This window comes from Anser cygnoides, chromosome 2 (genome assembly GCF_040182565.1).
Source record: "Anser cygnoides isolate HZ-2024a breed goose chromosome 2, Taihu_goose_T2T_genome, whole genome shotgun sequence".
Lineage (NCBI taxonomy): Eukaryota > Metazoa > Chordata > Aves > Anseriformes > Anatidae > Anser > Anser cygnoides.
In genome coordinates, this window is record NC_089874.1 from 67,752,586 (window position 1) to 68,040,943 (window position 288,358).

The following is a 288,358-nucleotide window of genomic DNA, read 5'->3' on the forward strand; positions in this document are numbered from 1 at the left end:
AGACCCCAGGTTTCTTGTCGTGCTGTGCTGCTGGCATTGGGGCCGCTTTGGTCCTGGTGGCCCTGCCACCCCACCTCCTCAGTGGGAAGGGCCCTGCAGCATGTGCTCCAGAAAACAGCTTGGCTCTGTATCTGATGAACTAACTCTCACAAATGTTATAGCAAAAAAGCTTTGCTCTAAGATGCCTAGGATACGTTTCTGGAGGTCTTTGCATGGTCAGAGATAACTTTCTGAGAGAGATTTTTGGTTAAAATTTGGTAAAAAGTCCCCTGATTTTAAAGAATTAAACTCTGTATGAGAGAGACCCTTTCCAGAAGAGTAGGAAAAGGAACAACAAGAGGAAATGGGAAGAGGAGGAGGTAGGGAATAACCTCTCTGTTAGTAGGAGCAGTGCTCTGTGAGCTCTGACTGCACAGGTGGAAGGCAGCAGAGTCCTCAACTAACAAAATTCAAATCAGGCAACTGCCAGCTCCCAAAGCAGCTGCAGATGAAATCTGCCGTTTGTCACTTTGCCCAAAATCTTCCTCTAGGCACAGATAACTTGGCTCTTCATGAATCCAAACTAAGCGTAATGGATAGCAGCACTTCCAGCGCTCCAATCTCCAGAATATGGATTAGAGAGCTAACTTGACGCTGATGGCCAATAAATATTATATGTGAAACTGAGCATAAAGCAAGCAGCTAGAGTCAGGTTGGTGCTCCTGAGCACGAGGATTCTCACTACATGTTGTAGTGAAAAATCTGCATGTTTGTGTGAGCCTGTCCTGACCCTTCCTCTGACAGCTCTGTGCTAATGGAAGGTAACTCTGTCCAGAGCAGGCTGCTTTTTGGCTCCCTCCCATACTCTGCTTTGGTGCTTAACTGCCCATCACACAACCCACTCATTTCCTGGCCTCTAAGCCCAGTTTAGCTCTGATTTCCAGCTATCAGTGTTTTTGCACTGATGGGCATTTGCACTGGGCTTCTTGCCTTTCCCAGGCCCCCAGCCCATCAACACCAGGTAATTCCTCTCCATTCTGTTCACACATCCCGTGTTTTGCTGCAAACTTCTCTCTGAGACCAGGAGAGAAGCATGTCCTCCCTCCTCCCCTAGCCTCTTTGCTGACATGACTAACTCCACATGGTGCTTCTCACGCTGGAAATCTGCTCTCCATGAGGTCCAAAATTATCCTCAAATAACCAGAGGAGAGGAAGACTATACAGGCTCATTCTGACTTGCATAAACCAAAAGGCAGCCTGCTGATTTTTAAAATAGAGCTATCAGTTTTCCATACAGCCGCCCTGCCTGACTTAATGAGCCATTCCCTTCAAATACCTCACATTAACACGTTTATGTATTTGTTTGCCCAGCTGGGCTCCCTAATAAGCATGCCTTCAGTTCAGGTGCTCCCAGCAGACTGCGCTCTGCCAGGCTGCAGGAAGCCCTCCACTCCTTGCAGCTGCATCCCCAAATTATGCTCTGCAACTGATTGCTTGTGGGGCAATTGCTCAGCTGTAGCGAGCAGGAGTGTAGATGAATTGGAGGTTTTCCTACAGAACCCATTAACACCTTGTTCTTGTTCTTAGCAGTTTTGTTTTGCCGTATGAGCTGAAGATCCTAGCAGGATTACTCAGGTGCCAAGGCTAGGCTAAGATGTTGTGGTAAACTAGGATGTGGCTAGGAAGGCTGATGTTAGAGATGTGCAGGGCCCTGACAGGCTTGGGAGTTATCCTTAAAAGAGTGACAGACAGTGAGCTGATTGTGCACAGTTTTACACTGTTTTCATTTGTCACATGGGCTGCTGGCAATCCAACACTATTCTTGCAAGAAAAGGAGTGTCTGATCTGGTCTCTTGACTCTTTGATGAAGCCTTTTTCTGCTGTCAGGCTCACTTCTGTGACTGTTGCCAGGAGATGTGCACACGGAGTCTTCTCTTTTTTTGCCCGTGCTGGATAAACTTGAGATTCAACTGAATTAACAGCTGGAAATGCATAGGCAGGGAAAGTCCGGTACCTATGTTGTTGAAAGCTTCCTGTGTAATTGGATTAGCACTTAAATGTTGTGTGACAAAGATTTATGTTCCAGGTTTTGTAAATGTTCTCAAGGAGAAAAAAAAATCACTTGTCAAAATCTTTCTGTATCATTTGGGGACAATTATAGTATTGCCAGATTAATTACAGTGTTTCTACAATGCTCTCCTCTGATTCTACTATTAAAACACAGCAGAAATCAGAGTTTGTTTTGACCTTTATTCAGAACCTCCTGTTAAAGTGACTTTCACAACAGAACCCAATTTGTCACATTTTATTTGTACTTTAATTTTATTATTAACAGATTAATGAAGTTGGTAATGGGTTTCCTGATGTTCCCTTTGGAAATGTGAACTGTGTCCTTACATCAATCTGCTGTCAGCAGATGAATTACTTTCACAGAGTGCTATTAACTGTTACCAGAAGCAATTAGTCAAAATACAAAGTCAGCTTCAAATGGAGAGACTCCAAATTCCCTCAGTGTGTTAGGAAAAGTGCATTAGTAGGATTTAGTCTTGCCAACAGACACAAGCTTTAGGTCCTGCAGTAGACATCTGGGTTAATGACACGTAGAAATGCAAATGTATCAGACATTAATTTGCTTGAAAGAGCAATGCCAGGTTAAAAAAAAAATCACGTTCCCATGTCATTAACAGCAACCCCCATTGTGCCAGAAATAGAAACATTCTGTTCTCAGATATTGTCCGTGCTACATCCTTAAAAATCCGTGTGTGGAATCCCGGCCATCCCGCAGGCAGAAGGAGACTGCTCCTGACCACACTGAGACCAGGTTTTATCTTGTTTGGGCCAGAAAATGAGTTATTTTAAAAGTATTCTCCCTCATCTTCCAAATCATTAAAGTCCAAGCCCATCTCAGATGGCTCTCTTTTTTGTTGGTACCAGAAAGTCACAAGATATTCAACAGGGATATGGGCAAAGTTGGCTTTAGCTTGATTTTTCCACGTTTGTCACCATCACCATGCAGACAGCTTTACTGTCTTGTCATTACTCCAGTGTGAGGCTGTCAGTTGTCATTGTTGCACAAACATTAAACACAAAATTAACTCAGTAAGTGTGTATCCTAATAGGGTGAAGTTGGAGCTGGAACTGCTTTAAGGAACTGGATAGCACCCATTAAAAACCTAGCAGCCCTTATCTTGTTCACCACTGTCCTGGATGAAATGACAGGGAGGAATTTGGTTGTGATATACTATGTCCACAGTGAAGGTTCAAGCATATGCTCTGGCACGCCTAATTGGCACCTACAAACCACCTTCCAGATTGAATAACCCCACTTTTTCTCTCCAGTGGTGGAAAATGATGTTTTCAGTCATTTTCAGTGCATTGCTAATTACAATTGATTATCGGAGTAAAAGACTGACACAATCCACTTGAAGATGTAAGAACAGCACATTTTATCACCCTTTTATATGAACTTAATGACAGAAAAATGACAGCCCTTTGGTCCTTCATTACAGCTATTTCCACTAACAGGAGGAACAACTTCTTAGAAAAACACAGTACATAGTCCAAATGCTCCCACAAAACCAGTCTCTCTCACTATCCAAGCACATTGTCTGCCATCTTAAATCAAGCACGACTCTTAGTCTTAAACATAAGGATTAAAAGGCACCCAATAAAAGGGGAGGTCAAAATTCAATTAAAAAATGAGGTTCAAAATTGTAAAGGAATAATTATTTGTGCAATCTTCTAGGTAAAACACACTGCTGAAATAGAGACTTTAACTGACTTATCAGCTCAAAATTGTGTTCAAAGATTATGAAGGTAGAAGAGACTATTAAAATAATCTACTTTGACCTCACAACCTTAAATTTTGGCATTTCACTGGTACAGATTTTTTTCAGTTGTTTGCATAGCTTAAAAAAAAAGAATAAAACCATCAAGAACACAACAGACTGCATAAACTTGAAACAAACAGACCACATGCTTTCATGTTCCTTTAATTTGTGAGTTTGTTGGCAAGGCTCAATACTTAAATGGGTAGTAGTACCAACTCCTCTGCTGATGCTGGTAGTGCTGCTCTGCTGAAGCTTGCAGATGTCATTCTCCATCAGATGGGGATCTAGCCTAAAGAGTTTCCAAGTGTGAGGAAGAACTAAGTACAAAACTGCAAATACTTAGAAAAGGTAATTTGTAGAAAACTCTGGATAAACTAAACTTCAGAAGTGTCTCTTTTTTTCCTTTCTACTGTTTCTTGTATAACAAGGGCTTAGTATTGTGTTGACCACGCCAGTTTTCAGGGGCACACGAGAGAGAAGCTGGGATGCATTTCTTTGTGTGTATCTTTGCTAATCTGTTTGCGCTGTCTCATGTCTTCATACCTAATACATCCTGGGTCTTTGATCTGAGGTGGAGGACATATCCAGGAGGAACGATGATTCACAGGAGAACAGGATATCCACAGGGGAGCCACTTACCTAGTCCAGCAGAATTAATCAGCATTAGGTGTGTGAGCTCTTGCTCTGAAACACTGTAAATAAGAGAGAGTCATAGATGATTATAGGTAAGGGAATAAACAAAGAAACACAATTGAAACCTCCAAGCCTCAAAAATGGCTTCTGAACCGCCCACTTGAGCTATTGGAGGAGCAAAACTGTCCGGTGTCCAGATTAAAACATTGATTTCTGTTTTGCAAAGAGCTACTCTTTCAACATTTGCTTCTTCTCTGGCTCCTGGATTGTTTTTGCAAATGAGAGACACACCTAACACCGCACAACGGGGCTGAAACACACGATGCTGCCTTCCTGTGCCTGGTCCCGGTGCAGCGCTCCCCCGCGGCTTGCTGTCTTGCAGCCTGGATACGCTCTCCTTTCTTGTATCACAGCTACGTTTCTGCCAGCAAGTGCCTGCAGCTGGGTAAGCTAGGTCATGGAAAAGAGGTGTAGCTCAGTGGGTGTCCACTTACTGCAGGCACCATCTCCCTTACTATGCAGACCCTGGCTGACAAGGAGAGCTTACACAGCACTAATGTGCTTCAGCCCCCCACAAGAAGTTGGTGGCTGCATACTTCCAGATGTCGGGGCCAGATTTTCGGAAGGCTTTTAGCAGTGTTCTGAAAAAGGCTGCCACTGCACTTGCATGATGCCTGGCACTTCCTGCCAAGGGGAAAATCACAGCTGGTGCACGGTGGCCCTGTGCTCCTGGGAGTTGGTGGATGTACATGGCAATGCTGCTCCCTTGCCTGCTGGTCCCTGCCTTGCACATGCTTCCTTTTATTAGAGAGCTGCTATCTACAAGATGCAACTGGCACCTCTGCTATATAACATTTTGTTTCTTAAAAGGAGAAATCCAGTTGTAAGGTATCTGGGGACCAACACAAAAGAATCTTGCAGTCAAATGCCCTGCAGCTGCTTTAGGTGGAACTTCTAAAGCACAAGAAGGATGTTTTAACCACCTAACTTAACAAAAAGAGGGTATGCTAGAGGTATTTGAATTTACAAATAGCTTTCAGCTGGCCTATTGCCAGCATAAATGCCTCATGCATGGTAATGGATTTCCAATAAACAACAGAGCACAGCCACAAAACCAAACACGTCTTAACATTTGACCTTACTGGGGAAAACAAGCCTACTACTACCAAAGAAAACTAAGCATGCCTAGCCAGTTGACTGATCTTAGGACAAGCTTTCTTTCTATGATTGAAACTTAGGAATGTAAAGCCTCATCATCTTTCAGCTAGTATGGTTTCCTCAGGTCTAACATGGAATATCTGCAAATAACCACCCACCTCCTAACATGTTGAGTAGTCTGGTCTGTGTAGAGAGAAGTGGAGGAGCAAAGAAAACACCAGTAACATCTTTGCCATTTTTTTTTTTGATTCAGCACTTTTGGAACAAAACATGAACATCAAATAATTACATGCTGTTACATCCTTGTTGCTGTTTGCTCATCCACCCACTGACATTCCACTTAAATTTATCTAATAATCAGTTTGAAGTATTTTAAAGTAGCCTGTTTTTATCCTCAGCCAACAATAGAGTTAGCAATCCAATGTTATGTTAGCAATCCAAACCTTTGACAGTGGTCTCACCTTTAACATAAAACCCATAAATGGTTTCTATGTGATCTAAGTGTCTGATATTTTTTATGTAATTGAAAATGGCCATCCATACATATGGTGATCCCATCTAGGCAAAGGAAAATTCCTTAAGACATGACAATTCCAGCCATGTTTTTTAAAGATATTCATAATTTAACATTCACAACTAGAGACTGACCACAACAGTCTACAATGGATGACACCTAGTGTTCATTTTATAAAGCCTGAAAGCAATGTAAGGATTCTCTGCTACTGGTCTCAGAAGATCTTTCAAAAGCAACAAAAACAGGGGCCTGTTGGATAAATCAGCTGAAGGCTATCTTGAGCAAGTACTCTTACTTGTAGATTATTTGATTTCCCTGGCTTATGGCAAGTCACTCATGCTAAAACTGATTTTTTTTTTTCTTCTGTTTTGATGAAACCGTCCCCATGCTAAACATGTGTTTGACAGCCTATTTACAGGTTTAAACAGAAGTGTTTATAAAACCTTGGTGAAGATTATCTTGCAAAAATGAGGGCTTCTGGAAAAAGAAGTATAATTAAATTCATTTTATGTTCTGTTTAAGATACATGTCAGTACAGTCAAGGCAAGATAGATCTGTTTATTAAGAACCAATACAGAACATGTTTAGTTGAGCGTAAGACACAGTATGTGTTTGTTTTTGGGGTCAGCCAGGTGGTGCTCAGCCGAAGTATGCAATCAGAGATGAAATGCATGTGATGTGCCTTTGAATTCATGTGGGTGCAAAATGCTGCTTGCAGACTTTCTGATGGGGGACTGGCTGATACAGGCCAAATGTGTGCTGCTCTGGCCTCAGGGCATAATTCACATCAACCCAAAAGCTACAGCAAGTTCTTTGAGAATGTGAAAGGTGCAAAAGTGTAAACCAGAAAAGTAATTGACACAGCCACAGCACCCCTGCACCTAGCAAGTTTATTTTATTTGAACTACGGCCCAGAGGCTGGGATTTATATCTGGGGATGTAATGCTACATAGACCAAGAGATCTAAGGCCAGTTAACAACAAAAGTGGTTGTCTCTGTTTTAGGTCTTGTCCTAAGAAGTAATAGGTAGGCCATGCTGTAGCTTATTAAGCCCAAATGCAGAATGTGGACACATTTAATAGAGTACCTATTCCAAAATCAATGCTGTCACATGGACAGCAAAGGAGCAAGTCGCCTTCAAAATCAGATAACCACCTTACCAACAAACATCACATCCTGCAATGAGAATTCAATTGCAGTCCAAGCTGAAAGAGGAGAGCTATACGCTACTGCTTGATTCTTCTTCTAGGGAGGGCTCTCACAGAAGCTCACCATGCCATGTCCTTAATGTAGCTGTACTTGTGCCCAGACTTAAAGTAGCACCTGCTTACAGCCCCTTGATGAGAACAAGTTGTGTGATGATGCCAGACTGTGCCTGGGTGCACAGAGAAGCAACACTTGCCCTGGCCTTTTCATGTTTGAACAGCTGTGCTGTATTTGCTAGAGGGTGTCTGACAGTCGTTAAAAACTGATCCCTGAGTAAACAGCCCCTGTGCTATTTACTCCAATTCAGCTGTGATAATTTACACCATCTGAAGAGCAGCCTAATCCTGCATTGGCAAATCTCTGAGCTATTTGCTACTGACTCAAGCAGAAGGATCCCTGCAGCAAGGGGAGTGTAAGTTTCCCACCACTAATGACTCTAAACAAGAAAACAAAGATGCAGTACAATTTAAAATGGAAAAAAGAATTAATTTGGATCAAAAATATAATTGCTAACACAATATTCCCAGGTTTGTGTCAATGCAGTTGACATGCAAATCCTCAATGCAAATCCTCTGTGTGCTGATGTACAGTATAGATGTTGGTTACACACATTATTAAAACGAAGCGGAAAGGCACTGATGGATGAGAGGTAGGGAGTGTAGCCTTCTCTCCAGTCTGGTCATACTCATAGTTTTTTGGTGTTTTTTTTTCCTGTTGCCCAATGCTGTAGAGGCATGACAATGAATGCTCATTTTCAAACATATTTGAGGGAAGGGAAACAGTACAATATTCAGGAGGACAAACACCTATCTTCTAGAAAAGTATGATATTCTCCCACTCCATTTGAAAAAGGAGAGATATGCGCAGCTACCTGCTCATCTTCATTGTTAGCGGAGATCCTGCTACAACTAAATTCTGGCTCATCTGCTTTGCCTGGTGAAGTGTGGTGATTGCTTACTATCAGTTAGTACCAAGTCTCTTGGTCCTTTCCCTCTATTTTATTATTGTTGACTTACCAAACGACACACGTCATAACTTTCCTCATTATGACATATCCATTGTCTTGTCATTCCTATTCTTCAAGATATTGCTTCCATCTCTTGACCTGATGTCTTCAAAACACCTAGAAAGAAAAGAGAAACATGAAGATAGTCTGATTCACCAGGTTGAATTTGTCTGCCTCTATGTGCTAGTACAGTATTTCCTGGAATTAAAACTTAGAACATGAGCACACAAAATTGCTAGTCAAATAAATATTTAAGATGTGTACATAGCAAATCTCCAGAGTTTCTAAATGGTTAGTAAAATCAGGACTTCAGGGCATGTGGAACAGCAATTTCTTTCTCACTGCTTCCTTATAAAATTCAGAGAAATACTAATTCTTGTGATAGCATTAAAATTTTTGGAGATAGTTTTACATTGCTGTAAACCTTTTTTTGGTCATGCTGTAGACAAACAGGCTCAAATTAATCAGCATAGTTCTAGTTTGCAGGTACGTGTCCATTTTCAAGAAGCTAAAACTAATGCAAATTTCTAGAGTTCTTTAACAGTAAGCCTTCACTTGGTTTCACTAGCACAAGTCAGTTGCAGGCTCTCAAAGCATATGTAATGCAGCAATGGGTTTGTTTAACTTTGGCTGGTTGAGGTAATTTCACACGTTTGGTATAAATGATAATGATGCAAGACACATTGACATCACTACGCACGTATAAAAATAACATACAAAAGCACAGTGACATTTTACAGTGGTTGCACGCAAGACACTCACAACTTTGAAGTCCAGTGCTGTGTGGCGCTGAGTACTCTTAACTCTCACTAACTTCAATGTGAGTTGAGAGTGCTTTGTAGTTCAGATGCTCAGGCCTCATTGAGGCTCCACACAATCAGGAATTATATGAACATTGATGTCTGAAACAAGAGTAATTTCTCCTTTCTAGTACGTGCATTTCTAATTGCTGGACTAGTACAATTAGATGATAACAGTAATATAAATGATTTTCTGGTCCTGAAGTGCTCTTTCTGAAAGTTAATAAACTCACACCTACAGTTTTACAACACACTGTAATGGAATAATGTAATGAGTACAATGTGAGTATAGTACAAAAGCCGAAGTAAGGTGGGATCTTGAATATTGCTGTTCTTGAATACGAGTGATACGAGGTATGAATTACCTCTTTGAGCTGGATATGGGAGTTAATCTGAGAACAACACAGCCCAGCTCACATTCAGCTTCATTCCTGATGTTTTCAAGCTTTGCTTCCCACCCTTTTCCTCCAGCTGTTTTATGTGTGCTCATCCTTGTTATTTTCACAAAGGTGATCCTGCTTTTAAGTTACATCTTCGAGTTTTCTACTGGAACTTGTTTGTTAAATTGGTTTTATAAACTTCTGCAAGAATGCAATGTTAGGGCATAGCAGAAAAAACAACTGGATTTGAAAATTACAGCATGAATCCCAGGTCAATATTAAACTTCCATGGATGTGTGGCCCTACAACGTGTCAGACTTCTCTCTTGGAGCAGCTGAACACAATAAAAATTTCATGGTAACTTCAAATTGTATTCTCTGTGTGCAAACAGAATTCCAGCTGCATTATTCTGGGATCCATCCATGCCTTGTATGCCCATAATAATGAGTTTGTTGATATAAGGGCACATTAATAGTATGCGTAAAAGCTCTATTTCATTTTTTTTTTCCCGAATGAGTAAGACAAAGCCATATTTAGGGAACTATTAACTTTGTCTAGCTGTAAATGAAGACTACGTGAAATGAAGTCTTATCAGAAGCTGATAGTAATTCGTAATGCAAAATCCTTACTACAGCAAGTGGCATTTTAACCAACACCTTGGCAGGTTTTGCAATTAAGAACACACAAAATTATTATTTTCTTGCTTAACAATATTTTAATTTCAATAAAAAATGGCTTTATAGTTCAAGATTACAAATGAAAAATATTTCATCTTGACCCTCTTGCTATTTTCCCTCAGGGAAGTTTTTAAATTTCAGTTATGAAGAAGAAAAAACGGGGCAGATGGATGCTCACTGTACAAAAAGTTGAGAGATTCCCTCCCCAATTCATCATTGCCGGATGTTTTGAAATGGAAGGTTTTCCTCCAAATGCCTGAAGAACGTACTCTTTCTCTTATGGCAGATGAAATCATGTGGGCATATACCATCGCCAAATCCTTTCAAGCTGCAAGCAATTGGAACGATACTAAAATGAACGAATCGAGCGCCTCTCCACCTACTAGGCTGCATCAAGAAGGTACAACGTAAGCAATGGTAAAGTCAGTAAACAAAATTTTACTGTCATATTTCATAACACAGATACTGTATTTCTCTTTGAAGTGTAAAGCTACCGTCTTACACAAGATGGACAGACCCTTTTCCAAGACTAATATGGATACAATAAATATGGAGTTTTACATACTAGATCTGTACACAGAAACTTTGTCCCACAGCCATAAAAATTTACATTTAACAGTGCAACATATAATTTAATCCTTTATTTATCTGACATAAGATGTTTACTTACTAAACACAAGCAACTACCTGGTTTTAATATACATATTTTATATATATATATTTTATATATATATATTCAACAATCTGTACAAGTTTCTAAACATAAAACTCCAAAAAGGCACAATTGTCTATACAACATGTACAAAAATGGCTGGAGCTGACAAGAAACAACAATTATTGGTCAAGAGTTCATGATTGCACAAAGATTAGTAATGAGTTTGTGTCAGAAAAATGTGCTTTAAGGAAAGGAAGGTTTGCAAAGAAACCTGTAAGTGTTATAAAAATAATAATAATGGAAAACAAAAACTAGGTTGCTATTACAAGTCTATCCTCATCGTCACTGCTGCCATCACTAAACTGCACTGTATTTTGCCTCCGGGGCAATGCTGTCGGCCTGTGTACCTGTCTATCCGGAGAGACAGTTTGATGGACCGGGGACTTGCTCAAAACGTCAGAATTCACCTTTAAGCAGGGCTCTGCCGGGGAAGCCCTTCTGACCTGAACCGAAGAGATGTTGCACTTTGGCTTGACATGGTTTGCGAGGTCAGTCTTTTCAGCATCTGCTTTCCCTGGCCTGTTGAGTCTTTCGTAGTCACTCGCAGAGGCAGGCTCTGCAAGGCTCTTCCCGCTGTACCACTGGCCACTGGGGACCACCTGAGGAGAAGCAGCCCTGGCCACCTGGCTGATGTTGGGGAAGCTGGCAGGAGCCGGCTCTTGCGGAACGTCACCGGCTTTGCTGCCTGTGGCTGGTATTTCAGAGGCTCCCTGCCCGTCTGCGCTGACCGGACTGACGGAGGGGATGAGGGCAGGCAAGGCGATGTTCAGTATCTGCAAGCCCGGGATGTGTGCCTGAGGGCTGGGGTTGCCCTGCGGGGAAGCGCTGGCGGCCAAAACCTGGAGGCCCACAGCATTCAGAGTAATTCCTGGAGGGCGCATCTGGGGGGCTATGTTCGTATTTGTCAGGCCTAAGACGTTCACCGTCTCCATGCTGAGGGGTGGAAGAGGCTGCAAGCTGGGCGTGCTGAGACCCTGGATGCCTGGCACGTTGATCTGTCCGATGGGAATACATGGCACGACGCTGTTCACTTCAGCAACCCCGACGGGATTCGTGGCAGTGCTAGAAGTAGCGCAACCCGCCTCGCCGAGGGTGCTTGTAGTTCTGTGGATTACACCGACAGCGGGAATGGTGAGCTGTACTGGCCCTGCCTGAATTGGCACGAAGGTGGAGTAGGTGGCCAGGCCAGCAGGGACCACCTGAAGCCCCCCTACCGGTACCATGCTGTAGGGCGCCTTGGCTTGCTGCTGCGAATGCAGCGGGAGGTGGCTGAAGAGGTGGGTCTGGGGAGCCCTCAACTCGGCAGCACGTGGCGGGCACCTGGGTGGCTTCTCTTCTGGGATTTCAGCGTAGGGCGATGCCACTGTGGTCTGCACGCCCCGGTCTGTGGGTGATGAGGGGGAGCTGGTGGAGGGCGTGTTCTGGGAGAGGACAAGAGAGACGCGTTAACAGGTTGGCCACCACTACCCCTACAGTTACATGGAAATGTGAGGTAGCTAGGCATGCTGCCCACCCTCTCGCACTCCCTTTTAGAAAAAAAACAACAAGAAACTGGTTCAGAGTAAATGCTGCCCAGCTTGAACAATGAACTAATTTCCTTCCTTTCTTTTTTCAATTCCTTCCTCACCCACTAATTGAATTTTCCTCTTGTGATTACCCTGGCTCATTTCTCTTGAGCACCAGTACTCAAGAACATTGCTGAATATCCTCTGTACATGTTTCGCTTTTTTTTTTTCTTTCTCTTCTTTTTTTTTCCCTTTTTTTTTTTTAAAGGAGGGAGAAGGCATTGGAGAGCTGTTTATTGTGGAAAACACCTCAGGCAAGACAGTTAAATAGGGTGGCATTTTTGATGCACCAAGATCCTTTACTGGGGGCACTGCAGCCTCTGGAAGGCAGGGACAGCATCACAGCACATTTATCCATGTATTATTCTAAACCAGAAAATAGGTGATAAGAAATTACAAGAGAAGGATGACAACTGCAGCATCCATCGAGGCTGATGTGACTGATGAATACTGGAGTGAGATGAAGGATCCACATCCCATAGCTGCCCCAGCTTGCCTTGATTTCATGCACAGACCTGGACCAATAATCGTATTATACGCTCCCTTTTCTTCTCATACAGCCCCTGTTACTGACCAAGGCTGGCAACTCCTTTCCTAAAAACACCTAACACAAGAAGTCTTAAACTGCAATTGCAGTCTTGCAATATCTTTTAGCTGTAGGCCTATTGCAATACATAAAGAGTAGTGCAATCTTAATTTGGTTTATATAGTCCTAAACTGTAATTCTGTGGCTTTGACCAAACTCTGAAGAACACTCTAGAGCAGGCACAAAAACAAAATACTAACAGAAATGCTTTTGAAAACTGCTAGTAGGAAATGTATTGGTTAAAGGAGAACACAATCTATTGACCATGCAGTGTCATACAGTCTAAATGGGAAGACACATGTCAGAAGGAGGTCAAAATCTATCTCAGGATTAAGTACTGTATGACATCTCACAAGAAATCCTCATTAAGCTGGTACAGATGTTTTTGAGGGAACATACAGCCTCCCTGAACTTTCTTGACCCCTTGTCTCAATGGCAAGAGGTTGGATCCACAAATACACACAACAGGAGCAGAGTGTAGATTAAATATCCGACCCACAGATACCACTTTCATTTGGTCTAGGAAAGGAGGTGGTTGACTGGTAAGGAATTACTGCCTTGTATATGCATATACATGCCTTCTATATGTTAATGTGGAGAATCATTACAGCTATATTAAAAAAGGCCTTTTAACACTTTTATTCGTGTGAACATTTTCTTAAGCCTTCAGTGGTTCTATCTGACAAGAGAATAAAATCAATCAAATGTCTTTTTGGTATCTATTGGCAACAACTGAAAATACAAAACACAAATATTATGTTCCTACCTTTTGTGGAAGCTGGCTGCAGTGACCAGAGACCATTACATTTTATTCCCTGTCCTACTTAAAAATCGCTCCAACTCAAACTTACTACATGGACTCACAGTTCTTACCAGTAGGAATGAACATGTGTCAAACAATGAAATGCAGCAATAATTTTTACTTTTTTTCCTTGTCCACAGTTCATTCTCTTATTTTTTAAATAAATTCAGTAGAAGAGATTTTCAAAGAACAAACAAGCTACTAACTACTTAAACCATAATGAAATTTTTACTTACTGTTTATGCTTTTGAAAATTTCCTGCTGCTTATTTTTCTGTAACTGCATGCATATACTGCTTGTAAATGCTAAATTCATCACAGAGAATGCAGTAATTACTCCTGTATTTTAAACCATTGAATATTTTGCATCACATTTTTCTGAACATTACTCTGGGAAGCCCTACTGCCTTCATGGTTGCAGTAAAAATTCAAAACTTTCAAGAGATATCATTAGAGTCAATCAAGTGTATGATTTATAGTGTCCCCGTTAAAGTCCATTAAAATATTGTTGAATTGTAAAATGCCTAATACCTGCCAGTTTCCTTTGGTTTCCCTCTGTGCTTTCCAGCACTGGTTGCAAACATTACTGAATACACCTGCAGTCTTGCACATAGACTGACCTCATCTTTCATCATGCTCTGAAGAGCTGTATGTCTAGAATAGGCACGGGCAATCAATTCTTTTCTTACCAAAACATTCTTTCAGTTTGGGGAAAACTGATAGCATCGGGAACTCAGATCTCGGATCTGTGCTTGTCTCTCCTTTTGCTATTGTGCAAGGGCAATCTCCTAGCTTCCTCGAACATATGGTGATCCTTTCTAATTCTACTGCTTAACCATATTTGGAGGAGAGATAAGCAACTGCACAATTTTTTTTTTACAGTGATAAGGCAAAAACCTCTGGGACTAGATTAATTTCCCTTAGGAGTTACCAATGATTCTATTGTCATATTTCAAAGTGAAATGACATCTGAATTCTATCACTTTCCACTGAAAACTTCATAACCACAACCATATGTTCATTCCACATATCTGTTATATCCCTTCTCATTAGTAACACAATCTACCAGTTCCAGACTTCAGCTGAAATGACCATGTTCCAATTAATCCTTTGTATCAAAATTACAGAATTTTAAAAACCAGTGCTCCCACGACACTATTGTTTCTACAGCCTGTACTTCAATTCCTTTCAACTCTTTTAAAGCATCAGCCAACAACTCTAAGAATACAGGGAAAGGCAAACATTTTGATCTCTGAAAAGTCTCCAAAATGATCTTTAAAATCCCATTCTCTCCCCCCGAGTTGGACACTCCTACCTTTGTAAGAACTGCAGTTGATATTAAGGAGTGGCCCATAGCTGCTTCTGGATCAGGGTAATCCACAGACATCTGGTGACCTGGAGATGTAGGAGCAACATCTGCCAGCGCAGCACTAGCATTGTGGGGACCTGCTCCTCTCTCCTGGGCTTTACCCTCATGTGCTTCCTGGTGGGAGAACTCTGCTGGCGACCTGGAGGTCCTGCTAATTGACTGCACTGTGCTAAGGACAGTCATCTTCGTCAGCAGTGCTTTCGGTAGGCTATCCATTGAGTCTGTGTGAACCCCAGCAAAGCAGTCCGGCAGTCTGGTATCTTCATCAGCACTTGTGGCATCCTGCAGGCCGTGTCGAGAGGGGTGATGCTGGGGGCTGGCTGTCACTGAGGGGGTTGTGGATAGGACTGATTCGGCTTGGCTGTCTTCATCATCATCTTCGTTGTCATTTTCATCTTCATCTGCACCATCAGACTCCTCTGCATCAAACCCTGACCGGTCACAGCCAAATCTTTGTTTCTCACCTGCAAAAGTGAGAATTAGAAGTTAAGCCAATGAAGGTCGCAGACAGATTAGGAAAGAGGTAGAAGGGAGTAATTAGAAACACCAAAAAAACTTAAGGCATGTGCATTTTTCAGTCACTTCCCATTGCATCAAAACAACCAAGAATATTTTCACTTCGATTTTCAGTGTACGTATTTAATTCTACAGTTACATAATCTTTCATCTTCTGTTTTTGTGTTGTTTTCAACCTTTTGGATTTGGCTGTTTTAAGCCATTTATAGCCGTTTGCTCGAAGTCACCCTTCACTCTTTCGCTTGAGGAGAAGCAAGCAGATTCCTGCTTCATTAGGTTCCTAGCGACGACATACGAAGCTCGTCTGCCAACCTTCACAGTGGGATATTCTCTAGCTGGTTCTGACTCATAAGTGGGTGTCCTTGTACCTAATACGAATCACTGCTGCAAAAATTTTTGAAAGATACAAACAGAAAGACTGGAGGCTGTTAGTCAGGAATCTGTCTCATTAACAGGCAAAAGAGATCAAAATTAGACCTTACCAGATTTCTTCACTTTGCTCATGTTTTGAAAGGATTATGAGCAAGTCACCAAAGATGTCCTAGGAGGCAAGAAAGCCATGATCCTATAAAAACTTACTAACACATGAAATTTTATTCATAAGAAAAATACTCACATTCATTCACGTCTTAAAGCCAAACTGGATCAAATACTTTCTGCTGTCTATTGGTACATTTTTCTACAAAATACAGGTCTACTGCAGCTTTTTACCTCCTTTTATATCATATCTTGGATAGAAAGAATCTTCTCTAGTAAAGAGACAAAATCTCATCTGCTGTATCTGATTCCAAGCCAGACTGTCTGGGATCACATTTTATAAAAGACAAAATGCTTTGGATGCACTAATATTTTGTATTTGATTAAAGGTCTGTCTGCTAAGCTCCCCCCAAAAATACCAGCATAAAAATCATTTGGCTCTGCAAAATCAGTGGCAGCTGGTTAGCTAAAATTTCAGATGTCCTCTTCTAGGGAAATCTGCACAGCAGCTTACCATCAGAATGAATGACCCTGAAAAAAATGAGACTTTTACACGAAGGAGAAGGTACGACAAATACATTAGGCTGCTATGCTATCAAAACCAAAATAAGTATCTTGAGCTCCAGGTAAAACAAATGGGTTTAATTGAGCTACCTCCCAATAAGCTACCTACCATTATAAGCCTTTCAAATGAGCAGTGCAATTAGGAACAAGACTAATAGCTTCTTTGAAAAAATCCCTCTGAGTGACTTTGCCCCTCTTTGCCTACACAGTAATTTGTAAATTAACTAAATATGGAAACTATATATTTTCTACATTTACTACAGCAGGCATGAAACTGAAATGGTATTAAAAATATGCTAAATCCTCTAGGTCATTGGAATGGTGCTAACAAAAATATTTTTTAGGATTTTATATAGTCTTCATTTAAAATTCTCATTTACAGACAAGCTGTTAGAGAACAAAATACATTTTAGTGGAAAAATTAATTCAGAAAAGTCCATTCCCAAAATATTGGGAGTAGGATTGTTAAAGATGTTATTAGCAAAACCACATAGAGTTGTTCAACAGTTTTTTCTCTGTATTTCTGTCATTTCTCTTTCTCATACATTTCTTCAACAGTAATTTGCAAAGCAAACAAATCTAAAATGTTAGAACCTCCACATATGTTTGAGTTCTGAATGGAACTCAGTGCCTCTGCAACAGATGTTGAAAATTTCTCCATGTGTTACATCTAAAGGGTGACCTATGCATTTCTTGCAACTTCTAAAATAATGCATGGAGCGTTACAAAGTCTTGGGTTTCAGACTGGACTTCCTCTCTATTTTGATCTCATTGTAGGGTACTCTTCTCTTTACCAACATCACATACCTATATTTCCTCTGGGAAATCCTACTGCTTCTTTTCTTTTCTCTCCCTCTCTCTCCATGAATCACATTTTCTTGTGATTTCTTGTGAATTTTCTGAAGTTGACTTCCATCATGAACGACTCTCTCCATTGGCAAAAGAAACGACCTGAAGTGACTAGACTGATGCCACATTTTTAAAGGGAAAATACATGCTCAAACATTCCCTGATTTATAATATGAAACTACCCTTTTAAAATCAACATTTAAAAGCACTACAGGATTTACTACAAAACATTGCTTATGTAGATCTTTTTCTGCATGTGCCTTCTAGAAAAAAAACATGGAAAGGGAAAAGGGGAACCATGCATGGGACACAGATTCCTTAAAGGCAGTACTCTGTGGGATATCATTTCCCTCTATTGTTTCCCTGTTTACCTCCACCCTTTATGAGTTTGCCAGCTTCTATTTAAGTGTGGTTACCTGGGGCCAGAGCCTGCACTGTGGGTGAGGTGACAGCGATGAATGTGGTTCCCTTACTCCCACACTGTTTTGGAAACATCACATGAAAAACAAACAAACAAAAAAACAACCAAGAAAACCCAAATCTGTGTTTTCTTTCTCTGGCAATGCAAAATGGACTGCTCTTCCTTCTATACCCGTGTGTGTCTGCTGAAACAAGAGGTGCCCAAACTTTTCTGCAAGTGATCCCTTTAAGCTTCACTGTGCATAGGTGGAATTGTGGGAGGACCTGATTCTGGAGTTTGGGGTGGCAGCGGAACCAGGCAGGTTATGGGTCTACCCGAAGAAGGTATCGAAGCTGTGACCACTCATTACAGCGAAAGACTCTTTCCCAAGCACCGTCTTGTTAACCATGGAGTTCTGGCCCAGTTCCATTTTGGTAACTGTGCTCAGCCTACTACAGATCGCCTTGCACTTTTAATTGGGAAAAAAATAATTCTTTGCTTCCTATCTTAAACTATGAACAATTACAACCATATGCTTATGTAGCTGATATATGTAACTAGAAATGACTCAATTTCCAAAGGGAACAGAACTGCTTCTGTGTTCAACTTTGTTTGAGGTTGTAAATCAGTGTGGGATATTTTAGAGTGAAGGGTAAGTCATAAATTCAAATCCACTAGCATATAAGGAAATGGCTTGTGCTGTGAAAATTCTCAGTTAAGAGGAAAGAAAAAAAAAGAAAGGAAAAAAGTTTCACACGTAATAGGGAAGGCTCTTTTCCTTCAACACATGCCTGATCCAAAGCCTCTTCAAGTCACTCTGCACATATCATTCAGCAAGGCATCTGCTATCAGCAAAGCAAGCTCCCAGTGGGGCTCCTGGAGCACTTTCCTAGCTGTGCTGCACTTCTCTCATTTCCAACCTTTGCTTAGGAAGCTTGCAAACATTACTGAAAATGCATATCCAAAGTCCTACATGAACCCAACCTGTAATTCTCATGTCTGAAAAACACCCAAAAGCTGTTCTGTTTTATGAAAGCTACTTCTCTTTCAAATTTGTAACTCTTATCATCTTAGCAGACAGACTGTTCAAGACAGCCTCAATTTTTGATAAAGAGTGTTTATGGAAGAGTAAGAAATGTCTCTCATCCTCTGTCAACCGCTGCAATCTCTTCTTTTAAGCCCTTTTCTTTCTGGACTTCACAGGAAAACTTGGTACTTTCGACTATAGACATAAATGCTTCAAAAAATTAGTAACAGCTGGAAACAAAGGTGTACTAGAAAGGCTGACACAATTTTTGATCAAGGATTTTGCTAGCATTCCAGCTATAATCATATTTAATACAATTATTTTTTTTTAATCCTATGTAGTGATGTAAACACATAAAAATCATACCCAGAAATCTTATTGCTTCATTTATTTTGTCCTTAAGTCCTCAGATTTTTAATCAGGTAGGTATTTTGTTTACGGTGTTGATGAGCTAATTGGCTAAGGCTCTGTTATAATATTTTACCCCAAAGCAAGAAAGAAAAACCCTTAAAGTTCTTCAGCACAATAGAATCAGCTGGAGTTATCGGCATCCTAATATGTCCATTAGCAAACTGCCTGTGGCTGATAAGTCTATGTGCTACTTTTTTCGCAATGCTATGAATTAAGTACCTGATATAGGGTTTTCTCTATGTACTTTAAAGTTCTTTATTTCAAAGGTTTTCCTACATGAATCCTTATTGTACATGATTTTAACAATGGTCATCTAGTTATTATTATATTGCAGAATACCAGTAGAAATGTTCTTCAGAATCTAAACTTAGAGTTTGTAATTTTAATTGACATATTATGACCTATTAGTCCATTACATGATCTGTTTTATCAGGCCCTGGTCCTATAGGCTTAGTGGTTTCTGCCCCAAATCCAATGATAAAGTCTGATGGCTTATAACTTGATCATATTTAGGCAGATTTTCCAAAAAAAAATGAAAAGAAAAATGTTTGTTCGTGTTCTTTCATTGCCATGAAGCCCTGAAAATATAACTCCAGATTGCTTAAGTTTTATGAGTTTCTAAGCAAATGGAAACGGGTACTTAGACTAACTATAGGTGTCACTATTAGATCTGCTTATACAGATTAAAGACATTTTACTAAGTATCTGCTGTCTACTGCCTATTTCCATCATTGATTCTCTCTGTACTAAATTTATAGGCTCTTAGCACGTGAGTAATTCAAAGCAGTGCTTATCAACTCAAATTGTGTAAGCATCTTCAGTTACGGATTAATATAAAATCTGTATAAAAACATTTAGTAACAATGTATCTGTTCTCTCTCTCCTCCATCAAATTTAAGAAATATATATATAATATGGCAATAAAGGCAGAAATATTTTGAGTATGGTATCATATAACCATTAACTTAAAAGTAAGGTCTGTATGTTATTAACACATTCTGTGTTTTTCTAAACAAATACAACCTTAGATGTGCTTTTTGCCTATTGAATTACTCTTGCAATGGACCGTTCCACAACCATTCAAACAAATTTAAAAAAGTAAGGGTAAACAAAATACTGCTGGGTGAAACAATGTTAGCATCTATATCCAAACTTATAGTCTCCCTGTCTTTTCAAGTCCTTTCACAGTCTTTACTTGACTGATTTCAGTCTTGCTTCAGCTATTGTCCACTGCTCATCATCACCACAGAGGACTCACAGTGACATCTACTGGGTTAAATTCAGACTGGTAATAGCCAGTGCTCCTCAGAAATGAGAAAAAAAAAAAGTGAGCTTTTGACTTTCATTCCTAAGAGTACGGAAAATAAAGTAAAAATAACCTAAAAAAATAAGAGTAACCTCTGTTTCGTTAAAGAGATTATTCATGCCTAAATCATCCAGGGTAACCTATATATTGTAAATCCACCCTAGCATTAGCTAGTCTATTCCCAGGCTGTAGGTGTAAGGCTCCAGCATACTTAATATACATCTAGTTGAAGACTAGGCAGTGATACTAAAAAAAAAGTAAATAATAAAAAATCACATGAGTTACACAGAACCAGCTTTCCATTCTACTTACAAAAGGAGGATATTATTGCAAGAATTTTCATTTATTTTTACTTCTTATACGCAGGTGCAGTGAAAACACAGTGAGTCATGATTAAGCTAATGAAGAGCCATGGAAACTAATTTAAGATCCACTATGATAATAATATATAGCTAATTAACTTAGAAACACTGTATCTTTAGAAGGGTTTATTTAATATTGCACAAAATGAGAGTTTTATACTATGTGTACATATATATCTATATAAGACACACATGAAACTTATAATTAGGCCTTCTTATAGGTACATCTGGAATGTTTCTGGATATTGTTTTCTATACACAATTTAAACAAGTTCTCCCCATTTACAGACTTCATTATTTAATAACTCTCATCTTCACATTTACTTAGGCACACCCTACCACTCATGCATTAGCTTACATATGAAGTATTATGAGTTTAGAGTTAATAACTATTTTAATTTGAAGACAAATTGCTATTTTTAAGACTGCATAGCAAAATGTTAACACAGCAAAATAGGATATCCCCAGTTGCAGTCCATCACACTAAACAGTTCACCTTGTCTGACAATTTAATTCAGATATTAACATTCCTTACATTGTAACCCTGTATTTTGGTGACAAGAACATTCCACAGAGCAGAAGATGAAAGATAAATGGATGAGGGAATAGTTTTAAACACAAAAAGCCAGGCCAGAAAGTATTTACTAATACCCAGATGATGACAAGTCCACATACAAAGAATGCTATGTTAAAAGCTCCGATCACATATATTCTCAGACAGCTAGAGGGCATCTCTTTTTTTTTTTTCCCCTAGATGAGACAGCACAACAAAATTTCAGTTTCTCATATTACTGAAAAAACAGGTTGTGTGTGTGTGCATGCCCGTGTTCAGGATTGTACAGTTTTGCACTCCTTACTCAATATGCGTATGTTCATTATGTGTACTACCATGAGGGCAAAGCTAACTTCTGATATCAATCTGATATATTCAAATCATGACTGTGCTTAAAAAAAAAATGCATAAAAGTAGAATTGCCAAATTCCTTAGCAAGTAAAAGGTTGGTGGTTTTGTTAAATTTCTTGCTAACTCTCTGAAAGGAATTCTCTAACTCAAAGTTTGACAGAAGATATACAGCTTAGTTATTTTAATGAAAGGTGTAGACATTTCTATTGCCATAAGAATAATCAGTATTTGGGTAAGAAACTAGACACAGACATTCTGCGGGTCAGGAAGCCAGCCAACCTTGCACAGCCTACAGGAAAGAAGAATTTTTTTTCCCCGAGGTCACAATTATTTCTTATCAGATTTTCTGCATCTTTTTCCACATCATCTCACATTGTTTTCCAGCTGAGGAAAGCCATTGGACCTCGCAGACCTCTGGCTCTGGCAGGGAACTCCTTCCCTGAGCCCAGCCCTGGCAGGAGAGGGGGTGCCGTGGGGACGAACCCTGCCAGGTTGCCCTGGGAAAGGGGAGCCAAAGGGTGGTTGAACCCACCTTTTCACTAGGCAAGGAGACTGCTTACATGCCTCAAAAAACAGTCACTTACATTCAAACGCAACCAAAAGATTACTATGTATGGGATTTCAGAGAGCGCAGCAGAACCATGTACATTTTAAAAAGCCCATATGCAAATAATTTGCACTTTTTGTTTTCCTCCTGACTCTGCTTTAAAGATGGGCCAACAAGCAAGTTTCTGAATTATCATAAGAAACACCTTCCCATGCAGCTAGGTGAGCTGAGAGATTAAATCATATTTTTGAAGTGTATGGCTACTCATTGAATGTCCACGGATAATTGTAAATGCACTGTGTTGTGCAGCAGCTAGAGAGGCTACACTGGGCTGGCTGTGGCAGACACGTGTTTGTCATGGGCTTAATTACCCTGCTTCTTGGATGGGATTTTTCGTGTTGAGCTTTGTGCTGCACAGCTGGTTTTGCTATGGGTACCTGAGCCAGATCATTTAGAAAAGATACGGATTTCATCACCAAGTTGATGTTTGTTTCTGGGTTCTCAGTTAAAAAAAAAAAAAATGTTCCCTGTTTTGTTTGGAAAAAAAAATACACTGCAGCCTTAAAATTGAATTTCTGGAATAATTTCATGGATTTGTGGCAAACCCTAGCAAATGTTTGTCTTTTGTGTTTTTTTTTTTCTGTTTGTTGTTTTTGTTTGTTTTTCCCCAAAATATAATATTTTAATTTATTAAGTAACTACCGTACTGAAACAAAGAACATATTTCAGGGAATATATAGTATATTTATGGTATGGTTACATACACCTGTAATAGACCATTACACAACATATAAGGACACTTTCAGTTATATAGTACTAGAGACAAAGAAGAACAATCTTTCCACAACTGTTTGAAATGGCTTATTTCTACAAGGTATTACTGATAAATCAACATTTTAAACAATAACCATTACATTATAACTGCACATGTATGTAACTGGGAATACCAACTTAATCAATAAAATATTTTCAGTTCCTAGAAAATGGACATACTTAGTGGTTTATAAAACTGAATAAAATGTTGAAAGCTACAGAATAATGTTTAAAAAAGTGATGACAATTTTCCTGTCAAGCAAATGCTAAAAATGTTAATGAACACTGTTTATCTGTGAGGAAAGGATAGTAAATTGTCCTGCTGCCTATCTTTTGTGTTGTTTGGTACCTCAATTGCAAAGGGGGAAAAGGTTTTAACCCTACTAAAAAGGAATATAACTAACAACACTAAAAATAGAAAAGGCAAGTTTCTTAGTATGTAGTGCACTACTGAATCATCCTAGCTGAGTCATATTCCCAACATAATTTAGAATTAGATTCAAGATGATTCTCTTATTCTACTAGCGGCTGTCATATGGGAGCAAGTGCATTCATCTTTCTTGCCCTTTACTGTCTAAATGAAGACCCCACTGCTTTCGTTTCTCAAAACATCATCCACAATCTAATAAACCATTCCACTGAAAAAAGAAAAATACAAGGCAAGGCAACAGGACTCAAATCCCTGCTGAGAAGTGCGAGGAAGTAGAAAATGCCTCCACTGCATCAAGACACATTGAGACCCAAACCAAAGTCCTAACACAAAAACCTGTCTTACATCTCACTGCATCTGATGCAGCTACATCTTTCCTACCATGCTGAGCAAAGCCTACATGACCCCAGTGTGGCCCTCCTTGACTGTCCTCAATCTCACCTCCTTTTCAGTAGAGTGGTCTTGGTGTGCAGAAAGTGCAGAATTTCAATTATTAACAAGTAATCTTGATAATACTCTTGGCACTAATGGAAGAGTAGAACAGGTCAAGATGAAAAACTGGTCTCTATCTGTTGATTTATGCCCAATTATTTGTGAAGGACAGCACTCTATACCTGAAGATAATCAGCCTCCTTGAAAAGCCTGTGCAAAGAACTCAGCAAATATATGTATTTCTGTGGGGTGTGTTATCGATAAAATTTACAAAATGTGTATTCAAAACTTTGACAATTTCATGCACAACTATTTTCAAAAAATACTACATTTCACTTTTCTTTTCCCCCTAGACACAGCTGTTCTTCTGGTACTTTCAATCTTCTCATATTTATCTGTGAAACCAATCAGGTTAAACTGTGTAACACTGAAAAATTCAGCAGCAAAATATCTTTAGCATATGCTTGTCATTTATTTTGGTGAAGGTTTTTCCAATATTTCTTGCTCTCTTTGACTAGCTTCTAAGATTTTTATCTCTGGATCTTTTCCCTCTACAAGAATTAAATAGCTTTGGAAAAGAAAGGGTAAGAAACCGGGACGATAAAATAGATACCACAATGCAGTAAAGAAAAGATTTTAAATTCTTACCAAATTCTTCTTCTCCATCTTGGTCATCTATTAAGCCTACTGAAACTCCCAAATCCATGCATTTCTTGCTATGTGCTTTTGACTTCATATGTTTTGTCAGATTTCCTTAGGAAAAAAGAAACAAAAAAATGAAATACTCTTTGACTATACAAATATACACACGTCCATATCTCATTCAGTTACATTTACAACCAACTGTATAATTTAATTGCACACCTGACAGAGCCTTGCCCCTCAATATAAGTTTATCAAGGGCTATGGCAGATTCATCATCATGAATGCTACTAGTTCCCAGGCTCAGTTCTTTACTGAAATAAAATAGAATAGGGTGGAAATCATAGAAAATGATGCATTTTGCATGCGTGTAAAATATCCCCCAATTCTTTCTGATAAATATAAATAAAGGCTGATTCAGTCTTCAAAATTATATTGACAGAAAACTACCATGTGAAACTAAAGTTCATATCTTGCATCTCTTTTAGTATGTGATGGTGTCTATTATTTCCACTGCCAACCTAAACAACTAGATTAATTTTATTCATAATAAGAGCCTGAAAATATTCGCTCGCAATCTCAAAAATCAATGCATAACTACTGAGGGGCTCCATGAGCTACTGTTCCCACTTCTTTTGGAAAGAAAGTATGGCAGATATCATCAAGAAAAAAGTTAAAAGTCGATTAGGGAGTTATAATTGATGAATATGTTGAATGTATATAAGTAACAACTCACTTTACACTTAATATTATCTTACAAAAACAGTTTCTTTGAGACATTCAAATGAAGTGGGTGAAATACTGACTCTTCCATAGTTATGGAATATGTAATTCCCACTTTGAAATAAGGTTAGGACCTCAGCCCAAATTTTGAATTTCTTGTTATGAAGCTATATGGTATTGCTATTGATTCACAAATAGCAAAATTCCCACCTGTATGAAATTATTGCCTACATTGTCCTTTCGTGAAGGGTGGTTTACCAAATTTCAAGCACTCAGCTCTGCATCTAACTTTGCTAGTAATGGCAGCAGCCATGACAGCAACTGTAGAACAGGAATCAAGTACAAGCATCTTCTACAACTGAAGCAAGGGAGATTTTTAAATGGGTAAAACTTAATTACCTGAACTGGGCCAGCAAGCCTACCCAGCAAAAACTGTAACAGAATTTATTGGGTTCACAATCCAGTATTTCATCTTAAAGATGGTGCGACAAAGCAATATGACACCCCAGGGTGTCAGGAAGCAGTGTTAGGTTTGAAGACATCTGAAAAATATCCATCCTACTTTCTGCAATCCTGTGTTATTTCTTGAGTTTTCCACCTAACTGCTGAGTAGTCTCAAGCCCACTAAAAGTACAAATGTTTCTGAGGTTATAGCTGGGGGGAATTATAGCTAAAAGATGTTCAAAGCTCAGAAAAATTTTACTGCTTCCAATTTTTCACTGAAAGTATTTTGGCTATGAACATATGCTGGCTCTTTCACCTACTATTTAAATTTGGATGCATTTAAGTACTTGTGTAAACAGGCTTTAGAAAGTAGGGGTCCATCTTTGGGTCTTATAAGATCAAGGGGAAAATGAACTTTGTCCTTTGAGAAGACAGAAATCATTTTAATATAATAATTTAATAAAGGCCAATTTCTTGACTGGAGCATTTCAATTGAGTGCTAATAGGAGTACAAAATACGCCAATGTCATACGTCTGAATGATCATCAGTGGGGGCTTAAAACTGTGCTCACATCCCTACACGGGATGGGACATAACTTTCACCATAATCCCATATTTTCCTTTTCTGGTCTAATTTCTTACCTACCACGACATGCCACACAGTTTGTTCATATAAAGATGTGATTATCTGAATAAGCATACAGAAGACAAAGGAAAAGAAGGAGACCAGAGACTTCAAATCCTGGAAATATTAGTCAACAAAACTCCACAGCGAAGCAACTTCTTTGGCTTATAGGTAGCCAAATTTGAGAAGGAAAGAATTGTGCTTTAACACTGAAGAAAAAAAGGGGAAAAATGTACACTGGAAACCAACTCCTACCTTTAGTTTTGAAGGAGAAGTTGCAGTAATTGCAATGGTAAGGACGGACATCTGTATGTGTGCGAATATGCTTCTTCAGCATACTGGGCTTCTTGCAACGTATTCCACATTCCTCACAGATGTATTTCCCTCTTCCTCTCCCCCGAACATACACATAGTCTTCATTTGACTTGTACCTAGTAACAGCATCATAAGAATAAGGGAATTAGGTGTAAAGGGAAAAAGAAATCTAGTTAGAAACCATAATCTATGAAATTAAAAAAAATAAATATTTAAAATATGAAAACAACAAAACGAAACTATTTTCTAGTTGTGCATTTATTTCTTAAACTCATAATCATGGACTTGTTTAGGATTAATGGTATATCTTTTTTAATAAAGGTGCCATTTGATACTAAGCATTTCAAGATTTCAAATTTCTTCTTTGCAACATGGGAATATACTTTGAAAAAATGTCAGCTCTTGGAAGTGAGTTTGGGCACCACGAGAAAGCTTTAAAAGGAGCATCTTTGATGCTCTGTGCTGGATGCAGAGAAGGAACAACATCAGTTATGACACTGGGGATGTCTTTAAACATTCCTGTTAATGTGTTCAGGACTCAACCTATTGGGGCTGTCTCTTGATGGAAAAAGTCCCTTAGACTGATTTCCACCATTCACCTCCCTACTCTAGGACAGCAAACTGAGACCTGGTTCCTGCAACTTCTGGAGCTAAGCTGAGGCACATAGCAATGTTTTACCTGGGTGGCTGGTAACAGCTTAACTGTTAGCCTAGACTGGGCTCAAAACAAAAATCCATCAATGGAAAGCCCTAGAGCCCATTACCAATTACTAGAACAATAAAATACATACCATTTGTGCTCAGAACTTTTAGAAGTGTCACTGGCACACTTTTCTACTAAAAATTCTGTTTTATTAGATGTTGTACACGGCACAACACTGGCTAAAGCAACTGTTACTCACACCAGGCAACTGATTTAAAAATATTGCAGTGCATAGACGGGAACTCTCAGTTAAGTATTTCCATAGAACTTTTCAGACCAGGACTTCTGCAACCTCCAGACAGCAACTGGACTGCCCCAGACTGTATCCTCTCTGGCAAAAATTATACAAGCTTATGGAAGAATAGATATTATTTATCACATAAGAGAAATACAGGAAAATAGGCTACATCTGTGGCTGTATCTAGCTGTCTTTACTGCTGATTAACGTTTGCCCTTTGGAAAAAAATGAATCACACTGCCTATTGTTCTTTATTTCATAATGTCCCCTTAACTCTCATGGCTCCATGCTTCTGGTGACTTTCCATTTTTCTCAGAAACATAAACCAACATCCACAGGCAACAGTATGGGAACTGTTGTCTAAAATAAATCTAACAGGAAACAACATCTCTGCAAAGTCTAGAATCAAGAAAAAATATTTTTCCAACAATATCTAGTACACAAAGTAAAATACTTGCCCTCCATCAAATATTTTCACTCTTCTTGGTTCAGTTTTGTTAAAGGAATTTTCTTTATCATGCTCAGTACTTGATTCAGAGTTTTCCTTATTGCTGAATTCAGATGCAGTCATTTTTTTTCTATTTAATGCTTGCTGAAAGAAAATGAGATATACATACATCTATCATTAAAATTAGTATCTTCCATACACCATTCAAACATACAAAGTATTAGGAATAAAAACATAATTCCTTTTACAAGCCACCATTGTGATATATATATATATATAAAATTTTAAGATACGTGAATCAAACAGTATCTTTGGCTAAACTTCTTTAATATGCACTGAACTTCTCTACTATGCACTGAATATTCGTGGACTGGCAAATCTATATGGAGATCATGGCACTGTAGGAAACCAGGAATGCTTTGAATATACCATAGGAGATGTCTCTTCCTTCCTTTGGGAAGGTAGAGGTGACGTTTTTTAGCTCACACATGGTCTATTACAGAGAAAAGACGCTTCCAATAAAACCCAGCGGCTTCCTGAAAGGCGACTGACCAACTCCACTGCCCTAGACGCAACAACCGGACCACGCAGGCAGGGCTCTGTGGCAGCATCGGACACCATCCCGCACAGCCTGACAGAGAGGGAGGGAGGAAGTAGTTGTGCACAGACAGTTAGCAGTGCTTTCTCCCCATGGCTCAAGTCCTGGACATTTAAGTAGCACCTTCCCAGCTCCAGCTGCCTGCTGCCTACCAGGGGCACGGGCAGCGAAGGGCTCCCTCGTCCCAGGAGCTGCTTTCCTGCAGCCCAGCAAAGAGGAAAAGGGGTAGGCTGAGGAGACGTACTAACAGGTAATGTTTCTGTTTTCTAGTATTTTTCATTAAACACTCCTGTTGTGGTGTGGGGATTGACTCTTCCCAGTTTGGTGAGGTTGCTAACAGGGACTCCAGAACTCTTCCAGAGCAGGACTCCACAGCTATCCGCCGCTACCAGGCCAAATTACTAGAAAAAGTGTACCAGTGGTCTAGCAGAACAAAAGTACCTTTCTCAGCTTCCTTTTATTATTAATTAAGAAACCTTTTTTTTGTTTAAAAAAAAAAAGAGGATGAGTTCCCCCAACACTTACCAATTAAAATCTACTCCTTCCAAGTCTGGGATATTTATAAAATGGGCAACAATGAAGGAAAGATCCAATTAGCTAGCAATTATTACTGCTGTATTTATAAACTGTTCTACCCACATAGCTGGCATAATTACCACATTTGCTCATATTGATAAGTGAATAAAATGATGGGAGAAAAAAGACTGGCCTTATGTTTTCTACTCATTATAAAACCTAATGCTGCAAGCTTGAGAATTCTTGGCAAGAGGAATGGCTTTCACTGGCTGCCTTAAAATGACTGATGATTTACACTGGTCATTACATGCATCAAAGGTGACATCGCTCTGGCACCCGGTTCTCGCCCATCGCCCTCCCTGCAATCTCTGCCACTGTATTTACTTCCCCTCTGAGGAGGAATGGGGATGATAAGGAATTAACATGGATCAGAGGAAAAGCGACTTCCTATCAGGTTCAAATCCTCGGCAATCTGCACAGGCTGCATGTACCACTCCAGTCCATATGCTCTCACATGGTTATGTGACTGATTTGGGATGGATTTTCAAGCATCTGAGCAGTCCTACCAAAGCACACATGACAACTCTGCCTGTGTGTAGGAAGAAAGAAATTTCACCCTGCATGTTTTAACAGTATTCGTACAAAGTGGAGGAAAAGATGGTTAGGATGAGATAGCAGAAGATGAGCTTGCTACGGTAATAGCAATCCAATTGTAACTCAACTTGTAGTTCCTGTATCATATACATCGGAATTACTTTTTGTTTCCACTGTAAATAAAGAGTAACAAGGTGACATTTATAATTTAACAAGGAAAAGAGTACTGGAAAAAAAAAAAGAATATATGCAATAATCCTAATACTGTATAAATATTCCCAGCATCTGAAATAACGCAATCTTTAAGTACCTGATCTCTAGATGCTAAACTTATGTTTACTTTCCACACTTATGTTTCAACAATGGAAAGACAAGGGAAAAAGAAAGATTCCAGATGTATCTGGTCCAGGTTGTTACCCAAACTATATATTATATATTCACAAAAGTACCTAGAGTACAAAAGCTAGGAACAGGCTCTGGGATTCTACCCCCTTCTTTGCTTTTTTTTTTTTTTAATTTAATTTATTATTTTTTTTTAATACAAACAATACAAAGATAAGACAGTCTAACATAGATGTTCAAATTACCATCTACCTCCCACTGATGTACTTTAATTTACTGATTATATGCTACTTTTAGCAGCTATTTCAGTGTCTTAAACATGCAAAATGCTGCCATTCCAGAAATGCTCTAAGAGAAACATCGAGCTTGTCACAGAAATCTACAGAAGTGCTCACTGATAATGAAGAAAACATGCTTAATTTTATGGAAAATTCCACACTGATGCTGAATAAGATTTGGGTCCCTCTGTAAATCTTCAAGAGGGATCAGTCTCTAAGCAGCATAGGTTTCTTGCATGCAAATACTTTACCATACCTCACCTGAAACCTAACAAAACCCCACACATATCAGGGTGAAGGGTAAAAAATGACAGTGCAGTAGAATTTTCCTCTCCACAATTGCTTACACCTTCCACTTCTAAGTCTTCTCTTTCTCCTACTATAGAGACATAGACCATGATTCATTTCTACTTTACTTATTTTGCTCCAATTTCACTCTACTGTCTCCAATTACTGATATTTATATCAGATTTATATCAGTTTTAACTGGGGAAAACAAAACAAAACAAAACAAAACTGCTGTTAGGGCTGTCCAGAGACAAGAGTTCAATAGATACTTCTGGTACTTTACAACACCCCTCGGAAGCAAACAAACAAAACAAAACAAAACAAACAAACAAAAAGAACCCCACCACACACAAAAAAAATGCTCAGAGCCTGAATCATTGAAGTTATAAATTTCAGACAATATCCATTAAACATTTTTCCTACTGGCACCCAGTCACTTGAGGGAAAAGGTTTTAATATCTTTTTTACTTTCACTTTTTTTACTTTTTAAACTTTTACTAGTTTACACATAAAAATCTTCTGAATTTAACTACTTTCCATTGGTGAGTTGGACAGTTGTGGCCCATCATCCATGAAAGGAAAGCTTTTCAGTTAGTAGAAGCTTTCCATTCCTCAGCCTATTCATGCCTGGAGATCTTCACGCTGGCATACTTCAAACTTTACTGATTCACCTCATAGAAAAAAGCCAAAAAAACAAAGCAGAGGCTTGAGACAGAGCTCCTGATGCAACACCAATGATTTCAGGCAACAAAAACTGGCAAAAAATATTAACGAATCAAACCATTAAAAAAAATAAGGAGTAGGGAGATAAAATAAGCCTTTTCCATACAGGTGAACCCCATGTTACATTTTAACATGCTGTGTTCATTCCAGGAGCTTCTTCCACAATCCCACTTTGTGGTTTGTTCTTTGAATCACTGGAACGTGACAACTTCACCTATTGACTCTGAGCAGTGAGTTGTGAAGAGTAAACAAAGTCCCGAGATTACTTATTGTTTGCATTTTGTTCACATCTCTTCATTTCCCATGGCATCTATTGTTGAAAGAATTACCTTTTTGTGACAGTGATTAGTAGCAGTTATGCAGCAATGTGAGATCGCAGTAAACATGACTTGGTTCTGGGGGCAAAACTAGGGATGGTTTACCTTTGTGAGATCTGCAGTTAAAGCCCCCTAGCAGAATGCTCCACATCTCTCTGGAAAGGGCTGAGACTGTGAGAGAAGAGGTGAGGGGTAACAACACCATATTTCTGTAGTTATTTATAAACTGTATTATAGTGACCCTTAGAGCTCTCTTTCAGGTCAGGGTTAAAATGTGCAAACCACTCAAGCAAACATCTTCTGAATGACAGTCACAACCCTCAAAGACTTGCAATCTAAACTGTGGTTCTCCAATGAACTCAGGACCCTGCCAAGCGTTTAAGCAGGAAATCAATCACATTCATTTGAAGGTAAGAGAGAATTACTTTGCTGCTTTTTTTGTTTGTTTTAATGGAATATTATCTTCCCAAAGGACCACCAATGTTCTGGTTCCACTGTCAACCTCAACCAGAAGATGCCAGTGGGAGAATTACCAGGCATGAACATAATGAGCAATTTCAGGTTTTGCTCTCATTCCGCATGGCTCTTGTGATGACAGTAACTAGAAGTTTCCAAGTGGGCACGAGCCATTCCACTATCAAGTCTAACTAGAAAGTGGTAACACAGAGGTTATCTTCTAACAGCATCCTCATTATCCTGGAAAGTCTGAGACACTGAAAGGGAAACAAGGCAAACTTTGGGGGTGTCAGGTCATATCCTAGGTCATATCCTACCTATCAGGCCTTTAAAATTTTTAATTTCTGCCACCCCGAACCTTGTTTGTACAGTCTAAGATGCCAATTAAACTTTTATTGGTGGTTTCTCGCTGTATGTTCTTCCTTCATAATGGCTCTGAAGAAAATCTGTAAATCAGCCCCAAGCAGAGCTTAAGAACTCTTCATCTTGACCTTGCTAGTGTGTTTGATGCAAAATGTCAGCAAGAAAGACTGAAGAAAGATTAATAAGTGTAGTTCTTTTGTGGAAGAAGCAGTGTAAATGTACCTGACAGCTGCCTATTACTGCATTTAAGAACTCCTAGAATGCTTAAAAGGGTGCTGTCAAAATATTTTCCAGAGTATTGTTATCCATTATTTGCATTCTAAACAGAACTTGTTTGTAGACAAAATTTATTCTTCGTGAGGCACACAGTAACTTTGTTATTTAAGAATTTCTTCTAATAGACGGTTCTTTAAAAATAAAACAAGCATGAGTCAACAACACAAGTAACGAGAGACTTGCCTTCCTTAGAACAAATTGCTCAACCATGTACGCTGAAAAAAGCTAAACCTTCCAATTTTTATTTATTTATTTATTTAAAGATTTAGCACTATTTAAGTACAACATCTCAAAAAACATATGAGGAAGCACACTAGAAAAGGCAATATGAGTTTAAGTAAAAGGAGGCACACTAATATGGAACCAGTAACTGAATTTAGTTGCAGTACTATCAGCAAGTCAGCAATCTGTATTTCCCACATGAGACATTATCGACTAAGCTTTGAACACCAATATGAATGTTAGCAAAATCTCCCAATGATATCAAGAGAGATAGATTTAACTCTATTGCTTTTGGCCATAGGGGTTTCTGCATATCTTCTCAACTCCCCCTGTAATTCTGCAACTAATTCTTCCTCTTACATAGAGTTTCTCATCTTATTGCTCTTTCCCCCATTGACAGCTTTGTATTTTAGCAAAACACTCAGTAAGCACAGAAACATCCACTTGTGACCTCGAAGAGCAAGTTTTCATCACTCAACATCAGCAGGAATGCATGTCTTTTCCTGAAGCCGTGGCATGCTTCCTCTAGAGTGAATGCACGCCCCATGGGTCCTGATTCCCAGCCTGATGGCCAGAAAGTTTTGTAGATGGCAGACTGCAAGATTAGAGTAGTAACAATTGCTCTCACCTCCCCAAAGTAGGTGAGTCTAGACAGCCTCTGAGCAATTCTGGAGAATTAGTGCCCCATGGAAATCCTCTGTTTTTGCCAGCTAAGAGGAGAAGCATGGCAATGAGCATACCCCAGGCACAGCAGAGGACAAAGAAGAGTGTGAAATCACACTGTACACCAAGGCTCTCCTCAGCAAGCTTTATGGCTATAACAGATGAGTTAACAAAAGCTATGTGATCCACTAAATAGACAGTGACACTTGCTGCCATACTATAGGTCCAAGAGTCACACTCAACAATTTGCAGAGGCGCACCAATTACTTAGGAATGCCAAATTCAGTGCAAATCAGCACACAGTCTAGTAAATCCTGATCACATCCATGCAGCCCTAAGGTGGTTAAAGAAACAAAAAGTGACTACTTTGCTCTTTTCCACATTTGACTCTGGAGTTATGTTGTGTTTTATGTGTGTCACAAATGTTACCCTCAGCATATTCCACTGCACAAGATTTAACGGCATCTTTGTAGCCATATCAATCTAAGAAGTTGCCAGTGTTTTTATGGAAGCTGTAATTTTCTTTTAAACTTCACTATTTCTGTCATTATTTCACACCACCAACTAACCTAGGTGGGAGAAAGGGAAGTGGAGCACTGCTCCTCCATCAGTTAGATGATCAGCAATGGTGAAAAATGTCTTTACGCTGTCCACGGACACCTGTTCACTAGAAGCATATTTTTATAACAGAAAATACCAGCAGATTTTTAAGGGAAAATACGCAGCTATGATCTTGAATTAACCTGTTTTAGGTGTTTAAAAAAAATTTCTATCAGAACTATTTGTTATACCCTTTGCATTTAAAAAATAGCAAAACGCAATCCTGTCACAATAAACATTTCATATGCAGATTTAAATCCGGGAACTAATTTCCATGAAAAGTGATAAATCCTTATGAAGAGGTTTCTTAATGGAATTACTTAAGATCTTTTTAGCAGCCTGATCCAGCATAACTAAAATAAATAAGAGCATATATTACACGTCAGGCACATTACATTCTCCAAAATATGAACAAACTCAATCACCAAAGCAAATCCTCCATAAATGATCAGTATATATCAGGCATAGGTTAAGTACCTTGGTTAAGCTGTTCTTCCACTTGCTTGAATAGACCAGTACATCAGACCTGGGATGAGTAGTTCTTGCTTGAGTGTATAGCGGTTTTTCAACTTTCTGTTTTGAGTTGAGGAGAGAAAGAGCTACCTTTGTTGACAAACCAAGTGGATTAGGATTGTTGGGACTAATGGTCCATGTAGAGTAGGCTGAAATTTTCTGATCGTTTTGCAGCAGATGTAACGGTTTCCTCTTCAGGAGAAAACACCAGGTAAAGCTCGTTGAGGTCTTGAGGCTTGGAAATGACAATCTCTGCATTTCTCCTGTATTCACTGCAGCCAGCATGGTTAGAGGCTTTGCTTGACTCTGGCTATTGATTTGCTTGCTCTCATGACTGCTACTTGGGGATCTTTCTTGACTGCTGCCTACAGCCTTTAAAAGAGAATTCTGATTACTCACTGGAGGCAGTTCAGATGGTTTTCTAACTGCAAACGCTGGTGATGCTGAAGGCTTCATGTCTTCAGATTCTGGTGACTCCCTCAGGGTTTCTGAAACCCCAGTTTCAGATGAATGACGGTCAGGCAACAGCATGTCTGAAATACTAGCTTTGCTGCTTTTTTCATTCTGTGCAACACCATCAGGATCTAGGAGGTGATTTTCAAGAGGCTCTGTGGTGCAAACCTGTCTCACCAAGATTGGTTTCTTTTGCTTATTAGCCAGGTCATTAGATCGAACGCTCAGTGAATGTAATGGTCTGGCATCGGTCATGCAAGCAGCTCCACTCTCATCTTTAACACGTTTTTGTTGTTTTTCCATGGCAATATCTAAACTGTTGGCTGGAGAAAGCATTCGTTTACTTGAAGGTGTAGCTTCTTGTTGAGGGAAGAGTCCACTAACTGGCACTTTCTGAATAATATTCAAAGAGCTTGACGAAGAAGAATTTCTGGTTCCACTTTCTGGTACTGAATTTTCAAACTCAAATGAATTTGGCAAAGTCCTCTGATGATCTTTGTGAGATTTTGGCAGCTGAGTTTTGCCTTCAAGCGTTGGCACTCTCACAGCATTTGTTTTGCAAATAGATTGGTTTACCTGATCCTGAGTCACTAAAATTTGAGGAAGGGGTGTAACGGTTGCAAAGCCATAGGATGGGATGCTACTGTAAATACGGACAGGAACTACAAAAGGAGGAATCTGATGTATCTGACTGCTGCAGTTATTAGGGACAATTTGTTTTAGAGGAGGCACAGAATAAGGATTAGACATATTGTCAGACAGTTTAGCCTGCAGCTCAAAGGAGGACGCATTCTGGTCCACTCCAGCTTGACTTGGGACAGTCTGACTTGATAGACTATTTTTTAGCAATTTAGAAGAGTATGGCTGACCTATATGTAATGTTTTAACTTGGAGTTGATACTTCGGAGCAAAACAATCCTTTTGTTCATCAGGGTGACAAGAAAGTGTGTATGAATTCACTTGTTCCCCTTGGGTTGATGTTTTAGTAGAAGTCTGGGAAGGCTGATGCATTGAAGATTGCTGTCTTTGATTATTCAAAACATGATCTAGAGGCTGCTGAACTGAAGACAGGTTAATGGGATTAGAATTTTGAATTGCTGAGTGAGGCCTGGAGTGAGTTTGAGAATGCTGAGTACTTAAAGGAAACTCCGCTGAGGATTTGCTAGAGGTCTGCAGCCTGTGAAATGGCACATCTGTAGTATGAACTGTCTGAAATGAAGAAGTCAATTTAACTGGATGATTTTCTGGAGCAATATTTAAAGATATTTGTCTTACAAATGGTCCCCTCCTTCTTTCTAGCAGAGGCACGTGTCCAGTAACTCCATTTCCAGACGACAGTTTTGGAGCAGCTATCTCTACGAGTGAGGCAGGTTTCGATGGAGATATGCTTCCACAGTCAAAAGACTTACTCCTGCAGTCTACAACCTCCATCGAGGGCTGCGTGCAGCTGATCTGCTCTGACGCAGCACGCCTCATTTCCCTGTAATGTGGGCCAGGCATGCCCAGCACATGAGAGCCAGTGGGAATCATAAGGAATTCTGACGACTTACTAATAAGTTCTGCTTTAGAAGGATTGTCCACCTTTGAAATCTCATCTTTATCGAGAGACACCGAGAAACTGGAGGCATGAGACAAACTACTCTCTCGACTTAGACTTCTGGAAAGAGTGGAGTCAATGCTCGATTCAGCAGATGAGTGCTCCATTTCGGCCAAGCGAATTCTTTTCTTCTTTGGTGGAAGTTTTTCTGTTGGCAATTTTGACAGTGTTTCACTGCGCTGTGGCCAATTAAATCTTTCTGTCTTTTCCTGATCGCTGCACTGGTTTTCTTGTTCCCTGTCTGGTTCTTCTGTGACCAGTATTTCAGGAACCTGGATGTTATGCTGGCGAACGAGTCTTGATGTCTGAAGTGGTGTGTTCCTCTCATTAGAAACTATTTGGCTTCCCTGAACTTCCCCTCTAGGTGCTTCTAATGACAGTGACTGATGATGCTGGGAAGTATTCAGACGATAGTGTCTATCCTCTTGGACTGCAACTGCATTCAAAGAGTGGTGTTTTGCAACCTTGTTGGGCTCTTGAGATGAAACTGGTGATACTCTTTCAAATGACTCCGATTTCTCAAATGAGCTATTTCTGCTCAGTGAATTGGTATGCTGTATTACTGAAATACCAGTCCCTTGTCTTTTCAACTCCACCTTTTCTTGCATAACTGAACTTGTCTCCTTTTCAATGAGCGGAGACATCTTTGGTTCTGTTGTCAGATCTGTGCCTCGAGCCACAAGCTGAATTTGTGAACTTCGAAGTAGAAGGTTGCTTGGCTGTTGCAAACCTACCACTGTTGCACTGAGTTTTGACTGACTGGAAGAAATTGCTGGCTTACTTTGGCATTCTGCATTCTTTGATGGTGTGCTTGTGTCGTTTTGTTGTGGGTCATCATCATCTCCAACACTTTTCATTTTCCTTCTTTTCCTTATTTGTGGAGTCTGTTCCCAGATGCCAGTTGAAGTAGTGACTCTGTAGTGCAGAATTTGAGGTTGTATACTATTTGGAACAGTTTTATGTTCAGGCTCTCGGATTGCAGCTTTAGTTTTAGGTCCATGCAACTCTGAACAGTAAAATTTCTTGTGGTTTTCAAAGTTTTCCAGTTTCCTATACCTGTTTCTGCAGGTTTCACACTCAAACATTGTTCCTCGCACCTGAGGGGACTTCTTATTTTTTTCTAAATTTGATCCCTGTGCCAGGGACTTGTTCCTTAGCAATAAAGATTCATTTGATAAATTACATCCCAGATAACTTTCTTCTGCAGGTCGCACTGATCCAAGAACTTGGCTTTCACCGGTAGAAGAATCTTCTATTGCTGCCTGTCTAACAAGGGTCCGAGGATGTCCACCTTGGTTCAGTGGAGCAGCAGGCCCTGATACAAAAACATCATCGTATAAAGAACCGATTTTATCATCAAATGACTGACTTCCTCTAAGTGGATGAGAAGGAGGTATTACATTTGGAGGTACTGCTGAATAACTGGTAGTAGGCATGGAATTACTTCGTGTTATAGGCAAACAGTCAAGGGATGGTACAGAGAGAAGAAAAACTTGCTTTGATTTCTCAGTGGGTGTGAAAGGAGACTTTGGTATATCAGAGCTTGAACTAGTTCTTCTTCCCATAGGCTTTAAATCAAACTGGAAAGAATCCTTAAATATGTAGGATTTTGGTGAATCTATGCTTCCTCTTCTCGAAAGAGATGTTCTTCTTGGTTTCACGCTATCTAACTGTTTGTCATCCACAACAGCTTCATTATCAGAAATTAACTTTGAGATACGCTCCTCAAGGGTTTTTGTTGCCATGGGAGGTCGCATTTGGCCAGAGAGAATCAAATTTTTCTCGGTACAAACTGTTTGTACCACTGATGCTACCATTCCACTTGCTCTTGGTACACAGGGCAAATTTTTATTTGAATCTTTTTCAGAGGGCAATAATCCTCTTACGAAAGGAGCTGGTGGGCTCATTGTTTGATCAGCACTTTCAGAACGAGAGAAATAACCAGAATCAGTACTACCTAAACTTCTAGGGCTCAGAAGGCATTTTCCTTGCTGTTCCTGGGAACAATCGGTTGCCTGTTGTCTCTGAAGCTGAGCATGCACAGCTCCTACTGCAGATCCCAGCTGCTCCTCTAATAGGCCCAGTTCTGTTTTCTGATTTTGTTTTATGTCATTTTCCTTTAATGAGGCCGTATGTGTTAAATTTGACTGAAGATTTGTCACTTTAAAATCTCCTTTTCTCTGTGCTGCAGCAAGCTCTGGTGCTAGATCTGTTACTTTGGGGCTATCGGCCCTTAACGGAGAAACATTTACAGCGTGAACCACTACTTTTGGTAAAGCTGCCCTTACTTGTGGTTCTGTATTGTGTAATGAATCACCTGGGATGCAATCTGGGTTACTTAGTGGAACAGGGCTTCCCTTCCATACAGCTTCTGCACTTGAAATTACTTTCACTATTTGTGCAGGTTCCAGTTCTTGATCATCTTGTCTTTCATCAGCAGTGCCTTCATCTTCACTTTCACCACTTTCTTCCACATCTGAATGAATGCTAAGTGCTTTGTCTGAGTCATGAGATAAGAAGAGACCACCAGCATCTGGCTGTAGGACAAGTCCAAGTTTGACAGCATGTGCATGGGATTTTTTGTGCTTGTACAAATTACTTTTAGTTTTAAATGAAAACCCACATGTAATGCAAGGATACGGTCGCTCTCCAGTATGGGATCGGATGTGCTTTTGGAGAACACTGGGCTTGGCACAGGCCCGATTGCAATACTCACAGACGTACTTCCCCAGCTTTTTAGGTTTCTGGTCTTTCAAGAGGTTACATATTTGTTCTACGCCATGGTTTACAACTGATGCTATCTGGGCTGAATTATACATGGGACCTATAGACAAGTGTGTTGAACTAGGTGTGTTAACTGACAAAGGTGAAGATGAACTAGCTACTAACTGATTTTGAGGAAAACCCTGAGTTACAGTGGAAGATGAGGTGTGAACACCAGAGGAAGTTACTGCTATGCTGTATGTCTGCTGGAGCTTGGCATTTTCTTGACTCTGCTGTTGCACCACGGAACCTGTGAAATTTGGACACATAACAACCTGGTGATTTTGATGGCTGGTTTCAGTAACAAGGTCTTGTGAACGAGAAACCGACTGGACCTGTGTTTGTCCACTCTTGGCAGCTGTTGCTACATGCACGTTGTTCAATGTACATGGGAAATAGCGAGGTCCAGCTGTAAACTCATGCTGAGACAAAGCAGACTGATTTTGGACGCTCATTGTATTGGACGTGAGACTTGGAGAGGTGCTTACAATTTTATTATTTGGTCTCAGTTTCTCTATCTGCTCCCCATAATGGGGGCACTCTTGTGCTAAGATGTTCAGTTCAGGCTCCATAGCTTTTAACAAGACATCGAATGCAGTACGTGTACATGGGGATGACGTACTACCATCAACAAAAGTAATACATTCATTACTGTCAGTCTTTGTTTTACTTGGTAAGGAGTTGGAGAGAGACTTCTTCTCTGGTGAGCTCAACTGGCTCGCATCAGAATCCTCTACTGCCTGCTTACTCAAGTCTAGGGACTGATGTGTCGATGAAGGCTTTGTCTGCATCGGTATCTCAGATTTGGTTGTTTCAGCACTTATCTCACTACTAAGCACTCCCCCGTTTTGTCTGGTACATTGACTTCCATTTTGCACAGGTACGTGGTCCTGTGCTGTGGCATTTTCTGAGGCATCTGGAAGAACTTTTAGTGGTGGAAGGTCTACATTTTGTTTAACCTTGGATTCTGTGGGGTTTCTCAAAGGCGATTTTGGTATTTTTTTTAGATGGTTTTCAGTCACAATCTTTTTTCTTTTCACACCCTTAATTGTATCTGGGTTTCCTCTAGTACTAGCATCTGTGATTTCTGTTAAAACACAAAGAGGGTAAGAAAGAATATTAGAACTGGATAACGCAGTATATTTTTATTTATAGCATTCTATTGTCTCTAAGCTTCAGCTGTAAGAGTAGTTCACACAGTGAGCACTGGTGCAACAGGACTGTCCAACTCTCCCACCTCCAGTATTTTTTGAATAGCAAATGTATCTTAGCAAAGATCCAGTTTGTTCCCATCTAGCAAAAATAATGCTTTCTAACTGATGCACTAAGACATTACAAAAGTAATTCATTATAGGAAAAGTTTCAAAGAAAGTGTAAGAAAAGAAAGGCTACTGAAAGAATATTTTAGTATTTATAGCAACTCTTTTTTAGATAAAGTAAAAAGAAATCTCTCTTTTGCACTTGTTCCAAAATTCAAATCATTACAGCAGGAAAATGAAGAACCAAGACACAAATCCATTTTCATGTTGCGTTGTCACCTTTTCTGTCTATATGTTACACTAGTCAAGGAATGAAGATGACTTCCGCACGGTTATATTTGTAAGTAGATTTATCATGGAAATGGCACAACCCACCCACACCATCTGTCAAATACTGTATTTGGGAGCTACAGTTACTGAACTTTAATAGCGTTTCAGATAAGCAACTACTGCAGAGGAATAAAATCAGTCACACTTAAATTATTCTTCTATTAGTGCGTCATGAAACAAAATAAATTTGAATTACTTCATTACTAGCTACACTTGTTGCTGGTTTTAAGCAGGTATGCATGGGGACCTTCAGAAGCATAGTGAAGAGCAAACAATTTTGAATATTATTCAGCAGAATAACTTTGTAGTGAGTACTTATATTTGTAAACAGTCCAAACTTCTCTAACAAAACATACAGACAGACTGAATTTCAGTGTTGATACTTACAAACTTTTTTTTTTACATATACCTTTGTTTACCTCAACAGTGTCATATTTACTCTGCCAATTAACTATTTTAAACGTACTTCCTAACATACAAACAGTCAATCATAGCCTAACTGGTAGTGACTTCAGAGGAAGCCAAACATTAAGTGGGTGTAAATCCAATTTCTCAAACTTTACAACTGTTTGGCTGTTAGCCAAAACCGTATTTTGTCTGATTGCCAACATTCAACACAAAGGAAAGATCTGATGTGACAAGAAGTCTGATGCCTCTAAAAAGGTTCAGCTGCACACACATTTTGGGAAGCAGTGCTGAGAAACTCCACGTAGTATGGTTACCTAAATATAGAGGTACTCAGGAACAGAGGTTTATGTGCACTCCTAGGTAAGAAAAGACTAATTAGGACAGCATATACACAGACAAAACTCTCACAGTCAGCTTCACAAGGAGATAGATGGAGAAAGCTCAGGCTTCCCAGTACTGATCAACTCCTACAGCCCTTTCAGCGGCATAAGGAGAATCCTCTCACAGAAACACCAGATGCTTTCTGCACTGTGGTGAGAGGAATGCCAACACATCGTCTGCATCTGATGAGAAATACTGGTGCTGATGAGTCCAGGGTGAAATTCCTGCTCCATTTAAAGGAAAGCGAGGCAACACCTAATGCTCATCTGGAAGAAGAGAACACAAAGTGACCAGTGGGAAAAGACGGGCAAGAAGATGACATGTCTGCCCGGTGCCAGAGCACAACCCAACTGAGCTGTGCGCTAAGGCAAGAGCTCAGGTACTTGGAAGTTCAAAAGCCTGTTTTCAATTCATTGCCAACTTTATTTACACATACATTCACAGAGGGCGAAAGGCTATTGAGAAGATTTCCTTGCAAACTGAAAGGTTAAAGATCAGACGTTGTACACAGTGTATTGCACATGTGGAAGTGCCGCAGAACCAGACCTATTGCTCTCCCAGCCCTACCTGAAGAAATTTAAGTATGAAGAGTAAGACTCTGCCTTGTTGCATTCTGTCATCTCATAACAGAGAGACTAGAATCCCTCTCCAGAAACAAGGGCTCTGAAATCCTAGCTGTGGGGAGCTTGTGCTCATCTTATGCACCCAGAAAGAAATTTCTGTAGTAACTGTCCACTTAACCATTAAATGAACTTTGCATTTATTGCTTTATTACCCAAACCTATTCATATTAGCCTACATTTAGCATATTCAAAGCAAAGTTGCCTTCCATCATTATGTTCTATACTTTCCATTGCTTCCCAATTAAATCAGTGTCTCACACTAATATTATTAGTGGCAGTTTCTTTAAAATTCACGGCCTACTGCAACTTTTTTCAATGACAACTAAACTCCATTTTACACCAACCAAAGAGAAAATAACAAGGTAATTATATAAAAGGGTGTTTTTAGCCATGGTTTGGTGATCTCTCAAAACCATGGTCACATTAATTGAGTGTAAGTAATTTGGTTCCTTTTATGAACATACTGCAGCTTTTATCCTATCACATTCACGCCTCCACACCTATCACACTGTCAGTGTTTGTACTGGAGCACTGGGGGAAGTGCTGGGCAGATCACACGCAGCTAGGAAGATAATAGTGCCATGAAGCGCAAACATCCAAGGAGACAAACATACACAGAAAGACGAAGGTGTTTGATACTGCAGTAATTGAACAACCAAATGATGTGCTTCTCCCTGATGCCTCCGAACATTAGGTAACAACCATTCCAAGGCTTCATCAACCCAGTGAGGAGCAACAGGCACACTCAAACTGCACCACACTGGAGATTGGAAACCAGCACAGCTGAAAGATGTGATGTGGCTTGAGGAACTCCTGAAAACGCTAAAAGGTATATCTTTAATCTACAGACTAAGCAATTAAAAACATGAATTCATTACAAAAGTAAGATCAGAATTTTAGAGAATCTATTTACAGCTTTACTTTAAAAAATATCATTCGACACATGCCAAACCATAAAAATTGTTTGAAAATGAAAGAAAAAAATAGAAAAAAGGCAAGTTATGCATTACATCCTATACAAAAATAGTCATTTACTTTGGTCTTCACAACCACTAATTATGCTGCATCTACACCTATAAAATTCCAGGCTACGGAAATCATGAGAACCAGTTTCTTATTTCTACTTCTGACTCTATGCTTTTTGCAATTCCAGAAATGGAATCTCAGGTTTTCTTCACTATACCTGTGTATAAAATCTTGCAAAACACACTTTCTTTTGATGACTTTACAAGGCTTAACCATAGTATAAGTGCTGTGCTGTATTTCACTCCTTGACAGTTTAGAAATACTTATTGTTAATGGAAATACCTCAGGTTTTCTAGCAATCAAATTTCTAACATATTTTGGGGAACAAGAGGAAACCCTGACAACTTCTTTTCACTTATTTTTAGTTTTTTGTTCCTTTTGTATAAGTCTTCTTTTTGTATTGCCAAATTATGTTGAAGATATTCCATTACATGGTTGTTAACCTACAGCTAGATATTTGCACAGAGATCGGCTGTATCAATATTTCTAGTGGCAATAACAAAACCGGCGGAAAGCGTGGGTACCATAATTGTTAACATTCCTGTTAACAGGAATGGAGACACAAACCTTCAGGAGGGTGATACCTTGTCAGGGCTGCACACCCATACCAACATGCTGAAGCTTGGGAACATAAAACAACCTGACATGAAAAAAAGAAGTTGATTTCCTTGTCTTCCTCTCTCTGCCACTCCACACTTTTCTTGCCTCCCTGTGCAGTCACAAAGCCCTTCTCCCTGTTCAGATGGTGACACTGATGCAGCAATTCCTTTCTCTTGGGTGAATTGGTACTTTTGTTGGCAAGTGCTGTCATTTCCAACAGAGGGCTAAAACGCATCTTTTCCATAAACTGTATGACATCAAATAGGATTAGGTTACCCAGTCCAAGAGGACAGGTAACAATGCTGCTGTGCACAATGACTCACTTTTCAGGTACCAGAGCATCTCTTTCTTGCTTTGGTCTGCTTTCCTATCAGGACTTTCTGTTTAATTCCTTTGCTTCGATAGGAATTCTGCGCTCAAAACATGCCATGTTTCTAAACATGGTTTTGTTCAACCACAATTTCTCTACTGCACTTTGCTCTACGCACAGGAAATAGAGCAAAAGAACACAAGTGTGATGGTGTCAATAGTAATCTAGTGAGGTAACTCATGCAGCAAATAAAGAAGAGGTATAAGCAATTTTTTTTCTTTAGCATTTGCTGGTGAACTAGACAGTGTCTTGACAAAATGATCTCAATGGTTTTGTTTAAGTAACTTTCAGAACTGCCTGTCTCAAAGCCTGTGTTATCATAACACCCACTCCCTTTCTCTCCCTTCCAACAGAGCTACATGCTTGTATTTTTAAAAAAGGAAAAGAACTGAAGTAAAGCACCAAGCTCCCTTCCTTCTCAGTGTGACCCTGTGAAACATTTAGCCAGCAACCACTATCTGCCCTACAGCCCAATGAACTTTCATCCTCTTTCATGCTCAGTTTATACTGCAGAATTTTTAAAATCACTGCATACAAAGACCAGATTTTCAAAGGAAAGTGCCTCACCTTTGGATCCTAAACCTGTACTTCAGCTCCCAGGAAACTGCAAGCAAAATCAAACTTCTAAGTGTTCAAACATTAAGTCTTAAACATACAGCTAAAATGTTACTGACAATTAATTAACAACAGTAGTTGTTCAAAGACAGACAACTCTTCAAAAGAGAGAGACCATTACAAAGAATTTTACTCTGATTAAAAGCTAAGCTTTCTGGTGCCTTAAAATATTCAAAATATTCTTATATTTGACATCTGATGCTTATTTAATTTTGATTTCACTGAAACTATTGCAAAGCAGTCATAAATCACCCTACTGGGTCTTTTTCCATGAATAAGTAACAGAACATGATTATGAGATAAAGACATAAGTCTAACTAGCAAGTGTAAGGACACCAGAACTTACATTAAACGCAACAGGGCATAACTAAGTTGTCATTTTTTATTATTATTGTATTACATCTTTAGCTTCATACTGTCTCCTACGTGCTAAGTAGTGCCATAAACATTTTCCTAAAATTATAGTTTTTCCAAAGTGTATAAAAATCATGATCACATAAACTGTGCATATATAAAAATGTTCTCAGTTAACAGAAAAAGCTGAACAAGACTAAGCCACGTGCCATGCTTAATTTTAAGTACAAATTGAGAGGATTTTAAAGTCAATCACCAACAGCTTTAATAGATGTATTTTGGGTGCCTAACTTCAGACTTCTCAAGATGGTACAGTACAGGCCAGGATGCGAGTCAAGGAATTTGGAGCACTCCAAGTAAGCTGTTTCATTAGCATAATTTTGCCTTATTAACTAAAGTAGCGAATGTCCTGCAAACACAAGCTCCAAGGAAGGTGCAGCTATGCTATTATATGTTACCAGCAATCATTTCAGTAGTCCCATTAACTTCAATGACAGTATTTACTTTTGCAAAGTAAAATTAAATTTTAGTGCTCTCCACCATCACAGACTGATAAGCCTATACAATCAGTGCATCCAAAGTTCATATATTAAATATAATTTCAAAGAAATTGTATATTGATATAAACTCCAAGAAATCTGGTGCCTCTACCACTAGGTAAGTTTCCCCAGATTTAAAAACAAGTATTTCAGGAGATTATTCAGGTGGGAAGGGACCTCCAAAGGTCTCTAATCCAGCCTCCTGCTCACAACAGGGTTAGTTAAAGGAAGCAACCAGGTTGCTTAAGGCTTCATGTGGTGAGGTCCTGGAAACCTACAAAGGTAGTGTTGGCACAGCCTCCGTGAGCAACATCCTACACTGCTTGACTGTCCTCGTGGGGAAGAAGCCAGTCTAATAGTACAAGAAATACTCATGTTGTTGGCTACCAAAGTAAGCAACAGTTAAGAACAGGCAAACATTGCTTAGCAATGTTTAGTACAAACTGTAATGTTTAAACTATACAATCTGTTTCCACTAAATCTATATTAACACGAGTGAATTGTCACTTTGAAGATAACATTGGAGAAAAGGAGTTTTTCTTGCCTTGGAATAACATCTTCCCAAAACACTAGGCCTGCCTATATTTTATACTAGCACCTCTCTCACTAGTGCTTCAGTTGCAAAGCTATACTAAAGCTGAAAGGGGAGAATAACTTTCAGGACTGACCAAACCCAGGCTAAACAGACATACATATGTTCCATACATTAATTAAAAATGTAAGTTTCTTCTTTGAGAAGCAAGAACAGATACAACTTAGCAAGTAAATGCAAGTAAAGCAAATGACAGGTTTAAATGTGCAGCCATGGAAAAAGGCGTACCCTGGGCTGCTCCTCACACACTAAATGAAATCCTGTGCAACCATTACTGAGTGCAGAGTCGATTAGCTCTAGACATTGAGCAATAACATCTCAGCATAAAGCAAGCAAGACACCTTTGCCCCAAGGCACACAGCTCCGACGTATCAGGAAGTTCTGCTACGATACAGTTTCATCCCAGACATGAGAGTCTGCCAACTCTTTTTTTTGCCTTGGGATAGGTAAAGAGTAAATGACACATTACAGTCTGGGACTGTCTGTATGACAGCATCTTTTCAAGTCCTGTGGCTGCTTACATCAAGATAACCTTGACAGAGGTGGATGTCAGGGGTGTAGGGACATAACCACCCTATGCTAACAAGCCCAAGGTCTTCTTAAAAACAACTGTGCATTTAGCTTCTTGGCTTGAGCAAAGAAAGAAACAACCAACATACTGGTAAGTCTGGAGGGCCACCAAGATGATCTGAATCACCTCTCCTATGAAGAGAGGATGAGAGAGCTGGGGACTGTCCAGCCTGCAGGAGATGAGGTTCAGAGAGGATCTTAATGAATGTCTATAAATACCTGAAGGGAGGACACAATGAAAAAAGAGTCAGGCTCTTTCCAGTGGTGCCCTGTGCCAAGACAAGAGGCCATGGGCACAGACTGGAGCACAGGAGGTCCTGTCTAAACACCAGACAGCACTTCTGTGCCATGTGGGTGACTGTGCCCTAGCACAGGTTGCCCAGAGAGGCTGTGGGGTCTCCCTTCTTGGAGATCTTCAACAGCTGCCTGGATGTGGTCCTGGCCAGCCTGCTCTGGGTGGCCCTGCTTGAGCAGAGGGCTTGGACCACATGACCTCCAAGAGGTCCCTTCCAACCCTAACCATTCTGTGATTTTTAGCCAGTGTGCTTAATGAGGAAGGCCATCAAGACCAAACAGCAATAAACATCTGACCACTGAGGTAACACCAGAGCCTCAGTTGAGAAATGCCAACATTCATATGTGAAAAGGAATCAAATGTAACATTTCAGCACACCTACAAATCTCTGACCAAAGTGAAATGCATGCTTTTTTTTTTCCTAAAAAGACCTGATTTCCTGCCCAGCATGAAACATATTAACTGAAACAAGACATTTGATGCTGATTGAGATTTCCCAGCATTATACGTATATATAAAAGCAGAGACTGAATCACTGTAAAAGTTTCACAGACCTCGAACACTTCTTTGAAAGACAGACAAAAAAACACAAGAACAGCAATCGCCTACCACATGACCCATGGTTAACGCTTAGCTATGCACACAAAATGTCAATACACGAATGTTCAGGGAAGGGCATGCACTACAGTTTTCATTTCAACATCCTGAAAAATTCATAAATATTTACTGTGTTACGCAGTTAATGTCCTGCTCTGTATTCCAGCCATTTGATGACACTAAATTTCTTAAACAGAAGCCTTAACACTAAACTAATGTTGTGAACAGTTTCACAATTAAATTATCTGCTTGCAATTTATGGATTATCAATTTTTATTGATAAATGAAGATTTGGCTAATAAAACATAAGAGCAACTTCTACCCTTAGGATGCAGAAGAAGAAAGGCTATTAAACCATAATTACAGAACAGCTCATGAAACAGCAACTAATTTACAGGTTATCAGCAACCAGCAACTGCTATCTGGTCAGATGAAATACTGAACCTAAACTCCCCAAACATGAGTCTGAAGGGAAAAAACAGAAATGAAAGGAACAAGATGTTAACTACGCTCTCTTTGCATATAACGGTGTTCAAACAGAACAAGCTCCTTAGTCATATTCTCTGTATTTCTTTAACATCATCTTCTATTTGAAAAGCAGGGATCAAATGGAGTAATTTCCATACTGCCTGTAGCATAAAACAACGAAGAGCAGCAAAGAGCTCAGACCTATCTAACAATGCAGAAAGGAATAGAAGTTCTGGCAAAGTGAGTAGTAAAAGTCTTACATAGCAGGTCTTTCTTTTAGGACTAAATGGCATTGTGCGCTTGACAAAAAGCAGAAGTCAATTTGCTGGAAATCTAGAAACCAGGAATACCCTAACCATGGAAGCTCTAGCATGCTTGAGGTGGGCAAAAAGATCTCTCTCAGGGTGGGCTTGCTTCAGAGGTCTTTAATGTCGAGCCCATTGAGCTGGTCAGAGCTCTTTCCTTTCCCCATCTTCACCTGTCCTTTTCCACAGATGTGCATATTCTCTCTTTTTACCCCCTCACATGTAACAGTCCTTTAGGAAATTCCTGTGAAAGACTCCATCAGGTCAGCCTCTAGCATATAGCCACCAGACAGTGGTATACTGTATCTAACTCACTGTGTGTGTGTGTTTGTATGTATTTTCCCTTTAGAGGATGACTCTTTAGAATTTAACAACTCCCTGAGCTGAAGGATTATCTGCAAAGTGCAAAAAAGCCAGTCATTACTCCTATGCAAGAGCAAGAAAAGAGTAATAAAAAAGAATAAAAACGTTGCATTTCCATAGCTGGCTTGCTCCCAGTTCACTTCTGCTAAAATTAGCAACCTAGTGCATTTACAACATGCACATAGCTATGCCAATTTAATTAGATAGTGTTTTAGCTCAGTATCCTTCCACCATAAAACGAGCTTGTTCTGACCTCAGATGTTAGAAACTTGCAAGAAATCTTTCTATTCACTATAGCTGGGTCAACCTCAAGATGTCTGAAAACATGGTTACTCATTTAATGATAAACTGCACCATGTTTTGGAAAAGACACTTTCCACTTACCATGAGGAAGTTTATTTTCCAATCATTGTTTTTGAATATTAATTTCTACAATGTCCCTTTGAAAATGATACTTGCAGGCTGGAATCTCTTTTGCTGAACTGTTACTCAAAAGATTTCCTATATTTCTCAAGAAAAGTCAAAATACCGTTACTTTAACATCACATTAATGTTTTAACCAAGTTCTCATAATAGCTCTAACGTATGAAATGTTCAGTTTAAAACTAAATCTGTTTGTCTGTCTGTCAAAACAATACCAGTTCTTTCTGTGTCTAGTACCAACAGTGGATTTACTGAGCAGATTTCAGCTGTTAGTATTGTAAACCAAATGTACTAACAAAAAAAAAATTAAATAGAAATAACAGATATAGACATTGACTCACAATCCAGGAAGATTACAGGAGCCAGAAAACTCCTTGGGTTGAGCACATATTCTAATTATGTTTCTCCATGCAAAGAACATATAAACATCTCAATTTTTATCAGTTTGCCCCCACAGCCACAATGGGGATATTAAAACATACTTAACTATCGAACACAAAACCAATGAAAACTGAGGATAAATGATATCAGAGACTATTCCTGCTACCACACAAGTCAGTGGAGTTTTTTCACTGTCCTTCTTGGATACAAAACAATGCGCTGAGTGTGCCTGAAGACAGAAAGAACCTTTCAAATCATCCTTGTTATTATAAGCAGCATGCAACGTTCCCTTAATGTGGAAACATCGCAGATTTTGGGAATAGATGGGACCTCATGAAAACGTGACATCTTGTATGACATGAGCTACAGACACCAACAGTTCCCGTATTAAGCCTATCACTGCTGTCTGAGCTGCTGTAAATATTTGAGGAAGATAATTCAGTCTTGAATTAAAGCCTTACAGCTTGATGTACACAGAACAATTTAAATAAATTACCTCTCATACACATGTATTGACACATTTTAATAGAGATACAAACACTATGATATCAGACATCAGGAAAACGCACAACTCAATCGTGTGAAATAGCGTTGCTAGCCGTCAATTTGAACGTTTGGAAAGTAAAAGGTAGGTAGTTCTGGTGTATGTCAACAGAAAACTAAAAAGGCTGACTAATCCTCTCACCAATATTAAGTAGCAAACAGGATAGTGCTGTAACTTGCAATTTCTGAAGATTATACACTTCCATTTAGAGCAACTGTATTTCTAGCCCATATGGTTGCTGAAGATAAGGACAGAAAGATGAAAAGAATCAAATGAAACTTTGGATCTTGGTTATATTCCCTGTCCAAAAAGTAAGGCAGTTTCCTGTAAGTATGAAATGGAAAGGAAGTGTTTTGGGCTAATGATAGTACATGGGTACCACAGTAGCAAAGAATCCAGAAAGCTCACATGCTTGCAAACCTACAGGAGAAATTCAAAGAAACCTCTGTGAAGGAGACCACTCTAAGATAGCAAATCAAAATGCTTAAATTGTTCAGTTATGCATTTCCAGATTTTTGTTTGACCTATCCACCTTTTATTCAATTTCCTATTTCCTTTGAATACTGGGATGAAAGAATAGTCTTGACCACAGCTGATGAACTATGAAGCAGAGTATATCACCAGCATGCAGCGTTCCCACCTGCTTTTTGGCAGAGAGCACTGCAATGGCAGGAAGAGGGATCAGGAGTGCCTGCGGGGAAGGGAGAGACGGGAAGGGACCTGGCTGCTCCTTTGAGGCCAGATGGTAGGCCACTAAGTCATCTGTAAGCTGGGACATGGCATCATAAAATGGTCACCAATCTTTAATGTAAGACGGACACAGCATTTTGATTAACTAGAGAGAACACTGGTATACTTACTTTTGTCAATAAGATGCGTTCATTTAACAAGAGGGATGATCAGGAAGGGTTCTGAAGGACTTAGAAGATACAAAAATTTGACTAGAGTCCATCTGCAGCAGAACCTGCATTTCTGAACTAAAGGCTTGTGCTTCCATTTACAATGCCAAACTTCTTTCCTAACTCAGTGCAGTTCAAATTACTGGAAAAAAAATGTTTAAAAAAATAGCAGATGGGCAAATAAGGTAAAGGGCATTTGATTTCATTTGCCTCTCCTCCATGCCAATATGCTACTTTGAAGGGACTGTAAAGTGTGGGAGGGGAACATATGTGCATGTGGATTGTGCATCTCAGAGTATGTTTGCTGCTGGTAAGCAGTCTCTTCTTTCTTTATTCTTTCTTTCCATGGCAGTTCGAATGCACATTCACACAATGGGTGGTTCCACACTGTTATATGAGGACATAAGCCAGCAAATGGAGAATCATATTCCTGCATACAGTGACTAGCAAACCACTAAGCCAAATGCCAGATCGACCTTTTAACCAGAAATGGATTAGTAGCCACTGAAAGTGTAGACGGAGACTTTGCGTAGTCCCAAGACAGAAGCTGGAAATAAAGGTTTCAACACCACCACAGAAATTGCTTGGACTTTCCTGGACTCCAAACCATGGCTTTGAATGGTTCTGTTTTGGTGGTTTCTCAGCAAATTCTGACAGAACCTGCTGCCATTTAAACAAACACTCATCCAAATTAGACAAAACTCTTGGATCTGTCAACAATGCTTCGCTATCTAAGGATGCAAGTAAAGAAGGTACTACTAATACTGAAGCATGAGACCCTGGAAGGAAAACTTATTTGGCTGAAAGTCTAATACCACCTTAGGGTAAAACCTGCAGTAACTCTGGAAGGGAACACTGTCATCAAGACAGAGCTGTCACAATGTCTTGGGCTTCTGGAAGAGGTGAGAGCATCTTAGAAATCTACTTTCACTGACCAAGAAATGAGCAGCTATGCTAAGGATGTGAAAAAGGGAGGATTCAGAATACACAGCATTGTGTTCAAATTCTACCGTGCAGCATCTCCAGCAGTAGGCAAAAAACTGAAAAAGCTCTTTGAGAAACCTGAAAGTGATAGAGTGAGAAAGTATAGCAACGTGGTTGATAGGTAAATGACAGACTTAAACAGGTGCTAGATAAACCTGAACATAGTTTAAAGACAGACCCGATCCATTCAACTCAAGTGGGTTCTCCAAAAAAAGTACTTGCTCTACCAGAACTGCTGAACTGGAGGGGGCCAACATAGTGCACTGATTGGAAACTGCTATCTGCCAACACATACCCTGGTCCATGGAGTGTAGACCGTGAAGTCCCATGCTTTGTCTGAATAAAGTTGGCTGCAATTGTTGAGGCAAACATGGTAATACAAAGTCCATGACCCTTGGTAAAATAGGTTGAAAACAGGCTTCTCCTTGAAGCTAGACATGGACATGCCTGCCAGTTCTGGGAAAGGATCAGGAGAGGAGACTGGTAGATGCATATGTGCCATTAGAGGGACTGGAATTCTGAATCCAGGATGGATTTGTTACTCTTTGCCTATTGAAGGAATAGGTATAGGAAGTCTACCCATCTCAGGAGGAAAAAAAAAAGAGTAGAAATTCAAACAAGAACAGCTGCTTATTCAGAGGGATGAATTTATATCCAGCAACCACAACAGCCTGCAAGTCTAAACTGCAATGAAGCTGAAGAAGACACACACATTCCCAGACCACCTCTGTCTTTATACTTGGAAGACATAGCCATTGACACAACTGAGAAGCTGAACAAGGAAGCATATTCCCTGTGATCTAGCCTTTATTAATGATTCTTTTTCCTGTGACTGGGCAAGTAGCAGTTATCCCAAATAATGTCCAGAACAGTACTCCTAAGAGACAGAGAGCCCCTGGGATTGGTGGGTGTACAGAGTATACACTAGGCCATGAGATGGTTCCACATCAACAATTTGTTGAGTTCCAGAATCTGGAGAGACTCTGTAGAGGATCTGAAACCCCTTTCATAGGTAATCTCAGTGTTGCTCGAGTTTGTCAGCAGCTTTAGTTCTCTGAAGAGTTTGAGAAGCAGAGAGATTCAGCAGTCTTAGCATCATTGGTGCCAAGTACTGAGACAACCAGGTTAGTACCACTAGTCCTAAAAGAACACCACGGCAGTGCTGGTGGAGCTGAACTTAGGACTACTGTGATAAGCAGAGAACTGCTGCAATAGATAAAAAGAAAACAAATGCTTACAGTGCTTCATATTGGCCTTCAGTGGCTGAACTGGTTCTGGGGATGACCAAATCAGAAGCCTCTGTGGTAACCACAAGGATCTGAGAGGACTTGATTTTACCGGTCTGGAAGGGAGAAGACAGAGAGACTTTCTTGTGATGGATTTCTAAAGAGTATGGCCAGTGGTAGATCAAAGCCAAAGCAGTCAGATTCAGCTAACTGCATTCCACAGCCCATCATACCCAGGGTCCCACATCAGAAAAATCTTTCACTGCCTTCTCAAGGTGAAATTTTCTGTCGTTGAAGCTCACCTAGTTTTAAAGGACACCACACGGAGCACTCAGTGGGAACACCACCTTCTCTGTCACACCGACAATACCCAGAGTTAGAAAAGCAAAGCTTCTCCTACTGGAAATTCATAGAAGCAACTGGACAATTAAGAAGACAGTAAAAGAATTATCCATCTTATACTTGCACCAAGCAGGAAGGAGGATGGAGCTAAGCATGGCCTCTAAAGAATATCTTTCTGGTCTCAAGTGACAGGCCATTTCTATATCCATAATCAGAATGTATTTGTGGACTATCACTCCAAAAAATAAAAAAAATAGATCTTCCAGTTACAACTTCATACTACATAACTGAATTCTGCAAACTTCAAAACAATGTCTGCTCATTTATTGTCTCCTCTGTGTTTAATAGAGACCTGTTTCAATTTGCACTTAATTGGATTATTACAGCTAATGGAAAAATGAGATGCGTTAAATACATATCTTCTTGTAGTCAATTAAATCCAACTTAAATCCCACACATGTATAAAGTTATGACTGATCAGTGCACAATACTAGTCAGCAGAAAATGCAGCATGATTAAACTTATAGGAAATTCCTCCCTACAAATATGCTAAGCCATCGCCAGCTTCAGTACTGACAGGGCAGTTGTTAACTTGCGATAAATTCCACAAAATTACATCCCCTATTCATTTCAGATAGGACATAGACAAATCTAAGTTGATCTAGATGAATTGAAAGGCAAAGGAAATGAAAAAATAAGAAAAACATACAACCATACTTCAGGTGAACCTGTAGACACTGGATTGTGATTTAAAATACCTTACGTGAACATGTTCACATTTTTATTTACTTGTTTAGCTCAAAACAAGTATTTCCTTTTTTTTTTTTTTTGTTCCTGGCCTTCAAACAAATAACTTAATTTACTTCACGTTACAAAGAAACCTGTTAGACATTTAAGAAACCAAATAAAATAGAAAAGAATGTTTCTCATCAAAAAGAAAAATGAAAGAGTAGCCTTACTATCTCAGTTATTTCTGTATCAATTTTGTATGTTAAAAGTAGTTTTCGACTACCAGCCATGCAAACTTAGGTTAGGAGCCAAAATTTAAGCTATGATCTTTCTGATTTCCGCAACCCTGAAAGGTGAGCGCTATCACCATATAAATCTTAGCAACTCAGTCCTTTCCAGAGCACTTCAGACCACTTTTCAGTGCACACCGGGGAAGGTCTCTTCATTTGTGCAGGACTACAAAGATGGTAGTGAGGCACAGGTATGAACAAAGCCCATGAAAATAGGGGTTAATCTTCAGCTTGAACATGTCGATTACAAAAATAATCCAGAGCAATATTACTTCTGCAAGACGAACATGAACAAGGGCAGACAGTAATACTCTACACACCAAGTTTTTATGTTTGGATGACAATGTCACTTGCCTGTGATCCACTAACCAAAAGTATGTCACACTACTATTCAGTAGAAGTTCTAGTTTGTTGGAAAGGTTCTAGTTTGTTGGAAAATCTCTGTAAATGTTTAAAGAGCTGCTTTTACAACCTAGCCACTTTTTTTTTTTCTCCTTCACTTTTTTCAGGTACAGAGCAATATCATAGTTTTGGTGCCTACTCAAGACACCTTCTATGAAACCTTCCCTTGAGAAAACCCAAACATGAGTCTGGAGAAAAGAAAGCCGAGTGGGATATGGACAAGGTTTATGAAATCACAAAATCAATGGGTAAGGTGAATATCGAACTGCTATTTAACAAATTGCACAATGCTTGAACCAGAGAACACCTATTAGAGCTAGCAGAAAATGGGGGGGGGGAAGAAGTAAAATAACGTACTTTTTAATGCAACTGGTAGCAAATTTCTGCCATTTGCTGCCAAAGGATACTAGAGGCAGACAGCACTGAAAGAAAAATATAATGGTAACAGGTCCGTAAGTGTCCAGATACTAAAGGGATAAGGCAGACATCCCATTGTGTGTGGACAGCCTAAGGTGAATGGACTGCAGAAAGTGCACAAGCTTAGGTGCTGTCCTTAACCAGTATGTCCTATTGCCTATGCTGGAGGCAGAATGCTGGGACAGAGGGATCCTGCTGATATCCAGTAGGGTATTTCTTACACTCTATAATGTTCAGAAAGTTTGGAAATTCATTGTTTCAAAAGGTAATAAACTTTGATTCCAGGACAGAGCATCAACAATTTACAATGCTGTTCACAGATGTGTCACAAGTCAGAAGGACATGTCACTGTAAGAGCAGTGAATGCCTACAGAAAACAACACAAAGCAGTGAAATGTGGCACCGATAGAGGAAAATGCATCATGCTGGATCCAGTAGCCTGAGGGAGGTGAAGCTGCTGCTCCATGCCTCCAGCTCCAACCAGCAGTGAAGCTTAAAATGTATTCCCAGAAGGTGCACACACACACAGAGCATACCTATACACCACATACATACATATATGTGGCTGGACACGCAGATTTGAGCCCCCACGCTGTTCCTTTGCACCCCCTCACGTGTCCCACACCCAGGCAGCAACCCCTCTTAGTCCAAAAGGTGACCTGTGGAGCTCGTCCTGATGGTTCATGGTGTTGCAATGGGCCTGGGGATAGCCTGGTCAGAGATTATTTGGGTTGTCCCCTGCCCAGCCCTCATCTCTCTGTGCTCCTTTGTGGATGAACAGACAAGCTTTATCACATAAAACCTAACAGGTACTCCAGCAGTCAGCCAGCCTTGAAATACAATGACTTTCCACTAGCTTTCTAAGCCCTAACACACACTGAATTAATCTGTCACAGGTCATCGGTTTCTTAAAATAGCCTGTGAGGATCAATCTCCTTTCAGCATCTGTTAGAAATCATCATATGTTGCTTGTCATAAACCAAATATGGTTATTAACGATTAGGTAAATCATATTATGAACCAACCTGTTAGTAGAGGGCTTTAGTCAATAACTTGCAGAGTCTCTATTGCTACAGCTTTAGCAGCCTTATCAAGGTTAATGCAGCTACTCAAGTGGTTAAAACAAAGCATTTGTGTCTCAGCAAAACTAGGGTGTTACAGATCACAGCGCCTGATCTGCAGATACACATTCCGTGGGCCTCATCCAATGCCCATGGCCCAGTGGAGTCTCTTCACTGATGCTGGAAGGCTTTGCATCAGCCTACACAATAGCAACATAATTTTCCTTTTTGCTATTTCATTTTGGTTTTGTTTATTACCTCTCTGTTGGTCTTCTGTTCCATTAAGTTGTTTCTGTGCTTCTTCAATTTTGTCTGCAAGAAAGAGAAGTCATTATTAAAATATATTAAAAAAATGCAAGTTTTGAGAAAATCATTTACTGAAGTCTGTCTTGAGCTATCTGTTTATATTGAGGAGTAATACCATTCACACGTAAATACGCAGCACATTATAAGCAATACTGCCATATAAAATTTCATCATGTTTTACCAGCAAGGCTATTGACATGTTAAATTACACAGAACTGCAGAGAGAAAAGCAATGGGATCAGATCTGTAGTCAACAGCTAATCCCACTGTAGCTTCGTACCATCAATAATAATTTATGCAGTCAGGGGATTCAGGGGATTCATCAGAATAGGTATTATTGTGCATAACAGGGTATTTTAATACGTTTTTGAAAAGTGCTGTTAGAACAAGGCAACGCAGCATTAAGCATGGCGACACAAACAGCAAATAGGATTTGATACATGAAGTGTCGGAGCCAACGCTGCCACAAGGGAGTAGCAGGGGATGAGCAGTAGCCCCACGCTAATTCCTCTGCAAAACTACCCATCATTCATACTCACATAGTAGGAGCAAAAAGCAGCCTTAAGCCTTTAAGCTTGCTCTGCTGTTAGCACAACGCCTGCTACCCCCAAGCTCATGTGTGCAAGAGAGGGAATTGCATTTCCACTGCTGTCGCACCACGGATCTGGCTGAGGGGGTGAGCCTCAATCCGTGTATATCTGTTTACATGTAGAGCAAGAAGCAAGATAATGGGCAGCTGGAACAAACGAAAACTTGAGGCACATTTCTTTTTGGTAGCAAACAGTCCTTTGGTGTGTATCAGGGAAAAGAGGTCATGTTAGTAAGGAGCAGTGGCATGAGGACAGGCCAAGCCCTGTGCTGCACCATGGCCTGACTGACCAAGACCTGAGCTTGGAACATGGCTTTCAGACATCATCGATCATTTCCCAAAATACACGTGAAAACTTTTTAGGGGGTGCAGTTTTTGTAAAATTAAATTGAAAGAACAGAACAGAACTGCAATCACCCTAAACTTTCTGACTGTACTGGTACGGTTTGGGAAATACCAGGCTTCCTGGCTGCCATACTGAGCAGGAAGACGGGCCTGCAAAGGCTTCACCTCTTTGTTCACCAGTGCAGAGGCAATGCAAGGTTTCTAGAAGATGGTCCTTTCTTCAACAGACTCAAAATCAGTGGTTTTAAACAACTTTTCTAATATTTATGAGCTGAACCACTGAAGGATGTTGGAATCATTTGTTCACAGTTGGGAAAACGATTTCAGACTTCATTATATTCTCAGTAGAACTAAAGAACTGTAACTTAACTAGACCCTTCTCAGATGATTTATGCCTGAGTTCTATTCAGCTTCCTCCAGTCCTGTGTTTCTGCCTCTCAAACCTAGCACCTGGCTCCTTTTCTCACTGATGCTGGGTAATTTCTCTCCTGCATGCAAAGAACACAACAGACTGACCCACATGCGTGGTTACCGACCGGGCTTCCAGAGCTAAACCGAACTGAGCTGCTGATGAGAAAGACTACCCCCACAACTTTAAAAGCCAAATGTCTTCCTTTTTCCTCTGGAGTTAGCAAGACATACATATGTATTTAAAGCAAAGTTTTTTTTTTTTTTTATATATGCACCTTCTTCTGTACTGATTCACTGGCTGCTAACCACAAAATGTAAGTGACTCAGAAGGAGAACAACCCTTTGCTAGCTCATCACTGACCCTGTTACACAGGCTCACTTTAAATCACTCCAAGTCTTCATTGTTGGACAGCTTTCTGGATTAAGCTACTGATAAAATATTGTATGCATCTATACTTTTTATTATTATTATTGAGAAAGGGTTGTAAATGACATTTTTTAGCAGAAAGAAAACAAAGCATCCTTTATAAACACATGCCACTAATGATATTAGCATCTAACAATCTTACACTGTTTTCCTACAGATTAGTTCTTTATAGAAAGGTGATGGAATAAGCTACTTACAGAATGGCACAATACCGGATGAGCTATGTGAACACACAGGAAAAAGTAAACATTGAAGAATCAACCCAGATTTACCAAAAAGCAGCAAATAATCAAAACCACAGACTGGCTATCAAATTCATATCCCCTCTGTTTAGAAATATATCTAATATATAAGAGGCAGTGTTTAGCTCTTGAGAGGATGTGAAAGATTTGTCACCAAAATATTTATAAACAAGCACACAGACAAATGCAATTTCCTTATTAAAAGAATTACCTGCATACTTCACATAAATGGTAAAATAAATTCAAGTGTTTAAATTCACAATCATTCTATTTTATAGAGAAAAATTACTTATGTATTTTGGAAGTATGCAACATTAAATTGCCAGAAAGATAAAGTATCTTGATCTCCTAAACTCAATTTCTCATTTAAATTAAAAACAGAAAAAAAAGAAAAAAAATAAGAAAATAAAGGAGTTTCTATCAGAAATTCCCAACTGCTTCTCTGTCAGACTGTAATCCCAAACAAAGAACCACAGATAACAAAAATAATAACTAGGTAACCATATGCTTCGTACGCAGCCAGAAAATCTTTTACACTTCCTGAATCTCCTTAAATCTTTTCCCCAGTGAGTAACATCAATTGCATACGTGTCTTTCTACCTGTAGAGGTATCTGTGCAGAAGAGTTTCAAGAACCATGAGCACAGCAAAATGTGAATATTGCTTCTGGTAACTCAGGGAGTGGCTGTGGATTGCCGAACAGCAAGCAAAGACCTGAACAGAGAGGGAACACCACCAGGAAAGGGACTTTGGTGGCCAGTTGGGCAAGGTCTGCCCAGTTGTAATCATGCATGGCAATGCCTCGCAAGCCCCTGCTGCCGCACTGTGTTGCTAAATCTTGACTGAGACCAGATACTTCCAATTTTGATAACATATGTAGTACAGGTACTAACAGAGGTCTACCTGCTAGCACCTTCATTGGGCACAACATTCCTGTAATGATCCTTACCAGGTAGCTGCCCTTTCTCATTAGGACACCGAGGCATTTTTCACAGCCCAGTGCTAAACCTGGATGAGTGCTAAATCTGGTCTGTGTTTTACAATTCCAGAGGCTACACTGATGGCTGCCTCCTAGAATGGTTCACGATGGTTTTAGCCTCGAGGGAAGAACTGGGTTACCCCAAAACACTGTTGGCTCAAAGGAAGGAGTGGGTTACCCCAAAACGCTGCAGAGAAGGAGGGAAGACCATGGAGGTGAGTGAGCAACTCACTGAAGCTAAACCGAAACGCAGCTTCCCTTCATTCTTCTGAAAACTCACGAGCATACCAAAAATAACTTGCTGAATAGCAGAGCATTTGTATCATCTAGTCATTTCCTTCCCTTTTGTCTCTTTTAATTAGCCTTAGGTGAAACATTTTCAGGCAAATTATTTAAAATAATGTACCTTTTCTTTCATAATTGTATTATAGATTCTCTAAGAGTAAACACCTTTGAAAACTCTTCTTAAACAAAAATACCTTATACAAAGATCATCTTGCAAAACCTAGGAGGAACTGAAAGCTGCGAAGTCCACTGTTAATTCAAAATAATGTCAGGAAATAACATTATCTGATCTAATACTCACTTAACTTTGATTTAGCGTCCTTTCAGTTTTAAACTCACAGTACTGATGATACTGCCTGACCTGAAATTCTACAAAGGAGACATTTGTGTATCACTAGAATACTATTTACTTTTACTAGGATAACAGAAAGTAATATTACTTCTGGAAATTTCTGGTACATTGCAGGTACAGCACCCTTTTTATTGCTCATACAATGACAGAACAGTGCCTAGCTGAGCTGTGGGCTTCTTGTAAGACACATTCTAGTACTGCCAGCAGACATCCTTCTGAGTGGCACACATCTAGAAGCAAACGATGACCATGTGAAGACACACTCTTGCTTAAGGCAGGACACTTCTCATTAAGTGCTCGCTAGAGGCGAACAATAACAAAAGGAAATCGTGGTGCATCCACCAAGTAGAGGAGACCAACGATGCCACACATCACCTTGCACATCATGGAACCAACTCTTGGTTATCAGAAGTAGGTGCATACCACAAAAAAACAAAGCACAGGTAATACAGCATAATAGTAATATATATAAGATGTAGCGAAACAACATGGGTACAAGAGAGAGGGAAAAAAAAAAAGTCTGTGACTACCTATGAGATGCAGCAATTCACAAGAAAGCCTGGCTGTATCTGCAGGCACCTGTGAACTACAGCACAGAACGAGCACCACTACCCTCTCCAGCCTCCAGCTGTCCGCCTGTCCTGACTGCATTCAGCCCACTGCCCTGCAGCAAGACACTTCAACTATTTTGCACCGATTGTGCAATATTGCAATCCAAGTGCCCAAGCTCTGAATGCAACTTGCTCAGGAGCATTGCCCTGCCACCACCATCACAACCCATTCAAACAAGTAGAGCTGCATTTTTATTAGTGTTTGCAGCAACAGGATGACTTCTGTTTTAAACTCAAGTATTAAAGCTTTTCACACTATTGTCCAATACAGCTCTCCCAACAGATGTCCACTGCATGGAAATATCAGCAAATTCCTTGGGGGTTTTAAATATATAACGTAACCATGCTTTCTAGGAATGTGAGGAAGGAGATCTGCACACAGGAAAAGATGCTTGCTGTTTTACATGCCTCCTGCTGTGGAAGAACATTAAGTGGACACCAATAGTTAGTTTGAGAAGGTAGTGCTGTGGTGAATGAAAAATAAATGCAAAAACGAACCAGAATTTTCAACAACTTTACATTCTCTATTCTTGGTATTCGTCAAGGATATAACCTCACAGATTTAACTGCACACACCACAAATAGAATGTAGTTTTAAAAGACCTTGGGTTGTTTGTTTTTTTTTAAGACATCAACATATACAAACATAAACATGCTAAGGTATTAGAAGTGCACTAGGAATTTTCATTTTACACATGAGAAATTTTAAAGGCCTTACTTATATGATCAGCTAAGAAAAAAAAAGGGGTTAGGATTTTTGGAAAGGAAAGCCCAAATACTGAAAACCATGAGGTTTGAAAAATATGAAACCAGTAACTTCTGACAGCAGTTTAAACTGCAGCAAATGTAATCTTCCATTTTCCGCTTCATTTGTGTGTTTTGTTGTTTTTAAAAACAAACAAACAAAACTCCCACTTTAAGTCACCAGGAGAGTTTACGGGAGGGTGGGAGGTGGTAAATGCTCATTAAACGTAAGCAAAATGCCCAATACATTTCATTGTACATGTTTACATGCATCTGTATCACTGTAAAAAGGCTTCTTGATGAAAATTTATAACTTCTCTATAAAAAAAGTGTGTTTTTTTTAAATCGATATACTTCTCTACAGATAACTGGAGGATTAGCACTTAATACGGTACAAATCTGCTAAAATTAGACTACTGTATCAAAACTTCAAAAAATAAGAATTTCTCTTTTGCCTGAAAGGCTAGGTTTTTGTATTCATTTTTTTTTAACCAAAACATCTGGAAGGAAAATATCTGCTTTTCTTCACTTTAGTTAAAGGGAGAACTCCCAGGCCTTACTCCTGGGTCATCCTAAAAATACCTCCAGCAAAACAGCTTCATATGACAGCAGTGTTTCTTGTGGCTTTCTGAAGAAAACCACTCAACCTTTCTTTATCATAAGGCATTTGAAGATAATTTTAAAGATCACTTTTCATGTTTTTCAGTGGACACAAAGGAAGACATCAATTTAATTATTTTTTCTTGTATCGATCATCTAGATCACTAGCAGAAAAGAAAACCACAGTTACAAAATATTCTTCAGTTAAAGTACAGTAATGCAATCTCACTACATGCATTGGGAAGTGTTACTGAAAACAGAATGCTGGGTGGGATGCTTGTGTTTTGGGGAGGTGAACTTACAGACAAGGGGCATGAGGCTGAGGTACTGTGTGGAAATCTCCATCTTCTGTCTATTGAACCCAACAGAGTAAAACTCCAGTATGTCAGTGCTTTGCATCTCACTGGATGAGCATTGCTTCTGAAAGCATTAGAATACTACCAGGTTAACAAAACAATAATGAAATAAAAATAATAATAAAAAAACACAGCACAATATGAACCTTGCAGACAGGTGCTAAGCATGAAGAAGAGCTCAGGTGCTTCATGGAGTAGCCAGAACCCAGCTGCAACTGGAGCCATTTCCCACCTCCCCCGAAGGGAAGCCTTCAGGTTTTCATGTCCCTAACGCTCACACAGGGGTGTGGGAGCTGATGGTTGGACCAAGCTTGGACTGATTCTCTGCAGGATGACAGAGGGATACCCATGAGCACTTCCCTCAGCAACACAGTCATCATTTAGTCCAAAAGGTAACTGAGATGATTCCTAAATGTTAACTGAGATGAACCCTAGAACTTCCCTTAACTAGCTGATTATAAAAGGGAGAAAAAAAAGAGAGAGTGCACTAAATTGAACACTGTTGCAGGCAAGGCCAGTAGGATGAAGGACACGGAAAAGGGATGGAGAAAACAGGAGGCCCCTCTGTTTTTTCTGCCTCTCAGAGGCACCTGCCAATGCAGGAGAAGCATGCCCTGCACTTGGAGTGGGAAGGAGGGCTGGCAGCAGCGGTCCTGGCTGCAAGGATGAGCTCATCTCTGAGTGAGTAGGTGGAAGAGCTGGCAGAAGATAAACCAGTTGCGCTAAGGATTCCTTTGATGGCCCCAAATTCCCATCGCTGCCTTCCTGCTGCAAAATTAAAACCTGTGAGGCTGGCAAACAGCAGCAAAAAGACATTTCACAAAACCTATATGACATTCAAATTTAAATCTACTTTTAATTAAAAAACATTCTTCTGTCCCCAAATGTTTCTTTTTTCTCATTTAATGAGGAACGTTCAAGATTAAAAGGAAAAGATCAGATGAGGCAAAAGCAGTCCCTACATCTTTATAATTTTACAGTGTGGGAACCTGACACCTTCTGGCACACATTCTGTTTCATGGTTTCTCCTTTCCAGCTCGGGACTTGGAGAATCAAAGCCCCAGGGCTCAGTGGGTTACTGAACACAGGCTGAGCATGACAACTGATAGCAGTGCTGATCCCACCCCACCACAAACGCAAGGTGAAACGATTAAATCCCAGTTTGTCAGATGGTACTGGGTTTGAAGGTTGCTCATGAAGCTGTAAAAGAGGGGAAAATAAAGATCTCTTAAAAATTGGGAAATGTGAGTTTAATGCTCTTAGCAACTAGTGGGAAGTTGCAGGGACAGCTGTCATTTTAAAAACTACGAACTTCTTTTTTATAAAACATTTCGAATGAGACTTAAAACATCTTAATGTGTTCTACTAGTCATTATAACCTTCACTGATGACTTATTTCATCAGTTTTTCAGGAAAATTTTACACATTTTCATTTTAATATTAACATTGAATGCTCATCATATTCCCTGCCATATATAATTATTTGCATCTAAAAATGAAAAACTGATGACAGATTCTTTACATAACCCCCTTAAAAATAGAAGATAAAAATCCTCCTATTACTTTTTAATTTCAAGCAGAAAAAAAAAAAGCTTGCATATTTGAAAATACAACCTGTAAATCGGAGATTAAATTAGTATCACCAGTGGTCAACTGTACTGTATATACATACAATAAAGCACTCGATATAGAGGATATATATAAATTATGTATACAAACAGCTCTATCCTTGCCATCACATACATATTACTTAAGCACAGCAAGGACTCCTGATGAGACTGACAGGGTGTATGCGCATAAATTACATATACGCTTCACACAGGAACCCAAGCTGAGTCACTACTGAGGAATTTCCAACTTTTCAGGACATTTTTTATTATGCAGCATTGAAACTTATCAAAAGCTGAGCACACAAGGGTCATGGTTGGGAGGATTTTTGGATGGTCATTTTCTTCCAAAAGGATATAGGACGAAGGAGACACCTCAGTAACTGTCTAGCCCAAGAATTCAGAGGTTGGCAGCTCTTTGGAATGGTTTGCTGGCGCTGGACATCCTTTCACCCGCTTTTACTTCTGCGACACACGTGAGCCCTGACCAAGGAGATAATTCACTTACACATTGTTTCACTTCTGTAACGAACTAGAAACAGTACTGATTGCATTTACATTTGCATGACTTCTAATCAGTCATCTAGCAAAATAATTACAACATTGCTATGCTGATGTCTAGTGCATTGTTCTGCGCATTCAGATTCTACCTATCCACCTAGGACAAGGTGATTGCTATCACTGCAATCTGCTTAACAACTATTTAAGAGCCTCTAGGGTATTTACTGTTCCAGGCTTCATTTCAGCTTTATGTTTTTTTCTATACCTACCCCAGTATCGGGGTTAAAAGTTAAAGTAAAATTTTAAAGCTGACAACAAGTTGCTTTAGCTCACCACCTTTCCAAGGTGCTGCCACGAGCATCTTCAGGCCTTCTGTACCGAGGCAGGTCCCTCTCCTTTTTCCCCCCCGTGGGTTCACTGTCCTTTGATCTTGTGCCCCAAAACTAGAAAAAATGTGTTTTTCATTTATTTTTTTTTTTTTTTTAAAGCCTGACACAAAGATTAAATGAATGCCAGTGAAACCCCTGCGTGTTTTTTCTTCAAATTTTCCACTCACCAGAAACATATGTAAAAATAACACGAGGCACAAAAGATTTCTTTAATTTCTATACTGTCTCAAATACAGACTATACCAAAGAAGCAATTAGTTGAGCCAGCCACTCCCCAGCCAAACAGGGAGCAATTTTCCATTAAGCCTTCTGGTACTCCAAAAGCCCTCGTACTCAGCTTTGCAGCTGCTGAGGGAGTGCTTACCAAACCCAGCAAGGAACAGAACTGGTTCAACAAGCAGAGCAACAAGAAAGCTTGTGTTTCATCATCTGAAACAATAGCTCAGAGACTTTCTTCAAGTTCTCTGAAGGGTCAAACTGCTCTTTAATTTCTCCTTCTACTTCTGGAGGTCCTCAAGCACTACTGAGTTTACAAGGCAGAAATCATGCAAAGATATAAACTCAGCACTCGGGAGCCCGAAGCACCAGCAACCCTGTTAAAAACACCTTAGTTTTCTTAAGCTTAGCATACCTTAAAAATGATCTCTTTACCGAGATCCCGAAACCCTGATTGATAGAAATGGTGGAAAAGATTAGATCTTTAGGAGGACTTTAGATTCTGAAGTTGTTATAATTATCAGATATTAAGTAAATAAATAGTACCAGTGGCTATGAAAAAAAAAAGAAAAAAAAAACTAAATATATTTGATGAGGCTCAAAAAAAAAAAAAAAAAGCCTTTCATATGACCTCCACAGTGGAGGTAGAAGTGAGGAAGGGAAAGAAAATTAGGAGTAAGACGTCAGAATGAATCCCACTGTTCAAGATGAAGGCACACCACAGACATGTACTGCGACAGGTATGTTTTCCTCTACAGCTGCCATAAACATTAGCAATGTTTTATTTGCTTTTTGACAGCTAGCAAGTATAGAGTTCACTTCTCCACACAAATATATGACCTCAAGATCTCATACCTAAGTGTAAACTAGCAACTCAATTTAAATGAAAGGTTAGAATATCTTTCCTATGGATATCACTTTGCATTTATCTGCACTGGATTTCATTTGTCATTTTATAACCTAATTTAATTTTTAAATGTTTTGCATTTCGCTTTGCAACTTCATCTTTACTACCACGGATAACTCCATCAAATCAGCAATGCTGTCACTTCACTGTTCGTGCTCTTTCCTGGATCACTCCGAAGAACCAGAATTGACAGATGCACATTTAAATTAACTACAAAATGGCAGGCGGCATTTGTCTGCTACAGAACAGGTATAGACTGCAAAACATGTAAGTATCAGCCTCTCAATGAATTTACACACAAGAGGGGTTGTGGGGGGGGCGGCATGTAGAGGGCTTACTCAATACTCTATCTTCTTTAAAAGCCACTCTCTCCAAATTTCTTTGTGCCTTCACCAGACAGCTCAAAGAACATGCCTGTGGTTTGTCCCCCTGTCGCACTGCCCATCCATCCCTTACCAAACTCCAGCATCTTCATAAGTCTTCCTTATAACTGAGCTGGCTCTAACACAGCCTGTGGTCTTCTTCTAGACCAACATCCAGTTGGCTCTGCTCCATCCTTTCTTCTGCTCAACCTCAATGTTGCTTTCTGAGGACATGTCAATACCTGCTTCTCCAAAAAACATCTCAACTTTAAATTCTAAGCTATTTGGTAAATCCACTTTGAACATTGCTGCAGAATCACAATTGCCTTCAAATTCAAAAGCCCTCTTTAGTACTACTATGCATTAAATGCAAAGTTAAAGCTTTCCATTATTCAAACTAACATATCGAATTTTTTGCTTGCTTGTTTTTCCAAGAGTTTAACAGGACTTAATGTTACACACTGAAGTGTATGAATCAAACTTAAGTCCACTCAGAATGACATCAGTGGGTCTTACTGCTGAAAAAACAAAGCATCTAAAAAATCCACAATTAACTTCTTACGCTAGATCTTGCTCAGTTGTGGACTTCTAAAGTTTGTCTTTCCAAAGTAATCTTCTATTTTTGTCCCTTTTTTTTCCTTTAAATGTTGCATGAAATGTTATGAACTGCACCTTTAAAGTGGAAAAACAACAACAAATATTGGATTGGCAAAAAGCAAAATGCTTTGAAAGCTGGTCAAGCTACAAGCTGATGCAGGATCACATGTACCTGAAACACAAAACCTAAGTGAAGGCACAAAGATACGATGCTCTCTTGTTAGCAGGGCGCTCTAGCCACAAACATGGTATTTGCCATTCTAAGAGGCTTACCCACAGAAACTTGCCATGGGGAGTTCATGTTCGCTTCTCCGGGCAAACAATTAGACCGCAGATGGCAATTTTGAGGATGAAAATGTGATATTCTGTTCAGGAACGCTGCATGGGATGCCTGGGTTTGGGGATGCAGACAGTAGCAAAGCAGAGGTGATCTGGAAGCCCAGGCATGGGAACTCCCCCAGACCCGCGGGGAGCAGTGACACAACCTGCAGTGCCCTCGGGCGCTCCTTCAGCAACCTGCTTCAAGGGGCAGAACAGCTCCAAATGGAAAAATATAGGTCAAGCAGGAGGAAGAAGAGGGAATTAACCAAAGAAAATGAAAATCAGAAGGGAAGCTGTGGGCAGATTAGTCTAAATCATCCAACTTCACCAGACACATCCCAAGCTGCTACTTGGGGGAGAAGGGGGCAATCTGGCAGACACACGTAGAGGAAATGAGACACATCAGGGAGGAGTTTTGTGCTGAAAGGAAACAAAAATGGTTCGTGTGTTCACCAATACATTTCCAGCAGAACAGGACATCCTAAAATTACAAACAATGCTGCAGCTTTTTTATTTTACTACCTTCAAGAACCATTAGAAACAAGTTGTTATGAAGTCACCACTCACTCATGAAAGCAGAAATTGCATGCTGGTCTTGCAGAGTGCCCCACACCACACAGCAAGAGGTCCCCTACCATGACCCCCCAAGCCCCATGAAACCTGGAGGGTTTTTTGGTTGTGGGGCTTGAGGGGAATACGTTGGTGGTGATAAAAGAAATCTGCCTTGCGCCCTAGATTCTAAGCAGCACTAAATCTGAAGAAAAAACAAGAAGTTTTCTCTCTCCTTCTCTCTCCAAGAAATAAAAGGAAGTAGGCTGAACTATCTTCTTGGCATTCCCTCTTTGGTTATCTCCAAGATACCCTTGAACAACAAAGAAGCTCTTGGGGAAAAAAAATGGAACACTGACACTGCAAATTTAGTTCATTAATTTTTATACAAAAAGCTACTTATTACAAGAAACTAAGAAGGCTTCATTTAGTAAATAAAGAATAGGAAGCAAATTACAGTAGTATTACTTCATAGCTATTTAAGCGCTTTATTAATATGCTAACCAGTATTTTGAAAAACAAAGCAAAAACTATAGGTCCATTCACATTATTTACTGTTTTCACCACTTTATAAATCATCCCAAATGAAGTGCAGTTCCTATTCCCGTGGAACAACAAAGCACTACAATTTTTTAAAAAAATCGTAAAACCAAGTAAAATCTAAACTGAAACAAACCTAGCTCTCCTCCCCTCCTTTTCCTGGGTACACTGGGGAAATTTTCTTTACCTACTGCAAGTTTAAGGAAGATAAATAACTATCTGCTTCTTAGACACCCACAAAACGACAATGTGATGCAATCTTAACACCGCCCTGTGTGTTTTTGCCTTTTTCACTTAGCACTCAAGCTCCATGTTGCGTTGTCTGATTGAAGATGAGGGGGCGGTGAGGAACACGTGGCAGGCAGCCACAGCACGCTGTGTCTGGAAGCAAACGATGGAGCTTGGCGAGCCCTGCGCCCAATTGTGCATCCAGGGACTTCAAGTATTCACATAGTTTTTGTTCTTCAACAAGAAGGTTTTGCAATTGTTAGCCCTGTGCCACATAGAAAGACTTGCATCTGACTTTTTAACTCGTTTACATTATTATTTTTGTCATTGAAACAATGGCTTCTGTAAAATATGGTGAATGGGAGAAGAAATTAGAATGTGCTACTTGACTGAAACAATGAAAATTCAAAGCCACTATAATATTCTGGAAATACTTTGTTTTTCTTTTTAATATGCCCGTTTTGACATTTTCTCAATAGCGCTAAAATTCATCCCTTAGGAAACAACCCCAAATTTCTAAAACTATTAAGCTTTTAAATGGTCACAGAATCACAGAATTGTAGGGGTTGGACCTCAAGAGATCATCAGGTCCCACCCCCCTCCCAAAGCAGGTTCCCTAGAGCAGGTTGCCCAGGTAGGCATCCAGATGGGCCTTGAATATCTCCAGAGAAGGAGACTCCACAACCTCTCTGGGCAGTCTGTTCCAGTGCTCCGTCACGCTCACTGTGAAGAGGTTCTTGGTTCTTTCGCATGTTTGTGTGGAACTTCCTGTGATCCATTTTGTGTCCATTGCCCCTTGTCCTGTCCCCACAAACCACTGAAAAGAGGTTGGCCAAATCCCACTGTCTCCCAAATATGGTCCTTTTTTTTTTTTTTTTTTTTTTTTTTTAAATAGTTCAGCTAAAATAACTTTCCACTCAAACTTTCCACATTTCCAGCCAGAGAAAGGACAACTGAGACAAAAATCATGTATGGCTAAAACGGTGAAGTAAAATAAAGCCAACAAATGGCATATGCACTGCAGAAATTATACTCTGAAATTCTTTTTCTTTTTTGCCTCCTCTGAAGATCATAGACCAGCTTATGCTTTGAGGACTCTACTTAGCAGGAATCACAGGAAGTAAGAAAACACTGAACACATGATTTTCTATTTCTTTTCCCTTATGAAAAAAACATTAGACACTATCTTACAGGTAGCAAAAATTAATCAAAAATACACTTTCACAGCAGATAACCAGTTGTCTTCTCACCTTTGGCAGTCTTTCTGTCCAGTTTCTCATTTTCTGCGGTTACAATTGATTATCACAAACCAAATTTAAATTTTTTATTGTATGCCTCAGGATTAATCAATTTTTTATGTAGTCAGCTACTCAGCTTTTGGATTCATGCTTCATGTAATACCTCCCCTCCAAAAAAAAACCAAAACAAAACAAAAAAACAAAACACACTACTATCAACTCAGATGAAGTTTATGGTTTGGCAGTTTAAATACATTAGTTTTCATTTGTTTTATCCCATTTAGTAATTGCTTCCAAGTGTATTAAACTGTGACTGTTTTATTTTTAAGAACTTCCAGAAATTAAGTTTTATTCAAATTAAATACTTAGGAGGTATTCATTATCAACTCAAGACAGAATTCAGTAGCAGAATTTGACCTTAATTACTAATTATCAGCTGGATGAAATTTATGCTTTCGCACTCCTGGTAGATAATTTTGAAGATTTTGATGGCTGCAGTTTCATTAGCTCACACAATATGGTAAACAAAAGATTTGGAAATTGTTACTCCAAATGTAGCAGAAAAGCAGAGACAAACTTCATGGTGCTCACTGGAAAGAAAACCCTTCTAAAAGCACGACTGAAATGGGGAAAAAAAAAACATTTTCAAATTATTACAGGGACATAGTTCTGAGCATGCAAACAGTGTAAATACCTGACTTAATCCATGATTTAAATATAGTCTACTTTATGACACCGTGGGAGTCATCTCCTCGTAAGACAGCAAGAGCAATGGGACCCAACTAGTATATTAAAAACCTAAATTGTGAATTATAGAAAAATGTTTTTACCTAGAAGGCTGTCCTAAAAGTATGCTAAGCGAAAAAGCCATGATCAAAGCATGAAATATAGAAGGAAATAAAGAGGTCAAATCCCTTTATCTGTTTAAACTACTCACATAATTAATTCATAGCCTTCTGGTACACAGCACTGAGGAACTGACCCACAGTTCTTGATGATTCTCTGAAAACAGCCACATAATGCACAGGGATCACCTGTTTTTTGTGGTTGTTTTGATTGATTGCTTTGGGAAGGGGCATTTGCAGATGAACAAAATATCAGGTTGCATTAAGAAAAGATATAGACAATAATAATATAATTACTGCAGTGCTATGAGTGAGAACCATGTTCTATGCTGGCTGCCTTATCTTGAAAGGAAAAGAGCAGAAACAGAAAAAGTTCAAAAGGCAATAAGATTACTTAGGAGCCTGCTGAAGATTCTAGATGAGAAAAGTCTAAAAGATCACTGCAGTTTTATTTATGTAGAAGTGGAAAAAAATTGACATAATACAGGTATATAAAATAATAAATGTTTTAGGGAAGGTCAAACTGTGCACTACTGGGGAAAAAAAAGAACAAATTGAAAACTCATAAATCTTATGTGCAATATCAAGATGTAAGCCTTAGCAGCTGAACTTCCCAAAGGCTTTGTTTAACCAATTTATCTCAACTCTCATTTCCTCCCTGCTTTCAGGCAGATATTTTAAATACATGTGTTTTAGATTTAGCTTTCCCACTGCAAATGAATTCATTGATCAATTCTGTCAGATGACATTGAAAAGAAATCCTTTTAAACACAATGAGATATTGGCTTTTGGGCTTTTGCCACGAAGTTCTGAAGGTGTATACAGGACAATCTCGACACTCCTATTATTTATAAAAACATTCCCTGGTAAGGGCAAACAGATAATGTTCTCGACAGAGATCAAACATGATTTTCAGAGCACCGCCCAGCTACTAATTGCCTGGCATGAAAGTTTAAAAAAAAAAAAAGCCACAGAACAAAACAAAACCCCAGGGTCCACAGCCATTTCTTGCAAAATTGCCCACTGAAGCACTTGCTATTCTCTCTCCAAATCACTTTGCAAAGGGCACTGTTAGGATACTGGTAAATCAGTCTGGTTTTGCTTTACAGAAGTGAGAAAAGTGTTAAAAATAATTTTGGCTGCTTTAGACACTGACATCCTTTGTTTTGTTTCATATGAAATAATACCACATGTGCGTAGTACAGTTTAGACTTGCCACTTATTCTAAGAAACTACCACCCAAAAAGAGGTCACTGCAGATTTACAGTAAGTTTGCCGTAGCAAAGTTCGGAGCATGTTCTCAATATTACCAAAAATGCTTGGCTGCGTCTGCTTTGGAGTGACCTGACTGTAACCACCAAAATATTACAGTAACTTGTTGCCCACTGATCCAAGCAAAAAATGCCCATCAAAATAGCAACGCGAGCTTTCCTATTTTCAGCAGTGACTTTGTTGTTGTTGTCATCTCTGTTGGCAGGCTCCTCCGAGATCTGCCATGTTTTATTCCATATAAACCCATTCACAAGACTGTCCTTGCTGAGCTGGCTCCTGAAAATCCCAGGCTCTGCCCAAGCAAACTATGTCCCGGACACTGCTGCGAGCAAGCCCAGCAGTGGCATGCAAAGTAGCACATGGGAACAATGAGGTGCAATGGTGCTCCAGAAATCAACGCCTGTATGTAGCACATGCTTCAACTTACGTTATTACATGACCTGGCTTAGAAGTCTCCCAATCCAAGTTTGTCTTCACATCTCGGAGGCTGCTCTGACTCAAACCAACGCTAAAACCACTGATAGGCAAAGAGAGGCTCAGCAGTTTGCAAACCCAAGGGCCATCTCTCTATCCACATATGCATACAGATGTATACATTTTTAAGGATGCGTAATTAACTATAAGAAAATAATTCTTGAGGACCAGAAGGCTAAAAGCATTCGTATCAAACATAGAACCTTTCTCACTGTTTGCACAAATAAACCCACTGAAGTTGCTGACTTTGACTGGCACAGCAAGCCAGATTAGTTTCTCAACATAAATCAACTTAAGCAGTCAGAAGCCGAAAAGTACTGAAGTTTCCGCAAAATTTCTTGCGGATTTTTACAGACAAAGTTGTTGCCTTAGTCTGTGGAAACAGTTAATATTTTCTAATGCAATGCAAGGTTGATAACGCACATAGCATAGCATACCTTTCCTCTGCTTTTAAATGGCCCTAATAGAAACCATCTCCAGATAGCATTGCAAGGTAGGTTTTTGGGGGTGATGGGAGTGGAGGGGTGGGAAAGTGAGCTGGTCTTAAAACTGCAATAACATTTCAAATTACATCTACCCATGCTAGTCAGACAGCCCTGGGTGGTCTATTTGTTGCTGGTGGTTTGTTTTTTTCTTATCTTTTTTTTGCTTCCAAATTTTGCTATGTATTTATAACCATTAAGTGATTTGTGAGAGGCACTACAATCAGATCTAAGGTAAAAATAAAACTCATTATCTACAAGGTTGTTCTCAGAAGTCAACTAACACATTGACATCGTAAGAAATTAACTCATCAGTATATTTTTGACATGCATAGTGTTTTTCTCTAAAAGGTCATTCTTCTAAATTAAGAGAAGTATTAAATATCTTTGCTGTTCCACTGCACATCCCAGACTTAACTCATGAAATGTTTTCACTGTAAAAGCAAATTGCCATTGAAATAATCACAAGAAATACATGGAAAAGTTCCACATCCATTTAAATCTGACATGTACCCCAAGCAATGTAAGCTGTTAGGGCCTGCTCATATGTTTCATAAACTAAAAGAAGATAACTGAAAGCGTCCCTACTTAGTAAATACAGTGTGGCCTAGGAATTATTGTTATTTTTTGCCCTGGCTGCTGCCTTTTTTTTTTTTTTTTTTTAAACTCCCCTAAACCACACTGGTAAGTGGGAGTTAAAGCAGGACATCATTGGTCCCTACTTAAGATTTACTTACTGTCTTTTGCTATTTGTCTTCCTTACTGACCCAGGAATGCAAAGCACAGACCACTTCCAGGTGCTGCCCCTACATCCATCCTCACCCTTCCTCTCTCCTCCGCAGGCAGCACTGGGAGGGCAGCCAGAGCTGCGGCCCCAAATTTTGCTTCCACCTCCCACCCTGCCTCCGGGAAGAGCTCACCTGAGCTGTTGCAGCTGGCAACAGGAGCTGGGTGCCGATCTGTGGAAAATGCCCACCTTACCCCTTCTGCGGGGGTAAGGGGTTGTGGCTCGCAACACCAAGGAGAAAGAGCAGCTCCATGGGATAACAACCGGGATGCCTCCGAGGCCAGGTGGAGATGCCCAGGACAGCTTCTCTCTTTGACAAAGCACAGAGCAAAAGCTATAACTTCTCCCATTTCCCAGCTACTGGGGTTCTTTGGTGATGAGTGAGCTCTCTATGGTGTCTTCCTGCCAGGCTAGAGTTACAGGAGTGTCTTCACTTAGATAACTTCGTTTCTTGAGTACACAATTACCCAATACACCCAAAGCACTCCAAGGCACTTTTTTTTTTTTAATTAAAAAAATTAATACATAAAATAGTTTATTTCTAGCTGGAACATTTTTTTTTTATTTATTTTTTTCAAACTTAGGCCTGTAAGCAAAGCCATGCGAGTGCTCTGAATGTGGTGCACCGAGACCCTCAGCTCAGTATCCCAATAAAGTATAAACTTCTTGGCTGTGTTTCCCTTCCTCTACGTATGGGAACGTAGGCCGAGCTCCAGGCTTGCAAGAGACCTTGATGTTCATGAGAACTTCCTCTATTTCCACCCGTGCAACTTATTCCGCCTACATCGGTCATCAAGTTTCTACTGAACATTCTTCTAGAAGATGTAAAAGGAAGCTAGCTATGCCAGCAAGCCCCACCACCAGGAACAAACACCCCTTCTGTCATTTCACAGAGAGAGAACAGCACCAGCTATCTGACTATTTATCCTAAATGAAAGCCTTTAACTCATTTTACAAGAGAAAGAAAGTGGCAAAGAGCAGGACACAAACAATTAAAGGAGTATTTGCCCACGAAAAGCCAATGGGACATTGTGTTGGGTGTGGAAGGCAGGCAGCAGTGAGACAACACACCATATTAAACTGCAGCAAGATATAGAAAATTGGACTCTGCATTTGAAAAACCATCGATGAAGTCAAATACAGATCAGCCAGGCAGCATATACACAGCCCTCAAGAGCCTTATGGCAAGGATGTGTACTTGCCCCAGTTTCTTTAAAATACATCCCCCCCTCCTAACAGGCATTCAACAAGCATGGAAACCTTCATTTGGGTACGTGTTCAGGAAAAGACACAGCACACTCATGCTGAGAAGATACAAATCACATCCATCATCAACAGATCTCTGCCAGGCAGCATCCAAGAGATCTTTGATCGCTTCTAAGTAGAAATGGAAGATGGCAACCCGTGTACTTAGAAACATGAAGGAATCCAGAGCACCCCCTGTGCTGATGTAGGAGTATGATCCAACAGGTCCAAAGGCTGTGCAGGGAAATTACTGCTGGTTGTGTCCCAGCCTGACAGCTAAGCATCAGGACCCTGCTTACTGAGCTATGAAAAGGAGAAAGGGGGAGTTACCTCACTTTCTCCTTTTCCCAAGGAGTCTGAAGTAATTTAAATATTTAAAATAGTGACTCTTTCACAAGCATTGCTGAATCCCCAAAGCCATCTCTCTGCTCAAGGTCCTATACATCATCACTAAGTCACTGTGGCTGCTGAGGTACCATTCGTTCTTTCATCCAAAACACTATTTTCAGTCATTTTACCCAAAAGCAAAGTGGTGAAATTTTATAAACATCCTGTCTTTGCAGGTATTGTAAGATAACCTGACTTCATCTCTAAGGTGCACGCTGTTACAGCCAAAAGGTCCAGCACAATACACACCATGCTAGGAGAAAGCTAGGCACAATACACATCACTGACTGACCTGCTCCTTGCAATGCCACCTCGACTCTGTGCTTTTCAGTAGAGTGAAGTCCAGGGCAAGAGCTCTGTTTCCACAAAGACTCAAGGGCTGCCTTCAGGCTGTACAAGGGCTTACAGACAGGCAGAGTAGAAATTGAGGCTAAGGAGTTTTGAGACAGGTTAAAAATAAGCACAACTGACTGTACAGGGATTAGTAATCAAACATACTCTGAAATTTTAGCTATGCGTAGCTTTTTCCTCCTTTCCTTTGCACCCTTCTTTGAGCATAACCCAGGCAGAAACTGCATTTTGAAAAACCTGCCCTGTGCTTTGCGTGGGTAAGGAAAGCTCTTGGAGGCCACTCTCCCATCACCTGTTTGCCCTTGCCATTACTTCAAGTGGAACAAAAAATGTTCAGTTGTCCAAGTGAAATTAAACATTTTAATAGGAAAAAGAACAAATATGAAGCTGGCAGGATTTAAAAATACAACCTCCATAAAACATTCATGTTTTGTGTGACCAATAAATGTATGTTAAAAATAACCATGCTACACTTCTCTTTAATGTTGTTGAACTTAAGATCTACAAGAGAGAAAAACTCCTCAGACTTTTGTTATACTATTGATTGCCAAAGACATGCAATGAGAAATGATATCCCCCCCCCCTTATTGTACAAATTAATGAGACTTAAGCAAAGCAAACCAAAATTTTATTTGCAATATTTCTAGTTCAGATTTGAGATGGCTGGTCACATTAAGTTCACAAAATTTTGCTTTATAAATATATCATGTCTGATTTGCATTTTTAAGTAACACTTGAAAACAAACAGTGCAACAGAAAAGCTTCCTTAAGGCATAGTGCCAGAAAAACCCAGAAGGCTGCAATAAACCACACTAATAAACTTACTTTGGGAATACCTTGTAGAAGCCAATAAGAACTGTGCTGTATTATCAAAGGGGCTTTAAGTATTATACTGCAAATCCTGTGTAACAAGAAGTGGATGAAGCATGTCAAACCATATACTGTCCTTTAAAATTGCCATATAAAAACTAGGTTTTAAGATCAGAGGTTGGTATGTTAGTATTGGAGAATAAAATGCATTATATGGCACATTATCCCCAGAATTATCCCCAAACCAAGTAACATGTATCCATAAAATCTGTGCAAAGTAAATTTAAACACGTTATTGTTGGGAAGTGCACTGTCAAGGCACACGTGCAAACCGAACAGAGCCTTATTATCATGGGAGTCAATAATCATCAAGATACCATGGTGTTTCAAAACTCTAAATAAATTTAAATTTTATTTAGTGACCCAATAGCTATTCTCCCATACTAATATTACCAAAGGGCACAGCTGGCACTGTTTGGCAGTAGTAGCTGGCAAATTTTCCATAGCTTAAAATGGCCTAGGTTGGGCTGATGCCTTGCTTTGCCAGGAAAGTTGTAGGCTTCTGTGTTGACAAGAGGATGTTGCTTAGAGGAAACGCACCAAAAACCTCTTTCCATCGGAAAATACATTACCAAAAGCTAAGCTGTTTGTAGAAAGTAGGAGTTTCAGCAAGTTTTACATTATGACATATTTCTCCAGGACAGTTTCCCAGGTTCCCAACCAAAAAAGAAAAAACATGTATTATCTAAAGCTTTGTTTCACTCTTGTTTAATCTACACAAAGAAAAGCCATGTGGACTGTACGAAGTCAAATTCAAAACAAAGTGTTTTAAATTTATAACAATTAAATACTCTAAGTTAATACTTATTTTAATTTCATATTACAGAAGCATGGCAAGTTGTGAGTAGAGATTTTAGTTTTCACATTTTAAGAAGTTGTACAGGAAAAAGAGGCACACTTCTAAGAGTAGTGTCAACGATGACCTATGAATCTAATTTCAGCTTGTTTTAATTGCAGATGTTGGAATAGATTTGAGATCTATTACAATAATCTGACATACCCACAAGGAATGGTTTGGTACATGCTTATTAAGTGTAGATTTTAACATCTGTTGTGCATTCAAATCAATTAATGAATTTGGTAATGTTCAGAGGATTCACTCTGAAAATACTCCAGTTTTAAGTGGTTCTAATAGGCATATATTTTGCTTTTTGCATGAACAGCACTGTATACATTGTAAACCTACAAACCTAGTTAAGGATCCTGAAACACAGGGCTTTTTCTTTGTATTCCTGTCCTTCACACTTGCAACCAGACAACTCTCTCCGTATTTTGTGGAATAAATGTGGTGAAGTCAAAATCCCTTCCCTAACCCCACCCTCAGAACTGAGATACGCACACTACTCCTCCGCCAAGACACCACCACCAAAGGACATTGAACAACAAGCCCACGCTCTGAATTCGAGCATCTTTGGAGCAGCGGGAAGCCTGAGTACCAGAAAATTGTTAACTTGTTAATTGTACTTCTTCACTGAAATCCAGACCGTTCTCAGACCAACTGTAAAGCTACGAAGGATTTTAAGAGAACCAGAATTCCAATGGTTCACAATTTTGTTAGGAAACCAAACATCCTGGCACAGCCCCACAATATCCATCCATCTGTGGGAACTCCCTTGTTATTACTTCCACTCCACTGTGGCAAGCGACTCTGTAAAGCAGCCAAATCTCACACAAAGGTTTGCTTCTTCACAGCTCCTGTGGAATCCCAGGGCATAGATGAAAGCAAGGACTGACAGTGTTGGAAAGCATCCAGGAGCAGTGCAATGGCAGCAGGTAGCAGCAATGTGTCTACCAGTAGCACAAAATCCCCTGTTAGATGGAAAACGGGGAAGGGGACACTTGGTTTTGCACAATTCAGTGACAGGCAGGCAGAGGAAAACATGCAGGATGAGGTCGGTGAGGTGGGGTGAGACAGCATAAGGAATACTTACAGGAGGAAAAGCCTGGGCTCAAGGTTAAGGAATGGTCTTGGAATATGGAGGTTCAGTGCTGGCCAACTGCAGCCTTCCCATGTGCCTCAGCTCCAACCCGCAACAACGCTTTCATGCTTCAGTGATTTATTGCAATGACGAATTACTGTGTGTTTCTAAGGAACACAGATGCTGCAGAGATGAAGTCTTACGGAGATATTTAGATAGTTTGCTGCCAACTGCTCACATAAAACATGCTCTTGAGTTAACCCGTTACATACCTTCCTGAACATCTTCTCATTTACTGCTTCCTTTTCCAATGGCACAAAGATTTAAAGGAAGATGAGTTGTTGCTGTTTCACCACATACCACTATTGCACCCAAGGCAGGGGCACAAACTTCCCCTGCCCTGATGCACTCTGACAGGTCTTGCTAAACAGCTGGCCCAATAGCTGCAAAAGCAGCCAGTAAGTCAAGGTGCCCAAGCACCGTTCTCCTGAAACGGCCTCCTTTTCAGCAAGGGACTTTCTAAAAATCAGACCCTATTAAATTGTCTCACATCCGACCCATGCGAAGAAAGCTGCCCAAAGCCCTTTTTGCAAGAACACCTGACTTCTGCACGTCTGCTAAATACAGTGTAAGCAATTATTGCACACACAGTGCAAAATTAGGGCAGTTAGAAAATACCCTCTTCTTCTGACCTGCAGCAATTAATTCCAAAGTCAAAAATCTTAATAACATAGCTGAGGATTTTCAAAAGGCACTCAGTCATTGGTGATGGGTTTTTAATTAATTTTCCCACAGAAGCCAATTGTAAAACTACCACCAATGAAAACAGCATTCATCCAAGTCAACTCCCATGCGTTCCTGACAATCACGCTCATAACTTCCAAGTGTGGTAACAACCTATTTCTATCTTTTTGAGAATGATCTTTAAAGATAAAACTTAATTATAAAGAAAAAAAAAAGACATTTATCTTGCAGTGGCCATAAAAACCTCATATATGTAAAGGTATGCTCAACCAGAATAAAATCTTACTGTGGTCAGCACAAGCTCGTTTGTGACCATTCACTTTATAATACACTGAGTCAAGACCCAGACAGAAGGGTGCACCCATAAAGCACCTTAGCAGACCCCTGGACCACACTGAAAGAAGCCTGCGTGTTGCTTTAAAACCAGCTCAACCTCCCCTGGCTCAGGTAGCAGAATGATGCCGGCAAAGAGAAGGTCCAAAAGATTCCTCCCTGCTTCTCAGTCTCCCTGTTGTAACCCACTTTCTAGATGAAAGACAGCTTGCTGAAGTTCGTATTTCGTAAAATATGCTGCATGGACTTACCTTTTCAGATTTGATATTATGAAAAGATTTCCAAATATATTAATGGGAAAACTTGGGCTTGGGTTTTCTTGCGGAGTCTCCCTCAAAATAAATCCCACTCTTGTGTCATAGGTGCCTTCTCAATGCTTTTTCACAGTATGAGCCATGAATGGATGAGCTGATATTAATAGCTGATTCTCTATGACATACAGTGCCCTGCCATCTAGCATCTCCTGAGCCATCGGCACTGCTGGGATTAATAATCAAATCACAGTACATAACAGACAAAGGAGCAAAAACTCTTCTCGATTGAAAATGTCATTAATTCCTGCATAATTATATTGACTGTACTAAAGGTCTGCCATTTTTAAATTGTGCACAAACACTTAATTCCCTGTGACAAGCATACGTATACCAAGATGAAGATCCAGACACTAGCTGACACTAGCTACGTGCCACGGATGTACAAACATCTGAAAGGCACATGTACACAACTGTGCTAAAGACCCCCTGTAAATCCAGCAAGCTTCAGAAAGGAGAAGACAGGGCATGTGTCACTTCCTTCACAGAGGAAGTATTTGCTGAAATCCTACACTGTCAAAGGGAGCTGACAAAACAGCAGCAATTAATTCTTTCAGCTGCATGTGCCCAGCCTATCCAAAAAAAATTTTAAAGTCAACCTTCATCCATCTTCATTTGTTTTTAGTTTTGCCAAGGTAACTACGATTAACTTATCAAGTTTCAGTCTGAAATACTTGGGGGTCAGGGGAGGCAGGAGGGAAATAAAGGTTAACGCAAAGTCATATGTTTGCCTTACAAGCCTAAATAAGTAACTGCTGGTGATGCAAAGCAATGCTGCCTTTTAAAATAAACAAGTGTTAAATCCCTAGAGCCGAAACAACCAAAACATAAGTCACCTTATCCCTTAGAAAGTAGTTACCAATATTAATGAGCACCAGACAAATGAAAAAGCTGAATTAAACAAACAAAAAGATGTGCTTTCTCACATAAATGCAGAAGAAGCAATATTTCCAGTATTTGAAAAAAACAGCTGTACGCTATTCCGCAGCCATTTGAAAACACCTACATGCCAGCAAAGTTCCTGTACCCAAGCATGTGAAGCTCTGGGAGTAAACACAGTTGCTCTCATTCGAAGATGACAGCGTCAGTTTTTCAGGCTCCTTCAACAGGTAGCAGGCCTATTTTGCCAACCAAACAACGAAATTAGCTAGCTGCCTCCTGCTTCAAAGCTTAAAAAAAAAAGGCGATCAGAAACGGTTGCTCACCCCCAATGGGGCTGAAGCACCCCTGCTTCCCTGCCACAGCGCCTCCCAGCACACATTTCTCTGCTATTCCCTGCGTGGCCCAGAGCATTTCAACTATCGCATAATGCTGCTTCGATAAACCTGAGGTTACAATTCACCCTGCTGCTCGTGCACCTGCATCTCGGCAAGGCAATGCTATTCTGCTGTACAATAACTTCTGCATCTTTAGGATGCCTGCACACATACCTGCGCCAGGCAGACCACGTTTCACGAGTGAAAACAACAATGCTCTTTGGAAACGTCTTCGTACAGTACTCAGCTCCCTGAAAATCAGTTTGGTCATGATTTTGCTTCATCCCTGCCTGTACAACTTAGGACATAAAGATCTGGTCAAAGTTGTAAAACTGAATACTAAGGCTGCATTACAGCCCAACGTTACGCTTTCCCTATTTTTAAAGCAGCATCCTTACTTCAGTGCTTAAAAATTATCTTAGTTCATTTTTGCCTTTTCCTACAAATCATATTTGCAAACAGCAAAATGCCTTTGCTCATGTATACCAAACAGAGCCTTTCCCCCCAGTAATAGTCTGGAAGCTAATAACTATTTTAGAGCAATTCCAGTACAATGAGACACTGTCACTGGCTGTTTATGTAACAGTGAATTAACCCCCACCGATACCTCTCAGGAATTCATATTCACAGCATACAAAATGTGCCTCACAAGAGCTTGTTAATATGGTAAGTGCGGAAGCAGTCTCGATTTGGAAGACTGTCTTTCAAAGCAAACATGCTTAACCTGCAGTTTCAGTCATGGAAGAAATTATTCAATTGCAGACAACAAAAACAACAGGGTTATAACTAATGTACAGTAAATGCTTTGTGGGTGTAATGCAAGCTCATTTCCCAGTAGTGCACTCTCTTAAATCCTAACACATTTCTCACCGCGCTGCCATGAAATACCTTTATTACGTTAAACTTGCTTGTGCATTTTGTTTTCAGGCAACGAACCATGACACCACATCATTACCAGCTGGGGCAGGGTTTCTTCTCTCCTCAGAAGCATTTTTGGAGCAGGGGCCAGCAGGCAGTAGACACCCCACTGCCGGGAGCACCGACAGCAAAGGGGGAACCAAAAGCAAACTCACCGCAGCGGGCACCACCATCTCCCTCCGGCACCCCCTCCATGCAAGCAGGGATCCCCCCGCCGAGGGCTGGATCTGACCCGATGGCTCTGCTCGGGGAAGGCGGATGTCAGGAAGCGTTCATCAGAGCGGCATTATCATTAAAGGCGTAAAAACCGCTGCAAACCCGTTCCCTGAGAGCCGCTCCCGCCAGCGCCGGCCTCGGAGGCCGCGGGCCGGCCGCCATCCCGGGTGCCCTCCCCCGCCGCCGCCGCGCCATGGCAACGTGGCCCGGCCCGGTCCGGCCCGCCTCGGAGGCGTGAGGAGGGTGCACCAGGCATCCAACCGAGTGCCGGCTCACTGATATTAACCCACTGACACACCCTCCAGACCATATATAAAAATATAAAAAATAAATGAAAAACAGCCCAGCCACTTGGCATCTCGCTGGTCTGGCTCTGCTTCCAGTTAGAGTGATGAGGGGAGTATAGAAACTGGGGGGGGGGGGGGGGGGGGGGGGGGGGAGTGAAATGGAGAAACGTTGCATTCGATGCCTTAAAATAAATAATAACCATAGGAAGGCTGGGGACAGGGGGATGAAAGGCAAAGCGTGGACTTTGATCGTGCAATCGGATCAGCGAGGGCACCTCTGCCGGTCTGATCAGATTGCTGCAACAGAGCCCTGGAAAGCCAGCCAAGTAGAAGTGGAAAAATCTACGGACCCGGTTCCCTTTCAAGAGATGAAAGGGAACTCTGCCTCTGGTACCGGGATTTATGGGAAAGGTAAATGCAGCCATAATACAACACTTGCCAAGATAACTTAGGTCTTCCTTCAGGAAAACACTCAAGCATGTTCCTAAACCCATTACTATTCAGGGCAGCCCGTAAGCATCTGCTGAAACATAGCACTGAAGCATAGCATTCTTAAACGGGAGTCCTTAAGTACTGTGCTGATTAACGAGTTTTCTTCCCCAAATCCAAGCCACTGTGAACCAACAGAATGAACTGCCCTCATTAAATTTTTATATTGCTTCTGCCTTCTTTCAGATTAAATCAGAGCATACAAACAGAAAATAAGTTTCACTTTCCATTAGGAGGATAAAACCCAACTTTTCTTTTTTTTTTTTTTTCCCTGTAGGATCAACAGGCTGCACAATGCCACACATCCCTATGAACGAGCACCTTTCATGAGGAAGAAAGCTGGCACACAGCAGAAGGACTGCCCTGCCCCTCTACAAGCCCCGCAACTCCCTTGATGTGCAGCTGCAAGCCAGAAGGGACCACACAGAGCAGCGTGTGCATACGTTTTATCCACTGATGAACCCTTTTGAAGCAAACTTTAAAACGCTGTAGACTATGAACACGTCTCAGTCATTAATGGCTGTGGATAAGACGTCTGTTTCTCAGTTCAAGTGAGGTCGCTATTAGGGGCACAGGCTGAGGTCCTCGCCTGTTGCACAACTGACACTGCCTGCCCTTGATGCCCCCAGAAACTTTTGACAAACTGAGCACACAGAATGAGTTCCAAACCTTAAATACAAACGTTACAGTTCATTAATGTTCAGCAGCAAGGTTTCATGTCTACAGCTGCTTCTGTTTCTCATTCACAGCTCACCACCTCTCCTCAGAGCTCTCACCTGCTGATTTCTTACAAAGAAACTGTACCCCCTGTTGAAGGAAGAAATCTTATCAAATAGTGAATCAATGCTTTTGGCTCTCCTTGCTGTTATTTAGGAATATTGTGCCCCATATACTAAACTATTGCTTTATTTATGTTCTTTATACGGGCAGAAAAATGGACCTTGGAAAATGGTTTGCACCAGTTTTAGACTTAGCTAAATCAGAGTCTTAGATGAATTTTATACTGGAGAATTTTGAAGGAAAACATTTTTATGTAACTATTCTGTTCCTTTTTGCCTTTTGGGGAGACAGCATTGATAGGAAAGCTTGTGAGAGGCAATCTAATCTCCTATTGCAAGTCTCGAGACAGATGGCAGAGCACCCTGCCAGAAGGTTATGTTAAGATCATGGTATCTCCCCTTCTTGTTAGCTATATCCAAATGCTATGGCAGGCAGGAGCAGCTTTACTATTCACCCCCAAGAAACTTTACCTCTTCTCCTCATCTGCAGCAATTAGCACTCCTCAATACGAAGATAAAGGCACCATCACCTTGCTGCAAACCTTGTTGTCAGAAATGGGTAAGGACAAAGAATTAAAGAAGAATCTCAGGCATCTGTCCCTAAATGAACAATTTACCTTTCAGGAAAAAATGGTCTTGCCATGCTGTAACCGCCCCAACATACCCCTCTAGGCTCTTCAGATGGGTGAATAAACCCAAGAGGTAGGTTATGATTTTCTTGCATAAAGAATTTTCTTTCATAAAAACATTTAAGAGAAGGCCACCATCACCCTGAAAAAAAAAAAAAAGTTCATTCAGCAGCCTGTGAGTAGTAAAATTACCCCAAGAACTTCATAAAGCACCTCCTGGGGCAAGTGAAACAGGACTGCCGCTAAATCAGAAGAGCAATGCTGCAAAAAGGGGGAGAAATTAGATGTTCAAAGTCTTTCCCACTGTTCTCACAGCTTAATTACATCTATTGATTTAGTGCCCATAAGTAGCATGAAGAAATGAATAAGTAAATAACTACAATCCTCTGTTCACTGTTGCAAAAGAAGCTCGAAACCAAGGAAAAAGACAGATAGTATGAATGAACTTCGCTCAAAATTTGTAAAACAAACCCAGAAGAAGTATTCTCCCTACATGAGATAATAGCACAGCCCAAAGGGCTTCACAACAAAGCACATACAAACTACTTGTTCCTGTAAAGACTCAGAAGGACCACCAAGATGTGTTTCTACAGCCACCAGCTTCACAACATGGAACTACCACCTGAGCTTCTCTCTCCTCCCCCAAGAAAGGGCACAAAACAAAGGATGAAAACTATTTTCAGTAATTTGGAATTGGAGACCACAGCACCTGTTTTCCCCTACCTCCTTCTCCAAGTATTTTGTTATGGCCTATTACAAAATTATCTAGTAATGAAACAAAAACACATTTACAAAGTGACAATCCCCATTTTTTAAACTTGAAATCTCAATCTCTTCCACTGGAGCAAAAGTCCAAGTGATGAAACAAACCTTGAACTGTGCCCTACTGTTGAACTACTCATCGCTTTTGGAAAACGAATGAGTGCCTCATCCCAGACGCTGCAATTTAGCAATTTAATCTGTACACGTGTCCTGATGACAGATGTTATGAAGAGAGAGCAGAAAGCCTTCAGAGAGCCAGTAGCTAAATGAGAACATTTCCCTGATCAATGCCACTGACCGGAATTTCACCTGCAATCACAGAAGAACCCAGAGCAGTTACTGGAAAAGCCCCGTAACCCAATTCCAGGCAGAGCCAGTGGCAGCAGCTACCCAGTGGTGGTCTCCAAGAACGGGTCTCATGAACAGCAAGCAGTCATCCGGATGTGAAGTGAGGGGGGTAATAAGGAGGAGTTGTTTACTATTGTCCAGCAGAACACAGCCTGCGACATTTTGTTAGCTCTCCCAGTGGTCTCCAATACTGCGTGAGCAGGAGAGACAACAGAGAAGAGCTTTGAACTGCACCTCATTGACGGAGGGAAAAAGGGTTGTGAGGATCACAGTTCTTTCACCTTTTGAGTTCCCCAAATTAAACATGAGTACATTTCATATGCTTGTTGGTTATCCCTCCCTTCTCAGTTACTTTGACTGCTGCTGAATTCTAAACTCTGCTTCAATTGAAAAAAGGAAAACAAAATTTGTGTTTTTCTGATGCATAACATACAGCTGTCATAAGTGACAACAATGAAGATATAGGAAGAGAGAACTACTTAGCTATTTTTTCTATTTTCCATTTCTAACCAATGAATCCTGTAAATAGGAACTCACTAAGCTATGTAGTCTTCATCCTAAGTCAGACTGCAAGAAAGATTGTTTAGAAAAAGAAAGCACTTTCTTGCACTTGGAAGAAAAATTGTTAGAAAAAAATAGTACTTTCTTGGAACTGCTATAAATATAATTGCACAAAAATTCCTACCTGGGTTTGAAAAAATCTCAAGTAGTCTTTCCCATTTTTTCCCCCTCATAGTTTTGTCCCATTACCGTTTGATTTAAACCAGGTATAAAGCAATTTTGAAGCATACTCCAACAATGTATCCCACCAAGTTTAAACTATATTAAGACCACAGTATTTTTACTAGTAGAGAAACCTAACAAAGGAACAACATGCTTGGAACATCTGTCGCAGTGATTGAAAGAAGTCTATGACAGGAATAGCAAATACTTATTTTCTTTTCCAAGATGTTGTCAGTCTGCTGAAGCAAAGTATCAGCAGACTGTCTAAGAGCTAACTCACATTGGCCTGTCTCCTCCAAAACGAAGATGATTAAAATATTCCCTTGTTGTATAACCTTGTCTAGTTGCTTATTATTATCTGCCATCTCTGTGTTGGGGGGGGGGGGAACTCTTTGTCAAAACTAGTAAGCACGTTACAGTGTTATGTAAAAAATAACTCATATGTTTAAATCTACCCCCCCCAATGAAATTCAAATTTTCAAGTGTGTCAATTATTATATACATTTAAATAATCAGCTGCATGACTCAACACAATCCTGAAGATACAGACCCCTAAGCATGGCTGTCTGTTACACAACATATTCTGCACAGCTGATCAAAACCACAGATATTTACTACACAACTTTTTGGTTACTTCATGGAAGATGACAACAGAGTGACTGCTCACCCTGTGCTAATGCTGACTATCCATGAAGGATTTCTGTGGTGTTCGCCCCTTAGGTGGCCAAAAATCTTTCAGGTTCTTGTATGAACCTTGCCTGAACGTGTACAAAAGGTTCTTTCACACAACAACAGCATCCTGCTGCCCAAACCACACAGAGCTGCTTTCTACATGGAGGTGAAGAAGGGACGAATCCCTGTGGCGGCATTTGTGCTCCCTTTCAGTGCAAAGTTAAAGGAAACCAATACTCCAAAAAGTAACGGCATGACTCACAGGATTCATTACAACACACTGTTGGTGTATCACAATCAGTTGTCATGGGTCCACTGTGGGCAACCAGCAAACAGTATCTTTTCTCACCGTCACCGGGATGAGGTTTCAACCGCATCACCAAGTGGCAGCCGCACACATTACTCTCCTGAACTAGACCCTGCCTGGGCCCTTATTAAGTCAGGCATATAATGCATGATCAAGGGCAGCCTGTTACTACACATCGCCACTGCCTGATCAAAAGCATCAGCACACAGCTGTGGCAGGCACCTGTCTCCTGAGCGCTGGTGCAATAAGCCTTGAGGCTCAGCTGGAAGAAGACAGGCCAGTAGGCTGCTAATGTGAGAAGATGCCTCAAGTGACCAACAAACAATTCCTCGACAGAGACAACACCGCCTTCGAAGGGCCAGACACGGCTGCAGATCCTCCACCTGAGCTCAGTGCTAAATGGGATTTGGGAGTGGTGACCATTGCCACTGCTGATGTTCTCAGACCAGCTCCTCACCAGGCCACAGCACCACCACCATGCTGCAGGCTACACACTGGGATGTTCAGGCACAGATGAGAACCATCAGCAGTTTTCTAGCTGAAGCCAGATGTGAAATCGTGTAGGAAATGTTGTGACAGACATTAAGAAGGGGACTTAAAAAAAAACAAACCACCACCCCATAAACAAAAGAAAAGAGCCAGACCAGCAGATACAGATGTAAAAGCTTTCTGAGAAACTTCACTATCAAATAACTACGACAGAACCAAGTATCAGCATTCAAGGAGAACTTACTGAGAAGAGCATGAAATGCCAAAGCCTTATAGTTTTCTGCTGATTATTTGAAAACAACATCAAACAAGGACAGTATACTTGCATATTCAAATAAATAGTTCAAAATTATATTTTCTTTTCATATGTAAAATACGTAAATCTTCATGTTAACATATACTGTGCTGAAAAGATTCAGAAGCCATCTATATACAAAATACAGACTTAAAAGCAGAATTTATTCCTCTGTATAATGTTTTCTTATAGATACAGGGCTCTTTACTTCAAAAGGGACCACTACACAAAGGAATCATTGTTAACTTTCAACTTATGTATTGAAAGTATTCAGTATACATATCCAAAAAAAGTTCATGATTCAGCTATGATCTGGAGATCATATTGGGTTCATTTGCAAACAATTTGGGAAAAGATGGTTATGTAACTCACCAGGGTGACACCCAGCACCCACTTGATCTCACTGCGTCCCACCCACTGCCTGCATGCAGCTTAAATCCTACTGCGCCTTTATTGAAACCAAAGAATGCAGACCCCGTCTTACTGAGATCAAAGCCTTAATCTCAGCTCACATCCACTGGTCCTTTCGGAGTAGCCTTTGAACTCTCTAGTGGCGTGTCCTCTTCATTCCTGTTCTTTTTATGCTTTCTTAAATTTCAATGCAGGGACTTCAGCCAAGCTATTTTAAACTGCTCCTAGAGAGACCTGGAAGTATGTTTCTAGGACACTAAGAAGGTAGGACAGAATTTTCTCTGTAGGTAGCAGAAAGGTAGAGCTCCTTTTTGACTAATTTATTTTAATACTGCTGTAGTTTTGTTGTAGTATTAATTATGCAGTAGGGTGCCCACAGCTTTGTATAAGCATCTTTTTGAATTATTTAAAACAAGAGAGAAGCAGCAGTTACTCAGCATCTCTGAAAACTGCGCAACTCTTGAATTTCAGCACCGATCACAAAACATGCTAAAGAACAAATAATGCATTCACCAATGTGCAGGCCTTAAAAGACATGGTACAAGACAAATCTATAATCAACTGCCCCTTAGCTACAACCCATGACACCCTGCACAAGCTTTCAGAGTAGTACACTTGCTCAAGGATACAAGTATCAGAGATTGATCAAGTGTACTACTTCGGGAATTCAGCTGATTTTTTTTCTGCGGGAAAAAGAGAGGAAATAAAACGTCTAATTAGACAAAGTATTTCCTGCCAACATGTGAAGTTTCGTTTCAAAATTGCCAGAAGTGAAGCACTAAAAGAGAAATTAGAGCTCCCAGATCCCTGCATGATTTCAACTCAGTCTTTGCCCATTTGGTAATGGTTGGGTTTTTCCCTCATTATCAAGGCAGGAGTCAACAAGGGAGCAAGTCTCAGCCCACTCTTTCCTTCAGGGAGCTAGGCATGTTTGAGAACCTTCCCTCAAGTTCCTCCTCCTGCCCCCAGGCCCAGCATAGCCACCAGTCCCTAAGCCAGCACTGGTCAACTAGGAACTTTCATTGTGATGAAAGAAGGCACATGGGCCGCAGGTTTCAGGAAAGTCCCCTTAAGGCTAATGAGGAAACCTCAAAATGAACCATGTGTTCATTTTGTTGTGTGTATAGCTGTTGCATCTCCAAAAGAAAGCATTTAGAAGCAGGTTCAGAAACAATGGAATTATGCCTCTCAGTATGGGCTTAAGGCCCATAATCAAGATCACACTATACAAAGTGAACCTCAACAGCAACTACTGTTCACCACAGTAGTTGCTGCACTTCTGTCCATTTTTTCCATTTTCTGACAACTTCTGCTGACTCAGACAAATTGCTGACATCCCTCCTGGGAGTGCTCACACACAGAACAAACTCCTCCACACATGCACACAAAATAAATAACGTGAACATGGAAATGAGTTTGAATCTACAGGTATATGTGAAAGAAATAAAAGTTCCCCACTTTAGCCACCTTTTTCAAATATTCACATTAAGTGCTACACTGAATAAAAGCAGCTGAACAATCTTAGGATTACTGGAAAAAATACAGTGGTGAGATTTTGCAGGCTTTTAGCACACTACAAAGACCCACAGCTTATTGTCCTATCTGGAAGGCAAATTGTTTAAATGAGTGAGGATTTCCTCTCTTTTAAGAAAGAGCACATGAATGTGTGGCACAGCCTAAACAGCCCAAAACATCCAGGCGTGTACTCACTTTGGACCACAACACAGCAGCAACCTTGGCATTCCAGATGTGGGTCAAAAGAGCAACAGAAAATTGTGAAGTACCACTTCTTCAAACTTACAAATTTACTATTGTTCAAAAGAAAATATGCACAAACAAAAACAAGTGAGTTTCTCTAGCACTTTATATAAAACTTACTTGAACAGAAGTTTTTTGTACAAAGAATAGGAAAAGGTCACAGAGAAAAGCTACTTGGGCTGTAAAGTGACAACTTTCAGACATACACCAAGGCAAGCAAGCAAATGTTAACATTCATACTTCTAACACTAATACTAATAATAGTACTGTCACATATATACAACTGAAACAGATTATTTTGGCTATCTGCTAGTCTCAGTCAGGTTATATATCCTTTAGACACAAGCTAAACTGCAGAACTGCAGCACATTTATTCCTGAAATCCTGCTGGCATCAGATTTGGTGGCATCAATCCTGCTGGATCAGATGGTGGTGGCGTGGCTCTCTACATTAGAGAATCTTTTGATGTTGTGGAACTCCAGGCTGGGAATGATAAGGTTGAATCCCTGTGGGTTAGGATCCGTGGGAAGGCCAGCAAGGCTAGCTTCCTGGTCGGGGTCTGTTATAGACCGCCGAACCAGGATGAGGAGACGGATGAGGAGTTTTATAGGCAACTGACAGAAGTTGCCAAATCGTCGGCGCTTGTCCTCGTGGGGGACTTCAACTTCCCGGACATATCCTGGAAACACAACACGGCACAGAGAAAGCAGTCTAGGAGGTTTCTGGAGAGCGTGGGAGATAGCTTCCTGACGCAGCTGGTCAGCGAACCTACCAGGGGTGGTACCCTGCTAGACCTTCTCTTCACAAACAGAGAAGGACTGGTGGGAGATGTGGTGGTCGGAAACTGTCTTGGGCAGAGTGACCACAGAATGGTAGAGTTCTCTATTCTTGGCGAGGCCAGGAAGGGGACCAGTAAAACTGCTGTATTGGACTTCCGGAGGGCTGACTTTGAGCTGCTCAGGACGCTGGTTGGCCGAGTCCCTTGGGAGGCGGTTCTGAAGGGCAGAGGAGTCCAGGAAGGCTGGGCGCTCCTCAAGAAGGAAATCGTGATGGCACAGGAGCGGTCCGTCCCCACGTGTCCAAAGACGAGCCAGCGTGGAAGAAGACCGGCCTGGCTCAACAGAGAGTTGCGGCTTGTGCTTAGCAGAAAAAAGAGGGTTTATAATCTTTGGAAAAAAGGGCGGGCCACTCAGGAGGACTACAAGGATGTAGCGAGGCTGTGCAGGGAGAAAATTAGAAAGGCCAAAGCTCATCTGGAGCTCAACCTGGCTACTGCCGTTAAAGACAACAAAAAATCCTTTTACAAATATATCAACGCGAAACGGAGGACTAAGGAGAATCTCCATCCTTTACTGGATGCGGGGGGAAACCTAGTTACTAAGGATGAGGAAAAGGCTGAGGTGCTTAATGCCGCCTTTGCCTCAGTCTTTAGCGGCAGTACCGGTTGTTCTCTGGATACCCAGTGCCTTGAGCTGGTGGAAGGGGATGGGGAGCAGGATGTGGCCTTCGCTATCCATGAGGAAATGGTTGGCAACCTGCTACGGAGCTTGGATGTGCGCAAGTCGATGGGGCCGGATGGGATGCACCCGAGGGTACTGAAAGAACTGGCGGAGGAGCTGGCCGAGCCGCTTACCATCATTTATCGGAAGTCCTGGCTATCGGGGGAGGTCCCAGTTGACTGGCGGCTAGCCAATGTGACGCCCATCTATAAGAAGGGCCGCAGGGCAGACCCGGGGAACTATAGGCCTGTCAGTTTGACCTCAGTACCAGGGAAGCTCATGGAGCAGATTGTCTTGAGGGTCATCACGCGGCACTTGCAGGGCAAGCAGGCGATCAGGCCCAGTCAGCATGGGTTTATGAAAGGCAGGTCCTGCTTGACGAACCTGATCTCCTTCTATGACCAAGTGACGCGCTTGGTGGATGAGGGAAAGGCTGTGGATGTGGTTTACCTTGACCTCAGTAAGGCTTTTGACACAGTTCCCCACAACATTCTCCTCAAGAAACTGGCTGCCCGGGGCTTGGACTGGCATACACTTTGTTGGGTTAGAAACTGGCTGGATAGCCGGGCCCAGAGAGTTGTGGTGAATGGAGTCAAATCTGGTTGGAGGCCGGTCACTAGTGGTGTCCCCCAGGGCTCGGTACTGGGGCCGGTCCTCTTTAATATCTTTATCGATGATCTGGATGAGGGCGTCCAGTGCACCCTCAGCAAGTTTGCAGATGACACCAAGCTAAGTGCGTGTGTCAATCTGCTCGAGGGCAGAAAGGCTCTGCAGGAGGATCTGGATAGGCTGGACCGATTGGCTGAGGTCAACTGTATGAAGTTCAACAAGGCCAAGTGCCGGGTCCTGTACCTGGGGCACAACAACCCCAAGCAGAGCTACAGGCTGGGAGATGAGTGGCTGGAAAGCTGCCTGGCCGAGAGGGACCTGGGAGTATTGGTTGATAGTCGGCTGAATATGAGCCAGCAGTGTGCCCAGGTGGCCAAGAAGGCCAACAGCATCCTGGCCTGCATAAGAAGCAGTGTGGCCAGCAGGTCTAGGGAAGTGATTGTGCCCCTGTACTCGGCTCTGGTGAGGCCGCACCTCGAGTACTGTGTTCAGTTTTGGGCCCCTCGCTACAGGAAGGACATGGACGTGCTCGAGCGAGTCCAGAGAAGGGCGACCAAGCTGGTGAGGGGTCTGGAGAACAAGTCTTACGAGGAGCGGCTGAGGGAGCTGGGCTTGTTCAGCCTGGAGAAGAGGAGGCTCAGGGGCGACCTTATCGCTCTCTACAGTTACCTTAAAGGAGGCTGTAGCGAGGTGGGAGTTGGTCTGTTCTCCTACGTGCCTGGTGACAGGACGAGGGGGAATGGGCGAAAGTTGCGACAGGGGAGTTTTAGGTTGGATGTTAGGAAGTACTTCTTTACCAAAAGGGTTATTAAGCATTGGAACGGGCTGCCCAGGGAGGTGGTTGAGTCACCATCCCTGGAGGTCTTTAAAAGACGTTTAGATGTAGAGCTTAGCGATATGGTTTAGTGGAGGACTTAGTGTTAGGTCGGAGGTTGGACTCGATGATCTTGAGGTCTCTTCCAACCTAGAAATCTGTGATACTGTGATTTAGTGACTGTGGAAAAAAAATATTTATAAAGTCTTCCAAGCTTTGTCTCCACCCCCCCCCCCCCCCTTCTTCATAATAAATTCAGTGAAATATTTTTGTGGTCTTTTTAGTCTAGTAGTTTCCTTCCAAGTAATTGTTATCCTCCCTTCCATTTCATGATCTGATCTACAATCACAACCAGTTTTCCACCTTTTATCAACCACCCTACCTCCATTCTTGCAGCTAAGCAGAAGTTCTGTGGAAGAGACCTAGAGGTTACAGCCCTATATAAAAATACATTATTATGGTAGATGTGCATCAACAATACCGCACTCTTGCAAAAAAGCTAACGTGGTGTCAGAACATACAGACAGCAAAGGAGGTCTGCCAGGAAAGCCTTCTGCTGCACTCACCATTACTGGCATGTCAGCAGGAGAATTTTGGTCAAGTTTCATTGCTGCAGTCCAATAAAGATGAGCACAAATCACAAGATATTCAGAGAAGAGCTAAGAAAACATTACATATCTAACCTAAACAAAAGAAGACTGAAGAGAGCCAAGGTATGACTCTTCAATGGACCAGAAAAATGATACGAAGAGGAAACAAACTCTTTATTTTCATCATCCAGGGCCAGCAGAAAAACTAATTAAATTATAACATGAAAGACTTTACCAAAACAGTAAGAGAAGCTTTCTGACAGAAAGAAATGCTCTTGAACAGAACACACATATCACATGGGGCCAGGTGAGGGAGGATGAGAGGGAGGGAGAAAGAGAGAGTCAGTCAGTCTTGGCTATTTCATATATACTATACATATATACTATATATATATAGGATGAAGAATATATATCTATATATGAAGATTATGAAGATGCTAGTGGCTGTCAGAAGTGACCAAGCCCTAGCCAGCTGTTTTAGAGTGAGTCAGGTCATTGCTTGGGGATCCAGTTCAACCCTGTGACTCTGTACGTATGCAAACCTCCTCACCCTTTTCCCAGCACCAAGTGCCCACATAGGCCCATGAGAGGAGCAGTCCCTTTAATTCAAAATACAGAAAGAAAAGAGGCTACGGTCATGCTGTCTCTGGTAATCCTGGACAAAGGTCAGGTACAACCTGGCCCTCAGCAGCAAGTGTAGGGCAGAACAGCACACAATGACGCAGCTGTGTGGAGTACTGCGAGTCACCTGAGCCAAGGAAAAAAAAAAAAAACCAAAGTCCATGTAACGTGCTACAGAGAGAACAGAAAGCAGTTCACAGTTTGATGCCAAGAGGTATACAAATAGAAAAGGGCAAAAATCTACTGGAACATCACCTTTGACTTCTCTTCGCTGTACCAGCAGAGAATGCACGTTGTCTGCTGGCATTAGCCTCTCTGAACCCTACTACTAAATTAACCACACAGCTTTTCCCTCTCGTATGTATATTTTGTCTACAAAAACTACTAGCAGTGTGGACTAAAAACTCCTTTACTTATTTACACCATTCCTAGTAAAATAGGGAACTCTCTCAGCTGGAGTACATGCATTCATCACCCACCAGATGCCCAAACAAATGAGTTCCATCTCTCACTTCACTGGGATTTATCTACAGCTAGAAGTTTGGGGCTAACCTGTCTTCCTTTTCCCTGTCCAACAACTAAGTTTTGCTTTCTTTTATTTATTTTATTTTAAATATATCTATTCATTTTCCCTTTCTTCTTCTCTGCTCTTTTCTCTTTCCAACCTCTTCTGGTTTCCACTAGCTATTCTTCTTCATTGCTGCTTCTTATTTCCCTACACTACGCTGCAGGGTGAAGAAAAGTGGTAGGACAAGCACATTGAACTCCAATAAAATGGGGACACTCCTGGTGCCTGCTTCCTCCAAACGTTTAAAAGCAAAGGTCTCCAAGCTTCACTTACCTATAAGCCATAATAGCAACATCAGATTTTGCTATCAAAGCTGACTAAACCAAGAAATATTTCACATACAGAGAGGGTGGAAAAAAGATGCAAGCCTGACAGAGCTATGGAAGATGCAGAACACATAACTAGACCTGTTAAGAACAAAGGCATTGCAGTGATGTCTTAGAAAGCAGGGGCACAAACTACCATGCCCCCAAGGGACAAAGCGTAGACCAGGGAACAATATAGCTGGCTTCAAAACCATTTTTTGTTCTCCTGTCTTTGGACTGCTGTAGAGCTTGGAGGGGCCTCAACATAATCTGGATGCCTGCAGGTCCCTATTTTATGCTGAGTTTTGTGTACTAACCATTATGCCTTAAAGGCAGGGGGACCCTGATGCATTCCTCCCGCCTTCCAGAGCACAGACTGCATCAGGAGTCCAGCAATGAAGCATGTTCTACAAGCCCAGAAGATTACAGAGACCCCATTAAAACCATTCTAGGTTTATGTGAAAATTGAAAGGACTGCAGTCCTGGTAAAGATCTCAGTCATCATATCTACACACTCCTTTGGCTTTTCCTTCTACTGGCAACACAGAAAGTTGTATGGTTTTTTGAACTGAAGCCCTCTGAGGAAATAATTCAGACAACACAGAACACCTCAGCTATTACATTACTATCATACTTTCCATTTACCAAAGCCTTGCCCACAGTACATGCACCACTAAGTTTCAGGAACTTGTTCTGAAGTTGCATCTCACGCAAAGCAACTGTTGAGTTTAAATACAACAGCTTTTGACAACCAATTTATCAGAACTGTCACTGGGCAAACACTCCTTATTTTTAGTACAGATAGCACCCAAAGTGCCTTAACTGGAAAGTTTATTTCCATTTGTTGTTCCATGTAGGTGAAATAGAATTGTTATAATGCTGGGCTTTGCCTGATGGAAAAAAGTTTCTGTATATCCATATATCACACACATGCTCCAAAGCCCAAGAAAAACACACAAAATGTTAAGCTGTGGTAATACTTTTATTAGTCACAGCAATCCTCAGTTCTTCTGAAGTAGCCAAAACCTTATACAAATACACGGCAGACATGGCCTTTGGCTTCATGAGATGTACTTCACAGGGTAACAACAGCTGGTATGGAGTGAGATTTGTACTGGCTAGCTACACAAGATGTCATGATATACTCATTTGGAAAGTACCTAAGAGCCATGCTTCAATCCATTTTGAAATTAGAAAGGCCAGTTCTTTCTGGTTTGTATAAAGTTATATATTAGAAAACCACAAACTTCCCACATTAGCAACCAGCTAAGATATTCTTAGACGAATAAAAATATATATTTAGGTATGCATGCATACATGAAACTGTTTTATTACACACAAAATAGAAAAAGTTTGAACTCGGCAAGATGGGTAGATGTTCTGCAGCAGCTGCTGTATCAAAAAGAGGCAGCTAATATGGAAGTTACCTCCCATTTCCTAAATACCAAGTGCAGCACTAGGATCAACAAAGTACTGAGAAAATAATAACCAAGGGGAAAAAAAAGTACAGTTTAGATCAAAAGGAGTGCTGACCATCTAACAATTTCCACTGATCCTACTAGAACTAAGAGTATGTGTATAGGCATACAGGAGTTAATTTAAAAAAAAGTTTTTCAAAATGTAAGCTGGTATACTTGTGATTACACATTATTCTGCAACTGGGTTTTCCTTCTTCTAGTTGGAGAATTAGGCAGTTATAAAATGTATTAGTAAGTCTTTAATTACTTCATAAACCTTGGCAATGTTTGATAATTTCTTAAGGGATTTGACAGAAGAATCAAAAGGTTACAGAAACCTTACTTCTCAAGTTCCTAACCTTCACAGCAGTACAATAATGTGAAAGAAGTGAATGTGCAGGTACCAGATGAAAGAAGGCACATAAATGCACTTCAAGTTCCTTTTAAATAAATAAAAAAAAAGTATAGTTTAAGCCAACTTCTGAAAGCCCTGGCTCAAGACTGAGCACCTGAGGTTAAGAATACTACTAACATAAGCCTTTTGTAATCAACCCCCTAATTTTGCACTGTGTTCAAGCTAGCAGTTACTAGCTGAATTAGCTCCCTCATTCAGTGCTACCCAAGTTGGGCAACAAAGAACTGCAAGCAAGTGTGGCAATTTGCTGATGAAGACGGTGGAAAAATTTGCTCTACACCAGCACACTCCTTCCCAGTCCAGGTCTGCTCCTCACCTTTTCCAAGAACCTCCAGCAGATGCTATGGGGAACACAGGGGGCATAGTGAAAGCAAACAGAGGTTGCTGCCATACACTAGTGTCCTGCCCTACCAGGGAAAATATATTAGTGTAGCAAAGAAGAGGTTCTTTCCCCAGATCTCTAGAATTTAAGTCTAACAGGAGGAAGCATGCTAAAAACAAACAAACAAACAAACAAAAAAACAACTCAGAAAGGGATTTTTCCTTCAGCTTTTCTCATATGTGAAATATATGCATGTATAGCATTACTCTTGTTTTAGTAGCTCTGGTATTTGTTTTCCATTAGCCATTATGAAACTTACTTCAGAAAATATGTTTTGTGGGTTGTAATCCATAGTTTGTTAACCACTAAATTCATTTAAGGACTACACATATGTTTTTTCAAATATAGACATAAGGGGAAGTTAAAATCATGCCAGAGAGCATTGGTTAGTTCCCAGGAAAGATGGCATCTAGAATTTGACAGCCTTCAGACACGGGAAGAGCACACATACACAGTCAGACTCAACAGTTTCAAGTAGTTTCTGTGCACCATTGCTTCTGCTGCGGTGATCACAACTTCTTCTACAGTCACTTTTGCTGTCTATTTTTTTTTCAAATGCAAAATACTTGCACATTATTGTATTAGAAAATGATGTTTGCAAAACATATCCCCCCAATTCTGAGCAGAAATTATCTTAACTTCTCTTTACTGGACATTTGACAACAATACTGTCATCCTTAACCAGATGATAAAAAAAACTCCTACAGAAGGAAAGTACAGTTGATGACCAGAAAATAAGAGTTATCACTGGCTTTCCAACAAAGCAGAGAGGTAACACAAAACCACCAGAACATACCGAGAATTGCCTGTACCACCCAACGTAAAGCTGAGGTAACGCCAAGATGATTCAAACTACTGGCACACGTCAGAGCTGCACAGAGGTCTTGGATCCTCCCAAAAGCCACACTGCATGGCTAGCAAAGCCTTCTGCTGGCCAGGGGCCCCTCTCTGTCCTCAGCTCCTGTCCAACACCACTCAGCATCCCCATGACCTGAACCTCAACTCCTCACCTGCTGCCTTTCCTTTTGGAAGGGGAATGGCAGCCAGCACCTCGTGGCCAGCCACGCTTTCCTCGCGGTTCACTGCTCAGGGAATGGCCCCATGCTCCTCTCCAACGGTTTTTCAGTCCAGCTGGCAATAAATTACATTGAAAGAAAAGCCTGGACTCTGGAACATCATATTGTTGAGGTTCAGTAGCCACGACCAAGGAAAAAAAATATTTTGGGCTGACACAGCTCTCTATACCTGAATTCTAGAAGCACTGTAAACAACGATTTCTGAATTGTTATAGAGCTTCTGAACACATGGTTGGGCCCCAGGTACTTACTGTGTTTCGAGCACAACAGAAATCTGTATAAAGAATGTATTCTTATCACCACTCAAGAAAAACATATTTATATGGACAGTACAGAAAAACTCTTAGGAAAAAAAAATTCAAATATGTTAAATTCTAACTCAAAATTAAAAGTTTATTCTGCAGACTGTGATTGTATTGTAAAGGGGAAACAAAACCATTCAAAGTGCTTCCTTCAGGTTTAAGAAAGTAATTAAATACTGTACAGATCATAATATTTGACTTGACTCAGTTTCTGGAAAATAATTAGACACATAGTGGGGTTCATTCAAAATTTTGATCTAGTCTACATAAAAACTATTTAAAGGAAATATTAGCTTATACATGTTGCCAAATCCCTTTGCCAATACTTGCTGATTATCTCAGCAGTCTTCCCTGCTACTGATGTATGAAAGAAACAGTCAACTAATTCATTTAACAGGAGGTGTTGATTACATACATATTGTTACCAAAAGCACAAACTACAGCTTGTTTCCTTTCTCTCAGTTACGGTAAATTTAGGTGCCTGCAAAACAAGATGACTAAAAATACTCAGCCTGAAATCTGATACTTCAATAATACCTGGGTATCGCCCCTTTAGGAAGCCAAGTAAGACCAAATTCCACACTCAAAGCCTAGCTACACACAGCTAATAGCTATTTGTGATTAAATATTCTGTTTTAAAAATGGGTAAAGCTGAACAGACACAGAGCACTTTTTTTTGTCCCAGAATAAGCTTGTCCATGGAGCTGGAACGTTCTCTGAATTTTACAGTCATACCTCCTTTAAATTCAAATTAGCTTCCAAATGCAAAAAGGCCCTATTTTCTTTTTTTGTATGGCCCAACTACAGAAGACTTTGTTATACATTATAAGGAATGAAAGCTGCCTTCCACTAAGCTGATCCAACTGGGTATTTTCAGTCTTACAGCCAACTGAAAGAAGCCCCCAAATACATGAAGATGACCTACACAAGTTTATCAACATTTCCCACCCACATGTATTTATGAATATGAAAAATTATAGTGACAGTGGAACTAGATTCTCAGATTTTACTTACAATTCACCACTGTGATGGACAGAGCTCCCAGAAGTAACTAAATGTAGAACAGGATAGTAGCTGAAGACAGTTTACAAGTATCTTCTTCCAAGGCCAAGTCTGTCATTGATTTAATTTGCAACATATGATCTTGAAGTAAAACTAACAGTGCATGTTAATGTCATACATAGTTGCTATGAAGTGTTACACCTCTAGAAGACAAAGTGATGCATGATTCAATAAAACTCTTCTACTACATGATGTAACTGAGTCCTTAAGAGGTAAAACACAAGAATTGTGTGTCCTCTTACTCATCAGGAAGACTTGATCCGAGATAAGTTTAAAGAATAACACACTGCTGGTATATTGGTTGCCACATAACTGAAGACAAGAAAACAAAGAAAAAAAGAGCTCAAAAAAAAATCAACAGAAACATGATCCAAAATTTTATTCCTTTAATTCTGCTTTTGAAAGTGAGTATTATAAAGAGCACCTACAGAGAAATGGACCCTCAGGTTTCTGTAGCTATAAATACCTTTGACAAAAAATACTGGAGAAACAGGCAGAACACAATACACGATGATAGTCTGAGTCTATACTTTGTTGTTAGCACTGTATATTTTTGTTTCTGTTTACTCAGCGATGAAGAAATTAATCCACCACTTGGCTGAAATAAATAAATAAATAAAATCACAAATTAGTTTTTGCTTGAAGTCTCTCCAGCATCTCTAGTCACATTGCAAGATCACATTGAGGACTAGTAGTAACAAATGCCAAGAAAAAGATTTGTTTGCCAAGTAGAACATACCCAGTGCCTCCCCAGTAAAGTTCAGACAAAACATAGGCAATATATGACTCTGGAAAATGTCTGCTTTCATTTATTTTTTAAAAAGCTCTCCAAAACACAACGCAAAGACCCATCACTTTAACTGAAGAGAGTTGTATATAGCATTTTACTTCTTTGTCAGACAACATTCAGGATGGTAAGGCAATATTTTCAGTATCATCCTCTTCTGACGTACTTCAGGTACTCATTTTTCCTTCTTAGCACTGCTTTCCATTGCAGTCAAAAGTGTTCTACTTCATATTATTTTGAATACTCATACAGAGAATGCTAATTACAAAAGGCAGGTGGATTTACCTTCAGGAAACACAGCACCGAATGGCACTAACTTTTCAGAGCTTAATGACAAAAATCTTATTTGCTTTGTAGCTCCTTCAGCCCCACTGAAACATCACTATTACACCGTGAGACTGGTAACTCACATAGTATTTTCAGGAAAAGCTTTCTCCTACCTATCCGCTCTACATCCAACTGTCAAGGTTGACATTAGAGAGGGTAAAACCGTATATATTTGTGCAAGTAGGACATCTATTGCACTTGTGCATTACTGCTGTTAGCACTTGTTATATGATGCTGCTAAAGGAATGGGTCATAATATTTCAGTCCTGCAAGCTTTTGAAGGCCTATCCCAAACAACGGAGTGCAATAAGGTATTTTTTCCAATTGCAGCAGCACAACAGATGGATATCCATGCCCAATATTATTCTGTGTAATGTTCCAAATTATACCACAAATGGCTTATGTAACAGAGGCACCATGCACACAGCTAAAACAAACTACTCTGCAACAGTGAATGGAGACTTTGTTGTTAAGTCTTTGCCAATTGCATGCATCATTGTTGGCTCTGCTAATGTTGAATAAGGACAAAGGATATATTCTGTCCTTCATGGCAGCAAAACACAGTGATGCTGCTATAAATTAAAGAAAACACAACAAACTGACAACAGACTCATTACTACTTTCTTACTCTTGGTTCTAATACATAAATGTAGCAGAGCTCCTCACATTGTGCTAAAAATAATGGGAAACAGGTATAAACAGGGGACAGTCTTTCCATAGCTAAACAATATAGATCCCACTTCCTCCATCTGGATCCAGTTTTGTTGGCTTGTAGTTTTTTTTGTGTGTTTTTGTTTGTTTGTTTGCATTTCGTTTGTTTTACCATCAACTGTCTGTCCCTGTTCTTAGCTTTTTTTCCCCTGTGTATTTTCAGGGCTGCTGTTCAAGCATATCAATAACCTAAAAAAAAATATCTCCAGAACAGAATATCTATACTCATATGAGAATCTGCCCCATAGCAATGCCACATTTCTCTCCACTATCTCCACTTTCTTTATTTCAAGCAAATTAAAAAAAAAAAAATCAGGTTTGGGGAAGGATCTAAGGAAGTTTAATTTATAAGTAGATACAGACATTTCCCATACTGGTAAGTAAATTATGCAGTGCTGATTCCTCCATAGCCCCTTGCATTGCTCCTGTTCCCTACCCCGCTCTCCCTTTCCCCCACATATATATGACCTGGGTTGTCCTGCTGCCAGGTGTGACCTCAATTATCACCACAATATTGAAGATAACCCAAATGGAGAAAAGTGTTCAGAAAGCACACGTTTAATAGTAAAGCTGCTTGCAGAAACCTGGGGGAATTCCAGAGAATACTACAAGCATGTAAGTATATAGGTGCGTACACAGGAATGACATAAAACAGAAGTGTTTTCTCTTTGGACATTAACACTGAGTCTGTAGCAATGTTATGTCTGCCTTAGGAACAAAGAAATTCCTATCATCATATTTTTTGAGAAAATATGAAAGAAGAATATGAAAATATGAAAGAAGAAATGCCAGTATGCAGAACTTATGAGTATTTTCAGTAAGTTTTTACCAGGATTAAACAGAACACCATTAACTACCATGATGATTAAAGGCTACAGAGAAGGTATCTGACCATCCCCAGCATTGCCACCAGTGCCTCTAGCCCAACAGCTGCAATCGCCCCTAGTATAGACAAGCCATTGGTTGAAAAAGCAACCAAAAATAAAAAACAAATGTGTCTCTTATGAATGTCAGCCTGACATTTCATGGAAACCATTATAATGCAATTCCAATAACGTTTAGAAATTGGATTCTAAATGGAAGAAACAGTAAATGTAATCCTACAGATAGGAATAATAATTAAAAAAAATACAAAACCCACAAGAGTTCTCATGGTTAACAGGACCTTGAAACAAATATCTCTTTGTAAATTTGAAATATATTCTTATGGAAACAGAAATACAACTTAGACTGGTCACTAACAAGAGATATGGGCAAACAGAATGAACAGTTGCCAGAACTGATCACATATAGGATTTAGTGGGGAGGAGGAAACATTTTCCTTTTTCTGTGTTCCCAAAGGATGTATTTTTGTGGAATATTTGGACCGTTGTCATGGACTGTGGAATGAGCTGCTGGAAATAAGCTGGAAATAAAAATAGCTGGAAATAAGCTTAGAAAGAGTTGAAGCACTAATTGCAGCTTAGACAACTTGCAAACACATACTCAGAGTGAAAAATACTGCTACCCATGCTACTGACTATAACAGCTGCTAGTTTAAGTACCTGATGTTGGTTTTAAACTGGATTTGTCAGTCTGGAAATATCAGACCTGGGTGGACTTTGACCCATAGCTCCTGACTTGAGTGCCAAAGGATATTCCACAAGAGTCACTCAGACACTTTAGGAGCAGAATCGACTATGTCAAAATAGAGAAAAAAACCTCTGGAAGTCCTCAGAGGCTACTAAAATCTCCCAGGCTGTTGCAGATTACAGATTACACATCAGAATGCCTTCAGGTGAAGAAAGACATTGGTGAAAGCAGTTGTGAAAGCAGCACTCTCAACCATTTCTTTTCCAAATGAGGAAATGATTCAGATGAGTGAAAACCCTGCCTCTCCCACCAAGCAACAAGAAAATGCATAGTTGGTTGAAATGTCCCTTGTAAACAACTTTCCCATGTCATGTGCCTCCTTCTGCAGAGATTTAATTTGGAGAGAGGGCACTTTGACGAGAAACTCCAGAGTTACTTGACCACGATTTTACCAAAGAAAGCACTGTACAACAGCAGCAGGAAAAAGAAAAATTTAGGGTAGTAACACTGCAGAAATACGCTTATGCTACCATTGAATACAAACACTGACAAGTACCTGAACTCATAATTATATGAAGTTCAGTATAAAAGCTGGTATTTCAATTTAGCAGACGCTCAAATTTCTGCCATTTTGAAACCTTTCTAAAATGAAGCATTTCACGTTCCCTTACACAAGATTTTCTATTTTAGAATGACTCTTGCCTGTCCTGCAAACTTCCTTTATCCCCCCTACATCTTACGTTTTGAATTTCCCTTTTATTTAATGAGAATACTTTGTGGGTGTTTTTTTAAATATTGATTTATTCAAATACTTCACTGAAAAAGTATAGCACTGATACAAACGTACTTCTGTAAATCAAGTCACATGTTTTAATAGCATATAATTCACACATCTTACATGAAAATAAGTCTGGCAACTTGTTTATATGCCTTAACTTGCTCATTTGCATTCCAGAAAATATTTTTGAAGTTATTAACTGGAAGTTACTGCATCATCTGTGCTACACAAAAGAAACTTCCATCCTGCACCAAACAATCGTTTTGTGTCACTAATCTTCATCATGATTCAAATGCATTTGGATTTCTGGTAAGAGCATATGACCAATATTAAAAAACTATATATAAACTAGCTCAGCTTGGACTCCTGCATTCAGCTGAGAAATTGTCAGTAGAAGCGCTCTCCTTCCTTGTAGCTGTATTACTCAACACGCTGTGCACAGGAATTGTTTGTTGAAACGTTTAGTATTTTTAGACCTGGCCTCTCAATGGGAATTCCACACTGAAAAAATGTATCATTTATACACTCAAACTGGTCATTGTGTCCTCCACTATGAATTTACATACAGGGGGTAGAAGGTGAATTGCTCAGTTATGAGCTGGAACTTATGAATGTGTTTAAGCACCTGCTGAAAACAACTAGGAATTATGCTCTTGACATGAATACATGCTTCTCTGCTCTGCATAGTTTTTTAAAAAGAAAAAAGCTCCAGCTCAATACGGGACAGAAGTACACATTAAATGAACCAATATTTAATAAAAAGCCACAAATCTGCTTTTGTAACTTCCAGTAGTTCTTTTAAATTTTTTTTTTTTTTTAGGATAAGATACTCTATATGTAATTTTTCACGACTTTAAAAAAAAAAAGTGAAATTATCTCTAAGGAAATACATTCAAAGCATTTCCATGGCATTGAGCATGAATGGAAAGGGATACTCAGAAAGAAGCAAAGAACACTCAACTGAAATATTTACCCACCTCTTCCCCCTCCCCCCCCCCCTCTGCTGCATGCACTAACATTAGCATCAGCTATAGACAGGTATGGACAAGGTTTTCTTTCCAGCACACATTTATCCACTTAATGGCAAACTAATACTTTTTTGTTACTGTATCAAGGATTTCATATATGATGAGTTTCAGAGCATTACTTCACTAGCCTTGCTGCTGTGGTGGTGAGGAAGTACGAATGGGATGAAACAGTTTGACTTGGAAAAGCATTACCATATAACAATCTGAGCTGTAGTTTCTGAAGAGAGAAAAGGGGTGGGGTGGTCGGATCCAGCTCTGGAAAAAAACGCAGCTTTTTACATAAAAATGTCCATTGGAAAAAATCCATGCTGTTATTACAACAATTATTTAGGATAATTTGTCAGAGCCAAAAATAAGCAAAGCTATTTGCATGTCAGTCAGAGATTTACCCAGGGGGCAAAGGAGCAGCACACCAGGAGAGCTGTTACCCCCTTACCCTTCCCACTAGCAGACTCCTGTATGGTTTGCTAACAGCTGGTCAGCAAAATGACACAAAGAGCTATAGCATGGTTTCACTCACCCATGCTGCAGCATCTTCAGCCTTGTACAACTTCAAAACACTAAGCAACATATCTATGCAGTTCCCACATATGAAGCAGAAGGAGCAAAACAGGCATTTTAAAATTCATTTAGTAACCATGCTTTTCTCACACAGGCATACATAAAGAACAAGCCCACGATGACTTCCACCACACCAGCATGCTAAATTCCTTAGTGCTCCTGTGTGCAAAGATGGCAACAGTGATGGTGAAAAACCTTTCCTACCTTTAGACAGCCAGAAGCCTATTCCCTTTATCTTCCCATAAGAATCTAATCCCTGTTATTCATGTTTTGTGGCTCCTAGGTTAGGGTTCGTGGAGGCTGCAGCCAGATTAGGAACCCAAAGGCCATGCTCACTGAGGCCAGGCTCCCCAGGACCTGCTTCAGAAACCAAACAGAAGAAAGAGCACGAGCTTTTCCCTTAAAAAAAAAAGACTTTGCCACATCTCTTACAACAGCCCAACTCAACTGAAGAAGCACAAACGTAGTTGCAGTGACACGGAGGAGGATTTGGGTACTACTGAAGGGAATTAATTCTCGGTGGTGAAACATCCAGCTGTTAATTACTTTCCAGCATGAACTGAAGCCTAACTGTACCTTCGGGCACTTCATTTCAATAATTCATTCACCATGAAGAGCCTCCCTCGAATGAAATGCAGTAAAACCCTAGAATGGTAAGAAGGAAGAGCATGCTGAACAGCTCTTGGATCACGTGGTGCATCTCACCCAGCCGTGTCCCACGCGTACACAGCAAGGCAACGGGCACCCACATACGCTTCAGGCAGGCAGACCTGTACCCCATTAGTCTACACCCAGGAGCACTGGGCACAAGCACACAACAGGCGGACTGGAGGAGCACAAATGGGAAGAAAAAGACAGACTCTTGTGAAGAAGCCACACAGCTCAAAAGTTTAAGGAAAGGGTTCTGCTTGAAAACAACAGGTCAACAGGGAATGCTGCTATCCAGTACAGCCAGAAAAGATCTGGCTTTATTCCCCATCAAGACCCTGAACGACCATTCCAAGGCCAGATACATCAAAGCCTTTGGACACAACAGTTCCTCACGCTTTAGAAGATCAGATGTCAACACACCTCAGCTCCTCACCTTTGCAGTAGACAAAGTATAAGTACTGCCTTATTTTGAAAGGCCTGCTGAAGAAAGCACAACAAAACACAAAAAAAATATGGGAGCCCAGATGAGAGTTGGTGAAAAATGTTACTGTTCAACTATTTTTATTTCAGACCTCTTCAAGGATGATAGAGAAAAATGACAGGATTAATGCCTAAGTCAGTTCTAGTTATTTTCTTCATTTTTCGTCTAGCAGAGACAGAAGAAAACAGGCTGTATGAATGGTACTGTACCAACAATGCAATAGACAGAGCATCGAGTAGTTTGGATACTACGTATGCATAAAGATTGACAATCGCAAATTACTTATTTGTGGTACTGCTCATGTCTAACAGTTTTAAAGACACTTAAGGCATGAGGGGAGGTGGGAAAAAAATGCCTGCAAAACAAAAGTTGGCAAGATCAGTAATAGACTTGCTCACTATGAAAGAAGATTGTTTTATTTGTTGCTTGCCTGTATTTTCTTCGTACACCTTCACAGTTCTCAAAACCTTTGCCAGTTCACCAAAAACAGCAGGAGCCCTTCTGTGCAAACTTCTCTGCTCTCTATGCCCAGGTGGAAGGTGGAATTCAAAACCTTCTCCAGCATGTCAAAACTCATGCAACAACAAATATACCTGGGGGGGGGTCAGAGTTTGAGCAGTTAGAGGGCACAGAAATAAAATCAAGTGTCAATTGGAAGACTATGCATGTAAACTATAACATTCAGAAGAAAGTCAGATTATTGTACACAGGACTTCTCTTTCCCAGACGTTAGCACAGTATGCTCTCTCTCCTTTTGGACAGGGACAGCGAGCGGAAGGGAAACCATGGCTTTTCCAACACGTCTCACCTCCATGATGTTATCTCCCTGTGATAATTTCCCTTCAATCATTTTACCTAAAATCCTATGAGGAAGCATTCAGCACTTGTGTAAGATGTTGATTTTTAAAGAGTGATCATTCAAATGCAAAAGATAAGCAAACAAGGCAGAAAAGCAGTGGAGAGATGGAGGGAGGGAAAGGCTTTGGTTTTGCCTGTCTACAGAATTTGTTTTGATACAGTATCCCTGTTGCACGAATTTTCCATATGCTTGTGTCAAATCCACTAACTAAAGCCACAGAGCTGTCAGATGCTCATTTTTTATTGTGCGCTTACGTGGCAGGCCAACCCTTCCGTTGAATCAGTCAGTCTCTCCTGAAGCCAGAATCTGCAACCCAGAAAGATGTACACACTCGCATGGCCAAAAGTCTCAACTTCACAACACAGGTGGGTCAGCAAAGCAAGCCACTACACTATGGAACCTAACAACTATTACCATTGCTTTTACAAGAAAGAATTATCGACAACATAAAAAATAGTAACTATTCTGCATATGCATTGTGAAGCAAATATCACAATGAAAACACAGATTTAAATGAGCAGATACTATCAGAAGTTAGTAATTCTTAACATAAATCAGAAAATCTCAAACTTTTGCACATGCTCAACTTTCTTTGGCTTTAAAGAAATAAGGAGCAGTAGACATTTACCTTGTTACCAAAAGCCCTAACTCAGTACTTCAGTTAAAACTTAATTTAAGCCCATCCTAGACTACACAGAATTTGGATCGAAACAGAACAAAAGCACCAATCCCAGACACCTTTTCCTTTACCCCATCTGATTAAGAAACCCTATAATCCCACAACTAAGTGAAAATATCAGTTGCACAGGCATCACTTCCCAAGACCGGTGTGGGGGCAGGCACGCATTTCTACCTCACATCCACAGTCTTCAGCGCTTGAAAGATTACTTGAGAGGAATTTGGGGCATCGGGAACAGAGGTAAAATACCATATTTAAATGGAGCATACATACTAATCAGGACATAAACATTTAAATAACATAATGCAGATCTGTTAATCAAATCTGATTGCTAGCTTTCCCTCCGTTTATTGGGCATTCTTCTGGAAAATATCATCTTAGTTACTGTTTAAAGCCTGGTGGGGAAAAAGCTCATTAGTTATCCTACTGGCTCAAGAGACACATTTTATGTTAGCATTTACTAGAAATGCAATATTCAAATTAACTTGCAGGTAACTAGTGTATAATTGTGCACCTACAATAACCCTTTCTGTTAATTCCAAAATAGACTTTTCCTCTGGTGCCCCTTCCCTGACATCAGTATATTTTAAAGCATTTTACAGTTCTGAATGCCCTCACAAAAATAAGTGGGTAACCAGAAACTTTCAGCTCTGGAAAACACTGACCATTACATGCTTTTCAACCCATTTTCTTCTGCCAAAAGGAACTTAACTTTCAGACTCTTTCCTGTTTCTACAGATTTTTAAGTAGCTTTTTATAAATATCACGTCCAGCTATAGAAGCCCAGCATCAGTGAGCTGTGACTATTGCTGGTCATGAGGTGCAAATCATGATTTCCCAGCCAAACTGAAAATCAGAAATTTGTAAGCTGCATTTTTAAGCTTTTAATATCTGACCCTGGGTGGCATATTAAGATTCCCTAGAAAATACCCAAGGAGGTTCCAATCTCTCTTTCACTCCTGATTCTACAAACGAGCACAGAAAGGAAGCTGCAAGGCACATGTGGCACAGCAGTCTGCTTGTCACACACCCTCTTTTCTTTACCGAAGTTCCCTTTGACAGTTCAAGCCAGTATACAGAAGCTGGAGTGCAAATATGGTCAGCCTTTTGCTGAAGCATAGAGGCTGATCATTCAGAAGAAAAGATGCCAAAGTGTGAATCTACAACTAAATGGGGAAATTGAGAACTTTTACAAAAAGAAAAGGATGGAAAAAAAAGTACAAAAGTTATTGTAAAAGTTGGGAAAATGTTTCAATATTCATGCACTTACAAGCAGTTCTAAGTGTGTTTATACAAATGTACTATAGATGTAACCATCCACAGGCTTGCTCTTTTATTTTGAAGAGAATGTAGAAATATTACTTAAAATAATAGGGTCAATTTCCAGATACACTGAAAATCCATTACTTAGCAATGCTTTCTGAGCATGTTACAGACAGATATCACATTCTTCAAACCCCTGAACCCTGGCTCTTAATACACCATGTTTCTCTAGTCGATTTCTTGTTCTGCTTTCTCACTGCACTGTAAAAATGTTATTTCTGAGAACATAACATAGTAATTGTATTTTTTAAAGCCTCGCCATGTAGAGGCTTTACTCTGCTTCTGTAGAAATGTCTTTATATCTAAAACTTTGTTCAGTGAACAAACCATAACACATAAGATGTCAGCAATATCAAAGGTTTGTGAAATTTCAGAACAGATTAGGGAGGAATAAAAAGATACTATGAATTTTCCTGTATTTCAGATGCCCGTTACACTGCTGATAATAGTTATACTAGCAGACTGAACGGCAGAGAAGCACTATCCAAGGACAGTGAGAACTGGAAGTTGCTTTGGGAAAAAAAAGAATAAGAGAAGGAAAAAAGCACACAGAAGGAGGAAAAACACAGAAACATTACCTTAAAAAAAAGCTATGAAGAAAAAAAAAAGCTAAAATGATTGTCTTGATGAGGAATGCACTATTCTTTTTGAAAAAAAAAAGATGGTAGAAACCAGCCTTACAATACTAGAAAAACATTGATAGTTAAAACCTGTTTTGTGTCAAGGCCATTTCCCGCCTTGAATTCCGTGAAGCTTCCCATGAGCCCTGGAACATGCCTGGATCCACCTAGGGTGCCTTCCCGTTCGAGGGGACAGCATCCCTCCAGCAAAGGCCCCAAGCAGGAGATTCCAGCTGTTCCATCCAGGAGCTTCAGGGTCTGCCTCCAGAGTACTCCTGCATATGCAGATGATACACTGAGACAAGCAAAAGTTTCTGGTTTTCTGAAGCACTGCAGAGCTTCAGAGCAAGCCTGACTGGCCTGCTTAAGGAGCTGAAGAGACAGAAGACTGACCATTTCAGCAGGGAAGCAGATCTGCATTCAGCAGCCAAGCAACAAACACTGGCTCGCTCTTGGTACCCTTGTGGCAATGGATGTCTTTGGGGTAGCAGCCAGATTGTGCAGCAATCCTGGCAGGAAACTATGTTGAAGAGGTATTTGGGACTGCCTGACAAAAAGTACAATCGTCCTCAACCTACACAGCAACTCCTCTGGTATCTCCAGAAGGTACATCACCATTTCAGATTATATTTCAGAATTTTGAGGAAAAGAGGAAAAAGCACATAAAGAAAATACTATTTTCAAACATACTGATGGACATATATTTGGACTTAACATACATTAAAAATGTTCTAAAATAAATGTATGATTTCATTGGCACAGAAATATACTTTGTTTAAAAGAAAGAAAAAATACCAGGGGAGAACTTACTGAAACATTCCATAAATCAATACCATGAAAAAGGATACATATTCTCCCACCCCTTGACAAATGTGTGCAATACTTGAGACAAATTTACTGTGTACACTGCATAAATATTTACTCTGAAAATTATTAAATCATCCCTGTAATAACATTCAGTATTTTCATAGTTCCTAATCTACCCCAGTCACAGAAGCATTGTCCTCATACTGAAGAAGGCAATTCTCTTCTAAGATTCAATGCACTAAACTATCACAACATACATACTTAGCTCTGCCTCTTGACAACTGAGAATTACAGGAACATTTTGACATATGTATTTTGCTAATAAAAAATATAGAGTACATTTTTTTAAACATAAGTACTACATACAGCATCGTGTTTCCTTGATAAAACTGGGACAGAAATACTTCTTTCTGTAAGAAATCCTGAAGCGGGGAGAACGGTAAAACCTACTGTCTGAAAGACATGCTCCTCTTCAAAAGGCACAACTGCTAGAGATTCCACAGAGGTAATGGAACAGGAAAACTACCCCAGAAACTGTGCCATTTCTAAACACTTCTTTCTTTTTCCTGGCTCCGTATCGTGTCTGCATCACAATCTTTAGGGTAAGAACAAGTGTGTGATCTCCCCTCTGACCTAGCAGCACTCAGTATTTAAAAACAATACTGCTCAACATTAACTTCTCCTGCTTCACCGCCCCCCAAAATTAAGCCAAAAATCAGAGGAAATCATGCGGTGTGCTCTGGATATTCCATGACTACCACTGCTGGCAGGACTTGAGCCACATATTTCATAGGTAACTAAGAACACACACACTGTTGTTTTGTAGCTACGTTAGGCCACAGGATCCTCCTCAACCACTGCTTTTTCCCTCTGCACCTCTTTCCAAACCTTTTGCAATTTCAGCCCGCTGTGGTCTGCCCTGGGATTTACAAATGGGACTTAGCATGAACTTATCTTTTAAACACGCAGGAATCTGTGGAAAAAATGTTCACAGGGCATCTTAGCCTACCAGCACATGGTCCTTTTTAAGACATTCTCTGCTCGCTGCTTCTGCAGGATATCAAAGATGCTAAGTGCAGTTTAATTCATTAACCAGATGCAACAAAACCTTAAATCAAAGATTAAACTGAAAAGTACAAAGACTTCTTCAACTTTGTCTTCCACTTTTCACACCTTGTGGATCATTAAAAAGACACTTCTTTTTCAGTCACCAAAGGTCATAAGCAAATTGCTATATCAGCATGTTCTCTGAGCAATCTCATTCTGAAAGAATCTTTAAGGACCTTTTAAAAGTTTTTGTACAAAACCAAACAGTCCTGCCTACCCTACTAAATAAGAGCTTCCCCACTTCCCCTACAAATGCGTCACAGAAGGCTCCAAACATCAGCCGTAATTTTTTTCCCTCCTTCTTCTTAATGTAAATATTCTGAGTTATGACACATTTAAACAAGTGGAGGGAAAGACCACGCACTTTGCCCAATTCATCTCACATGGAAATTTAAAGTCCAGTTGATTCATCTCCTTTAACACAGAAAGGAAAACCTTACTTTTCCAACTGAGCAGAGAGCCTGCATTTCTCTCTTCGTAGTCTCATAAGCCATTACTGAGCTAAAATTCTTGCTATAGAAGTCCAACATACCAAAGAATAAGCAAGTCTAGGAAACACATACTTGTATAACCAGCTCCTTGAAAATGTGTAGCTCTAGAAAGTCTCGTTTATGTCTCCCTGCATAAATATTTAGAGCAGTTTGCAATTTTAAATCAAATTGTCTGATCACAAGAAACTCAAACTACATGCCTACTGCACCAAAAGGGAGTCGTTTCAAGACAAAAAATAAACAAACAAAAAGCCCAAAACCAGAGGGCTATTTTTTTTTCTCAACTTCCTGAATGCATGAAGTCAGACTACATGCAGACTGTTTTGGTGATAACAAATGACTGTGGCTAGAACAAAACAGTTTTCACCCACCTCTTCAGCAAGTCACCCACTTACCTACAGGCAGTTGAGGGAGGCACTGCCCACGTTCTCCCTTTGCCAAGGACAGGGAATGAATGCAGCCCGCCAATGCTTGCCTGCAGCAGCAGGTATGTACTTACCTTACAATCCCTTTCGAGCACCATAAAGTAGGCTCAGTGTAAAGTCTGAAGGAAGCACTACTAGGCTACAAATTCCTTTGTTAATTCTTTACTTACAAAGAATTCACTGTAGCAAGATATTTTTAAACGTTTACAATGCTCTTGGAAAGTTTATTTTGCTGTGTAAAAGAGGCCTGTGCAGTAACACAGCACACAACCACAAACTCTGGTGGACTGATGCATACAGAGTTTGAAAATACTGACATGAGTGTCAACAGATAAACTTGCATAGTTTTAAAGTATTAGAAAGATAATTTGAGAAAATGCGAGACCATAAACCTTTGCCTTTTTCCTAGCAGACATTTAAGATGTCGATGATGATAAATCTGCGAGGAGGCTCTGATAACTAAGCCTCTGTAGCCTATCTAGGATTTTGTTATTTACATTTTAATTTCTAATAGTTGCATACTGGAAGCAGCTTTTTCTTTTTTTAGGGAAGTTCACCATCCACTCAGAATGTTAAAACCGATACCTTACATCTCAATGCAAACCAAAATCTATTCTGAGTTGCAAGAATTTAAAAAAAAGTCATCCTTCTGAATGTTCTGAGAAAGCTTGACTCTCATAAAATGTAGCTATTCCTGAGCCCAAAAAACTTGACTCAGTTTCATCCCAGAGCCAACTGTCTGTTGTAATAGAAATGTTTGAAAGAACAACTGCTTACTTTTTTAAGAACAAATCTTACTTTTTGTTTCTCTTTTCATAACCTCTTTTTTTTCCCCCCGAGACATTCCTAACATACTGTGGCTCATACTTCAGCAAATGCCAAATTCTGTAATATTTCTTACTCTTTGCTCAAATAAAATAAACAAGATAGAGAATGTGAAGGTGAGGCACAATTATATATCTGCATTATTTCAACTTCACTTTACTTGCAAAGACATCTAACTGGCTTATAAGATATCTTCAAGCCCCAGATCATGGCTGCTTTTTCATGTCTGTAGGAATTCAATTGTGTTGTGTTTTTTTTTTTTTAACCTGACCCTTCACTAATTTCTTCCAGCTTCTGCCTGATTCTAACCACAATGATATGATTTCTACTCCTTAAAAAGCAATTTGTTCTTTTCTGCCATCAAGAGAGCAGAACCAAGCTGCTTCCTCCATTCTTTTTATCAAAGTCATCCTTGCAGGTGTGTCTTTGCAATCCTTTTACCTGGAACACCATTCTTTTATCCCTGTTCCTAATGTTATTTTAACACCCTCTGAAATCGCCTATTCTTGCCACTGTCTGCATCAAGCAGGCTCACTTTGCATTATCCCCTTCTCCTAATATTTAGCATGCATACGCAGCAATCTATAATATACACATATTCAGAGATGACAGTGCCAGCTGCATTTAAATGTTGTTTGTTTTTAAATTTCAATCTCAGCCATACTTTGTCCATTCTGAATAAAAGCTGTATGCCAAATTTTAGGGGCATTTTTTTATTATTATTATGTTTTTAATTGATGTGTTAACTAAGAAAAGTTCAGTTTCCTCTTGGTTTACTAAAATTCTTTAAGTCGTTCCATTAAGAAGCTCTGTTGCTTCCCAATTTTGAATTTTGTCAGTAGAAGGGGTTTCTGAAGGGGAACAAGATAGGAATAAGGAATAGATCTCATGTTATCCTGATGAAAATACATACCTATTTTTGGGTAATTTAAGAATCCCAAAAAGCTTACCATTTATACACAGCAAATACAGGTTTCCAGCAGAGTTTCACAAGTTCAAGCTGGCATACAAGCTTTGAAAAAAAAAGGGGGGGGGGGGGGGGCAAGGGGGGAGAAAGAAAGGCAATCTTGTAACTCTACCTACTCTGGGCCCTCCATTTCCATCCCCATGGCTTTCCGACCCTTACACTGGCACAGGCTTTTGTGAGCCCAAGCGACAGAACCACTGGGGTGCAAGAAGGGGTTTGAGCTGAGCCTGTCTTCATGCTCCTCCCTCCCAGGCTTCAGGGTGCGCAGCATCGGGGATCTGATCCAGCATAATAGGCACCCCCTGCCCTCGGTGTTAGCATAGCTAAAGTGATCTTGAAACCACCTGGGAAACTATGACCTTAAAGATGTTCCTCTCTGAAGGCTTTTCCTGCACTGAGTATTCCCTCCTCACTGCAGGGGCTTTCTCAGCAGCAGCTCCAAGCTCTGCAACATTACGCTACACACAAGAAGAAGGATATTACAGAAACCGGCATAAACATTTAAAAACTGTAAGAGCCCTAACAGCTCTCATACCAGGAACAAATGCAGCAAAGCTCACCAATGGGAGAGGTTTCTCCCTCTGCTCCCTCATGCCTGGTCCACGGGGGATACATCACTGTGGTACACAGCCCACATGGTGTGGTCCCACTGTGGTGGTGACTCACATGGGAAGTGCTGCAGTTCAATAAGATGGATTTTCTTGGGTTTTCTGGTTTTTTGTTTTGTTTTTCCCCCTCCAGTTTACTATTTTAACAGCTAAGAAGCCAAATTTAAGAACATCTTCTAAATGTTAAGATGGTGAAGCCAAGTGCTAAGAAGTCACAGAATGCCAAAAGTAAGGTTGTTTACCCAAACGAAGTCAGTTTGGCTCTGGGCCTTATTCACAGCACACGCCAAATACAAGACTACCAGTTTCTTCATCATCTTTTCTGTTGTTTAGCCACCGAGCAGCTGCTTCACAACACTGACAACTTTATCTTTCGAACCCTTAGAAGCTGATGCGGTGCTTGTATCTCCAGTTTACAGGCAAGAGACAAAAGCATGGAGAGATTAACAGATTTGCCAAAAGTTTTGACTAATCTCAGGTCACCTAGCCCATGATTTTTTTTTTTAAAGGTACTTAGCACTTTTACATCTACAACTTGGAAATAAGCGGACCAACTGCAGTTGCAGAAACTCAGAATTTGTGCCTTGGCATCTCAGCTCTGGCAAAATGCAGAACACGATTACCAGTTGGCTGCAAAAATCTGGTTTAACAGAATTGCTCAGCCTCACACAAGAAGCTTGGAAGCAGAGGCAGGAACAAAATGCAGCTCTCTCAAGGCAGTACAGTCTTATCCACCCTACCATTCTTTCCTCTCTTGCAATCCCCTCTCAGCAGACATTTTTCCATTGCTTGTGACCACTGATGTAAGGGGCCCAACCATCCTGCACAGCAAATAGGACTAGACCCAGTCAAAAAAACACTTAGATGATCAAATTTTGGGATATATAACAGGGAGATGGGGACAGGACAGGTAAGGGGAAAAAGGGTGGCAAACCACAGCTTTAAATCCAGCCTTTATACACTGCAGTGTATTTCAGACAGTTTTTCAAACGTAAAGATGTATATTATTCACATTACAACAGAATTTACGGGTTGCAGCCAAGAAGCTCTCTAAGGTGCAAGGACATTTATACAGCACAGTAGGAAACAACTCTCAGCGTGAAGTTCTCACACTCCAAACAGGTAAAACAAATCCCCGCAAAAATAGAGAAATATTATCATTCCACACCCCAGACAAGAAACACGAGGCACAGAGAGACTACTTCCGTGGCCTACAAGAGATACATGCAAAGTCTATGCATTGCATTGTGGGAGGATCTTCTGGCACTTTGGCTGACAGCATACCTACAGAGCCACCTGTACCTTCTACCTTCATGAGGGAGATTTTGGCTTTTTAGTTGTTCAGGTATTGGAAACAACCCAACACACAGAAACCATAACTGCTGCCAAATGAATGGGGATTTCTATAATAAAGTCACCAAGTCAAAGCTCTGACTTCTTGTTCCACCTGCATCACACATGCTCCATAAGTTTGAGCAAAATACTTATCTGGACTTTCTCTACAGTGTCTTTAGGGATGTCTATGGGTACGCTACAGGGCACAACACACCAGCACTTGTGGTGTACCAACACCACAACAACGGAGCCTCAGAAATACCCTAAAGCATTTTTCTGTCAGAAACAGCACTATGGCCCAAAAGTCAAATATAATGCCTGAACATTTCTTTTGAACTGAGCAAGCGCAAGTTACAGAAGTGAGTCTTAAAAAAATATTAAAAAAATAAAAATGAAGACTTTGCAAATCCTTTGATGAAAATCATGAGTTAAAGCACAGCACAATGATCACTTCTCAGGTTTTATAGATGACATGACCAAACACTAATGAGAAATGTTAACCTGTCAGTTTTCAATGTAGACAGGCCTATTTCAGTACTGAAAGCACATTAAAATTTTAAACCAACTCCAAGAGCCTTTACTAAATTACACTTAAGAAGTATCAGATACTTCATTCTTGTGGAAATCATCGGACCCAGAACGTACCCAGCTTTCCAGCCAACTTAGGCACACTTTTCAGATTACAGCAAAGCTATCAAGCTATTGAACAACACAATTTATATTATACCTGCACTTCTTTAACAACTACAAAGCGTTAAAACCTTTGAAAACAGATCTTGAACTTTATGGGCCCATCCACCATTTGTTTGGAATGGAAATATTTGATTGAGAAGAAAAAGTAGAAACAGCAACAATTTATATTCCTAAAAATAAAGAGAAGCTTGTCTAGGAAAAAGACAAAGTTAAAAATATTTGTTACATTTTTGTACTAGTGCATCAGAGCACTGTGCTGAACACTGCACAGATAATAAGTAAGTTTTCAATTTGAACTCTGCAATTGGGTATGCCTAAGTAAACAAAAACATGAGTTGTTTTTCCTCCTATATCCTCAGAACCATCTGACAACAAAACCAAGCCCACTCAGCTCTGCTAAAAGCATGATTCTCTAATGTAACTGTACTTCTGGGAATACATTACTGCTTCTGTGAAATGTTTTGTTACATCCGTGTATCAACTGGCCATGTAAATATATGGTGTGACTGCATGCAAAATAGTCTTTTACAAGTTATGTAAAACTTAACACAACAAATAAAGTAAATTTAGGACCAATGACCTCTGGATGTCTGGCAAGCAGTACTTTCTCCAGCCTCCCTCCTGAATGAGATGGATGTTTTCCTCTTTCACAACACACTCCTTTTCTGGGGGAGATGACAATGCTTTTCGTTAACAACATGATAATGTGTCTGAGATTAGCTTTTTTTTTATTATTTTTTTTTAAGAGACTAAAACAAGGTCAGGAACGCCTGCTTATTTGCTCCATTTCAGTTGCACAGCTGACTGGTAACTCAGATAGATGCCAGTCTTTTCCCAGGCATGCCTTTAGCCTTCGTTTTTGAAACTACGAAGTATTTTCTGGAACTTGAATGCATTCAAATCATATCCTTTTGAGACCCGCAAAAACATAATTTATCTCCAACTTTAGCCACTTCTGGGGATGGCTACAATTATTATTAAATTAGTCAGGAGACATGCAAGTCTGATACCATGCACAACAGCCCTTACCAAGGCAGTCCACTGGTGATGCTAACATTTTTTACTTGAGGATGTATTTGCAGCAAGAAGCCGGGAAGACTGACACGTCTAAACAAAATAATGAAACGAGCACAGCACAGCAGATGCCTTATTGACATAAGGCATCAGATATAACACGCTCGTTCAGCCGCAGTCAGGCATTAAAACCATGTGACAAGCACACAGTCATGAAAACAAAGAGCCAACTAATTTCATTTTCTTTTTTAATTTATTTACAAAGAAATGTTTCCTATATCCTGCCCTCTTGATAACAGTTTGTTGTGTTTTTTTTTTGTTGTTGTTGTTTTGTTTTTTCCTGCTGTAAAATTAGTTAGTATACTAACTATACTATATACTGTATTGACTCATCTATAAACAGACAGCAAAAGACAAGATAGGGGGTGAGGGTAGGGGACCTCAGCACACACAAAAACACACACACACACAAAAAGAAACTTGATCTTCACTGTGGAACACTTCAGGGACACTTCTAATTTGTCAAAGACTGTCTGCTCTCTCAAAAGCATACAAAATAAGTAAAATAGAGCCATGACACAAAAAGAAGAGCCTTCAGGTTACTTGCCAAATTCTTACATTTAGATCTACGTATTAAGCAATGCCATTTCATTTTCCCCAGACAATAAAGCTGCTTACAGTAAGCACAGGCAATATTAAAACTTTAAAAAACTTATTTCTGTGCTGATGAAAATCACAAATTAACTTTTTTACGGGGTGGGGAGAAGTAAAGTCATGGGTTTGCTTTTGTTTTAGAATTTGTGTACATACTTTAGGTTCTTGGACTTGGTTGCTTACTCTCGAGGCAGACTTGGACTGCAAGTACAAACCAAGTAACTCGTCTGATGCACAGCAGAGTGGATAGACAGTGTCAAGGGTTGTTCAGCAGCGCTCTCTTAGAAAAGATAAACATTGATGGGCTCCAGACATGGTAAAGCTACTGGCAACTTGACTGCGATGGGGCAACCAGAGGGGTTGAGACAAGGAAGGGAGAAGCCAGGTAAGGTTACCGTGTTCTTTGTACATAGTTCAGATAGTAATAATTAGGTGTAGACAATGTAAACATAACTTTTATCCTAAAAATAAAAGCTACTTAACCTTACATCTTTGTCTTCCAAAGGTTATAAAATTTCAGAGTTTGCTGAGTTCCACCTTAGACCACAGACGTGTATTCTTTTTGCAGATCTAGTTATTATCTGTACCAATCAGCATAAATTAAACATCACATCTACAATGTATACTTAAAAGTTTTAATGGTTAAGACTCCCAATTTAAGTCTGGTCTAACCTTCCATACACAAATGTAAACTGCCAGAAAGCAGAGCTATACAATCTTTCAGCCTCCTCAAAATCCATCAAAACCCGAGGTTTTCAGCATTTTCTGTGGTATTCTCAGAGACTGATAAAATAACTAAAACTGAAATCCAGTTTTCCTCATTATCAAGACTAAAAATGGAAATAGGGCATCACTAATGAGAAGTAAACTGATTTTTCAAATCACTTCACCTCTAATAACCTACGGTAGCAATAAATGCTTACAACATGTTGAAGTTCTCAGCACCTATGTAGTTTCAACAATCATTTTTAACTGTTAATAAGAGGTTCCAATATCATTTCAAATTATGGGCTCACTGTATACCTCTATTTCCCCTCCCAACATTTAACCCACCTTAATTTATTCAAAAACCTCTACTAGTTGTAGAAAAACAGAAACTGATAAAAACTGCTATTAGAGGGGTGATAAAAGCTAAATGACTGGGGAAATTATGCAAGGCAAAAAATAAGTAATTTATTTCTTACACGATTAAGAGTTTAATTAGATTATTTATTTTAAATGTTTTCAGTTAAATGAATACAAAGCTACAAAAAAGCTTTACAGTAGACTTAACTCCTATTAAGTTCAAAGCAGTACAAGAGTGGATACCAGAGCACTAAAATTAGATCACTTTTATATTTGATTGGCAAACATTACATCAATTACATCAGCAACTTGGTAAGCAGCAATACTGAAACTTGGGGTCTAATTTATTGCTTTAAGTTCAGTTAGAATGGTAAGTGGCATCACCTAAATGCAAGGCACTGCAAGGTGCCCACTGCTGCTTTTTCCCCTCTCCTGATCCGTGATGGAGGTTTATCCATCACCCTGTTCCACATTTCCTGAGTGAAGGCACTGCAAAAACATCCTCTGCAGCAGAGATGCTTACTGGTAGCAGTGACACAGTTCACAGACCCCCATGGTTTTTGATACAGCTGTATACACTAGCACTTAAGAGCCTCTCAATTGTAAACTAAGTGAAACACGTGCTTATGACTGTTGGGTTTTGGAGCTTTTTTTTTTTTTTTTTAAAAAAAAAGTTCAAATGCTGTTCCTGCCATTAGAAGTTTATGTTGACATTTGTGGTTCTGTCCTTGCTTTTATTTTCTGAAGGGATGCTTCCCTGCCTACCACAGCAGTGAAATTCACCTTAAGAAAGCTGATGACAGCCACGTGAGGGGGGTGCACGTGGAAACATGTTCTCCCAACAGCTACATACGAGGCCGACGGTGGAAGCTTGTCTTCCTTCCACATACATGTCTGCTTTTCAACTAATCTATATTTTTCCCCTCATTTAATTCCCCCAGGGCCACTTTGACCACGACAGCAACAAATAATCAAAGGATCGGATTGCTCACATTCATCTGCCCATCCTGGGCTCTGTTAAGCATGCCAGGATTTTGTTCCAGGAGCCACCTGGACATCTCAGCCTGTCAGTTTGCGGAGCATGTCCGTTACACACTTGCTCCCTTCTGCAGCCAGTAAGCTCAGCTGCGTGAAGGCAGGCCAGCGAGGAGACCAAGGTCATACCGAGTGACTCCTGTGGTAGCATGGACGACAGAGATGATAAATAGTGGGAAGGCACACACGGGAGAGACTGATCCCCTCCAAAGCAAGCCAAACCAATTACTATCAAGAAAAACAATGACTGGCAGCCAGATCTCAGGCTGCATTTTACATTGCAAACACTTCCAATCTCCCGGTATATTTCAACTGTAAATTTTCTGGCAAGGAAACTGTGTCATCTTTTGCTTTTTCAGAGTTCAAGCTACTTATTATTGCTCTAATCTGGAGGATATCAAGAACACAGTCGTGCACACACACTACAGCAATAAGAACAGATCCCACTTATTTCTCTCAATATTAGAGAAGCATCCTGGATTACTCCTAGAATTTGCTGGCAAGATATTTTGGGGTCAAAACAGACTTCATAAGTACACATTTCTTCAGCCTCATAACTGGAAACGCAACCAAGTTTCGCAAACGCTTTTTCTCTCTGTGGAGAGCTACATACCTCTCAGATTTCTTGGATGTATCTGCTTTGTCCGCGGCATTTTCCTCTAATCTCTTATACCACTTTTTCCTCTCAGAAACGAAGAGTACAGCAAGCAGAGAGATGGCAGCGCCATAAACTTGTCAAAGGGGTAAATTAATCCACATGCTAAAAAAAATAAAAGAGAGAAGTTAGGAGATGTATACAGCATTAAGAAGGAAAACAAAGATACTTATCAGCTCCCTTTCACCCTAAAACAGTTATGGAAATTAGCGATGACCAAGAAATATTTCTGTATCCATCCCTTTATGGAGCAAGATGTTCCACTACCGTAAGAAAATTAAATGAGGGTGAAACTCCTTTTGGGATTACTCAGGAGGCATGAGAAAACTAAGATACTTTTCCACATTCGTCAGCTGTTTTCTAGCCAGAAAATGTCTTCCAAAAACTTGTGCCCCATGTAAATAATTCTGGAAAACTAAACAAAATTTGACATCAGGCTTTAAGATAATACACGCTCTTCTCTCGGGGAGAAGGCAGAGTGAAGGACAAACACAGACTGCAGCAACAATAATCCACCCTATCTACAACACAAGGAAGCCTCGGGTTCCCCCACTTGGGGCTTGCAGGTCCAGAGGAACTCCTCAGGGGAGGTTTCTGGTAAAATACCATGAACAGAACAGAACCACATGGGCCCTTGACCCAGCTACAAGCTGTTGCACAGCCACTTTCTGCCCTGCCACCCTCCCAGCTAGCTGCAACAGTCCCCGCATTTGCGGGAGGCTGCAGCCAGCAAAGGCCAAGCATGCACAAACCCCACAGATGGGGGAATTTTTTAAATATTTTTTCAACAGCCAACGCACCAGATTTTGTACTGAAATGGTACCGACCCACATGTGCATCCCCAAAATTACACCTTATTCAACGTTAACAAAGCTTTCTCACTTTTCAGATGTTCTTATGATTTACTCCCAGTTTAAAGAGCAGTTTGTTTAATTTCCAAAATCCCCCCAGACCTATAGCAAACTACTTACACAGATCTTATGAAAGAGAAAACAAGTGGTGTAATCCCCCTGTTCCAGCTAAACAAATCGAAATGCCGATCACTTCTTTTTATAGCAATACCACCTCGGATAGTGAGATTTTCTTAATTAACACACGGAAGAATTTCCCTGAATTTCTACAAACCCCTCAATGGCCCTTAATATGGACAAGATGATTACAGAGAGCTACTTAAGGGAGGAAGCATGTAGGATTTTTAGCATTTAAGCATTAACTTGGGGGGGGGGGGGGGGGGGGGCGTTAAGCCAGGCGAAGTTTTTTTTTGTTTGTTTTATTTTTGTTTTTTTTATAAAAACGAAATTCAAACCCCCTTCAAGCAGACTTCTCGCCGCCACCCCTTCGGTCTAGAGGCCGCTGGGGAGCACGAGCATTAATTTTTAACGCTTCTTTTGTCTGTTGCAGCAGGAAGAGGAGCCAGGCAGGGGAAGAGGCTGGCACAAAGGAGGGCTGGGGGCTGCCGGCTCTGCCCCAGGGGCTCCTCGCCGGGACATTTCGAGGAGGGGAAAACCAGGATCAAACTTTGGGGGGGACAGAGATGGAGGGGGGGGCGCAGAAGTGGAGGGGATATAGGGGAAGGGGGGAATGGGGGGGTATAGGGAGGGGGGAGGGGAAGGGGAGGAAAGGAAATGAGAAAGGAGGAAAAAAAAAAAAGAAAAAAAAACATGAATGAAGAGAGAGGGAGGAGCCTGGGAAAACCCCTCCGCAACGCCGCGCCGAACAAAGCGCTGCGCACACGCCGGGCACTTGGGGGGGGGGGGGGGAGGGGGGAAGGGAGGACACAACAGCACCATAGAAATTAAATTAAAAAAAAAAAACAAACACGGGGGGCCCCACGGGGGGTTGTGGGAAGCAGAGCCCGTCCAGTACCCCCCCAACCCCTATCGGTGCCTCTCCCTCCCTCCTTTCCCCTCCCGCTCCCGGGGCCCGCTGCAAACCTGGCGGAGGCTGATGGCGGCGGGGAGGCCGGCGGGAGGGGGATGTGTGGGGGGGGGGGAGGCCGGGAGCCTCCTTCACTTGACAGCCTCAAACACAAACATGACCCAGCGGCGCCGCCTCGCACGGCCTGCCTGCCTGCCTGCCTCCTCCTCCTCCTCCTCGCGCCGTGGCCCCCCCGCCAGGCTCCGCCCCCCCTGGGCTCCCCTCGGGGAGAGCCGCGCCGTGACCGGGGCAGGGAGGGGAAGGGAGGGGAAGGGGGGATGCTCGAGGGGGGTGGGGGGGGCGTTACCCTCCCTCACTTTCTATTGCAGGAAGCGGGTGACGTCACCGGGTCTCCCGGCCCCGCCCCCCTTTGCCCTCCCTCCCCCCCGAGCCCGGAGGTGGGGGAGGGGTCACCGAGGGGGTTTCCTCGCGGGCCGCTGGGGGAGGGGCGGCGAACACCCTGTCCCCCCCACTTCTTCCCCTCCCCTCCCCTCCCCTCCCCTCCCCTCCCCTCCCGGTGCGGGGACCGCCCCCGGCCCCTATAATGGGGGACCCCCCCCAAGAGCAGCCCTATTAAGCACCAGATGCCCCCTCACCATTCACCCCCCCACCCCAAAAGTTACCCCCCCCCCAAAAAAAAAAAAAAAAAAACACAAAAAAAACCCCACTGCCGTCGGTCGCGCTCCCCCCTGCCCCCTGCCGGCCCCCGGGGCACCGGCACGGCCACGCAGCGCGGAGGACCCCGGAGGTTCCTCCCTCCCTTCCTCCGTCCGCCCGCCCTCCCGCCCGTCCCCACCGGGGCGTCACCCCCCGCGCCCCTCCGGGGTACTCACCCCCGCACCCCCCAACTTTCCATGCCGGCGCCGAGCCCCTCCGCCGCCGCCAGTGGGCGGGGGAGGAAATCCGAGGGGGAGGCGCGTCGGGCTTGCCCCTTTTTTGGCCCGGGGGAGCGATGCGGGGGTGGGGATGGGGACTGGGGGGGGTGGGGGATGGGGACGGCCCCCCGTGCGGAGAGGGACAGGGAGGGCGGGGCTCTCAGCGCCGAGAGGAGGGTGTCTTTGGGGGGGTGTCTGTGCTCCCCCCCCTTCTTTTTTTATTTTTATTTTATTGGGGGGGGAGGGGGGAAGGTGTTGGCAGCTTTTCGGAACCACTCAAGTTTTCCGTCAGCCCCAGCGCACACCACCCTCAGCGTATAAAACCCCAACGAAATAACTTAATGCCTCCTCCCGCTCCCACGCCTGCACTCCCCCGGCCTCCAGCCGCCCAGCAGCCTCTTCGCCTGGAAGTTTGTAGCACCCAGACCAGCCCCTGCTGACCACCATTTCCAGAGAGCCCCCAGTTTTGCAGGGGGCCCTCTTTCAAGCTATATTTGATCATGGGAGGCTTTCACGAGTGCTGCCTTTCACACAGGAGAAACCAAGGTGGGGAGAGGCAGTCACTCACTGCAGAGCGGGGTACAGACATGAAACCAGAGCTTTTGGTCACAGTCTCAGCCTTTTTTCCTCTTCAGGTCCCTTAATCTCCACCTTGAAAACATGTGTGGCTTGCAGCAGTGGTGGGCTCCCTGCTGGAGGCAGAAGCCAAGAGGATAATCCATCTGCAAACCGCTAGGCTAGTCTGCAGCCGGACAGTAAGGCTGAGGTGATGTTCCTTGCCATTGTTAATTAGAGATTCATGGGAGGATGGGACCCTCAAAGAGCATCACAGAATCACAGAATCGTCTATATTGGAAGAGACCTCCAAGATCATCTAGTCCAACCTCTGTCCTAACACTAACAAGTCCTCCACTAAACCATATCACTAAGGGCTACATCTAAACGTCCTTTAAAGACCTCCAGGGATGGCGACTCAACCACCTCCCTGGGCAGCCCATTCCAATGCCTCACAACCCTTTTGGTAAAGAAGTTCTTCCTAACATCCAACCTAAACCTCCCCTGGCACAACTTTAGCCCATTCCCCCTCGTCCTGTCACCAGGCACGTGGGAGAACAGACCAACCCCCACCTCGCTACAGCCTCCTTTAAGGTACCTATAGAGAGCGATGAGGTCTCCCCTGAGCCTCCTCTTTTCCAGGCTAAACAACCCCAGCTCCCTCAGCCGCTCCTCGTAAGCCTTGTTCTCCAGACCCCTCACCAGCTTCATTGCCCTTCTCTGGACTCTCTCGAGCACCTCCATGTCCTTCTTGTAGCGAGGGGCCCAAAACTGAACACAGTACTCGAGGTGCGGCCTCACCAGAGCCGAGTACAGGGGGACAATCACCTCCTTAGACCTGCTGGCCACACTGCTTCTTATGCAAGCCAGGATGCTGTTGGCCTTCTTGGCCACCTGAGCACACTGCTGGCTCATATTCAGCCGACTATCAACCAGTACTCCCAGGTCCTTCTCCGCCAGGCAGCTTTCCAGCCACTCATCTCCCAGCCTGTAGCTCTGCTTGGGGTTGTTACGCCCCAGGTGCAGGACCTGGCACTTGGCCTTGTTGAACTTCATACAGTTGGCCTCAGCCCATCGGTCCAGCCTATCCAGATCCTCCTGCAGAGCCTTCCTTCCCTCGAGCAGATCGACACACGCACCTAACTTGGTGTCATCTGCAAACTTACTGAGGGTGCACTCGATCCCCTCATCCAGGTCATCGATAAAGATATTAAAGAGGACCGGCCCCAGCACTGAGCCCTGGGGGACTCCACTAGTAACCGGCCTCCAACTGGATTTGGCTCCATTCACCACAACTCTTTGGGCCCAGCCATCCAGCCAGTTTTTAACCCAACAAAGCGTATGCCAGTCCAAGCCACGAGCAGCCAGTTTCTCGAGGAGAATGTTGTGGGAAACGGTGTCAAAAGCCTTACTGAAGTCAAGGTAGACCACATCCACAGCCTTCCCCTCATCCACCAAGCACGTCACTTGGTCATAGAAGGAGATAAGGTCCGTCAAGTAGGACCTACCTTTCATAAACCCATGCTGACTGGGCCTGATCGCCTGGTTGCCCTGCAAGTGCCGCATGATGACACTCAAGACAATCTGCTCCATGAGCTTCCCTGGTACTGAGGTCAAACTAACAGGCCAATAGGTCCCCAGGTCTACCCTCCGGCCCTTCTTGTAGATGGGTGTCACGTTTGCTAGCCGCCAGTCGACTGGAACCTCCCCTGATAGCCAGGACTGCCAATAAATGATGGAAAGTGGCTTGGCCAGCTCCTCCGCCAGTTCGCTCAGTACCCTTGGGTGGATCCCATCTGGCCCCATCGACTTGCGTACATCCAAGTGTCGTAGCAGGTTGCCAACCATTTCCTCATGGATAGCGAGGGCCACATTCTGCTCCCCATCCCCTTCCACCAGCTCAGGGTACCAGGTATCCAGAGAACAACCAGTCTTGCCGCTAAAGACTGAGGCAAAGAAAGCATTGAGCACCTCAGCCTTTTCCTCATCTTTTGTAACTAAGTTTCCCCCCGCATCCAGTAAAGGATGGAGATTCTCCTCAGTCCTCCTTTTTGCGTTGATGTATTTGTAAAAACATTTTCTGTTACCTTTAACAGCAGTAGCCAGATTGAGCTCCAGATGAGCTTTGGCCTTTCTAATTTTGTCCCTGCACAGCCTCGCAACATCCTTATAGTCCTCTTGAGTAGCCCGCCCTCTTTTCCAAAGATTATAAACCCTCCTTTTTCTCCTAAGCTCGAGCCACAACTCTCTGCTCAGCCAGGCCGGTCTAGTTCCGCGTCGGCTCGTCTTTGGGCACGTGGGGACAGACCGCTCCTGAGCCATTAAGATTTCCTTCTTGAAGAGTGCCCAGCCTTCCTGGACTCCTCTGCCCTTCAGAACCTCCCCCAAGGGACTCTGCCAACCAGTGTCCTGAACAGCTCAAAGTCAGCCCTCCGGAAGTCCAAGACAGCGGTTTTACTGGTCCCCTTCCTGACTTCGCCAAGAATAGAGAACTGAACCATTTCGTGGTCACTCTGCCCAAGACAGCTCCTGACGACCACATCTCCCACCAGTCCATCACTGTTTGTGAACAGAAGGTCTAGCGGGGCACTTCCCCTGGTAGGCTCTCTAACCAGCTACATCAGGTATTTTTCCTTAGGAAAAATACTCCATTCCACTGCCTCTTGTCAGAGAAGAAAAAGATGAACTCTTTGAGAGGGGCTTTCCTCATCTTCCCCCTCTGGCTTTCAGAATTAGGGTTCTGACTTGCTGAAGAACAGAATTGCCATTAGCCTGAGCACGCTGATATGATGAATTTGACCCCCCAGGTGCTGATAGCTGAAACTAGTCCACCAGATCTGACCAGTCACAAACCTGAGCTCAAGTGACCTCTGAAATTAGCTCTGGACCTCCTCTTGGCATCTTTAGCTGTCCTTCACCCATCTTGTTCCTTCCTATTCTACCCATTGCCGGAAAGCTTCAGGTTGTTGTCACCATGTCATAAGGGAGGAAGAATCAGATACTGCCCTTCCACATAAGAAGCCTGAGAACAAGGACCCACCACAGCTGTTGCAGGTGCCAAAGGAAGTCCCAGGCCATCCATCTGTTTGCAAGGTCCTGAGTAAGTTCAACGCAGATGCTCTGGCCTGCAAGATGGAACGACAGACAGCAGGAAACTGTGAAAGAAGTAAAACTGCATCCCATCCAGCAATGTGAAAATCCATCCCTCTTTGCTCACCGATATGTATAGAGGTATAACCAGTGCCCTTCCTCTGCAGACAAGCACGAGTGTCCTTCCAGAGCAACCCAGTGAGGTGGCGAATAGGAAGCGGCTCCTTGATGGGGGAGAAGAGGACAGTGGGGTCCTCATATTTATCAAATGGTGCCAGTTAGAACATAAAAAAGGTGATTTGGGTCAGAGGACACAACACAGAACTGGAAGTCTGACCCCATGAGGTTGTTCCCACCATGACCTGGAGAAGCGGCCAGAGAAGCAGCCATGAGCTGCTGCCGCTCCTCAGCCTGTGCACCCCGACTGAGCAGGGGTAGGACCCAAAGAGTAGTCTCCAGTTCATATCAAGGGTGGCAGAAAATCTGCTCCCCAGAGCAGCCCTGGGAAAGTTTTGAAAAGACAGCATAACGGGCTGTTTTTTTCCTGGCCGTGTAAGCTTGGGCAGATCACTTCATCTTTTTCTGTCTGTTTTTCCATCAGTAAAAAGGAAGTGCATACCCACTCAGCACAGCACGTTGGGAAAAAGTACTATGTACGCTTGCTGGTAGGAGGCATGTAGTAATCTTCTCAAACCTGCAAATGAGAGAACTTTTTTAAAAAGTTTTCAGCAACATCTAAAATGCCACATCAGTAAGCATGTTGAAAAAAACTTTCATGGCAGAATTTAGATACTTTTAAAAATCTCACCGAAAAGAAGCCCTACAGGATACAGATTCCTTTTAAATGACTGCATGTATATCTGAACAGTGAAGATTAAGGCTTTTTTCCTGCTAAAACTCCACTGCATTTTCAGGAGGGTACCTATTTTTAAACATCCTCTAGATTTACACTTGAAACCCCTACGCTCAGAAGCTGGTATTCTATAATGGCTCACAGGTATTTTATGTATAAATATATACACATGCACACATTAGGCTCTCAAGAAACCATGATACATTAGGTACTTTTAAATAATTCATTGTTAAGCACCCCGTGATAAATCTCTAGTTGAACAGTATGTGATTTTGCTAGAATTCTTGGTATATATTGAATGCGAAGCACTGTGGTAAATTTAACTGTGTTGAGCATCAAATGTGAAAATTTTATATTGTACATTACATCCCGACACATGACGGAGAATCTTTATTATTAAGGCTTCAGGGAATTTTTGAGGTAACTTCTGAAGTCCTGAAAAGGAAAGAAAAAAAGACTGACCACCATTTCTCTATAAAAGTTGAAATTTTCTCAGAGAAGGGAAATTACATAAGCAGCCTTTATTGAATTAACATAAAGGGTTTGTTAAGAGAATTGCCATCTAATAGCTTGTGCTCTGAGGCTCCTCATTCAGCCCAAATCAGTCAGAAGAACTGGAGGATCGTGGCTTACCTGGTACAAGCTGGTGCTTGGAGCATTTCCAGGGCTGCACTCCTACAGCAAGGCCGGAGAGATAGGGCAGCATCTGCTGCTGCCAGGGGCAGTCATTTTTTCCACTTTTCTCCAGCAGTAACTGTCACCCCAGATACCTGCACCTTGCCCTTGTCAGCAGCAGCCAGGCGCTTTCCTGGGGGCAGGCAGGGACGCCAGCAGGGGCCTGGCCACATGCCTTCTGCTCTGAGCACCTCCCTGCTCAGGGCCTGGCAGCAGTGTCCCCCATCTCCACTCCCAGGGTGTCCGAAAGGGGCATTGCTTTTCTGTTGTCCTGTATATTGATTCAGTTCCTTCCCATTTGGACAAACTGGCATTATGCGGTGGAAAAATGCTCCAGTGAGGAATTTTGGCCCAATCTTACTTCTTACTTCTCCTGTGTACCGCAGCTGTGTGTGATGGCCATCAAGAAATTGGGCAAGTCTGTCCAGCTCCAGCTTAATGAAGTGATACAGGGCATAATTTACTGACAGAGCTTCAAACCTTCTCAGGTATTATTAACCAGACATTTTCGCGGACATTTATTCAGCCTTTCTTCTTCCTTCCCAGCACACCAGGTCTCATATATCTGGTCACAGAACCTGAGATCAGCCACGGAGCGAAGCAGTTGCTGAGGAGGACACCTTCTCGCAGAGTCCCTGTGAGGTCTCCTTCAGTACCACAAGCTCTGTTGAGGCTGTAGCACCATGCCCAAGCCACGTGCATGAGACCCAGGCCTCCCTGCAGAGGACCATGATGAGGCCAAGAGCAAAAGGCTCCTCCTCAGCATTCTGCAGACTGGCTGTACACCCTGCCTAGCCAAACCCCCCGTGACGGCAATGACGGCAGGGCTTTGTGGGATGTGACACCAGCCCCTTCTGGAAGGGAGCTATGGTCACACACAATTTTGAGATGGGCAATGGAGGATTCTGGAGAAGGCACAGGGTCACGTGCCATGCAGGATATGATACCATTGGGGTTACATTAAAGGGCTGAGACAGCTCAGCCTCCCTTCCTCCTCCCAGAGATGGAGCTCACGCAAGGCCCTGAGCACAGTCTTGTGACCAAACACACAAGACAAGTTTAAGCTTGGGCTGGTGCTCTGAAGTTAGAGTAGATGCATCCATGAAAAGCAAGTCCCAGAGCTTTTGGCTTTCCACTGAGGACTGCCTCTGTCTTTTCAGAAAGAATTATTTCTCTATAGCTCAGCAGGTTCTGTACTTTTGCAACCATTTTACTTTCTTCCAACCATGTATTTTTACTCTCAACTGAGCTAGACAGGTTTTTTGCCATCTCTGAACTTTTTCATAAAGTTGCTCACATTTTCCACTGCATCTCCCTTCACATCAGCTCGCGGGTTTGCTCTGATCTTTCTTTTTTTTTTTTTCAGTAGTTCTAGGTTCTGAACAGTTCATTTAAATAGAATGTGGTTTACCAGCATTTTTTTGCAAAGCCTTTTATTTTATCTATTAAAGGAACAGAAGGCATACATGCACTTAAGACACGTTCACCTTGCCAAGATGTTTACTATGGTATGCTTTTTCTTTACATCTGTCCATAAACATGTTAACATATCTGAATGACTGAAAAGCATTTCGCCCTGTGGTTTCCTCTGAAAGTATTTTTGCCATTCTACGGCAGTCTAGCATTATGTTTGCCACAGACATGTATGAGAGAGTTCTTTTTAAATATCACATTCTGAGCACATAAAATTAGTTTAGCAACTCAAAGTTTGCAGGTTTGATGACATTTTATTCATTTCCTTACTTTCTTCCCTGTATACATTTTCTCTCATACACTCTCAAGTACATAAGTGAATAAAAGAAAGCCATAAATATGGAAAAAAAAGCCAACTTTGTATTGAAAATTTCAAGCTAAAATTTCTGATTACTGGGATGTTTGCTTTGCCAGGCATAATGCAAATAAGTAAGCACAGATCAAGAGTGAAGCTTCAAGTTCTTCTAGCCTTGTTTTCCTGACTGAAATGAGATTCAAGTAATATAGAGAGTACTCACAATGATGCATCACAAGCCAGACATGTAGAACCTTTTATAAGCTATGGTATTTCTAATCATTTAAGTTCAGCAGGTCCCCCTTAAATCCGAAGGACTACAGCAATAACTAAATGTACAGATTTTGCTTTGGGTGATCTCGATACCTTTCTTGCCATGTAATCTTTCCCTTTAGGGATCTCTTGAGAAATCAGTTTCTCCAGCTATGGTCAGTGAATTTGTTAAGTCTTTATATCTGTTTTTAAAAACAAACAAAGGCTAACAAGTGTCAGGCCCCAATGCTAAGGAGCATAAAGTTTCAAAACATGCTTTAGCAAACAAATGCAAGTTGAAAACACAGCACTTGCTGTCTTGCAGCTGTCCCAAAATTTCACAAAGCCAAAGCTGTAAGAGCCCTAAATCTCATTCTCCAAAATCCTATCACAGCAGCATGACTGCATCATATACCCTTTTTCACACACAGATGAACGATTACCTGTGTAGCATAAAAGTCAGAGGGAAACTGGGCATACAGAGCAACAATGACAACTAGGATACCTAGTTCAAGGCTGGCTTGTCACTGTGCTAAGCCGTACTGAGAAAAATACCCTGGTCTTGGTCACACAGAGAGTGGTCAGACTGGCTTTGCCACCTCTGTCAGGACTTCTTTAGGTCCGGTTGTACCCCTTTCAGGAGGTTGTGCTATAGGCTTGTCACATCCTGGCTGCAAAGCTCCTTTTCTCTAAGAGGGGACAAAGCTTTTCAGACCTGACTATATTTTAGAATAGCATCTTTTAGGTTGGAAAAGACCTTAAGATCATCAAGTCCAACCATCAACCTAACACTACCAAGTCCACCACTAAAACATTTTCCCAAATACTGCATCCAAACATCTCTTAAATATCTCCAGGGATGGAGCCCCTACCACTGCCCTGGGCAGCCCCTTCCAAGGCCTGGCTTCCCTCTCTGTGAGGAAATCCTTCCTGACACCCAGCCCAACCCCCCCGGTGCAGCTTGGGGCTGTCACCTTGTGTCCTGTCGCTTGTCACCTGAGCAAGGAGAGCAACACGCTGCTCCTGGGTGCGGCCTCCTGTCAGGCAGCTGTGGAGAGCGGGGAGCTCTGCCCTCAGCCTCCTCCCCTCTGTGCCGAGCAACCCCAGGGCCCCCAGCTGCTCCTCACACCTCTTGTTTTCTCCTCACCAGTTTTTGGTCCTCTTCTCTGCACACGTTCAAGCAAGCCAAATCTTGTGTGTGGCAAGGGGCCCAAAACTGAACACAGCACTTGAGGTGGGTTCTCACCAGCTCTGAGTACAGGGGAACAATCACTTTCCTAGTCCTTCTGACCACCAATTTCTGATGCAAACAGTGCAATGTCTTAAAATGCAATGTCAAAATGTACTCTTGGTTACAATAGGAAACCTCAAATCTGCTCATCTATTGGCTAAAGACATGCTACAACAGAAAAAACAGCACTTCATTTCCTTCAGAGGTGAATCATTCTCCAGGCCCCTCTTTACAGCATGTGCTAAGGCCTTTCCTATGTCACAAAAATAGAACACATATTGTGTTTTGACCAAATAGTGAAACAATCATACTGATGAATTAAATGTGTGCATGTTAGCGGAGAGGAGAATCTGACACTGGTGCACAATTAGGCTTGCAGGTATGGTCATAGTAAATCAAGAAGTGGAAGTTAAGACATCAGATCCTCCCTGAGTTTGAATTGGCATAGCTAGATATGTAAATTATATCATTGCTATCAAAATCCTACTGGAGGCGGTAGGAGCAGCTGGATAGCCTGTGAAACCTCAAACGTGGCATGCAGGCACCTCATAACAGCACTGAGGTTGGCATGGTTGCCAAACACCCAGGTCAGTGCTTCACCTGAAGAAACCCAGCGTGGATGCCAGGCCTGCTGAGATAAGAGGACCTAGCCAGGTGAGGAGGATCTGGCACACAGATAGGGGAGGAACCTACAAAGAAGAAACTCAGCTCCATGAAGGCTTCGGGCAGTAGGATACAGAGAAGGGGGGAAGAGTATGTAGCAGAGTATGAACCCCTCTCTGGAGAGGGGCATGCCTTGTGGAACAGTTCTTCCTGTGTGTATCTTCGGGAAAGGGTTTGTGTGCCTGTTAAGTCGTACTAATGCCAGCAAGCATGCTTTCAGGAAGAGAGAGCATATGCTTAAGTGCTTATTGTATCAAATTTTACAGGCATTATTTGAATGCACAAGTTAATCCCGTTGGCTTAGTGGGACCACTCAACCATAGTGTACCTAACAGTCTTACTATGGTCTCACCAGTAAGCTTCAAATGGAGAAAAAAATAAGTTCATATTACAGAGTCATAAAAGCTCATAATTTTAACATAACCCATATACACACCTCCCACCCCACCCACCAACATCAGCCTTCATTTTGTACATCTGATCCTACGAACAGCTTGCACACTGAGATCGGTGGGGCTAACAAAACACAGGTTGTGCCTTTTTGTTGAGTCAAAAGCATTGTGTGGTGAAATTAAGAGTCTGTTCTGCAACGCTTGCTATGCATGATCTTATTATCAATACTGTAGTGCCATTCTGGTATAATGCTTTAGAGATACTTCTCTAGGAAAAAAAAAACAAAACAAAACAAACAAAAAAAAACAACAAAAAAAAACCACACAACTGTGTACTAGTTCTGTTGTTTCTTAAATAAAAGTACACAAAGCTGTAAAATCCATTCTAATTATGTTACAAAACCAATCGCATTAAAAACGAAGCAGATGCCAAGAACATTTTAATCACACGGAAGTCAAGAGATGCAGAATTACTTCCCTGAATTGCTATGGATTGTAGAATGAAGCAAACAAGATAGCTTCAGTCTGGTTTATGGAAGCCAAACTCATGGCACCCACTGTACATTTCCTCTTTTGTTCCTGCACGCTGCCTATAAGCTTTTGTTATTTTAAACATCCTTTCGACTTACACTTTAATTACTTCTTCATTCCACTCACCCATTCCCAGGACTTATCCTGTTGCTGTTTGTTTTGTCTCTTTATCCTCTTCCTCCCCACACTACTCTCCCAACTTCAAAGGGCCTTCTTCCTATCCATGTTGAATAAGGAGATATATGCTCCACCTTATTTCCTCCCCATCCAAATGCATCTTTTGAGAAGGTGCAGGTTAGGAAGAAGAAGGACTGAAGCTTCCTTCACCAACTTTTCTATCATCTCACCCTCTTAGCTGACCATCTGGTACATGCCTCTTAGGCAGCTCACCATGGGAGCACAGAGAGGATGTGCAAGTGCAGATAGCTGTTCCTTGTTTTCAGATTTGGGACTTGCTACCCAGTCCTGGTAATACTGAGGCCAAACCAATTCCTTAATATTGTGGAATGGACTGGATGCAGTCACATGCACACACACACACACACAAAAGTAAGTCAAAATGATGTTTCTGGAATTCTACTGCAGAAACACCATCCAGTTTCAGTCTTATTCCTCTTGACCTATAAAATAAAAGCGCATCAGTCTGATTGATAAGACAGTGACTACAACCTACACACTAGGCTCTGGAAACACTCACACAAACCACATTAGCACATGCTTCTTACCTAGATAAGAAGTACTTTGCAGGCTCAATCCAATGAGGTGAAACACTGAATATGGGATTGTCTTTATTTGTGGGCAAAGTCCTCTAGACAAAACTGAACCATGAATCTTCATGTCTGAAAATAAAAGCATTATCTAGATTTTCTTCAGTAGTGGAAATGTTATGGCAGTGTCACCAGAAGTTTCTGTTCCTTACCTGTCATCCTTTGCCGCTTTGCTGCCTCTAGGGAAAGAGGAGCCAGTAAGGAGCAACTCCTTATTCATTAGGCAAAAAGAGAACTTCAGTTAGAAAGCTTCTGCAGAGGGGACAGGAATCACCATCTACTATTGCTTAGGTACTGACAGCCACACTAGCTCATCCCTACACACTAACAAACATATTTTAAGAGAGTGTCAGAGAGCAGCAAGAGCAGGTCTTCTCCTCAAGGGAAGAGGAGGCAAGGAGCTGAGGTGATTCCATGGCCTGCCCCACACCACCTGAGTGAACCGAGCAGGACAGACCCGGAGATGGTAACCAGGTCCAGCCAAGAGCCCATGTCAGAAGCCAAAAGCATAGTGATAGGGCAGGTCTAAGGTCAAACCAGGAAGCCAGTCTATGGGTCAGGTCTAGTAAATTCCAGGCAGAGCTGTGATGATGAGGCAGAGCCAAGCTCAAGCTGGGAGACCAATCTGCATACAAAGCTCAGGAGGAAAGGACTCCACAGCCAGGCACAGCTGAGCTAGAGACCAGCACTCCTCCAAAAAGCTCAGGTAGGGGCTGATGGTCTCAGGCTAAGCTTAAAAGGGTGTCTGAGGGGGTGTTTAAGGTAGGTGGAGAACACAGGTGAGGCTGGTCAGGGTATTAAGGCCTGTAAGTGGCCTTGGGGCCCCAACAGAAGGAGTAAAAGAAGTTGCAAACCACACTTGTTTACATATACGTACTTGTATATCTGTATGTATGTATAACATATAATGTAATGTCATCATGTTAATACTCTGTTTCTTAAACACTTTCTCTTCATTTCCAAACACCTGGCATATGATTTTAGATCCTCTAAGGCTTGGAATAGTCCCTAACTCTAAAAATGTGTCTTATGCCACACTGAAAGAAAAAGATTGAAAAGTTAAAGAAAGACACAGCTAAGGGATTGCAACTTCAGTTCAAACTCCAAGCTTCAATTAATATGTCCTGCATTCAAAATTATATCAAGGCCTACTTTAAAATCTCTTCAAGGACTTTTTATATTGCCTTGCTCCAAAGTATTATAATTCCACAGAGACTCCTCTTGCACTTCCTGCATATTTCCTACACCCTTTCTTTTTATTTGCATTACTGCTTTCTAATTCTGCTGCTACCTGTTATGTTTACTCCTAGAACTATTTTCCTCAAATTAATTCTCCCTTTGATCTTTCCAGTCCGCAGGGGTAACCTTTCCAAGCTGCTCTCTATTGTTTGTGGTCTTCAGTGGCACCTGTAGTCCATCAAAGTTAAAAATCTACTGAAAAAATCATTCATGTGCTGTTCGCCTTCTCTCTGCTCTCACTAATGAGTATCGGACACCAGGCTGCACCCTGCACTGAATCCTGAAATGGCCTGAATTTTGACAAAAATTTGCATTCCCAGAACTTGCTCTTGCCATTGGCTGGGTTGTTACAAGCAGCTTACACGCAGACATGCACGCACACACACAGGATCAGGTTTGCAACGGTTGGGTTTCCTGGGACAAGGATTAGATCCCAATGATCCTGCAGCAAGACCTTTCAGGGCTGCTGAAAACAATATATTAAATATAAAACAATTACTTTCATTACAGACTTCCTCTACCTCATGTCCCAGCTTAATTTGTTTTTCTCTGTATTTACAGTCTGTTTTTAAGTCATAATTATTCCTGGCCAAATCATCTGAAACAATCTTTCTTAAACATTTAGTTTTGCAAATGTTCCCATACAAATGCAAATCCTTTAATAGAGTTGAGATATTGTATTTATTCTTTCCTCTTCACTGCAGATTTGTGTAATTAAATTTTAATGTGGTTTGTGTTGGAATTTGCTAATATTTAAAATCCCATCCATGCCCTAGCATCACCTTCACCAATGGCACAGGCAGAAGTCAGCTGGATTTCAAGTCTGTGGATAAATATCCTCTATTCATTTTTCTTTTTTTTTCTTTTTTTTTATTTTTTTTTAATGTAATTAAGTGCACTAGTGTCCCACATGAAATTTACTACTCCAGCTCTGGCAGCAGAAGTGGTTGTGTGGACACTCCCCAAGCTGCTCCACTGCATGTGGGCTAGTTTAGACTGCCTTCGTTAGTGGTTTAAGTTAAATGAGTTAATTTTTAAAGAAGCAAATAGCATATGTAAACATATTTCCAGCTGCTGGCAGGTCAGTGGGAATGGTGACCTCTGGCACAGGAACGATAATGAATACCTGGGTTGGCAACATCTTCAACCAGCAGAGATAACTGCAAAGCAAACATGCATTTGTCACCTACCTCAACTAAAACCAGGAAAGCAAGAATACTGCAAGAGCTGTGTTAAGCTTTGGAAAGAGAGATGGGGGTGGCAAAGAAGAGCTGTGCAGGGTATTGCATATGAGAGTTACAAGATTTGGTGAGCAATGGCACAGGGCAATTCCCTCTGGGTTGTTCTGGAAAATGCATATGTGTGGAGCCAGAAAAACAGCAAACCATCCTGGATTGCACAGATGACTCAATAGAACTTCAAAACCATCTATACGGAAGAATTCATCGAGGATGATTCATGACCCTTGGCAGAAAGGGATTATCCAGGGAGAGGAGAAGGGCAGTTTCACTTTCTGAAGCAACTTCAGAGAAAATGAACCAGACTCACACTGAACTCCAGCCACCAGGAGCAGCTATCATGATCTGAACTGTAGACACTGGCTGTTCCTCAGCATGCGTAATCAGAGGAGGTCCAAAATGCTTCAGAAACTACAGAGCAACCTGCTGAAGAGATGCAGCAAGGGCTCCTCTTCACACTACATAAGCATGGTCTTGCTGGTGGAGAGGAGACTAAAGCTGAGGAGTGGGAAAAAAACAAAACAAAACAAAAAACCAACCAACCAAACAAAAAAGAAAACTTGATGAAAAGAACACCATTCTTATACATTTATGAACAGGCAGCTTCTTGTACCTTTTTCCATCTCCACAGTTACAGATGAGCTGCCAGGATCCAGCCCTCATCTGTTCCTGAAGTGAAAACCGGCATTTAGTTGCTAATAGTGCACAGTAACTCCACACATCAGTGTGGAACAGAAAAAGAAAAATGCCTTTTCTAACTATTAATGGCAATTTTAGGTAGATGGAATATTAAGAGTGGATGCCAAGATGGAAGCTGGCCACCCCATGGCTTTTCAGCAGCAGTTTTGGTCTTTGGAAGCTTTTCACAGGCTGACAATGATTCAGAAGAGTCTACTTTTTTTTCTGGGATTACAAAAATCAATTGCACAACTTGTACATAACATAAATTGTTTCTGTGTGGATAACCCCTTCAGCTGACTGACCTTTATTCCAGGTTATCACATCCAGCGTGTCACAGAAAGCTCTCTCCAGCTTTATAGTACTGTTTATCAGAAGACCATTTCCACTTTTAAACCAAGTTTTCTTTCTCAAAGGAGAATATACTATTTTTCTCCTCACAGACAAAGTTAGCTTCCTCAGGGAAGGTTTAGGTGTTGGTAATGTGTCCCAGGCCCTCTTGGTCTTGTAAGCCACCTCAAGATCTACAGTCAACACCCATGTCACTTGTAGCCTAGCACCTTTTTGTCTACACAAAATGGATCTTTCAATCTTTCCTTCAGTGCAGAGAAGACCTAAAATTGGTAGAAATTAGAGTTCTGACAATATTAGAACTCCTTTCCATTGGAAAAGCCTTCTTAATCAAAACAAGCATTTTGTACACAAATATCACACCACAGCAGAGGAGTGGGTTTGCTAGCTGTCCATATATCATCATTGCAGCCTGATGGAATAACAGAGACAACCCTGAGCAGTCTGAAAGCTATCCAGTTTCATGTTGAGGGAATTGCCTAACTTGGTACCACAAAGTGAGCAGAGCAATTTCTAGATTTGAGGATGATGTAAGGATTAGGACTAGGACATCCCCACCACCAGGCAATGCTGAGTTGCTGCACTTGTCCCCTTTGCTTTCTCCTTTCATACTGTTCTTGGGGCCTCCAGCAGTTAGCATAAATCAAAGAAGCCTTCAGTCTTCACTTTAGGTTGGGAAAACAGTTTTGTTCACAGTGGATTTGTGGACAATAATTTTAAAAATTCCCTTTATCACTTCCACCCCCAAAATGATGCCTTGTGCTGATCTACTGCAGCCAGAGACTTGGGACACAACACTTAGTAACTTAGTAACACAGTGAATCAGACATGTTACACAATGATTCGATTAAAGGAAGCATTCCTCTTCAACTGATACACTGTTAAGTCATGGATCTGCACAGAAAGCTTTCCGAACTATCATTCATCCAAAAGGCCAGACCAGCTGTTAATATTTAAAGAGCATCAGAATTTACTAAGTGTCTCTCAAATACCTATGGGATTTAAATGTTCCCTGTGCGGGCCACTTGATAGACTCACTGTGATTTTGGTCATGCTATAGGACTGATTCATCTCCCCCTTGAGTATTTCCTGGTGCATGGCAAAGAAAAGATAGGAAAAAGTTTGTTGTGGAAAGTCACGCATACACATGATTCACATATATTTTACATAACATGTATCTCTATGTGTACTTAGGCACAAAAACCTGCACAGAAAACATTACTCAGACTGTAAAGTTCAGCACTCTGTAGGCAGGAAACCCTACAAGAAAGACTGTCCACTCTGCTTTGGCTCAGTCCTGAGCAGTGAGTACAGCAGACCAACTTCATGTTACTTGGCTCTGGGGGAAGCCACAGCATGCACGGTATGCGTCTGGGGGTGGCACTCCAGAGGTGGAGTCAGGTGTGTTTTGATCACAGCTCATCCCAAGCAAGAGTCTACTGCCTGGTCCTCCTGCCAGCTGCTCACCACCCCTTCTCTGCCAGGCATATAATCACACTTTCTGATCTGCCAGAACAGTTCCATCTGCAGTAATTTCCTAACGCAAGTTCTGTCAAATGACCTGTGGTTTGTGGTTTCTTTTTGGGTATAAATATATACATATATATATAAAAGTCAGGCAAATCTGTGCCCCCACCAAGTCAGACCAGTTTTGCAAACAGAGAAGCAGCTAGAAGTGCTATTCTGCCAGCAGATCTGAGGGGTTAGCAACCTAAGACAGGATCTGATGCAGCCAGAACATTGTGTCTACACCATTAATGAGTTCCTGTTCAATATTTCTTTTTCACCGTATTGCTCAAGGCATGGTACCAAAGTCTTAGTAATGGTGCCTTTCAAACCCTGTGGTGGAGACAGCATTGCTAATATCTACAACACCCACCACTGTAGTATCACAAGTACCCATTTGTTCATTAATTTTAAATGCCCAATTTGATTTTTTTTTACTTATTATTTTTTTCAGAATCTTTAGCATTATACAGCACTTTGTTTGATCAGGGAACAACTTAGGTTGACTTTTGTTGCAAGCATAAGCATCAGCACATGAGGTATGGAATGTAGGATATAAGAAATATATTTTTTAAAATAAGCTGTCAAAACCCGACTAGCATCATATAGGATTTAGAGCAGAACCATGAAGAGATTTTTATTTTCCAAGGCAAGGCATGGCTCTGACAGACTGTAGTCTCCCTCCTTGATCCTTAGTCTCATGTAATACACATTTGCTGATTTCTATGTCAAAAAAAGCAGAGGAAAAAAGCCCAGATCTGCTCCAGGAGAGATCCATCCTGCACCTTCAGCAGAGCCCTCAGGGAAAAAGCAAGTATGGTCATCCAATGAAAGGCACAAATCTCATCTCTGAGAGGATTTTGCTGCATATGCAACCTTAATTCTAATAGAACCCAAATACTAGGAATTTGGTTTTTTAAAACATTAATAAAAGAAAAAAAGACAATGATATAATTATTATTTCCTTCTGTTATAAAAGCACCCTGAAAGCCCAGAAATGTATTTTTGTTGTCTCTCGGAGCCGCAGTCAATAGCACACAGGAAACTGCACAGTGGGTTTGAAGATGTCTGCGACTTGAGCTAAAGGACACCTTCCACTGGTGTCTGACCATTGCCCTGTATATCTGCCAGGATCCCTGTGTGTGTGAGAGAGAAACTTTGCTTGTGGGTTTCAGTGCTATCCACCAGAAAGTATGAACCAAAAAATATGTGCTACAAGAGGCCCATGCTCTTCTAGTTTTCCTTCCCGAGCTCCTAAAAAGTGTCTGCGCCCATGGAGGTCCCTCTGTAAAAAACTCAATTTTCTGCATCATCTCATCCTGACCCCTTTCTTTCCCCTTTCCCACTGACAGACTGATTTTCCAGTCAGCCCCACATTGTTGGACCAAGGGTGATTCTTCTCTCCCGGACCCCTTTCTCACCGTCCTTTCCCACTGGGTGGGCACCATCTCCTTAAAAAGCTTGCAATCTTACTACCTCTTAGCTTCATATATCCCCTTAAAACCTGTCTCCCAGTCTCCTCTTCCACAACTTCTCACTCCAAAGTGCTTGTCTGCTGGCACGTGGATGGATTATCAGTGATGGAGAGAAGAGGGCTCTGAAGAGTTTGGTAATTTGCTCTGTCCAAAAAAGCCTGCAGCAGGAACTACAGAAGCAGACTGCTTTCATCCCTTTTGCCTCAGGCCTCAGTGGGATCCCCTGTTGGCTGTGTCCATACAATCATCTTAACCTCATCTCAGACACCTTAAGTATCTTAGCATGTCAGCTGCACAAATAAAAAGTCTCTAGCTTGCATACAGCTCACATGATACAGGGTTTGAGCTCTGGTCCTCTGGAATGGCAGGCCAGACCTTGGGGCTAGAGACCTGGCATTTACACCACTGTAAAAATAGCCACGTCTATCTTTGTCCTTCTAACCCTAAAACATTGCTATAAACCAAGTATTGAGTATCAGTTGTCTGCTCATACTTACATTAGATGCAGAAGAATCTGCTCTAAAGGATGTGTAATCTAATTCGACATTAATGGAAGTGCTACAGCTCAAACTATTGCCTTAGCATAAGTTCCTACCATTGGACATACTCAGTGAACGTTAATAGCTTGCTCTGCAAGGTCATTTACATGGGGCCCTGAAAATCCCCTGAGGTTTCCCCATGAGCAAAAACTGAGAAGCTTGGAGAAAGCAATGAGGCCCCACCTGAACCAAAGAGCTCCCACACACTTGCTTAATTTGTGATAAAAAAAAAAAAAAAAAAAGCCACTCAGATTCTCTGCATTCACCTTCCTTTTCTTCCTTTTCACCATGGCAGTTGAGCTAGGGAAACAGTTCAGGCAGTGTAGGACTTCCCTTCCCAACCAGAGAGGTATGTTCTCAGTGCAGGTGTGGCTCAGCAGAGCTCAGGAGCCAACCAAATAAGCTGTGCTGGGTCTGCACTCTTGTTTCTGGAGCTGGCAGCAGCAAAAAAGCAGCAGGAGCATGGGAAGCTGAGACACAGGAGAGAAAGCAGCAGCAAAGACTGGGCTGCTGGAGGCTGAAGTGAGAACCTGTGACAAAGGTGGAAGTTATCCACTGGGGACGGGAGGAAAAAAGTCAAAGTTCCAAAGCAAAGAGGCTTGCTTCAAAACTGTTGGCAACCACTGGCCTCAAGACACTGGAAGCTTACAGAAATTAATGTATTCCATTACCTCATGGTTTTACGCTTTAGATGCAGATGAATAACACTCATTCAAACAAAGAATGATATCATCTGCATAAAATCCTTCCCAGTGTCATAGAGTATTATCTGGCTGATTATTGTTGGTCCACTGGGTTAGCGATGGTGTTTCAACCTTTATTTTGCTTTCTGATTTAAAATAAGTCCTTCCATCTTCCCTTCAAGCCAGTTTTGCAATAATTCTCCTAGTGGAGGAGGGACTTTGCATCCAAATCTTTATATCATCTCCACTGTCTCCTCAGGTCTCCTCCCTGTGTTACTTTCACACATTTAACAGTTCTCCTCAAATCTACTTCAGCAAAGTCTCTATTGTGGTTAATTAGGTTGATGATTAGCTATGGCACTGAGGTAAACTTGTGCAGTTGTTGCTGAAGCAATTTAGCTTGGGCATGGAGTCTTGACCAATGCTGTCAGGTCCTGTAGGCCTCTCCTTCTTGTGCTAGAGGACACAATTTCTTTATCTCCTACAGCTTACTATCTTAAGTAACTACCTGCCCTTCTCTTTCCTACAGCTACCTTCTGCAGAGGGCCTGTGTGTCTTCAGAGTTCATCCTACAAACAACCATCTGGGGGCAGGTTGTGAGCTCGTGGGACCTTTTCTTGAGATAAAACAGCCATTACATTCCTATGTACCAGTCTGCTGCACACTCTAGCCCTGCATTTTTTGGTACCATGATCTTATTAAAGATAAATAATCTCCAGAGATACTAAGGCAAAGGAAACAAGACAGAGAATATTCCTTTGGATAGCAAAAATCTCTCATATACTCATATACTACCAATGTCAACCTCTTGAATTTTGGAGAAACATGGTCTTCTCTCAGCTTTTTCACAAAGCTTCCATTAGAGACCAGTTGGGTTCACATGCATGTGATGAGGAGAATAAACCCAAGGGCAGTTACAAAAAGTGAACAGGTGAAACAAATTCTAAAGACTTTTTTGCTTTGTCTTTTCATTTTTCAATCAGTTTCTGTTCTGAAACATGCAATTAAGAACATGTTGTGCTATCTGAAACAGTAGGTAGGGTTTACATATAGCTGTCAATTATCACAGAAGGTGCTGGGAAACATTCTGTAAAGCTCCATCTACACTATGAGAAAAGGAAATCACAGCTGCAGCTAAGCAAGCAACATAATAATAATAATTACCCTGAAATCATCTGCTTGAATTATCAAATGAATCCACCATGACCAGGCTTAAGCTCAAACAGCATTCCTTTTTCTGGCAGCTTTCTATGAGTTCATTATTACAAGCTTGTGCAGAAAGAATACTTATAGGACCTTAGAGCTGGAAAGATTTTCTGGGTGTCTGATTTTTGCTCCCTGCTGTGCCTGGTAGACATACTGTATCTGAACCACTTGCAAGTGATAAAGCTTTCTCTTTAAAAAAGAAGAGGGTGGGCAATTCTTTCTATAATTTCCCTTAAAAAGATGCTCACCATTTAGAAGCATCTAATTTCCAGCTTGATCTTTTCTTAGCCAACATTGTCCTTTAGCATCAATGATCTTCCCACTGTTTACTACCTATAAACTCTTGCAGACTGGGTTTTGATTCAGTAAACAAGCTAAGCTCTTCTGGTCTCCTCCTATAGAAGTTTCTAGATAGTCAAATGAAGGAAGGAAGGAAGGAAGGAAGGAAGGAAGGAAGGAAGGAAGGAAGGAAGGAAGGAAGGAAGAGGGAGAGAGAGAGAGAGAGAGAAAATAACAATCCAGGTCTGTATCCAGACCTACATATGGAGATTTTCATCAAGTTTCTGCCATCGTTCAAAAAAAAAATATATTCTTAGTATTGTTCTGTGTTGTTGCAAGAAAACAGATTGCCCCAAAGCTGTGGATGGAGGGAAAAGACTGTGCTTCCTAAGCTCTTGGCTAAACACCAACACAACCCAGTGCATGTTAAGCCTATTCTTCAGAAATGTTAAGCATCATCAACTCTTTCTGAACTCAGGTGGAGCTGAAGTTGCCCAGACTAGGCCCTTAAAAGCATGATTATTTGGCTCTTGAGGTAGATGTAGAGTGTCTACATTCCTACAATATTCTAACAGGACACCCAATGTCCTCAGGCACATTTCAAATAGAGAACGACGGCTACGTTTCACATCCCTAGAAACCTTTTTCTCTCTTGCAGTCACTTCAACTTGGCATGTTCATTCTCAGAGTAAATCACAAGTACAACACTTAATGGTCGTCTGTGGTCAGAAACTGCCTGAAGGAAGTATTTTCTCCCCAGTGGAGAATGTTGACTCATCTACACCAAATGCTCCAAAGAGACTCTGATTACAGAAAATGTCCAGCTGTTGATTGTTACATGACCTCTTGCATTTAGAGATCTTTCCTGGGGCTAGTGCTTGGGCAATGGATGGATGGACGGATGGATGAAGTGTGGATGTATATAAGTGAAAGAGAGGTACAGGTCTATTTTAGGTAAGGGACTGGATGGGTCACTGATATTTTCAATACATTTTGACAGTGTGATAGGTGTGCTAAAGAAAATAGTGCTAAGTGGCATCAGTCTGACTGTCTGATGGTAATGTTGGAAGAGGGAGAGAGGCAAGGGTAGAACTCAGAAAAGGGAAAGGAAAACTGCTGTGGTCCATGGTGCAGGCTGAGGTCCAGGGAGAAGAGGCTCTGTATTTCTGAGAGCATAGCCCAGGAAAGCACTCAAGAACATCTTGGCATGGTGAGAAAACTGAGGCATATTATGGCACATAGACATTTTATTATTTTGTCTAGATCTGTATTGCTCTCATGCTGCCTAAAATATATAGTGTTGAGGGGGCAGGAAGGGGGTGTGGGGATGTGGTTGGAAACCTTTTGCAAAGACCGCACTATAAGTTTCATCTATCATGTGTCCCTGAAGAGGCAATCTGCCAGAATACCCACAGAACTGATGCTCTGGGAAAGGGTTTGATTAGGTCATTAGGGAGTCTCTGAGACTTGATATCAGGCTCAGGACCTGCATCAGTGACAGCAAACAGTTACATGGAGGTCAAATTCAACGCTAACAAAGATTTGAGCTGGCACCAAAGACAAACCAGCTACAATGTTTTTACACACATGAATTTGGTGCTAGATGCCAAAACCCCTACTGAGCTGGATGCCAAGGTCTCACTTCTCAGAAGGGGATGCTCGCTTTGGGAGTACTTTGAGAACATGTCTAGAAACCCAAAGCCAAGAAGCAAGCGTACTGCAGACTGGACCAACTCACACAGAGAGGAGAGAGAGCAGAACTGAGAGTACAGCACCAAGCTCTCCAGAGCTCACCATGCAGACTGCTGGGGAGTGATGAGCTGAATCATCAGCCCACAACCTTCCAGCTCTGCAGGAAGGTGGGAGACCTTGCAAGCCCTGGTCCTGTGAGCCACATGAACCACAGTTTTCAGCACCCTCCCTCCCCCAGCAGCCTGCCAGAAATGAAGCAACCCCAAGGGATTTCCTTTTCATAGAAAAAATTAAAATTTAGATTTCATTCCAATCTGGAAAGGAACCAGATTTTGCAAGATCAGAATCCTCTGTGAAATCGAATGACTTTTCATGGCACAGCTTTGCTGATTGATATAGACTGCATCTAACCAAGAACAGCCCTCTAAATGGCTATTGCAATCAGAATTTCCTGGTCTGTCACTTTCAAGAACACAATTAACTGCAAAAACAGAGGCTTGCAATTTTGCAAAAAGGCAGAAAGACCAAACAGATCAGATACAGCATCAGCAAAATGTCACACAGCCTGCACCTCCCTTTCTCAACCTGTCTTGTCCAACTGAACTGTGGTGGTAGCCTCTGTCCCGATCTCCCTCAACACATGCACAGGTACCTGCTTCTCTCAGCTCTGAAGTTTTCATGCTACAGCCAGCAATACTGCAGCCATTTCTGTTTGCATACACTACAGCTGAGCTCAGAGGAGTCGTTTGCTTTGTACTTTGCGGGAAGTTTGCAGCATGCTCCCTTGTGCTAATCAGCCATCAGGCAGCCTCGATGGCTGGGAGGCTGCTGGCAGACTTGTGTCTAGTTTGCTCGTTTGTCTTAATCACCCATTTTCCCCCAGTAAGAGTATTTGATTTAAGGCGGAGAGGAAATATAAATTGAGGATTGAGGAATTCTGTACATGAAGGAATGCTGCATCAAATGTTTTTGCACAACAATTACTTCTATTTATCACCTTCAAACACATGCACGTGGCTTCAGTTTTTACAGCAGTTGCCCAACTTAGCTGCTGCATATGGATGATAAGATACTTGGCTGTGAGACAGGTTCAATTAATTCTACTGGGCAGTTAGTTTGGTAAATTCATTTGATACTCCGATCTGAATGACACAGTCTTATTAATATCTGCAGGCAAAGGATAATGCTACAGAGTAATATTTCTGAAACAGAAAAGCTCTAAGACATGATTGAGACAATACAACTTTTCCCTTGTTGTACAAGATGATTACTGTAAACTCCCTTTCCATTAAGTACCAAAAGCTGGAGGCACAAGAAAAGGCTGAAGATATTTATTTTTACTTCATATTTTATTGGAAGAAGATTAAAAGAGAATAAGCATAAACTTTAAATGATGTGTTTCAGAAAATATAGCCTATTATACAAGGAAATATACTGACATGACTTTTTCCTTATATTCACCTCTGGAAGAAATTTTAAGCTTAGCTACATGTCTATGCTGTCCTTTTTGTTGGTGGTGTTGCTGGCTTGCTATGTTTTTCCTTATTTGTTCATGTCATTCATTCATTTCCCCAGCCCCATGGGGGGACCAAAGACCCACAGCCTACCCTGAAACAGAGCACTTGTCTTAGGCATCTCTGCCATGTCACCCCACAGACATCATTAGGGCCAAGGCAGACAAAAACATGCTTCCAAAAATATGCTTTTCTGCAGCCAGAACTGAAGCTATTGGAGAAAAGGGGAAGTCTGTACTATATAATGTAAGCAAGAAAATATGTTCATGTCTTAAAAATCAATATTCTCTAGGAATTTCACTGTGTCCTTGTGGTATCTAATTACTTGGGAACTTTCATTCACTTTGACATCTGCGTGTTGGAGGGAGGAAAGCTGAAGGGAACTGTTCATACCTTCCTTTATCCCCCACAAGTATTAGGTTTTAAAAGTCGTATCTGTTACAAGCATATTCTTTCCATTGGGAAACATTATACGTATAATCCACTTAGTATCTTGCTACCAAGACAGGTACTATTTGGAGCAATACACATCTTTTTCAGGGGAATCTGTGATCTCCATTAAACCCTAAATAATCAATGAAAAAATCAGGAGAGTCTCTCTCTTTGGTCAGGGCTGTAAAGCATAGAAAACCCAAGTGTCTGGCCATAGCATGCTCCTCCTCTACCCTAACAGCATGCACAACCATGAAAAAGCAGCAGTAATTAACACAGTGAGCTCATTTTAAAAACATCTCAAAAGTTTCTAGGAATAATTCCATTGACCTGCTCTTTCATACCAGACATCTTTTGTTCCCTTCCTCTCCAGGCTGCAAGCTGTCCATGAGTACTTACATGTGAGTAGTAGTTTACACTGGAACAGTAACAGTTATTTCTCTGGGGATTTCTGGGTGTTTGCACAGAGTGAAGTTTTGTGATCTATCCAAAGAAGATTGCTTCCAGGACAGATCGATTACCTGGAAACTGGTAGCTTTTCTTCTCTTTTTCACTCTCTTTTTTTCCTTTTCTTCCCCCCCCCCCCCCCCCCCCCCCCCCCCCAATTTTTTATCTTTACATTGATTGCCAAGCAAAACAAACACCTCCCACAGAGTTCTAAGTAATGAGAGAACAAACTATGGACTTGTAATTATTGAAGTAATGCCACACAATGGAGTTAGTGTAAATTTGGTTCCATGGTGCTGGGAAGGATCAGAGAAGAGAAGTGCACAACCAGAAGTAAGGAGGACGGTGCACAGATCTCATCCATAGCGCTATCAGAATGAAATACATAAACAAAAGGAATTAGCTACTCTCTTGCACAGGACTACTGCAGTATTGGCGAGTGGGCCCTCATTATATTATTACTCAGATGAAATGCTCAGCATTGCAGGCATGCACATCCCATAAGAGAAAGTTCAAATATTTTATGTGGGACTTATCTGGCCTGCAGGGAAATTCCTGATGCCCCTATATTTAACTTGTACCACAATAGGCCAATAAAATTCCTTGTGGTTTTAACTCTCTCAGTAGTGACTGTCCAAAATTAGCTGGCAGACTTCCTCTTACTTTTTATTTTTCATAACGGCATAAAGCTATCCAGAGGAATCTTACTAGATGAAATAATATTTACCCTGTGCTGAAGCAGGGTGCTTCTTTCAAGGAGCTACATCCACCTCTGCTCTCCACAATGTGGGAAAGCTTCTTGCACTCAGGTTTTGATACTACTGCAGCCCATGGTACTTGTGGAGCAGCACCAGCCCTCCTTTGTATGTAACAGCAAACGAGAGGATATTTTGCATTCACAGCTTGTGCTGTTCTGCATCCTGGCTATGCTGGATGTCACTGAATCACAAAATTGTTGAGGTGAGCAGGAGCCTCTGGAGATCATGCAGTCTAGCCTCCCTGCTCAAAGTTGGGACAACTAGGGCAGGTTGCTCAATGCCACCTCCAATTGGGTTTTGAACATCTCCAAGGATGAAGCCTCTGTGGACACCTGTCCCAGCATTCAACCACCCTCAGAGTGGAAAAGCTCTTACTTAGACTTAAGTCTTTTCATATGTGTCTTGTGCCAAACTGGGAACGAGGTGCCTGTCTGCTATTCAGCATTTGCAGTGGTGGAGTTCAGGATCCTGAGGAGAGGAAACAAGACTAAATGCAGGATTACAACCCTGGACTTCAGGCACCACTGGAAAGAGCCTGTCTCTGTCTTCTTTACTTCCTCCATCAGATGTTTGCACACAGTGATGACTTTCCCCCTGAGCCTTTTCTTCTCCAGGCTGAACAGTCCCAGCTCTCACAGCCCTCTACAGGAAATGTTTCTTTATCACCTTCCATGGCGGTGCCCTTATCTCCCTTGTACTGGAAAGGCCAGAACTGGAAGCAACACTCCAGCGGTGGCCTCACCGTGGCTGAACAGAGGGGAAGGGTCACCTTGATCTGCTGGTAACATTCCTCCTGGTGCAGCTCAGGATGCTGCTGGGTTTCTTTGTGCCAAGGGCATATTTACTGATTCATGGTCAACTTGTCCATCAGGACCATTACAACCTTTTCTGCAAAGCTGCTCTCCAGCTGATTGGTCTTCGTCGCATGCTGGTGCATGGGGTTATTCTTACCCAAGGACATTTTACTTTTTGGAACTTCACAATGTTCTTGTCAGCCCATTCCTCCAGCCTGTTGAGATCCCTCCACATGACAACACAAACCTTTTGTCTTATCAATCACTTTTCCCAGCTCTGCTTCAACTGCAACATTGTAGAGGATGTACTATATCCCATCGTCCAGCTCATTAATGAGGAGATTATTCAGTGTTGGATTTTGTCTCACCCATTAGGGCACTCCAGTTGTGCCACTGATCACATTAGATTGTGCAAATGGAGAAACCTGTTGCCCTTCATATCTCTCACCAGGTTCAACTCCAGGTGGGGTTTGGCTTTTTTTATCCCATCTCTGCACACCCTGACAGTGTCCATATATTCCTCCTGGATCACCTGCTCCTGCTTCAATCACCTGTACACCTCCTTTTACATTTGAATTTTGTCAAGAGCTCCTTGTTCATTCATGCAGGCCTCCTGCCACCTTGTCTTGATTTCCTGCTCACTGGGATGGACTTTTCTTGAGCTGGGAGGAGGTGATCATTGAAAATCAACCAGCTCACCTGAACCCCTCATCTCCAGGGCCATTTCCCATGGGATTCTTCCATGCAGAAACTGAAGAGGCCAAATCCTGCCCTCCTGAAGTCCAGGGTTGTAATCCTGCATTTAGTCTTGTTTCCTCCCCTCAGGATCCTGAACTCCACCACTGCAAATGCTGAATAGCAGACAGGCACCTCATTCCCAGTTTGGCACAAGACACATATGAAAAGCCAATTCTTCACATGCTGGAGTGAGAAAAAAAAAAAGTCTAAAATAATAATAAAAATGATAGATCTTCCTTTGGAAATGTTGGCTGAAACATTTGTTTTTGTCTCTTTTTTCTTCCCAAATGGCTTCCATGAGAATATTTCTTAGTGCTTTTATATAACATTTTATATTGTGTTAAATCACTGATCAGATTTCTTTGAAGGGAATCCTTGTGGAGCGTTTGCAATGTTAGGAAAAAAAAAAAAAAACGTATTCCTTTCTTTCTTTCCAACTGGAAAAAGCCAACTCAAATCAACAGGGAAATGGTTTAATTTCAGACTCCTACAGTGATATTATACACATTGGCAAGGAGAAGAAAAACATTTTAAAAGGTTCAACTGATATTTAATTTTCTTTTCTGAACATTTCACATCAACTTTTCCTGTCCATTAAAGTGGTGTAAACTTTTATTTTATTTTATTTTATTTTTTAAGGTGCAGATTTAAAATATTCATGTCAGATACATAATCTTTGCTGGCAAAAAAATAAAAGCTTGCATTCCTGTGAGAAGACGTGACTTGGTGGCCCCAGATCGCCACCATTGCTTTGCTTTTTGCCAGACATATTTGAACCATGGAGTTTTTTATTTCTTTCAGTGAGTGCTAAGAATAAGGTACAGGTAATTCTGCTCATTGTTGAGGGCTTTTAGAATATATACATCCAATTGCATGTTAGCTAAACTAGGCTTCACATAAAAGCTGTAGAAATTCAGATATTAGCTGAAGAATGTCTACCATAAATACTGTCAAAAAAGTCTATAAAAGTATGTGAAGCAGGGAGTGTGGTTAGAAAGTTTATATAAGTTTCTGGAAAAGTTGGCAATCTGTGGAGTCTGTAAATACAGAAACATTAGATGTATAAGTTTTTCATCTATCATGGTAAAATTTGCAGATTAAGTATCACTAGATTATTTTCCCTTTCTGTCTTGTACAATTGGAGAAAAAATACAGATACAGCAGAAAATACAATTTCCACACAAAACTCCATCCTGAACCACAGCTAAACTACATGGGAATGTAGACCCCTTTAAACTGGGGGTTTGTGTGTGCTGCTCTCTTTGGTAACCCATGGAAAACCAGCCCTGCCTGCTCCAGCCTCCTGGCTCTGTGGTGTCCATTTTTATTTCCTGCTTCCCCAGACTCCCAGGCAAAATATTTCCATTCTAGGGACAGATTTCATAGAATCATAGAAACACAAGGTTGGAAAGGATCTACAAGATCATCTAGTCCAACTGTCCTCCTATCACCGATAAGCTACTAAACCAAGTAGCTACTAAGTAGCTACTAAGCTACTTAGTAGCCACTAAGCTACTAAATCATATCTCGTAGCATCTTGTCCAGGCGCTTCTTGAACGCCATGAGGGATGGTGACTCCACCACCTCCCCGGGCAGGCCATTCCAGTGCCTCACCACTCTTTAAGAGAAAAAGGTTTTCCTGATATCTAATCTAAATCTCCCCAGGTGCAACTTGTGGCCATTTCCTTAAGTCCTAGAATTAGTTATCTGAGAGATGTGGCTGACCCCCTCCTCATTACAACCTCCCTTCAGGAAGTTGTAAAGTTCAAGAGGTCTCCCCTGGGCCTCCTCTTCTCCAGACTAAACAATCCCAGCTCCCTCAGCCACTCCTCAGAAGACTTGTGCTCCAGACCCCTCACCAGTTTTGTTGCCCTCCTCTGGACGTGCTCCAGGGCCTCAAAGTCTTTCTTGTAGTGAGGGGCCCAAAACTGAACACAGTATTTGAGGAATGGCCTCACCAAAGCTGAGTACAGGGGGATGATCACCTCCCTGCTCCTTATGGCTACGCTATTTCTAATATAGGCCAGGATACCATTGGCCTTCTTGGCCACCTGAGCACACTGCCGGCTCATGTTCAGCCGAGCATTATTGATCAACATTCCCAGGTTCCTTTCCTCTTCACAGTGTTCTAGCCACTCTGCCCCAAGCCTATCGCGTTGCATGGGGTTATTGTGGCCAAAGTGCAGGACTCGGCACTTGGCCTTGTTGAATGCCATCCCATTCGCCTCAGCCCAGCAGTCCAGCCTATCCAGATCCCTCTGAAGGGCCACCCTACCCTCAGGCAGATCGACACTACCTCCCAGCTTGGTGTCGTCTGCAAACTTACTGAGGGTATGCTCAATCCCCCCATCTAGGTCATCGATAAAGCTATTAAACAAGATAGGCTCCAGTACCGACCCCTGGGGGACACCACTTGTAACGGGACACCAGCTGGACTTAACTCCATTAACCACAACCTGCTGGGCACAACCCTCCAGCCAGTTCTTTACCCAGAGAAGAGTATACCAGTCTAGGCCACAGGCAGTCAGTTTTCCCAGGAGAATACTGTGGGAGACCGTGTTCAAAGCTTTGCAGAAGTCTAAGTAGACCACGTCAACAGCCTTTCCCTCACCTACCAGTCTGGTCACACGGTCATAGAAGGAGATGATGTTGGACAAGCACAACCTGCCTTTCATGAACCCATGCTGGCTGGGCCTGATCCCCTGGATGCCACGCAAGTGCTGTGTGATCTCACCCAAGATGATTTGCTCCATAACTTTCCCTGGAACCAAGGTCAGGCTGACAAGCCTGTAGTTCCCCGGGTCCTCCTTACGGCCCTTCTTGTAGATGGGAGTCACATCGGCAAACCTCCAGTCCTCTGGGACCTCTCCAGATAACCAGGAATGCTGATAGATCATGGAAAGAGGCTTGGCAATTACTTCCGCCAGCTCCCTCAGCACCCTAGGGTGGAACTCGTCTGGTCTTGTGACATTCCAGATGGAGGAGCAGGTCACTAACTGTCTCTTCCTGGATCACAGGGGGCGATTCTTTACCCGAATCACTGGGGACGTCCAGGTCAGGGCATAAAGTACCCTGGGGATAACTGTTCTGACTACTAAAGACAGATGTAAAGGTGTTGAGAACCTCAGACTAATCTTTATCCTCAGTGATCACATTCCCTGCTGCATCAAGTAAAGGATGGAAATTTTCCTTGGTTCTTCTCTTGCTGTTAATATATTTGTAAAAGGATTTCTTGTTCTCTTTTACTGCAGTGGCCAGAGTTCAAGCTGGGCTTTTGCCTTTCTAACTTCCTCTCTGCATATCTTAGCAACTTCCTTGTAGTTGCCCCAAGTAGCCTGTCCCTTCTTCCAGTGGACATAAACTCTTTTTCTCCCGGAGTCTCAATAAAAGTTCCCAGTTCATCCATGCCGGTCTTCTTCCCCTCTGGCTCACCTTACGGGACTCAGGAACAGCCTGCTCCTGTGCCTCTCAAGATTTCCTTCTTGAGGAGCGTCCAGGCTTCCTGGACCCCTTTGCCCTTCAAGAGTGACTCCCAAGGGACCCCTGCAACAAGTGTTCTGAATAGGTCAAAGTCTGCCCTCCGGAAGTTCAAGACAACAGTTTTGCTAGTAACCCTTCTGACATCACCAAGGATAGAAAATTCTACAATTTCATGGTCACTCTGCCCAAGACAGTCCCCAAATTTCACATCTCCCACTAGTCCTTCTCTGTTAGTAAAGAGCAGGTCTAGCGGGGCACCTCCCCTGGTAGGCTCTTGAACCAGCTGTGTCAGGAAGCTATCTTCCACACACTCTAGAAACCTCCTAGACTGGTTCCTCTGTGCAGTATTATACTTCCAGCATATATCAGGGAAGTTGAAGTCTCCCATGAGAACAAGTTCTGGTGATCGTGCAACTTTTGCAAGCTGCTCATAGAATGCCTCATCCACCTCTTCATCCTGATTAGGCAGTCTATAACAGACCCTCACCAAGATGTCACCCCTACAGGCCTTCCCCCTGATCCTTATCCATAGACACTCAACTTTATCATTCCCAACCGCAAGCTCTTCAACATCAAAACACTCTTTAATATAAAGAGCCACACCACAACCTTGTCTATCCCTTGTAGCCATCATCCATCACATTACTCCAGTCATGGGAGTGATCCCACCATGTTTCAGTTATTGCAACTAGGTTGTAGTTAGCCTGTCACACAATCGCTTCTAGCTCCTCCTGTTTGTTGCCCATGCTGCATGCATTGGTGTAGATGCACTTCAGATGAGACATCTGCCTCACCCCCAGCTTCAGCATTGTTCCCCTAGGCACTTCTCTGGTGAGCCCTGTTTTACCCCCTTCCCTGTCATAGTTAGTTTAAAGCTCTCTCAACAAGTGCTGCTAGCTCTTGCACTAGGATTCATTTCCCCCTTTGAGACAGGTGAGTTCCATCCATTGACAACAGGCCAGGGGTCAAGTAAAATGGCCAAAGAACCCAAACTTCCTATCTTGACACCAGCCGCTCAGCTAATTATTCATTACGTGTGTTTTCCTAGCCTGCTCTCTGTCCTTCAGCTCCCCAGAAGGAATAGAACAAAACACGACTTGTTTTCCCGCTCCTTGAACTATTCGCCCTAAACCCCTGAAATCTTTCTTCATAGTTTGCAGGCTTCTCTGAGCTATTTCGTCACTGCCCACCTGAAGTATGAGTAATGGGTAATAAGTGGGGTGAACCAGCTCCGGGAGTTTTCTAGTTATGTCCCTGACCCGGGCCCCAGGTAGGCAGCACTCTTCCCTATGGCTCAGGTCTGGTCTGCAAATGGTGCCCTCTGTTCCTCTGCGAAGGGAGTCACCTACCACAACCACCCTTCTTTCTTTCCTGGCAGAGGCATTTTGAATGCGTAGAGTCAACTGCCTCTTCCTTGGTAACCTCTTTGGGGAACACTCCCATGCCTCCCCACTTACCTCCCCTTCAATGTCCAACACTAGGACATTATTTTCAGAAATATTTAGTACCCAACATCTCTCTTAAAATAAATGGCTAGATTTTCAAAAAAAGCTCAACAGCTTCTCTATGGAGGAACTGCTGAGAGACAGACTTTCTCCTTCCTGCTGCCCCAGTTGGGCATCTTACTTAAATATCCCACAAGCTGGGTACCAGTCCCTAATGAACACTCATCAATGTCTGGCTTTCTAATTGTAATCATTAACTGATTTCTGAGGTTTGTAACAGAAATAACTATAATCCAAATCAGGTCACAAAGTTATTTATTTATCTAGAAGGAACTCCAAACTTCAGAAAAAGAGCAGACATTATTCACAGTATAAGTCACTGGAGCCATACATTTCGGCACAGATAAATCAAATCTCTTCTGCATTAAACAGATAGCAAAGCACAAAGTTCACTTGCAAATCCAGGGAGATTTTCTTGCATAAAGACAAAGCTGCTCAAGTTTTAAAAGGATTGAAAATTGCAAAACTATGCAATTACAACCATGTCTTGCATAAAACACACTATAAAATGATTCAACCTTTATAAATTACTAGTGACTATTAAAATATAGGCCCATTCATGTGGCTTTCAGATGCATTCCAGTAGAGTGCAAAGTGAACAGCCATTGCATTTCATTGCACAATAGTCAGAAGCAAAATTGGTGCTGTGTTCTAAGCATTCATTGAATGTCAGAATATGTACTGAGGATATAACTGTTGACTAGACTCTCAGGGAAGTACATAATTTATATTCAAAACTAAGCTTCATAATAAATACCAGCTTCAAATCTCTTTGGACAATGTTTCTCAACAGGTTTCTAAAATCGTACATTTATGGAGTAAACAGAATATTTAATGGCTGCTAGCAGTATATCAGATTTGTTATGCTTATGGGAGCTGTGGTCATCAAATATTCATGATGATGGTTGTTATGCAATGCTGACAACTTTCTAACTTGTGAAATAAATAATGGGTCAGTGGGAACTGCTTTATCTGAGAAGGGTGACCACGCTTTCTTGTGGCTGTAGGAGGATTAAGAGTTGCGTTCTCAGAGCAGGACGGAAAATTTGAAGGTGTATTTCTTCAGCTTACACACCTCTAGGTCTGGCCTTTATCTTATTCTCTCCCTCTAACTGCCCCTCCCAGGGGCAGTGGTATTTGTTGATGTCAAGGTCAAGCAATACAAAACCAGCTCATAAGTTTCTGCTACCAGAAAAGCTGAGCTGATGTACTAGATCATTTCAGGTGAGGGTGAGGGGAGGTTGGTAGCAATACATAACCCAGCCCCATATTTCTTATGTTGGCAGTTTGCCCTTATTCCAGCTAGGGCAAATAAAGGATTTTAAAGGATTTTGCCTCTTTAAGGAACATGAAAGAAGGTCCATGAGGAACTGCTTTTTTTTTTTTTTTTTTTTTTAATAAATGGTCCTACACTCCTCAGGGCTGGTACACCTTGAATGCATTGTCTGAATACTACTAAACTAAAACTACATGCCTCTGATTGATAATTTGGCATAACTGCATTGGAAAAAATCTGCAAGTTAACCAATTATGCATTACCATAAAACTAGATCAGATGAGAGGACATTTCCAGCACAGATGTTCTTCACTATCTTAATTGGCCTTTATTTTCTATGAAATCAATGGGTTATGCAATAGTTACACATCCTTAGTACTATCTGATCTCAGTACCTGGCCTTCATCCCTCCAGTTCCTGGAATAGCTCTATGCAAGTCAAGACAAGAAAGAGTACCTTCACAACTGTCCAGAGAAACACTGTGTGCCCAGCATACTGTAAGATAACATCAGTGACTTTGTTGGCAGCTATGTTCTTTCTAGAATTAAAACACAAATTACCTTTGATTTACTTCACAGGATGAGCTTGCTCCTCTATGTGTCAACATGAAGAAATTATAGATCTCACAGATTTAACTTGTTGGTTACTTTAAATGGTAAATTAAAGAATTTGCAGAAAAACATTTCAAAAGTACAGTATGATGTCTATTTAAGCAAATCTATATATACAATTCAAAAGTCCAGTTTTCAACCACAAGATAAAATGCTTCAGAACAGAAACTGATTCCAATGCTCTTTCTACTAAAAACAAGGGGCAAACTCATGCTGAAGTCATGTAGAATTTTACCCGCACTCCAAAGAATGACTTGCCTAAAACATAGATAATGATGTAGGGGACCCTGGATAAGTCCAGCATTTTATCGCAGCCCTTGAAAGATAAGAATGTTAGCGAAAGGATGAAAGCCCTAAACCTCAGCCCTAGGCTCAGATTTGTCATAAAGCATGAGTAACCCAGAGCTTAATCTTGCAAATTTAACCTGGGCAGAGCTGCAGAACAGACTGAACAAGAAAAGTAAAGGGTGCAATTTGAATCTCTACTTTTTGTCACGATACTTTCTTTGCAGCATAAACTGTAATTCAGTGGAAACATAAAATGTGAAAAAGCCAATGCCTTCACATTGCCATCAAAATGCCTTTGATGAAAGTTGTATAACTATGATAAAAGTAGTGTCCACAGGAGACAAATTCTGTAAAGGACAGTTAATGGATGATTTTCTGCTACAGAAATTGTTTTCTAATGCTCTGGCAGTCAGATGTCTTGAAGAAGAAGAATCTCTATTCTTGACAAGAATTCACTGTTTTCTTCTTCTCTCCCTGAAATCTATATGTTATGCATTTTTAGACAAGAGGTAGCTAAAATTCATTGTTGTAACACTGGTGAAGGCATATCCATCATTCACATTCTTCTAAAATCATTTGCAATTTTAACCTTTTTCACTTACCACAACACACTATTACAAGCATGCAAGATGGGAAAAATGGAAACCGCAGTTTTCTGCTAGTCTTCTCCTCCAAGTACAAATTTTAAAAAAATAAAATAAAACAAACAAACAAACAACAACAACAACAAACTCCCATTCATCCTTTGAAGTACACTAGGTTCTCTTGAGCTTCTTTTCACCAAATGCCAAGCCCAGGAAAAGCTAGCAGCATGGTATTGCTGTCTGTATGCCACCATAATGTTCTAATTTTCTGCAGCCTTTCCGCAAATATTCCATCACTGCAGCGCCATTTTTATTTATTTATTTATTTATTTATTTATTTATTTATTTATTTATTGCCTTCCCTGCCCCAGACTAGCTGAGGCTGGTGGGGGTAAATCAGCAGAAGTTTAAACACAGAGAAACAAAGACAATTTGAAAAGCTCAGCTTCTACATCCTAAAAGTGAGAACTATTTTGCAAAGGCCTTCTCCAAGACCAAATCCACCTGCTCAGTTCATTCTCCACCATTTCACCTACCTTTTACTCCCATTTATGATTTTCCTGTTGATCACCTCTTACAATACAATATCATTACTTGCTCATCATGTTATGCAATTACCATATCCTCAAGATGTTCTGTGATCTTTCATGATTTAATTTAGTAAGCTCACAAATACAACTTTGTGGTTTGTAGTTGTCTTACCTCCCAGAAGAGACTTTCAAACATCAAGGACACTGTGACACCTCTGAGATGTCCAAAATAATGTAAGTCAGATAAATGCTCTTTCTACTAACTCAGTCCTTTTATCATTTTTATCTTTCACCAAGCCTAAGAGCTCTGGAGAATTTCTATGGTCTAGTTTCTCCAGTTCTTTCAAGACCTTTTCTTCTCTGTAGTTTTGAACAGTACCACTGGCCAACCTCAGGAAAGAAAAGAATCACTCTTGATTAGGTGTCTTTTCAATGGCTCAGTGACTTTCATGTTTCTGCAGTGATCCTTCTAACCATCCAAAATCTAACTTTTTTCCGAGTTCTGTCCTCCTGATACATCAAGGACTTCTTGCTAACTTTTTTTTTTCTTTTTTTTTTTTTTTTTCGGTGCTTCTTTCCCCCAGATATCTGTACCATTTGCCTTTTCCATTACAGTTCTTCTGAACTCTTCCTTACATTTCTCCTGTTGTAGTTTAATTTCTTTTTATTGGCTTGATACACTAAAATTTTCACTTTCTGATGGTTAAAATAACATCCTAGCTCTTGCCTACTAGGTATACTGGAGTCCTTGCTCCCTTCTTAATTCAGTGATATTCCTGCTTTCTAAGGCTTTATTCTGGTAGGGGTCTTTTTGTTTTTGTGTATTTGTTTTCCCCTTTCTCTGCTGTTTCTGTAGGATTTAATAGATATTCAAGCTTATTTGATTTTTATTTTTATTTTTAAATCATCCTTCTAAAATACAATGCTACTAGGCTAAGGTATGTTACATTTCCTTACCCAAAGATGTAGAAAATTATTAGTTTGAAGTTCTGCTGAAGCCAGGCTTACACTATATCAGTGTGATGTCAAATACTTGAATAGACAATGACTACTATGTTTTTCTGTTGTTGTTATTTTTTGTTTAAAAACCACAACAACAACAACAACAAAAACAACAACAACAAAAAAAAACAACCACTTTCTGGGAATTCCCCATCAACTCCTGTCTTCCACAGAGTAGGCTAATACCTCCTGCTGAACTATGGGCCATTTGCCCTCACCTTATATTTGCAAAATCTACATGGATAAAAGTTCAGCAGCTTCCAAATTATCTTTTGCAACACGAATTGTTAGTAGAAAGAAATCAGTTCCTGGTGGGACAACAGCTGGCCAACACACATACACCTTTTTCCAATGAGGTTTCTACTTTTTCCTTTAGATGGTTTAAGGGGTTTATATAATAACTCATGTCTTACTGCTAGCCAAGTATTTTCATGCATGAGGTTGAGTTCATCAACACAACTGAGAAATGTAGTTTCCCCTGCATCTAATTCACAGGTCTGTAACTACAGTTGTGAAAGAGAGCAAAAGTAGGGAGCCAGCTTCCCACATCAGACTTCTTTTTTTTTTGTTTGTTTTTACACCTGTGTTTAGCCTAAATGTATGGAAAATTCCTTAGCATAATCTTACACAATATTTTTATTTCTTCTCCTAAAAGGACTGAGCAAGTTCATGAAATATCTTTAGTTGGTTTATCAGAGTATGTTGGAAATCCTGCTAAACCATATTAAATCCTTCTTAAATAAAAGCACAGAGGAAGAAATGTTATAACAGGGACGTGAAAATAAATCTGATGTAAGGTGACGCAAATCTGTTAGCACCTTTTGCAGTAATGAGATTGATTCTCTTCTCATACAAATCAGTGGAGAAACAGAGAACTTGTCCCTTTATTTTTAAGATGTCTCAAGATTACTTGGTGTGGCCATCTGCACTTGAACAAAGCAAACAAAGCACAGCACCAAAATCAGACAATGATTTCTTATATTTTTTCCCAGAGCTTTGAGCAACCACGGCAGCACCTGCAGTTTAGTGCTTGCATAGGATGGTAACAAAGAGGTGCAAATGACAATGGCCCCAACCTGCTAGCCATTCTGCCCCAGATACTGCCACAGCCTTGGCAGGAGGTCAGCTGGCCTGGCTCTTCCCAAACAGAAACCCACAAGCACTTTCCAAGAGGATTTTAACCACGTTGTCCTCCATTAGCAACAACTGCTGTATGACTGGATACCAAAAATGACCTTTTCAATGGGCACATTCCAACCATTCTTTCAGCAACGTGCAGTGTAGCCCTCTTTCCCCTTGGGTTGGGATGAATTGGGTCTAGAGGATCTGTCAGCTGTCTTTGTCAGCCCCTCAAGAAGAGGCATCCCCACTGAGACCAGCTCTGTACAGCTTTCATGACTGCCATTTCCACCAATACTGAAGACATTTGCTGGGGCACATGGTGCCTCTGCAGAGGCTCCTCATCGTACCATTTTGCCTTGTAGGATTTGCACTCCAGCAGCATTCCCAGTTGCTGTTTCACTCTGTACTTCACCTGACACCAGAAATATAAGCAAACAAGCAAAGTGAGAAAAGGGATTGCTGAGATGTGACTCTATGGAACTGCACTCACTAATTAGCTGATGTTAATTAACAGAGTCTGGACTCAGCCTTGTGGGTGAGACGGAGTGAAAGGTCAGGTCAGAATACCACCATGAAGAACGGCTACCTCCTGACCTGGCACAGACTGCCAGCACAGCAGTGCTTTGTCTTTTACACCTCCTGGGGCGAAGAATGAGGAAAAAGTGTCTGCACAGCTTTTGAGGCAATGACTACCTTTTTCTCCTCTCTGTAAAGAGAGTGTTTCTGCACACACAGTTACCTATGAAGGATGTCCCATGGCTGGTACAATGGATATGTAGAGCTACATGAAAATCACAACAGCCTTTGGTACATGTGTCTGAAGAGCCATATAAAGTCCTAGAAATCGATGTTAAGGTGGGTACTAATATTCTGCTGGCTCAGACACTGAGAACAAGCAGCTAGTAACCTTTGAAACCTGAAGGAAGCAAACACAGACAAACTAAAATAACTTGAATACACAGCGATGTGCTGTAATGCTTCCCAATAAACAATCCCATTTGGCTAAGAGGAAAATGAATACAAATAAACCAGCTGAAGCACAATAAAATAAATGATTTCCAAGATGTAGAGGAGAATCCAAAAATGTGTTAGTGGAAGAGGGGAGGGAGAACATATGGAAGGATGGACTGCATTACACTCAGCAGCTTCCTTCTCCTGATGGTGAATTATGACCACCCCATCCTCTCTTTTTCTTCCTCTCTGTCTAAACACATTAGGACAATGAGGCTTCAACATGAAGAAATAAACCTTTAATTAATAGTCTACAAAAGAATTAACTTATCCATGGTGCGCACACACCCAATACAATTTCTCAGCATGATCGTTCCCTCTTTGTCTGCCTTCTACTTGTATGTTTCTATCTTCAGTATTCTTCATTTCTCACTTTTATGACTCAACTCATTTTTAAATATGAACAAAATGAATACCAGTTCAATATGTCTGAGTGGCAATTACACCACTTACTAGGTCAAGCGTATATAAGCTACTGTGACCACTGAATGCCTCCTCTGTGTGAGCACACCATAGCCATACCTCAGATGCATTGTCGATTTTTCATCTTTCTTCCTTCATTACCAAGGTTTACTGTTAGATTTTTTTCGCCTTCCTGCTGCTTTATATCCTGGCTAGATATCATTTCTAGAAAACTTCATTAGAAGGTAATTACGGGAAAGCCAGTTCCGTACATACCTGTTTCCAGCCAAACAACAGAAGATAGAATCAACCACTATATCACACATGTGACCTGCATTTCCAAGTGATTTTTAATAACTTAAGAAAATGGAAGGAATATTTTTAGGTTTTCACTTATGACAACTCTTTTAAGTGGAGGTAGATCAAAACTGAGAGAAAAAATTACTACAACCTATTGAGGTAAAATGTGCATAGTCACACTGAAGCACTATTTCATACATCTATAGATTGATTGTGCAAAGTACTGAGCATAAGGCTTCTGAAGTCCCAAAGCAACTTATGTGCATGCTTAAATGTGAGCCTATGGCTAAGTCCTATGGAGGTCAGCAACTTCAGAGAAAATTGGCTGGGGGGTGGAACCTGGGCCTTGAGCTCTTCCCTAGGGTTTGGCTGAAGGAGAGAAACCTGTTGCACAAATGGGGAACAAAACCGCTCCCTGATGCCAGCAAGGAAGGTGGTAGCTTCTCCCAGCCTTCCCACCAAACCATCTCCCTGGAACAAGTGACAACCTGCCATAGCAGGAAAATGACTGAGACACCTGCCTGCAGCGATATCATCTTCAATTGTGAATTAATCAAATCTCAGAAGTTGAGCTTAGGTGTTACAGGCTTCTCTGGGGAGCTCAAATTTACCTGAAAGAATTCAAGGAGTCTTAAACAAAATTATAGCTACAATTTAGCAAAGAAAATGTGTATAGCTACACTTCTTCTTGCTGGAGTGCTGTAAAATTGAAGCAAATTTTCAATCTGATTAATTCATTCAGGATGATTCCTGTTGAGTAATTATCTTCAATAAAGATCTGTCAATACAATTCCTAGCTATTGTCATTTTATATCAAATATAAATTAGACAGTATAATGAATTCAGGTACACCTAAACTCGATGTCAGATGAAATCCTTGCATGATAGTCAAGTGCAATAATCACTCTGAGAAGATAAAAACAAAAGAACTTTCTTTGTACAAGAACCATAAAACCCCTCCTTGTTTCTGGATTAAGAGAGCATGAATGATTGTCGAAATTTTCTGGGATGTACATCCCAGGTAAGCTCAATCTAATGAAGCTTTCAAGAACACTTGCTGGAAAGAAAGAGCCATTATTTTGGCTGGTATAAAATAGCATTGCTTTAAAACAGATAAAATCATACTCATATATTCCAGGTGAAGATGGGGCAAAGAAACATTTTAAGCACTAGTTTGCTAATATATTTAGATAATTGTTGAATGGCGAGAAACACTGAAATGGCGTACTGCCCAAGGGGTTAATTTAACAGATTTAATAATTTCAGGGACAAAGAATCCTTCAGATATGTTTTGGATAGAGCATCACCAGCTGGTACGTGGCCTGATACACTTGAGTGAGAAAGTTTCAGTTCAGCAGCTCTACTGCTTACACCCAGCATTGGGAAAACAGGGTGATGCTGGACCAGAGGTCAGGTCACAGCTCTCATGCATCTGAAAGTGCAACAGAGTTGTTTTTCCTGGAAGAAATTTATTTCTGCCCTGCTCAATAGCTTATAGGGAATTGACACCTAGCAGCAACAAAAATAGATCTATAATCTCAGCCCTGCTGAGCAAACACAGGATTGCCTCATGCTCAATCAAAGCAGCTTCCTACGGAGCTGCAGGGACTCAGTGCTCCGGGAGATCAGCTGTGAGGTGCAGATGCAGGGGCTTGGCCCCATGGCAGGTGTGGGCACTTAGGCTTTTGCCTGGCCCACTCCAGCTCCAAGGGGACAGGAGCCCTGGTCCTGAGCCCTGGTCCTGCACCCTGTCCTTCCACGCCATTCACTTCCCACCCACACTGTCTTCCAAGCCATGACATGGCATGGCACAGCAGCCCCAGCTAAAAAAATATTATTTTGACAGTCTTTTTTTTTAGTTCTAAAAGTGGAGAACATTTCTAAGGAGATGGGTTTTATGCCTTTAAATCTTCACATTGTTATTCTCTCTTTCTCCAGCTCTTTGTCTGAAAGCCTCTCAAAGGCAAACAGCCTGTAAATATTTTTGAAATTCATCTAAATCTGTAGTAGCTAGATTACCCCTGCATAGCAACAGCAACTCAACAACTTTTTTGTTTCTTAACTGAAGATTTAAGCTAAAAAACCATTGCTTTTATATATGTGGAATAGCAGAAACCCCAAAGATAGGTGGAAAAACAGGGGCACATTTAAAAGCTTTTTTTTTTTTTTTTACAAGCTCAGCAGAAGATTCAAGCATGCATCACCCAAACCAGAAAAAAACAGCAGCCTCAAGCAGCACTCTACCAGATATCAGAAACTAGCATTCAGCTCTAATAATGCAGAATAAAAGCTACAAAAAAAGAGCTCCTTGCTTCTCCCCCCCAACTTACTAATAACTCATCTGTTTCAAAACCCTCCACTAAACGTGGTATTCTCCAGTGGCCCTCTCCAGTGGCAATATAACTTGCAGAGTTGCACATGCACAAACTCAGAAAGTGCATAACACAGGATGAGTGTCTGCCTTGTAAATAAAACTCTCGTCTGTCCAAATGGGACTATTAACAAAGCATGTTTAACAGAAGTTTGAGTACTCAGATCAATCCTAAATGAAAGATTGACACTGCGAGATGCTGAGAGTTCTCAGCCTCCAAGTGTGTCCTTGCTGAATTAGATCTATGCTCAGACTGTGTTTGGGGATTGTTGAGGTGATGCCAACAAAGCCCTTAGGAAACCAGCAAGTGTTTTGTGCAAATCTGCATGGATGCACACTGCTAGGTTAGCTCCTTAATGTTTTACACCTGATATTAAGATTTAATTATTCTGCAACTTGCAATTATCTCTCTTCCCGGCTCCTTTAAACCCTTGCTTTCTGGTTACTGTAAATCCCTGCTTTGCCTTACAGTTCCTCTTGGCTTCAGTTGCTCTATTGTTAGTGATAGACTTACCAGAGCAGTAAATCAGCTCAGACAGGAAGACTGCAGTATTATTCCTCCGATTACACTTTGCCTGACCAGGGGGAGCAGAAGTCATACACATCAAAGTAGCTGGTAAATTGATTACAAGCTATACCAATTAAGATATCATCCATAGTACATTCTTTACTCAAGCTTGTGCCATGATAAAACATATCCCAATCAACAACAACAACAAAAAAGCAATTACATTTTGAGATATTCCAACATTACCTATTGCAATACACTGGAGCAAATACTGATTAAGCCCGATTTTCTTGTCTCCAGTAATACACACATTGGACATTTTAAAGCAGGGTAGCGAAAATTGCTATTTTGCTACTTCTTTAACTTTATTTCACACTGAGCTTTACTCAGTAAAGTTATGTGACCATCTACATGTATAAATACACATCTATTTACACTTCTGCAGACTGCAATATAAGGCAGCACTTTTATAACCATAGGAGAGTGAAACAATGAAATTCCATTAACTTTTAGCTGGACACAAAGAAGGTTATGCTTCCTGTTACCTTTTATCTGCTTTTATGAATCAGAAATCTGCAGTTGTATTGGCACTCAGTCATTCAAAGATTTGAAGGAGAAAAGCTCTTGAAATTAATTTCCTTGACATAAATTTTGGATGAACTGAAGGAAAAAATGCTAAATTATGTAACAAAACCAAGAATATTTGCTGAATAATGTATGATCTGGACTCCTTTTTTTCGAATTATAGAATCGTAGAAACACAAGGTTGGAAAGGATCTACAAGATCATCTAGTCCAACTGTCCTCCTATCACCAATACTACCCACTAAGATACTAAATGCACCAAGCATTTGGGCAGAGATCTGCAACAGGTCCAATGTATTGGGGTCATTCCAGTTTACAGAAAGAGAAAGCAAAGTTTCTCCCTTCCAAATTCATCATGCACTCCAGGATGGGAAAATTATAAATGCTGGAAGTACACTGGAAATAAAAATATATATCTGCTGCAGAAGGCACATTATTCAAACAGATCATTAGTCACAGCCCTGCATTCTTTAGAAGCCCCACCACTGCTATTTATAACACTGCAAGTGTCTTTGAGCTACAGAAGGCCCAAACAGCACCAAGACAAGTATTTTCCCACTTGTGAGAACAGAGGACCTTTTTGTGCAGCAGTGACACAGCAACACCCAGCAGCCAGGGCTCCTCCAGCCCCGACACCTCCTGTGTTTGCAGAGCACTCCTGGAGGAGAGACGCTGCATGCACACATGCTGAGCCATGCTTTTGCAAAGCCAAATGTATCGTATACAAGCTGGCAGGGTAGCGTCAGGCTAAGCACCATAAAATAACCCAGATTTTTCAGGGAGTTTTCAATAGAAAGGTGGTTGTAGGAGAGCTTGAGAATGGAAACATGTCCAGAAAGATCCTTCTGTTTTGCTTGGTGTTCAGTCATCTTCTGACCATATTTGCAATGAAAACTTATAGAGATCTGCTACTCCTTTTTCTAAGAGGAACTCTCACTCTCCCCCCTGCACCTGAGGTCACTTGTCCTTAAATTTTCCCAGACAAAAACAACAACTTGTGGCTTTGCCAAGAATTTTGTTTGGCTGTTTTTAATTTACCATGTCACTTGTTCTAGTCAAGGGGTTTGTATGCAAACTCTGGCGCAAGTCTAAACCTTTCAGTAGCAACAGTAACGTCTTCGATACTGGAGGCATTTAATAAGCAAATGGCCTTCTCTGGAGCAGTGGGTACAGAATAACGCACAAAGCCAGCCTTTCTAAGAAGAAGTTTTCTAGCTTTCTTCTTCTCAAGCAACTCAGCCACACCTCTGAGCTCTTATCTTCTAGACATGTTAGAAAGGAATTTAATGCTTGAGAACAAGAAGCCTTATGTGGTTGTGGCAGCAAGTAGAGCTAATGCGGTTGTACAACTATGTCCATATGACTAGTCTTCCCCTCCTCCTTCTGCAACCCATAGTCAGGATTTTGTTCTGTACACAGTGGTTTTGTTTTAAACAGTAATTTCATGTAAGGGAAAATTAAATTCCTGCTCCAAACTTCATGTTGAATAGAAAATGGAATTTTGCAAATCTGTACTAGAGAGCACCTTGATGGACAAGAACCTCATCACCATGTTTCAAAGTAAGTCAGCAGATACACCTGTCTGTCAAGGACAGTAGTCAGGGAAACTGAATCACCAGCTGCAGAAACTGCAGCCTCTGGCTCTCATCTCTCGGGGCCAAACGAGTGAAGAGAAAGAGGAAAATGTAACATTTCCCTGCCAGCACAACTCGCGGCCACCCAGAAGGTTGTTCAACCCAGAAAGAAGCAAGTACTTTTTTTCTGCAACTCCTACAATATCTCCTTCCAAGCCTAGTTAGACAACTGCTAGGACTCCACAGGCAACTAACAGGCTCTACGAGCACTGTTATTCTTCATTTTGGAATAAAGCTAATTGGTCTCACAATTAGCTCACAATGATGCCTATAGTCACAGACCCTACAGAAGCTTGTAATAAGAAATAACACTGAGCACCAGACTCTAAATAGAGGAAACAAGAAGCCCAGACTGTCAAGGAAACCTGCCCCAGGATGACTTAGCCCAGCAGCTGAAGTACATGGATGGAGTAGAGACGAGGTAATGTGAAGCTGTGTTTTCTTTGGCTTTCTTTGGCACAGCCACTTCCTCCTAAGCACCACATTGGCATTTACCAGCTTCTCTGGTCTTGACCCAACCTGATCTAAAACTTATTACTCTCAACACAAAGGGGATGTCTGATGTAAGGGTACTCCAGCAGGCAGACCCACTTCAGGTTCCCATTCCAAATCATGCGGACTGGGGATGTTAATATAGGCCTTCCCCAGCATTGCCTGAACCACAGGGCTGCTGGCTCTTCTGACTTCAGATTCGGTAATTCCAGTTGGAGCTGCTCCATTCTGTGCAAACAAGTAACAGTGAAACTATCAGGTTTTGTCACTGTCATGAAGCTCCAGGTGGAATAGCACTAGGAAACAGTTTTCACAAAAAGTCGTAATCCACATCATGTCATGCTGTAAGAAGAAGGTGAGAATTTCCTCTGTGATGAAAGAAGGAACTGAGGTGGAAACCCCAAACCATGGGAAACATGTTTCAGTCCATCCACAGAATAAAATGGAAAAACATGCAAATAATGGAGGAAAAAAAACACTGCCAGCATAATGTCACATCGGTGGAACTATCCTGGGAACCCTAGAGGCCTTTCTGCAGGTCGAAGACAACTGAATGGGGCAATGAAGACAGAAAATATCTACTTGCTTCACTTTATCTCAGCTCAGCAGGCGTTTCTGGAAAATTCCCTCTGTGCTCTGAAAGTGCACATCCACCAGCATCCACTACCTTACTTGGGAAAGCTTTTGTGGATGTCTGAGATCTGAGCAGTATTCTTAGGGCTGTAGAACAAGTTTCAGAAAGGAATCAAACCATATAGAGATAGTGCTGGCAAGGAGAAACAGAGGTTTGAAAGCTTGTCCCTCACACACTCCAACCCAACAAATTCTGGCTTCTTGCAGATCTGTGTCTTGTGGTTGACTTCAAGCTTCCAGAGAAGTTTTTCCTGTGGTTCAGACACTCAAAGTCTCTCTCTCATGTGGGTACTTGTGCAGTTAGTAACATATATGATCATGTTGCAGGCTTTGCCTGAACTAGGACATGCATCTTGCCTTTTTACTTTATTGGGCTCTAACTTTCACATGACAGAGGGAATTTAACCATGTCTCAGACATTTTTCCTCTATAAAAAATATTCTCAAAAGTAACTGAAGGATTCAACCACTGAAAGGTCCAAGCCAGGCAGCCAAAACAATAGCATAAGACTTGCTTCCTTAGGAAAACCTTGCTAGAAAACAAAATTCAAGTAGCTGCTGTCCTAGTCTCTTAGTTCTCTAATTCTAGCAAACTAGTTTGCCAGAAGGACTGGAAAATATGAAGTCACGCTGTCTGTATTTGCAATGTCCTAAAGATTTAAGGCCTCTGTTTTGGAGCCCTGTATTCTAGAGTAGTGAAGAAATCAATGCATCATTTAGCAAAGCTTTCCTTCATTTGCCTGTTTTTCTGGTGAAAATATGAAAATTCTGTTGACAATTTTCAGAGCATGGTTGAAAAACAGGCATGTTTGTGCAGAAATGAGCAGCCTTGTCTGAGATATCATCTTCAAGAAAAAAATTTAACAAACTTTGTTTGGCAGCGCTCATCAGGATACGTAGCTGTATAGTGTATATATGAGGTGAGTAAAAACACCTCATTTACAGATTGATGCTCTGGTGAAGGAGGAAGGTGACCTGGCAATGGAGAGGGCCATATTCCATACCTACCACACAACACCCAGAAAAGGTGGATCTGTTCCTCTAAAAAAAAAATAATAAATAAACTTTAGACAAACATGATCTGCCACAGAAGCACCTGGCAGATGGGGACTGCATTGAGTTCTCAGTGGACTCTCATTACTGGGCTGGACAATCTACCCAACGTTTTCTGCACCACCTACAAACTTTGCACCATGCAGGGCTGTCCCTTGGAGTGAAGTGAGGTGCTGGCACAAGGGGCATTGCTGGGGGTTCAGCTCAGCCCAGGCTGGCAGCTAGCACCAGCTCCCTGCCCCAGGGGTGAGAGCCAGACATTTCGGAGGAGGAAGAGGAAGAGGAGGAAGAGGGGGGTGTCAGTGATATGCCTCATACCACATGTAGCAGCAACCCCAGCAGCCGGAAAGGCTTCTCTGCCAGGGAACTGGATTGCAAATAACTGTAAGAGCCTTCTTCTGTGGGTGTATACAACAGCGTGTGGGAGGGTTATCTGCCTTGTAGGATGCTTTTTCCCTTGACTGAACCAGGTTCAGTAGCCTATCAGTAGCCATTCATAAGAAGCAGTACGTGACTCAAAAAGCTCCTCTATCATCCTATATGTAAATAATAGACACAGTGCAATCTGCATCATGTTTAACTGAAAGTAATGGCTTCTATAGATTTATTGTTGACTGTGTACATGCTAACATGAAAATATATTTTTAAAAGCCTAAACGCAGTACATGTTTTCTGAGTCTGCGTTCTTAAATTGATAAAACACATCTGCTCTGAAGAGCTATTACAGCTTATCACAGAAACTTGAATCTAATTTACTGCCAGCAAAAAGCTTTCTCAAATTCTCTCTTTCTTTTTCAGAGGCTGTACCATAAAACATGATAATTCACATTAAAAATACATTTAAACACTGCTGAAAAGACAACTTGTCCTGAATAAAAGGCAGCATTCATCCAGGGTGAAGGCTAGCATAAAGCATAGCCAAGATTGGAAATACAAACTTCAGTGACTTGGAGTGCTGCAAGTCTTGCCTGATGAGCCTCAAACACCCCAGAGTCTGCTCAAAACCATTGCTCCTTATATCACTTCCCTTTTGGGTCCTCAAAACCACCAGATATTTGAGAAGCCCAGACCCATGACTTTCACCCCACTCTCCCTCCTTCATGGCTTTGGTACCCACCAGCGATAGGCAAGATCTGCTGCTGTCCTGATTCCTTGGATGTCATTAGGAAAAAAAAAAAAAAAAAAAAAAAGAAAGAAAAGAGAGAAGGGGGTACAAATACCAAATACCTACTAGCAGACATTAGCAGTAAGCTGATGTTAGGTGCACCACTGGATGGTCTGGCCCTCCTCTGCCCCAGGGTCAGGCAGGTACTGCTATGCCTCAGGGCAAGGTTAAGGGGAAGAGCTTACGGAAGAAGCCTGAGGAGTTGGTGGGGTCCATGTGAAGCAGTCCTGCTTATTCCTCAGACCCATCCCACACATCTTTGTGTGCCAAGTCCCTGCCCACCAATGGATGCTGCCACATCATGGACGGACCCACCTGTCCCAGCAATCTCAGGGGTTTCCAGGGAGCTTTGCACAGCCCTTAGACAACAGTCCTACCTGCATACAGAAATGAACTGCTTGCAAAGGGCAACAAGTAGTGCCAAGTGTGACGCCTTATACCATGTGCAGTGTTTTGGAAATGCCAGCTATGGAGAATATTTTTCAAGATACTGACTCTGGTCACTTGGCTGCCATTAAAAAGTGACCCAACATCCACAAATCAAGGGCATTGTGCAGTAATGTAGCCTTGTTCATTTTGGAAACAAGAAAAAAAGAAAATGTTGAAGAGCTATTGATCTGCAAGGTGGAAAACTCCACATCTCATTTCCAGGGGAAATAAAACAGCAACAGAGCAGCTTCATCCCCTCCCCAGCTTGGGAAAAAACACATCACCCATTCTGTAAAATACAGGCATCATCGTAAGACTGTTTCTTAACAAAAACAATCACAAGGATGATTGGTTCTTTGAATTTTATTTTCAAGCCTGTGCATCTATTGTTTACCATCCTTATAGTCACTTGTGAATACAGTTATGCGTTTGTCACAGTGCTGATTAGAACAGTAGAAGAAAGAACTACTAGCAATGCTGACATTCATCTATGTGGAAAAAGCATATCTAAAACAACTGCTTGTGTGCCATGCAAGACACTAAATTACAGTATCTCCCTTCCCATTAGTCATTATACAACATTGTTCCCTGTTGCCACATCTCATACTTCCCCAGCAAGAAAGCAAAAATGATACTGAACTCCCAACTGTCCTTAAGAGACAGCTTGATTTTATATATATATATATTTTTTTTTCCCTTTAGGGAAGAGGAAATGGGCGATACACAGAGTTACAAAAGAGCTCGGGATGCTGCAGTGCCAGACTTCTGGAGAAAAACTTCTTTGCAAAACTAAGAATCAAGAACTCTCTGTGCTTTTAGTAGGGTTTCAGCTTTTCATCCTGGCTTCAAACTATTTTTTTTCCAATTAGTCCTTGGCTTACCAAAATAAAGTGCTGGCCTTGCACTCTCCTCAAAAAAGACTACTCCAATGTCTCCTGGGCCTTTGGCAATTTATGGAGCATCACAAACACTGAAGAAGCCAATACCAGCAGCTACCCATTAACTACCTACCTCAGCTGTTGCTCATGTCAGATATAAGCAGCATCACACTGTTATCTTCCTCCAGCTTAATGAGCACCATGTGCACTGCAAGCATCAGAGGAGAGCTAGATAGACAGAATCTAAGGTTGAAAAAAGCTTAAAAAGTCAAAATCCTGTTCTTCCTGTAATTGCTCTAGAATGGGTGAAATTGTAGAGAAAGGATGGATTTTAAAGGATTGAAGGGGATTCTGGCATGTTTTTCCCTTTAGTGTTCTAAGTTTTGGGTTGGAAAAGGCTGCATTTGGGAGATATTTTTGTTGTTTTGGTGTGCCGCTAGACGTATTTAGTCTTTTTCACTGATATTACCCATTATGAGAAGTTGCAGTTGGAGTTATGGAGACATTTATCAATAGAGAAAGCGCACACAATTATTACAGCATGGTCTAAAACAAAGAGCTCAATTTTCATTACCCTGAAGTGTTGAAAAGGCTCTGACATTCTTCACTTCATTATTACTCTCTTGACAAAATTAATCTTTTGGAAACTGGCTATACCTTTGTTATGAAGAGGGCACTGGGGATGAACCGCTGTCCTGCTGCAGAGAAGCAGATGCTGCCTCATGGGTAACCCCAGAAAGAGTAGTGTGTCTTGGGCAGAGCCAGCTGGAGCCATCCAAAACAGAGCTAGCTGTTAAGCAGCATGAACAAACATCTTCATATAGGCTCTCTAGCACATGCAGAGAGACCAACAAACTTGGGCAGGATGGCAGTGACAGGACACAAATTTGAACTATGCCTTTAGACTTGTATCATCCTTAACCCACTTTGTGACAAAGTCGCAGAATGGTTGAGGTCAGAAGGGACCTCTGGAGGAGGTTGCCTTGCTCAAGCAGAATTACTTAGAGACATTTGCTCCAGACAGCGTCTAGACAGCTTTTGAATACTTCCAGGAATTGAGATTATTCCTTTTGAAACATTTGTTTTCTTTGTGTAAATGTATGAAGTGCCTTATTTTTACCCAAACCATCCTTATGACAAGAAACAAATCGCCCAGGTAATGGATAGGTCCCTGTGGAAGGGAAGATCAAGCAAGCCTGCAGGTACTGACAAGGTGGTTGGTGATCTTGCATGGTCAGGACAGCCTTTTAGTTCCCCCACAAAAGAGCAACCATACATTTTGCTTCCTGTGAGCAACAATTCTTTGAATCCAGAGGAATTTTCCCTCTTCAGCCCTTTCTCTCTTCACCTTTTCACAAGGATGTCTTCATACATGCGCACCTTGCATGGGCCTTGAAGGAGGATTACTAAGACTGAGGGATCCATCTCTTCTGAAACACCCAAGAACAACACAACCAACTTTCTGAGCACCTTATCCCATCAAAAAGTGCAATGGGGATGATGAACTAACGCACACTAGCGCAGTTCTGCAACATTCTTGTTATCCATGCAGCTACCCTGGTTTTTTTTTGGTTTTTTTTTTTTTGTTTGTGTTTTTTTTTTAATTAAAACTTAACTTCAGGACTTTGCTGACTTGCAGTGGTAACAAGCTTCGCATATTTTTTTTTTCCTCATCTAGCAAGGCGTCTTCACTGTATGTACAAAAGTACAGCTATGTACTTTTTGGAAACTATTGTGAATTCCCCAGAACATTTTCATTTTCCTGTCATGATCAGTTATGTCCCTTCTCCAGCACCAGCTGAAATAATTAGGAGAGATCTTCATGGGCTTCAACTGGCTGAGAATGAAATCTCCAGTTTCCTGGACGAGACATTTTGAAAAACCTACCACAGTGAGCTGCCCTGTGATGCAAGTGACTCTTACTTGAGAGGGTGGCTGGGCGGCTGGAAACTAAAACTGCATGTTTTTCTTGCAGGGCTGAAGGCCTCTCACCTCCAGCAGAGAGACCTGGCACTGAGGCACAACCATGCATGAACCTCCTAGATGATCCTGTCTTGTATTACATTTTTGTTTACCCCAATTGTTACCATACTTAAGACTTCATTGACAATACAGTGTGACTCTAATGGCCCAAATTATATGTACCTGCTCAGGTTAGTAATTGAAAATACTATTAATGAAGAAAAAAGCAAGCACAATCCATTTGATTTGTGCCAGCTTATACTTTTCATTTCTTGTACCTTTATCAAATTGGATAATTGAATTGATTCCATTTTTGTTTATGATTTCATTTTTATTTATGGTTAAATTTCACTGTTGGGATTTAGTTGCACAAGATGAAACAGGGAAGGGACAGAGTTGTGGATGAAAACCAGCTGCTAATATTGGAATTTCCTAAAAAATGAGAGACATTTTCTACATTTCTTTTCCTATCATTGCCTAATTTGTAGCAAATCATAAACACATTCCTACGGAAGAAGGTGATGACAGTGTCAGAAGGGACTCATTGTTCTTGGAGGTCACAGGAGGATGATGGCAATGGGAGGACCAGGGTCCCTCTACAAAGATATTTTCAAAGGTTTTAGGATTTGCCCTTAACAGAAATCTAGGGTGAAATATAGTTTGACAAAAATGACTTCAAATTAACGTTTTGGCAAAGACATCATGTATATTATCATTCCTACCATATACACATGATTGTTGCATCAGGCTGTTTTCAGGCTTTTTCCACAAACACAGATTGTGCCAAAATTAGAAATTCTAACTTAACTATGCAGTCTATTGTCTAAGCAATCCAAGTCCAAAACACAGCATTAGTCTTCTCTTTAACCCCATAAAATACATTGGAGAGTCTGAACTCACATGTTTCAAGTTATTTCATGCCCCAGATGGGCTGTGATACCTGGGTACCAAACAGAAAATATCCCCTTTTGAACAATGCCAACCTGCCGAAGAGCGGAGGCAAAAAAAACAAGAGCCAGCTTTGCACAGCAAACGAAGGGAATCGTAGCAAGAGGCACCTTCCTCCACTGGGAGCACCAACATATCCTATAAGCAAATCTCAGTGGTGATAAGACGCATCCCTGCAGGGAACAGCCAGTACCTCCAAGGGGGGCACACCACTCAGCCCTGCTCCATCAGTACACAGCTCACCCCATCTGTGCAGCACAGTGAGAGCACCTTAGCCACACTTTAAAACATGTCATTTTAACCCACCCCATGCTGTGGGTGCAACATCACACTGTTTGGGTCTTTTTCTGAGGTTTTACACAGCACTTTCATTGTTCATGCTTGCTCTGTCGTTCACCACTTAATTGATTTGGCTTCACACTCCAATTGGAGTCCTGCACTCTGCTGGCTCTCACCTGCAGACTCACTTTGATTCCTTAAATCAGGCCATTACCTCTCTCTGGTCCAGCGAGCTGGTTCCCCATTCATTATTTCCACTTCATCAACCACCATCACTATGTAGTAGTTTGGGACACCGGCTTTATTCTTCGAGGTCCAAGCTGCTGATGGCATCATTCCTAGCTCTGCCTACCTCACGTGGCCGCAATCAGCCACAAGGTGAGATAATGTTGCCAGGTGCAAGCTGCTGCAGTGCTCCCACAGGGAGACCAAAGAGGCTGTAGCTACACCACTCCTAGGAGGATGCTCTGCAACCTAGCAGCATCTCGCAGCTTCTGGTGCCTTAACTTCAAAGGGAGATGGCTCCCTCATAAATATTATCTGGTGTAAAAACAAAACAAAACAAAACAACATAAAAAAACACGCCAAATGCTCATCATACATCAAAAGGTATTGCTGAAAAACTAAGAACCACAGACCTCAGAATCATGCTCAGAAATGAATAAACTATTCATAGGAAATTATATCCTGTATTCCTTCACATCTTTCTCTTCTTTCAATTGCAGATTGTCCACCAGCCTTTGGATGCATGTGTTGTCTAACATAACTCATCAAATAACTATCTGCATAATTTGTCATGCAGATTATTTGTGAGCAGACTCCACAAGCGTTTAATATTCAAAATTCAAGCTGTGCTGATTAGTCTTGATTGAACACACAAATCAGCCAGTGTCTTGCTGTATTTTAATGATTGGGGAGGAAAAATGCCTATGTTTATTATGAAGTAAGAATTTGGTTTTGGGGGGACAGCTATGATATTTGTCTTTTCTTATTTAATCTAAAAATCCACAGCACTCTCACCAGTATGTCCATTTACAGAAAATAAACAGAAGAGGTGGATGTATTCCAGTAGTTTGTTGTAAAAGTTGCAATTATTTATTTATTTACAAAAGTTCTCTACAACACTTGCTCTGACCCTTGATTCTTCAGACAAATAGTGAATCTATGCTGATTAGCTGTGGACAATTTGCTGACACTGAAAGTCAAAGTGCTTTAAAGTGATCTTTTTTCTGGTCTGTCTTGCCTAGGATCAGATCAATGGATGTGAAAGACCGTAGACTGGGGGTCTTCCATTTAAGTATTTTCAGAAGAATATCTTGAAAATTTCCTCTTTCTTTAAGGTGAAAAATCTTTTGAACTGCATTGCCTGTTTGGTGCCAGTACTGAGATCAAAATGAAGGGTTTCCTACCTTCCCCCCTGCCCCTTTAATATAAGCCTGGAGAAATATCAGAAGCTGGCTGATATTCCTAGTTCCCTTTGTTTTCCCTTGTAGCAAATGTCCTCTTCATCCTTGGACACTACTGTCCTCCACTACACTTGTACGCCCAGAGCCAAGGAAGGATGCCCTAGAAAATAACCCCAACTGCTAGATAGCAAGCATCACTATAAATATCCTATTACTAGCCAAATTTGTAACCAACTGCATTATGTTGTTACAACAAAATACACAAATCACATCACACGAGAGAACACTGATATCACAAGTAATCAATAAAGGAAAACAACCACATGAAAAGCATATGTTCCCTTGGAAAACAGCATTCCAACAGAATCAAAGAAGCATAAAGTCATACCAAGATGCCAGGTTTCACTGACAATTAATTTTGGAAATAATACCAAAAAGTAAATGTTGTCAATATCAAAAAGATGGTGTTGTACAGTTTTAGTATGCTCAAACAGAATTAATGTTTGCATTTCCAAACAACCTCTCCTTCACTTTTCAGGGTTACGATCCTTACCTATGACCACAAGAAAAGAAGAGAGGGATGGAAATGCTCTGAGGCATAAGGCATACTGGGAGATGGTTTGGGGGCTTTTTTTTTTTTTTTTTTGCTATTATTTTGGTCAAGAACTGTGCAATTTGGGGTTGTTTCTCTGAATCAGCAGGAAATCACACTTGGAAAAAACAATTGAGAAATTATTGTAGAAGGGCTCCTCCCTCCTTCACCCAAGGGCAGAGCTGAGGAGTTTAGACGCTGCTTGCACTCATACTCTTTCCTTTGCCCAGCAGGGAAGGTCTAAGGAGCTTTGGGGTTTTGCAGTTTCTGCCCACAAGGGAAGGAGGTGCTCAGCCACCTACAGCCAGCAATCCAGGGGCAGGGAGTTCCCCGATGCAAACATCAAGAAGGCAGAAAAGGTGACAGGAAAGGGGGTGGGCATGTGGGAGAGGGGAGAGAAAACGGCAGCTGCTGCTGGGGACATGGCAAAGGTCCCTAACCAAGGTTTCTGCGGGGTGGGGATTCCCCAGCAGTTGCTTTTTGTACCAATTCCAACTGAAGAATGGGGACTTGGTAAAATTTGTTTGTAAATGACACTGAAAAATACCCAGCCCTCCAACTCCTGTTTGTGCTTCAGATGGAAAAAACAACTGAAGCCTGATTCTGCTCTTTGCAGCATCTGCACCATGTACATACACTTACATGCACCTTATGTTGTTTTTTTTTTTTTTTTTTTCTCCACATGTCCAGGAGGAGGACAAGGCAAGAAGAACAGTGCCACTTAAAGATACAAAGCCTGTATTCATTTCACAAGAAGAACAAAGCAAGGTCAGACAAGGTGCAAGCTGGAAGAGCTGCATCTGTTTGTGTTGCAGGGAGTGTGGTTTGTTAGCTCTGAAGGGAATCCCAATTTCAAAATGAGCCCTGTCTTACATCCAGGAGCTGTGTTACAAAGACAAGCCCACCAGGAGGCTTCCTAATAAATATTGCCTTCACTCCCTGCATCTGCATGTGCATGGCTGTGGTCTGCTGCAGAAGACAGCTGCTTGGGCATCCCTGGTGCTGGCACAGTGGGCTGAGCAGTCCGGAGCCCAGCCTTCACCCTGTTGGAAACACCAGCAGATTGCTTCCAGCACAGAGGGGAGGTGGCACACACTATACTCGGCCTCTCCTGTGCCAGCACTGGGCCCTCTCTCCTGGGACAGAGCTGGTTCACACACCGGGTGACCAGATGGCAAAGCTCCCACTTTGCACTAGCCTGTTTCAGGAAAACAGCAACAACAACAACAACAAAAATTGGCAGAGCAGAGGGACAGCACCATGTGAGTACATGCGCCCACTCACCAAAACACAGCTGTCTGGAGTTATTTTTAGACCTGCTTTGACAGGGTCCCTTTAAATTTTACTGGCTTTTGTCAGTTTTTATCACAGAGCTAACATTGTTTAAATGCAGCATATTATTTTTGGCCTGTGAATCATACCGCTCACTCAGGAGCCTTTTCATGCAAGCCATTGAGAGGCCTCTGTTTTCATGGCACTGGATTATTGCTAAAAAACTAATCACCAGGTACAGCAAAAGGGCTTCAAGGATCTGCAAATTAAGAGTAAACTATCAAATAGCTTCCTGGGGCTGTAAACCATGCAAGCCCCGTTGCTGTTAATGAGGGTTTCTGCTGCTAAATACTCTTTTCTATAGGCACAAGTATATACACACTGCAGCGCCTTGCATGCGAGGGCTGATGCACTCTCGGCTGATTCCCTCCCGCTCTGGAGCCACGTGGGGTGTCCCCAGTGCAACATCGCTAAACCCAAGCAGCAGGCAAGCAGAGAGGCCCCCCCGGGACCCCGCGGCAAGGGCATCCCCAGGGAGCAGCGGCAGTAATCACTGGGTTGTGGTTTTGAGGGAGGTGCTGGCAGAGGAGTTGTGGGAGTGTCACGAGGGAGGGTGAAGCAACAGGGGACTTTTAAGCAGGAAGGGGAAAAAAAAAAGTTTGGTTTTCATCTGTATTCCCAAAGATGCATGGTCTCTAAATAAACATTGCCTTATCCTTAACCACCGCCAGCATATGGTGACAGGGAATGTCCTGGCTTCAGGAGGAGGAACATCGCCAGCCCTGGCCAGGCTCATCTGTGGGGCTGCCCTCAAGCATCACAATTTATGGGGCTGAGTGCCTCACCCAGCAGCCTGCCAACTGTGCTGCACTTTGGGAAGCAAAACAAAACCAAAGCACACATTTCTCTGTTCTTGGAGTTGGCTGGGGGTGGGTTTAGGAGATGATTTGCAGCAGTTGCACAAGCCCATGGACCACTGCAGGCATCAGCCCCTTTGGAGCACCCAGGGGAAGCAAAAACAAAGCCCAGAGGAGGGTCTGGCTCTGGGAATCCAAGTCCTCGCACTGAGCAGTACCAGTTGTTCCCGGCTTTCCTCAGCCTGTACGCATCCAAGAATGGCTATTGTAGAACCACAGGAATATCCAAATCATGACATATATGTGAAAATGAAAGGAATGCTTGTGCTTTTTTTTTTATTATTTTTTTATTTTTTTAATTAGGTCTGGGGATTCTCCTCTGCCCTAAATCAAAATAGAGAAACGGGAGGGGGAAAAAAAAGAAAAGTACAAGGCTTGCATTTCCCATGCTGAAATAAAGAAACAATTTGCCTTTTTGCACAGGGGAACTCCACACTATTTGTCCCTCTGCCAAAAGCAGTCCCACAGTTTGACCCAGGCACAGCTGCAGCCCGGTGGCAGGGCACAGGACTGGGCACCACTGGGTTGTCTCCAAAAAGAACTTGACTGTGGCTGCGTTTCCTCCTCACTGCCCTCCAAGCGAGGGGGTGAGAGCCCTGCCCACCAGTCCTGCCTGCCCTGATTTCTCTTAAAAGGTGAGCCATGTGGTGGTTTGTCCAAAAGGGAAGGCAGCAGGGATGGATATGACAGACTAAAGTACAAGAAGGTTGGTAGAGATGAGAAGCAGCATTAAACCAGTAACAATCATTTGCAGAATAAAAATGGTAACTACCAGGAGATGATGGCTTAGAGAGATGCCAGACTCAAAATCCCATATTTAAAAAAAAAAAAAAAAGTAAACAGAAGGGGAAGGAAAAGACCTGTCATGCCTTCCCCATTTAAAAGCCCGTTTTCCCATAATGGCAGCTGCAGTCATCGCCTTGGCTGGCTGCACAACCAACTTGGCTGTCTGCACAACCAACTTGGCTGTCTGCACAACAACTACAGCATCCCTAGGGATGCTCCAGGCAGAAGAGACTGCACTCGGCCGAGTGTCGTGCCTGCAGCAAAGAAAAGGAGGGGAGAGTCCAGGTGATGAATTATGATTTTCCATGAGGCTAGTGTATTGTCCATGGAGAAGCTTGCAGTTTCATGCAAGCAAGAGATGTTTTGATGAATGCAACTCCCCAGCTAGAAGAGATGTATGGCCTTAGCGGGACTTCCAGCTGTTTCTGTGCAGACTTGCTGGTGACAGCAAAAGCTCAACAGGGACATCTTCAAAACTATTTCCTGTGCATTGCTTTTCTGCTCATTCTGTGTGTCTCCATCTTAGTTTAAACCAGCTTTTGAGGTTAACTAGGACCTTGGTTTTGGGGATAAGTCTGATGCTTTGTGATTTTCATCAATGTCAAAGAGCTACCAGTTACCACTACAGGTACCAAGCAGCACACTGGAAATATACTGGGCTTACCCAACTTTTCTGTTCACCCTGAGTTAGGCAGTGCCATAAGCATATAATAAGCAACCCACACATTAAATGCAACCAGTGAGCCAGAAGAGCAACCAACATCAGGGCCTCATACAGAAGTACAATTCAGAGACATCCCTTCCTCCATCATGGAGCTGCTCTGAGACAAATGAAGCAACAATGTAAGGTCATTCAGCAGGTGGTCAAAATCACATGGATACACACACACAGAGGGAATCCAGAAGACATAATCCCTCCTCCTTTCTTCAAACCATTTTTTGATTCTAAACCAGCAAACTTCATAGCTTATCATCCTTTAAGGAGATAGCACCCAAAGATAACAAGGCCACTCAGAACTGCTGCTCCCAATAGCTATTTGCACAGGTATCTTCTGCATTTGAAAAGCAGAACAGTTTGAAGAATTATACTCCAGCTTCCTGAAAGCTGGTTGCCATTTCCTGTTTCCATTCCTTTATGCCTCTTTTCTTCTGCATACTTTCTTCCTGTAGATCACAGAATATTTTTCATTCCTTGCCTTCATCTTCTTTTGCCTGCCAGACTTGTCTCCATGGCCTAAATGCAAAACTAACCGTTGAAACTCATTGTGAAAGCGAAGGTGAACTCTGTGAGACCAATTAGAAAGAACTGGACAGAAGGAGGGCTTTTTTTTCCTCCACTGCAGAAACACATTTCAAATACATTTTTAAAAGTCTGCACATGTCCTACAGACTTATGCAGCTAGATAGATTTGTGACAGCAGTCCTCAAATCCATCATTTAAAGATGCTCAGACCATTGCACTCTTGAGTCAGCTCTAAGAACTCACCTATATTCTCCTGTTTCCACACAGTGTTTCCTGGCTCTATTTCATATTTTCACTATATATATAGTAAAAAATAGGACAAAAAAAGTAAACAGCATATCCCAATTTTATGTTGTACATATTTGTAGTACCTCCACATTGAAGCAGAAGGCTCCTGTTTCAGATCTAAACAAGGGCTTTTGTTCTCAGAGTTTGTCTGCTTCCTCCCACTGCATGAGGCATACTAATGAAAGCTGCTACCTTATCCCTCCTGTAAGCTTGAGTCACTGCTGGAATGGCTTCTACAAGTCCAACAAAGCAACAAATGCTGTGGAGTCACTGGTGAGCCACAAAAATGAGTTTTGCGGAAGAAAGAGCTTGGGATTTTAATGACATGTGGCTCAGTTTTTTGTTAACTAGTTGCTCTGCACGGACATTATTCTCAATCTATAGAAAAGCCCTTGCCTGTCCTGTCTTTGGGAAACAAGCTCCTATATCATGAAGGTGTAAGACATTTTTGGTGCATGTAAGATCTGCTTATTTTATGCACTAGCTTCGTGCTGATCAAGAGCATCTCCTCTGCAACAGTAAAGCAAAGCAAAACCACACTAGCAAATCCCTCTGGTAACTTCATATCCTAAATCTGCAAGCTGCCCTGAACACAGACCCTTCAGCTGCCCTGAACGCAGACCCTTCTGATCCTTTGCGGAACCTCCCTAATTGCTTTTTGCTCTGCTTGTAGAAACCTTCACCTGCATGATTCAGCCCCTGTTAGTTGCACAACGTCACATTTTGTTGTGTGTGCATGCACACTGTCACACTGCATTTCCTGGCTCCACTGGAAAGAGACTCAGGCATGCAGCAAGGGAGAAGTACAACAGCAAGCTCATCTGGACAGCTAGGGGAGCAGGGCTGTGGAGTGCACCACAGTTTCTACCTCCCACACAGTACAGATGCAGCCCAGGTGGTTTGCAGAGCCTTTATTACTGCACTGATGGAGAAGCTTGAAGGAATGCAGCTCTGGACAGTCTGAAAGTCATTATCACATGGCACCATCTTTAGAGTAGCTATTCTGCCTTGAACAAAGCTTTCTGAGAGCATACGCAGCCTAACTTCTATGGCTGAATAAGTGAAATGCAGCTTTACTTGAAAATATCCTCCAGGGTATATAGATCACTCTTTGTGAGGAGTATGCATTTGCTAAACCAGGAAAACTGTTTTGGAAAGCAAAGATATGCTGTTCAAGGATCTTAGGAAATATCTGCAAAGAACCAGAGAGGCCCAACTTCATTCAGCATAGACCTTCACCACTGCTCAGTACAGTCAGCAATATGCACACATGATACTTGGCCTTCCTGAACTGCATGTTTTACGCTCTTTTTTTTTTTTCTTTTTTTTTCTTTCTTAATAAAAAGCAAAAAAAAAAAAGTAAAAAAAAAAAAAAAAGCAATTCAAAGCATCCTCAGCATGTGCCGCAGTCATGTGCCACATCCTATCTACTGCTAGGGAGGATTGAACTCAACATTTTCAGCAGACAGTGGTTTGATCTGGCCACTGGTATTCTCAGCAAAGCCTTTCCTCTAGCACAGCATCAGTTTCTCTCAGCTCCAACACCAAACTGGCTATCAGATCACAACTTTTACAACCTTTTACATGGTAAGCGTAAATTTTTCTGTTTTGTGGTCACATACAAAGCAAAACTTCTCTTCCCTTTAAGTTTCCTAAAATAACATAATAACATTAGCTTTTGAGCTTGGAAATTTGCATCCCAGTGGAGAGGATAGAGACAAAAAGATAAGAGAACAAAATAAGCGAAGCTGGGAATGGCCATCCTTTTAACATAGCAATTTGTCCCCCAACATTCTGGTATGAGCTTTAGGTCCTTTCCCTTAACTAATGACATTTGCAGTTTGGTTATTCGTTAGTTTTCAGACAGTCTGGATTCTCTTCCGCTCTGCTCCTGGTTTCATCATGAAGCATGCACAAAATAGTGTCTGATTTCAAAACACTGAGCCCACTCAGCTGACAATATATCACCTTTCCTTGAAGCCACAGTAGACTGAACCACATTGTTTTATTCCACAGTGACTGCACATTTAACCAGAAAAGCAGCAACATCTTGATTCGTGTTTATTGTATGAACCCCTTCACAGACAAAAGGAAAGAAACAGGCCGTGCTTATGTACTTCTATGTAAATGAATACTTCTGCCACCAAAGCCAGGGGAATAACAACAAACTGAACCCAAGAGCACAGGCGAGCTCCTGGCTTTTAGTGTCATTGCAGGATCACCTCCTTTTTCAACTGTGCTTTCTGTATGCATGCTGGGCTGAGCTCCAGGGATTAATTTACCACCCATCATGCAGTTTTACAGAGGAGGAAGGGATCAAAGGCTCGTTCAACAGCACGAAGCTGTCACTAATGACGCAGAGGCTGACACTTCCTCTTGGCAGCCCAGGACACAGAAGGAAGTTTCACTGGCACCTCATTAGGTGGCACCAGCACTCCTCTCTAGGACAGAGTAGCACCGCCGGGAGCTGGCACTGCCCTGCACTTGCTATGCTTGGCTGCGAGAAGCTTCAGCCTGAGCATCCCAGCCAAATTTCAGCTCTGCTTGTGTGAAGCTGATGCTGATGGTAACCAGCAAGAGTCTCAGCCAGTTCTGAGGGTTTTTGATCTCATTGCTACTCTGCCTCAGGCACCAGCAGGAATCATCACTGGTCAGAGCCCCACTCACAGCCACCTGGAGCAGCAGCAGCACTCAAGGTCAGCAAACACAAAAGCAGGCAATGCCACTGCTGTGGGGCATGGTTTGCTGAGATACAGGATTCTCTCAACTCCAAACTGCTGTCTTTTCACCTATTTCCACCTAATACTTTGCGACCAGAACCCTTGCACAGCTCATCCAGGATCTCAGGTTTCCTTCTTCAAAGTGAGAGTGACTATGCCTTCCCTTTTTAAAGTGTCTCAAAACGTGCAAGCAGAAAGCATAACCATGGATCTCTCCTTAGCCTTACAATTAAACAAGAGAAGAAAACTTCTGATGAAAACAAGCTGGCAGCTCTGTCCTGCAGGCTGCAGATGAACTCAAGCTCACTGCTAAATGTGAGCAGTTGTTTAATTGCATAAGCAATAAACAGTAGAATGAGCTGATAACCAGCATCTTGAATTTGGCAGGGGCAAGTTTCTTGGTTTCTCTTCCACCCCCACTTTCAGGAAGCAAGAATGTAAGAGAGCTCCCAAGTGTATGAACAAGATGACTACAGCAAATGCTGCCACACTCCAGCAGCTGGTCCAGGACACAGACAGGTCTACCAAGCACCTTGGTTTTCACTAAGAAGCTAAAGCATGTGACCGAGAAAGCTCAGGCCCCTCAAATATTGTGCAGCATTTAGTGTTTATGAAACATGTTTTCAAAGGGCAGCGGGAAGGAAGGGCTCAGCGCAAGAGTTTTGTAGCAGATGGCCTTATTCCAACCTCAGATTTCTCACAGATATGTCTGATTATCTAACCAAAAACCAAGTGAAGTGCTGCAAAAGCTGAAGGCAGTTCTCCTCAGCACTGAAAATAGCTGTAAGGTAAGGAAGCATGCCACTGTGCTTCACACAGCAATACCAGTAGGGACAATAGGAAAGGTAAGGTGGATTTTGTCAAAAAGGACGGAAAAATGTTGATTTTTTTGTTTGTTTTCTCCCATCTCTTCCCTGAACCCAAGTGCATTTCTACATACAATAACCTTAAAAAAACTTTTAAACAGACAACCTGCCTTTGAGAAGCCACCACCAACCTGACCCAGTCCTCAAGATCCTGATATAGCACATGAATAAAGCAGGGCCTGACAGCAGGTACAGAGGTAATACAGCTAGTCTCTCTTTCCCAAAGCTTACAAGCAGAGATAGCAGGGCTGAGGAAGGAGACAAAGTGTTCTTAATGTCACCTTGGTTATCTACACCATTGCCTTTGCCTATGCAGATTGCAGATGGGTGCCTGTGTTAGAACTTGTTACTACCTAGCGCAGCTATTTAGATAACACGGGTTTTACCACAGAATTTGGAGGAGGTAGGAAAGGGAAAAGACACACAGACAGTAAGATCTATGCAAATTAAAAACTACAGAGAGCAAGTGTATGAATGAGAGCTGAGAGGAAACCAGGGGAAGTAGCCCAACCTCAGCATCTTTAAGTGGGGGTCAGTCCTGGTGAACGGGATAAGAAATGGAGAGGAGGTGTAGACCACTTCAGCTTGGAGAAGTCAGGCATGAATGTGCACAGAGACTTGCTCAGAACACAATCCTTTCTTATCTCATCTTCAACAAAGAACCAAGAAAACTCAGAGGGGAAATCTCCAGGTGAAGGAGATGGGTAGCAGGGAACAACTTACCAGCTCTTCAACAGCACCATTCACACATTGCTGTTGCAGAACAGTAGCTAAGACACTGAGGTACCGCTGGTACTTGCACAGCCCTCTTACTAACCCCTGTTTCAGTAAGGAATGGCTGGCAGCTGGATTCTCATTACAGAAGTAGGATACAAAGCTACAGGCTGTGTCAGAGCCTGTTGATATCTTATGTGAAGACCACCACAAGAAAGTGACTGCTGTTAGACACCAGGAAGAAACCCACTTTTTGTCCCCATCGCTAGGCAGGCAGCTCCACCAAGCCACTAAATTTCATAATATTGTTGACATCACATTGTTAGCATCATTAAAACATTTTAATCTTTATTTTACCCTTGCCTATGACATAATGAAAATTTTACTTTTTTCTTTTCACTGTTAGGGGACAAACAGGAACTGAACATGGATTTGATGTACTAAGGATATCAGTGTTCCTGGGGAAGGAAGTCCCTGTAAATACTCAAGGCTGAGACAGATTCAGGGACTACATAAGCACAGGCTATAGATGGGCCTTTATTTCATTTTTCCATTATCCATTTGCAACTATATATATATATATATTTAAGGTAGATTTGCACATAAGCTACACCTGTTCAGCAAGTACTGACTGATGGGGTCACTGTTGTGTGACTCTCTATTGCCTTGTACTTCAAATAGCTATTTATGATTACACATACACCACAAAGTCAGCAACACAAGCCATATATTTGTATAGTCACTAAGGAACAGTGACTTATAAGGCAAGGTTTTCTCTATGTCCAGTCATAAATTCTTATCAAACTGTTGGAAATCTATTGTTTTCTTCCCTAGAAGTTGCTGAATTTCAGAGGTAGATGAATAAATCCCACTCAAATATCCCCAAATAATTTTGAGATGCAGCACATTTTTTAATGCATATTTATTTGCAAGACCAATTGATACACTCTTGTCCTCGTCTAGAAAGGGCAAGGAAAAAAAAAAAAAAAGAACTTAAGCACACTTTGCTCACACACCACAATTATTTAGCAGGAAAAGTCTAATGAGAACTAGCCATTATACCTTGTGTTCCTAACACACAGAAATTACCTTGGCATTTCTTCTCTAGTGTGCTGTGATGTAACAGTTTGTTTCACTCTGAACTTTAAGCTGTTTGTGCACAATCTTCCTAAACAGTCAAAGATTAATTTTTCATCTCTGAGAGAAAATGGAAAAGGTAAAAACTGAGAAACAATATTGTATATCTCTTCAAGTATACAGGTTCTTGGAAGCTGCTGAAAATCAATGAAAACCATGCCTTTTGTTTATAAGCAGTATTCATCTTGCCAAGAGAGAAGATGCTGTTGGAGTTCAGTGATGAGGCAAACAATAACTCGTTTCCAGTATGAGATGGAGATAATGGGATAGGCAAGCATTTTTGCAGTCAAATGGGTTCTAAAAGTAGAATCATCTATGTTGGAAAAGACCTTCACGATCTTCAATCCCAACCATCAACCTGACCTACTGAGTCCCATCACTAAATCATGTCTGTTAGTGCCACAAAAAAAAAAAAAGAAAGAAAAGAAAAAAAAAAGTAGTTTTCTGGAAAGGTTCTGCTATTTTATTCATTTATTTATTATTTTATTAATTTAAAGGAGTCACATGTGTCAAGTTATTGTGATACAGGAAGTTTTGTTTCATGGTCAAAGTGACATTCATTGAGGAGCCCGACTAAATGTACAAAAAGCCTGTGGAACTCAGCGTACTGTGTTGACTTTGAAATCTAAACAGCTATTGCCACCCCCTGCACCCAGCTTCTACTGGCACACCAATCATTGCTGAAGGACTGAAAAATTCCTCTGGACTTTGAGAACTTTGAACAACTTTTTAAGAACAATTCAGAAGAAGCCTGTCAAGATGATTCAGCTCAGGTCTCTGGATGCACGGAGTGCCTGAGCCTGTTGCTGCCATCTGAGGGCGGCAGAGGCACCGTGTGTGTGAGGTGTGAGCAGGTGGATGACCTGCTCAGCCTGGTGGCAGAGCTCAAGGAGGAGGTGGAGAGGTTGAGGGCCATCAGGGAGTGTGAGCGGGAGATAGACTGGTGGAGCAACTCGCTGCAAGGCTTGAAGGAAAGGCACCGGGGTGAGACACCCCAAACAGTGGCAGACCCCCTGCCCTGTCGAGCAGAGGGAGGGGACGTAGGAGATGAGGAGGACGTCGCAGACAACCTCCCTCCCTACTGGCCCTGCCTTCCCAGGTGCCCTTACACAACAGGTTTGAGGCCCTGGAATTTAAGAGACTGGTGGGTGAGGATAAAGTGAAAAGTCTACCCAGGAGGATGCCTAGGGCAAGGAAGTCAACTCCACGCCTCAAGACTGCCTCCACTAAGAAAGAAAGAAGGGTGATTGTTGTAGGCAACTCCCTTCTCAGGGGAACAGAGGGCCCTATTTGTTGGCCTGACCCTACCCGTAGGGAAGTCTGCTGCCTCCCTGTGACCAGGGTCAGGAACATTGCCAGAAAGCTTCCTAACCTGGTTTGCCCCTCTGACTACTATCTTCTATTGATAGTCCAGGCTGGCAGCGATGCTACTGAAGAGAGAAGTCTGAAGGCTATCAAACAGGACTTTAGGGGACTGGGACAATTAGTAGATGGAGCAGGAGTACAGGTCGTGTTTTCCTCCATCCCTACTATGGCAGGGAGGGGTACAGAGAGGACCCAGAAAGCCCACCTGATAAACACATGGCTCAGAGGCTGGTGCCAACACAGATTTTTTTTTATTTTTATTTTTTTTTTACCACAGTGCGCTTTACTCAGCACCTGGCCTGCTAACTGCAGATGGGTCCCACCTGTCTCTAAGGGGAAAATAGATCCTAGCCCAGGAGCTGGCAGGGCTCATTGAGAGGGCTTTAAACTAGGTAAGAAGGGGAACAGGGATGAAACAAGGCTCGTTAAAGGTGTGCTGGGGGAACAATGTCAGGGTTCAGGGAGAAGGCAATGGCCCAGCTGAAGTGCATCTACACTAATGCATGCACCATGAGCAACAAACAGGAGGAGCTGGAAGCCATTGTGCAGCAGGCTAACTATGACTTGGTTGCCATCACTGAAACATGGTGGGACCACTCCCATGACTGGAGTGTTGCAATGACTGGCTATAGGCTCTTCAGAAGGGACAGGCAGCACAGAAGGGGTGGTGGTGTGGCTCTCTATATTAGAGAGTGTTTTGATGTCGTGGAACTTGAGACTGAGACTGGGAATGATAAGGTTGAGTCCCTATGGGTTAGGATCAGCGGGAAGGCCAGCAAGGCAAGCATCCTGGTGGGGGTCTGTTACAGACCACCAAACCAGGATGAGGAGACAGAAGAGGAATTCTACACGCAGCTGGCAAAAGTTGCAAAATTGTCAGCTCTTGTTCTCGTGGGGGACTTCAACTTCCCAGACATATCCTGGAAATGCAATACTGCTCAGAGAAAGCAGTCTAGGAGGTTTCTGGAGAGCGTGGAAGATAGTTTCCTGATGCAGCTGGTTAGAGAGCCTACCAGGGGAGGTGCCCCACTGGACCTTCTGATCACAAACAGAGAAGGACTGGTGGGAGATGTGGTGGTCGGAAGCTGTCTTCGGCAGAGTGACCACGAAATGGTAGAGTTCTCTATTTTTGGCGAAGTCAGGAGGGGGACCAGTAAAACTGCTGTCTTGGACTTCCGGAGGGCAGACTGACCTGTTCAGGACACGGGTTGGCAGAGTCCCTTGGGAGGCAGTTCTGAAGGGCAGAGGAGTCCAGGAAGGCTGGGCACTCCTCAGGAAGGAAATCTTAATGGCTCAGGAGCGGTCGGTCCCCATGTGTCCAAAGACGAGTTGGCGCAGAAGAAGACCGGCCTGGCTGAACAGAGAGTTGTGGCTAGACCTTAGGAAAAAAAAAGAGAGTTTATGATCTTTGGAAAGGGCGGGCCACTCAGGAAGATTATAAGGATGTTGTAAGGATATGCAGGGACAAAATTAGAAAGGTCAAAGCTCATCTGGAGCTCAATTAGGCTACTGCTGTTAAAGATAACAGAAAATGTTTTTATAAATATATTAACACAAAAAGGAGGACTGAGAAGAATCTCCACCCTTTACTGGATACGGGGGGAAACGTGGTGTTGAGAGATGAGGAAAAGGCTGAGGATGTCTGATTAATGTCTTCTTTGCCTCGGTCTTTAGCAACAAGACCAGTTGTTCTCTGGTTACCCAGTACCCTGAGCTGGTGGAAGGGGATGGGGAGCAGAATGTGGCCCACACAATCCATGAGAAAATGGTTGGCGACCTGCTACAGCACTTAGATGTACACAAGTCGATGGGGCTGGATGGGATCCACCCAAGGGTACTGAGAGAACTGACGGAAGAACTGGCCAAGCCACTTTCCATCATATATCAGCAGTCCTGGCTATCAGGGGAGGTCCCAGTTGACTGGTGGTTAGCAAGTGGCACACCCATCTACAAGAAAGGCCAGAGGGTAGACCTGGGAAACTATTAGCCTGTTAGTTTGACCTTGGTGCCAGGGAAGCTCATGGAGCAGATTGTCTTGAGTGTCATCATGCGGCACTTGCAGGGCAATCAGGCGATCAGGCCCAGTCAGCATGGGTTTATGAAAGGCAGGTCCTACTTGACGGACCTTATCTCCTTCTATGACAAAGTGACATGCTTAGTGGATGAGGGAAAGGCTGAAAGGCTATGGATGTGGTACCTTGACTTCCGTAAGGCTTTTGACACCGTTTCCCACAATATTCTCCTCAAGAAACTGGCTGCTCATGGCTTGGATAGGTGTATGCTTCGTTGGGTTAGAAACTGGCTGGATGGCCGGGCCCAAAGAGTCGTGGTGAATGAAATTAAATCCAGTTGGAGGCCGGTCACTAGTGGAGTCCCCTAGGGCTCAGTACTGGGGTCAGTTCTCTTTAATATCTCTATTGACGATCTGGATGAGGGGATTGAGTGCACCCTCAGTAAGTTTCCAGATGACACCAAGTTAGGTGCGTGTGTCGATCTGCTCGAGGGAAGGAAGGCTCTGCAGGAGGATCTGGATAGGCTGGACCGATGGGCTGAGGCCAACTGTATGAAGTTCAACAAGGCCAAGTGCTGGGTCCTGGGGCACAACAACCCCAAGCAGTGCTACAGGCTGGGAGATGAGTGGTTAGAAAGCTGCCTGGCAGAGAAGGACCTGGGAGTACTGGTTGATAGTCGGCTGAATATGAGCCAGCAGTGTGCTCAGGTGGCCAAGAAGGCCAACAGCATCCTGGCTTGTATAAGAAACAGTGGGGCCAGCAGGACTAGGGAAGTGATTTTTCCCCTGTACTCGGCTCTGGTGAGGCCGCACCTCGAGTACTGTGTTCAGTTTTGGGCTCCTTGCTACAAGAAGGACATTGAGGTGCTTGAGAGAGTCCAGAGAAGGGCAATGAAGCTGGTGAGGGGTCTGGAGAACAAGGCTTATGAGGAGCAGCTGAGGGAGCTGGGGTTGTTCAGCCTGGAGAAGAGGAGGCCCAGGGGCAACCTTATCACTCTCTATAGGTACCTTAAAGGAGGCTGTAGAGAGGTGGGGGTTGATCTATTCTCCCATGTGCCTGGTGACAGGATGAGGGGAAATGGGCTAAAGTTGTGCCAGGGGAGGTTTAGGTTGGATATTAGGAAGAACTTCTTTACCAAAAGGGTTGTTAGGCATTGGAATGAGCTGCCCAGGGAAGTGGTTGAGTCACCATCCCTGGAGGTCTTTAAAAGACGTTTAGATGTAGAGCTTAGTGATATGGTTTAGTGGAGGACTTGTTAGTGTTAGGTCAGAGGTTGGACTAGGTGATCTTGGAGGTCTCTTCCAACCTAGATGATTCTGTGATATAAATCACTTTCTGTCTTGGCCTTAAATATACATATATATATAAATATATAAATATAAATATAAATATAAATATATATATAAATAAATATCTCATATATTATATATATGAGATAAATAAAATATTATATATAAATTATATATAAATTATTTATATATATATAAATAAAATCTCACGCAAGATAAAGATGAGAGGCCAATGCAGAAAGTTGCATAAGCTTTCTTTCAACAGTTGAACTTTTCTGCTTTCTGTAAACAGCAGGTTGGAGTGGCTGTGTTCAGTGAACTTCTGAGAAGGAGCAAACTCAGCATATTTTTATTGGTTGCAGCTAACACTGCCATGTAGTTAGGCCAGGCCCTTGCCTTTTATTAGCAGGTAGAGCATTTTTACATTTGTCACTCACACAACCGTGAAGAAGAGCTAGAAAACTCAGACCCCTAGAAGCTACCAAAGTTTTAGACAAATAAGATTGGAAAGAATTAAATCTTGTGAATTACACTAACCACATGAGTTTTGGGAGCTTGCCTCAAGATTTGAGAATGTTGGAGGAGACTACACCAGGCTTGCAATTTTGTCTGTTGAATTTCATTTCATACATTGGGACAGTCAGAGAATCATTATTGTAACCATTATTACAAACAGCCTTAAGGACAAGGCTCACGCAGCCTCCTGCTACATGCTAAAAAGCTTTCTTGGCTAATACTCATCAGAAAATGCTTCTTCTGTGTCTGCCCCTGCATTATCCATAACAACACCAGAACTGAGCAGAGACGTGTTCTATCAGTGCTGGACATGCTCACATAACATACGGAAGAAGCTGTACAAGAACAGCCCTGGGTTCCGCTTTCAAGGAATACCACCCTTAACACAAGTCAGCTTATGACAGCAGTAAATTAAAAAATAATTAAGCAATTAAATCCAGGCATAGGATAATAAAACTGCATTAATGATAGAAACAAGTGTCAGAAAGTTTGGACAAAATTGTACTTGCCCCCCTCATCATGTCTTGTTCACGTAATAAAATCCACCTAAGACAAGTTCCATTTCCATGTAAGTCCCTGGTTCTTAGAGCACACCACCTAAAAAAAGAAGCTAGACACAAAGACAAAGCTTTGTTTTCATCTTCCTTCCTTCCCTCCACCTCCCCCAATGCCCCTCCGCCCCCCCCCCCCCCCCCCCAACAACAACAACAACAACAACAAACAAACCAACAACAGCAAAAACCACAAACCACTTTCCTAGTCTTGGTTTTGAATCCTTTCCTCCCACCTGTCCTTAACTGCAGTCACCTGCCTGCAATTTTCTGCCTTGGTCTTACTTGTTTTGCATTAATGGATGCAGCCCTGGCAGAAAGCAAAATAAGCCAGCACAAAAATATCAGAAAATATTTGACAGACACCTCATTGTTCTTTAAATAAATTACCAGCCCATGAGGAAGGAGGAATATTTGTTTCTAGCATCAGGGGCAGCTTCCAGGTCCCAGAGCAGAGCCTCTTCTGTGCATTACACCTTGCAGGCCATTTGCATACATAATCACACACACATCATGGGGATGAGTGTTCATCGCTCCTTTTTTTCAGTCTCATTAGACTGGTGGAAGTGTTAACCAGGCCCTGCATGGTAATAATGGGCTTAAGGGGACTGCTTGGTAGCCCAGAAATACCATGCCAATCAGTGGAGCCCATTTCAGGGCAAAGAGGGGTAAACTCTCTCTCCTAGAAGGGGGCATGAGCAGAGGCTATTTTGTGTGAATAAGGTGATTTACAACTCCAGTTACTTGTTAGCGTGCTGCAGCTGAATCACATTAATGGACCAAGTGAGAGCTCTGAATTTGCTTCAGTACAAAGTCAACTATCACTGCTCCAACCAGGTGAACACCTACAGCAGTCTGGGAGCATTGACAGGGTGCAATAATGTGGCGCAGCTGCAGGGGAGCAGCACATTTGAGCTGGGGTGTGGTATCAAGCAGATGGAAAATGGATTTCCCCAACCCGTCCCACCTAATCTGTAGCAGTGCATCTGCCTTTGTCCTGATGTGGTCCCTCTTCCTTCCTTGCGAAAGGAAGGTCCCTTCATACCTTATGAAAAAGGCTCTGGGTTTAATTTCCTGTACCACTGAACCTTGAGTAGATGTTCACACCAATGGGGAGAAGGCAAATCCCTTTTCCAGTGTATTTGCTCTCTGCGTCCCACTGGCAGTGAGATAAGATAGGCTCTATGAAGCATAGCATGAGAGACTTCAGGCCTATCTGGCACTCATCCTTTCTTTGTGATTTTTCTACAGCGGAACTTCATCCCTTAGCTAAGCTGAAGGATATGTATCCTGCTTCTTGTATATGGGAAAACAAAGCAGATGGTTTCAGTCTGTGGGACAGGTGTCCACATCACAAAACTATCACCAAACTTCACACCTTCTCAGCCCTACTGGCCAAAATCCTCCAAAAAAGAAAAACATACCTTGCCATTTTGCATGCATCTAAATTCATTTTTGTGATCTCAGGCACCTGCTGAGGAGAAGCACATGCCTTCCTGTTTTTAAAGTTGTTCTATAGTAAAACCATCAAAAAGACTGGTGTGAAGATAACTTGTTAAGTGCTGAAGGCCTGGTGTCATTGATATTGCAAATGGATAATAAAAATGGCCTTTCCATGCCATTCTCCTATTCTGCTCCTACCTTTTGTTACAGGGATGAGTCTTAACCAGGTGGAGCAGAGGAAGCAGCTCATGACAGTGCTTCCTCTCCTCAGACAGCCCGTGAAAGCAATTGTAAACTATTTTCTGCTGGATTTCCTCAGAAAAGGCCAATGACGTTGTCAGAGTCCAAAACATATTCCCATCTTTTTTTCTTCACTATTTTTTTTTTTTTGGCAAGGGATTTTCTCATCTATCCTTAAGCAACCACAAGACTATCTACATCTTTATTTTTCCTGCATAAGGCAGAAATATTCCATTTGGGTTGTGATGGCTGGAGTGCCTGGGGAATTGGGATGCAGGTAATCTGAACTAGGGGAGAAGTCAGTGAAGCACGGGAGAGTGTTTAAATGCTTTAGTGTGATGGCTGTTTCCCGACACGCACGTACGTCACTGTCTGAGTTCATAGGAAATCATCCCACGTGGAGCCTTATGTCCAGTATCAGGGGGAAAAAAGATCCAAGAGAAAAACCAAAACAACCCAAAACACAGCAGATTGCTCAATGCTCCCTCCAGGCTAGTTACAAGGGGAAAAAGAGGAGAAGAAAAAAGAGAGACAGAGAGAGAGAGAGAGATCACTTCATGCAGTCTGCTTGGCTGAAGCTGAGCCCTGCCCAGGGGGACAGACTCTGTAGAGTGTGAGGAGCACCCAATTGCCATGTCCTGCCACAGGAAGGTGTGGGCAAGTCTTGGGCACAGCAAAACACCTGGGTGGCAAATATTGCCAACAGTACTGCAATTACAGGGACTCTGGCCCAGATGAGAAAAGCTGTGTACATTTTCCAGTGCTAATTAGGGCAGCCTGGCAGGGTGGAAGGGGAGGGAAAAATGAGCTTTTCCATGGGAACTTAATTTTAGGATCATGGTATGAGTACCATTTTTGCTCTGCTTTACCCTTGCCCCATCCAGTCATATCAGGGAAGAGGGGTTGTCTGAAAATGGAAGACAGCAAGAAAAGAAGGCTGTAGCAAGAAGCCATGTTCAGGGCTCAGATTTTGTCACCCAAAGCCCTCACCCCATGTCTCCATTCCTGCTGGAGTTTCAGAGTGACTCAGGCTCTGGCAGCCCTGCTGCGCACATTTGTGAGGGACTCCAGCTGCACACAGCAGCACGGAGGCCGAGCCTTTTCCCATAAAAAATGTCAACACTCACAGTGTTTTTCAACCCGGAGAACCTTTGCCTACTAATCCTCTCAGCTTCCTTTCCACCTCCACAGCCTATTAACAGCTCAGTTTCTTCTTTCACAGACCGCTGTGTTTCCCACTTCTTCCTTCGGCACAAGGGAAAAGAGTCACAAAGGCTTCTCAAAGCCAGAGACATGCCTACACTGCTAGCTACAAGCAAGTAAAGTGCTGCTTATTTTCACTCACTGCCTAGAGCACAACAGCCAGTTACACAAAATAAGTAGCAAAGCTCCCCCGTCTTCTTAAAAAAAAAAAAAGTCTAAAAAACTTATGTAATTCTGCAACTAATCTTCACTAATCTTGAGCAAGGCATTTAAATCCAGGGAATAAGCCTATTCTTCTCCCCCCCCTATCTTTGCAGTAAAAAGGGAAAAAACAGGAGCAACGTCACAGTGCTGTGAATATTCCTATTGAGAGCGAAGTGGCAAAGGGGCCCGAGTCCGCTCCAAAGCAGACTCTCCTGTCCTGCCATTTCCCATGCAAAGCCACCGAGGACCTTAAGAGAAAAGCTTCTTTCGGACTGATTATCACTTGCTTTTAGCTAAAGCATGGAAATCTCTACTCTCACAGTGTACCATTGCCTTGCTTTTGTCTGGTATTTTTTTGTCATCTATTCAATCATATGTCTAAGAACAGAAGAACGGCCATCTGAAGTGTTCCTTTATGGTGGCCAGTGGAAATATTTGACAGTCCTCAATCTGGTAAGCAAATCGTGTTGTACAGTGATACCAATATGTCTATTTGTTTGTCTGCCATCTGTGCCTCAAGATACATGCAGCTGGTAGATTTGCTGCTGTTAAACTGCTTCCTTTAAAGGTTTATACCCCAAAGGAAACTAAATAGGTATCTATGCTTGTGCAGTGAAATGTATTCACAGGTTTTATGCAGAAAGAATACGGGTTGGCAAGCTGCTGATTTTTAAAGGGTATGTACTCCAGAGCTAGCTGCTTCTTTGTAAAAGAGATGAGCTATCAGTGAGAACAGAGGCACAGAGGTAGAACGTGTTCAGCCAAGATATGTGACATTGATGCATGCTGTCTAACTGTTTGTTAATTAACAGTTAAGCAACAGCAATACACATTATAATGCTGCTTGCAGTTTGTCTTCCATTTCTAAAAGGTTGTGTGTGACCTGTATATTCAAGAAAAGGTAAAACAAAGCAAAGTACAGTGCTAATTTAGCCAGTCAGAGTACATGCTTAGTTTGAAAATCAGTTTAGAGCATGAGGCAAAGCAAATTCTAGTCCACAGAGGTATGCTTGTGACATAATTATGTGTTTTAACAGTGTTACCAACTCTTTGCTACATTTCCTAAAATTACAGGGAAAAATGTGGACCATAATGTGTCCTCCTGTTACGCTAGCATTTCATGAAGAAGAAATCAAAATGAAAGGATGTGAGATAGTCTGAGGGGGAGAGCGTGTTCACAGTCCAAATGGTACATCAGTGACTTGGGGTGGTGGCAGTGGGGGGGGGGGAAGACTGGGCATGGTGAGAGGGTTTCTTCAGGGAACAAATTTCTGGGACACTTGCTAATCTGAAGGGATGAAGGTCCCTTTGGTCTTTTGTCCATTGTGTGTGACTGTCAGAGCTAAAGACCAGTGGGAGACCTGGGTACGGCTGTATTTATCTTTTACTCCTCAGAAGGAGACACACCATGGTGATGTTCAGTGGAAGTCTAAGGGGTCCCTGGCTTTCAGACACCCTCAGGGATCTGGGAAATTTGGGTCCCTTCCAACCTCAACCATTCTGTGATTCTGGGAAATATTTGCAATGAATAGCACAAGAGGTGGCCAACACCAGCCCAGTTTTCAGGGACCCGTGGGATTTTTCTCAGTAGACACCCTGTGGAAGCATGAGGGCATATATGTCACTGCAGTCAGGATGGCTTATGTGTGGTTTGTTGCTTAATTAGCTTCATAACAGAACACTTGGACTTTTTGTGAAGTTTTCAGAAATTATTATTTTCTGAAATGCCGGCAGTTGAATGGAAAGGATGCATCAACCTTAAGAATATTCAGTTCCTCCTGCTGGAACATATGTCAGTAGACTAAAACACTAACAGTCAAGTCCAATGGAAGACAGGCTGCTCCCTGTAGGTCTAGCTCCTCTTCTTTGTGTTTTTGGGTAAAGCTGTCTCCACTAAAGCACCAGCCATACCCTCAGGCAAAAGAGCACCTCCATCCCACATCCCCAGGCACAGTTATAATGAGATCTACCACCCAGTATATGACAGAGCCCTAAAGCAGCAGATCAAGAGGAGAAAGCAAGTGGCCCTTGTCTTGGCATTTTGGGAAGCAGAAATATCCACTGAAACTAGTATCCGGCTTCCCTTAGTGACGAACAGTGATCAGGTAAAGGCTGCACAAGACAAGAGTATGTGTAGGTGTAAAATAATCTTTCCACAGTTCTACCCTCTGAGCTTGCCTTCCAATGGCATCCAGACTGACCCAGACAGAAGGTAAATCCAGGCTGAGAGAACTAGTACTTATTCAAAGACTACCTTTCATCTATCTAACTGAATAAACTTTCTTTTTTATACTTCTGGTACCTTCCATATCCCGTGGCAATGAGTTCCACAACACAATTGTGCCTTGTGTGAAAGAACAATTCATTTTGTTGGTGTAAACCTGCTTCCTGACAGCTGAATAGGGTGACCCTTCACTTCTGTGTTACAATTTAATTGTCCGTCCCTGTTCACTTTCTCTTTGCTGCTCATTAGAGACCTCTGCAAGATTTCCTTCCCCCAATTATTCTTTTCTCCAAGCTGAAAGTCTCAGTCTTTTTTATCTCTCTTCACAAATGGATGCTCCTTTCATTAAAGCATCCTTGTTGCCCTTCTCCATCATTTTTTTAGTTTTAGGAAGGGGTAAGTAGGGCAGCCTGCAGTGATTGAGCTATGAGCACAGCATGTATTTATACAGTGGCCTAAGGTGTTTCCTAGTCTGTATGTTTCTTCTTAAAAAATATTAACTCTCTACTTTCTTTTTTTGATAAACAGTGAGCAAGGAGCCATCAGCGTGAGACCTATCCAGAGTGAGCTCCAAATTTATTTCCTGAATCATCATAGTTAATTTAGAAACCACTGTTCCAAAATATACATATTTTTTTTCCTGAAATGCACTGCATTGCATTTACCAACACTTACTTTTGCCTGTTGTTTGCTGTTGTCCAGCTCATTTCCAAGTCTGCTGAACAGCTCAGGTCTCATTAAATGCCTTGTTGCACTTCTCCAGTCCTTTGTCACCCTTCTTTAACCACTTATTGATCTGGTTCTAACTCCAAAATGGAGGTGTCAGCCAACAGGGAGATGATTTGAGCTGAAGACACTGCTGTGCTCTGACACAGAAAGGTGCAAGATTACTCTTTCAAGTCTGGTAGTCCCTCTGCTGCATGGGATGGAGCCCACAGCTGGGCTGTGTTTCAAAGGTTCCTGATGGACTGTGCCTATGCAGTAGAGCCACCAGGCCGGGCCATGCCCTTGAAGCTTTCCCAGAGCCAGGCACTTAGAGCTCTGGTCTGGCTCTTCTGTCTGTTTCCTGCCATACCGTGATTGCCTAGCTTCACGCATTGGCCAGCTGAATCGCTTGGAAATTTTCCCAAAAATTTCCTCCTAACAATTTGGAATTGCATTTTAAAAAGGCAAGAAATCCCATTCAGAAAAAAGCTGTTGTAGCAAGCTCACTCTGATCTGAAATGGAAATACTGGGAAATGCAGTTTTTCCAGGGGATGGAAATGCAGTTTGACTCCTAGCATTGCTGAAGGGATGCTGGAGGAATTTCTTCTAGATATGATTCTCTTCTAGCACCTCATTCAACGCCTTGCTAACCATGTGATTTTCCCAAGAGGGTGACAGCTTTGATGTTACTTCAGATTCATTTGTCTATTTAATGATCACAGCAATCAAGATTCAGAAAGGAAATATTTTTGTAGGAAAAAAAAAAAAAAGATATGTGGACTTTCTACCAAAGAAGTTCATTGACTGACTATTAAACCAGCAGAAATAATGGATAAAAAGAATTTTGTATTCGTCTGTGATACAAAACAGCATAAGCTGTTTTTTCATTGCCTTATATAGCTGAGCTCATAAAAATCTGCTTGCTGCTGTAAATCTATTAGTAAATCATTGCATAATGTGAACACTGCACCCTTAAAAACTATTAATTGCATTCCTGTCCCATTTTATTCCTTATGCTTTTGTCTCATATAATTCATATAATTTAAATATTTTCAATTCTCCTGAAAGCTGTTTTTTACTTACTTCCAAATAGACCCAGCATTTAGTACACATATTTTCCAGGTTGTTGTCCTGTGAATACATGGCTGTCTACACTAAATGTTGACTGTTATATCTAATAGCCCCCTCAGAATATTAGATTTATATCCCTTTAAAGTATAAAGAGCTTGGAGCCCAATTTATTTGTACTAGTTTGAGAATTCAATATACACACATGGCTAGATCTCAGATGTGAAAGCAAATCGTGACAGGTTAGTTAAACAGAAACACCCCTTTGATCAGTGCAACAGATAAAAATTAAGGTTTTCCTTTGTCACCATGATTCTTAGTTTGCAAAAAAAATCAAACTGGTCAATGAAGCATTTCTACAGCACCTAGTGCCGCGAAGTTGTACAGGGTCTGTAGAGGAAAACAACATCTCTCCAAAAGGGATAATCATAACCATATTCTCCTCTTTGGGTTAATTGTTAGCTTTCTGAATGATTCCAGTCTTCCTTCTGTTCATGTGGGAATACTTTAGGGGATCCTCTTTATTTACAGCCAGTGGATTTATAGTCTACAATCATCTGCAATGTCTTGGTGAGAGCCAGCACTGCTGTTTGGGAAATTCACAGGACATCTGGAATAATTTAATGTTTTCATTTTGTTTGTTTGTTTGCTTATAATGTCAACATTTTCCCATTAGTGAAGGACTGCAAGATTTGGATATACCTTTCTTACAGGAATAAGCCTGAGTTTGGAAGAATGCAGACTGGGAGTTCTGATTCAAGCCTACCAGTGGTTCATCCTGCCAGAGGAATGATTCTAGATAGGTTTTTTTTTGGTCTGAAACTTATTCTTCTCCTGAAAATACAGGGTGATCACACAGTGACTGAAACCCTTTGAATCCACGCTGCTGGACATGGGTAGAGCTATGAGCAGCACAAAAATGAGCTGCCGAGACTAAATTCCGACTTCTTCAGGAGATGCTCTTCTTAATGCTCAGCCAGAGAAGTGGGTCAGGTTACATATTTAGAAAATATTTTCCATTCAGAAGATAACATTGTCCTCCCCTGCATATGACTGAGAATGGGGCTGTTTTGGGACTGTTTCTTTTCAGAGACATTTGTTTTAGTTAATTTTGAAGGGACGGGAGGGAAGAAGCCTATCCCTGTCCCATGATTAATGTAAGGCTGACCATGAACAAGATAATAATAGCCCCATCCACTGGGAACCATGCCTCTCCCTCATTGCTTTATTGGTATTTAGTCACTGTGTGTCACCACACTGTCACCACCCTCATGTACATTTTTCATGCTTTTTACAGAAAGTTACTACTGGCTCTACAGGGTGTAACAAGAGCTTTTTTCTTCCTTTTTTTTTTTTTTTTTTCTTTTCTTAGCTCTTCAAGGACTTTGTTTTAGTGTCCTGGTGAGGCCAAGCACTTGGGCACGTGCTTGTGCTGAACACATGCTTGGCTCTAAGCACACTGCACCCCAGTGTGTAATTCTCTGAACCAGACCCATGACTTGGAGGCTTGAATCCTCAGGGACTGAAATTGTGCCTGGAGTTACAGAGGCTAATTGTGATAATGGAGAGAAAACCACAAAAGAGCTGGTTTGGGTGCCTTGGAATTGAACAAAACCATATGTGTATTTTTATGTAAAAATGTGGCTGTTCACCCCATGCTCCTGAGAAGAAACTTTGAGGTTTTACAGCTGAACTGGGTGGTGCATGACCTCTGATACCTTGTCCTGAGTGACCCTGTAGAAAGCACACAGCCTGTGTTGTCTTGTCTGTACCTGCACTGCTATGGGTGCATGAAGGCAGGGGGGATGCTCCAGCAGCCCACCCTGCTGGCACCCAGCTGCAGCCTACCACAATGACCATCTGTACTGTGGAAAGGATAGAGAAGGAAGGATACATTCTTCCTCTTTGCCAGGAAGCTAGGAAATAGATGGGGCAACTTGCAGTTAACTGCAGGGATGCTTTGGTCATGCTATCTACAGTTGTTTTGCTCCCCAAGAAGACTCAGTCTCTAAAACTTTCTGTAAAGGGTTGCAGAAGCCCTTGTACAAAGATGAGCATGGTGAAATCAGACCCTGCCTTCCCTCAGACATTTCAATAAAAGGGATTTCTGATGGAAAAGCATTGCACTAATTCTGTCCCCTCCCAAGCACCACTCTTCTCTGCTCCTTCAGAAATTAATGAATGAATGAAGTAATAAACCACAATTTCAGATACTTTTCTCAAAATAAACATCTGATTCAGAGTAAGATCATGGCAAAAGAGATCTCATCCTGAAAGCTGTAACAGCCTCTTTCCAGTTAAGTATCAACGTCTGATCCGGCATTTGCAGTAGGCTGAATTTCCCATATTGCATCACTTGGAACCAACCAAGCCTTAAAAAGAAGAGGCTACCCTATGAGTTATGAGAACCAAACTAGACTCAGCTATCTGAATGCAAGATAGCAGAAGAAGTGTTTTTCTGGTAGGCTCTTGTGTGTCTGACACATCTGGTTCTGCATGATTCGCTGTGTAGCGTTATGAGAGAAAACAAAGTAATCAGAAAAGCAACATTGGTTTAAACCACAATACTCAGACAATTTCATGCATAATTTCATACAAAATTCACAAAATTCCATTTTGTCATAGTGCACTTGATTATTTACAAAATCCTCCTAGCACCCTCCCCAAACATCCCCACACTTACAACTTGCAAATGATTTAAAGACCCCTCCTCACCCCAAAATTAATTAGTTATAAATAGTTTGACTTACTCAGTTTTAGTTAGTAAAGTCTGTATCTCTCCTTCTAAAAACTTAAACAACTTTTCTGAATCCCCCTGAGTTCAGCAAAAGAAGTTTTGGTTTTGGTAACTTCTGCAATTAATTTTCGTGTTAGAGCATTTTGAACTACTTGGCTTGTACGATTCCAAGATCAGCTGCACCGTGAGTCCTCAGAAAGAAGGCCCTATGTCGACTAAGCCATGGGAAAAGCTATCTAGCAGTTCCCTTACAGGAAGCATTTCCTATCATATTCCAAATTTTGTTCTCTCTTTGTCCTCCTCAGATACATTGAACACAGCAATTAACATACAAAGCACGAACAAGCTGGCTTTCAACATATCCATACACCCCTCCCATCTGAATCACATCACACATCTCTGTTCAGTCTATTAAACAAGATACTGTTAAAGTTATCTTCCAGAATACTTTATTTAATCACTTTCAGTTAGTAAAAAAAAGGATTTAGCCAAAAGCTATTTCCCTCACGTGGGCTTGCAGATCACAAACAAAACAGCTCCCTGAAGAGCAAGAACTGAGTTCATTGAGGAACATGCTAATTAAAGCTGGATGAGTTTCCCTCATTAGATATAATTACTTTAGGTTTTGCAGGCTGTCTTCTATGGGGTGTCCTTCCTGGCTGATGTGTTGAGACTAATTAAGAAACTGCGATGTGCTAAGTGCATAATTTCCAGCAGAGACCTTCTTTTCAGTGTCCTGGCTTTCCCAGTGTCCACAGTAAGTAACCTCTGTAAATAAAAATAATGTTTGCACAAATGTGTATAGCAAAAACATGCAAATACGTAAAACAGATAAGGATTGTAGACTCTTTTACCCTTTCAAAATGGATTTGAACCATCTAAAAGAAGAGACGGTATTCAGATCTTTGTGTAAACCTTTTGCATTCATGGTTGAAAGCAAAGCCTCTTGTAAAAACTTCAGGGTGGTTGTCCCTGAATGAACAGAGATTGACCCCAAAGGGTGAAGTACAAACTCTCTGTTAATCTTATATCCCAAACAGCTTTGGAGTTATCCACTTAGGGCATTTCTCTGAAGGGCAACAGGAGCCAGGAGGATATGAGACGGTGCCTAGGATGCAGCAAAAGCTGACAGCTCCTTCTCTGACTCCAGTATGACTTTAAATATGCATTAGAGAGAAACAGATTCACAGGACAATAATTATAGTCATAGCCTTCATCAGATCATGGATCACCCACTCCCTCACAGATAGTGCTGCTCATCTGGTGCTGGGCATTGGAACCAATGGTTTACTTTAACATGTAGGTGCTGCTGGTTATGAGTGAAGCCTGCAATCACCTCTGAATCTCAAAGAGCTAAGAAGCACTTCTTAAATCTGGTCCACAAGCAGCTCAGCCAGCTGGCTCAGTAAAGAAATCCTGCCAGAGGTGGAAACAGTGCGATTGGTAATTTATCTTTACTGCACAGCAGTATTCATCATGCTGCTATCCTAACCCCCAGGCATCTTCACCAGGACAGAGGCACAGGGTGGTCTCATTTCTCCAGCATCTCGAACCCCTGATTTCCAGGAGGCACAAAGTGTGCTCAAACACAAAGCCAGGCCATGAAAATGCAGATCAGCTTCCAGGTGTTAGTAGCTGATACCAGAGTGTGTTTCCTCCCATTAGCTTCTCCCACTACAAAATCTCTATTGGAAAAGATGGGTGCCCACCATGAAACTTGCATTTGCAAATCGGGAATTAGGCATATGGATTGTGAAGATAAAATAAGTTTTAGGTGATCTGCCTTATCAAGGGCTGTTTTTACTTTGTTACTGAGCTGAACAAATGCTGTGGCTTGACAGCCAATCCCTCAAAGGTGAACTTTTGGACCATCCAAAAACTCTATCAGAAAAAAAAAAAAGTTTAAAGCTAATCACGTGTTCCACAGAAAATGTCAGTGTTGGCAATTTATAAAGGAGCATTTTCTCACAATATCAATACAGAACACGGCACCTCAGCGTAAATTCCTTTTTTTTTATGTAGTAAGGTGAGATACAGGAGACTATCTGGCAATATCTACATTTTCCATGTAGGAGATATTTGCCTTCTCAGAAATGAAAGCATTATCCAAATCCCATCAATTACATTTCTCTCATTTTGCAATATCTTTCTTTTTGTATTTTGTTTCCAGTTTGTGTCTATATCCTTTTGGACACTGTATACCTACAACCGAGAGCTAGTTTACCCCAAAAGCCTTGATGGAGTCATTCCGCTCTGGTTAAATCACGCTATGGTGAGTAAGAAACACCCCTGCGTCTTGCTCAGAAGAGAGACTTTGCAATGTGTGTCCCACCATTGTGTTAGGTAGCTTTCCGGAAAAGTTTCACAGCTTCTTCTTTCTCACCTCCTCCTTCCTACTTATCTGACTTTGATGTTGAGCTGACACAACAAACAGATGCATGCTTGAAGTTCCCTCAAGAAGCCTTTTAGCACACCAGGAATGTCAGTGAATCATTGCTTGTCAAACCTCTGAAGCCATTGAAATGCTGTGCAGTCACAGGGAAAAAAAAAAAACAAAACAATTTCTCGGTTATTGTAGCTCAAAAAACAAATCATGTCTGCAAACAGAAATATATGAAATACAAAGTGGATGGGAGTATAACAAAGTGCTTCTTAATTTTTAAAAACGGTTAAAGAACCAAAGAACGTCTGACAGCTCAACAGCTAACAAGCTAATGTGTGCACAGATTTGAATAGCTGAATTGAAATGATTGTTTACAGATTTCTATAAATACTTTCCAGATTTCTCCTTCATTTGCTCTGGCTGTTTTTATGATGTGTTGAATAATCACATATTTCTCATCAGTCAAGTGTAAGAAGGATAACAGTAACATGGAAACTGTGGGTGGATTGTAAGGTCAGGGAGGCTTCATAAGTCTAATGGGAAGGGGGAGAGAAGGGAGAGGTTCAGTGCTAGACTGAATCAGAGGAGCCATAAAGTATGAAATAAGCACACAGAAGTCCCAGTCTTATTTCCCTCCAGATTTCATTTCTTAAGTACAACACTTTGCAACTCACTGCAGCAGTTCCCAAGGCATTCGAAAGGTAAACTTGTTAAAGGTCTCTAACAGACCTTTGATTGAGATAAGCTTATTTTGGAATCCAAAAACACATAGGTATGTCCGCATTGCTGATATCCAGGTGATAAACTGCAGTCATTGTGCACTTTTAACCTTATCACCTGCTCTCTGCTCACCAACACATCTCCACTGGGGCTCTTAAGCAATCCAAACCTCCAAACAGATGCAAAAAGGCACTGCTCCTTCTTAAAACCATCATCCCCCAGAAAAGATTCTTTTTGCCCTCAGTATCACACTGTTTTCAGGTCCAGAGTTTGATATCGGTGACTGGTCAAAGTTTAAAATCTTCACAGCAGAAGATGAACTGGGGAAGGGGAGGGCACAGGATAACGATGAGAGGAGATGGGCTTTGCTTTTTATTTAACCCTGGTGCACAGCTGAGAATTTGCCCTTTCCGTTTCCACATTTGTTTATGACATGGGAAGGTTAGGAGGTGCTAGAACTTACATTTTAATTTCTTGAGGAAGAAGTATTCAGAGAAACTCCTAAAATGTATTCATTATAACTTCTTTCTTACCCTACCTACATCTACATTTCATAACAGAGTCATTTTGACAACAACAAAAAGCTTTTCCATTTCAGAAATGTCAAAAACAGGTGTTAAAAAAGGAAAACAATTCTTCCTCAAAATTATTTTGATGAGAGAAAACTTCACATAAAGCAAACCTCTATCACAACCTAGTATTTTATTTCTAAAGCTCTTAATACACTGCATACGTCTTGTGCTTGACAGTTCCTAGGTGGGAAATTTTCCTTCCAGTAGCTACTGAGTGCAAGATACCTGCCATGAGTTCAGACTGTTACCTGCATGGACTATCCATATGTTTTGGGACACTTTTCCACAGCAGAGCACCTTAGAAATCACCTGTACACTAGCTTACCAGGCTATAACATGCTATGCTGCACGGCTCTGAAGCAAGGGCCAGGGTGCAGCCACAGCACCAACCAGCAACTCAGAAATGACCTGCTCAGTCCCATGAAAGTATTTGGTAGTCCTACCACCTCCTCCTCACTGCTGGGTAGCAAAGCTGTTTTTGTTGAAGGCAAATCTTCTAATAATGCTATGATAAAGATTTGAAAATAAATCTTTAGTGCACTTTAGAATGAAGTTTTCTTCTAGCATTGCAGAAAGCTTTCTTTCCAGCCCAACAGCATTCAAATCTTCAGTCTTAGCTGAGGTATTTCTTTCTTCCAATCCAAAATATTCACTGTGAAGATATGGGGAGCTACTGACACTCTAAGGGACAATCTCCAAGTATTGATTGCCAGGCAGATGTCTTTTTTGGGGGGGTTCATTTTCTTGCACATTGCTATGCTTTATGGCTCTGAGATTACAGACATTTCATAGCAGATTGAGGCAGCAGCTATCTGGCTTTGGTGGAAAAAACATCAGTGTATCAGCAATATACGTCAGTGCCATATCATTTGCAGCAGGAGTAATTTTTTTTACCTTGATCTATTTTAACATTCTAAATAGGGAAAGCATATGTTGTTATGCAACCAGAGAGTAAAACTAAAAAATAAGCATACAAAAACACTTCAGGAATATGAAGCTCTTGAGTTCACAGTGATGCTTCAGCACTTTCCTTCCAAAAATGAACTAGCCACTTATTTTTCTCACATTCGCTGCTCTCAAAGTAGGAAGCTGTCATTGCCCACCAGGTAGTCCAGAGTCATCTAGCGCATTACATTTCAGGCATGTTTTTGCAGCCTCAATTGAAACATTCCCTGTTCTACAGAGAGGATGGCTAATGCTGAAAGGAGCAGATACCTAGGTTTCTCTTGTTGCCTTTCTACCGAGTTTACCACAAAGGTTGTGTCTCAGTCTCCTTTTCTGCTTGTCTGGGATAATTATGTTTTGCTGTCTTTATACAAAACTTTAAGATTCACAGATGAAGGAAAAAAAAAAAAACCACAAAAAAACCCTACTTATATCTCCAACACAATAATATATTTTTTTTGAATGGCTGAGATGGCTGAGACAAAGGTGCACTGGTACATTTGTCAAGCAAAATTGTTTATTTCTTTCCTAGTCATCTCTTTTCAAGCAACATCTGGATACTCTCCAGAAGGCCACTAACTGCTGGAGGTGGCTTGGATAAAATCATATTCATGTATTATTCAACTTAATGGCAATAGAGGGGAATACTACATTTTGAAGGGGCTGACAAGATTGAATGCTGAACAAAAATGAGCAATGGCGGATCAGAAGAGATTGCTCAAAGCATTTTAATCTATAGCAAAAGAAAAGATACATGATACAAAAGATACATTAACTCCCAGATGCATACACAAGATGGTAATGGTATAATTGTCTTTTCATAAACGAGGTTTGTATTTTCTGTCTGCAAGGCACAATTCCTGTAAAATGCATATTTTCTTGTAAAAACTACGTTTTCCTTTATTTTTAGGCCATAGCTAAGTTTGGTTTAGCTAGCTTTTTTTTTTTTTTTTTTTCCCAAGTTATTCTGTAGCCATACTACTCCCTCTCCTTGAAAAAAAAAATAATTCACCATTTTAGTGTCCTAGGCACTTTATTGACACATAATTATGAACAATTCCTGTCTTGAAGATCTAGTAAACTAAATAGCTAAGAATAAAAAAGAAGCAATGGCAAATAGAGGCAAAGAAGAAAAATGACTTACCTTTCAGCAAAGACAACAGAGGCAGTATTGTCTGAGCCTCTTAAGCATATGAGCACTTTGCCCTGATGAAGAGTAGCTAAGCAGTACCCGAAAGTTAAAAAAAAGAGAAAAAAAAAGAAAAAAAACAAAGAAGCAGGACAGTCAAAGAAAAACCTGTGTGGATAAGTATAATTGACCTTCACTGAAGCAAGGCACTGATGCCCTGACAGTAACACCAGCAAGACGTGCCATGCATTTCCTCATCTTGGAGCTTTTTGGAATCTACAAGCTGCTTTTCTGATATCCATCTAGCATTGCCTTTCTAGCGTGGACACAACTGCATCAACAGAAATGTGGTGTTGTATCAGTATGGTTTACCTCCACCTAGAAAAGCAAACAAGTTGTATGAATACAAATCACTCTTATTCATATATGAGGGCACCTATATGAAGGATTATATCTTTCTATAACTGCATTGGAAAGCTGCTGCAACACTAACCAGCCAAAGGGGTGCAAAATCAATGCATAGAGTAAAACCTGCTTGTCCAGGCCACTCCAACCAGACTCCTGCTTGAAGCATGTACACAAGAACAGTTTCATCTATGATCACCTCAAATAATTCTTTATACAACAGTATTTAACTCTTAATAATTCTTATATATTTACACAAGAGAGAAACATTTCCATTTGTTTGTATTTCACAGTATCTCAAATTTAAGCTGTCTGGCAACTATGGACATTCATAAGCTTCCAATTATATTCAGCTTTTGGCAAAGAAAAAGAATGTGCATGTGAGGGATATGGCACATTAAATTAATCACCCCATATACTTTAAATGCAAAGATACTTAGCTTTTCCCAGCACTACATATGTTTTTTGAAGTTTCCATTTTTGTTGACATAAGCCCATTTCCTCAGGGAGAAAATATATGTTTCACAGACTAATATTATGGCAGGGAATCCTCCCTGGCTGCTGCTACCCCAGCACGCACAGGTGCTGTCCCCATAACCCACTCTGTGAAGGAACAGCTGGAGAAAAGTATTCCGCAGCGAAGGATGTGTCATTCCAGTCCCATGTCAGCTTCCAGCTGCAGTGCAACCTTAGCTTCCTAGACTATGCATCTACTGCCAGGGAGAAATGTAATTAAAATTCTGTTTTTTACACCAATACAAAACATTTGTTAGTAAGCATTCAGATATTCAGCCAGGACCTTCTTTACAGAAATGCATACATGCATGCAGGAAATGTTACCTCTGATGCCACTATACTTTTGATTGTACAGTTGCTCTGATGTTTCATCTGTTTTCCCAATCACACTCCCAAACTACCTACACGTCTATGAAAACACAGAAAAAATAATGCCTTTAAGACATACAAGCATAAGTGGAATTGGAAAGGGCAGACACAAGTAGTAGCTGAAAGTTTGGTGGAGCGCTGCAGGACTTAAATAGAGCAATAGCTTCCCAACCAATTTGGTACCACACCTGCTCAGTAATGGGGCTCCTTGTACAGCCTGCTCCATCTATAAAATTTTGAATAATTTGTGATTTCCTGAACATGCACTGATGTCTGAGAATATAAGAGAAAGGTGATAGAGACAGCTTTTCTCTGAGAGAAGAGTAGTTATATAGCTAAGTATTTTAATCAAAACAGTGTACCTTTTAAATAAATAAGTGAACCATGCTGCTTAAACCCCTCACGCCCTAAAAAAAGAAGGGGAAGTTTAGAGAGGAAGAAAAAAATGCATAAGGACAAACTACAAAATAAAATTTTAAAGGAGGCATTTTAATGAAGACAGTTTAATAGCAAAATAAATTAAAAGAGGGAATTTACCCCAAGATGAAGCCAAGAAGGGTGACAGCACGCAGGGATCCAGAAAATTATGAGGAGCATAAAACTAGATAGAAGCTATGGTGTCAGTAAGCCATTTAGTTTTATGATTTTCAGATAACATACTGTAAATATTTATTAAAAAAATAATAATAATAACCCAAGGAAATTTTAAGAGACAATAGGAATTTTCCCAAAAATGAGCTGAACAACTGAGTAAAACACTTCAAAAGTCAATCAGTGAACACTGGATTTTTGCATCTCAGAAGACCACATTGAAGCGGGTTTTTGCTTTTTACTGGCAGTGACATACTTGTGGAGAAGATACAAACATGGGTATCTACCATAAGAGTTTTTCAGCACACAGGCTCTGTGGAGAATTTGTCTGAAAAAGATGGGCATTTTTTCAAAAGCACTTGATGGTGTCTGACTGTGCCCAGTGAAGTTTAGTTTGGCCAGTGGTAACTGTTTGTGAAAAATCCCCTGCTAAAATCTCACATATTAATGGAAAGCAGACACGGAGGGTATGTAAATGCAGACAAATGAGAAACAAAAAACTATGGTCAATCATGGCATCATTTCCTTGACTCTGGAGTCAAACAGGGTCAAACTGAGTCAAACTGAAATGCATGTGTTAGGCATACAAGTGATCTCAGCAGCTCTGGGGAGATTATTCATGTGATTAAAACTCAGCATAGGCTGGAGTCTGCAGCTGAACAAAGCTCTACCCAACCCTGTCTTCTTGGCCCTAGGAAACTTGCTTTCACTTATATTCTCAACAACAAAACAAGTATATAACATTGAATAAACAGGCAAATTACTCAAAATAATAAGTATGGGAAGTAAAAATTCCATGTGGTCTCACCCAACAGCGGAAATAATATCCAGAGAGGTCTGTTTATCTCGGTTTAAATGCATGAACCTGAAATGTATCCTAGGAAACAACTTACAACATAGGGTAGGGAACAAAAAAGAGAGAAACAGGAAAACGTTATAATTTCATCTTTCTCTGCAGAAAAGATGAATTAACATGCCAATATTTCAGATGGAGTTTGGCATACATTCAAGAAACTTTTTTCCCTGTAGTGATATGCCAAAGTTCATGAGAAACATGAATAATTTCACAATTTTATAATTAATTCAAATTCACCTGAGTGTGTCAGAATAAGAGCAAAGAAGCCAAACCCAAGCTGAAAATCATAGGTGACAAAAAGAACCACAGAGGATTTTTCAGTCAAAAGATAGTAAAAAGGATTCAGACGATAAATCTGATTAGTTAACAAAATGATAATTTTGAAAGTCCCATAACCTTCATCTTTCCACTATACAAATAAAAAAATGCCATTGAAAATGTTTCTATTCCCACAAAATTTGTACACTAAAAGCTTTTCTCAACAAGCAGAGGTTATTAGACAAGTAAGTATATTAATATTTAAAAGAACAGAAAAATAAGTACTAACAGGTTTCCTACCAAGAGAAAAAAAAGGCTCTATTATTCAGTTCAGTTCATTGATAGCCAGAACAGTGCACACAACCATTGTTTTACCCAGTTTTGCTTATCTTGCAGTGAAATATTTTTTTCTCCCTCTGTGATAATTATTTTTGACAGTTTCACTGTTTATATGTGAAACTGAGAAACTGTTAATTGAAATAAAAAGTGAGTCACTGTTTCCAGCAATTTTTGCCAATATTTTGATCTGTGTCAATCTGAGCTTAATGATTAATTTTTTTTTTAAAGCAAGAGGCAAGACTCTGTGTTTGAATTTGGCCCCATACAAATAATGCACTCTTTAGTCAAATATCAGTTTAACAATACAAAGCATACTCAAAAAAGGGTTGAAAGCATGCTTAATGAACCATGAACTAGAGACCTATGGCAAAAATAATGAGAGAGAAAAAAATATATCTTTTTGATGAAGATGTGAGAAGTCTTTAAAGCCTTTCAGCAGATAAGATTAGCTATGATACATCATCTATCACTAATGATGCTGTCAAAACCAACGTCTATCGGCTATGAGAGGGAAGTCATTTGGAAAGCTAACCACGTGTCGTAGGCAAAGGGCAAGCTCCACACTCAGTAGCAAACCATGCATTCCTCTGATATCTGCTGTATAAATATGTATCACGAGGAACTCATCTGTTCTTGTAAACATACTTGTTTCAGTAGAAATTCCACTGTGATTTTGCCACTAATGGACAAACTTGCCTTGGCAGAAATATACGACATCACCATCAGACGCTAGCATAGCAAAAATGCAAGGGAAGATTTTTCCAGGACGTTTTATGGATCTATAATTCGTTTCTGGGTTGTATGTGTAAAGAAAATAAACCTGATATCCAAAAAGCAAAATATTAAACCAAAACATTTTCGATCTGGGTGTGCATGAAGTAACTGAGAACAATCTGTCTTGAGAAGTTATTTGTATGGCAATTTCAAATGGCCCTAGAAAGCGTTTACCTAGTTCATACATACAGTGCATTCTCTAACCAGTAAAAAGCTAAAAAATATATCAATAAATAAAAATGGTATATAGCAAAATATTTTTAGGAATGTACAATTATTTGTACAGAAGACACAGCACTTACATTAATAAATTGTGTGCCAGTGTCATAGTTAAGACTTGGGAGGAAAACAGCTTTCCTACACTACAACAAATTCATTTCTTTTTCTTTTTCTCCTTTTTCTTTTTCCATATCAGGATAGATCTAAGACCTGTAAGAAACTGTTCACAAACTAAGAGGCAGGCAGCCCCATGCCTGAACAGTGCTGTTGCTCTCGGACGTGGCAGTACTCTTCCAGTGAGTGGGAAGCTCGGCTTCAGCCTTTGTGAATCACGAAGAGCAGAAATTTGAACCGGCACCTCACCACTAAATTCCTGGCCATTTCCAAAAGCACATGCACTTTCAGCTTTACCAGTGACTTTCAAACTTCTTTTGATTTACAGGCCCCTGAGCAGAGCTCCCGACCATCTTTCACAACCACTACTGGTTTCCTCACCATCTGTGGTGCCAATGAGTATGTTAGTGTAGTGGGCTTCCCCTCACCACCCCCAGCTTATTGCTCACTGTGACCATATCAGAAAGCACTGCACTGCTGCCTACATGTTGTTAATGTGCTGCTGCAGGGTGCCTCGAGCACTCATCTGACTCCTCTCTCATATTACTTTTCTCTCTAGATGCAACAATGCATTCAGTCATGATTTCTACTGCTGTCTTTGGACTGCTTTCTTGTTCATATTTTCCTGCTGTTTGTGGTGGTCTTTCTCTGGGTGTGCTCCAAATTATCTGCACCTGTCAAAATGGTGTGTCCTAAATCATAGGCAGAGTGCCAGCCAAAACCTCATCAATGTCGAGTAGAATAGTTACTTCCCAGATCTTAAACACAATATTCTTGTTAATACCGTCCCAGTGTGCCAAGTGCTTTTTCTATTAAAGCAGCGTCATATTGGTGACTTGTACTTATTTAGCATTCACTCTGAGGACAAAAAGACTCAAACCAAGGAATTAAGTATATAAAACAACCCCCACCTGAAAACTGTTTGCTTCAACAAAAGATTATTTCACCAGGTCACTCTTGCTAAATTCTTCTTAGTACACCAGTAATACAGCTGGAGCAACCAGCTTAGAGTTGTTAAAAGTGTTTAAATTAAATGACTAGCAAGGACATTTTATGTTTCCCAAAGGAATTTTGTAGGCTATTTCATGTCAGATGAAAACCAGGACTTATATCCACTTTGCATAATGGACAAATCCACTGTAAACAGCTAAAGCCTAATTGTGAGGATAGAGCAGAGGTTTTCTATCATTGCTGTCTTCCGTGGGTAGTTTTGTTTGAAGACAAACTATTGCTCACCTATAGGAAAACAAAACAAAACAATCAAACAATTATTATTAATATTCTAAAAGCAGTCTAATACATAGATTTTGGAGTAAGAGACAGTTACAAGTATTATATATGAAAACAGACGCTGAGGCATTTTTCTGGTTAAATTAATGAAGGAATCTCTTGTACTGATACAACTAGACATATCCTATCAGCCAACAGGGTTGTAGAGCTGAAGAATATCTTTGTGAAACAGAACAGAAAAAAAATTTCAGTGCCAGTAAGTGATAGAAACGGGAACGTGAAATAAATACCTTCTTTTCTCTGAGAAATGATAACCGAGATGGAAGCGTTTTGGTAATGGGACAGCCACGCACGAAAAACAACTCTTGGGAGTGTGTTGGGGGAGGACGTACAGCTTCCAGTAAGCTGTTGCTTGGCAGTGACAGAAAAGACTGATGCCCACCTCTTAAAGAAATAGAAATAAGAACGTTTAGAAATAAAAATGTTTAGAAATATGTTTTCATGTATGCATTTAAAGACTGATGTACATGTAAAGAATTTCATGTGTATTTTTGGCATCTCATACTATAAATACACAGCAATAAAACTTTGACACCATGCTACCATATCACATACTCAGCACAGTTTCTGACAAATATATACCTTGAAGGTAGTAGAACCATTCCCTTTAGACAAGAGGAAACTTCATATCATACACACAGCAGGTTGGGTTTTTAAGGGAGAAACAAAAAATCATTAGTTTCATGTTTGTTTGTGTGTTTTTTTAAAGCCTATGTATCTTTTTCTGCTGTCCTGTTCCCTTCCCCCTATCATCTACCCATGAAAACATTTGCTTAATTATGAGCATTTTAATTGAAAATCAACAACCTCTGCAATAGTTTCCTCTCATTGTACCTCATTGACTGTTTTTTTCTGTGTTGTTTCCCAACATTGTTTACTCCATCTGTCCTAGGTATTGAGATTTATAACTATTGTTTGTTTGCACAGTGAAATTTACAAGGTTTTAGCAGGGAAATTTCATCCTGACAAATTATTTTCTGAAGTTGCCACAAATCAGCCGACAAGGTGAGGCATTAGCATATCAAGAGCCCCACTTTGCTCATTTGACATCCAAGCCCATAAGGAGTTGTGCTGTGCCCCATCCTCTCCATGGGTGTACAGGTGAGGAGCATCCTCCTGGAGGCAGCTCCCCAGCCACAAAACATTCAGTGTTTCTGTCAAAAATCCTCCTTGCTCCAAGTTACCTTCATAAAGGGCCTTGACGCTGATGCTATTTAATACAATTCAAACTCTGACAAAAGAAAACAAAACAAAACAAAACAGGTCCTCCAGCAAGCTGACTCTTTACTGACTCTTGGTTAAGCTTCTTGAGGATCCTTAATCATCTTGAATTACAGCTAACTTAAGTTCTCTGTCCTTTATCACCACATTCTTCAGTTTACAAAGAGCAGAACAACACTATATTTGCAATAGAGTAAATGATAACATATAAAATACAGTAATGACCTAAAGAAAACATGAAGGCAATTCAGCAATTGCTTAATGAGTTCAAGAACAAGACTTCTGTCATCCTCAAACGCACATAACAATGGACTTCAACATTCTTTGTACTCTAATGGGAGTTACAAAAAGCTTTATTGCATTATTAAATGTAAAGGAAAGATCACCTATTACAAAATAACACAGATCTTTCTATGGGTGGACCTCATTACAATACCTTTTACAGCATACTAACAAGAAAATTTCAGTGCTCGTTACTGTAGGGGTACTTCTTTGCTATGAAAAATGAAGTAAGTGTATATGTATGCAATTACACTCAGTATTGTTAAACACCCCTTTGCCCACATGCTGGCTCTTGAGCTTTGTGAGCAGCAATGAATGAGCATGAGGCATCGTGACCAGTCTGTGACAGACTCTCTTTTCTCCTCAGCACACGGCAATATTGCCAGTTGCTCTCCTGGAAATCCTTGCCACACCACATCACTACCCAGCAAAGAAGAAGGGAGTGATCCTATTAGGATGTACTGCTTTTCTTTATATCATTTGGTAAGAATTACATACGTTAAAACATTTTCTTTGAGTAATCTGCTTTGAAAAAAACAAGGCCAAACTCTGTACTTAGACTAAGTTCCCTCTCACACATGGTAGACAATAGTCTGGTCTGTGGGTAAGTCATTTAAAAACAGGTGAGATCCATGAAAACTATTCCCAGACACAGGCAGAGCAGGTTTCTTCAAACTCAGTACAGGTCCTGAGACCACACTTTGTATCTCCTGCTCTTCTGGGGTCTCTTTAGAAAGGCAGCTAAACTGCTGTAAACTGCAGGGCACTTTGAGTTATTTCTGCTGGGCTGGAGTTCTCCTTTCATCTCTACCAGTAGCACCAAATTTACCCCTGCTTGTTGTCTTGCCTACTGCAAAACCACCAAATCTCAAAGGTCTGGGAGTCATGGGAGCAGAGGAGGAATAGCAGTCACTCAGTTTGGTATTTGGCAGGGACACGACTAGATTTAGAAACTTGAGTTAGAAAGTGATACTCAAAACCAGGTGCAAACTGACGGGTACCAAGGAGGCATCTGTCCCACTACCACCTCCCACTCCATCAGTGGAAAAATCTTATGTTCCCAGTGACATGAACCAACTTATCTCCAACCTGTTAAACTACATCTAACAGGGCCTCTGCTCTGTCCATAGCCCTCCATCCACCTCCTTTATGTGTCATACAGCCCTGGAGCTAGGCTTGCATCCATTCCTGCTCATAGCATCCATGCCCTAGTGCCGGGGTCCAGAAGAATGGCCCATCCCATCTAACTACAGGAAGCTGCCAATGTTTCCAACGACTTGGAGACTCAGCTCTGGAGTGGATCTGTGTAGTTTCAGGGTATGCTGTGCTATCAGACAGTTTCCAGAGCTTAGGAAGCACCTGGGGCCTAGGGTGAAGGACACAGAATAACTGGTCAGTAGAGAAGGGATTTCTCCTCACACAAATCTTTCTGAGAAGCAGCTGGAACTATGTGGGGATCCAACCTTCCCATTTCTGCCCATCATTTAGCTAGAAAGCATCTTCATTGCACTGAATGACAAACTGGAACAGACAATAAGCGTCACAGATGAAACACTCTTGCAATTTAAAACCTGTGAGAGTAGCTTTGGAAGCAATGGACTTTAGCACTACATTATGTAACCAAGTTTGGAGCCATTTATCCTAATCCAGGCCACAGCCTAATACGATAACAATTGTCAGAGACACGTGTTGTCCCCCTAGGTTCTTTTCAGTCAATCCTGCCAGACATCTCGGTGTAAGCTTGAATTATCCACAGGACTACCAACCTTCCTGGCTCCCCAGTGAAAGTCCTGCCTTGGCCTTGCGGGTCACACATGGATGCAAAAGCAAATTGCTAGCATGCCATGCTCACAAGACAATCCCCTCCTGCCCCAGATTTCCAGCCAGGAAAAGTTAGTGGTGCAGGCAAGCACAGGTGGAACCCATACGATCAGATGTTGATCATCCTCCACATTTGAGTCATCGCAGTATCTTTGAATTGATGTTGCATGGTGCTGCAGGCGTCCTGGGTTCCTTATAGTGCTTGTCCCGTGTCCCAGGACCCCAGTACCTGGATAAAAGCTCCTTAGGATTTCAGTGCTGTTGCTTTCTCTCCTCCTGAGGTATTGAAGAATCTCCCATCTGCCTTCCTTTTCCCTGCAACCAGAGACAAAAGATTTCCACTAATAGAAAAGGTTTTCAGTCTGCACACCAAAATCTTAACACGTGTAGAAATTTTATTCTTGGTCTTGCAACCTGCTGAATAAATAGCCCCATGTGGGTGCCTTATGCTTCACAAGCAATGCAGAGTCCTCTCTAAAAGCCTCATCTTGAGCTGTCACCGTTGTCATCACACTGTCTCCTCCCTGCTATCGGTGGGCTGAGAACTGCCAGTTCCCTGCCAGGCAGTGGGAAATCATGCAGTAGTTGACTCCTTGCACCAGGTGCCTACCTCTGAGCGAGAACTCATATGTGGCCAATATGTTTTCTTCTCCTTTTTAGATCTTCCCATTTAATAATTCCTCAGGGATTTTTTTTTCTTCCCTCCAGCAAAGGTGGAGCTCCCATTAGCATATCACCTTCCCTTGGTATCTATATGCTGTCCCTCAGTCCTACAACACTTTAATAACTTTGGTTATACCCAGGCTGTTATTTCAATCTATTTTCTCCATAATTCTGGACATTGTATAATAACTTATTGCTGTAAAATCTTGGTAAAAAATAGAAATGTGGAGAAACAAAATGTTCAGAATAATAAGCCTCTGAATCCTAATTGTATGTTTAATAGGTGATTACCCACAAGGAAAAGCAATATGCATTTGCAAGTTGTGGGGTGCATTTTATGAAATCCTTAGCAAAACAAACAAACAAACAAACAAACAAAAACTGTCAATCATTCTGTGGTCAAAATAAGTAAACTCAAGAATCTGAAGATATGTCCCAATATAAAATCATGGCTACACGCAGCTTCCAGCAGATCAGAAAGCTGAAAGTGCTTTAGTGCTTCTGAACAGTCAAGTGATTTTTTTAAGTTCAAATTTACCAGTTGAGGTTCTTCCTATCAGGCACTCCAGCTGTCCAGACTAGACCAAGATAATCTAGTTCCTCATTATACAAAGACATTTGTCACTCTCTGGTTTACTGTGAGAGACACATTAAGAAAATAGCAACCCCACAAGGTGAAGAACACTTGCTGATATCTGCACCTGGTCTTTGGTATTTCTGCTCAGCTTCCTCCTGGCCTTTGCACAGGCTTTTTTCTTTTTATTATTGTTTTGCAGCCCTATTTTTTTGGTGAGAGAACCTCTCTTGAATCAGGAAAATTAGTCTCTACACCTCACATTTTCATGCTCAGCCCACACAGCTCTGCCACTAATCCCCTCCAACTCTCCAATCTACCCCTTAGCTGGGGATTAACATCTCTCTCTTCAGAGCCAAGGTAAAACCCAGCCACTTTTATGCCCTACCCCTTCCTTCTTTACTGGCAGAAATGAGAAGCTATCCTTTCAGCTGTGTGGTTTTTTATTTTTATTTATTTATTTTTTTTCCTTAGCACTCCCCAGTGTCTCATTTTGGTGAAACGTTTTCACTCTGGTGGGTCAGCCAGTTGGACACTTCACTTTGAGGCATAACACTCCTGGCAAGGTGGCAGGCAGGGTGTCTTCAGAGAGAGTGGCGTTGTATTCCCATCCCAGGCACACAATGGGGGTGGCAAGTAAGTCAAACTCCACTGGTGTGTTTTCCAATCAAGAATTAAACCTTTTAGGACTTTTTTGACCCAAAAGATCTTTTTAAGAAAGTGTTGCCCTATACTAGAAACACAGCCTTGTAGCGATCACTGGAAACCAGCCATATTTTTAATATTCTTTATGTACTCAACACAAATATATATAATTTAATCTACAGAAATAGAATTTTCTATGGTTTATATTTAGACACCATTTTTATGTTCTTAAATTGAGACACTTGCCACCAGCCACTCTTAAAAGGTGTAAATAATGAAATTAATGTCAGTGAACTGGCAGCTACTAAAAGACTCCTTTGGAGAGAAGAAATAGGCACAAAGAAAGGGCCTAAGTAGAAGAAAAGAAGCCCTATAAAGCAAACATATTCATCCTCATCCTCTTCTTTCTTTCCATCTTCCAAATGACACCTTGTAAATGGCTCTGGAACAAAAGAGCAAAGCAGGTACATCTCTTTCCCACCCACTTGTTTGTCCTCTCCTAATTTTGGATCAAGAGAAAAGAGAATTATTCTTGCCCTGTTGACTCCTTCGCCATTTCTTCCCACTTCTCCAAAGAGTGTTCAACAGCAGCAGGATAGAGACAGTGAGAAAACACACTTTTGTCACCATAGACCCTCAAGATCTCGATTGGGACTGACAAGCTGCAGTAACTGAAGAGGAAGCACATATATGAGAGCTTATTTGAATAAGCCTCGCTTAGCATAGAGAAATGCACACCTGTATTTCCGAGTATTTTACTATTTTACTGTTATTTTACTGCTGTAACAGCCAATGCCACCAGGGTTATGGCAGAGCATTGTGTGCATTTCAAGCTGCACTGAAACCCATCTAATTTAGCAGCAATTCAAGTGTGCTTCACAGCAAATAGCCCAAATGCCGAGGAGATGTATCAACAGCTGAACTAATTTTCTCTGCATTAAGATTGTTTTGATAACTCAGCCCTTTAGCAGTTAGAAATCAACAAGTGGTTCTTCTAACCGAATGGTCCTAACCAAAGGTCATTTCTCTCATTGTTTAGGGTCCTGTGGATCTATTTTGTAACGGGAGAGTGGGTATACCCTCTCTTTGCTTCCTTCAGCCCAGCTGGGCTAGGAGCCTTTTTCATCAGTAACCTTGCCATCATCGTCTGTTTCTACAACTTTGGAGAATTTCTCAACCGTATGATATGGGGTCAGTCCAAATTTTGTTTTTCACATCTATATGTATGAAAAAGAAAAAAAAAATTATCTACAATGAATTCCTGTGATTACTGGGGCAGGTGGGGAGAAGAGGAGGAGGACCCATGCACGCTGGGGATGGAGGTGGCATCTGGGTGATTGAGATTGCCTGGTTCTGAGTAGTAACTAACAAACAAAACTAACCAGAGAAAGATTCCCAACCCTACTAAACAAACGCGTGAGCCACTTTTCTCTAATATGGCTTGAGAAGCACCTCACAGCAGCATAATCACTGGATTTTGAATTTGTTCCCAAACAATGGTCCAGAGAAGCAAAACACCGCTGGCTAAAACTCTTACACCTGCATCACATGGTGTTTTTCAGAAAACTAACATGTGATGTTAGATGGGAATGGTTTACTAACAATTTATAGGAAGGCATTAGCCTATCCAAGTGAAAGCACTGCAGTGGCTCTGTGGGTAAAGCAGCACTTTGGAAAGTTTTAACAGACTGTTGAGAACATCTCCCTTTGGCTTCAGTAGTGGTACAATCAGTAATGAATTAAAGAAAATGAGTCAGGCTATTTGGACAAGTGGGCAGTCAGAAAAAATAGGTAGTTTAGAAGGATGACAGTTGGAAGAGGAAAGAGAACTGATGAAGTGTGGGACTTTATTGTTATTATTATTTTCCCTTCTGGTTGCCTCTCTTCTTTTTCATGCAAGATTAAGTTTTTGAGGATGAAAGTGTTTCTGTCAGGAAAACGTGTGTATTTTATTTAGGACAAATGTGTGAACATTTGCAATTTCTTAAACTAGATTTCTGATGAAAGAAAAAGCCCTGCAGAAACACCTCTGAAAGTAAACAAGACAACCTCTCTCTGTTCTCAGGGAACATCTGATGCCTGATCCATTTTGTGAAGTCTCACATGCCTGTCAAGCCAAAGTAGAGTGTCTGTTGCTAGTCTCTCACTATCCATACTCAGCTACCTAAAAGCAGCAGATTGACTTTCAAATGTGCTGAATAACTTCAGTGGTTCATACCTTTGCAAATAAGACACTCGGTCTACATGCCCATGTTTGGAAATTTTGGCCAAATTCTGTTCTTGCGTAAATATGATATGTGATGAAGAATGCTGGTAACTGAAAACAGATCTGCAAGCATTCTGCACTAGCTCTGATTTAAGAGGCATCACATAAATAACAACTACTACTACCAGTAATTTTTACCCTTTCTATTTAATCAAAAACTAAGCCACCACCACAGTGTAGGTCTTATATGAGATATCAGGACTCACATCATTTAAGTATCAGATTTTCTTCATCAGTGAGTAAGTATTAGTAATTTCAAGTCTCGAGCATGCCTGGTACAACCGTTGAAGATAATAAAAATAAAAATAATTTGATTCCTAAGGTGTTAATTGACTGGGCTAAAAGTTGTGCCAAGCAGAGATCAAATCAATTGTAAAAAAATAGATGCATTTTGAGCAATTGAGTAGGTAAATATATTCATGTAAGAAAGATGATAATTCAAGAGATTTCTAGGAAACTGGAGCAAACACACAACTTTCTTTTCTGTGCACACAGAAAGGCTGAAAAGCACTCCCAGTTGTGATAGTATTAGTGTAACGTCAGAGAATATATATGAGCAGAGCATACATGATATCCTCTGTCGATGTCTGATGTGCTCTCACAACCCAAGGAGGCCCTCTGTGTGTGGTGGGTCTGTCTCTCCATGCATACTTGTATTTTTCTCGTTGCTTTAAATGCATCCTCAGCTCTTTACCTCCAGGATCGATGGCATTCCCTAGGTTTGCTGTACACCAATACAGAAAGCGGCAAGCTGCACCCCAATATCTGGCCACTCCATGGTATCTGAGCCTGCAGTTTGATAACTTGGGAGCTTTGGGAGCAATAACATCTCAATGAGTTCCTGCCCACCACTCCCCACTCTTTCCTATTCCACCATAAATGCCTGTTTCTTGCAGGTAGGGGTTGTTTTTAACTCAGATCATTTTCCTGATCCATTTTCCAGCTGTGTCCACCCAGGAGAAAAGCAGCACTTCCTTAAGCTGGTATTGATAACAAGATCCCAATAGTGTTGAAACACAGCCAGAGGGAAGCCATTCCAAATGACAGTGTGCCAAAGTCTTAATATATATATGACTGAGACAAATCTTCTGCTCAGCATTGCCAGAGTAAAAACAGCTGCAAATAGAATGAAGATGCAATTCCAACATACCTTTCTTCTTGCAGCAAAAATGCCTCCATACACTTTTTTTCATTCTACTCATTCCCACCTCAACTTCCCATCCCAGTGGGAAAGATAATACAGTTAAAATAACCCTGTGGAAAAAACACACACATGAGAAAAAAATATATATATATATGTGGTGGGAAAGGACAAAGCTCATCTGGGCTGTTGTGACCACCCTTTGCCCCAAAGGGAAAGGCTCGGGGCAGCTACTTCTTTTTCTTTCCTTCCCACTTAAGGGAATAAAACTGGCTGAGATTGTGCCCACAGCAACTGAGATAAGCTGTGTTTATTCGAGGAGGCAAGAAGCGATTAATAAATAGCTCTGCAAGAGCATCAAACCTGATTTCCTGGTGGACTTGTATTCTGTGGAGGATAGTAGGCTGCAAATGGAGCTTGTCCCACAGTGCTGTGCTCTGTAAGGACTCTCCTCCATGTTCCTTTGTAGCCTCAGGCCACTACCACTTCTGCTGAAACAAAGAGCACCAGCTACAAATGGTTTTTTTTTTTTTTTTTTTTTCACCCATAAAGGTATATTTAGCTCCAAATTATTGCAGAGTCCATGGATGGCAGCTTCCAGCTTTGAGCAAGGAATTTTTAAAGCTATGTCCTGTGCACCACCAAAAAGATGCAGTATCATTTCTGAAAGCAGAAAATCCAGTTTAATAACATAACCTTGTTTTTCCTTTTCAGAACAGCCAAAAGATGCCAGACCCTATATTTGTTTTATTATTTATAGGCTAACTGTTTCATATAGTATTAGAGGTTTTAAAAATGTATTATTTCTCATTCGCCTTTCCCTCCACTTGCACAGTTGGATTCGTGGTAACTAAGGCAACCCAGCTGCACAGGCTGAGAGGCACAGAAAATAGTACCATGTAATGACTTTTTGTTTGTTTGTTTGTTTTAAATCCCAGAGTTTCTAGAGTACTAGACAATGTTGAGCAATACACAAATTCCAAAGAGGTTAATTGGAAACAATGGGCTGATTCTTTCGCTGCCATAAATTTACCTCAGCCAAGAATTTGGCTGCAGGGCCTGAGTACCAAAGATGTACCGTGTGATAGCTTCTCTTGTTCCCCACGGGTAGAAAACTTCACACAGGCAACTGATCTCACATTACTTTGACCAGCAAAGCTGTAACCCTCAAAAGCAAGGCAAAGCAAAGCAAAGCAGTTTTACCTCAGGTTTTGCTCCTGGTGACACAAACAGATCCACGGGAGACATTCAGATCAAAGTTCTCCAAATCAGACAGAGCAAAATTTCATATGAGGTTTCTTCTCTGGCACCAGTGTTTGAAGCTGCAGGGGATTAATTTGCCTTTTGTCTAGCAGACCTGATAAAATATTCAGCAGCTGCTTCATTTCAATATTTTGAAATGCAGGGTAATGTGAGCAATAGGTGAGCAACTAGCAACAGCTTCCCACTCTGCAAGTAATTTAAATGCCTGCTGAGGGACACCATGCAAATCACTTGCAAGGTTTTACACCCACAAGGTCTCTGCCAGATCCAGAGAAAATGTTCATCCCCAAGGACGTCTTCCCAAATTGTCCTTTGGGTGAGAACCCCAGGGCAGAAGGGAAGGCTGGCTGTCAGATCAGGGGCAGCAGCTCCAGCAGTCCCAGCAGCCAACCCCAACCCTTGGGGATCACTTTTCTCTGCAAGGGAAAGCTTTGGGCAGCAGCTGGCTGAGAAACACCAAGGACAGGGCAAAGCTAGTACTAAAAATATTTCTAAAGTAGGGGAGGCAATCTGGTGTATTGCAGTGGATAAGGCAGTACAACGAGGTTTGCATGTGCAGCAAGAACAGTTGCTCTCAGGAAAAAGAGGAAACCTAAAGTGTTAATAAGTGTTTACCTAAATGTAAAACATTTCTCATGCTCAGGGCATGGATGGATGTGCTCTTCCAGATCTTCTAGGAGCTCTTGAATGTCTTGGAAAGACTAAGCTGAAATGTATTCACTCAAGGCTGAACTGAAGTTAGAGGACAATCTTTTCTTGAACATATTTTCCCTCTTCTTTTTGAAGTACTTTTGTGTGAAATGCATTTTACAGAACCACATAATGTGTTTTACCAGCTGGTTGTTTTCCCTGGGTTTTATTTTTGTACTTTTGTGCTTGTGAAACCAAGCTCCCTTAACACTAAGTGGCCAGCTATTGGGAAACCCAACCTGTACAATGGCAGATGGGTCCGTGCAAAATAAAGTAATCATAATACGATCAAATTCTTGATGCTCTCATTTTCCCAGCAGCTACTGAGTTGAGCTTGCAGAAACCCAAGTGGCAATGAGGGGATGCAAAGGGTAGCTGCGTGGGGTAAGAAGTTATTCTACTGGTGTGTTAGCACAGGCTTAAGAACAGCAGGTTTTGTATGAACATTAAAAAGCTCGTGTTCCGCAGGTAATTATCAATTTAGACACAGAATCCACCCTTCATTATTACAGTCCTCTTACTTCTTTAGAGTCCAGCATGGATTTTTTAAACAGAGCTTCCTTAATGGAATACGTCTTTATTTGTTATATCTTGCCTTTAAAAACAGAGTATAACAGTCCAGGGTGTATTCATTTCTTTCATCAAACTAATAATGTTTTTGTCTACACTATCACTATATTGCCAGTGACGAATGGAATTCAAGTTTAAGAGGATTTAACAGCCCAGAGTTTGCAAACCACATACAAATACTTACTTTTGCCTCATCCATTCATCCTTGTTGTGCCACAATCTTGTGATGGCATATTTATATCCTTCATATTTGTCACTCCCCTGGGCTGCAGATTACCCCCCTGGCACAGGAGTCCAGCTATTTAAAGGAAACCTGCACCATCTGTTGCATGCCCTAGCTATGCTGACAAGTTTATCTGATGATCCACTGGAGGGAGGGGGACACATTGGCGGAAGCTGTGGCTACCCATGGCTTACATTTTCATCAGTAGGGGCCCGACATTAACAGGTGCTTGCTAATACACTGTCTCTGACCCAATAGGCTACTCTTGTGTGTTGCTCCCCCCCCCATCTTTCAGCATAAAATACAGGTCAGCATAAAATACAGGATCATTTAGGAGGGAAGAAATGCTGGGACTTTGTTACGTATCAGCTCAATTGCCATATGCAATGCAGGCTGGAGATAAATAAAATACAGCATTTACTGTGCTTCAGAGTCTCTGAGCTCTACAGACAAGGAAAGCACCTTTGAAAGAGGGTTCCCTGTGAGTAAATGGTCATCAACAGGGAAGAAGAAAGGCTGAAACAGTTTCAGATGATATGGGTTCCCAAACATACTGGGTTATTTTCCACGCTTGGTGCCCCATGGCAGCACATCTGATCTCTGACTCAGAAAGCCGTGGCTGTCAGTAAGTCCTGTGCCATCCTGGCCAGCTATGTGAGCTCCAGACATACTAGCTGCAGGGTTTAGTATCTGCTGCATTTTCAGACGAGCTTTCTTTCTTTTCATGTATTCTTGCACCAAACTAGGTTTGCTTGGTGGCAGATACTTTTTCTGCTAGCAAAGCACCATTATTCTCAATGGATGTGGTCTGTGGTAGATTGCAAGTCATTCCTCCAGAAACTGAGTAATCCTTCACTTGTCAGGGATATCCCAGGCTCATTTGACTTTTGCAGCACTTTAGGCACTAGCAGCTGGTCCAGCCTGCCTTTCTCCTAATCTCAGGCAGGTTCAGTTCCCCAGGGCTGCTGACAGGCTGGGGACAGGTTCGCATCCTCTGCCCAGCAGCATGTTTGATCTATAAAAGGACTCCGTATTGTGCGTTTTTTTTTTTTTTTTTTTTTTTTTAACAGTCTGTTCTCCTCTGCCTCGGAACAGGAGATTCAATAGTAATACTGGACTACAAGCAGAAAGGCAAGTGAATGCTCCTTTTCAAGCCAATCTCTCCATGAATGCTGAAGCCATGAAGTAGAGGAAAATAAATGCAGCTGTGATAAATCCTTTCTCTAATGCACTGCAGCTTCTGGTGAAGCCATTTTGTCATCAGATGTATGGAAAATTGGTGGAAAATATGAAATGTTTGCCTCTTACATGATAAATCCACAACCGCTATGAATCAGAAAATGGTGTTAATCTGTTTACACACATTTCACGTCTCTTGCACAACATACATGAGGATGTGTCCATGGTTAAAACTTGTCACTGGTAAACAAACTCCCTCACAAGCTTGGCACCGCTCTGTGAGGGACCTGTAAGTGCTAGCCAGATCTTGTTTGGATTGCCCTTAATCAGGTCTGAAAAAAAATAAGAGGAGGGATAATTTTAACACTGCTGTGACTTCCAGGCTAGATAGATAACAAATTGTGCTAATAAGGACTGCAATTTGGAATGTCTGCTCAGAAAGTTCACCATGAAGCCAAATTCTTCTAATGAGAAACATTCTGGAATACTAATGTGCATAATATCTCCCCTCCATTTCAGTAGGAAATCTGAATGCAACACTTTTTTCAGTTAATTTTGCAGCAAAAGTAACATAATTATACCGACTGTATGATTGCTTTGACAGAAAGCATGTTAATTTAAAGCACTGTTTAACATAAAGCTGCCTGCCATATAATTACACTCCATTCACATGTTTACTAATCTTGTTCAATATAGTTGATTTCTGTTATTAGCCCCAACATCTTGTTAACATCTAAAACACTGGAGATGTACTTTGTAAACTCCAATAAACAGGCAAAACTGACAGTAGTGGAAGCGTTCTTTAATGTTCAAAGTGAAAAAGAATGATCTCTTTTTATATTTAAGATTAGCATTGCATTTAAATGAGGATTTGAAACTAGTTGCAGTACTTTCGTGTCTAAACTCTATCTTCATTGCCAAAACCCATAGCTTAGAGCTACTGTGTATTCAGTTCACTGGGGTGTTATTTTCATCTTTTTAATGCTGCTGTAGCTTAGCAAAAATGAAACACATTTTAAGCTGCCTGTGAGCAATAAAAAAAATTGTGTGTACATAAGATTGTTCTCCTCACCTGTTTAAGCACCTGATAAAGTTCTAGTCTGTACTTGACACACTAGGACTAACCTGCAAAGTAAGTTAACTGTGAGACATACACATTCAGCAGTTCTCATTTTATTTAGGTAACTCACTCCAGCTAACTTTGCAAGGGGAATACAGATAATTACACCCAGATTTTCTGTTGAAGTTGAAGGCGAGCATGGAAAGGATGCAGCTGAAAGATGCTGGTCAGAGGAAATATTTCAGAGAGGCAGACAGATGAAAACCATGAAATGAATTAGGGAAGAGGAGAAAGTTCAGGAGATTCCTTATATGGTCGTATTTTATTATGGTTATTATTTTTGCACTGATAGTCTAGTGCAAGCTTTTTAAATGTCAGAAGCTCAAAACAAAGCCCTGGTTTTGGTCCAGAAGCTCAAAACAAAGGGGCTGGTTCTTTCCCCGTACCTTCAGCCAGAGGAGTTGAAGGGCAGACCTGAGCTCTTTTTTGTGCTGTGATTAACTGTGGCATCTGAGGCTGAAGACTTTCTTGATGGACTGCAGAATAGTGAGGAGGACTGCTTCTTGCTTTGGAGAGGACTCATGGAAGGCTTTGCTCTGTTACGTTCTGCATGCTGCCGGAGAAGGGTTATGCTGGGTCTGAGTTATGTGCTTCTAGAAGGAGTTCAGGAATGCTCGTCTCCAAAACACAAGTGCTGGTATCTCAGGTTGCTTTGCTCCTTTCTCTTACACACATGAAACTATGCAAGGAAGAAAGCATATATTGTTGATCGCAAACAAATATTTACCCCATGATTTCAAAAAGGCTTTACTGATGTACGCCAAGTAAGGATCTGGCCTTTATAACATTTACACTAGATTTCTCTTCCAATCTCTTTCTCATTTTGTTTTGAGTAAGCATGCAAAGTCAGTCAGAACTGTTTATTTATAGCAGCAGATTTTCACGGCTGTATAAATTAGAAGTTATTACTGAATGAGATGCCTGCCCACTCACACAGTGCAGCTGTATAGGAATCCTTTCATGCTGCTCCACTGTACACAGTCTAGAACGGGAAGAAAATTACATGCTCCCAGCCAAATGAAAGGACTGCTGCTCAAACCCTTGGGCGAAAACACAGCAATTAATTTTTTCCTCAGTACAATGTGCAGTATGACAACCACAATTACCTAATACTCCTTAGACCTGCCACTTTTGTTTGGCAGAGAGAGAAAATGAAGGTTTAAATTCACCAGAGAGAAAAAAATCAAACAACAAAAACATACACACACAAAATATATAACATACTGCTGGACTTTCTTTTTATAAAATTGTTTCTTTGTCTGTTTTGTTTGTTTGTTAGGGTGGGACAGATAGAGGAAAACTGATTGTTGTATGTGACAGACCAGCTCCAGCAAATATGGACTAACCCCATACACTCACCCAGAGTTATTTTCAGCAGAAACATCTAGAAACCAATATCCACCATGTTGAGGAGCTTTCACTCTAGTGCACACCTTTGTAACAGTTTACTCCTGCAAAAAGCATAGACAAGTGCTAATTTATTCCCTCCCCAATTTCCCACACAGATTTCTTGGTCTGGGTCTCTGCCAGGGTTTAAGGTTCACAATCTGACCTCAAAAACATAACTTAGGGCTGTTCCAAGCCTTCAGTGGAAGTTGCTGAAGATTTACTTTGATGGATACGGGGCCAGGATCTGGCATGCAGGAAATATGCATTTATGTTGTACCAAAGCATCTAAAATAGTTGCCCAGTGAGGATAAAATTCAATTGGAGACCTTGCATTCACTTGGCAGAGCACATAATTAAATAATTTGTGCCACAAAATTAACCAACAACTCTCAGGGGTATTGGGAAGAGAAGGCTTTCAGTCAACCCTGAGAGCCAAACAAAGACCCATTTCCCAGGCAAGGTATTCGATAACCATCGGAATAAAGCGGTCATGTTCATATACGGATGGGATCGCAACCCTTTTTGTCAGCATCCATCCGCGCTGATTGTCTGCCCGCCCCAGAGGAAGCCCTTACCGGCTGCCCAGCCTACAGCTGCGCCTTGCCGAGCACCGGGAGCCACCTTTCTTCACCTGCCCCCTTCCCAGCAAAGGGGACCCTGACCCGTCACCCTCACTTCGTGTCGGCTGCCAACACCGGGACATTTTGGGGGGCATTTCCCGGCTCCCGAGAGCCTATGCGGGCGGAGGGGCAGGGGGTGCCCGGCCCCGCGGCTCTGAGGCGCCGCGGCGCCACCTTGTGGCCGGCCTGCGGTGCAGTCCCGGCGGGGCCGCGTCTCTGAAGGGCCAGCCGGGCCTCGGATGGGCTCCTCTAACGTCATCATATCGCCATAACGTCACGTACAGAGCCCGGCTGTTGCTGTGGGTCGTGACGTCATCGGGGGTGGGGCTGTTCACCGCTTCGACGTCACAAGCAGCGTCACATCTCCCTGCAGGAGGTGTCACCTGGATGCACCACACACACCATGTGTCTGTACACCTAAACTGTCCCCAGCCCTGCACAAAAAAAACACGTTTTGCCCCACTGTGCATCATCTCGCACACAGCAGCATGCTATTAAGTCAAAATCACAGGGATAACAAATACAAAGTGGGTCTTTTTAGTGAACACAAGCAACCAGGGAGGTGATCGTCCCCGTGCTCTGCTCTGGTGAGGCCGCATCTTGAGCGCTGAGTTTTGGGTCCCTCAGTATGGGAAGGACATGGAGGCCCTGGAACATGTCCAGAGAAGGGCTATGAAGCGGGTGAAGGGCCTGGAACACAAGTCTTGTGAGGAGTGGCTGAGGGAACTGGGGTTCTTTAGTCTGGAGAAGAGGAGGCTCGGGAAGAGACCATATTGCTCTCTGCAACTACCTGAAAGGAAGTTCTGGGGAGCTGGGGGTGAGCCTCTTCTCGCAGATAACTAGCGACAGGACAAGGGGGAATAGCCTCAAGTTGTTCCAGGGGAGGTTTAGGGTAGAAATTAGGAAACATTTCTCCTCAGAAAGAGTAGTCAGGCATTGGAACAGGTTGCCCAGGGAAGCAGTGGAGTCACCGTCCCTGGGGGTGTTCATGGAAAGGTGGGACATGGTGCTAACCCATGGTTAGTGGGTAACACGAGTAGTAGGGTGATGGTCAGACCAGATGATCATGAAGGTCTTTTCCAACCTTAATGATTCTATCATGTAACAACACCCAAGAGGAAAGAAACAACTAATAGAGGGCATTATTTTTATGCACAGTCTCAAATATATACAACAGATATTGCCAAATAATTTTGACCTCGAATTGCACATACCATAAAATGGATCTCAGCCTTGGGAGGAACAGCACCCAGGCTCTAACTGCAACATCACTAAAGCATCCTCCTTGTTGCAAGCTGCCAAACAATAGCTGTCGTTCCTGAAGTAGCTAGCCAAAAATAATATGATGTGCAACTGCGTTCCCACTGTTGTTCTTGCAAAAGTACTTATTTCCAGAGTTGACTGGGGATGGTGAACAACACAAATAAACCAAGGACGACCAGAACAACTTGAAAAGCATGTAGAAACAGTGGAACTAGGTGGAGTACAAATAACAAAAGTAGTTAGTAGGGGATGAAGGGGATGAAAGAGGATAGAAACATTTTCAGGAAGACTTTTGGTATAAAGTTAGTGAAGAGTTTTAAGTTAAGCAGCTGCTTTTATGTTATTGCATAGGTGAAAGCAGAACACAAGTATTTAGGTGCTCTGCTAGTGTGCAGATTTGTGAGAATTGTGTATTAATCTTGAGCATGGTAGTTACACACTTGCACCTTAAATGTTGCTTTTACATGGCTCTGATTTTAAAGAGAAAAGGAATTGCAAAGAGAAGAAAATATACAGAAAGCTGAGGTACTTTTCTCCTTTAGCTTTTCTCTCCCATTCTTCAACTTTTACTATGACTTTGCCAGTGTTGGTTCTCAAGACACAAATTTGAATGACTGTGAGGAACTATAAAAAGGCTACCAGGCCTGGCTAGGGAAAAGTTACTTGAAGGCAAAATATCTGGACATCACTGGCATCACAGACATGTAGCTATATACACATAGCCTCTGGCTTGTAAGAGGTCCATATTGAATTCAAAACTTCACAGAAAAGCATACAGGAAAAGAAAAAAAAAGTGAGGGGTGGGGGTGGAAGGGGTGTTGTTCTAAATCTCTTCCTTAGTAACTGGTAACTGAACTTATTTCCTACCTGTACTGCAAAAAATACCCATGAAGGATCAGCTTAGTTTTTTTGCTGTCAATAGTACAGACGATGGCTGAGGCATCTTGGTCAACCAAGGGAACTTCATATTGTTTTCTGCACATTTTCTGCACATTTCTGGATAAAAAATAAAGATGATAGTGTTTAGAGTATCAATCTACCTGCCATCAGGAACACATTTATCTCATTGACGAAGAACACCATGAAAGAAAAGACAAATCCACAGTTCATGGTGCGAAAATTTGACTTTCAAAGTCTTCATCTGTATTTCTACTTCTTGTCATCAGACTCAGTCATCCAAAGTCTCAGTTCTAGACTCCGACATAAACAGAGACATGAACTTTGACCTAAGTTCAGAATCATAAGTATAGGAAAACCAAAATGGGCTAGAAGAAATCACTTCAACTCTCTCAGATGAGAGCTATTTTTATTTTTTATTTTTAAATTGTAGTTTGAGTTTCTGGCAAACCCTGACGCTGATTTCCATGTAATGCTCTCCAATTACACCATATTTACTAACCACAGTATGTTTATTGCTAACAAAATGCTGCACATGCTTGCTATAATAGGCCTCTGTTCAGCCATTACTGGGTATTTGATAAATGATGTGCAGTGTTAGAAGGTCACAGAAGAATAGCAGAGAAACACTAAAAAAAAAACAAAAATTAAGGGAAAAAATGTCAGGCCCCAAGTGGCCAGAATGACCAGACTGCGAGAGACACTCAGCTCTGCTCTCTCTTTAAATGTGAAAATACCTTATAAGGGAGAAAAATATCACAACATTTAAAGCCCAGTCTGTAGGCAAAGTCTGTGCCATTTAGTTGTCTCCCCCAAAGACCGGTCCCTAGGGGAACATGTGTATACTCAGCACAAAAGTATGTTCCACTGAACCCACGGGTGCAGCAAGTTCCTCCTTGGGGGACCAACATCCATACGTCTGGAGAAACACGCACGTGGGTTCAGGTCCAACCAGCCAATGTGACAAAGTGTAAGCTCCTTCCAGAGCAGAAGAAAAGGAAATGACCTGGAGGAAATGTGCAGGACATTGTTCCACAAATGCACTGCTGTCATCAGCTGGGCAAAACAAACAAAAAAAAAAACAGTTGCAATGGAAATGAGATTGAACTGGTCATTACACTGACAGAAAAAAATGCATTTCCATCTAATGGCTGTGGCGATACCTTTTAGGAGTTTTGGGTTTGTTTTGTTTAGTTACTGGGGTTTGGAGCTTTCCAGTTACCAGAGCATTCACAAAGTACTCCTACATTCTCGATCTGTGCATATGAGTGCTGTCTCCTATTCCCAGATGAGAAAGACATTTTTAACAAATTGATAAGCTAGAACTTTCCCATGCAGTTGCTATCGAGCAATGGGAATGCTGCATAGCATGTTAGAAATGAAAAATATGCATCTGTTCTTTTCAACTTGGACTAGCCCTCCAGCTCCTCCTTGTCATCTCGGGGTCAGAGCAAGATCGGCAAACGTCTCCCAGACTACAGCACTTGCATTGCTGCACTGCTCCAGGAAATGCCAGATGCGGTCTCTTGCACTGGGTTTGATCCTTTTGCACGCCTACCTTAACCAATGGGAAGTTTCAGTCAAGCAGGGGGGAAAAAAAAAAAAAAAAACAGTAGCTGAGGGAATAAAGACTAAAATGTCGTATTAAACCTAAGTAACAAGCTTGCAATGTTTCTTGTTTGTGTATTGCCTCATATGCTTTGAGGAGCAATTAGCAGAATGTAATTTCCCTCAAACTGGTGAATTACTAGCACAGACCAAAAATCTCCAAGACCCAGGTTTACAATGCTTGCAATGCACTCTTACAGGGATATTCATGCAGGAGGATTTTCCACTGAGCAAAGGGGAATTCCCTGCTTGCTAACACACAATCACATGAAACACATAAAAATCCCCATTCCCAAAAAGTTGAAGAGGTGATTCAGGTTTGGACAAGTGGTTTGGTCACAGAGTCATGTTTGCAATTAACTGAGGGGTTCCTGCCTTTTAGCCCCACTGGCGGTGAGCTCTTGGTTGTGCAGGGGACAATCAAGGCTTTCCAAGCACAGGCAGTGTGGAGCAGCAGACGGGAGGCCAAATCTTGCAGCACCCTGCCGCTGAGGGCAGGCAGACACTGTGGCCAGCTCCAGGACCCTGCTTCCTGCCATTGTTATCGCTGCAGCCCTGGAATTTCATCCAAATGGATTTGACCCCTCCACTAAGCAGCCAGCACATATTTCCCCGATTAGGGTATTCCTGTGTGAGGACAGGATGGCGTGTGGGGCTTGGAAGGAGAGCAGCCAGCTCCCGTCGTGCCAAAGTGACACGAGCATGTTGTTATGTGCTGGAGTCCTCACTTGGCATGCTGCTTTCTGAGGAACAAGAGCTCACCCAGCTGATGCTGATCTGTGCACCCAGAGTGTGTTTCTCCTCCAGCAAATGCAGAAGGAAAGAGAAAATAATGGGAAGGATGCAGTTCTTCAGTTGGGTTGCACTTACTTGTGATAGAAATTCAGTAGGTGCCACTTACGGCCTGCACTTTAGGAAGATTCTGTTCTTCTTTCAGGTTTTCAAGCCTGAAATGCACTGTGCTTTCTTACAGCACAGCTTGCCTCACCATGTTTGCATGCAAACTTTATTTCTGCACACACTATATATTGGTTTTGCACAGCATTCCCCTGCACAAGAGCTGGCCTTGTTTTTTGCCTGTGAGATACCCTCTTTGCAACCCTTTCTTTGCAGGATTTTCTTTAAACCACGGGATCACTTTAATAATGGTTCACTACCAGTAAGCCTCTGATATCTCAGATGATGCTCCAGTTCCACAAGAATACATTCCAATGGTCCTTGCCTCATGAATTGACAGCCAAAGCCACCCCAAAGATGACTGCTGTTTTTACCTTTTTTGAGCCTTATATTCAGGAACAGCTTTGTCCTGTTCTCAAATATCTCCTTCTTTTCCCCTTCATATTTGTACCAAAGTACACCCTACTAAAATTCCCTTTGCCATACTTTTAACTAGCCCTCAAAACTTAAGAAAATGTTACATATAACCCAGAATAACCACCAATTAGTATGACAATCTGCTTCCAGCTGCCCCATTTAGTCGTTCTTCGTTCTATTCTCCCAGCTTTCCTGCAAGAGAAACTTCACAGTTTCTTCCTTGACAAGACTGCTGGTGTCCAAAGGTCACTGTCACCACTTTAACCCATATCATCCAACTTATCCCTGTGCACATTCTTGAAGGCATTTCTAAAAGCTAAGTATTGAAGAGAGCACTTAAATTTGAATCCAAGCTCTGCCTTTGAAGATCTTCTCAGTTCCTCCTCCAGGGCAACCTCTCATCCCTTGTAGGAGTTGGAAACATTAGGACCACCTTGCTCCTCTCCTGTAAGTCAACCTTTCCACATCTGTCTTAAACAGAATATTTTGAGTTAACAGAAAACCTTCTCACCTTTTTTTTTTTCCCTCCTTCTCCATCCCATACTTGACTCCCTAGCAGATGCCAATCACCCACTCTCTACAAAGAGACATATTCCCTCTTCCTTCCCCTCGCGACTTCAACGAAGCATTGTTTCTCTTTACTCTCCAGTTCTAAACTTCAGCTCTGATGCAGGCATGGCAATGTTATAAACATTAACGATCCTAGCTAATGAAAAGCTATTCAGGGAAAGGTTTATAGTTTGCTATGTATTAATAGAGTTTTTGACATCCCAGAGCCATGGCTTCCTTGTAACTTTAAGCATGAGTCAATGTCAGAGGATACTGATCATGATCTGTTTCAGCAGATTGATCTTCCCCCTAAGAGCATATTAAACAATGTTTTGTTTGAATAGATCCGCAAGTACTTTGGGTAGGAACTTCAGCTGTGTGTCAGCATAGCTCTATCTGAAGTTAGTGGTATCAAGTCAGTTTATGTCTGGAGTCACTGACCTGGCATAAAGTTTCTTTCACTTGAGAAAATATAAATATCCCCAAAATATTAACTAAGCCTGAAAATGAGATTAAGACTTTAATATCACATTACAACCAGGGAAACAGACTTGAAAAGACAAACCCCAGATACTCCATCATATCCACCGCTTCTGAGTGGGGGCATGTGAAAACACATCTAGACTGAATTTTCAATGCAACTCAGCACAACAGAAGACGGGGAAAATGGTTGCCTGACAGTACTTTTGATGGCCATGCCACAGAGGGTCTCATACTGTGTTACCCTAAAATAGAAAATCATAAGCCAAGAGCTACTTTCAAAGCACACAAAGCTGGAAGTTCTGATCAGAGCACTGCAGGCTTAACAGAAAAGGATCTGGGTCTCCCAGCACAAGACCCCCATTTCACTCCCTTTGTCTTTACTGGTCTTTGGATCAATGCAGGCAAAAAGGTTTCCTCTGTACCAGGCTTTAACTTTGACCCTCCACTCAACTATGCATTCCCATAGTCATATGCTATTATTATGGTTTTAATTAGCACAGGTTATACACCTAAATCTATTGTTTCAGTAAAGTTTTGGCCACAAAGTTCACATGGTCATACAGAGATGAAAACCGAAGTTATCAAGTAATCAAGCTCAGTACTTTTGTTGCAATTACAGCACCATATGTGTGTTATTCACATACACCTTCCTCTCCTGTCCTGTCTTCCTCCCCTGCCCTGTCTTCCTCCAAAACCCTACCACCAGCTTATTGTTGCTTTGCTGTGATCAGTAACTCTGCATCATGCAGACAGCTGAATAAAATTCTCTCTCTGTACCAACCTAAACTGACATTTTGACAGGGGCATGCCTTGGCAGCAGTGTGTCAGTAAATCATGTTATAGCAAAGAGACACCATTTGAACTGAAGGCATATTGCTTGCAGCTGTGCTGCATGAGTTCAAGCTCAAGCCAGGCTGCTCCTACCCAGTGGATTCAAGTACCATAATAGATTGAGAATTCTTTCTGTGCCAAAACAATGAGAGATAAAGGGAGTTGGAGTTTCTTCCCCTTTTTACTCTCATCCAGCCTCCAAAGAAACAAACAGCTTAATCACACATGCACATAAACAAGTATTTTGAAATAAAATTGCACACAGAACACTGAAATGGTAGAACAAATTCTGTTCTTAGTTGCATTATCAATAGCCATGTGAAACCTATATAAAAATTTTGATCCCTGCCATTTTAGAAAACTTTCCTCTTCTGATTGTCTGATTAATATACAGAAAGTGATTATTACCTGAAACTCCACTCCATATGGCTGTTTTCTTATTTACATTTCACATAACTTGGACTGCATCATTGATTAGCCCATTTTACATTTATATTCCACCTGTCATTTTTGTTTGTTCATTTTCAGCTTCTCCATATAGAGAAGTTGTTTATTAGCTCTTCTTGAGCTCTTCAGCTTGAGATGAAAGGATGCTAGCTACCCTCAAATCCAGCCGTGTTACCTTTCTCAAAACGCTTTTAAATCAAAGTTTATTCATGTGCCACTACAGATGGTAACAGACCTGTTGTTAGCAAAACACTTCATGACTGGAACAGAGTGGTTACCTTCTTCATCATGAATGCAACCAGGAAGTCTTCTCCACAGAAAACCACATTCAGCTTAACTAATACTTACCCTTCTCCTCAAGGTTTTGAGGGGTTACAAATAATGTGACAAAACCAGACTTTTACTGATCAATCAGCATCTCAGAACAGATGAAGCCAAGTCCTTAGTGACAGCTATTCTTGGAATCCCCAGAAACATGAAGGAAAAAGACACAAGCAATTCTCTGTTAAGAGATCAGAAGTGTGACAGAGCAGACAGACAATTTTTTTATCTTTGTCAAAAAATAAGGGGAACAAATGGCTTAGGATTCCTCAAAAAACGTGCAATAACTAACTTGTATCAGAAACAGAATAGTAATTAATATTCCTCTCCTTTAGGATATGTTTTGTTTTCCCAGGTAATGTTTTGTTTTGTTTTTAATCACAGTATTGATTAGTTTTGATTTAATCTAACTTTGCTTGCAACTACTCACCCATAATGAGGTCAATTTTTCCTCCTCAAACATAAATAAGCAGCAATATCCTTTTAGAGTAGTGGGTATCAAGCAGTATTGAGACTTTTTGGAATTTGCCAGTTCAGAAATTACAAGAAAATACTCTTTATTCTTAATAAAAAACACTCTTTATTATACCTACTTTTTTAATTCTCTCCCTCTCTTTAATACTAATAAAAGTGATGGATATCTAAACTGGGCAGCTAACAGAGACAAAAAGTACATTCAAAATAGCCTCACAGTGGTAAGTAACACCCATATTTCATTTAACTTAATATAAGTGAAACACCCCCTAGCTTGCATATTCCAAGTAAACTTTTTGTTTCCTACAAAGCACAGAACAGTTTGTGCTTAATGAGTAGCACTCATTTCTTTGTTAGTTATACCATTTCTAACAAAATACAATTTCCAATAAAATTGGTCTGTCACTGTATCAAATTCACATCAGAATGAAAAATGAGTGGCAGAGATTAGTTTTGTGCTGGAGACTTGTCGCTAGCTATTTCATTTCTGTACTTTGACAACGTTCATAGTTAAATATGATGGGCACAGAAACTTACTTAACATTAAACTAGTATAACACAGAGTTTCTGAGGAAGGCCAGAATATCAGATATTCCCATTTCAGGCTTCTTTTGCTTCTCAATGAGCAGTGGCAGGAGTACATTATTGCGTAAGTAACATTCACTTAATGAATCAAGACTCTGATTGAGTTAGCCCTCACATGTAACATTCAATCATCACAAGGCACTGCAGTAAAGGGAAAGGTGACACGGGAGTGGAGGAATGGCACATGTCTCAGTCAGAGGATGAGAAGGCTACCCGATGGGTACCTTCAAAGTGCCAGTCAAAGAATCATCGAATATCCCAAACTGGAAGGAACCCACAAGGATTGTAAGTCCAACTCCTGGCTCCAAACAGGACTACCTAAAAATTAGACCATGTATTTGAAAGTGTCATCCAAACACTTCCTGAACTCTGACAGGCTCGGTGCTTTGGCCACTGCTCTGGGGAGCCTGTTCTGGAGCCTGACCACCCTCTCAGTGCAGAACTTTTTCCTAACACCCAGCCTGACCCTCCCCTGTCACAACTCCATGCCATCCCCTCGGGTCCTGTCGTGGTTCACCAGAGAGCAGAGCTCAGCACCTGCCCCTCTGCTCCTCCTGTGAGGGAGCTGCAGGCCGCCATGAGGCCTCCCCTCAGTTTCCTTTTCTCCAGGTCGAGCAAACCCAGTGACCTCAGCCACTCCTCCTACATCTTCTGCTTTAGACCCTTCACCGCCTTTTTAGGCCTGCTTTGGATACTCTCTAGTAGTTTTATGTCCATCTGATACTGTGGTGCCCCAAACTGCACACAGTACTCAAGGTGAGGCTGCGCCAGGCAAAGCAGAGAGGGACAATCCCTTCCCTCAGCCAGCTAGCCATGCTGTGCCTGATGCACCCTAGGACATGTCCGGCCCTTCTGGCTGCCAGGCCACACTACTGGCTCACATTCAACTTGCCATCAACTAGAAACTACAGATCCCTCTCCACAGGGCTGCTCTCCAGCCTCTTATCCCCTACCTCGTCCCATGTACAGAATCCAGCACTTACTGTTGTTAAACTTCATGCTGCTGGTGATTGCCCAGCTGTCTAATTTGTTAAGATCACCCTGCAAGGCCTCACCACCTTCAAGGGAGTCACCAGTTCCTACTAATTTAGTATTGGCCATAGTGGCCAATACTAAGGTGGAAGTGGGACTGCCAAGGTGGAAGGCAGTCCCACTGCCAGAGGGGAGGCCTTTCTCTCTGGCTAGAAAAATGTCATGGGGGAGCCATTACCAGGAAAAAGGCTCTATGCACGACTGCATTCACCTGGGAGGTGGTGGTCATCCCTCATTGCAGTGCCCTTCTCCTGGCCATGTCTCACCCACGGGGTAATGGCTGGAGGCTATGTCACCGTGACCTTCAGAAAACAGTGTGGGGCCCAGGAACACCAATCATTCAGAGAACGGTGTGGGGCACAGGCATGACCACCATACAGAGAATGGTGTGGGGCTTGGACATGCCTGATATCCATAGAATGGCTTGGGGCCCTGACATGCCCAACATCCTGAGAACAGCGTGGGCCTCAGATGCCTACTATACAGAGAACAGAATCTAAGGGTATTTATTTAAAAATGACCAAACAGGGGCTTCACATCATGAGAAGAATATAAAACTATTAGAGTCCAAAGGAGGGCTACAAAGACAGTGAAGGTTCTAGAGTAGAAGACATATGAGGAGTGGCTGAGGTCCCTTGGTGTATTCAGCCCAGAGCAGAGGAGGCTGAGGGGAGGCCTCATAGCAGCCTGCAGTTCCCTCACAAGGGGAGCAGAGGGGCAGGTGCTGAGCTCTGCTCTCTGGGGACAGCGACAGGAGTCGAGGGAACGGCATGTAGCTGTGACAGGGGAGGGTCAAGCTGGGTATTAGGAAAACGCCCTTCACTGGGAGGGTGGTTGGGCACTGGAACTGCTCCCCAGGGAGGTGGTCATGACACCAAGCCTGCCACAGTTTAGGCAGCATTAGGACAATGTACTCAAACATACGGCTTAACTTTTAGGTAGTCCCGTTTGGAGCCAGGAGTTGGACACAATGATCCCTATGGTCCTGTCCAACTATGGCTATTCTATGAACATGGAGCTTTCCCATCCTCTAGTACCCAGTGAAGAAGCCAGGGAAAGAGAAACCTTTCTCAGGAAAGAGATACATCAGCACATACTGTAGGGGACATGTTAAAATTTTCAACTGTCAACACATCTGACATGTACTAGTTAACTCCTGGTAAATTAATATGTAAAAAAAGACTTCTACTGCCTTCAATATGGCTATAATTTTATCAGATGGAATGACAACGACATCAGCCAATTTTAAAATCATCCTTTAAACTTAGTCAGAATAGGTTCTGGAGAAAGAGAGTTTTGGCCAGTAACAACACTTAGCTAAGACGGTATTATGAACAGAAATTAGCAGAGAAACTCAGGAAATAGAAATAAAACATTCCTCTTCCCTACCACCTCCCCAAACCTTTTGCAAACCAAAATCTTTACTTGCAGATCTGGCTTTGTTTGGCATGCATATAGCAAACTTGACTTTAAGCCCAGGAGAGCATAACGTTCCCCAAGAAATAAAGTGGCTCAGCAGCACAATAAAAATGTTTAAAAAAAAGTAAAAAGGTAAGAAAGACCACATCATGCTGAGCTCTGAACCAAACGTCTACTCAGGGAGAGAGCTAATGCACAACATGATGAAACAAGAAGTTGCTCATGACAGAACAAGCTCAAAACTGAGTTATGTGGAATTCTCATATGCCTGTCAGATGAAAAAAATAAATTGTAGCAAATAAAAATATAAGAAAACATCATTGAAAAGATTATTCTTAGGGTCTTTTAGATGTGGAACAGTCTCACTAACAAAGAACAATTGCCTCATCTTGAGTCACTTTAAAATTGATTTAACAAAGTTTGTAAAATAGATCTCTGGAAAAAAAAATAGAATTGTATTGGCAGGGGGAAAGACATGGTGATCCAAAGGATCTTTTCTGTTTCTAATTACCATGACCTCAGCTGGACATGCCCAAAAACTTTTAGAGAGGAATGTGTATTAACACTTATATGAGGACATGGGTCCCTGGGGAGATGAATGCATAATTGCTCCAGCAAAGATCATCTAATTGTCGGGAATGAAAAGTTATTGTACACAGAGCCAGGATTAGTCCAGTTGGGTATTTAGTGGTTTTTTGTTTGTTTGTTTTTTGTGTTTTTTTAAATTACCTTCAGCAATCTCCCAGTGTAATCCAGGTGATTGATATCAGCTAGTTTTATCTTTCTAATTACCAATGAACCTCACAAATTTCAGATCAACTATTTTTTAAAATTGTATTATTACTAGATAAAAGTTCATTTTAGAGAGAAATTGCAATATGTTTCAGATTCTCTTCACTGAGTATGCTTGTCCCCCCCCCCCCCCCCCCCCAAAAAAAAACAAAAATTCAATGGCTGTAGTAATAATTAGGGCAGACTGAAGTCCTTTGTTAATATTACTTAAAAAAATCAAGTAGCATGAAAATATTTATATGCTTTCTTCTGAAAATCTTTTAGTTTAAAAAAGTTTTTGGAAAAACATTTCAATTTTTGCTTAATTCTCAAATAAAAAACATTTTTTTTAAATATCAAAATTGGTACCAGAACTTTTCAGCAACATTATATTTATGCTTTTTGTTTACAGTTTTCTATTTGACAAGCACAAAAATGTCACGACATTAAAAACAAACTTCAAACCACATCCACCAAGCATTTCCTGAGAGGGAAAAGGGAATTGCTGTCAATTTATTGTTTTATTTTCAATAATAAGAAAGTAGAACTGCCTTGTTTGAATAGTACATTCTGAGTACCTGTCAGAGCAAACATTACCAAGTATTAACGTGTTGATAGTTGACCATTAGATACAGCCTTCCTATATTAAGAGCTTTTTATATAATCAGCATAAACCTACATGGTTAAACCAAAAACAAAGGATTAACATAAAAATCAGCATGTGAGGATACAAACATGTCCAATTGTATGCAAACTACACTGCTGCCTTTTAGTACCTGAAGCAAAGACCCGGTAATAATATGAAGAACAGAGTTTAGACGAAAGGCTGGGAGCCCTCCGGTTCTAAAAACAGGGAAAGGTTTTGCTGTTTAAAAGTCTTTCCCACCCCCAAAACTGGCCACCACCATCAAGGTGGCATTTAGCTGTAAAACTTGCAGAGACAGAGGACTGAAAAAATACATGACTGAGTACATAAGCCTCTGGCTCTTGGTATAGGTTGTGTCAGTGTTGAAGATAAATATCTGAAAAAAAAAAAAGTTTATGGTTTGGAATTTTTCTAACACTAAAATGATAAGGGAAAATCATCCTGCTCAGTTATGTATGGTGATGAGATCTTTTTTTGGCACTACTAACATTCAAATTACATTAAAGATAGGATGGGGAAACACTATATTTGCAAGATCAGGGTATGAACTTCCACTCAATCTCTGAGAAAGGTGGGGATTTATTATTATTACTTTGTTACTGTCTTGAAATTAGCCTCAACAAGAGCTATTTTTGAAAGTGAAACATGAACAAGAAATGCTTAGGTAGCAAGCCAGGGTTTACTAGGTCACTGCTCCTCAGACAGGCTCTTATATGTTCTAAAAAACACTTTAAAAACATATATTATTATTTCAATAAAGGTGCAAAACACTGAGAGCTGCACTGCAATGCCTCTCAATAAGGCTTAACCAAACCTGTGGGGAGATGTGTGTTTGCAACTGAAACACAAGCATGGCATTCCCCATTACAGCAGCAGAAATGGCACCCTATGCCCTTGGCACCCCACAGAAGAAACACAGCCTTCTGGAGGAGCCTTGTTTCTGTGCCTTGGGACACTCCTTACCGAGAGGGCGAGGAAATGGGCTGCAGTCAGAGACCTGCCAAACTATGCTCTTTTAGGGTCGCTAACCTACTTAGCAGCACCTCTATTCCCAGCTATGCAGCCCAGGTAGGGGTGTTGCCCATAGGAGTGCAATAGATGGAATAAACTGTTCATTTGCTCTCTTTTCCCTAGGACACTGCTCAGCCTATACTCGTTTAAAAATATATATATATATTTTAAAATGACTATGTCTACATGCTGTAGAGACTTCATGCATACACCCATGTAGGCAAACTCTAAAAATCACCATACACATGTATACGATCCCTACAGACTGTGTTTCCTTACAAGCAACGCTCTTAGAAGACTTAGCTAGGTTGTGTTTTTTGACAATAGCAATCTGATTAGACTGCACAAGATAGACATGTATCAGCAAGGAATTTAAGTATGAACCCACCTTTAACTCATTGCATATTCAGTTGCATGCATGTTTTCACTTAACTCCCTTGATAAATTGGGAACTGTAAGATTTACAAGGAACTGGCACAAAATAAATCAAGGAATAGAATTTTGCTTTTCATAAAATGATTTAGGTTGGACAAGACCTGTAAGATCAGCAGGTCCAACCTTTGACCTAGCACTGCTGAGTTTACCACTAAAGCATGTCCCTAAGCACCACATCTGCATGTCTTTTGAAGACCTCCAGGGATGGTGACTCTACTACTTCCCTGGGCAGCCTGTTCCAATGCCTCATAACCCTTTCAGTGAAGAAACTTTTCCTAGCATCCAACTTAAACCTCCCCTGGCACAACTTGAGGCCATTTCCTCTTGTCCTATTGCTTGTTGTTTGGGAGAAGAGACAGACCCCCACCCCACCACAACTTCCTTTCAGGTAGTTGTAGAGAGCAGTAAGGTCCCTCCAAGCCTCCTTTTCTCTAGGAGAAATAGCCCCAGTTCCCTCAGACACTCCTCATAAGACTTGTCTTCTAGACCCTTCACCAGCTTTGTAGACCTTCTTTGGGCATGCTCCAACACCTCGATGTCTTTCTCATAGAGAGCAGCCCAAAACTGAACACAGTACTCGAGGTGTGGCCTCACCAGAGCCGAGTACAGGGGGACAATCACTTCCCTAGTCCTTCTGGCCACACTGTTTCTAATACAAGCCAGGATGCTGTTGGTCTTGTAGGCCACCTGAGCACACCGCTGGCTCATATTCAGCTGGCCATCAACCAATATCCCCCAGCTCCCCTTCTGCTGGGCAACTTTCTAGCCACTCTTCCTCAGCATGTAGCACTGCACAGGGTTGTCATGCCCAAAGTGCAGGGCCTGGCACTTGGCCTTGTTGAACTTCATACAGTTGGCCTTGGCCCATCGGTCTGGCCTACCCAGAACTGTCTGCAGAGCCCTCCTACCCTCAAGCAGATCAACACTCATGACAAACTTGGTGTTGTCTGCAGACTTACTGAGGGTGCACTCAATCCCCTCATCCAGATCATCGATAAAGATATTACAGAGAACTGACCCCGATACTGAGCCCTGGGGGACACCACTAGTGACCGGCCTCCAACTGGATTTAACTTTCTTTGCTGCAACTCTTTCGGCCTGGTCACCCTGACAGTTTTTTACCCGAAGCATACACCTATCCAAGCCATGAGCAGCCAGTTTCTCCAGGAAAAACAAAACAAAAAAACCAAAACCTGTGGGAAACAGTATCAAAAGCTTTACAAATAACTGGGTAGACAACATCTACAGCCTTTCCTTCATCCACTAAGAGTATCACCTTGTCACAGAAATTTTGTTCTACTTTCTCAAGCAGGACTGTGTGGTTAGTTTGGAATGACAGCTTAATGAATGCAAGATGAAAATAAATGTTTTTTTTCTGTGCCCATTATAAAAACTCTCATGGGTGAAAAATTGCAATTTGTAAACTTTTTCTGAGATGCTTAGGATATGAGTTTTTCCTATCAGCACGACTTTCAGAGGCTCCTCTACGCAGAGATGGTGTGCACCCGTTCCCAAATATGTAACATACCTTTACCCATGTCCTCAATTAAGATAAAGTGTACACTGGATTAAAAGTGTTGTTCCACAGTGATCCTACAAAGCCTACAAGTGTCTTAATTAAGGTCCACACTACTACTATTTAAGAACTGCAAGAAACCTTCACTGTTTGGCAATGTATTTCCAAAAAGAGAATTTTCTTCATCTCGGAAATGAATCATTTAAAAAACTAAAATGAAAAGAGAGACAAAAATGAAATTAGAAAAAAAAACACTACACACTGGAATCTGCCTAAATGTATGTTGGAAACAAATTACAACTTGGCACTTTGCAAAGTATAAATCTAGCAAGTGTTTTGGAAGCTGGGGTTTTAAGTGTTGTTTTTGTGTGTGCTACTGCATTCCTCTGCACCTGTCTTATACTGTACACATTTGGAATTTTTCTGTATTCTTTATCATTTCAAAGACAGGAACATAAACATCTCTGCTTTTCCTGAGATGACTGTCAGTATGTATGTGTACGCATCACTGAAACTTCCTAGACTCCAGTGCTGTTTTCCCATGCCAGACACCACTGTGCGCCTTCCTGAACAGCAGACATTTTTTCAATAGCAACTTAACAGCTACTAAGGGAGAGTAGAAGGTCAGTCTCTAAGACAGGATGCCAAAAGGACAGGAATTGAATGGTGCTGGCTAGCAATGAGACACTATGCAAATCAAGAATGCAGTGTGGTCCCCAGGGAAACAGTTCATGAGCCTGAAGTATATGATAAACCTGCAACTAAAGCATTCCTAGGCAACTGCGATAACAATGTGTCACATTCCTGAGGACTCAAACCAAAAGCTGCAAGAGTCCCTGCAAAGCAGTGCTCCCTTAGACATCTGTGCTCTCAAGGAAAATGAAAGATTTTTGCAAGTTTTGTTACTTCCGTCCATTTTCTAAAAACAAAACAGGCAAGTTAGGGATTTTGAGAGGGACTAACCTAACCCTAAAGTAAATGATAGCAGAAAGTAGCTGTAAGATTCTTTAACTGGTTAAAAACAAAACACGCAGAAAACACTCATGCTTTCACAATGTATTGAAAATAATGTAAATGTCAAAATAAGGAGGTGCCAAACAAGTTGTTTCGCTGTATATTACAAATAACTAATTGTCCTGATGTAGTGTTAACCACCAGCTGGGAAGATTAAACCCATCTCTTCAAATTGGGTTTCTTACCCTTTTCATTTAGGCATTGTACTGCCTTTTGTAGATAAGTAGTCCCTTCACTGTTGCTCATAAATTGAGTATAAAAGAGCTCAAGATACTTATTTTTTTTTTATTATTTGCCATTGTTCAGTGGCTAGTCTGTGCAAACAAACAGATCATGAAATGGCTGCAGCAGGTATTTATTTGTTGTTAATTATTTATTCTGGTGCACTGGCCAGGTACCATAGACTGCAGGAGAGGAGGGGTAAGGAACGGGAGACGAAAACAAAACACCCTTGCTAGGGTGGTAGACAAAATTCTAGCATTCATGTATGAAATATGGGCTACAGCATGAGATTTAACAGAAGCACAGCCCACAGTGTCCTTCTGGGAACTGAGGAAGGAAAGATCAAGAGCATTCCAGAATTCATAAAGTAATTACATTGCACTTCTGTGAATCAGATCAATCTTAATACCTCACCTTGTTTTCAATAAGTGCTGGAAGCAGCAAACCTCGAGCTTATTTTTCAGATCTGAAGCACTCAAGGGCTCATTTGTTTCTTTGTTCCAGATATTCCTGCCAGTAGCAATGTAAATAACAGATCTTTGTTGTGTTGCTTTGTAAAAAGTCTTTGATATCAAAGACTTTTCCATAGCAGAGTGTCACAGCACACCTGACAACACACCACTTCCACAGTGGGTGGAAGGCTTTCCTGCCAATACCTGAAGCCAGAGATGATTAGGTGAATTGCAATAGTTAATCATCACTGAATTAAAACAAAACAAACAAAAAAAACAACAAAAAACATCAAGAACAGAAAAAACTACATGGAAAAAAAGCATCAGAATTATTCCATTCCAGATAGAAAAGCTGCGTACCAAAAAAGAAAGTGACTGGAAAACCACCAAGACAACAGCTGAGCCATCTGGATCAAGGCTGTCTCTCACATTCAACCCCGAGAACTAGGACAGCCATTAAGCAAAACTAAGGTAAACACTGCCTTCTTGCTTCTCAACGGCATCCAGAATTCATACATTGAGTGTGAAACACATCTATATGAAAAAGAAAAAAGCTACAAAAAAGCTTCTGTAAAAGAAGCTGCTATGTAAGGGCATAACACCACCGGACCACAAAATCAAAGCTTAAATACAGGTGGGAGTCTCCTGTGCAATAGTTTCCATTTCTGGCATTGTTTCTTAACGCATCTTTTTGTCTGGCTACGCCATTTGTGGGTATTGTACTGCTGTTTATGCAGGGCTTTATTTCCAACTCCAACTGCATGACATATCTCTCAAAGACCTCACAGGACACTGTTTAGACCATCATATTTTAAAAATTAAATTAACTTGTTAACAGTCATTGTCATTTTGCAAGGATTGAAAATTATCTTCAAGCACTCCAGCAGCTTCTAATTAAGAATATGCCAAGTGTCAACCTGATCAGATAAAGTGTTAAAAAGCTATTTAGCAAGCACAATTTGCCTGCGTAACTGTCTCCTGAAGAAACACCCAAAGGTTGCCATTACTTTTACTTTGTTTTCAGAAGAGCATATAAAATAATCTGCCCTTTGTTTCACCAGTAATCCGTATACTAACAGAGCTTTCTCCATTTTATCTGTCCCCAGTCTGTGAGTCTGAAGAAAGGCAGAGCCATAGAAATAAACATTAGTTGTAATGTCTCCCACTCACTCCCATGGACTAATTCCTTCCCTTCCTCCCATATGTCTGTTCACAGAGGCATGCTCACTGACAAAGCTGTCCATCCCATTGACAGGTAAGAGTACTAGATGGTTTGGGAACTTGAGACATTTTGCGTCCCCTTTCTTTTTTTCCGTACTACTAGAGAACACAGTCCTTGTGAGTACCTGAGCTGTGCAAGGATAAGGTATTATCCAGAAGCCCTGGTCACCTTCCCTCTGTCCCATGCCAACTCCAAATCTCCTGGGCAGTCAGCCGCTTTTCCAATCAAATCCATAGAAAATTCTTCCACACACACTGGAGAAGAATATGAATTCTTTGGTTTAGATTTGCATCCTGAGTTTTCCCAAGCATTCAGAGTTGCTCAGACTTAATTTTCCGGTTCAGGCACACTAGCAGAGATTAATACATTTGGGAAAAACAAGAATAGCACATTAGAACAGTGATACAAAGCCTGCAAACAAACAAACAAAAAAAAACATCAGTATTCTCTGCAGGCGCCACTTATAGCTGAATGTATGTATTCATCACAAACCTATTATAGGGTTGACTCTTGGTTTCAACTTCCTCACACTCAAACAACTCCTACACAATTATTTCCTTGATGATTCTTTCCTTTCTAACCTCCCCAGCCACTGCCCTTCCTAGATGCATGCCAGTTACATTACTGCTTAAAGGTGAAAAACAAAATCTACCCCAGGAACTCACTCTGGCAAAGTCTATCCTAATACGATTAATTTAAGAGAAGCAAAATGACCAAGCAGGGCCAGTAGCACCATTATGGCACAGAAAGCTGCGTGCACCTACATTTATTCCACTTGCAGCAATAGCGCTGGAAGTCCTGCAAGTAGAGAGGGCTAAACACACTTAGACCTGTGATTAACCTCCAGGCAAGTAACTAAGGATGTTGCCACAAGCGTGCTATGGAACGAAAATGGAAGAACTTGAGAACGAAAGGGAAGTGAGCCTTTCTATCAGAAGCGATGCTTCCCTCCCATGTAGCCCCAACACATAGCTAAAGATTTTCTCCATTTCTACGTTTTGTGAAACAATCTGACTAGGCATCTAGTTTGCCTAGGGGTAGCCTACCGCTTCTGTAAAAACAACCTGCAAAGTAAAGCTGAATAACAAAGCACTGATTGTTTGTACCAACTGGAGACCTGTTCCCCCCCAGAATCATCAGCTCTCTGCAAAAATTTCAGTGTCACGCTTTCCTTTTCAACTTACAAGATCAATGTCTTGCTGCTTTGTTTTAGTATTATATAAGAAAATAAGAAGCTATTATATGGAATTGAATTAGTCTTCATTCAAAACATGTTTTGCAAAAGGTTTGATTTACTCAGTGCCAGCCAGAGACAGTGAACTTATTTATGAGGGTTGGATCTATTGTCTAGGTTTAATTAGCTAATTATTAGACTTCCCATTTCTGTTGTTGCTGATCCTTAATACTTCTTGTAACATGATGTGTTTAGGATGTTTTCCAAAATGTTTTCCAAAAAAAGCAGAAGACATTTGTATTCATTCTAATTGTTCAGGAAATTAAAGCTTGCCTTTTTTTTCCAGCTAATTAGCTGAAAGACCTTGCTTCTCACTCCCAGAAATGACCTGTAACATCTTTCTCTCCCCTTAAATAACCAACCATTCATTTACTTCTTTTCAGTCTTACATCACTCAGCAACTTTTTCCACAGAATTTCCTCTCACTAGTTGCCCATTTGCCCATAAGAAAACATATCCTAAAGGCTGCACTAAAGTTTGTTCTCCAGATATCAACATAGCACATTACTGTTGATGGCTGAAGCCACTTTTGGAGGAAGAGAAGGTGCTGCTTCATGATGCAAAGGGGTATAGGACTGTGAATGTGCAATATATCACCATACTGCAGTCATAGCAGAGAGTATGTACAGTCATAAACAGTAGAGAGAACTGTGTATGTGGGCCCTCTTACTTCAGAATTTCTTTTTCACCTTTATTCCATATTGTGGAAAACATCTATAGGAAGCCAAGCATTATACATCTTATTTTGAAAGCCCCTCTGCTTTTTGAAGTACTTGAGATTGGACCCGTCTATATGCAATTTGATTGTGTTATCACAAGAGGAATGATTTAAAAACAAAATTGACCCCTTCTTTTGACATTGGATCAACACACCCATGAAATGTACAGCAACAAAGAATTATGGGTGAAAAGCATTTACTAATGTATGCCTTGCTTTTACAGCTGCTTCAGCAAAACATGGAGTGGTTACTTACAAAAATAAGTGGCATGAAACAGCTATCCAATGTTTTTTGATGAAAATAAGAGGATGTTTAAAATAACAGTAATTCTCCTGAAAGACTTAACATTATTATTCATACAGTACCAAGTCACAGAATATACACTCTACCCATAAATCGCACATCACAGAGAACAGCAGTAGGACTTCATGTTTTCCTTTCCTACCACTTCAGACCCTCTCTGATACCACTACCCTGGTGAAATGATGAACACTTACAGGAAGAAAACTGCTCTACTCCCAAACCCATTCAATCCCTGTCATCTTTCAGAACATTGCAATAGCTTGTTACAGTGACATTTGCAATGTGAACAGTCATCTGCAAAGGAAGAAATCATCAATATATTTCAAGATATATCCTGGATTTATTACAAAGTTTCAAAATTCTGTTGACTGTCTTCTTTGTTTTTCTTCCATTTTTTGTTTTTAATGTCTTTTGGCTTAGAAAAATATCCTAGAAATCTTACAACATGCAGCTGGTCAAAAGTATATTTAACACACTGAATATTCTCTAATCAAAGCTGTGGTAATGCTCATCTAGCTAAAGAATAACCCCAGTTCTCAGATTAAAAAATGAAACTACATCAATACATCTTTTCTCCTTTCTCCACTCCAACACAGTTTTCTCATGGCAGGAAAGCAAATGAACAATAAAATACTGTAAAGTAGACACCCTTGCAAAAATCTCTCATATCTTCATCTTGAATCTCCCTGCTGTTCCTTAGAAGATTGTTTCTTGGTAAACTGGGAAAGGCAAAAATATTTTTATTTTTTTAAACTATTTTATGCCTGCATGATTCTCCTCACTCCTAAAAGCCATTAACCACCTTCTCTGTGTCCTCTTGCACGGCGTTAATCAGTTATCACTTTTTTGTTGTTGTTTACAGCTGAAAAAAGCCAGAGACTTTCAGTCAGACAGCTACAGCATGTCTTTAGAACATGGATTAGGCTACCAGACAGCAACTACACAGTACTGCTGTCCAGAGCTAACAATTCTGTTTTTCCCTAGTATATTAGTATTTTTTCCTTGAATTCACAATTCTTATAAATTTTTAAAAGTTGTTTTTAAGCTACTTAGCTTTTGTCTCAAACTACATACAGGAAAAGTTCACTTTCCATAGACCACTTAAAGAATCCAGCCAATATGATGCAGCCAAAAGCAAATCCCGGCACAAAGGAATATTTGTCAGTGTTTATGCATAGCATCACATTTGTAATACCAACTGTCCCAGGCAATTAAAGACAAGTCATTCTGGATATTTTTGAGGAAAGCTCCATTGGAACTGTGGGGAGCAGTGCCAAGACATGCAAAAGCAGCTGTAATTTCATGTCAGAATATAAATCAAAGAATCACCATATAAATAAAAGAATCACTGTAATTCTAAAATGGAAAGCCAGAGAAAAACCTTCAGCAGGAATTAAAAGCAATTTGGAAGAAAGTTATCTTCACTGAAAGAGAGACTCATATTCAACGGAGGTGCCAACAAACATACAACATGAATATGACCTGGCAGATAGCAGAGATTTAGAAACCCATAAAAGCCTGTTAAGAGCAATTAAATAGAATTGTGTGTTGTGAGACCAGTACTGATGAGGAATTATGCCTTCACTCCAGCTTGTATTACCTTAGTAAGTATGCGTATGAGACAGTGCATGCCTAAAACAGTTATTTTGTATGCGTATACCTCAGCTGACTACAGTAATGAAAGAAATACATTCCATATTTTTACTTAATATCATACTCACTGTAACAAGCGAGTTACAGAATGACAGCGGAACCACACTGGAATAGAGACCAGCACAGGTAAATTACAGCCTTTCTGCAGAGTGCTGCTGCAATAACCACAACAACCTGTGAATGACAAGGCAATAGAGTGACACCTATTAGTGAACTGAAACTACTGAGAAGCAAGCTACTCATAAAGCTGTTCACACCTAAAGCTTAGATCAGCCTTTTAGGGCCCTGTGCTGTTTATAAAAGAGCAGAGACTATGCAAGCACCGCGGAGATTTCACAGAGTATTTACCGCCATGGAAAGGAACATAACTAACATCCAGTTCACTTTTAAGCAGGGCTCTTTTACACAATGTTCTAAATGCAAATGCTATGACCTTCCAACCCCATCCCCCAAATGATGCATGCTCTTACGGTCTTGAGACATACATAAGCTCTCAGCCATCACTTTCATGTAACAGTACAAGCCAAGCAATCTGACCACGCCCCTATTAAATTGCACGTTTGTGAAACTGACCCTGGAAAGAGAAATTTCCTGACAATTACAGAAGAGTAGCTGAAAAGATCAGATGATATAACCTGTTTATGACCCATCTATTATTCAGAGGAAGTAATAGGGCAAATAGTGTTACAATCACTAATAGTTTCACAAAGGTGCAGCACCATTTGCTTCTGCTCTTTTTTTTTTTTCTTTTCTTTCCCATGGGGCTATTACATATTCAGTCCTAAATACTTAATGTAGGTGTAGAGTGAAATCAGTAGGTTGTATCTTTATCAGCGAAGGGAGACCAATGTCAAACACTTTGAGGAAGATCTGCAGAACTGAAGCCTGAAGAAGCCTAACACTAGGCTGCATCTTGCAGACTTTTAGGTTAAAGTTTCTAATAGCCACTTTACCAAACAGCAAAGATACTCTTTGAAGACTCAAATACACGTGTTCATAGTTGGATGGGGCTCACTGTTTCACTAACTCTGAGACTTCACTAGCAGAGACCATTTTCTTCTCTCATTTGGACTTCCAAAGTTGGGGGCAACAATCTCTTAATCAGCTGTACTTGCGTATTTTCATCCAGATCACAATGCTGATCAGTACTGGGTTTTCAGAGGGGTCACACTGGACTGTTTGGTCTCAGAAGGAAGGTGTCTATCAGTACTAATTCCTCTTGCACTTTCAGAATTCAGTCTGACCTTAGGTAAGGACTTGTTTTACAATCACATTAAAGGTTTGTTGTTGTTTGAATGAGAGTTATTCCTTCGAAATTCACAGCTCCACAAGTTTCAAGTTCAAAATTGGAAAGGTTTGAACACAGAAGTGTTGGGAGATTCATTGACTAAGTTAATGTTTTGACAGTAGAAACAACAGCCTATCATGCAATTTAATAAATGTTTGCTTTACCCTTTTTGTTTAATTATTGGAGTAATAAATCTCACCCTTACAGTTTATTTGAAGTACCTTTCAGACACATGATCAAAACGCTACATTGTATGTGCTCAGAGGCCCCTCAAAGACAAACACATTCAACTATTGCACTACAAGCTTACTAGAAAAGTCACCCCTCAGACTTATGGTAAAGAGCAGATTACTGTTATTAGCAATAAAAAATTACAACAGGGACTCAACATTTATTTTTTCAACTGGAATTTTCCACAGGGTATCTTGATTATGTTTACAGTTGAGATGTAACAGATTTTTCCCTACTCAAATAATTAGTTGGATGACTTCAGTTATCAGAGGCACTCCAAAGACTGAAAAGTTAAGTTTAACCTGGTTAGAAAAAAATAAAAAAAATCAGAAATCTGGAAGTCTTTTAATATTAACCTACTTGAAATCTGTACTCAGGTGCTGACAAAGTTAAACTATCTTACTGATCCAAAAATGGAGTTCATACTGAATTGCTAGTGACCTCCAAAGACTGAAGTTCTTCCTTTCCTCCATTTCATTACAGAATAACATATTTTCACAAAATCAATAAAAATGGCATAAGCAAACTCGTTGGCTGCGTTTGTTAATACTGTATCATAGAACACTTCTCAAACAAAATATAAATTGTCAGACATAAAAGAAATTGTAAAAGATACTATTTTTATTGTGATAGTGACAGAAAATTTCAAAAACAACTGGGATTCCAGTCCCAATGTTTGATAAAGAGCCCCTTCATCATTATGTCACCTACAGTCCATCCTTCTGCTCCAAAATAATGTTGGATTTCCCTAATGTTCTGCAACACTGCATGCTCAAGTCGGCATGTTCGTCTGAAACCAACCTCCCAAAGTGATCACTCAGTCTGGAAAATACAAAGTAGTAAAATTTATCAAATCCAAGGCATGCTATGAGCGGAATGGTTCAAAACGTGTATTTCTAAGAGGAGAGGAGGTAGAGTCAGGTTTGAAGTCAAGTCTTAAATATGAAAACGAGCAGCTCAACCCTGCGCATAATCATAGTTATTGTTTATGTGCCTGTTTAGGCACATAAGTGAAAGTATATTTTACAAGTGCTTGTACTAGGAATTTCAGGCATTTTCCTTTTCCACTGTAATTACTGATGTAGTTGAAGTTCACTGCAGGACAGTTTGGAAGCTTCCCTGTGGGAGATAACGTCCTGTAAAACAGCCAACCTGCAAAATAGGTCCTGCAAACATTCCAGGGGGAATTGATAGGTTTCTCTCACAGTTGACTCCAATATTATTTTGACTGATCTCGTTGCTTACAAGGCTGATCTTCATAAGGCAGGTCAGTCAGTCAGGACCATTAGTTGATCTGGATCTTCTCTGTCAGCAAAGAAACTACCCTGACAAACACAAGGTTAGTCCTTTGCAAAGATTAAAATGCAGGACCCTGTCTTGGTACTAAAGTGTTTTTTTTGTCAAGTGTCTTCTATTTGAGATAGAACTCTTGAACTTCTGGAGGAAGAATGAAGGAATGAGCTACACAAGTTTATAACACATAAAAAAACACAAAAACACGTTTACTTCTAGATTTTTTTTTTCCCCACCAAATGGGCTATTTAACATTACACAAAATAATCACTACTGATACCTACACAGTGACTGAGAAACAGGATAACATCGAAGAGGGGATTCTGTACCATTATAGGATGTAATAACTAACTGACAGGTGATTAGGTTTATTCTACTTCCACATGCTATAGCTAGGGAGAGGAAAACACTTAGTACATCAGTTACTCTGGTGAACGCATCTAGCCAAAGATGTCGATCTGGTCAAGTTGGCTACAGAAGACTCAGGAATGGTGGAATTTGCCTTTTTTGTGTCTTCAGAGAACATTTTGACAGATGTTCAACAGGAGGAGGAAAGGGTTACAGTGGTAACTTGAGAAATTTGCAGAGAACTGGCCAGTAGTACATCCACAAGACTGAAGAATGAGAATTTGAAACTTGTTCACATTCTAATACCTCTGAAATCTCCGCTTCAGAAACATTTCATATTTAGAAGCAAGGGAATCTGACCAAGTAGAATGCCAAAGGGGACCTCACTTTCCAAATCACACAATGAAATAATAGCAAGTTTTAATGGAATTGCATTGCGCTGATGGAAGTGAGTCTAAAAGTGGGCTACGCAAGGCTGAGTTCTGACTTGCATTAGTGAACACAGAAGACAAAACCCATCGCGTTAGTAAGTTACTGAAAAATTCCCAGCATGTCACTGGATGTGTCTATGAAGAGTTAGAACTGCATCACACGGAAAGAAAGAAGGTGGACCCAAAAAGGCACATGCCATAAGTTAAATAGAAGTGAAGTCTCAAGGAGTGATTCATTTTTGCTCCTGTTTGTTGCCTCCTCTCACTTTTATATCAGGCAAAAGGATTTTTGTCCTGGATTCTAAAACCAACATACTACTACTCCATTCCTTTATAAAAAAAAATCAATTTCTTCTGCTAGTCATATAAGAAATGATTTAATATTCACATAAGTGCTCCGGTCTGCATTTTCGTATCTGCTCCTGTACCTTTTGTTTTGAAAGCATTCATGTTATGCAGTACAATGCTAAATCATAAGCACAGTACCAACCATGAATATTAAACAATGCTTTGAGTACTGGACATGGTAAAGAATGATATATATTGAGAGGAAAAGGATGCAGACATTGTTTCTCTTCACCATTAGGCTTCAAGTACTAAGACTTCTTGCCTTTGTAAACATAATATTCAGAAATAGCATTACAACAGAACAGATGATGAGGATTATTGTTTTGGTCATTATCTGGAAGTGCAGTATGGGAGTAAAATGGGAAAGAAGGTAGGAAGAAGAGAAAGCATGCACAGACCAAGATCACCATCTAGTGACAGAACTTTTGCTTTGCAAAAGGTGTACTTGAATATTAGATAAGTTTCTGACTTAGAGAAACAAGCCATCCAAACCTTTTACAGTAATAACACTAATTTAAGGACTATGTCTTCCTCTAGGAGTAGGAAAAGAATTCAGAGCATATGATCTGGTGCAGCAAAGTACTTAATATGTTATTTATTCTCTCTGCTTTAAAAACAAGGTAAAAATATCTTTCCTTGAATTTAAATTTCTTTGAATTTGAAAGATATCTACAATTTATGTGTAGAATGATAAACTTATCTTGCAGAAAGGAAAAACGATTAGAAAACCTACCTTTCAGATTAAGCTTTTGCCATCTATCCTCTTTTCTTATTGCATTACCTTTTTTCCCCTAGTCCTGGCTCCTTTTCACACGTTACAAAGGTTTCTATTTCTATTCTTTCTAACCAAGCATATCCTAGACTTGGCCATCCCATCTGTTTCCCTGCTTCTCCAACACATCTAGGTCCAATGTTTTTCTTTCCAAGGTATTCTATAGCTTGTGCCACTCGAGCCATCTTTACCCTATCAAAGTATTTTCACCCACATTCAGCAGGTCTGTCATGTCACTGTCCAGCAGACATTAGCTTCTCAAACACCATTCTGCTTTATCCCTAATCACTCAAGTTACTTAGCTTTGTGGTAACAGGATTAATCATGGTTTAAAAAAAATATTTTAACTCTATAATTTTGGCATGCCAACCAACGCTATCTGTACCTTGTACTTCCCATCCATCTCATCTCCATGTAACTGTTTTCTGTTGTCTTACAACAGTGTGCAAGCGTTAGTGTGCTTACTGTGCAAGCTTAGTGTATAACAGGGAAACAGTCTTAAGTAAAGCTCGAGGAACAGGCTTAAGTAAAGCCCCAGGAACAGGGCTGCACACCTCTCCCAGGTGATGGCTCTTCAAAAACTAGGCAATGGTTTATGCTGAGTAGTATGTGGACAAAAAGATTTAATTCCTATGACGTGGAAGGAATTGACTAAAAGCAGGGACTACACAGCTTTTGAAAAACAAAAGCATGTTTTAACTTCAGCTGTGAAAGCACTGAGGAAAGAACAAATAGTACAGGCAGAGGCATTCATTCCTTCATGGCTTTTTTTTTTTTTAAACAGGACCAGGGGCTTTTCACCTGATAGTTAGGCACTGTGCAAAGGGATAGCTTTATTTTTGGAATGCTTGTGTTGAAATACACTACTTGTTAAATAGGAAGCTGTATTCACAGACAAATGATTATTCTGGCTCCCCTTCTACTGATAAGATTTTAAGCTGTATTCTACAACAATAGTTTCATTTAGCTTTTAACAATTTATAAAAAAATGCTACTGCCAAAGTTTATCACTTCTGGAATGTTAGTAATCAGTGTTGTTCTATAACCTGTCAACACAGTTGTGCTGATACATGCCGTAATTAATTTGGACAAAAGGAACCTACTTCAAAAAATCCTCTAAATAATTGAAATATGTATCCTATTTTACAGTTGAACATAGGCTCTACTCACACTACACTTCTGTGCCCAAACCTACTAGGAATACTTACAAGAAGAAATAACAGGTATTATTCCTAAATAGAAGGGTAAAAATCACAATTTACACAAAGCATTTATATCCGCTGTAAGTTCAGGTAAACATGGACAAATATGTATATATACACAAAAAAATGTCCATATTATATTTACGTCTACATATATGATATCTTATACAAAACATTAATGTGCAGTCTTACTCTGGTAACATCCACCTTGGCAGGCTAATTAGGTTTGGTATTGAAAAAGTGAAATTATTTCTCATGTGTCAAAAAAGTAAATTTGATTCCAAAACCTTTTTTTGTGAAGCAGAGCAAAGAGTAATGGCTTAACACCACTACCCCAAAACAAAACTTCCCATAAAGCAAGAAAGCCTGTTCTTCAGGAAAGATACCTCTTAAAAATAAACCCATTTAATTTTTCAGAAAGGAAATTGTGTCCTACCTAACCGGTTCTGAATGAGCTACTTTGGCACACTGGAAACCGCACCTGGGTATCATTCTTTCCAGAGAGAGGGCCCCAGTTTGGGAGCAGGGGTGTCTTACCTTGGAGCAGCTCTGGCACTCACGGTCCTCCCAGTTCATGACATGGATGTGGCTCAGTTTTCCCCCACAGGCATCCCACAGCAGTATGGGGCAGGCAGCCAGGAAACACTGCAGCTTTGAGGCATCTCTGTGGTCAGAAGAAGAACCCAAAAGGTGCCCAGCTGCTCTGCAAAGGCACTTAGCCCACGCAGGGTACAAAAATTAAAGTAGCTACTTTCTTCTAGTAGTTACCGTGAAAGTTTATGCTTTTGCATAATATTGTGTCATATTATATATGAGGCCCTCAAGTTTATAATCAGAAGAACTCAGGTATTTTGAGTCTTCTCCTCCAGACCAATTTCAATTCTTGTGCCTCCACCCTCTGCAAGAAAAGCTTGTCTTGAAAGCAACATTATCTTACAAATAATAAAAACAACAATAACAAACACTACTTTAAGCTATAGCAACCTTTTAATACTCTCCTTAGCCCCTTAAGCTCTTCACAAGAAATTAGCTGTTGTAATGCAGTCTGTAAAAGTAGTAATTTTAGTCTCCATGGAAAAAAAATGATTTACCAACAAACATTCTCTGATTGACTTAATATAAAGCAAATAAAACCATATCTTATTTAAGACAGGCATTACAAAGTTTACATTATAACTTGTCAAAATGGCATCTCCAAGAAGTAGTAATTAATACACATAGTGAATTAAGCTTCCTTAAAAACAAAATGCATGTGACAGAAACAGGAACAAACAGCATCTTTATGCTTCAGCAGGTCAACAAAATAAACTAGGCAAAAACACTTGCATCATGTTGACTCAGTATATTTTTTCCCAAATAGTATTAAATTGCTGACTATCTGATGAACTACAGAAAAATAAATGTTGGTTTTTTTTTTTTGTCACCACTTCTAAATTATGCATATCCCCTTGCATAAAAAAATCCTTATTACAGTCACAGAAGCAGGTGCTCAGATTCCATTCTAACTAGCCTTTTACATACATTTAATTTACTCCAGCATTTTTTCCCCCCATATGCTAAAATTTAACCAGCAGATGCAGAGGCTGGAAGTATTAAGACCATGGAGGAGGGGAGGAGAAATTAAAGTCTTACTCACACCACATTAGTCTTGTGCCAACATAGGTCCCACTAAGGGTTTTCTTATATTTATGAAGCAGAACTAAGATGCTTGCAGGAACACACCATTACAGTCTAGAGGAATACGCGTCACTCAAGTATTAATTTTAGCTTTATTTTACGTGAACCCAATTTAAATGTACCAATGTATACAGAGTATAAAACTTTTGTTACCAGGGTGTGATGGATGTACCCAGCTCCTCGAGCCTAGTGGTTGTTTGGTTCAGTCTCTGAAGGAGGTAGAGGCCTAGACCATGACTGGGCCATGAACTTTTTTAATTCCAACCTGTTCTTCGAAACACCCACATAGGAAGAGGTGACATGGTGTGCTTTGATGTTCAGGAGCTCGGAAAGCAAAACATTGATCATGCAATTAACACAGGAATAGCAGGAGTGATAAAACCAAGACTAGTTTATCAAGGAGCAAAAGCAGATGTGTGCACAAGGAGCCTTATGCTTACCTTCTCCATCGTTTGTAATCTGACTACAAGCTAGCCACCTTATTCCATAAACATGATAGCCTGAGTGAGCTTTTTTACTAAGCAGCAGGCTGCACAGCAGTGATTTCCCCTGGAGTTGGGACGCCTCTCACAGATACTCCTAGAGGTTGAGGCCCCTTAACAACTGCACATCTTTGGTAAGCAACTGACACTGTGCACAACTTGTACCACTGGGAATTAAGATTGCATATTGGTAATTTGGACGTTAAGCCTCACTTTTACAACATTTTACTTCAATAAACCATTTTTGCTATACTTTTCATGGTGATTCTTTGAACAGCTTAAACCACACCCATGGCAGTGCATTTCATACGAAGGTTGATGTGTAGTTCTACTACAAGTTATTTATCAGCACACGCAATAAACTATGAAAAGTTACTGAAAATATTTTAACAGAAATTTTTAATCCAATAAATGAACAGAAACTGCTTGACTTGTAAATTTCATATATAAGGCTACTACCAAACATTTCCTATCACACACAAAAGATTAAAACTACTCAAAGGCTCTTGAAATCTTAGAATTAGAATAGATTTTCCACTGTGCATCCATACCAAAGTATAGAATTGAAAACAGTGCTGAAAAAATGTTTTACTTTAAATAACAGTCTAGCTGTTATTGCTGCTTTTCAAAGAATCTGGAAGTATATAATGAAAACAAAGCTAAATAGTTAAATGGATGTACTTCAATCATTACCGCCAATATAATAAGAGAGTTAACTACCAAAGGTTCTCAAAAAAAAATTATTACGTACATAAAGAGAACTGTACACAAATAGGAAAATAAAGTTGCTTTAAAATGAAAGAGCAATGATCAAATACAGTATTTACAGCTTAAGCGTCACCCATTAGTGTCTTATTTTATTTTCTTGTATTGGAGCTATTACACAAACACACAGTACGTCCACAACGCAAAATGAGCACCTTTTTCAAAGACATAGTCCTGTACAACACATAAGTCAACTGTTTGCTTATGTCACTCCTCTCCTTCACTGTTCATGTTCTGAAACTCAAAGACAGCAATGCCTAGATGTCCTGGTTTCAGTTAGGACAGAGTTAATTTTCCTCCTAGTAGCTGGTAGGGTGCTATGTTTTGGATTAGGATGAGAAGAGCGCTGATAACATGCTGATGTTTTAATTGTTGCAGAGCAGTGATTACACCAAGGAAAGGACTTTTCAGCTTCTCGCTCTGTCCTGCCAGCGAGCAGGCTGGGGGTGCAGCAGGAGCTGGGAGGGGACAGACCCAGGACAGCTGACCCAAACTGGCCAAAGGGGTATTCCATACCATCTGACGTCATGCTAAACAATATATAGGGGTGGCTGGCCGGGGTGGGGGGGCCGGCTGCTCGGGGATAGGCTGGGCATCGGTCAGCAGGTGGTGAGGAATTGCATCGTGCATCACTTGTTTTGTACACATTATTATTAGTAGTACTGCTATCATTATTATTGTTATTATTATTTCCCTGTCTTAATAAACTGTCTCTATCTCAACTCACCGGCTTCACTTTCCCGTTTCTCTCCCCCATCCCAGAGAGGGAGGGGGGAGGGTGAGTGAAGGGGAGGGGCTGTGTGGTGTTTAACTGCCGGCCGGGTTAAACCACAACACTAGATCGTGATCCTTAGCTCAGGTAGCTTCAACAAGTAGAAACACAAACATTTAGTTCCAAAATGCAAGCTGGCAGAATGCTTTCTATCCACAAACAGTTTATGGAGAGATAAGCTGCATCGTGCACGATCTACTGTTTAAGTCAAACTTTATGAAAACTCTGTGCGTGTGGGTGTGTGTGTGTGGCAGGGCATTTTTTTTTCCATGGTCTAAACGGATACTAATTTTGCCTTCTTCATTTTTAAAGACTTTCAGACTCACATTTCTGACTACTCCTCATTTGCTCAGCCAAATTTGGAAGGTCATAACGGTGGCTGTATTTGTAAAACTTACAGTACAACCGTTGCAGTCCTCAGTATAGGTGTCAAATACTTCAGCCTTTTTCTAACTGTAGATAGCTATCTTAAGTGGATTCTGTAAACGTTTCTAAAGAATTATTTGATTTCTATATATTGCCACAGTCAAAAGTTTAGTTACATAAATACCTGGCTATCCTCTGAAAACAACAAAAATATTAAGGACCTTTGAAATTGCTTTATCTGTATATAAATCGAGCACATTTTAAATGAGTAAAAACCTTCAGCCAAGTTATCAAGTTATTTTAAAAGACTTGAGATTTTTAGCTCTGATAGCTTCAACAGTATACAGTATAATGATGGATAATCTGGAAACAGATTATACAATGCTGATATTAAGTAACTTAATTAAACTTAAAAGTTAGATTTCAAATTAAAAGAAATGTCATTTTCAAAACGATCAGCCATTTCCCTTCTTCACTTTGCCTTAACACTTTCTTTCCAATTCACAAGAGAAGAAACACAAAAGGACATATTATCCATTCCTTTTAACCACTAATAATCTTACTAGTATTCATGAAGTAACTTCTTAAAGTCTTCAGTATCTACAAGATGAACAACAAGAAGCATGGGAAAAAAAGTGTGTTCCTGAAAGAAAATGCTTCTCTACATCATTTACTAGACTTCAGAGTAAAATTGTACATCACTGCAGACTTGAGACATCTTGGTCATTACATTTAAACTTAATGCACAAACTTTTCAAGTATAACTCCAGGCACAAATCAGAGGAAACAGCTTGCGATCAGCACACAATCTTTCTTACTTTCAAATATCAAATAATATGTACTCAGATTAAAGTCTACCTTCTATGATAACCATTTTTTTAAAATCAAAGTATGTGCAGTTAAGTACACAAAGTGTCACCTAACCAAAGACTTCATTGCTGTAACAGAGTACAATACTTCTCACTGAACTTACAGGCTACAAAAATTGACTTTTAACACATTTTTTCAGCTGTGTTAAATTCATCTGTACACAAAGAACATTATCTTTCTGAAGCAACAGCTGAGGATTTAAACAGCCATTTCCATTTTGGGCTGCTCCCAGTATAGACATTAAAAAAAATGAACCATTCAAAAGGTATTCTGCCAATAGGTATTTATGCATATATACGTTAAGTTCTGGTGACAATTCAAATAAAGTTATGTTCTAGCCTTGTGTGTGTGTGTGTTGTATTTTTCAAACTGGATTTTTCAAATTGTTAATTTGAATTTCAAATTTAATTTTTCCAATTGCTGATCTTGGCAGCATACCTTATAATATGGTATATATGCTAGTAAAGTCAGCAATTTTTGACAAATATTGCTGGCACAAACAGCTTACACCCTGTCCTCTACCTATAACTGTTTATTTTGGCAACACGAACTTTTAAGTCAGGAGATTTAAAAGCATAATCTAAAAATGACTCAGCTGACTCTCGTGCAGACATCAGAATTCGATAGATCAGCTTTAAAACATACATCTAAGCCATGACCAGCAGTAAAGAAAATGGATTTTCATAAATCTGGATTGTTGAGTTGATTTACTTAATCTGAAATGAAGAATATCTTCATAAGCCAATTATACTTAGAATGTTTATTTCTTCTATGTAACGCAATCAGTTATGAAAAAGGAGTTATGAGAACGAGCCAAGATTTACTTCACCTACTTAAGTGCCTCATCATTAATTTCATCTGCCAAGCTACGAGTCACACAAATAAAAGACACTTCACAGTAGTAGCTAGCAAGCTGATATGAAAATTTCTATCATACTGGCTTTATGGAAGAACTGAGAATGTTTCATGTTAGCTGTTATTTTCAGACATATCAGACTCCAACCTCTTGTGAAAGCTGGTGGAACATGCTATTTCTTTTCAACTGCTAACATACTAAGAGACATTAAACACTGAAGGAACATAGACAAAGTGAGCACCTTTTGCATGTTTTGCCTATTTATGACCACCACCTACAGTAGTTCTTATTTTTCGAATGGCCATGTACAAAACCATGTGGCTCAATATGACAATGAAAGAAAGGAATTATTAGCATCTGCTTAGTAAATGAAATACATAAAACAGAAAACATTGAAAACCATTCTTACAGGTATTAGAGCTTTGACTCCAGCTTCCTCTCCAATGGCATTACATCTCTCTCCCCCAACACAATTCAAATAGATATAAACTGTAACCAAAATAAATATCAGTATTCCTTCTTCAGTATTATTTCCTTCAGAATAGTAAAAACATTGTACTTTAAAAAGAGAAAGCTACAAGTAACATAATCAGGAGTACTGTCTTTGGTCCACATTGATTATTCAAAACTGGTTAAATTATTGGTTTCTTTAAGAAACTGAAGAGCAAACCTCAAATTACACCGTTAGTCACAGTACAGATTATTTTCATAAACCTGTAACTACCCATAAATAAACGAATAACTATTTGGAAGATTTTCTGAAAACAAGATTTTTGGTTATATCAGTAAGTCAGAATTGTGTGGAATGTATAAATCTTTAACAATAGCAGCTTCTAACAAAGCAACAGAAGCATCTTCACATTAAACAGTATATTCAGTATTCCTGCCTCCTCCAAAGAGGAAGTTGTGTTGATGTATTTGTTCTCTACTATAAATTAATAATTAACAATGCACAGAATGTGCTTAGTGATACAATGCAGAAACATGCAGAGCTATTTAAAGATTGCTCTGAAAGATTTTGGGTAGATATCTGCACAATGCTTTATTGTCCAAAGCAAAGCAGAGTACCATCCGTGCCATTCACGCACAAGATATTTCTGTAGCCTAGTAACAATGAAAAAAATCCTAGATTATTCTAAGTTATTTTCTTTTTCTTGGGCAAGTTATTTCAACTGTTACTTTCTGTAAAGTACAGAATACACCTCCAAAACATAATTCATACATGTATTTATATAAATAGCATATATACACACACACTGCTTTGAATAGAGCACCTTTTACAAGTTTAACAATGCTGTTCCTAAGGATGTGGAGTGAAGCCTCCAAGTTTCAGAGATATAAGGCCACTTGCATTTGTTTTCTCTGCTGGAGTTATTACTCATTAAGTTCATGCCATGATCAAGGAACATTTCATAGGCAAACTAGTCATCCTCATTTATCCCTCACAAAAAGCAGTTAAAAACTTTGTTACACCAGCTAGGCACTACATTAACTGCCTATTCATTGCTGCCAGACAGTGTCATATAAAGTAGAGACAAATAAGCACCTAAGCACTTTAAAAGCAATTACAGTGATCTATACAATAAAAATTATTTGGAGGAAGGTTATTCAACATCTGCAAAGATACCTCCTTGTCAAAGGAGGAAGGTTAGAATGACAAAAAATTCATTGGCACTACAACTAAAATGAAGAATGAAGTTCATCAATAAAATTTTATTAGTTACATAAATTTCCTAAGTTAGCAGTGGTCAGATAAGAGCTTAAGTTAGTGAAATAAAGCAAGCCTTTGAACAGTGATAGCGTAAAAACCCCATATAATAAGAATCGAGATGCTCAAGGTAATTTGGAGACTGGGAACAAGATTCAGGGTGAGGTAAAGCCACAAGACATTTAAAATTACTGAATGCAATGCTTTGGGAGAGGGTTGTTTTTGATTCACACAAGCATTTCCAAGTTGTCAAACACAACCACTTTAATGGCTTTTGGATGAGCCATTATATCAAATAACCAAGTTGATTCATAATACCTAAAAAAAGAACAAAAATGAAGAGAGAACAACTGTTTCTTCTCCCCTAAAAATATATGTTACAGGGCACATTAGGAGAAATATCATTGATTATTTTATTATTCCTTTTGAATTAAATACCTGAAATCAGTTCTCATATCATAAGACAATGGGGAGAAGTTTAAAATGCATTTTGACAGATGCAATAACTTTATTGTCTATTAAAGCGCTATGACTGTTACGCCAAAAAGTATCAGCAGAAAGTAAAAAAAAATAAAAATAATTAAGCCACAAAAAATAAGTTTTGAAATCAAAGTAAGGAAAATATAGGCATTTTAAAGTGACTCAAAACTAAACGTATAACACTGAGAAGGTTTATAAACCTACATTTTACGTTGTTCCCTTCATAGCCTGTAACTTTGTACATTTTCAAAACAACTAAAATACTTTCAAAGAAAAAAATATTAGCATTCTTAGTGCTTTTTTAAAAAAAAGTACGGTTTATGTGGAAGAAAATAACAGCAAGCAGGTTAATTCATTACACTGCTTTGAAGCACTAAGCAATAAAGCTGGATTGTAAGTTGTATTTTAACCCTATTCTTTTAGCTGTACAGCAGATGCCAGTGATTTCAACAACTCTGAAAGTCTTCTTGACATCTTAACAGCAAAACCTTTGGGCAATTTATTCTTCTTATCAGTATTAACAGTCAACTGCTGAAAAGCATTCAGCTGAATAAGTATGTAAAAGATGTCTTATTCCTCATAGAGAACTTTGGGCCCTTTAAATTTTGCACTTCATAAATAACATTAAAATTTCTATTCACTCTAAATATTCACACTTAAGACATCTCACATGCACAACACTACTGTTCCCTTTAAACTAGAAAAGCACAAACTCTACTGAAAGCTATGTATTTGAAGGTTCCAGGTATCTTAACCTTTCCAAGGATACAAAATGTTCAGAAACAAGGTAGTAAATACACCAGTGCTGCCCCACTTCCAAACTTCCAAAGTAAGATAACCGTTTTATTAAGCAAACTTAACATTTCTGTTCAATCGAAGACTTGTGTTTTTTGTTTTAAACCCCTTCCATTTTCATCATAGGTATACTCTCAAAGTCTGTATTACATTTGTCTGTTCCTTAAAGAGTATGTGTAGGGTTAATAGTCCTATCAGTACTTAAATAAAGGGAGCTTACTTGCAGCAAGTAGCTTTTCTAAGGCTTTCAGAAGGGCTGGTAACCATCTGTATGTTTCAGACAAAATAATTTAAAGGAATGCATTAGTTTAAGATTCATATGTACATACACAACAGATTATATTTCTTTCTCGCACAGTCTCCTTAAACTACTGATGTCTGAAGAACCAATACCATGAAAAAATGATGTGCTGATCTGCAGTAAACTGACACAATTCATTCTGTGATCATGTTAATTACATCAGGATCAGCAGCTGTAGTTCTTAAATCCCACGAATATTTGTCTACCACTGAAATTGGACCTAACTGTTGTTTTTAATGCTGAATAACAGTAAAAAAAATAAAATCAGTTATCTTACTATTCCCCCTGAAGTCAAACACAGTGTATATCCACAGCATTCTTCTATATCTACAATTTCAAAAAAGCTTACCCAACCAACAGTTAAGAACTAAACTCCGAATTTGGCACATACAGCAACTTTCAGGAGTGCGCCTTTATTTTTATTAAAACACTGATAAGAACAATGATCCTATCACCAAGCATTAGCCTGACTGGCAGCTACTCAAGGTGCTTTATCTCAGCTTTGCACACAGGGATCGCATCTTGCCTATGACTGAGGCACGTAAGGCACAGTGCAGAAGTACATGAGTTCAGACACTAGAGGACAGTGTTCATTCGACTGAACCTCCAGATTTGTACTGCATGTTCCACATCGCTTCCTTTCTCTTGCACTAGCATTCAAGTTCATAAGCTGATGAATCCTCTTCCAGGAAGCTTCTCTTCAGTTCAGAGATTTCTTTAGGCTAGTTAAAATTCTTTTTACATAAGCCTCAGAGCGTTGCAAGAATCCTTGAAAATGAGATAATTAATGTCAGTACTGTCTGTCCAACACCAAAGATGAGAGCTTCTAAGGGAGCCATATTCTTTCCTGCTACTCTGTAAATTCCAGCTACTGCAGCACCTAAGAATCACAGGAAAAACAACCATCAAATTACAGATGTAAACCCAAGGCTGAAATATATGACAAATAATTTACTGCATTTACGCATTAGCTATTTCTAGAGTTTTACCAAACAGTGTATTACTTCATGGCATTATGCAATTATTTAGCCTTGCTTGACTTTTTCTAGTTTTATGAAAAGCCTTCAGGGATGATTTTCCCAACTGAATCAGATTAACTTTCACAACACAAGCTTGATTTGAAAAAGAAGTGAATCTTGCCATTTCTCTTTAGGTGTCTTCAAATTTAATCTTTTTTTTTTCCTTCATATTTGCCTTCTGCTAATTTGAAAAATTAGCAAAAACAGCATTAAAGTTTGGTTTAATTGTGCTTGCATAAACAGGGAGAAGACAACAGTAAGATTGCTGGAGTCTACAAAACAATTAAAAATTTCTATCAACTTCATTTAATATTTCAGTTAAATAACCAAGTCATACTATGTCAGTTTAACTTTGATTTAAACTACTAATTTGTTAACAACTGTTCAGCAAATCAAGCAAAAAACATGAAAAAAGATCAAGAAGTCTTACATTGTCATCCATGAATGCATATGGGAAGAAATCTCTACAGATATCATTAGATTTTGAGTTACATCAAATTAAGAAATCACTTTTCTTGTAGATGTGCGCAATTCCCATTTGTGTAACATCACATGATCAAGATAAACCAGCAACAAAATACTGCATTGTAAACAAAGCCAGTTGCTCCTAACTCCCTCCCCCTGTCTTTTACATGCTGAATTTATCACATGCATTTTAAGAGCAAAAGTCACACAGCAAGTAAATAGTTGTGTTGATTTGAAACAAGTGCCTGAGAAAGGTACTCTTTGCTACCAATCAAAAATACCAGGCTAATGACGAAGAACATTTTCTTCTCAGATGATGTCTGAGCATAAAGACACCAAAATGTTCATCCAAAAAAAAAAAAAAGTCTTGTGTCTTTGGATAAAAGTTTTCCTCAATCCATACCTCAGAAGTTCACTTAGAATAAAGCTTTCTTTAAAAATTTATTTTTTTCTGAACTAATATTCGTTGTAGAGTGCTTGCTTCCCTTACCTAAAGGGAACACTGAATTTGCCGTCCTTTGAGGTTTTGGTCTTCAGGAAAAAAAAATCTTAATTGTGAAATAGTTATAGAACGTTTTGTACATAATGTCTGAGAAGCCAATTAACTACAATTAAATGATTCTAGAGAACACAAAGATGCTTTTGCAGCTCTAAGAAAACTGAAAAGCTACCACAGTTTTCGAAATAAATACCAAGAGTTAAAAAAAAAAAAGGAATTTCCCTGTTTTTACTCAGTCATTAATGTGAATAGCTTTCTGAAGTGATCAAAAATCCATTAGTCAGTCCCAACACTTTCTAGAAGTCCAATCCATATCTGAGTATCATCTGATATCTTAAGAATACTTATTTCTCAAACATTGTAGGAAAAGAATTCACTAATAATTGTTTCTTTACAAAAAAAAATGTAAAGTATATTTTGTCAGAAACCTTACCACAAGGCTAGTCTTATGTTATTTCACTCAGCCACCTTGCATAAGATTTTCCATTTGTTCCTCTACTATTGACTTGTCAAAAACTGAAAGAGATCCTTGAGACTGAGCCCAGTACTGACATTAAAATTATTCAGGTGACTGAACTCTCAAACTGAATTCAAATGGCTAAGATTTATTAACTAGTAGCATCAAATTATGGTACCCCAATAATAGAACTGTTTTGCTTCTTAAGAAAACTGAGATATTTTGGCAAACATCAATAATGAAAACATTTAAAATGTTTTAGATTGATAATTATGTGTTTATAGTTGTTGAATAACCGTGTGCAATACAACTTGTAATGCATAACCCAGCACAATTGGTACAGAGCCAGAGTATACTACAATAAGTTGCCATTGAGGAAATGAGAACATCACCAAAAGAGTGTGTATTGAGGGAGGAGGAAGAACAAACCCTTTGGGATAAAATGCAGCTGAAATCCTTACTTCAAACTGCCTAACATTCCTGGGGTTATTTTTGACAGTATTCACCACTATTCACTCAGTTTGTTGCCTTTTTTTTTTTTTTTTTTTAAATTAACCATGATTTTACAAAGCCTAGGAATTGAGGGGTTCGCTCATGGAAATCGGTTTGATATTTGAATTTCTTAAGTACTGGATTTGGCCTATCCAAGAAACTAAATACTTAACTTCCATTCCAGCTTGCAGCATAATAGTTATTGAAAATACTCTTTAATATCATATTACCATAATTGGCCTTCAGAAGCTCCTCACAGAATTTCTTTCAGGATGAAACAACACAGTGTCGTCTAGAAACAAAAATACCTCAACGTGTTTAACTAACCCAGTTACAATGTTCTGTGCAAAACCAGTGGGAACAGTGTAATAAAAGTCCACAGTGTTATCTTGGAGAAATTCTCAGGTGAAATGCATTATTTACACATAAACAGTGCTGTTTATTTGTTAAATGTTTTGACATATAAAACTGGATGCCTAAAAACACAACTGTGTTACTACTCTTCTCATGCATAGATAAAGACAAAGTAGTTTCATTTCACAAACACTGATCCTACCCCACTGCAGAATACTACTGAAAAAGTCTCGGCTTGGATATCCAGCAACGCATTTCCTATCTTTTATTCTTCAGAAACAGTCACGCACAGCTGACCTAACAGGGCCACTGCCATTTTACACATAGGACAATTCGATGTCAGCATAACTCACAATGTAAGGTTCTCAACGGGTTCCATATGTGCCTTACCTTAGAAGAAAAAAAAAAAGTAGAATTATACTGAACTGTTGTTAAACACTGGAAATTCTAGGCTGGGAAATATACAGCAATTAAAACACAACTTTGAGGAAAGCCTTAAGGAAATATTTCTTCAGAAGCTTATATTTTTATTTAATCTTGAAAGCTAACAGGCAAGAATGACTTTCAGTATAAGAAACTTTAAGAAATAATCTCCTACAAAACACCCATGAGTGCAGCTTAAGTGTTACCACTACTCTGATAATATGTACAATTCAAAGACAGAATGAAAGGCAACACTGCTCACTTACAGTTTAAGGCTATATAATAGTCTCTAAATTTACAGTTCCATACCCTCAAAGGCTTTACAACTAACATCATTCCTCCCTACAACAAATAAATTGGAAATTATCATTATAACCACACAAGACTGGGAAGGTCTTTCAAATCCATAAGCCAAACTGTTTGGTCTGTTCTCTGAGTGGCATGCATAGTTCAGATTGTTATCCAGTCACTAAAAAAAAAAAAAGTAATAAAGTTTCTTTGCTGCAAAAGTCAGTACCTACGCGGCACCTTTCCTTCCTTTAAGAGAGCAACATCCTATCCAAAAGCAACTTAAAAACCTCCAGCAGGCTCAAGGAAATGAGCAAGAAGTCAGTCCTGCAATCAATGGGATCAGAGCTTCATTTCCAAACAAAATGGCTGTCTTTAAGGGTATTAACAGGTGATCTTGACCAAAACTTTTGGCAAAAGGTCTGCACAAGTACGATAAGACAGGACTACACTTTCTGGTCTCAAAAAGGTATTACCTGTCAAACACACACATTTGAACAGCCTGGTACCCAAAGTTTACAAGATGAAAGACTAGGACAATCGTCCACTGACAATTCTGGAATCATTTTTATCTTTACCACAACAGGAAGAGAAACTCAGCTGTCATTTTCATTAGAATTGCTACATGACTAAAGCAAAATCCTTAATAAACAATCACCAAACCACTAAGGGAAGGTTTATTTGTTTTAATATTGATTTAAATTTAGAGTAAGTAAGTAAAAACTCAAAAGACAGACTTACTGGTTATCATTGCTCCTGTTATAGAACCCAGAAATCCAATGCAGACCACAATGACAGAGATTAGTCTCCCCTGCCTATGTTTCTGCAGCATCACAAACATTAACACTCCCACAGCACCATGGACAAAGAGAGAGGAGAAGAGAGCCCAGAGGAAAACCCAGTACCACATCTCTGAAAGAAAGCAGTCAAAAGATTAATATTTTTCAGGCAATAAATTTATAAGAGATTTAGAAACATTGTATATAATCAACAGTAAAAGAAAAGCAATACCCATTTCAGTCTTAGAAGGAGTCAATGTGAAAACACTGGCATATACTCAAGACACTATCCCCTTTTAGCAGTCTATCAAAGAAGTAACTCTATTATGATCAAAAAATTGTAAAAAAAGAAATCTACTACAGTTTTTTGTAATAATACACCTAATTAAAAACCACCATACTTTCTTCAGAGGTTTCTTTAAAAAAACAGTAATTGTAACTTCTTACTAGGATTTTGCAAATATAGCTGCAGAACAAAAAATTATCTGAAACCAAGTAAACCAGAAAAAAGTCAGGAACTCTGTTTTAGAATAAGAGACCACATCAAGCTAACATCAAATGCAAAAAATGAGATTAAAGACTTCAGTATATCTACCCAGAAGCTGTAAGTGTTCTATTGAATTAGCTTCAAAAGGAAAAAAAAAAATATATTAAAATGTAGTAATACATCCAGCAGCTTTATTCTAATTGCTTAGCACACACTTTTATAGATACAGGTAGTCACTATTATTTAAGTCACTGAGCAAGGACAGGAGATCTTGAGAACGTGCAGAGTACAGACATTTCTAAGATTGCCAGACGTGATCACTACTTTCAAGTAAAAGAGCAGAAAGCATCAACAAACCTACATAAAAATCAAAGAAACTTCCTTACTTGGTGATAATCTTCTAAAAGCATTTACTATAATTCAAAAGGGTAAGAAAAACTAACAAAGGAAAAAAGCGAAACCCTAAATATATCCACCTTTTTTTAAAGGTCAACTACAGTGATGATCTCGTGTCTCTATCATCACAGAATTCAGCAAACTGGGAGACATTTTCCCAGCTGTCACAATCCCAAATTTAATTAGTTTTTCCCACAGTTCACCCTAAAAAACAGATACAGCTTCCATGTAACAGCAGGACAATGTTTATCAGGTGAGCCTGTACTACTGTAGCTTGACACACAGTCAAACAAATATAACCCAATTAGCTAACTTTAAAAAAAAAATACACAAACACAGCAGATTAAGCAAAGCATACTGTAAAAGGATGCTCAGAAAGAATCGTTGCCACCCAGTAACTGCAGTCCTTTGAGTCCAAGTCTGTAGAGTATACATAACCACAGCACACAAAAAAAAAAAAGAGTTCAAACTTTTTCATTTAGCAGTACTTGTAGCATAGTCTCAACCCTTCCCCTTTCACACAGGCATAAAAGGCAAATCCATGTCATAGGACTTAGAACTCCTATAAATCAGGAGAATCAAAAGACCCACTTAGGAGGGCAACAAGGAAGGTGAGTGGTAAATATACATACAGTTAATACTAGCTGCTGTAGTACAAGACACAATCTCTCTTTCTGGGTGTTTGGATACACACACATATTGGGGGGTAGCTCTAAGCAAGTCCATGGAAGTTCTCCATCCACATTATACAGATTTGCAAAATACAGTAAAAGAGAGGCCTCTACAGGACAATATGTTTACAAGACTTGTCCCAAGCTTTCATCTTTCTCAACTAAGGCAGATACAAGAGATGAAACACCCACCTAAGGAAAGCACAATCTTGCAATATTACGAAGGTCAAGATAACCTGATACCACAGTGATGGACTCAGAGTAGGTATTTCAAATTTACGGACAAAGAAAATGCTCGGTTCTTATGCAGCATTACATGACAATTGCATGCTGTAAGATTCCCAAACACTCCATAGCTATGACAGCAGTCTATTGATCAAGGTTATCCCCTGCAGTTTCCACAGGGTCTATGAGGCACCACAATGCCTTTTAGGAAATCAGTAGTTGTGGTGATTGTTGACCCTTGCCAGGTGGAAAAATAAATTAATTTGCAATCATAGGAAGACTTCTTATGATGACTGTATTCATAGAAGAAAAGGTAGTATTATGAAACGACTAACTCCAAATGGAAGAAAGCAAACATATTCACAACCCCTCTACATGACAAAATAACTGCACAATGATCAACTATCTTGGTCTTATTTAGATTCCAAATAAGGCTCAAGGAAAATTAGCATCATGTTGCACTTTATATTTAGGGCAGAAGACAGTAGAACAGAACCAGCCCCAAATGTTAGATAAAATTGAGTTCTTTCACACACACTTTCCCCTCCTGTTCCTTAAAGTGACATGCATACTGAGTGCATTCAAAAGGCAATTACAGAACATCCAGAAATATTTCTTGTTCTACATGAATGCAGCTATAGCTGGGTTCTTTAAACACTACAAACCATGACTTCACAAAGCCTTAGGTTTTCAGCTCAATAGTATCGCAAAGTCAGCAATGCAAGAAATGCAGGTAGCGTTACATGCAACTGCAATAACCCAGTACCTTCTCATAATATATCATTCATACCTTCTGTTTTTGCCAGACTGACTGTAGATGCTAAAATCTGCAGGTATTTACTTCAGAGCAGTTGGAGGGGAGGTGGGTAGAGGGAGGAACCCCTCATATCTTCATGATGGTAGGAACCAAACATTTGCTTAGATGTGAAAAGGGCTAGGACATAGGCCTGTGAGGCTCCTAGATGCAAAAGTCAGGCAGCAGGATGAGGGACACAGTAAGCAGCTGTGAACTGGTTAACCGTCTTTCATCCTGCAAGTAGGCAAATTACTTACAGAACACCAATTTGGAGTTTGTGTTTGTGTACCTCCAAGTACACGTCACAGATTATCCACTCTCCACCAACTTGCGTGCAAATTTGTTAAGTAGCTGATTAGCAAGTTACTAGACAGAGTTATGAGCAGAGAGACTAAATGTTTTTTCCCCTTACACACATTCTTGCTAGAGAGCAACTCGAGTCATTTTTATCCCAACAGGTTGAGAACAGAACTTAATCCACATATTTTTTTTCCTGTGTAAGAGTTTGAGGTTCGCTAAAATTCATTATCATCCAGCTCCATAATTATGATGAAAGATGGCCTTGGAAAAATACTGTGCTAGAACTACACTGAAGGAAGCAAAGAATGGGTTGGGGATAACACAGAGATGCCATGAGGGAATGGAGAAAGAGAACGTGAACGTCTGAACCCAAAGGGTCAAGGCTTTGCTTGACCAAAAAATAACCCAGTAGCTGAAAGATTTTTAATATCTGTAAATGAGGCAGAAATGAGACTGCAGTGTTTTAAGAGCATGCTGATACAAAAGACACTTATGTCCTATATATGAGATTCATACTCTAAGAGGTATAAACATACCGGATCAATTGCTACTACCTTGACAAACAAAGCATGCTGTCAAAAAGGTTAATTATTTGTGTAACTACACTAATTAACTTGCTCTTCTGATGATATGAGCTACACAATAGGAATACTTTGCTGGTATGATAATAATGATTTAGCTTTAGCTAGCAGAAAGCTCCAAACACAAACCTAGCCTCAGTTATTTAGTCACATCCTAATAGAGCTACCTGAAAGAGCCCTGAACAAAATGACAAAATGAAATTACAAAAAAAAAAGCACTGGAAGAGATCCAGTTCTTAGTGGCTTACAAGCAACAACATCCAATGCATAGCACAGATCACCCTGGCTTCATGTGGATGGAACTTCCCTCCCACCCCCCAGAAGAGCCGCAGGGCTCAAGCACTTGCAATTCATGCTCTATCTCTCCAGATTTAGGATACTGCTCTGTTAATTTAGGTATTTATAGCTATCATATATAAATTATACATATAATATACAAATCATATTATGCTTATCTATTATACATGTACTTTGAACATATCACTGTAGGCATATACAACCTCAAAGATTAGACTTTTATGATTAGAAAAAAGTCTTAAAGGATGCTAAAGTTTAAAATAACATCTGTATTGACTTATCAAATTTGAAGTTGCATTCCATTAATAGCTTTATCTTGGACAAATAAAAAATGCAAAGTCAAAGTATGTAAATGCTAACACTTTTGAATATTATCTATATACGTGAACATGTTGTCCCACTGCCACTCAGCTTCAGTAAACAGGGAGTGAGTACATCATTAGTCCTTCATCTTCAACATTTTTCTTTCCCTCTAGTCCTTAGTTTATCTTGCCAGATGAATAGCGATCGCCTATAACATTTCATAAACCAAGACTGATTGCTCCAAAACCAAGTATCTATCTTGAGATTCTGATCTATGTACCTGATCTATGTACCCAGTAACTATCTACCACTTGCTACAGAACTAAGTCTTTGTGCAGAATTTAAGTATCTGCGCCCTGAACACAAAGATAAAAATTTCAGCCAACAAGATAGCACGTGCAGAAGTTTGAATTAAGAAACTACATAACGTTATATCCTTGCAGATTTATGAACTCAACACACTCAGATTAAGAAATGCCTGTTTATTATACGTGCAAACTTAACTCAGCTCTTTATACATTATGGTGTTTTCTTCATCACTAGGTCCTTTCTTTAGTTATTGTATTAACTGGTGCACTGGAAGTTATCAGGTCTATACAGTCAAATTGTTTGTAGATGCTAACATTTTTGCTGTATTAACTGGAACAGAAGAACTTGCTGAAGAGCATTTAAATCATTAGAGACTAGACCCCCTGAAGTTGCAGGGTAGGGGAGAACAACATAGTCCAGAAAATCAGGGGACAAATAATTGCAGGATGAAGCTTAGGAAAAAAAATGGAAGAAGGCTTCAGTCTTTGGAACACGCAATTAACAAGACATAAACAAAACACCTACTTTGCTTATAGGAAGGACAGAAACATTGCAAAGTTCCCTAAACTTGAGGTAGCCTATAACATGAATATTTACTACAACTGACACTCATGCGGGGACATTTTTCAGTTCAGAATCAGTCATTAGCCAACTCATTCTAGTAAAACCTGATCTACCACTTAGTGCATAACTGGTGCACGTGAAGGGGCCGCTTGGATTTGTTGGAGGAGCTAAAATAGGGTGAAGTAGGAGCCCCCTCTCCTCTCCCAACAGGTCGCAGAGCCTTACCCCCACCATTTACAGTAACATGCCCAAGCAAAGGCAGGAAGCTGTGAAGCAAAAGTCAGTGGGCCTGGGTTCAGCTACAGCAAACAGCGCCTGCTATCGTGGAGCGTGATAGGCACATGGCAGGAATTCAGTTGTCCGCAGTCTCCTGTGGTACTTTGTACTATATCATCCTACATGAAAGGCTGGATTTCTCTTTTTGTATTGAACATGAACCAGACTTATGGTATAAAAAAGCACTGGTTCAACTTCTGATTAAAACACCAGAAAACAACAACAAAACCAATCACACACATAAATTAAACCACTGAGGTTCCAAACACTTCTTGGTTTAGGCTGGAGCTCATATTTTATTTCAAAACATTGAACAGAGTTGATACATTTTTTTTAATAAAGAACATAACTTTGCGGATAAAATTGTATAACTTTGTGCAAACATAATCAGCATTGTTTATCTAAAGACAAATTCTTGCTTGAACAACTTAACTCCCAAATCCAAACCACAACTTTAAGTCCAAAAATAAACACAAAGCAGTCTTGAGGAATGTTCATGGAACACTGTATATTTATTATCTTTCCAGTACTCTGAAGAAGTTTCTCCTTCACTTTCTCCTTTCTTTTCAGCACAGAAAAGCAGAACATCTGTTTTTGAATAATAATTACTTCTACAGTCAGTAAATACTTTAGAAAGTTTTTATGCAAGTTTAACAACAGTTACTGATTAATATCAGTTACTACACTAAAAAAACCACCTTACATATAATCAGGAACACTAACTTATATAAATGACTAAATCCACTTAAAGCTATTCATTTTTGACAGTCCATGAGAGCATGCCACATACCTGATCATGGCTATTAGGACAACCTGTATTTAAAACATCAATTCAGAAAACTACAACGCATCTACAACTGACACTAACACACTCTCCTACAGCATTATCACAGATGAATAATTATTTTTTCATGTTCTTTAAAATAAAAATAACCATTTGACATTAAAAATACCTTGTGCAACTTGTTATATTGCAAAAGCACTAAGAAACATTTTTTCTTACCTAACACTCAGTATTGAACTTCACAGAAATGCCTGCTTGCATCATGTTCTAATAAGAAAAACTTTAGAGGATGTCTAACACAAAGAAAAGTTACATCCATTGTTAACTCCTTCCTTTAACAGTACAACTAGTATTTCTATAGAAAGAATGCAAAAATAACTATTCAAGAAATGAGCTATATTCGTGTGGGGACACACTAATACCTCTAAGATTTAATCACCAGACACAGCGATACAAAATGTATGCACTTTAAAAAGTTTATTGGTCAAATTAATAAAGTATAACCTATTAAAAGTTACTTTTAACTGGAAGTTAACAAGAAAGATCATAAAGCCTAAGACAATTGTTTTGTTTGCAACATCTTCAAACCTCAACTCCACCTCCGCGCTACACATTTTTATGTGTATCTTTCACACAAATAGGAGGGAAAAGATGAAATAATAGGAGGGAAAAAGATGAAGTAATACTTTTTCATAAATATTAGAAACATGCACCCTTTACTCAAGATTTTTCCAGGGAATTTACTCAGTAACATCCCTACTATCAACACAAAGCCCTTTCTAGTCCAGAGGTCGACACTCACCATTCCCTTTACGCCTGGACACGACAAGTAGCACACAGACACATTTCCCTGCTCTGTACCTTCTAACATAGGCTACAAAGGACTGCTGTGGAACTTTTTTTCCTGCCAAAGCTCCCCTCTCCTAGCAGGCCGTAACGACCTGTCTCGAGCGCCCCTTCCACAGCTCGGCTTCACCTTTCCAGAGCAGAACCCCTGAAGCTTACAATTAGGTTTATGTGCCAGCAAACACCTGCCACCCTGTTACCTCCCTCACTGCGCAGGGTGAAAAATCTAACAACGAAACAGTAAAAGTCTCTGCTGCTGGCATTCATTTTTCGTTTAAATGGCTTTCCCTCAAACGCCACCCATAAAAAATAAAACCCGCTGGCAGAGCTACAGGAGCCCTCGCGGCCACCCCACTCCGAGCATCCCCTGGCACCAGCAGTCCCCAGAAGGAGAACCCCAATCCTACCCGAAAACCCAACCACCCCAATCCCAACCACCCCAACCTGCCCCCGGTTACCGGTGAGGCTGCGCAGGACGGTGCCATGTGCCCAGAGGCTCAGCACCTGCTGCACCGACAGGTTGATCGCGGACAGGTCCCCCGCCTCCACCTTCATGCTGCCGGCCCGGGGGGGCCGCCCAACGGCCTTGCGTGTGAGTGTCTCCCCCAGCCCCTCACCGGCAGGGCAGGGTCCCCCTCACCTTCCCGGCGCCAACCGCCGCCGCCGCCCACGCCACCGCCATCACCTTCGGAGGGCAGGGCGGGGCAACGAGGCCCCGACCCCGCACGCGCGAGGCCCCGCCCGCTCGGCCATGACCGTTGGGCCGCGCGCCGCCTGATTGGTCCTCGCCGCGAGGGGCGGGCGCGCGGCTGCGGCCGCGGCCTTTGGTATCGCTCAGTGTTCCGAGAGGGTGCCCGGCGGCGGCACACAGAGATGTCGCCGGGGCACGGGAAAAAAACGGCGAGGAAGACGCGAGTGGTCCTTGCTCGCAGTGTTCCTGTCCGCTCCTTTGAGCCTCAGCCCTACAGCCGGGGCCTGTTGCAGATTAAAGCTCTCAAAAGTTAAAAAAGATGACAAACCTTGAGTCAGTCCTAATTCCGTAACTATGCTTAAGGCCCTAGTTCCTTTCCTTACATAATAAAAGAAATACAACCATTAAGTTGAATGCTGCCTCTTTGGAAGTGCAGGATGTGTGGTGATTACTGATTTAATAGCAATTTTTTCCCCATTCTTAAATACGACGTCCTAAGCTACATTTACTGCACATCTTTAGTAAATAGTGCTTGCTACAATACTTCATAAGCATCATTTTCTGTCAGCACCCTTTGATGTATGGGGTTGGGGCGGTAAAGTAATTTGCACTATAATTTGCAGTTTATAGATGAAGCCATAACAGATAAATCAGCTAATATCCTGCTTGATGCCAATTACCTGATTTTTCAGATATGCTATTGCGTGGTGTTTAGTTCAGAGGACTTTTGTTTGCAGCCGACAATGCTTGGCATTTCTGCAAATAGGTATCAAGCCAGGCAATGAAACACACAATGAAACAATACAATGAATGACTCCTTAGAAGGCTCCAGGTTTGGCTAATTAAGCACAGCATCACTACAGCAGAGAAAGAACCCGACTTCCAGGACAGATCTGTTCCAGGATGGAGGGAATGTCCTCTCTCCCTCTCCCTGCAATCTCATCAGCAGCAACCTACAGTTGTGTGATTCAGGCAGGGTGCCCATAGATATCAGCCTACTTCACTGCACACAGGGGTGCAGTGGGAAAATAGTGTATCTTCTATGTTTAAAGGTAAAACATACGAAGGAGCATCCAGAAAAAAAGTTATGCTGGTTTATTCTTTTTAACTTCTGCATGCTCAACTCTGAGAAAGCAAACATTTCTCAACGAGCTTAAGAAAACCCAACCCTAAATCTGTTTATACTTTAGACCACTGTCACAACACGAAGCGTGCTCTACTTCATGATGGAGGTACAGAGAGAGGTTGCACAGATCATTCTTTCCCTGGAGACACAAACATTGGAAACCTGTTGGGCTTAATGGTAGTGCCAGGTGCTGCTTTTCGGCTCACGCAGCACCCTTTGTCCTGCGCTTTCCATAGGTCTTTCTCCAGTGCTTCTCCAGGTAACTCATAGCAAATCTCTCTCTCAGTGGTTTTGTTTGTTACCTCTGTTCAGCTTCAAAAATGTTCTCCCTGAATTCTCTCTGTTGTGTCCTGCTCTTTGTCTTTCATTACCCACTGAGCAGGTGATCTGGATACAAATTTTTAATGCATTTTTTGTCATATGAAAATTGGGCTGATTGGATCATTGAGGAAAAGATTGTCAGAACTACTGACACAAATAAAAGAAGGGTGGAACATGACATTTAATGTTAACACAACATGGGGAGGACCGTGCAAGAGGAATTAAATGCCTTAAATGCAGCAGCAGAAACCATCAAAATTCTCTCTGTAGGAGCCATAACTTTATACAAGCAGGGACTTGTGGCCAGCATTTTGTCCTCAGCAGGCACCTTCACCTGGGAGATGTTGCCAAGGAGGACCTGAGAGTATTAGTTTCCTGTGCTGCTGTAGGAGTTATCATAAGCTCTGCAGATGTAAATAAAGAAGGAAAAAAAAATAGGAACATGTTCTTAGTGTTTAATCAGATAAGGTAGTTCCTGTAAGTCCTAAAGATTACAAAAGAGAAATAGCCCTTCTGTAAGGGCCTAGTGAGCCCTCCTCTGACATGCTTCATGCTGCTGTGGCACCTCACCTTGAAAGAAAGGAGTCAATCAGGGCAGGCCCAGAAGAGGACACTGGAAAAGATCAGAGGAGGTCGTTGTGTGGGAGAGGGCCAAGGGAGCTGGCTGAGGGGCTTAGCTGGGCAGAAGAAAGGCTGCCAAGCTGTGTGTCTAACTGGAACCTATCAACACCCCACAGGAGTAACCACCAGCAAAGGGAGATGATTTATAGTGTGGAGTTGGAGCAGGGGCAGAACGAGTATAAGTGGGCCATTAATACAATTAGACTAGGAATTAGGAGAAGGTTTATAACTGGAGGGAAGAGTCTTGGCCACAGTTTTCCCTAGGGAAACAACAGTGAGGGAGTAGGGAGGGAAACAACCCCCAGGATATACATCGAAATACCCGTTCATTGAGCTCAGAAGCTGCCTGCTTTCCTGCATCTTGAGAAGAGAGGCAACACCTGCAATTTATTAATAAACACGAGGGATACCTGACTCTGTGCACTTGGTGAAACTTGAGAGAGTTGGCCATGTTTTGCATGCAGCGCCAACATTGCTGGTTTGTGATCATTAGGTCTATGAGGCTCCGGTCTGCCTTTACAAGTGTGAACACACCAAAGAAAAAGCCCGCAAGGAACTCCTGAAAACCTACACATGGAGTAATCTTTATTCCAGAAGACCTCACTTTCCTCCCAGCATAACTTTAGTTCCCCATATCCTCCTTCTGTAGCTGGAAGATGTGGATGATTCCCTGAGCTGCATGAATGTGAAGTATGGCAAAAAGCTGATTGTAAAGCATGGCTTTGGGTGAAGAAGGTTAGTTTTACAGGTGGAAAAGTAGGGTCAACATAGTCTAATTTTTAAAGGGCAGAGAAACTATGTCTACATACAACGTTTAGACACTTTTTCTGTTATTACTTTCAGAAGCTGAAGAAATAATGATGTTTGTTTGGAAAGTCCTTAAGTAGCTGAATCATTTTCCATTGAAATGCTGTTCAAAATGAAACAATTTCTTAAGTCACGTCTCTGTAGGGAAATGAACAACACTGAGCATCCTGTATTGTCATGCTTTGAAACAAATGATTTTTTACTATTACAGAAAGCTGATTTCATGATGCAAAAGTCAAAATCCAAATGACGTATTTTGGTTACACTGAAAAAAAAATTTCCCCTGGAGATCTTCTAACTAGTTAGCCATGCAGATCCACTGGCAGTGCAGTTAGAGATCTGTTCGAGACAACCTGCTTTTACTGGATGGATAACCTCAGCACAGTTGGGATATCCGGACATTTTTTTCCGCTTCAAAGGGGTTTTTTTAAGCTTATGATTCAAGCTGCTGACAAGACATGTTCAAGTGCAGGTAGCAAATGACGTTAACCTCCAACATTAGCAATAGATTTTTGCATGCTCGCTCCCCTTAAGAGTGCAGCTTCACACACAACAGTTACTGCTCAGCCAGAAGAACTGGCAGCTACGGTTAGTTGTGGTTTTAGCAATGGGTCACTCAGAGATACTTGGCCTTGTCACCCCAGCTCTTCAAAGGCCAAAAGGCGAGCTCAGCCCCTACACCCGATGGATGGATGGATGCCTTGACGGCAATGGAGGAGAGGAAGGAAGGTGGCATCACAGGCTAACCATCGCAACTCTTCCCAGCACGAGAACAGCCTCACAAGTTGATCTAAGCCACAAAAACTCGTACAGTGCTGGCTTGCAAGACCTTAGGTGTTGGTGGCAAGGGGAGGAGGTGGCACCCAGGAGACTTCTCCCTCACGCCAGTAGATGGAGCCCTGTGTCCCTGAAGAGCTCGGCACGGCCGGCTGGCCACCGCGGGGTCAGGCCTCAGCCGTCGTGGGGAGCTGCCGTGACCCTGTAACGCCGCTCTTCAGGTTTTGTAGAGAAGCTCAGGTGTTAGTTCGCCCCACAACCTGTGGGTAGCTAAAATATCGGCAGCTAGAATGTCGTTTTTCAATTAAAGCTTTGAAAGACAAAGTCTGCTTAGTAGCATCAGAATATCCCTCTGTAGAAGCCACTGGCAGTTTGTATTTATCAAAAAGTCGTAAAGTCTTAAAGATTGGCCACATCGTAAAATACGTATAAAAGTCCCACTGACTATTCCAATATGACTTGTGAAGTGTTGTTATAAATAATCCTCTGCCTACACTTGGGATCTGAAATTGTTTTTTTTAGCATTTATGTCTGCACTGCTTTAAAGAGTGAGCAATGTGCTTGTTTTAAACAAGATCATTGCTCAGAAAAATGTTGCTTTCTCCTACTGTTAATGGACACACACAAGTATGCGCTCATACACGTTAACAGCACAGTTTTAAGTCAGGCCTGCTATTAATATCAACTATGCTGCTTCTTATACAAGGCCTCATATACTCTGTGTTTACACTTCTAAAGTACTCTTTTCTTGTGATTAAGAACATTACAAGAGTTCACGCTGAAGACTAAGCTAGCCTTTGTATTTCCCTTTTTCAAGATCATTGAAAAAAAGGCTATTACATATAAAAACTGTCTTCAGAAAACATTTGGAATAGGCTAGAGGAAAAAACCATCTTTCAAAACATGAATGAAATTAATTCCACCATTCCCTCAGGATTTAAGAATAAAGTAGAAATGAGGAACAACCCTTGCTCCTTTGTTCTCTTCTGTGCCATGTTCAAAAATGTTTGGCTAAAATGCAAAAACCTTAAATCCTGCAAGATGCGTTTCTTTTAGAATAGTTCCCTCTTGTCCCACATCTTCCCCCCCCCCCCTTTTTTTTTAAATAATATACCAAACTCAAGAGATCCATGTCAACAAATGATAGTCACGTTGAGTTTCTTATATGCTTAGGTCATTAGCTAGCAGGACATTGTCAAGCTATTAGTTTTGAAATATCTTATTTTTTAATTCTTTGTTTTGAAGTTGATGGAAGTTTGGTAGAAAAATCTGTTCCTTCATTGAACTAGTTTTTATTTAACCCTCACATAAGCATGTTACTCTCCAGAAAGAGTACAGGATTTTCTGCATAGTTTGTTTATACAATCTTAAGTACTGAGGCAACTGATTTGTAAAACATATTTGCAATTCTTTTCTGATTCAGAATTCAGGAAAACTCAGCTTCTAATATGTACATTTTGTTGAAATAGCTGTAACTTGAAACTGCACAATTAAGCAATATTTGTGCGTGTGTATATATATATAATATATACACACACTTATGATCTGTAGCACCCTTACACTGAACTCCATCTCTCGCCTTGTTTGCTCCTCACTCAGTGCACTTTTGAGCAGACAGGAGCTGACACATCAGCATCACAAACCAAGATGTCCTCAAAACTCCTACTTTTCCTCCAATGCAGCTGTGCTATGCACAAATCAAGAATAACATAATATATGCTGCACCTGGGCAGGTGAGTCACAGTAGCAGTGTTTGTTTTCTGTAGAACACACCTAAATTGGGGTCTTTTCTTTCAGTTATGGGACTAATAAATTTTACGTAAAAGTGCCATCAACTTTACATGTAACCAGATAAGAAATGCAAAAAGGTCTGCTTCAGGGAGGCATACTTGGAGAGTCTAGTCATATTCATACTCAGTTTTCACCTGGCTGTTGCATGAAGTATGATAATATAAACCCAAAGGGTGAAATTCAGCACCAGCATGACTAGTCCAGAACTATACTATTCTGATAGCAGTTCCAAATAAGTCAAAGGGTTAGAGCTTAAGTTGTACATCAACATTGCCCAGGTTTCAGTCAGGTTCTCCATGTAAGGCTAAAATGTCACCCCTCATGAAAACAGATGCAAGCAAAAGCACATTTCTGAAATTGCTCCATTTATCATGTTGATTCCATGTCTTTCTGTTGCAGAGCCTACTGGGCTTTATATCAGTCTTGGTTTCAATAAGCTCAGGATCATGCAGATCTCTGTGGTGAGTTACAAAATTACCTATGAAAGGATGCCAGATGTGCATCAAGTATGAATAACAAGCTCTTAGAAGAATTAACATCACAATTATTATCACTCATAAATTTTCCATAGTCCAAAACATACTTCATATTATTAACAATAATTCTACAGGCCTAACGAAAGTCTGCTTTCCAGTCAGTTCCTATAACCTGTAACTTTTGAAATTTAAATGCCAATTTTCAGAATTCACTCTGAATTCCGTTCTATTTCTATAGCACTGGGCACAACTATTCACTCCATTTATTCCAGCCTCCATATCATCCAGCTGCAACTCGTTTTGACTTCTCTGCTGACTCAACCACATGCCACAAATGAATTGGAAATAAAGGTCAAATTTCAAGGCATGCTATGTGTATCTTGAGTTGGAGGTACACAGTCGGTCCAGAAACATGCATGGTCTGCCTTATCCATCCTATATAACTAGTCAGAAAGAGGAATGCTACATATATCAGTGTAGACTTTGGCTTAAAGGTAGTTTTATTTTGCTTTTTGATTTAAGTTAGTAAAGACAGCAAGGGCATTGCGTTCAGGAGAATCTCTTTGGGTAAAGTAAACAAACTTTGATAGTAACGTAGTTAATTCTGCATTGACTTTCTGGCTGGCAAAGCAAATGATACCGGAGAATTAATGCTTCATTGCCTAAGAGTCTACTAATACATGCAGCTGTAATTAACAAGTGCATCCTGGAATACCTAACAATAGTGATGATG

At 41.0% G+C, this 288,358-nt stretch overlaps 3 protein-coding genes and 1 long non-coding RNA gene across 25 annotated transcripts in view; 1 reads left to right on the forward strand and 3 right to left on the reverse strand.

Moving 5' to 3' along the window:
• Positions 1–3,955: 3,955 nt before the first annotated feature.
• On the reverse strand, positions 3,956–126,056 carry HIVEP1 (HIVEP zinc finger 1). 4 transcript variants are annotated; one of them, XM_066992310.1, is made up of 11 exons: positions 125,919–126,056; positions 123,127–123,273; positions 57,609–57,662; positions 35,109–41,044; positions 28,406–28,539; positions 26,947–27,122; positions 24,906–25,010; positions 15,166–15,683; positions 10,362–12,319; positions 8,337–8,443; positions 3,956–4,501 (listed from the first exon to the last, which is right to left on the reverse strand). In XM_066992310.1, exons 2-9 carry the CDS (start codon positions 123,164–123,166, stop codon positions 11,150–11,152), a joined length of 8,133 nt encoding a protein of 2,710 aa, XP_066848411.1. In that variant the 5' UTR covers positions 123,167–123,273; positions 125,919–126,056; the 3' UTR covers positions 3,956–4,501; positions 8,337–8,443; positions 10,362–11,149. The 4 variants fall into 4 exon arrangements, with proteins under 4 accessions (XP_066848411.1, XP_066848410.1, XP_066848412.1 ...); XM_066992309.1 differs by lacking the exon at positions 125,919–126,056 and adding an exon at positions 125,103–125,336; XM_066992311.1 differs by lacking the exon at positions 125,919–126,056 and adding an exon at positions 54,122–54,225 and having other exon boundaries at positions 123,127–123,264.
• Positions 126,057–135,751: 9,695 nt separating this feature from the next.
• Positions 135,752–137,472, reverse strand: LOC136790110 (uncharacterized). 4 transcript variants are annotated; one of them, XR_010829380.1, is made up of 4 exons: positions 137,275–137,472; positions 136,890–136,948; positions 136,696–136,809; positions 135,752–136,590 (listed from the first exon to the last, which is right to left on the reverse strand). It is a non-coding gene; the product is annotated as an uncharacterized lncRNA (long non-coding RNA). The 4 variants fall into 4 exon arrangements; XR_010829382.1 differs by having other exon boundaries at positions 137,195–137,472; XR_010829381.1 differs by having other exon boundaries at positions 137,171–137,472.
• Positions 137,473–197,980: 60,508 nt separating this feature from the next.
• Positions 197,981–228,922, forward strand: ADTRP (androgen dependent TFPI regulating protein). 2 transcript variants are annotated; one of them, XM_013194355.3, is made up of 6 exons: positions 197,981–198,569; positions 205,474–205,608; positions 207,022–207,123; positions 218,202–218,317; positions 222,577–222,728; positions 228,786–228,922. In XM_013194355.3, the coding sequence occupies exons 1-6, from the start codon at positions 198,417–198,419 to the stop codon at positions 228,827–228,829; spliced, it is 702 nt and encodes a 233-aa protein (XP_013049809.2). In that variant the 5' UTR covers positions 197,981–198,416; the 3' UTR covers positions 228,830–228,922. The 2 variants fall into 2 exon arrangements, with proteins under 2 accessions (XP_013049809.2, XP_047931570.2); XM_048075613.2 differs by lacking the exon at positions 205,474–205,608.
• The window catches only part of LOC106044363 (transmembrane protein 170B), a 101,586-nt gene continuing 23,995 nt past the window's right edge, over positions 210,768–288,358 (reverse strand). The window contains exons 1-8 of one of the 15 annotated variants that reach the window (XR_010829383.1): positions 281,474–281,766; positions 260,870–260,996; positions 254,488–254,593; positions 230,376–230,668; positions 225,308–229,201; positions 224,954–225,057; positions 219,885–219,970; positions 210,768–216,715 (exon numbers count right to left, since the gene is read on the reverse strand). Coding sequence is in view for 3 of the 15 variants with exons in the window: in XM_066992314.1 (XP_066848415.1) it covers positions 270,143–270,284; positions 273,044–273,080; positions 274,143–274,313; positions 281,474–281,570 (447 nt within the window). In the remaining 12 variants the exon portion in view is untranslated. The other 14 variants (XM_066992314.1, XR_010829385.1, XR_010829386.1 and 11 more) reach the window with 14 other exon arrangements.

Coding starts and splice junctions, on each gene's coding strand:
- ADTRP (XM_013194355.3), top strand. CDS start 198,417: ATGGAAATCTCTACTCTCACAGTGTACCATTGCCTTGCTTTTGTCTGG. Junction 205,609..207,021: donor TGGCTTTCCCAGTGTCCACA/GTAAGTAACCTC, acceptor TTTTGTTTCCAG/TTTGTGTCTATATCCTTTTG. Junction 222,729..228,785: donor TCTCAACCGTATGATATGGG/GTCAGTCCAAAT, acceptor GCCTCGGAACAG/GAGATTCAATAGTAATACTG.
- HIVEP1 (XM_066992310.1), bottom strand. CDS start 123,166: ATGCCGCGGACAAAGCAGATACATCCAAGAAATCTGAGAG. Junction 41,045..57,608: donor AACAGAAGACCAACAGAGAG/GTAATAAACAAA, acceptor GTGTTTTAACAG/AAATCACAGATGCTAGTACT. Junction 15,684..24,905: donor AGATGGAGAAGAAGAATTTG/GTAAGAATTTAA, acceptor TCACTTTTGCAG/GTGAGAAACAAAGATTTGGC.